Source organism: Tachypleus tridentatus, chromosome 7 (assembly GCF_004210375.1).
Source record: "Tachypleus tridentatus isolate NWPU-2018 chromosome 7, ASM421037v1, whole genome shotgun sequence".
Classification (NCBI taxonomy): Eukaryota; Metazoa; Arthropoda; class Merostomata; order Xiphosura; family Limulidae; genus Tachypleus; species Tachypleus tridentatus.
The window spans coordinates 43,531,720-43,788,943 of NC_134831.1; the positions used below are offsets into that span (position 1 = coordinate 43,531,720).

General features: G+C 33.4%; 3 protein-coding genes and 2 long non-coding RNA genes across 13 annotated transcripts; 2 read left to right on the top strand and 3 right to left on the bottom strand.

The window, feature by feature from the left end:
* Positions 1-1,054: 1,054 nt before the first annotated feature.
* LOC143255538 (uncharacterized) lies at positions 1,055-43,894 on the bottom strand. Of its 2 annotated transcripts, none has more exons than XR_013030697.1 (3): positions 43,359-43,894; positions 41,149-41,257; positions 1,055-1,590 (listed from the first exon to the last, which is right to left on the bottom strand). It is a non-coding gene; the product is annotated as an uncharacterized LOC143255538 (long non-coding RNA). The 2 variants fall into 2 exon arrangements; XR_013030696.1 differs by lacking the exon at positions 1,055-1,590 and adding an exon at positions 24,835-25,361 and having other exon boundaries at positions 43,359-43,878.
* Positions 43,895-63,940: 20,046 nt separating this feature from the next.
* On the top strand, positions 63,941-96,635 carry LOC143255539 (uncharacterized). The gene is made up of 2 exons (XM_076511362.1): positions 63,941-65,742; positions 94,677-96,635. Exon 1 carries the CDS (start codon positions 64,149-64,151, stop codon positions 65,739-65,741), a length of 1,593 nt encoding a protein of 530 aa, XP_076367477.1. The 5' UTR covers positions 63,941-64,148; the 3' UTR covers position 65,742; positions 94,677-96,635.
* Positions 96,636-119,273: 22,638 nt separating this feature from the next.
* Positions 119,274-184,715, bottom strand: Mvk (Mevalonate kinase). 5 transcript variants are annotated; one of them, XM_076511366.1, is made up of 9 exons: positions 184,500-184,715; positions 165,362-165,509; positions 153,874-154,021; positions 153,098-153,336; positions 152,885-152,933; positions 148,459-148,549; positions 143,336-143,455; positions 142,787-142,946; positions 119,274-120,440 (listed from the first exon to the last, which is right to left on the bottom strand). In XM_076511366.1, the coding sequence occupies exons 2-9, from the start codon at positions 165,495-165,497 to the stop codon at positions 120,412-120,414; spliced, it is 972 nt and encodes a 323-aa protein (XP_076367481.1). In that variant the 5' UTR covers positions 165,498-165,509; positions 184,500-184,715; the 3' UTR covers positions 119,274-120,411. The 5 variants fall into 5 exon arrangements, with proteins under 5 accessions (XP_076367481.1, XP_076367478.1, XP_076367483.1 ...); XM_076511363.1 differs by lacking the exon at positions 119,274-120,440 and adding an exon at positions 132,537-133,498 and having other exon boundaries at positions 184,500-184,711; XM_076511367.1 differs by lacking the exon at positions 119,274-120,440 and adding an exon at positions 137,882-138,098.
* Positions 184,716-196,669: 11,954 nt separating this feature from the next.
* Positions 196,670-220,867, top strand: LOC143255543 (uncharacterized). Of its 2 annotated transcripts, XR_013030698.1 has the most exons (4): positions 196,670-197,508; positions 205,837-205,891; positions 215,753-215,838; positions 220,473-220,867. It is a non-coding gene; the product is annotated as an uncharacterized LOC143255543 (long non-coding RNA). The 2 variants fall into 2 exon arrangements; XR_013030699.1 differs by lacking the exon at positions 215,753-215,838 and having other exon boundaries at positions 220,010-220,867.
* LOC143255541 (zwei Ig domain protein zig-4-like) lies at positions 202,578-236,140 on the bottom strand. 3 transcript variants are annotated; one of them, XM_076511369.1, is made up of 9 exons: positions 236,052-236,140; positions 229,662-229,852; positions 228,869-228,896; positions 228,209-228,363; positions 224,668-224,908; positions 223,063-223,223; positions 217,360-217,482; positions 204,637-214,433; positions 202,578-202,841 (listed from the first exon to the last, which is right to left on the bottom strand). In XM_076511369.1, exons 2-8 carry the CDS (start codon positions 229,758-229,760, stop codon positions 214,419-214,421), a joined length of 822 nt encoding a protein of 273 aa, XP_076367484.1. In that variant the 5' UTR covers positions 229,761-229,852; positions 236,052-236,140; the 3' UTR covers positions 202,578-202,841; positions 204,637-214,418. The 3 variants fall into 3 exon arrangements, with proteins under 3 accessions (XP_076367484.1, XP_076367486.1, XP_076367485.1); XM_076511371.1 differs by having other exon boundaries at positions 229,662-229,775; positions 236,052-236,127; XM_076511370.1 differs by having other exon boundaries at positions 229,662-229,842; positions 236,052-236,127.
* Positions 236,141-257,224: the final 21,084 nt, after the last annotated feature.

Here is a 257,224-nt window from a genome sequence, read left to right on the forward strand (position 1 = left end):
TTGACGTCCATTTGTACAGACTTCCCTTGCCATTCACTCCCAAACATTTTCAATGGGGTTCAGTTCGTGCGAACACGCTGGATGGTCCAAATGAAGCACGTTATTTGCCAAGAAAAAGTCCTTTGTCCTGCGGGCATTGTGGCTTGCAGCATTGTCCTGCTGAAAGATCCAGTCATTTCCCCACAAGCGAGGTCCTTCAGTCAATAAAGATGCTCTCTCCAAAATACCAATGTAGTCAGCTGCTGTTTGACGCCCCTGTATAACCTAAAGCTCCATTGTTCCATAGAAGGAGAAAGCACCCCAGATCATGATGGAACCTCCTCCACTGTGTTGTGTAGAAAATGTCTCCGGTGGGATATCATTATCGCGCCAATGACGTTGGAAGCCATCTGGACCATCCAGGTTAAATTTTGTCTCATCAGAGAACAAGACCTTCGTCCACTTGTCTACGTCCCTTGTTTGGTGCTTCTCAGGCTGTTTCGTGGTGTGGAAGGAGGCGTGGCCTTTAAAGACGTTTATGGTTTTTAAAGCCTTTCTCTCATAGATGCCGTTTTATTGTTCTTGAGCTGCATTCTGCGTTCGTAAAAGTCTTAATCTGGTTCGACGACCGGCTGGTGCCTTGCCGGACAACCCGTCGAATCCTCCTGCTCAACGCTGGCGAAATTTTTTTGCGCTGACCACCTGAAATTCTCGTTCCGTATCCCTCAGGGTCTTTTAAGAAATTTGCAACATCAGTTTTACTACGCTCAATCTCACCAGCGATGGCACGTTGAGAGAGACATTGCTTTTGCAGCTCGACAATTCTACCACTTTCAAACTCTGTCAACGTTTTAGCCTTTGCTATAGTTTTTACCCAATGTAACACAGATGTCAGTGGGAGAAGTTGACAACGCTAATGCTTGAACACAAATGACTAAATTTCGTTACGTGTTTACCGATTAACGCTTCGTTTCAGTATGGTCTTAAACTTTTGACCAGCTAGTATTTAGGCTAATTTCAAAGTGTTCACATTTTCCCTATTAAATGCTAAAAAAGTTTTTTTTTTATTTTCCCTTTTCTTATTTTCATCTTTCGAAGCTCTACTCAAATAAGTGGTTGAGTCTAACAACGCAAAATGCCAGCAGTATGGGTGGCCCGTAAGTCCCTACCCCTCCATATATCTTATGTATCCAGTGTATCTGTGTGCTGTCCCTCATTCTCGCTGCATAGTATTATGCGACGCCATGTTCTGTGAGACATTTTCCTCAACATGGGCTTACATCGGCCATATTTCTCTGAAGGAAAAAAAACAAATTTATAATACATGCGTAATTGAATATAACATAATAACATATGGATGGGTAGGGACTTAGGGGCTACCCTGTATATGTTAAGATTTACAGTTGTGAAATCATGATGTTTCAAAACCATATATTTTGTTTACTGTACGGACCATTTTTCCTTCTCCTTCCTTAACTGCTGGTTACAAACTGCTTGCCTGTGTTGCCGACACTTCACGAAAACTGCGCCAAGATTGAGGTAGCTACAATGTTAAGTGATTTTCTCCATGGTCCGACTGCAAAATTCGTCCATCATCACTCCTGGTTTTACCTAAAAGTAACAAAAATGAAAATAGTTTAGCCAAAAAAAAATATACCTTACTTTAAAAAAGTGGTGGTATGATTATTTTCACACTTGAAAAAGTAAGTGGGACATCTACCCCCGCAAATTACGCCTATTATTATAAGCACCTAAGGAAAAGAATATTATAAAACGATCCATCTCAAAACCCACACATAGGGTTATATTTAGATAGAGTGTAAAAATACAATTTTTAACCAACGTCAGACGTTACTTGTTTTTTTCACTCTTTAGTTTTTTTAAGTATACGTTGTCATTATTGTACCACTTCCAGTTATTACAGAGTTAAGAAACGTAACTTTTTATTCCTTTCTGTAGTTTTTAAATATATCTTGTCATTACATTTAACAAAAAGTTAAGCCTAACATATTGTTATAAGAAACAAGATCTTTCGATCCTCACTGTACAGTTTTATAAGATCATTTATCATTACCTTACAGTTAGGTGCCTGCTTCATTTAAAAAATCAGATCTAACATGTCCTATCATGTCGCAGCATGTACAGTAATATTCTATATAATGCTGTATGGGGATTATTTACGTTGCCGATATAATCTAGACACATGCAAAATGTTTGATAAAATCGTCAACTAAACTGTTTCCTCTATAGTTATGAGTAGAAATATTTCTTGGAAGCTCAGTAAAACATGAGTTTGAGTAAAAATACTAAACCACATCTTTGGAATTTGATTGAAACTTATGTAGCACTTAACAGTGTTTCTTTCAATTTTAAGTATATAAATGATTAAGAATAATTCTTGAGCACTCTTATGCTGTTTAATTTTATACAGAAAGTCTTAATATTAGCTTTAGAAGATAAAATAAACAGAAGCACATACATTTAAAAATAATAATTTATTGTGAACTATGACAGTGGTTTATAATAGGATTCGCCCAGGAATATCACAAAAATTCTAATAGACTTGTTCTAGAAATAAAATTCAAAACCTTCTATCTCAAAGGCTAAGACTGTTTAAATACCGGTAATAGTAAAAATGCTGATTTTCCGATTGTTAGACACAATTCAAAATTCATCCATTTGTTATTCATATTATGATTCTTACTTTTATAACCTATATAAAAAACAAACACAAACTTTTATTATAGGAATGATAATTTTGCAATTTTTCCACTTTTTGCAGCTCGGACCTTAGTAGATTTCTTTAGTATGGTGAGTGGTGATTTATTCCACTGATTTTCTTTACTTGCCTTGTTCGATTCCCCTCGGTAGACTCAGCAAATAGCGCAATGTGTTGTTGTTGTTTTTTGCTATAATAAAACATACACATTTCCCTTCTTAATTAAATGCGTGTTTGCACAAAAAATCTCAGTCACGAAACCACCTGGCTCAAAAGTAGTAGATGAGTGAGGTGGGAGGAAATCCAACGCAGCAGTGGACTGTTGAAAAACGTGTAACATTCAATTGGATGCATATGCACGTATGTAATTTCAAAATTTATTCTCTGTAAAATAAGGTAATTTAAAATTGTTGATTTAAAAAGAAGAATGGGAAACGTCAAAAAAGTACAAATATTAGTTAAATTAATGTTCAAGGTTTATATTTTCAGGCCTAAAATTCGGGACTCTAAGGAAATAATCGAACTAGGCTAGAAATAGTGGCTACATTATTTTCTCAAGCTATGAATCTCTATTTTCATTCAAAAAATATTGATAATTGCCATAGATATGGAGTTGAAATTGGGACTCTCTTTCGAGCCTAGTTCCATAACTTTCTTTAACTGCTTGCAACTGATGTAATATTTAAAAATTCAGTGTAGGAATCTACATGTAGCGAGGCCTGGCATGGACAGGTGATTAGGGCGCTCGACTCGCAAACTGTCACCCCAAACATGCTCTCCCTTTCAGCCGTGGGGGTGTAATAATTTTACATTCAATCCCACTGTTCGATGGTAAAAGAGTATCCCAGGAGTTGGTGGTGGGTTATAATGATTACCAATCTTCCTTCTGGTCTTTCACTGCTAAATTATGAATGGGCAACGTAGATAGCCCTCTTGTAGCTTTGTGAGAAATTCTTAACACACCAAACCATACTGAATAGTAACAAAATGTGGTTTTGGATAACTTATTGTGTTCATGAAGCAGGACTTAGTATTGACAGTAAGTAGGATGATTTCAAGGTCAACAAGGTCAAAGTGGTGGAACGTTTTAATTAAACCATATCATACATAAAACAGTGCTGTTTTTTGTTTTGTTCATGAAACAAGAAAGCCTCAGCAGCTAACATCAGACTGTGAAACCGAGCTTGTTAAAACGAAACAAAAACACTCGCGTTGATCACATTTGAGCCATACGTAATCTTTTTTATTAAAGTGACCCACGAGCTGGAGGCAGGTACTGTTGATCAGCTGTTGTTCCTAGTTCTTCACTTTAATAATGAGAGACAGCTAGCGCTTGCTAACATTTGCTCAACATTTCATAAACAGCAATCTTTTGCTCGTATGGTTAGAATCTTTTTTATTCTCTGAAAGAGTAAATGATCAACTCTTTACAGAGGTTTTGATAGAATGAAGATCTAACTTGTAAGTGAAACTGGTTTTCCTTGCTATCTAGATTTATTAAAATTGAGAAAAATGAAAATAACGAGTAAAGAACAAAGGTGATTATTTGAGTTTAAACAGTGATTGTGTCTGTCACCATACAGTACTGATTGTTTACGAAAAATGTATTAAAATATCACGTGCCGCATAAACAAGCTTATTAACCGAGACACATCGTGTTAAGTCCTGGTAACTTAACGTACAGACAGAAAAAAATATTGTTATAGGACCAATAAAGTATAGTAGGTGCTTTGATTTGCTATATGGGTTCACTGAACTTAGTGAGACGGTACAAACTGTAATATATAGATGGAATTATATTTAATTCTCATTTACATATGGTTTTATAACTTTTGGTCGTAACCATCCGTGTTTACTCAATGATTCCATGTTGAAACGTTTATGGCTTTGCCATACGTAAAAATTAATTTATTAATGCTGATAATTAACCTCACATTTAAAACCATTACGATTAATGAATGTATTTATTTGTTTTGAATTTCTCGCAAAGCTTCACGAGGCCTATCTGTGCGAGCTGTCTATAATTTAGCAGTGAGAGAAGTCAGCTAGTCACCCCCACCAACTCATGGGCTACATTTTTTTACTAACGATTAGTGGGATTGACTATACATTATAATGCCCCCATGACTGAAAGTGGTGAATATGTTTGGTGTAATAGGGATTCAAACCCGTTACCCTAAGAGTAGGAGTCCAGTGCCTTAACCACTTGGCCATGCCAGGCCACGATTGTTGTTTTTTTAATTTCGCACAAAGCTACTCGAGGGTTATCTGTGCTAGCCATCCCTAATTTAGGAGTGTAAGACTAGAATGAAAGCAGCTAGTCATCACCACCCACCGCCAACTCTTGGGCTACTCTTTTACCAACGAATAGTGAGATTTAGCGTCACATTATAACGCCCCTACGGCTGAAAGGGGCGATCATATTTGGTACGACGGGGATGCGAACCTGCGACCCTCTGATTACGAGTCGCACGCCTTAACACGCTTGGCCACGCCGGGTCCAAAAGATTGTGGAAATCTTTTTTGGCCGCCGGGCCACCATTAATAAAAATATATAATTTAAACTTACTATTTTTAAACACGATAGTAACTGAATTATAAGTTTTATACTCGCTACTAAGTAATAAGTTAATGACTGGTGTAATGTTAATTGGGTAATAAATCTTGCATCTGGAAAACTTGTTTATATCAATTGTTCAGTGAAGTTTGCAACTGACTGATTAGTTTGATATCGGCTGTTCAGTAAAGTTTATAATACTAAAATACTAGTTTGACATAGGTTATTGAGTAGTAAATAAATGAATATTTTAAAATATGTATTGAGCTTGTAAGTGAAGGAACTGAAATATTTCGATAACCAAGCAAGATATATCAATGATTGGACATAACGTTAACAAATGAGTTTATGACAGAAGCACGGTATGGCAAGATGGGTTAAGGCGTTCAACTCCTAATATGAGGGTCGCGGGTTCGAATCCCCCTCGCACCGAACATGCTTGCCCTTTCAGCTATGGGGTTGCTATAATGTGACGATTAATCCCATTTTTCGTTGGTAAAAGGGTAGCCCTAGATTGCCTTTCCTCTAGTCTTACACTCCTAAATTAGGGACGGCTACTGCAAATAGCCCTCGTGTAGCTTTGCGCGAAATCTCAAACTTATAACAGAATGGAAGGGCCATTAAAATTTTAAAGAATGTTGAAGCGGTATAAATAGCGTTAATTGTAGAAACTGTTCAAACATGTAAATATATTTCTACGAAGCTGGTTCTTCTAAATAAAAGGCTAATGCAATTCGTGTTCGTTTAAACTGCTTGTTTACAAGGTTTCCTGCACTCGATACTTGAGCTTGTGATTTAGAACTTTCTGATGCTGAGTTGCTTCTTACTCAGTTGTGGGAAGAATAAAAAAAACTACAGAGAAACGAACAGTTGCACTGGTCATTTTATTTATGGAACCAACTTATCGAGTTTAGGATAAAGAAAGAATCAAAGCTCAACATTAATTTGTCGACTGTCTGTGAGGGATCACTACACACAAGGGTGTATCGCAAATGATCTGATGAATCGTCGCAAAAATTACATTTAAGATTCATAAGGAAGGGCAACTTTTATTGAGATCTGAAATAGTTAGATCCGTGGATTTGATTTTTTAAAGAGTTAAAGTGTAAGAAATCTGCCTATTTCGAAAATATTTAGTCTGATTTTTTTCATATTTTATATAGCCATTGAAATAGCGCAAATACACATATTTATTTGTAGTTACCAAAATAAACAAATTTTATCAAACAAAGGGTGGCAGTTCCTCAGCTTTACCTAAATAGCCCTACTGCTTAACATATTGCATATTCTTTCACCTTTTATCATAAAAGAAATGGTACGCGAGTAATTGTTTCGTTAATATAACCTGAAGCTTCAGGTTATAAAATCAAAATCAGAGTCGAATTTTACCAGTAATCTTTACACACGTAACTCAACACTGTTTAATGTGAAAAATAAATGATTATTGATTTAATTTACTTATTTTTTATGTCAGTTCTTTGTTCCATTATATATTTTTCATGGAGAAAGAGCAGAAAAATATTCCCATTCTTGTGTGTATATAAATGTACGTAGATAACATCTGTATTAGAGTTGGAAATTAGGGTTGGTTGTGTTTCTTTGAAATCAGACTTTAAAATTTAACAGCTTATGATTAGGATTTATTCACATGTTTTTACATGAAAATGGATTTATGTCTTGATAAACATCTTAATCGTTTGCGATAAAAGCCCCTAAAGTAAAGGGTTTTAGAAATACCACAGGTTTTCTTGTGCTATTTCTTTTGCAGCCTTTAAAAAAGAAGTAGTGTATAGGCCAATGGTAAGAGGAGAAAAAATCTAAATAACTAAACCGTGCTACCAATGAAAGCTGTTTTTTCTTTAGATTTTAACTTAATATGCTTAACGACCACAAATACGTAAATTATGAAAAAAAGAAGAAACAAAAGCTGTAAAGAACAAGTTGTCATTAAATTTCACGTATGGTAAAATATACTGAATGAAACGTGTCCGAATCTCTCTGGTGTGAATGCGGAATGAATATTCAGAAATATAATATCCCTCCGAGCTTCTTCCTAGCCACTTGCTATGTTAGTAGGAATACAGGAATGACGTGAGATCTTATTATTTCTCTAGGTTAACCGGGCAACAACTCGCTTTGTTTTGACCTACGGCCTGAGGGTATGTGTACAGTGTACTGCTTGAACGTGCTAGGTACGCATGCGTACCTGAAAAGAAAACCTGCTTTATGTGAACGTCCGCCTCCGGAGAATCACGCAGTTATTCTGTAGGACGATTCAGTCATTTAGCACAGAGAAACTTTAATTCGTATAACAAACCACTTGAGAAAGGTTTCACGTGTACTTTGTGTAAAATTGTCTGACTTTAATATAACTTGGAATTGTCAAGTGCATTTACTGAATTAAGTGTTATCTCAAACTGCTATGGAAAAAACATACTATTTTACGTGTTTATTTTAAGCATAGTAGATGACATGTGAAAATAGCAATGTCTGAGAAGGTTGATTGTGTTGTTGAGTGTTTAGGCTCAGCCTCAGTGAATGGTCCTCTCACCGAACTTTCTCTATCTCAGTGTGTGAGCTCAGTAACAACTGCTGCTAGATATCAACCTATTGCACAGCGAAGGTTCAACTTGCGGCTGGACAAAGATGGACTGAATTTTACGTATAATGAGAATGACAATGATGTTGACCACAAGGTAAGTCTGAACGGTATGGTGTTCTGTTATCTTCCTCCAGACTGTCCTCGTGCTGTTGTCTGGGTGATCAAAGGAGATGGCTCTCTAGTGGCTAAAGTGTGGAGATGTGAAACTGCTGCTGAAGCCATGCGACTGTACCGTCTTTACCACCAGCTTACTTCTAGAACGAGAGTTGGAAAAACGCCAATTTTTAATAAGCAGAAAACTCTTGTTGGAGAAGAATCTTTTAGAAAACGTCTATCAGATATTTTATCGAAAAGAAATGAAATCAACCAAAACAAGTCATCCTCTGAAAATAACACACAAATGTCTTTAAAAGTAGGAAAAATTTCAGAAATCTCAGTAGCTAATAACAACAGCAGTCATCCAAATAAATTCAAGTCGTTAGAGCCTCTGAATATTGTTTATCATCTGAAAGACAAGGTGCCTACGAAAGATTATTCAGGGAAAGTTAAAACCCCGGAAAGTCCAGAGAAAGCTTCTAACATTGAAAAACTTTTCACTTCTAAACCACCACTTGATTCAAACTCTTCAAAAGAAGTGACATTAAAGGGTAATTTATCTAGTCAATTAAGTGAACACTTTTTTGTTGATTTGATGTCTAACATCTCACAGAAAAAACCTTCACACGACTACCTTTCTTCAGTTAAAGTCCAGGAACAGATTAAACCAAATTCTCAAAGCCAAGTGCTAGTTGCTGCAACGCGCAACGGTAGAGAACACAAGCCAGTTGAAGCTCGACAACGACAACCGGCAATGCTTTTGTCTTCGATGAAAAAGGAAATATCAACCAACACACTTCCCATTGTTGGAGATCGTCAGTATCTTGTAAACGATTCTGCTGTAAAAAATTTACCAAGAGAAAAGTCAGTAAATCAAGGAATTACATCAAATAATCTTTGGCTTAATCGAAAAGGAACTGGGAGAAGCAGTTTTATGATTCCATCTTCTGCAAAGGGATATGTTCTAGAGAGACGAACTGCTTCCAGACGGTTACTACCACGTGCAGAATCCTTTTGTAAGGAGGAAAGTCAGACAAATGGGGGTTGGGCTCCGGCAGTCTCTTACGGCCGATGGCTTGAGAGAGCAGGAAATGGCGACCCCCAAATCCATAACGGCTTGTTGCATAAAGTGTTTGGCCGTTACGGCAACCCTAGTACCAGAATACCAACTGTGCAACAAAAAACTGGACCGACTCCTGGACATCGTCTGGACCTTTTGGATGGCTCTCACGTTTTGATAAGGTCAATTGGATCATTTGGAGCCTTTTCTCCTGAAAAATCACGCTCTGCAAATGTTACCAGGTCAGGGTCGTTGACCAGCCAAGGTTCAACTAGTAGCGACAGTGGTAACGAAGGTCATCCCAAGTCCGTTCTGAAAAAATCTGCAGGTTTACATGAGTCCAGAAAAAATGTAACATTCAATACTATGACAACAGTTCAAGTAATGGAGGAATGAAAGACGTAGGGCCTGCTCCAAAAGTGCGAAAATAGACGGAGTTATAAAGGAAAATATAAAAGTTATTCCTGAATATACCAGTCTTCATAAGGTACTTATCCATATTTTTCAACATAAGTTTCATATTTATGGAAGAAATAAGCATCTTGAGTAGTAAAGCTTCTGATAGTTGACAGTTGGTGTTTTCTGTATGCGCCAGGCACCTAGAAATACCCAGCACTTCAAATCCCTCGAAGAAGACCAACGTGTCAGATAACATTGCATCTAGAAGTAAGAAGTCAAAGTTTGACTGGTATTATAAAGACAGTTTCATTAAAATAGATATTGATATTTTCCAGTATATAAGTTTCTTAAAACCTAGGTCTTGTCTTGGTTTGTTTATAAAAATAAACATTTTTATTCGTTTTAATGTACTGAGATTTTTAAAATTTGGATTAAACTTCGATTTAATAAACTGAGGTTTTCATGGTAACTATAATGGTAGAATACAAAAGTAGCAGAAAAAGAATAAGCAGGAAATAACATGTTATTAAAAACATGAATTATATTGTTTTATGATATAATGTTTTTCTTTAGGGTTAATAACACAAGCAGTTTACGAATGATATGTTTCTTTTGTCTCTCTCCTCGGTCAGTTAAAACGTGGCTATTCGGAATATCACGTATGTTATGATTCAGGAATGCCTATTCTGGTTTTACTACTTGAGACACCCGCAGGAGGGAGTTAAAAACTAGCCCGCAGTATATCACATCACAACAAACGAGCACGATTAACCCATATCTCGTGTCCTGCCTCAAGCCAAATTTGTCTATCTACAACATCACGTGATTTACACATTACACATCAGAGACACCTTACTTTTGTCTGTATTGCTTCCAACAATAACAAAAAAGAGCATCAGAAGTAAGATTATAGCCGATTCTTGTTGTCGTCGTTTAGATTTACAGTACTTATCTTTGGTATGACAAGTAACATATGCAGTGCCGGATATTTTTTATATATCATCCATACTAAGCACATATTACATTGTGTTGCCGTATGTTCTGTGTGGGAAAATATAATAGATTTTGTAAAGTTTTTATATTGAGCATGCAGGGCCCGGCATGGCCAGGTTGATAAAGCACTCGACTCGTAATCCGTGGGTCGCTTGTTCGACTTTTCGTCACACCTTTCAGCCGTGGGGGCGTTATAAAGTCACGGGCAATCCCACTATTCGTTGGTATAAGAGTAGCCCAAGAGTTAGCGGTGGGTAGTGGTTACTAGCTGCCTTTGTCTTACACTGCTAAATTAGGGACGGCTAGCGCAGATAGCCCTCGTGTAGCTTTGCGCAAAATTCAAAACAAACTAAGCAAGCAAAAATTTTGTTAAGTATTTAACTACTTTGGGTTATTATTAAAATTTATTTTCAACATACCACGCGATATGACTCACTCAAGACTCACGAGAGCAAATTAAATTTAATTTTTGTTGTATTTTGCACAGGGAGAGAACGAATTGCACTGATGACATCTGCACTAAAAATAACAATATCACAGTCAACCTAGTACAGTATTATATTAGTTGCTAGGGAGCAAAAATGTGAGAAACCAGAATTCTTACGGTTATAATGTAATATGGAAAGAAACATCTTGGCCACAGTGAGCATGAAATGAACCAAAAGTCGCAGGATAAACAATCCTTGAAAAAAGTGCCCATTTTGTTTATTGTTTATCGGAGATACGAACTTTTAAATTCCACACAATGATGTTTCTCTTACTGTTAAATTGATTTCTCTAAGGAGTTAATTTAGTTAAAAAATAATATTCTGTATATTCACTCTTTAAAAAAAAACAGTTGTCCAAGACTTTATCCTATATTTGCTGTAATAATCACTGGAGATTCATTATTCAATTACATATGTTATGGGGATTAATGGATGCCAATTTAAAAACCATTAGATAAAGTATGAATTATTATTAGTTTTCCAGCAATGTGAAGCCTAACTAGATAAAGTATGAATCGTTATTAGTTTTCCGGAAGTGTGAAGCCTAACTAGATAAGGTGAGAATCTTGCTAAGCAATGTGAATATCAACCTCATGAGATGAGCATCATTATGTCGTTAATGTGAAGCCTAACTTTTAGAATTATAACATCTGAACATGATTACACTCTTTTATATTAAAAAAAAAAAAAGAGTCATGTATAAAAGCTAAATATGCTCTCGTTAATCTGCGTTTAATAAAACTAACTTCTATACTATTTTCAAACCACTTTCATCTGCCATTTGCAAGTCATTCTTCATTTTTGTGTCATGTAGAAACTAATCAAATCATATCTTGTATATTGCAATCATTTTCACTCGGATATTTTTATTGGATGTTTGTTTTCTTTGCGTTTAATTCATTACAAAACACGATACTTGTAACTGCTTTTACGAATACTCTAGATAACATATATTTTTCACCATTGGGTGTATACAAAGTGATGCGTGAAGCTTAAATAAAATAACTAAATAAGAAGTATTGCTGTTGTTGTTGGTAACCTTTATTGGAAAAGAGAATTTTAGTTTCATCATTTACCAGCAGAAGCAAAGTCAGATAACAATAATAATATGTACAAAGCACAAAATATTCTATTTCTAAAAATTCGTATAATATCAAGTAACTGGAGATACTAATTGTATATCTGGAAAAAAATGTAATTTTGTTGACGTAATATGGAAATAAAAATATCTTATGTCTTTGGTATCCAGTTCTCACTTTTGTATCTCGAATCATTACACGAATGCTTAAATTTTCAATCTCTATAAATTATCCTATATGTTGAAAACGTGTTATGTGAATACTTGGATTTGATTAGTGTGTCATACAAATTTCACATTAAAAGTACAATACCGAAGCACGAATACTTTAAAATATAACCTGTTAAACAATCCTTGGTCTTATAGGTATACTAACATTAAGCAGTATAACCTGTTAAACAATCTTTGGGCTTGAAGGTATACTAACATTAAGCAATATAACCCGTTAAACAATCTTTGTTTTTAAAGGTATACTGACATTAAGCAGTATAACCCGTTAAACAATACTTGGTCTTAAAGGTATACTAACATTAAACAATATAATCCGTCAAACAAACCTTGGTATGAAAGTTATACAAACATCAAGCATTATAACCCGTTAAACAACCTTGATCTAAGAGGTATACAAACATCAAGCATTATAACCCGTTAAACAACCTTGGTCTTAGAGGTATACAAACATTAAGCATTATAACTCGTTAGACCAAGATATACAAACATTAAAGTGATGAAAATAATCTATGTTTCTTTGATACGAATAATCGCCACAGGGACTTTCTGCATATCTTAGGTGCTCCAACTTTAAATTGGTGTAATAGAGGAAAGGCAAATAGTCCACAGTACCCACCGCCATTTCATGGTGTACTGTAATAAAATTAGACTGTCACTCTTATAACGTACTCATGGCTTAAAGAGAAGCAACATGTTCCTTTGGGTTCACAGTTTGGCGTTAACGGCTAGGCCACGCCTGGCTCTATGAAAATTATTATTAATCCAGATGATAAGAGTATATTTGTACTCAATATGGGAGTGAAAATTTGGGGATGTGATAAAATAATGACAAATAGAAGTATAGATAACCTTCTTTCCCGTTTTCTTGTTGAATTGTTTTCTTTTTTGTACACAGTAAAACGTGTGAAGTTTTTGTCCATTCTCTGCAACCGGAACCTAAATAAATGTACTTTTGTAGTTATTCTCTCTAACCCTATAATTTCTACAATTGATAGCAAAGTAGAAATTTATTTTCCATCCTTTATATGCTTCCTACGGCTCAACATTATGACCAAGGACTTATAATGCTAAAATTCGGGGTCTTGAGTTGAATACAGCTCAGATGAGTAAGCTTTATTATTTGCTTTATTATTGGTTTGTATTCTGAACAAACGAGTCTCACTCAAGCGAAACAGTAAAAATGACTGAAAGAAACTGTTACGTAATCAGATTTACGACAAACACGTCTAAAACCTACATTTTATTAACCAGGCAAAACGAGGAAGCTCTTACAATAAAACATATTACTGAACTACAAAAAATATGATGAAAATAAATTTTAGTGGTTGGTTATTCAATTAAACATGAGTAACAGAAACAGGTTACAAATTGAATATCTGATGTTTTTAATAATCTTCGTCAAACCTTTTAACCGTTTTTTAATTAGAATTTTACGACGAAAGATTCCAGAATTATATTGTAAGTACATTTTAAACGTTCTTTCAGTGTGATGCTAATCAAAATATGGATCAAGAACCTGGATAACAAAAGAAGATCAGAATCAGAGCTCAGAGTTCGATACAAATGCTCATTACAGATCTTACCTAAAGTATATTCAGTACAAATACTTATTACAGATCTTACCTAACGTATATCATTAGTCCACACTATGGCGCATATACTTGAATCTATAAGCAATGAAAACATTACATGGTGTTAAAAGGTGGCTTTGTATAAAAACAACAGATAAAAATCATATTTTTAAACAAATTTGATTTACTACATTAAAGTGTAATAATCTTGGTTATAACAATTTCTTAGGTAACCTTAAATCAGTTCCCAATTAAACTGAAAGAAGCTTAATGATTACGATGGTGGTGATTTAGGCAACATCTGAAGAACAACTAAAGTTATTGTGTGTATATCGAAGTTTTAGTCCTTCACCGAGCTGGGTATGGTAACTGATATAACGTATCAGACTGCAGATTAAGAGGTGAATTTTACTTGTATAGGCATTATGAAAGAAGTGATAATTAAACCTGACATTCATTTCAATAAGATTGGTAAGGCTCTTGAGGATGCAGCTGACCGTCTATTTTCTCTATGAACAATTGCTTAAAATTAGAGACGTCCATTACTAATTCCTTGGGGCTCTGACTAAACCGTTTAACTAATGTATAATAAGGTATTGTTCAGGCCGAAAATTCTAATTTCAGTATCTCGTTATTGAAGTTTTCACCTGAAGTATTTCTGTGGAGATTTGCATGAAAACCGAACTTTCTTCTCTAAAACTTGATATCTGAGTTAATGGCAGACTTAGTCAAACTTGATAAATCTTTAAATTACACTTGAGAATTCGTCATGACAAGAATACACTCACTTGAATATAAAAACAGTTAGCGAGCTGTTCAACAGGAAGTGTGGACCTGAAAGTCACAGCTAGTAGTTTTATTCTGCATTCCATTTAACCTTAAAAATCTGGACCAAAAAATCGCAATTATTAGTTTTTCTATGTCTTTTTGAACCTTGAAAATCTGGACCTGAAAATCGTGGTTAGTAGCTGTTTTTTTTTTATATCCTGTAGAACGTTGAAAATCCGGAAGAGAAAATCATGGCTATAGTTGTTTTATAACATTCTGTTTCTCAACTAATATTTGGTCCAAAAGAAAGTGATTATAGAATTTTTTTTTATTTTGTTGAACGTGGAAAATCTAGGCAAAAAGAATGTGTTTATAGTTATTTTTAACATCATGGTGGATCTAGAAGATATGAATCTGAATAATATGAATATACTAGCTATTTATTTCCTCTTGAGTCTTGGAAATCTAGACTTGAAAATTATGGCCAGTAATTACTCTTTTACAGGCTGTTGAACCTATAAAATTCTAACCAGAAAATCGTGATGAGTAGCTTTTTATATATAATCCCTTTCTACCTTAAAAATCGTGGTTACGAACTGTTTTCTATATTTTTTCAAACTAGAATAAGATAGACCTAAAAATCCTGTTCAGTAGTTGATTTTCTACATCCTGTTGAACCTGGAAAATCTGGATAGAAAAATCGTACTCAATGAATGCTTTTGACAACCTGTTGAAGTTGAAAAAGTTTAGCTAAAAATTATCAGTTATATGAGTGTTATAACATCCAGCTTTACCTGAAAAATCTCATCACGAGGAGAGTGGTTATGATAGGTTGTTTTTTTACATGTCGTTGAATAAGGAAAATTTGGACCAGAAAATAGTGTTTCTAATCGTTTCTTAACATCATGTTGAATCTGAAAAATGTGGATCTAGCTATACAGTATTTTTATATCCTTTGAACTTTGAAACTCTGGACCTGATATCATGATCAATAATTATTTTTTTTACATCCTGTTGAGCCTGGAAAATTGGAACAGAATACCAAGGTCAGTAGCCATTTTTAAACTTTTGTACAACTTTGGAAATCTGAATTTTAAAATCATGGTCACGATTATTTTATTTTGTTTCAGCTAAAATAATCACGAGAAATCATGACAACAACCACTTTAAAATCCAGTTAAAACTGAAAAATCTCGACCTGATAGTCATGTGCAACAGTTGTTTTTATATCCTATCGAAAGTATAATAAATACGGACCTAAAATCTTTACAAGCAGTTTTTATAGGCTATGTTAAGGGGAGTAATAGGAGCCTGAAAATTATGATTTACAGTTGTTTATAATCCTGAAAATAGAGATAGTAAATTCACTATCTATAGTTCTTTTATATAATTCTTTTAAATGTTAAAATTCCGGACGTTAAATTCTTGGTTCTTAGCTGGTTTTTAAATCATTTTGAACCTAGACAATATGGGCCTGAAAATTGTGGTAATTCGCTGTTTCTCCATTCGATGGGGCCTAGGAAACATAAACTTCAAATTAGTATTTAATTAAAGTTCTTTTATAAAATCTTGTTCAACTTGAGCACCTGAAACTGAACTGGTTTTTATCTATTTTTCCACATCCTGTTGAATATGGCAAGTAAGAACTTGAAGAATTTAGTAAAAGTATTATTTTATATGCTGTTGAACCTTTAAGATTTGAAAAAAAAATACTATCATTAGTTCCTCTTTCAATCTGTCGAACTTGGAATCAAACGCTCTCATTATATATACTTTGTTCATTCTTGATAATTTTGACATGAAATTCGTATTTGTAAGCTGCTTTTCACATCCTGTTTTACCTGGAAGTTGAGAATTTGAAAATAATGCTTATAGTCGTTTGCTTACGTCTTACTGAATCAGAAAATTATGGACATGATGAATGTGGTTGTATATGATTTTCATGTCTTTAAGTAACTTAAAATTCTGAACTAAAACATATTATTTATATTTGTTTTCTACTTATTTCAGCAGTAAAATCCGGACTTAAAAATCGTTTCTAGAGTCATCCTTTAAATACTTTTTAACTAGGATAATATCGACCTGGAGAAATATTTTTTTCGCGTTGAACCTGGAAATCTATGTGTTTTCTAAAATCCAGTTGATCCTTGAATATCAAAACTTGAAAATCGTGGTTATTATATTTGTTTTATAACCTAGAAGATATAGACGTGATGAATATGTTTATAGTAGTTTTCCTTAAAAATGATGAAGAGGTAGCTACAAACTTTTGCTTATATATTTTTTAACATAATGACGAACTGGGAAGGCATGGAACTGAAGAATACAATTACACACGTTTTTTTATAATCTGTTGAACCTTAAACATATAAACCTGAATTTAGTGGTCAGAAGGTTTTTATTACGTACTGTTGAACTAGAAAATTCTTGGTTTCAGAATCATGGTTAGTAATTGTTCTATGTTGTTTTCAACGTGGATTTGGTTAAAAGTTAAGTTAGTAGATGCTTTCTACACCTCATTTAGGCTGCAAAATTTGCACCTGAAAATCATGATCAGTATTTTAATGTTCATATCCTGTAGAAATGAAAATTATAGTTAAAAATATTTTTAATTTCTTGTTGATACTGAAAAATATGAAACAAAAGAGTGCGGTAAAAGTAGTGTTTTATATAATATTGAAACTGGAAGAACTGGATATTAAGGATGGAGTTATAATAGTTTTTAACTCTTGCTAAACCCTTAAAATCTGAACAGTAAAATGTCTGAACAGTAAAATGCTACTTAGTATTTTTTTCTACATCCTGTCGAAACATCAAAATCTGGGCCTGAAACTCGTGATCAGTAGCTGCTTTTTAAGTCGTTTTGAACTTCGAAAATCAAATCAAGACATGAAAATCATGGTCATTAGCTGATCTCCATCCTATTGAATCTGGAAATTCTGGATTTCAAGTTCGTGCTTATAGTAGTTTTATAATTAATGATTAGTAGCTGTTCTTCCAACTTATTGAACTCGGATGTTAATGTCTCAAACTTGTGCTTATAGTCGTTTACAACAGTCTTTTGAACACTACAAATCTTGAGTTGGAGACAGCTGCTAGTAAGCGTTTGTACAGTCTTTCGGATATGAAAAATGTAAACTTGAAAAACGTATTTATAATATGTAGAACGTATAAAATCTGGATTTAATGAATATGGCTATACCTTACTTTTATGTCCCGTGTAACTTGAAAATTTTGAACTGAAACTCGTGGTTATTATAATTTTTTACATCCTGTTATTCATGGAAAATATGGATCCGATAGATGTGATAAGTGTTCGAGAAAATATCGAACATGGACAGTCTGAACCTGAAGAATACGACTACACTAGGTCTTGATAAATCCTCAAATTCGGGACATTAAAATCGTGGTTAGTAGTTCTTATTTTACGTTTTATAGAATATGGAAAATGGAAAACTGAAAATCATATTTAAAAAATGTTTTTTAAATCTATTGAACCCTTAAAAGCAGGACCAGAAAGTCGAGTTCACAAGTTGTTTTTTATATCTTGTTCAACGTGAAATAATTTAGACCTGAAAATCTGGTTAGTAGTTGTTTCTTTATCCTTTTCAACTGCAAAAATCTGGACCTCAAATTCATGTTAATAGTTATGTTGTTTTATTTTTCTGAGTAAGAGCTATTTTTAAATCCTGTTGAACCTTACAAATTTGATACTGATAATGGCGGTTATTATCTGTGTTTTACATCCTGTTGAAAGTGGAATAATCTTGATCTTAAATGAAAATTACGGTTTGCATCCGTATTTTACATCCTTTTCAAATAGAAGTTATACTCGCATTTAAAACGGATTTCAGACTTGCCTAAAAGTCATTTTTTCTAACTATTTTTCTTATCCTATTGAAAGTACAATAATACGTTCTTGGTTAGAAGCTATTTTGTAAACCCTGTTCGAAAAGAAGTCTTGAAAATCATGTTTAGTGGTTTTTTTATCCATGGAGTTCAACATGGTAAGCCGTGTTTAGCATCTTGTTGAATCTGAAAAATATGAACCTGAATAACGTTATTATAATAGTTTCTATATGTTTCTAAACCTTGAAAATCTGAAACTAACAGATAAATCATATTTAATAGATGATTTTATATTCTTCAAATCCTAGTAAATCTGGACTTTAGAATCGTAATAAATAGCTCTTTTATAATCTTGCTGAATTATAAAAACCTGAATGAAAACACCTTGGTTGGAAATCGTTGTGTTCATTATTTTTAAAGTTCTGTCGAACCTGGAATTTATGGTCTTAAGCTGAGTAGTTAAAATACGTTTTTTATTGTATTGAAACTTAAAAATGTGGATTTGAAAGTCGTGTTTAGTAGTTTTCTCTTACATCATTTGAACTTTAAAATTCAAGGTTACACTCAGTTTTGAAATTTAGTCAAACTTATAAAATTTGGACTTGATAAAAGTGATCACAGATTTTCTTTTTTAATTCTTAATGCTTGAAAATCTAAACATGGATTTGTCATAGCTGGAAGGGTTTTACGTATTATGAATATGGAGATGTTGAACCTAAAATTGGTGGATATGTCCGTTTTCTAACGTCTTGTTGAACCTGGAAAATGTGGACCTGAAGTCTGTGGTTAGAGTAGTTTTTATATTGTGTAGAACGTGGAAACTTAGTAGCTATTTTTACATGCTGTTAAACCTTAAAAACCTGAACATGGAACTGTGATCAGTATCTGATTTTTTAAATACTGTTAAAATTTAATAATCTGGGTCTGAAAATCATTTTTACTAACTATTTTTCATATTTGTTCAAAGTGGAGTAACATTTATCTGTTAATCATGATTAGAAGCTGTTTCTCTATGCTGTTCAACGTCGAAAATCTTGACATCATATTCATTCTTATAATAATTTTATAACTTCATGTTGAACCTTCAAGATCTGGAATTGGAAGCCATGATTAATAAAAAAGTTTAGGCTGTTGAGTCTTGAAATGTAAGACTAGGAAATCGTCTTCATTATATTTGTTTTATATTCTGTGAAAAGTAGAATAAACTGGATCTGAAAATTGTGGTCAATTATTGGTGCTCATCCACCGAGCTGAACATAGTAAATACGCACCTTAAAATAATTGTTTACCATTGGTGTTCTACTACTTATCTTAGCTACAAAATATAGACCTAACAGTTGTGTTTTACTATTCTGCTGATTTTTGAAAATATCGTTCTGAATAATATGATTATATTAGTTTATTCATTTAATGTTTAAGTTTAAAAATAGGTTCTTGGTTTTTGTTTTTAAGTAAGCACAAAGCTACATCATGGGCTATATGTGCTCCACTCAACCATGGGTATCGGAACCTGGTTTCTAACTGTGTAAATCTGCAGACATACCACTGTATCACTAGGAGGCACCTGGACTTGAAATCGTATTTATTAGCAGTTTTGATGCCCTCTAGATCCTGTTGAATCTGAACTTGAAAATCATGATCAGTAACTTTTTTATAATCCGGTTGAAACGAAGAAATGTGGATCTTGTAAAGGATTTAATATTTTATATATACATACCTGTGTTCGTTTCAGTTTAATATATATTTAGAAATGCATGTCATTTATACTGTTAAATGGGTATTGCAAAAGTCCCGCCTATTCTCTAAATTTGTAGAAGATTCTCGAGCGTAAGGATCAACGTTGTACCATGTGTGTATGTAAAATACAAGTATTGTAGCCTTAGTTGAAATTTCTATAAAATCTTTACTCAAGCTTATAAAAGGTAACCAACACAGCATGGGGAAACAGTTTAATATTGTTGATTTGCTACAGTCATTACACTATAAACCTCGGAAGCTGTAACTGTGATAAATAGAAAACTAAAGATATCTGACCAGGAACATTTATAGATTTCAAATGTTATAAACCGTTCAACTTCGGACGCTAGTATTTACACGAGGACATTAGATATCTTCTTCAGTCAAATGTGAATTTATAAACCTCGTGAGGTTTGGTTTGTTTTGAATTTCGAGCAAAGCTACACGAGGGCTATTCGCGCTAGCTGTCCCTAATTTAGCAGTGCAAGAGTAGAGAAAAGGCAGCTAGTCATCACCACCCACCGCCAACTTTTGGGCTACTCTTTTATCAACGAATAATGGGATTGACCGTCACATTAAAATGCCCTCACAGTTGAAAGGGCGAGCATCTTTGGTGTGACGAAGCTTTGAACCCGCGATCCTCAGATTACGAGTCGAGTGCCTTAACCACCTGGCCATGCCGGACCTAAACCGCGTGAGACCAGCTAATAATAGAGTTAACTAGCTTTCCCGTTAAGAAAAGTGTACGTGTATCAACATAGAATTAATTCACTCTTCGTGAATCGTCTATAAAAGATTCAGTTCCAGACCAGACAAAGACTCGGAAATTGTTCGTAAGTTTGTAAAACTCTTGTTTACAAACCATTATTAATAATAGCTATTTGCAATAACCGTTATAATATGTTGTATTGCTGATTGTATATTAAAATATATTTTTGTTAAGAAAGAATTGTGTATATTAATCTTGTCGGCATATATCCAAAATTTAATACATATCGACATTCAGTAATCATCTAGATTAAAATATTTCCGGCTATTTGAAATCGTAATATTTAACATATGTAAGAACCTAAAAATCGTAATTAGTAGCTATCTTTTACATCCTATTCAGTTTTAAAAATCGTGGTTATGCTCGTTTCTATAATTTTATCGAATCTGACAAATCTGTACTTATAGAAAGCGGTTATAATTATTATTTAATTGTGCTGAAACCTCAAAATGTTCAAATTTTTATTAGCACTTGATTTTCTACCTTGAATAACATTGAAAGTCTGAACAAAAAAAAAATCGGGCTTATATTCATTTTATAACACACTGTTGAAACTTGAGGCTTTGAACTGAAAACCATGTACATTAATTATTTCTTCCATTCTCTTTAACCTGGTTAATCTGCATTTGATGAATGTGGTTATATTAAATGTTTTATAGTTTTCAACATGAAAATGTGGACTTGAACATTGTAGTTAGAAACAGTTCCCTATTCCTTATATCAACTGAAAAATCTTCATTTTTATAATATATAATACAGTTGTATTTGTACTTGTAAATCTGAATGCGATTAGTTTGATTATGTTTTTTTTTCTCCTGTTGCAACTAGATCTGAATTTCGTGGTTGGTAGTTGTTTTCTAGTCCTTACTTCTGATGTAAAGTATGGACTTGAAGAGTGGGGTTATGGTGGTTTAATATAGTCTGCTAAACCTGCAATACGTGGAATGCAAAAAAATTACGATACTAGTATTTTTTTTTCCTTCTTAAACTTGAAAATTTGAGACTGAAAATTATGATCAGTTGCTACATTTGTACATTCTATTTATCCTGAAAAACCTGGACCTCAAAAACGTGGTAAGGAATTACTTTTACAATGTGTTCAGCCTTTATATTGTTGAATTAAAGATTGTGGTTACAATAGCAGCTTATACATTTTGTGAACTCTGATAGTGTGGAACTAAAAATAGTGTGCTTATAGTTGTTGTATAAGACTGTGTTGAGCTTTGGAAATCTAAACTTGAGATTTATTATTATCAGACGTTATTTACAATCCCTTAAATCTGGTAAATATATACTTAAAAAAAGTGGTTAATAGCTGTTTCATGCTTGTTATTTAACCTGCAAAACTTGTTTCTGAACTGTATTGTTATGGTAACTTTGTAAATTAATTTCAACTCGGAAGAACTGGAACTGAAAATCCTGGTTGGTAGGTGTCTTTTACAATTTGTTCAACCATGAAAATCGTTATTATTTATTTTTTAATACTGATGAACATGGAAATGTTGAGCTTGAAAATTGTTATCACGGCCATTTTTAGTGATGTTGAACCAGCAAATTTACACTTAGTTGAAATATGTCCACATATAATTTTTATATGCTGTCGAACTTGAAGATCTGGATCTGCTCCTTGATTTCTACTCATGATTTCAGTTTCAAATTTTGGACCTAAAATCGTGGTTATAGTCGTGCTTTAACATCCTGTGGAATTTGAAAATTTTAAATGTGAAGATACTAGAGTAGTATTATTCTAAATCCTGTTGAACGTGAAAAATCTAGACTCTAAAATCGTGCTTATAACTTTGTATAACATCCAGTAGTTGACTTTACATCTGGACCTGAAGTAGTAATAATAGTTTGTTTTTTTTAATCATGCCAATCCTTTAAAAACTGGATCTTTAAACAAGGTTTAGTAGCAGTCTTTTACTTTCTGTTACATCTTGATAAACTGAACATGAAAATCGTAGTTATAGCTGTTTTACCAATTCTATTCAACCCAGAAATTGTTAATTTGAAACTCTTGCTAATCGTAGAGTTTTTAAGTCCTTTTGAACTTGAAACACCTAGAGTTGTAGAATGTGGTTGAATTAGAATTCTTATTCTATTATATATTGAAATTTTGAACTTTAAGCTTCTGCTTTTTGGTTGTTTTCTAATTTCTTATTTCAGTCGATACATTTCTGAACATGAAAATTATGGTTATAGTCGCCTTTCAACAAAACGTTTAAGCAGTAACATTTTGACGTGAAGGGTTTGATTCGAAAATCTGTTTATATCCTGTTAAACTTCAGGAACCTGGATCCAAAGAATACGGATATATTAGAGTTTTATATCTTGTTAAAACTTGATATTCTGAGCCTGAAAATAATGGTGAGTAGCTGACTTTTACTTCATGTTCAACCATGAAAATTGTGTTGATACTCGTTTTAAATTTGTTGCCAAACCTGCATGAAATGGACATGATGAAGTTGGTTATAGAATTGTTTTCATTTTGTGGATGCTTTAAAATCTAGACAGATAAATCGTGATTATAGGGTGCTGTTACATCATGGGAAAAGGCGAACTTAATGATTTTTGATTGAATCAATTTTAATAAGCTTTTATATCTAGAAAATCTGGACTAAACGTTGTAGTTCGAAATTTTCTATTCTTATTTTAGATCCAAAATCTCGACCTGAAAATCGTGGTTAAAGTTGATTTTTAACATCCTGCGGAACGTGAACAACGAACACGAAGAGAGTACATTTTATATCTTTTTGAACAGTGAAAAATGTGGACCTGGAGAATATGGTAATAGTAGTATTTTATATACTGTGGAACCTTACATATTTAGGCGTAATTTGTAATCAGTTGCTTTTTTCCTTCCTATATAATCTGGAAAAAAACTAGAATGAAGAGCACAATTATAATAGCTTTTTATATTGTTTGTTTGTTTTTGAATTTAGCGTAAAGCTACATGAGAGCTATCTGCTCTAGCTATCCCTAATTTAATAGTGTAAGACTAGAGGAAAGACAGCTTGTCATCACCATTCACCCACCAGTTCTCGGTCTACTTTTTCACCAGTGATTGACCATCATACTAAAAATTCCCCACTGCTGAAAGGGCGAGTATGTTTGGTGGGACCGGATTTTGAACTCGTCACCCTCAGATTAGGAGTCGAGGGCCCTAACTACCTGGCTACGCCAGACCAGGTTTTTTACATCTTGGTAACCATTGCAAAGGTGGACCTGAAATATGTGATTATTCAGTGTCTTTTATCTACTGTTCAAACATGATAATTTTGATATGAAACTTTTGATTATAAGCTGTTTTAACATTCTCTTAAACCTGGAAATTTTGAGCTTGAAAATCATGCTTATAGTTGTTTATTTATATCCTGTTGAAACAGAAAATCTTAACCTGGTGAATACGGCTATGCTTGAATTTTATATCCTATTTTAACATGAATATATGTATCTGAAAATTGTGGTTAGTAGCTGTTTACCATTCCACATTTCATCTGTAAAATCTGAACTAAAATATCGTATTTTTAGTTGTTTATTGAAAATATGGAACTGATAACTCTGTTCATTTATTACTTTGTCACACCCTGTTAAACAATAATGTGGACCAAAAAATATCAGTTACTACTTGTTTTTCACCTCTGTTGAAATTGTTAATAATTTTTATTCTGTTGTTACTCGAGGTTGGCAGTTGTTTTCTTCTCCGTATCTGAGCTGCGAAATCTTTGGGCATGTGGACACCTTTGCCAATTACCCATTTGTTCAGGAATTTTCATCTGTTGCTAGACGCCACACTTTGTTTATCATAGCAATACTTTTTGTTGATTCACTGTCATTTATTTTATATTATGTACAAGAGATATACCCTTTTGAGAATCTTAAATTTCTTATCTTAATACATCTTTATGTTCTGAGCGTAGTAATAGTTTACGCTTGAAAGGGCAGTTACATACCCTTCTCAAAAGAGAGCGGTTTTTGGCAGAAGGTCGCCATCTACCTGAGACCAAACAATGTCGAGATGTAGTTTTGATACATTCCGTTCCACAGTGACTTTGTATTGGTTTTGGCTTTTGTTTGACATGCTCATTTGCATATTCAAAACCGTCTTACATATAACGAACTACACCCTGTAAAGCTGTCAGTTTCTTTTTAGACTTCCCTGTATACTTTCTTTTTCTTTCCAGACGACCGACCAGCAGGTGCAACCTTCCAGTGTCCTTTCAGTTTCGTACCAAACAACCGATCTCTTCTCACCTTTCTCCAATATTTAGACTTAACTTTTCGTATCTCTCCAATTTTATTAATAAAATAACTTCTATTTAATACATATACATGGTGTTCGGAAAGTCACTAGTTTAGCTACTAATTTAGATAATTAAAATTAAATTTGCTATTGAGCTATGACACACAAATATTGTCGTAAAAGACTTAATCTGCTCGTCTCTATTTCTTTTCTTTCAGTTGACTAAGGACAGAAAAAGAATTACGGTTCACTTCCAAATAAATAAAATATAATTAAAAAATCAGATCATATTACGAACCATTTGTTTAATATAGCTCCCCCTCTTGTCTCCATGTGTGAATAAAAAAAGAAGAGTTTGAAGTGTGAGGAAGAAATAATGTGAATAAATACTGTCAATATTTTTGTCTTGCTGTTTAATTTAGCGTGAACTTGCGGAATAAAGACTGCTAGCATAAATAATAACTCAACGTTTGTCGCATGTGACTTGTTTTTCCTGCGGCTAATCCTAACAATAGACACACTTTTAGCCAAGTGTTGTGTTGGCTCTGTAGTATATATATATTAATAAAACCACAGATGAACAAACTATTTAACAAGTACTGAAAAATTTTATTTACAATAAACAAACTAACAATTCTACGTTTTCTTATAGCTCAACTGAAACGCAGTGTTCTGAATCTAGCATTAATAAGTTAGATGCCTTCAAATAAATGCTTCAGGTTGACAAAAGTTTGACGATTTTATGTATAAAATCAGTCTCATCCTAGAATACATTTGTCCAAGTTCAAAGTTCAATTTATATAAATTTAATAACTGTATAGCAATAAATCGCCTTGGGATATTACTTTTGAATAAGTAAATTACCTTAGGAATTTTTCTTACATCGTATCAGCCTAACGCTGAGAGAGTAGAATGTGTGAGAACTCGTTTAATAGAGCCCTCTACTGGAGACTCACGTTCTTTTTATTTAACTGATTATGCTCGTCGACGACACATCCGAATAAGGTTATACCGATAACGTGTTTGTCCTACTTTTATGTATAAATGGTGTTTAGGAGATGAGTAAACAAATAAAAAGCCATTTACAGCCTTGAACTGTTGGTTTAATAATATACTTTCAAACCCCTTTTCATCAACTAAATAAGTAAGCATGAATTTCAACGAAAACCTTAGATAATTTCACAGATTCAGAAATCTTTTAAAAAATTAGGAAACTTAAAATCCAAATTGGGATGTATTTATGAGTAGCACTGCATAAAAAATGATATTACATCTAAAATATAAATAAATAAACGGTATTCTTTACACTTCTTTTAAAATCATATGTAAACAATAAATACCAATTAAAAGAAACTTGAAGTAAATTGTAATGATAAGCTTAGATTAGCACAAGGTTTAATTAAAAAATTTTATAGGATAATTTCAAATTGGTTTCTTGGTTTGGTTGTTGTTGTTTTTTTGGCACAAAACTGTACGCCATGGTATATTTGTGGGCCCGGCATGGCCAAGCGTGTTAAGGCGTGTGACTCGTAATCTGAGGGTCGCGGGTTCGCGCCCCCGTCGCGCTAAACATGCTCACCCTCCCAGCCGTGGGGGTGTATAATGTGACGGTCAATTCCACTATTCGTTGGTAAAAGAGTAGCCCAAGAGTTGGCGGTGGGTGGTGATGACTAGCTGCCTTCCCTCTAGTCTTACACTGCTAAATTAGGGACGGCTAGCACAGATAGCCTTCGAGTAGCTTTGTGTGAAATTCCAAAACAAACAAACAAATGGTATATTTGCATTCTCTTTACGTTGGGCTCGAGCTTTGAATTTTTGTACGATAAGCCCTCAAGTCCATTGTGATGCTAACGTGGATCTTCATCAGATCAGTATGGGCGAGTTAAAGTCCTGATTGATGACTATTATAATACTGTCTTGTCTAAAATATCAAGACTATTTTTTTAACATGATTAAGTAATATTTTATCTTTTAGAAGTCTTCGTTTCATGTAGCTCCCCTAAAAATATCACTTGCCGTATTAACAGTTTAAAAACATTCTGGTACCATATAATTAAAGTAGAGCATGATAAAATTTGCAGTTTAATTTTTACTTGAATAAATGATGTAGCTAGTGTGATGTATATCTTTTCATTGCATGACTTACAATAAAATATTACCCTTAGCAGGAAATAACTTTGACAAAAGTGTGGTATTCCAAAAATAAAACTTGTGTGAGCATTAAGACATCGCGAATCAATTGTGCCGTGACATAATACAAATAGTTAAAAAATTAACTGAACAATACGTGCCTGGAAATTCAGGACATTGACGAAATTTCAGTCTCCAGAAAGGTCGTTAGTGTCATTTGTTATTAACAATAAATGTTGTGTATTTACTTCACTACCAACACGAGTCTCACATTGACTCTTTATTACTGGAATTATGATAGGACTGAATTTTTAAAAAAAGCAAAAAATATTTTTTCATTTATAAATTAATCTTTATTCTTAAAGACCTGGACATTTTATGGATAAGCCTAGAAATGAAACGGAATATACGACCTTATATACAATAATTCAACATCTCAAAGCTCAATCAGAATATAGTTTATGAGTTAAATATTTCATGTAGTTACTGAATTAGACATGGATTCCTTTCCTGTGAATTATCCACAGCTAAAACAAATGATCTAACCTGTCGTTTTATCTCAATTTTTCATAATTCTTGTAAAACTGGTAAAGAACTGCATGCTATATTTGAGGGAACATTACAAAATGTGAAACAAAAAGGGTTTTAATTTGAGAATGAATCACGAGTGACTTCTCCCGCAACTTCTAATACGTGTATACATACGAACAGAAATCTAACAGCCATCAAGTCCAATTTCGCTTAAGCCGTGTGTATCGTGATATAAAAACTTCCGTTGTTCAATTTTGAACGTAATACTTTTATGTTTACATGTAACAAATATCAAAGAAGTAACCATTACACAAGAAAAAACCAAAATAAACTATATATAGGTTGATTTAAAGATTGCTTGCTTGACTAGTAAACCTAACTTCACATCAGCATCAGGTTTTCTTTTTTTTCTTTTGGGTATTTTATATACGCTAAGCTGGCAATAAAGTTAAAAGGAACTTTCTAAACTGTTGAGCTTGTTTAAAAAATCCAAACGAGGCAAAACTAACATAATATTTCAGTATATGTGTGTAAATGTTGTGAAGGTCATGAGTTTCAAATTACAAGCGATAGCACTGTGTGTGTGTGTGTTTATGAACCACAGTAGACCAAAGACCAGATCTCTACAAACAACAGTGATGGACATGTAAGCCACAAAAGACGTGTGGCCAGTCCTCTTCACCTATTTTAAGTGTTTTCATCACTGCAGATGAAAGACTAGATCTATACCCTCAATAGTAAGATGATTTTCTTCTCAGCAACATAAATAACACTGTAGTAACAATACATTCAGCCATGTACACCTATTCAGTGTCAAAATAATATTTTTATCAATTACCACAAAGCTACTTTAAAAGTGGATTACATTCTCTTATTTCTGCTAGACATCGTTCTATTCTTTAATACAAGAATTTCGGTAACTTTACCTCAAGACGAACTGTATGATAATGTGTTATGGCTTTAACTTATTTCTGTTACTACAGTGAACGGCGAATCTTATAAAATTCCAGTAACTTTTATAACAACTTCACTGATGTTTAAGACGTCAAAATTAAAACTCTTATATCTAAATAATTACAGTTTGAAGAAGTTAGACTGTATATAGATCTTATTTTTCGTGCTTTATATATTTAAACAATGGTAGTTTTAAACTAGAAATATTTAAGTTCAGATCAGAAATAGAAAGTAGCAACTTAGGATCAGAAACTATTTTGAATGTGCTATTTTAAATTCATAAATGTAGATTTAGCTTTCTGTACCTTTATGTAGAGATAAATCTAATCATGTTGGTGAGTATCTAATATGATATCCGTGCGAGTTTATTGGAATGCTCTTTATAAAAGAATTTCATGTAAATGATAGATTTGTGTTTTCTTGTTGACCTTTTGCTGCGAGACCACGAAACATAGAAGTATATCATAGTATTGAAAAAGTACTCCACTTTAACATTTGTGGTACTTATTTTTCCAATGATAGAGTGATGTAACAGAGTATCTAACACATTCTCTGTCCTTCATATCACATTAGTACCACAAACAATGTTCTCTGTTGTTATATATCAAATGAAAGATTATTTTTTTTCCATTACATGAAAGAGAACTGATTGTTTCTCAAGTAGTGGTCATGCGACTAATGAACAAATGTCACTAAGAAAGTCTAACTGAGTAGAAAGTATACAAGAATGGTACCAGACTTGTAAGAAAGTTAATTTAATATTGGTAATTCAGTATTTATAATTAATGCCTATTTCCGTTTGTGTTAGAAACACAAAATAACTTCCAAATGCACCAACAAATATTGCATTTATTTTTCTGTATTAATATGTAAAGTGCAAGAGTAAATAACTTTGTTTTTATTAGCTTTAAAGTTCAATGAACACAAAATCCATTCTTTGTTTTCAGATTTAAAGTTTAATGAACGTACTGTTTATTTTTTATTATAAAATATATTATTTATTGAAAGCTTGTACAGTAGATAGGATAGATTTATAAAATGTGAAAGATAATATATTTTATTATAAAAATCAATGATTGAAATATTTTGTCAAGAACATTTTTCATTGTAATCACAATTATTTTATGGATTTTGTTTGCTCTTATAACCTTCAAAAGATATGCTACATGCATATTATATTTGATAAATCTTGGATAAAGTCCTCTGTCTCTAGAATATCCCAAAAATTCGTTGTGGATGTGGACCGTCGATAAAATATTCAGTTCCAGAAGAGAGTGAAAACTCGGAATTGTTTGTAGGTTTGTAAAACTATTGTATGTAACCATGTATTGCTGTTTGCATATTAAAATATATTTGTGCTAATAAAGAAAACTGATATACACAGTCTTGTTGGTGAATATGAAACATATTGACCTTTGGTTAAATTCTAAAATGAGAATTAAAATTTATGGTTATTTGAAATTTTAATACGTAGTGTATGTAACATCATAAATCGTATAATCGCTTGAGATAAATTATAATACGTAACATTAGTGTTATTATCCACCTACAGAAACACTGTACTTATTAATACTATCTCATATAAAAACACTATACTTGGTAATACCACCCGCTTGTATAAACACTATTCTCAGTAAAACCATTAACTTATACATTTTTAGTAACGCATTTCACCTAGAGGAACATTACCTTTAGTAATGCTATCCGTTTACAGTATCTTAGTAACAGTGTCCACCTTTAGCAATCTATGATGTCGCCCCTTCCCTAAAATAGCCACATCCTCTGGTGCCTATTATGTGATAGTTATGTAACACTCAGGAAGTGAAATCCTTTGTATATTGTTGTACAGTTAAGTAACTTGTTTTTATGGCTATAAGCCTTGTGATAGTTATGTAACACTCAGGAAGTGAAATCCTTTGTATATTGTTGTACAGTTAAGTAACTTGTTTTTATGGCTATAAGCCTTCAACTTAGCGATTAGCCATTGAAAGAGCATTTACTTCGTATAAATAGCATAAATATTTTCAAGGAAGTTACAACTTTGTCAACTTCTCATTTAAAGAAAAACAAACATGCAATACAAAGTTACTATTAACAAGTCAATATGTGTGCTTCGCTGACACACTTTCTTTCAAATAGCATAAACTACCAAAATATATAATAAAATGTGAATCAATAATCCTATGATAATTAATGAGCTAATTGATTTTATTATTATGTTGAATGTTTGAACTGTTTTTTATTAATAAGTAATGTAGTTTCATAACACGTCTGCATTCCTCGAATCATAAACGCCCTGTATTAGTTGAAGTTAAAGTTATTCATTTTATTGGATGTTAATCATTACAAGTAAATATATATATGTAATATCTTTGTACCTCATGCAAGAAGGGAATCATTCAAAGTACAAGTTGAAAAATATCCTGTTATTTTCTGTAACATGTATTTTCAGCGCTTCGTACTTTGGGACTGTTAGTGTGTTATTGGTTGGTTGATTTAGTGTTTTATGGCACAAAGCAGCTAGATTATCTGTGCCAAACGTGTGGTAAAAAGGTAAAAGTAAATTAAGTAAAATTCATAAAAGGAAATTAAGGTGAAACAAAACAAAGTTAATAAATAAATATATATTATTAAAACCAATGTTTACATCTAGTCCACAACGTCAAGAGAAAAATTACAGTAATTCAAGTTGTAAAGAACTTTCTGTAGCGTAACTGTAATAATCATAACTCACAAGGAAGACTAACAGGTAAGTACAAAAACCACCGTCAGTCACTTGAAGTTGGCCTTTCCAGTCCTGGTTTCGAGTTACTTAATGTTACGGCCAGTTTCTAATTTCAAATTGAACTAACTAGATAAACTCTGATTTTTAAAAGGGAGCCCCATTAAAAAGGTGAATGTATAAATTAGAAAACTTAAATGGCACTAAAAAGATTAATGGCCATTAATAAACTAAAAACATTACCAAGGTGGACAGTGTCACCATCACCAATAACACTGTCTAACGTTATGGACAAACCTAGGGACAGAACATGTTTAAAATGGTGCCGTCGTTGAGAGTCATAACGATGACAAGACAGTAAAATGTGGCTTATAGTGATCTGAGTGTTACACAAACTACACACTGGTGCATCAGTTCCAGATAAAAAAAAAACAATGAATTAAAAACTGTGATCAATGCGCAGTCTAGTTAGAACAACTTCCTCTTTCCTATCTTTAAGGAAACAAGATGGCCAAAGTCCAAGATAGGGTTTATTTGGAAAAGCTTGTTTTTGCATTGCTCACTCCGAGTCGACTGTCAGCTGGCACGGAGCCGTGTCTTGAATACAGAGCCATAGTCCATGTATGGGACAGATACAGCGGTGATAGAGTCAGAACAGATAAACTTAGCTGCAGTGTCGGCGAGCTCATGCCCGCAAATACCAACGAGGCCTGGTATCCAGAAAAACTGGATTGAAGTAGATATTAAAAGATAAATAGACCAGTTGGTTTTGAATATCGGCAAGAACAGGGTGTGAACCAACGTAAGGCGATTCCATGGCCAGTAAAGAACTAAGCGAGTCAGTATAGATCGTGCAGTTCGAGTACTGCTTAGCTTCTATGTGATCCAGGGCAAGAGAAATGACATACAGTTCAGCAGTGAACACAGAAGTTGTAGAGGGGATTCTGCACACAACCACCGAACCACAACAAACCATGGCAGAACCCACAGAGTCACCTGATTTTGAATCATCTGTATAAATAGTAATGAAAGGATGGTTCGAAAGATGTTCAGCAAATAGCAGACAGTATTTCTAATCAAGAGTGTCTACTTTTCTCAGATGACTTAAAGATAGGTCACAATTGGGGACTGTAAGAAGTCGTAGTGGGATTGGCTGATCAGTGGATACAGCAATGTTATCCAAGGACAGACACAATTCATCTAACTGTGCCTGAATACGAAGGCCACAAGAAGCAATGGCAGACCGTCTAGTCTGAAAAAGCATGGCCCATTAAAGAAGGAAAACAACCTCAGGTGGGATGCTTTGGTAATGAACGAAGTTTTGAAGCATATAGTAAAGACAGTTGCAAATGGCAGAGATGCAAAGAAGTTCATGAGACTATATGTATAAGCTCTGAACTTGGGAAGTGCAGAAAGCCCCAGTGCAGAGCCGAAGTCCTTGATGATGAATAAAGTCCAGCATCTTTAAGGCAGAGAGTCTGGCAAAGCCATGGATCCATAGTCGAGTTTTGATCGATAGATATATCTTTAGCATAGTACGTCGATCCGTTCCCCAAGTGGTGGTAGAGACGACGCGAAGGATGTTCAATGTTCTTGTACATTTGACCCGTAGCTGCTTGATGTGTGGTATAAAGGTCAGCTTACGGTCAAAGATAAGCCCCAAGAACTTGGTCTCAGGGACCATAGGCAGCGAAACTTCACCGAGATGGAGTTCAGGATCAGAGTAAATACCCTATTGGCGGCAAAAGTGCATGCAAATGGTTTTAGACAGAGAGAAATTAAAGCCGTTTGCCGTGGTCCACTTCAGTACACGATCGAGGGCAGTCTGTAGTTGCCATTCAATATATTTCATGTTCGACGACTGACACGAGATGTGAAAGTCGTCGACATAGAGCCCGTTTGCAACAGTGAGAGGGAGTTGTTCAGTAATGGCATTAATCTTTATACTGAAAAGTGTGACACTCAGAACACAGCACTGAGGGACTCCAAGTTCCTGTAGAAAAGAACGAAAAAGTGTCGAACGAACACAAACTCGGAATCTCCTGTCCATTACAATTTTTTAACAAAATTTTTTAAATAACGTTTCAAGTCGAATAAGGGGGGTCCATGGTGGAGCACTGTCGTCAAAACCCACACTGGGTGGGCAAAAGGAGGCTGTTTGATTCGAGGAACCAAACAAGACGAGCATTAACCATCCTCTCTAAGGTCTTACAGAGACAGCTCGTCAAAGTAATTGGATAGTAGTTTGAAGGAATCTTGGGATTCTTCCCAGGCTTGGAGAAAGGCGGGACAATAGCCTTACGCCAGGCATAAGGAGAAACATTATCCTGCCAGATTCGGTTAAAAACAAACACAAGGATAGCAAGAGAAGCAGGAGATAGATGGCGCAGCATCTTATAGTGTATATCATCAGGTCCAACCAATGTGCTGCCAGACCGATGAAAGGCCAGTTTCAGTTTTACCAGTGTAAAGGGACGATTATAGTCATAGAGACAATCAGATGGAAAGGAAAGAGGTAATTGCTCTGTCCGAGTTTTGATGGCTAAGAAGGTGGAGGAAAAAGCAGAAGTGCTAGGTACCCAGCAAAAGATTTCACCCAGAGTATCGGCGATGCTCTGGTTATCAGTTACTTCCTGGCCATCAGAGAGAAAGATCGAGAGGGGGATAGAGTGATATTGCTTACTGACCTTTCGAATCTTGTCCCAAATGATTTTAAAACTCGTGGTAGAGGATATGTTGGTTGTGAACTTAATCCAAAATTCCTTCTGGCTTTGACGTGTTACCAATCGAGCATGTCCACGGGCCTGCTGGAAAGCAATGCGGTTTGTGAGTGTGGGATATCTACAGAAAGTATCTCAGGCTCGTTTTTGAGCCTGCCGTGCCATGTGGCAGGCAAGATTCCACCATGGACGAGGATATAATGGAAAACATGTCGAGGTTTTAGGAATATATTGGGTAGCTGCTTGTATAATACAGTCAGTTACTGCTGCCACACAGTCGTCTATTGATGGCTTACAGACAATGGCAAGATCAAGTTCTGCGAGAGCAGTGAAAGAGGGCCAGTTTTCCTGATCCAGCTTCCACCGGGTCACGCGGGTCAGGTGGCATCGACCACGGCTAGTCTCTCTTAAGATTATAGGAAAATGATCACTGCCTCGTGGATTATTGTCAACCCTCCATAAAAATTGTAAAATAATGAAGGGGAGCAAATAGAAAAATCAATAGCAGTAAAGGACTGACTAGGCACATGAAAATAAGTAGAAGAACGAGTATTGAAAAGAGAAAGGTTGTGATCAGAGAGCATACGCTCTACAGAGCGACTTCTCCTACCAATATCAGCACTTCCCCAGAGGGGATAATGTCTATTAAAGTCCCCAAGGATGAGAAAGGGAGACGGCAACTGTTCAACGAGAGCATCAAGGTCTGATTGATCATATGTCTCTCCAGGAGACAGGTAGAGAGAACAAACAGTGATGGAATGACCCAAGAAAGCACGGATGGCTACGGCCTCCAAGGGTGTGTTGCGTGACAAAGACAGGATGGGCACATGCTAATCAACCAACAGTGCCACCCCTCCAGGCATTCGTTCATCACACAGCCTGTCATTTCTGTATCAAGAAAACCGCCGAAAGGTGGCTGTATCGACAGGTTTCGGAAATGTTTCCTGTAAGGAGAGACAAACAGGACGGTAGGGAGCAATCAATGTTTTGATGTCATCCAGATTAGTTATTTAAACCTCGACAGTTCTATTGTATCAGGATGGCCATTTTTATTTACGTGTAGGCGAACTGGGCGGAGAACCCTTTTGTTTTCGACCACGTCTTTTTTCCTAACTTTCCTTATTCGAGGGAGATCTATCGACCTCCATGGATCCTGCCCTGGATCGATTGGGCAGGTCTTTGCTGTTAAAAGGGGATTCCAGAGACTGAGAACGTGAATGAATGATTGTTTTGCATCTTGGGGTGAGAGAGAAAGATGGATCTGAGGAAATGCCTGTACCTGGAACCAAAGGGTGTGGAAATTGGTGTTTAGTGGAATGTATATCAGGGACAGAGATAGGTGTCGTAGTTGATTCATCAACTTTTTTAACCATGAAGGTCAAAAAACTTTTCATTTGTTTGGGGATCAATTTTTAAGAGGCACAGAGAGATCTGTCTCTACTCCCACAGTAGCTGTGGAACGAAGTGCAGTAGCATACGTCCGAAATGAGGTGGTGGACAGCAACTTGAGAGCCTCAGGATAAGTAATGATATAAATCGTTTTCAAACACTGCACCTCTTTTTCTTCCAACCATTTAGGGCAAGAACGAAAGTAGGACGGGTGAGAGCCATTGCAATTGACGCAATGAGGGTCCGTTTCACACTCATAGGCATTATGGTTCTTGCCACTGCAATGAGTACACGTCAAGGAACCACGACAAGACGTCTTCGAGTGACCGAACCGTTGACACTAGAAACATTGGAGAGGATTTTGAATGTGTGGCAGGCGGACGTGGTGACATAAACGCCAAAATGAGGGCATTGGTCGACCCCATGATTCCATCTTTGCGTGTGGAGATTCGCCTCACTGCAGAAACTCCTTAGGTGGAGAAACCAGCAAGAATCTCCGACTCTGGAATTTCTTCAAATCCCTCTCAACAGTAACTCCTTGTGATGAATTCAAGGTAGCATGAGGTGTAACCTCAATAGTTATATTTCCTATTGCCTTTGAATGGAACAGGAGTTCACTGTGTTGAAATGTGGATGTTTTCACCAATATGTCACCAGATCGAAGCTTTTTTACTGACTTTGAAGAGCCAGCATGTCCCTCTAGTGCCTTCTGAATGAAAAAGAGAGACACTTGCCCTAAAGGTTTGTCTGAAAGTAAATGCAATAAGAAAGTGAGGTACAACAGGTATTATGGATGGTGAGGATTGCTGCTCAGAATCTTTAAGACGTGGTCGTTTACCTATAGACTGTTTTTCACTATTTTATTAAGATTTTTAATTGGAGTGTCCATAATAAAGAAAGGAGAATTTCAGTGCCCACTGACCCCACCCACCATGGTGCCCTACGGTTGGACACACTACAATGTCAAACAAGGACACTGCAGCAACGGCAGGGTTTCGTGAGCACTAAAACCAAACACCAGCATCAGATATAATGTCCACAACACCTGTTGAAAACATCCAATACTAGTACTTGGTTGATCCTAGCCCGAGTGGACCAGTCGATTGACCCAAAGGGGTTCACCCCAAGGCCGCCCGTCTTCAGGAATTCAAGGCCAAAGAGGTGTGGTAGAGTTGAATACCTCAACCACCAGGATTCTCTCCTCTCCTTTACGGGTTGCCACGCACGGAAAACATGTGGGTAGATGTTCAGATCCCAGAGGAAGTAAACTGAAAGCACAGAACCTTCCCTGGGAGGTCTTCTCACCACGTACAGGAATCCACATCGAGGGGGTTAGTGTGTTATAAGAGATGGTCCGTGAAATCATTATTCAATCAAAGTACCTCATGAATAAAAAACTGACGGTATAGTTTATTAACGAGTTGCCTTTCCTCTAATCTATCGCTTCAACATCAGGAATGGCTAATGCATGTAGTTCTCAAACAAACAAACATTGTCTAACAACTTATTACCATTAGAATGATTTTGTAAGAAATATACATTTTTTAATTTATTTATTTGAACTTTTAAGCGATTACTTTGTTTGTTTGTTTTGAATTTTCACGCAAAGCTACACGACGACTATATGCGCTAGCCGTCCCTAATTTAGCAATGTAAGACTAGAAAAAAAGGCAGCTAGTCATCACAACCCACCGCCAAATCGTGTACTACTCTTTTTACCAACGAATAGTAGGATTGACCGATACATTATACCGCCCTCAAGGCAGAAAGCGTGAGCATGTTTGGTGTGACTGGAATTCGAGTCTTTGACCCTCAGATTACGAGTCTTTAGCCCTATCTACCTGGCTGGCCATGCTAGGCCTAGATGATTGCTTCTCCAGTATGTTGGAGGCTACGAAATCAAAATTTAATATCTGTATAGGCCTATACACAGTCCATAAATTACTCATTAATACCCGTTAATACTGCTTGTGTAAAGGTGCATCTCGTAATACAATTCTTGGACTTGTGACACAAAATCCCAAAACAATGTTTTACTTGTATTCACGCTAAATCATTATGCTTACAAAAAGTAGTTAACAAATATTAATTCTAACCAAATGAAAACATTTCACAGTATGATAACCACTCTGCATCTTCTACATCCAGTGCCGGTGAGGCCAGCTGGGATACGACAGACATACTGCTTGTCCGGGTGTTATATATATATCATCAGATGTCATGAACGACAACTAATAATAATAATAATACACGGATCTTTTCTCACACCAATCAACACAGGTCTTTGACTAGTAATATTGAGTTTGTAAAGTGATTTGTAAAGGAGAGAAAACCCATCTTTACAGACCACGGCCTCGGTGCTGTTATTCAAGGTACCTGCTTTTGGCAGCTCTTTAACTCTTTACGACTGGTATGAAGGAATGTTGTGCATATGACCATTCCAGCCACTTATGCTCTTGCTTGGTGCCCCACTTGCTTTGCCCTCTGGCGGATATTATGACATTGACTTAATTTTTCACCTTGGTAAAGTAGCTCAAGGCCTAGCTATAATTATTGAGAGAAGCGTCTTCATGTTTCTTCCTCTGTTTCCTTTTTTCCTTACTCTGCTTTCTGATAATGTATACATTTAGCTAAATGCGATTATTAGGAATGCATTCTTATTATCACAGATAAATGCAGTCCTGAAGAAGCGGTCTTATTTCAGTCCTAAATAAAGTGACTGATATTACCTATACATCAGTACGAGGTTGTTCAGTACTAGTAGTACTATTTCAGCCTTAACATTAAGTGACAAATAATATCCATACGGCTATTTACAACCTTTGTCCTCATTGTTTTAGGTTATCACTTTTATTTATTTGAATCTTTAACAAGTTCTCAACAAATTATACGTTTCAGATGATTGCTAATGACACTAAACTTTAAAATTATAGAAATAAAACTTGGAACTTATATCTGGACATAAAGGTCATACGTCGTTACACTGTTAATCGTTCATTTGTTCGTGGGCTAGAAAGAAACGCTGTGGAATGTTGTTATTGCTTAAGCGCAGAGTAACACAAATGGACACTATCTGTGTTGTATGTTAAATTACCGTTCATCCACTGAAAGGATACGTATTGTGGAGAGATATTAAGAAACAAATCTTTGGAGAGGACAATTAAAATGCACGGTCAACACGTTGTATTTAATTATGAATAAATTTATGAACAAAATCGAAAACTTCTATCAGGTAGAATTTTGTCACTAGGTGCTTATTTAGTTATAGTAACATCAGTTTAACTATGAAATAATCATTTAGATTCACGTTTTATTTTTATTTGATAGAGACTAGGATTTTAAACCTAAAAACACCTCACGCGCAGCACACGAGGGCTCAATGGCCAGATTGGAGACCTTAGAGTTCCAATACAGCCGTTTCTAATTTTATATTAGTCACCAGATGAGGAAAGTGTGTAATAACACCTGTCTTTCACAGGTTCTTCCTTTTTCATGCCTTCTAGTACCTCAGCGCCATCTCTGTAGACTTATACTACTATACAGCGGGTTTCGACATCCCTGACGGGCAGAGCACATATAGCCGTTTCTGTAACTTTGTGCTTAATAACAAACAAGTACAAAAGTTTATTGTTTTTTGTTTACCTAGAAGAACAGGATTGATTCTTAATCTTATAAAATCACCATAACTGAGAGTGCATAGCGTATTAGGTTGCACCATGTCTTTAGCCTTGGACTGCTAAATGTGCATCTCAGTACATAAACACTAATTTACACCCAGTCCTTGTTTGAAAGGAGTATATCAGCAGTTAGTTGTTTAATTATGTAGATATTGGTACAAGGGAGAAGTTCGAGCGTGGTTTAGTGGCTAGCGTGCCCTGACTAGATTGAAAGATTCATAGTTGACGGAAATTTTTTCTTTGTATTTTGAAGCCATATCTGGACTCTAAAAGTGACGGGCAAATCCTACTCTTCGGTTAAACAAAAATATTTCACGATATGGCGATGCATACTGTTAAGCACCTGCCGTTTCTTTAGTCTATTAGTTCAAAATTAAATACAGCTACACGCAGACAGTCCTCGTGTCATCTTCGGGCGAAAATGATAAAGAAACAAGGTGATATGAAAACTATAATTTTTGTTTCAAAACGTTTCCCGAGTTTGATTCTGATTTTTAGTTGTTAGTCTCCGTTCTTTTATCATGTTTTTTTAACATTAGTACATTATCTCTGCTTTGATAACCTTACACTATACTGTAAGACATAAATAATGTGAATGAATGCTTGAATATCGAAGAAAGTAGTTTAAATGAGGATAGTTTTTGAAATAGTGTGGATCAAAATTACGGGCTACGAAAATACGGTAAAAATACGGTAGCCAGATGGTTAAGGCACTCAACTCCTAATCCGAGGGTGGCGGGTTCGAATCTCCGTCACACTAAACATGCTCGCCCTTTCAGCCATGGGGACGTTATAATGTTACGGTCAATCTCATCATTTGTTGGTAAAAGAATAGCCCAAGAGCTGGCGGTAGGTGGTGATGACTAACTGCCTTCCCTCTAGTCTCACACTCCAAAATTCGGGACAGCTAATGTAACGTTGCGCGAAATTCAAAACAAACTAAGAAGATACGGAAGGTAGAAGAAACGCAAAAACGTATCTATCCCCATATTCTTCTTCGTTGTTTCCACGTGTTGGGTTGCTCTAACCAGCTTTATTACGAGCGCCAGAGGGTAGTGAGGGGTTCAACTGAGCTGGGCTGGTATCCCATCAAGGAGATGTGTGTTTTCTGACGGACTTATTATATATTTATTTTAATATCGACGTTTGTGTATGTTAAATTTATATTTAGAAATTAAATCTGATTATTGCGAAATTCTCGCCTAGTCACTGAAGTTGTAAAATATTTTCGTGTATAAGAATCAACAATATACAAGAGTATGTAATTATTAAAAAATCGTCAGTGTTGTTGTGCAAGCTGAAATATCAAGGAACATAGTTCAAGCTTATAAAATTAAGTGATGAAACGCCCCAAGACACAGTATGTGATATTTATTTGCTACAATTGGTATACCACAAACCTCGAAGGTGAAAACTAACTAACGCTTATTAATCGGAAACTTCAGATATTTGGCAGGGAACGCGTTTAAATTTCGAACATTACAAATCACTTAACTTCAGCAGAATAACATCGAACGTTAGTATTTTTACGAAAACATTACATAGCTTCATCAGTAAAAACTTAACTTATACCGATATCAACTCGAAATTAATTCAATCATCGTGAACCATCGACAAGATATCAAGAATGTTCCGGATGAGAGAAGATTCAATATTGTTTGTAAGTTCGTCATACTTTTCTATATAAATCATTATTTGTAATAATCGTTATTATAAATTGCATATCAAAATATATTTTTTTAAGAAAGAAAACTATGTGTCAATCTTGTTGGTAAATATCATAAATATGATTCATATTAATATTTAATTAACTTCTAACTTTTAATTATAAGTTAACTGAGCTTCAGGTTATTAAAATCGTAATATGTAACTGCTATAATTCTTACCACTTCTCCCATTTAAACCGTAGTCTAGCTGCGACTCGATTATGTGTGCCGTCTAGACATAAGGTAAATTTTTGTTGTTTACTCTGACGTGTTGGTTTCTTGTAAAAATCTGTAGATTAAATTATATTGTTAATTAGCATTGCTTAGTGTAGCTTTCAAACTAGCTGTAACATTTCATTTTTCTCAGTTTTTATATCTTACCTGTAATATCAATCTATTTTAGCACTGATTCACTTTATCAAGAAGAAATAATTGAAATCCTCCTGTACATGCTGAAAGCGATATTTTTTTTTAAAGAATGGTCCGTATTATCGTTTGAAACTACAGTATTAACGCTTTGTGCAAGTTAACCAAGAAACAAAACCAATTAGGCTGAGAAACAGGAATCTGGTAAATTATATATAAAGAAAAAGATTAATACATGGAACTAGCAACTATATTGTGTAGAAATGGAAGAATAAAGTTTGGTTTGAATTTCGTACACAAGGGCTATCTGCACTAGCAGTCCTTCAGTTAGCAATTAAGACTATAGAGAAGGCAGCTAGTCATCACCACCCACCGCCAACTCGTGGGCTACTCTTTTACGAACGAATAGTGGGATTGACTGTCACATTATAACTCCCCCCATAAAAAATAAAAGGGCAAGCATGTTTGGTGTGACGGTGATTCGAACCTGCGACCCTCAAATTGCGAGTGGAGCGACTGAACCACTAGGTCATGCCGGATCGAAAGAAAAGTATGTGTCAAAAGTTTCACAATTTCATCGCTTTTTATGTGGTTGTGAAGAAAGACATACGTCTACAGAAGCCAACTGAAACAATTCGAAAGTAATTTTCCTAAAAACAGTAATGAAAAAAATCTTTACTTTTGAAATCTCTCTTGACTGTACCTGTTTCACCATTTTGTGAATGGATGTCCAATCAAAGCAAAACAATTTTTTTAAAACAGTAATTTGTTTTAACTGAGTTTGCTTTTATCGTTTTTACGTAAGAAAGTTAATTTTATAAGCAATAAATTATTTGAAAATGATGCAATCGTATCATTCAACCTTCAACCGAGACTAGAAAAAACGTGCTTTCGGAAAACTTCCAGATATATTTTAACGAGATGAACATAAAAACAGGCTATCTATGTGTAGATTACTTTGTCAAAGGTAATGAACTTTCACCAAAATCTTAACACAGAACGGAACAACTAATTTTTAAATTGATATATTTTTGTAAGATGAATCAATGAGCATAAAATATGTATTGTTTGAAACCTCTAATACGAAGCTATTGCTGAAAACAAATTTTGTATTTTTTTATAATTTGCTGACTATTTTGATGACCAAAACCTTCCTATTTCCTGTACCCTTGATTGTAGAGTTAAGAATTAAGAAGAAATTAAATTCACACATGATAATCTCCGTGACACCAAAGATGCTCGCCCTTTCAGCCGCGAGGGCATTATAATGTGACGGTCAATTCAACTATTCGTTAGTAAAAGAATAGCTCAAGAGTTGGTGGTGAATGGTGGTGACTAGTTGCCTTCCATCTAGTCTTACACTGCTAAATTAAGGACAAATAGCGCAGATAGATCTCGTGTAGCTTTACGCAAAATTCAAATCAAACCAATCAACATATGATAAAGGAAATTGTATTTTCTGGAATTAAATTTTGCAAACTGAAGAGCAGCACCATAAACACACATCAGCTAAATACCTTAGTCAGAGACCCCTAAGATTTATGTATAGCTTTCCCTAGGTTTAGTTATTGACGATATACATTTAATGTATAATTTGAAAAACATGAGAATTTGAAGATGACGTAGCATAGTTTTAAATATTCCCTGTAGATGGCAGGGCATACTAATTTATCAGAATATAATTAAATTATGATACATGAAAATATTAAATTTGGTTGTAATATGTTATGTCATGGGCGTATTCAAGGTTACAATATCTCTTTTTATTACTTTTCTCTTTCTGCAGAGTAAAATGTCTAAAATATTTACAACTAAATTATAAACTATAAGGACGTTGAAGAAATATGGAGGGAGATTTTCGAAATTTTTCGGTTTAATCAGCACAATGAATTATCGTCAAAATATTGAGAAAACCAATCACGTTAATAACTTTATATTTTCGTTTCAGTAAAGCTAAAATACGGTTGTATCGACTAAATGCCACTTTCTTGATTAAAACATCAATCTGTAAACCAAACTCTTACCTAATTCACCTCATGGAATAATTAAACGTTTACTTCGTGGGAATGCCTGAAGCCATTTTATCAACAGGTTATATGTTGATTCTATCCAAATCGATTGGCTAAAAACGTGTTATGCGACTTCTTTCTGGTCGTCAAGGGTGTACGAATGAACGAAACTAAGTTTCTCGTAACAGCACGCATTGATTTACGAGAGGAGGAGGGCTCTTTCAAAGAGGCTGACTTGGGAGTGGCAGTGAACCCAACCAAACTGCCCCAACGGGACAGTAATAAGTTTATGTGCTTACAACATAACAGTTTGGGTCGATTCCCTGTGGTGGATACAGCAGACAGCGCAATGTGGCTTTGCTTTAAAAGTACACAAACAATAACTAAATACTTTATACACTTAACTTCACACATTCCAGTAGGTCAATTTAATAAATCCATTTTAAATAATTATGATATTGAATAAAACTTAAAACAAAACTTCGAAATAAATCATTTTAAATAATTGGAATAACTTAATACTATGTTTGTTTGTTTTTTTTTAATTTCGCGCAAAGCTACACGAGAGCTATTCGCACTAGCCGTCCCGAATTTAGCAGTGTAAGACCAGAGGGAAAGCAGATAGTCATCACCACTAACCGCAAACTCTTGGGCTACTCTTTCAGCAACGAATAGTGGGATTAATCGTAACATTATAACGCCCCCACGGCTGAAAGGGCGAGCATGTTTGGTGTGACGGGCATTCGAACCCGTGCCCTCATGTTACGAGTAAAACGCCTTAACCCACCTGGTCATGCTGGGCCAACTTAATATTAAAGGAATTGTTTACACTTCGTTTAATATCCCTTCTACCAGTTGTTAACGTAAGGATTTTTTTTTATACTTTGTCTAACATCTCTTCAACCTACCGTTATTGTCCGACCCTGTGTGTTCCTGGTATCATATTACTAAAATACACCACTCGGAATGCTACAGTTCTTTGTTGAATCAGTACGCTGCGAAAACAGCCTACCATGCAGCTTCACACAAACAAGTTCCTCTGCAATTAATATTTTTTATTAATGTGTCAGATAGAAATTCATACACTTCACAGAGATATGCGTTATATTTTTAAAATCACAAATTATACAAACGAAATCGTGATTTGGCACTCCAATTGTCAACTGATGGTAGGAATGAGACGACATTATGACATAACATTTCAAAACATAGTAAAGCTATATATATATATATATAGAACCCAAAATCACCCATCTCACCAACAACTTTTCCAATCCTATATTATCCGAATATTTGTTTTAAGCTCCATTATCCTATACTTCTGCTTTACGGACTTCTTTTTACACTTTATTGTATTATATTCAGTTATTGTTCTTAATATTGATATAACTAAAATTAACATGTTTTACTACAAACAGTAAACATAAGCTATTCATGTTGATGCAGTTAAAACTGAAGATCGTACACATGCTAGTATTCAATTTTCCTGTGTTAATATTGAAGACAGAACTCAAAAGTCACCCATCTTAGTACTGAATAGAGTTAATATTGAAAACGAAACTCGTAGTAATATTTAATATAATTAATCCTGAAGACAAAACTCAGAAGTTAGGCATAGTAATATTTAATAGTAAAAGAGAGAACTCACATTGATTGTTTTCAATTAAATGCAAAGCTACACAATAGGTTATATGTACTCTGCCCACCACGTGTACCAAATAGCTGAACAAAATTTTTATTTTAACAATAAACAAAATAATACAGTGATTGTACCCGCACTGACAGAACGGTCCTTTACTTTCTCTAACAGGTGTTCAGTCATTAGCTTTCTTTCTCCCGTGATTTAATGTCTCCAACAGGTGTTCAGTCATTAGCTTTCTTTCTCCCGTGATTTAATGTCTCCAACAGGTGGTCCGTGATTTAATGTCTCCAACAGGTGTTCAGTCATTAGCTTTCTTTCTCCCGTGATTTAATGTCTCCAACAGGTGTTCAGTCATTAGCTTTCTTTCTCCCGTGATTTAATGTCTCCAACAGGTGTTCAGTCATTAGCTTTCTTTCTCCCGTGATTTAATGTCTCCAACAGGTGTTCAGTCATTAGCTTTCTTTCTCCCGTGATTTAATGTCTCCAACAGGTGTTCAGTCATTAGCTTTCTTTCTCCCGTGATTTAATGCCACAATACAAAACAAACTTATTCCTATACAAAAATAAACAGGTCCTTTCTGTAGATCGGCTAAAGAATAACTGACGAAAAAAAGCATGCTTGGATTCAGAATATTAACTCACTCTCTTTGTTTAGCGGACTGTGTCACCCTGCGACCTCTTCTCACTAAGAGTCTATCAGTTTCAATTAATATCATAATCGGCTAGCAAATGAAACTCCATTTTGAAATGCAGGCTCGATATACGACGCTAAAACATCTATGTGGGCAAAAAGTGTCACTTACAAAGTGAACAAAATGAGAAGTGACTAGACTCACTAAAGCAAGATAATGTTAGCAATTCTGAAATACGTGTCGCTGTCATGATATTCAACTGAACTATTATTTATTTGGAAAACATCTATATTCAAATTGACAAAAATTACTCGTTTTAGTATTTAATGTAGTTAAAATCGAACATAATACCAAACAACAAACAAACACCAATTTTTGGTATTTGATATCAGGAAAATACTATTTAACATATTCAAAACTGAAACAGTACTCAGAAAGTATTCAATTAGATGTTAAATATAGTTAAAATTAAAAAGGTAGTACTCATCTTAATAGTTAACATAAGTAAATTGAAGATAACGCCCTCAAGTTACTTTTAGATATCTGATATTGTTAAGACTAATAGAAGTTGTTACAAGTTATTCGTATTAGTATCTGTTGTTGTTAAAATTGAAGCCAATACATACAAAGTTACTTATGCCAATATTTGATGCTTGTAAAATTAAAACCCATCATCACAAGTTGCTTGCTTTAAAATTTTCATATAGGTAAAACTGAAGACAGAAGTCACAAACTAATCATTTTAAATGTTTGATATGGTGAAAATCGAAGACAGTAATCAGGTTAATGCTTAACATAATTAAAATTGAAGATAAAATACACATATTATTCATTTTAATACACTTATAGTGAAAATAAATTACTCGTGAATATTTAATGTCTTAGTAATCACAAGTTACTCGCGTTGATAACGAATATAGTTAAAGTTGTTGAGAGTACTTACAAGTTATTCATATTTATTTTATTAAAATTGCAGACAGTATATAAAAGTTAGTTATGTTTATTTTCAACAGAGGTAAAATCAAATATAAGAAACTTAAATTACCCATGATAATATTTAATATTATTGTATCAAGGTAACATTCCCACTTTACTCACTTTATCATGTAACGTATTTAAAACTAAAGATAGTACTTACAAGTTACTCATCTTAATATTTAATATAGTTAATATTGAAGATAGTACTTGCAAATTATTTACGTTAACTATTGACAAAATTAAAGTCGAAGAAAGAGTTCACAAACTTACGCTAATATACAATATTACTACGAACATTAGTCTCTTATAATAGCACTTACCACCACCTACACACATTTATGACACGATAAAACACTGACTATATCGACTCATATTTTCCTGTCAGCCCGAAATTCTCAGCTTGCCCACACCAACTGACACTTCGCACCTTATCCGCTCGACGCACAATTTTCATTAAATACGCTTGCAATTTTAAGTATTGACGCAGTCTAGCGGTGTTTCCCTAACTGCAAACAGTTTATTTGATTATCAATTGGGTGCTTTACGATTTGTTTTTGTTTTTAATTCATAAATGACTCAAATTATTATGAGAACATAATGTTCTATGTATGATTTTATATAATATAATAAAACTGTGTGTGCTCTTCTAAAATCATTTATAATTTAGTTAAACAAATCACTAGTTCGAAAAATGAATGTAAGGTTATGTACACATGTTGACATTGTAACTGTGTCTTTCAGGGACGGTACTAGCCAATCAGAAGATGGTAAACACGTGTGTTCTGTATTGCATCATTACTATTTTTGTCATGATTCCTCATTATCCACATTCTATTTCCCGTATGTGAGTGCGCAGTGCGAACACTAATTCCCCTACCCCTTCCCTCTACTTAACCATTCTGGAAACAGTCAACAGGAGGTACAAGTACTGCGACCTTCACACCATAAAAAGAAACAAAGTTGTACTGGTCTTTACAAGAAAACATTTCATAAATATGCACAAATGATAATGGTTCTGTAACTTTCTTTTGTGTTAAGTACCTTGATAATTGTGCAGATCAGTAATAAAACAAACAAAATCATTCTGACCTTCAGAAATTCAATTCACTAAGGAAAATCTCTGACTTCTCCTGGAATATTTTAAAATGACATTTTGTCCAATTTCCTTTGCACATAATGGTAACATAACAGAAGGAAAAACACAACTTCTATTGCATGTTAATCTTCATCAACAGTTTTTTTTTCAATAAACCTAAAAAGAGAACATTTTAATGTCGTGAGACTTCTCTTTACATGATTTAACACATATTATAATTTTGTTTGTTTATTTAGAATTAAGCACAAAGCTACAATGGGCTATCTGTGTTCTGCCCACCATAGGTATCGACACCTGGTGTTTAGCGGTGTGAGTCCGCAGGCATTCATCTGTGCCACTGGGAGGTACATATTATAGAATCAATAGGCTCTAAATGTAGGGATGGTCAAGACATTCAATAAGTATAACACAGATATGTTCTCTAAAAATAAGTAATGTTAGAGAATTTTACTTCAAACGATAATTACCACTCTCTTTTATTGGTTTCTTTATCCAACAATCCCCCTCCCTCAAATGGAAAAAAAAAAAACACCGTTAAGTTACCAAAATGAGAAAGTGACGAATCTATCAAATTTGGCTTGTCGTGGCCAAGTAGTTATGACGGGTTCGAATTTCTGTCCCACCAAATAAACTCGTCCTATCAGCCGTGGAGGTGTTATAATGTGACAATCAATCTCATTATTCGTTGGTAAAAAAAGTACCCCAAGAGGTGGGTGACTAATTGTCTTCCCTCTAATGTTTCACTGATAAATTAAGGATGGTTAACGCAAATAGGTCTCGTGTAGCTTTGCGCAAAATTCAAACCAAATCAGTTTACTAAATTGTTTATCTATCTTCTTGTTTCGGTTGATAGAACTCTACACCTACCTTATCACTAACCATAATATAAGCTTAAATCCGCTGTGTGTGTTTCTCGGCAATGCAAGATGCCATCGCTTAGTCGATAACTATTATTATTATTATTTTAAACCATAATTCTAATGTAAACGGTGTTATCATTACCCTTTACTTTAAAAAAAATAAAAAAATACAGGATGAAACAGAAATTATTAGCTAATAATAGAAGAACATTACATGATTGTAACATATAGAATACTCAGTGACCTGTACACTATACAGTTGGAGTCCTTAGGAAGCCAACTCTTAGGTTATGTATGAAACGAAGGAGTAGAAAGAACATCAAGACACATGATATTAAATTTTATTACACAAATTTACAGAATACATTAAATTTCCGTCAGGGAAAACCCTCACAAAACAAGTAATGAAAAACATTTTGCAAAATAGAATTCAAACAAGAATATAAGGAGGATACAACTAACATAGACCATTCTTACTTGAATGCTGATACTAATATTTAATATTATATTGTGAAATGCATATTTGACTTTAACAGTGCTGCAGTTGAAAGTTATATATTCCTGACTGTTGGTATGTAGTTTGTTTTTCATGTCAGTGTAGATATCAATGAAGTGTGACAAGAAATTACGCACAAGGAAAATCAAGTTGAGCCAAAACTTGTCCCGACAATTACAAACTCTCGCTACAAGGTCAGTCGAATTGACCTACCTTGTAACTATTTTGTACTTCTGCATTTTACAGTGTAACGTTAAATGTTATTATCAAAAGACATGTAGGGATGATCTATGCATAGTTGTTCAGTGCATATATTTTTGTTTGCATTCTTTTTATCGCTATTATCCCTACATAATTTTACATTAACGAAATGTGATTTTTGTTACTTGTCATTATGAGCATTTTTATATTTATAAAAATATGTATACATATAATTTTCCGAATGGATGAAGCTTGACAACGAAAAAAAATATTATTTTGCGAACTTAGGTTTCATTTTACTGTTTAGATTGCTAACTACAACTCACATTCTACACAGTTAACATCCTTACGTCTACAAGAAGCTTCCATTTCATATTTTAAGAGTAATACTTGATGCAAACCTATAAGCGAGTACTTTCTTCCTAGTTAGTCAGTTCTTGATGTAATGTACGAAGTTTAGTTTTATTTTGTTCCACAACATATTTGAGTTCACAAAGAACAACCAGATCACATATATTTTTAGTCATGTCTAAAAAACAGTTATGATTTAGAGGCTGTAGTCACATCCGTGAAATTGCCGAAAACATTCTTAACTGTAGTTATTTTTTTAAGTTCTTTCCCTTCAAGCCATGCGAACAAAATTCACAAAGAAAAAAAAACATATAGCAGCGATCCCAGCTCTGACAGCCAAATTCAGCTAAAAGCCGTCCAAAAGACCAGTAAGAAGACATAAGCCGATGATCTAATAGATCCTGACAAAAAAGAATTAAAGGACTCCTGATAATGCCTGAAGACAATTTCAGAACCATTTTCCAAAATCCTGAAAAAACTCCTAAATGATGCCACCATTGATATCAACTCCGGTTCTATACTGATCCGTTATCTATAATCTCTGAATAAAATTACTTGCTTTGTGAGATAGCAAAATATTTTTATTGTGGTTTTGTTTATTGTTTATTTATATTATTCTATTTTTTGTTTTTTCTATCAATTTTTAGTTACATCTAAAACGTTAACTCACTTTTTAGCTGTTCATGTTCATTTTGGATCGATATGTATATGTAATGAAACTGATGCCAGCTTCCCTAGCATTGATATACAGATATTATTAATGTAGCAAAAGAGTATGTAAGTTTATAATCACATGAGATGCACTCTCATGACTTGTTGTAGTGAATAAATACCTTGTCATAAGCTTCATAGACACAGTCACGAGATAGTTAATGATCCATATAATTAGTGAATTAATGCTATTTGTCACTCGATATTGTTATTAATATAGACAGTGATTTTGTAATATTGTGTTTTTCAATTCATTTTTTTTCTGGTTCCTTTTTCTAATTCCATTATTTGAAATAATTTATACTGATGTTTATGTTTTATTGTTAATTAACATTACTATCAGGTAAACTTGTTGGAAGTTTTCATATAGAATAACCTTCATTAATCAATACTTTGATTTATTATAAGTTGTCACGTGGTATTTCAGTTTTGAAAACCATAAGTAGGTTAACACTACTACTGCTATTGGGTGTGTTATTACTATTTGTACGTTTACATACTTTATACTGATGCGACCCTATCTAATTAGTTGGAGAACAAATCGTCACATATCACACGTGACTGTACATTGTACGAAGTACCATGCAGATCATATTCTTATGATACTACGATGTGATTCCCACATTATTAGCCTTTCATACCACTTTTCCTCATTGTTTACAAAGTTGTTTCCATTATTATATTTAAACGTTTTTGCTGAATTTTAAAAGCTTTCGAAGTATTACAATTAATACATTAATACTATTAAGGCCTAAGAGCTTTGGTATATTTGAATAAAATGTGAACGTTTCATCAAATTATATATTCATTTAGAGTAAAAAGAGACCTTTTTTTTAATGTTTTGAAGCGAATTCAAAGCAGTTACTTAGAATGTGAAAATTTTTCCTTCAGAGAAGTTTAAGCTTATCAAAAATTTAATTTTAAAATCTTTTTGTCCAACCTCTACCCTTTAAGTTAAAAACCAGTTATATTGTGTTTAGGATTCAGTGATTAACTTTGAATTATCGTATAAATATAAACCACATCGTGAAAATCTTACGCTGTGTAATACTTGATATTCAAGCAGTATTTCTGATTGAAAGAATAAAAATATTTCAGAATAACCACTATAGTTCGTTGTCCGATGTTCTATGTGAGTTTATTATGTTCAACTAGACGTGTAATAACTTCGTATTTCGACTATTAACCTCTGCGGGTTGAAATAAGTATAAAATTCAAAAAATAACTTTCTTAGCTTTACTAAAATCTTCGTGATAAACATGTATTAAAATTTACATAGTGAACTGAGAAATAATTATTTTATATATAGACTTTTATTTCACTTCATTATAATACCAATAATTTTCTTGTCACATAAAATAAAAATAAAACATGGCAGGTTAGGTGACTGATTAATACGGTATTCTTTCAGTTATGTTGTCATCTTTCTCCTTTTCTTCCATTCAATATTATTTTATTGATTTATAACGTTAAAATCCGGGGTAAGATTCGCTGTGTGGGAAAGAGCACGGGATAAATAATTTTTTAATGTATCTTGCACTAAACTAAACAAATAACTATTTGTCCTATATAAATAAATTTTAAAGCTATTACTCAGTATTAATTATTTCCAGATTTTTTAATTTTTTAAAATACGGATAAGACATATTTCTCAAAGAGTAACATAACGTACACGTTGAATTAAAGATGTAAAATAGGCTTAAAATTCATAGGCCTGATCCATGAAATATTTTGCGTTACCAATAAAAGTTAAATCTAAACTTCATAGAGTAACCTAAAATACGTGTTTTGTTAGAGACAACGCTAGACCACTTTTCACAGTATATCCCAGAGAGCATTTTGTGTCGTAGTTAGTTTCAAAGGTAATCGAGAGTCTTGAAGTGCACCTTTTGTTACAGATTTAGTTTAAGTATAATCTTTAAAACATAGCACAGATAACTAAAGAAAAGTGTTTTCAAGTGTTTTTCAGAAAGAGTAAAATGGTTAATGTTTTGATCAACTGATTTTTAGAAATATCTGACAGCGTATCGGAAACAAAGTTTATCTGTCTTACAACATGTTTAATTTTGAAATGTTAACACTAAATCTTCTACTGTGGAAACCAATATCAGAATATACCTCGAATATTAGTGAATAGCTAATCATTGATATAATATGTTGGTATAATATCTTTTATGCTAAATGTTAGAATCATATCAATTGTACGTTGTCAACTAACTGATCAATATGCCCTATGTGGGTGTAATATTAATTATGAGGTAGTATACTCTCTAATTGGTTAACAAGCCGTATGTGGGGGGGGGCGTGATATTAATTGTGAGGTAGTGTAATCCCTGACTGATTAACAAGTGTTACGTATTACGATTTCAAATACCCTGAAAGTGAGTTAAATTGTAATTTAGATATAGAAGTTAAATAAGTATCGATATGCATCAAATTTATAATATTTGCCAAGATTGATACACAATTTTCTTTCTCGTTTTTTACAAATATACTTTAGTATATAAAATATAATACAAAATATAATAATGATTTGAATACAAAAGTTTTACAAACATACAAACAATATTGAGTCTTCTATCGGATCTGGAACTTCCTTGATATCTTATCGAGGGTTCACGATTAATGAATTAATTTCAAGCTGATACAGATACAATTCACTTAAGTGATCTTTGCTGATCACACGTGAGTTTTTCATAGCCTAAAGTTTAAATACTAACGTCTGATGTTTTCCGCTGAAGTTACACGGTTTGTAATGTTCGAAATCTGTAAACGTTCCTGGTCATCATTTGAAATTCCCAATTAATAAACGTTATACCAACTATAAGAAACAAGTCGTATATACTGTTTCTTGGGGCATTGCGTTGGTTAATTTTATATGCGTGAGGCGAATTTCTAGGAGTTTCAGCTTGCACAACAATATTGACTATACATATATTGTTAATTTTTACACGTGAGAACCTTCTGCAACTTTAGTGAATAGGCGGGAATTTCGCAATACAGGTTTAAAAGTATAAAATGTACATTTCTATACATATATTCAACTGAAACAAACGTCAATATTAAAATAAATATATAATAGTGAATCCATTACATCTCTTTTCTTAGAGAATTAAAAGTTGGCATTAGATAATTTTAAACTAGGATATATATGAATATATACATATCTGCTTAGGTTTTCCAACTATTTGACAGGCATGACAAGTTTTATAAAACTGAGAAACATCTTGCCTAATTTTTGGCCAAAAAAAATGTTTCATAACTTTGTCGCATGTTTTGTTGACATATAAGTAACCTCCCATGCTGAGCTCATGGGCAACTTTCAGTATTTCAGAATGATAGGCTTTTACAACAGCAATTTGGTAAACTACAGACCAGTCCTTTGAAGCTGGTACATCTCGGAGTTTCCATTTCCTCATAAGCATACCATTTTTAAAAAATAAAATTACCATTTGGGACTGCGTAATAAAATACTGAAGAGATCTGCCGATCCTTTTCTTGCTCGACGATCAGTTTACTTTTAGTAAACGGTACTTCTCCGGGTGAACCAGATCCCTCACGTTCATCACTGCCACTAATCAAGGATTTGTCAGCAGTACAGTTATCCACAAAATTCCCGTCGTATCCAAAAAATGTAAGAAACAAATCTATAATATCATTTTTTCAAAATACACGTCTATCATTTTTTTGTGGTTTAATCTTTTAGCTTGAACTCGAGTCACAGCACTCGAGGGAAACACATTGGGATTTTTCTGAACAAAAACAACATCATCCTTAGATAAAACAGTGAATGGCTCGCTAACCATTTTGTGTTCGTCAATAACTTTTCCCCAGCCAAATCATTTCCCAACAATAATGATACACCCTTCTTTGGCAGAGTAGATCTTACTCTAACAGCAAATGATTCCGAAACTAAGTCTGATGTTAAGCAAATGTTATGAAAAGGAGCATTAAGAAAGTTACCCTCAATACCTTGAGCAATAATAGACTCACCAATGTCAGAACTTGCATCTAAAGGCAATGTACACTCTAACAATAATAACTGAGTCGCCTCAGTATCATGCAGAATACGTATGGAATTGACAACAGGTCGAAATTCCTTTCTGTCTGCATCAGCTTTTTTATCCGTGGCCAAATCAACAATATCAGTTGACTAGTGAAACTACTTCCATAAGTGGACACTGAGTGTTGCCACCTTTTTTTTTTCCTTTTCAAACTCCAATAATTATATGTAATCAGATATAACATGGCTAGGCTTTTACAAAAATGGCAAAAAAACCTTGATGAAGTTATATTCTGCCTGTCAGAATATTTCGAACTAAAAGAGTCAGATTTCTCAGAATAATTCTCAACTTCAGTGAATAGAACAGATATGGGATTTTGTTGAGATGGCAGGAATTTCTTTTTGTGAAAAATGGTTTTATGTATCAAGTGTATTCATCGTAAAGAGACTTTGCTTCCTGTAGTGTTTCAACTTTCTTTTCATCCAAGTAAGTTTTTAGGTCAACAACTGTACAACGTTTAAATTCATTAATTAGACATAATTGTTTTAGTTAGTCGAAACTGTTGCCAACATTCATAGAATTACACCATCTATCAAAATAAACCTCTTTTTCATGAGCAAATTCCATATAAGTATAATTAACTTGTTTGCGATAATATCGAAACTTTTGGCGATAACTTTTCAGTACTAACTCATATGCTTTAAAAATAGCTATTTTAACCTTATCATAATTCGTACAATGTTCTAGAGAAAGGGTGGCACAAACTTCGTTTGTTTTATCAATGAAAACACTTTGTAATAATAATTACCATTTTTTCGGTGGGCCATTCCATGGTTAGGGCAAATATTTATCCACTTCATTTTCATTGAACGTTGGTACTTTAATATATCGATTAAGTTCAAAGTTGTCATTTTGCCATAGTCGATTGGAGTTGATTCTAATTTCCATTTATTTCAACCTAATTTCTGTCTCGGCTTCGATATGGGCTTGTACTTAATTGTTTGAGTTTTAGCTGGATCTCTAACTTATCGTTATCACTAACTCTGATTGGCTAGCGAGGACATTAGAGCATTCCACTAATGCTTCCTCTGATAATAAATGGTCAGTAACTGGTATTTCGATAATACGCTTTTTTAGTTTTTTTTCTCGTTGATTTTTTAACGTGTAATTATAAAACTTTGGCAATTTCGAACAGTTTACTTTTGTTGTATATTTTTAGTTGTTCAAGGAAGGGTGATTCAAGAAAATCTTGATAATCAGACATGATTAAATCTTATTGGTAGTGATAAATATAAATTGAATTATGATTCTAATTTTCATTTAGATCGAACTTTGTCTTTGATTCAGATCTTTAACACGCGACCTCAATTTATAATGTTACGTATTACCTTTTCAAATAGCCTAAACTGAGTTAAATTGTAATTTATAGTTAGAAGTTAAATAAATATCGTTATCTATCATATTTATGATATTTGCCAACAAGACTGACACACACACTTTTCTTTCTATTTCAGTACAAATACATTTTAATTTACAAACAATAATACAACATATCATAATTGTTATTTCAAATAATGGTTTATATACAAAACATTTTCAAACTTACAAACTGTATTGAGTTTATGTCGTATTCGGAACTTCCTTGATATCTTATCCAGGGTTCACGATGAGCAAATTAATTTCGAGCTGATGTAGATGCACTTTACTTATCGGGAGCTACCTAGTTCTTTGCTGATCACACGTGATCTTTTCACAGCCTAAGATATATAATGGCTTCATAAAATACTAATGTCCGATGTTAATCCACTGAAGTTAAATGATTTGTAATATTCGAAATCTATAAACGTTCTGGTCAATATCTGGAATTCCCGATTAGTAAATGTTAATCACAGTTATAGGTTGTTTTCGTTTATAATATACCAACTATAGCAAATCAATGATATATAATATACTATGACATACTGATATATCATTCTCTCACACTATATTATTCTCTATGAAAGAATGCATTTAAAAGATCGCTGCCACTATTACAATAATACATAAACCCAGTTGAAGGTTTTACTTCAAGGGCCTTCATAAGGCCACCATTTCTATTATGGTTTATATTCATCGTGTGAATCATATGCTTAAAGATAGACAATATGTGAATAAAATAAAATTTTAATTGAGCTTAAAAGGTCAGTTAACTTCACGTGATCGAAAATATTTAATGCAGCTTTACCTAAGAGTAAAAGTAAATCACTTTAATTTTGGGTCATTTGGTTTAAAGAGAGTTATTTAGAGCAGCAAAACTATAGAGTGAAAGGACGTGTAGACACAAGTATTGGTTAGGCCAAGCAAACTAGATTAGCAGTTTCTAAGACAAGTTTTCAAAAGAATCATACATGTGGACGGTTATTCTTCAATATTCACTGGGACTTTTCAACACAAATTTACTAAATTTTATGATATTATCATAATTAAAAATCGATTAGCGTTACGTAATATTAGCTTAAGCAATTAGCAAAAATAATGATGCCTGATATGGCTTTACAGAAACTGTTAATTTATCTGTCCTATCAATGGTAGTTATTTAGATTAATATATCTTTTAGGCCCCCCAGAGATCGGAAACGTAACCAGGGGAGGCTAGAGACTTTTGTTTCTCTTAACCCTACTTCATGAAGTAAGATTATACGTTACTTTAATATGAAGGATTTTGGACGAACAGGTGTGAAGTTTTTAATTATAAACAAAGATGTTCAGTGCTGGACTAACTTGGCAGAGCGTCTTAAGACATCAGGAGAAGTTGCGTTTGTGAAGATCTGGAAATAATGCGAGTTTAATGTTGATAACTGTTGCTGCTTCAGATTGGTGAAAACAGGAAAGAAAATTTATATGGACTAATGAACAGGACTGTACAAGATCATATGGATACAATCGAGAGAAAAAATAAAATTTCTTTGTGACTGATTCAATCACCTTACTTAATTTTTAAAAAGTTAAACAAATTGATTTACACATCAAAATGTATTTATTAACCAAATCAAGCAACTTATTTTAGAGATGTGTTTTTTTATATAATAAAGCACACCGAGCCAACAGCTTAATCCACGGAGGAGAATCGAACACCTAATTGTAGAGTCGTAAATCCGAAGACATACCATTGTCACAACGGGGGATGTGGTTTAAGTATTCTAAGATGTGGTCCTTTTCATGGCTGGGATCTGTAAAGAAACTGATGTGTTTGTGTGGGGAGTACCTCGATAAAACATTTTTACGGCCGTTAGTTTTGAGTTCATTCGTATAAGTCTCACACTGAATCCTATTTTGGCTTCACCTTTTATTCACACCGAAGGTTTTTGTTTCTTGTTAGATAGTAATAATAGACTGAAAGATAAACTGACAGTTAAATATACATAGTAATAGTCTGAGAGACTGATAGATAAAAGGCCATTTGTAGAAGAGAACTTGGTAACCAGTGTTTAAAAAATTCACAATTCTGATTCGTTAGGTTTGTTTCGAATTTCGCGCAAAGCTACACGAGGGCTATCTGCGCTAGCCGTCCATAATTTTCTAGTGTAAGACTAGAGGGTAGACATCTAGTCATCACCACCCACCGCCAACTTGTGGGCTAATCTTTTACCACCGAATAGTGGGATTGACCGTCACATTATAACGTCCTCATGACTGAAAGGGCGAGCATATTTTGTGTAACGGGGATTCGAACCCGCGACCCTCAAATTACGAGTCGAGTGCCTTAACCACCTGGCCATAGTTTTAATGAAGGCCAACTTTTTATCCATTTTCCATACTTGATTACATGCAGTAATACTACTTGTTCTACATATACTTTTGACAAAATAAGGTGAGAAATGCTTTAATACGTTGCAGTAGGACAACTGCCGTTATTAACAACCAGTAACAAGTTTCTCTCTAAAATAAAGAAAAGTGTATGAGAAATCTATAGTTGAATGAAAAATCTATAGTTGAATGGCACGGATTTTAATGGAAAAGAGACTGAGAAATCTAACTGTTTTTACATATGATAATTTAAAACACACTTCACTTCATAAGCGTCCGCAGGAATGGGTAAGAGGGAGCATTTGTTCCCTTATATTTCAGAAAAGCAGTTGCTCGTTATTATGATGTAAATTTAACATCGTAATTAATTTTAATATTTTAATAATTTTTATAAAACCCGGAAACATATTTTTTGTTATGTTGACTTACAATGTGACAGCTGATACCCTTACATACCTATTTTGACCTCCTCCCCTGAAGATATTTCTGTGGGCGGCCATGGTTCATTTACGTATTCGTATTCAATCAGACATTAGGTGCGGGAGTGAAATATTTCATTAATAAATGAAAGTTTAATATGAGTTTGAAAACAATTACATTCTTTGTTGGTCTTTCTTGTATTTTTTTCAGTTAATTTATTCAAGAAGAAACAACAGTTGTCTTCAACTCGTACAAAATTAACTTCTCCCACCCCAAAGTTCACACTTCGACCCTTCCTACATCAGATTCCTGCTTCACACAGTAAACTTCTCATTTCAAATCTTTATCCTTTGTTATTTAACACGAGGTTTCTGTATCACAGTTTCACGTGTAGGCAGTAACTTTCAAATAAAAAAAAAACACGTGTGTAGCTGCGTGTAAAAGGGTTAGCGGTGAGGCGATTAACAGGTTTAGAATAACACATTTTTGTTCCACGTATCCTGTTGGTATATCAAGTAAAAATGTTACATCAATAACAATATTTCGTAAAATTTAAGTTCAGTATACAAAGATTTATTCAAGTCCTGTTCACCTGAGGAAAAGAAAGAAAACTAAAACACACTCGCAAGCACCAATTTTCTTGTGAAACGGATATAAATGGTTGCATGGAGCTGAATGGTAAAAACATTCCTTCTGCAGTAACACAAATACACACACAAGTACAACATGAAAGAAAAAAGCAGTTCAGCTGAAACAAGAAAAACGAGTTTCTTTTGTTGTTTTTTCTAGAGTATGTTGAAATGGTTCAGGAATTCAAAAGATCACTTGACAGTGGAAGCTAAATAGTAAAATAAACTATAAAAGAAATAAACGATACAGATTCAAAACTCGGTACTGGCTGCTTCTTTGCTATTTCACACAAGAAATATTCCTTTTCTTTTTTTACATTAACTAAGAAGACACGTAAAAAATATCCTAAGCAAGTGCTAATTCTGTTTTTTATTATTCATTATAAATAACATTTGTTTATATTTGTCCGGTGAATCATATGCTTGAAGACAGACATGTGAATAAAATAAAACTGTAATTGAGCTTAAAAGGCTTTCAAGATGAGCTTTCTTACGTGAACCTGTTTATGACGACAAATGCCGCAAATAGTTATAGAAAATACTATGTTTAAGTCTATTTGTTCTACGATATAAAATGTCAAATCGAAATTTATCTAGCAACCTGTACACTCTGATGTAGTATTAAGATTTGCAACAAGTGAAAACTGATAAAACTGTGAGATCACGTATCTTTGTAACTTAATTGTATGCATTCCAGCATTTTAAATGATTGTTTTGTTTTTTGTTTGTTTTTGGATTTCGCACAAAGCTACTCGAGGGCTATCTGTGCTAGCCGTCCCTAATTTAGCAGTGTAAGACTAGAGGGAAGGCAGCTAGTCATCACCACCCACCGCCAACTCTTGGGCTACTCTTTTACCAACGAATAGTGGGATTGACCGTCACATTATACACCCCCACGGCTGGGAGGGCGAGCATGTTTAGCGCGACGGGGGCGCGAACCCGCGACCCTCGGATTACGAGTCGCACGCCTTACGCGCTAGGCCATGCCGGGCCTTCATTTTAAATGAATCTAGCAGTTTGTTATAATCCTTTCGATAACTATAAATCTCCTACTATAAGGATTAATGTTAAAATTAGAGTCGAGTTTCTACTCTGTCATCATCCTTCTGACGATTATAAGAGGCTTATTAATGTATCTAGTTATTTATATATAAGAAGCATAAAAATCTGTGTATCTGTCTGTTTGTCCGCTGGCCCGGCATGGCCAGGTGATTAAGGATCTCGAGTCGTAATCCGAGGATCGCAGGTTCGAATCCCCGTCACACCAAACATGCTCGCTCTTTCAGTCGTGAAGGCGTTATAATGTGACGGTCAATCCCACTATTCGTTGGTAAAAGAGTAGCCCAAGAGTTGGCGGCGGATGGTGATGACTAGATGTCTTCTCTCTAGTCTTACATTGCTAAATTAGGAATGGCTAGCGCAGATAGCTCTCGTGTAGCTTTGGGCGAAATTTAAAACAAAGCCAAAACTGTTTATCCGTTATCCAACTACTCTTAGATTGCAGAAGCAATCTCAACGAAACTTTGTGGGATTATTGGTTGGAACAAGGAGCTTGTTAATGTGGATCTAACGACTATTCCTTTTCGAATTATTGACGTTATTAAGTATTTAATATATTGAATGCACTTTAAAGTTAACTACATTCTTATATCGCGCCACGTCCTTAAAAAAATATTAAATGTTCTATAACACAACATACACAAAGTATGGGGAAAGGGCATACAAACATATTATATATTTCAGATTGCTCTATCATGCTCTATGGAAGAATGCAATGAAAAAAATCGCCGCTACTATTGCAATAATACATAAACTCAGTTTATTACTTCAAACGCCGCTATAAGGTTGATATGAAGAGCCGTTTCTTGAGTTATACCTACTTTTTATTTTGACCAGTGACTAGGATTACGAATCGAGTGCCTTAAACAGCCTAATAGTGCTAAAAATGTAACGTATAAAAGAGCGAAAGTTCATACATAAAGCTAAAACTGCAAATATATTTAATTTTTATTCTAACTATTTGTCAGTGTGCAGTGTTTAAAGATATCTGATAGAAAATATTTTAGGTGTGATAGAAAATAAAGAGTCGATAAAAGGATTAAGCGTCCGATTAAAGGAATGAAATCAAAATTGACGACCAGATTAGTAGATAAACTTATAGTATTGGTAAGAATTTTACAATAAATATTCATTCATTAGTAAACCAGCCCGATTTTTATCTTCAACTTGGAGCATAATAGTAGCAGGTCAAACAAAATGCGCAGCCTGGCTAACTAATGAATGAACATTTGTTGTAAAATTCTTACTAATGCTATAAGTGTAGACACTACTTTGACCGCCACTTTCTTCTTGACACTAGGGTGTTTTAGATAAGATATTACGTTTTGTCAAACACACCAATAAACCACATCAAATAAGAAAGTGACACTTTAGGATCGCATCCTCGTTATTCGGAACAGAGCTATAATTTACAGAATCAACCATATTATTTAAAGTATATAGTGGTAGTTTTTCTCTTTAAAACAATGTTAATAACTTCGTTTATAGTAACGTCGTGGAAGGTAAAGTAACAATTTCTTGTCATCACCAACATGCACTCAGTACAGCTGTATCAAGAATCATTATTCATGCCAACTGCTTCAGCTAATATCACGTGACACTAAACATTCTTTAATTGGGAAAAATTCATTAAATTTAGCAAAGTTATGTTTACAACTTGGTAATGAATAATAACCGTCCACCATATGATCCTTTTAAAAACTTGAAATAGAAACTGCTACTTTAGTTCGCTTGCTTAGCCGAACCAATACATATGCACTTGCATTTTTTTGCTGCTCTAAGTCAGCCGTCTTTAATCTGAATGACAAGAAACAAAAAACAGTCCACCTTTACTTTTAGGTGAAACTGAGATATTACGTTTAGACCAATAGCCCACGTGACATTTCGCTTAGGCGTGAGTAAAGAATTTTGTCACAATTGAGCGTTTCTCTTGAAGAACTTTGCACATGTGGCTTATATTTACACCCAATTCGACACCTACTTGTAGGTCATAAACATCTTTCAGTGTAGCAGACGTAAGAAACACCCACGATGCGATTAAAGAAAATAAGAGAAAATTCACTTACAATTGAAGATTTTATACCATTTATTAATAAACTGTTATTAGAGCACATTTACAGAAAATATGTGATAGTTTGGATCACCACAGTCTGAGTTGTAGGAAGTGCTAAAATACTGTTGATAACACAACCTATCCTGTAGGTTGTTTTTGCCGCACCACACATTAAGTATTCTTGATTGGGTATTGCCAGCGTAGGTTACTTTAATTTAATGGAAAGTTTACACGTTTCTTGGTTTGGTTTGAATTTCGCGTAGAGCTACACGAGGGCTATCTGTGCTAGTCATTCCTAATTTAGCAGTGTAAGACTAGAGAAAAGGCAACTAGTCATCACCACCTTCCGCCAACTCTTGGGCGACTCTTTTACCAACGAATAATGGGATTGACCGTCACATTATAACGCCCCCACGGCTGAAAGGGCGAGCATGTTTGGTGCGACTGGGATTCGAATCCGCGACCCTCAGATTACGAGTCGTGTGGCTTAACCACCTGGCCATGCCGGGCCTCCACGTTTCTTCACTTAGGTATTGACTAAGAAATTCGAGTACATATAAAGCTGTTGTTACTTTAATAGCTCTAGACACAACTCGGTACAACTACTGAGTTGTTTCTTTTTCTTCTAATTAAAAGGTTCCCACATATTAAACTGCTGATTAGGAAGAAGATAAAGGTAGGAGTATTACCATAATCGGCTGATGAAATAACGGTTCAGTTACTTCATATTAAGAATAATTATGTGTTCGAAAACGTTCATGAGCTTGAAATGTAGCCTTAAGCAAAATCGATAAGCTGTTATAAGTACAGAAGTTTGCTAGCTTTGACTATTTACGTTATACTGATTATTAAAACATAGAACTAGAAAAGACATAGGTAAGAATACGTGGTATAATTGGTATCATACGTAGGTGCAGGAGATGATAACCGTTATTATAAGAATACACGTTAATTAAACAAGTGGTTTACTAGATACCAAAAATATTAGGTATTGCATTTTGTAACATTGGAAATTTATTACTACGGAATGTAACTGAAATCTATTCAATAATGTTGGATTAACAGAAAACAAAATTATGTTAGATGAAGATTGTTTCTGTGTCAACAAAGTTTCACTAAATCAAATAACTTTTCACCTTGTTCTGTTTTCTTTCATCGACAGAGTAATTAAAGTTTGTCAGTTTTTTAGCCAGTACAAAGACGGCTTAATATTTGAAACTTCGCCACATCAATCTGTTGGTGCGCGTTTAGCCAGGAATGCCAGAGGGGGAATACCTATGAAGAAGTATTTTTAATCCTTCACGTGAAGTTGAACGAGCATCAACGGTGAGTCATTTTCATAACTTGATCCTGTTCTAACATCTCCCCCCCCTTACAAACTGTTGCGTAGAAAAAAGTCTCGTATTATTAATTACAGAAAATTTACATCTCGTTTAAAACAAATGTTGAATTTCAAACGATTTTCACTAACTTGTCGAATAATTAAACTTAGCTCATTTCTTACATATTGTGACGTATACATAAACAAGTGCCTACAGGTTACACACATTCCTACACAAAGGGGGGTACGTGTATGTGTGAACAGCAAGGCCATCATTTCTTAAGTCTAACGTTATTCGTTCAAATTCTGTAGCTTGGTCTTTCAGTAGCCAATAGAAAAACTTGTTAGAAGAAAACTGCGGCATCGATTCTTGTAGTCACTAGATGGTGGTGGTCGAGGTTGAGAAGGGGAACGTGTCTGCGCGAATCGAGAAAATCTGTTACGCAGCAAGGGTGGTTTTTGAACTGAACTGTTGTTAGTTTGGTTATGGTTTAACGTAGTGTGTTGAAATTAATTATTCTTTACTTTAATTTTTGTACATAACCGGTGTTGTGTGAGACTGGAAAGATGACGACACCGATCTGTCGTTGTCGAGTGCTGTACCTAGGGTCTGCCGTGCCTCACGTTACTAAAGACGGGTTACAAGGTATACAAGAACCGCTAAAAGACCTGTACCCAGACCAAGGCCCGCTTTCCGCTAAAGGTATCGACTCATGGCTAAGTGTTTGGAGCAACGGTCTCTTGTTAGAAAACGTTGACGAATCTAGACGAGAAGTTACACGATTTTTCCACATTGAAACTTTGCATTACTGTGCCGCAGTTCGCCATGTTATAGTTCCCAGTAGTGGAAGCGAGAGGGCTGAGAAATTTCTTCCCCTGGACAGTCCCTTTGCTCGCCATGCTTCTCCAAGTCACCCTCCGATATTTGCTTGTATTCTCCGGCGCACTACAGGAATCAAAGTTTTGGAATGTCACGCCTTTATCTGCAAGAAAGAAGCTGCTGCCAATGCTATGGTACGTTGTTGTTTTCATGCATACGCTGATAGTATGTATGCTCGTCAGGTCGAGGAAAACCCGTATTATCTTGAAAGCCGTAAAAGTCGACCAACTTCAGGCTTAGACGACGTAGAAGCATGGCGTCACCTGACTTCGCCCGAAAAGGAGCATGGTAAGACATCAATAATGACCAATGGATCAACATCAGTTTCAGAGTTTAGTCGTGAGTCAATTTCCCGACCCCCTGCCACAGTTCAGGAAGAGAACTATAAAGTTTGGACCGGTCTTGCACCCACGGAGCGAGAGGTGGTTTATTTGGAGACTTCCGGTACAACCCAGAACATGAATTCTACAGATGCTGGATCTGCTTTAGGCACGTCTAGGTCCTCCAGACCCCGTCAGATGGCACTTCCATCTCACCCTCCTCCTCCTCCTTCTAACCTGATCCTCAGTTCTGGCAAAGAGAACAAAAACAAAGCTCGACCCGAAAGGATGTTGAAAACAAAAAGGGGCAAACAAGAAATTCCTCATCCTGTCACTAATGGAATGCACCCTGGACCCCCTGCGATGTCATTTCCTCCTCCTGCAAGAATCACTTATGCTACTTCCGGTCTTTGCACAGATCGCCGTGTTAAAAGAGGTAAACGTATTCCCGTGGTTCCTGTAGAGGAACCCATTTACTTACCCTCAGCTCGTCCAATGAGCCCTACTGCATCTTATCAACCTGCTGCCTTTCCTTATGACCAGTACTATCTTCAACATGGAACTGCCCCCCGCCCACTCAAAATCCACCAGAAAAAGAAAACGCACACTAAAGACAAATCTTCCTCTGATATGGATTCTCTTTTCGATACAGGAATCTACAAAAAAAAAGGCCATTTAAACGAACGTGCGTTTTCCTACTCCATTAGACAAGAGCATCGCTCCAGGTCTAATAGCTTGGCAAATCTTCATTTCCTATCGAACGGGGACAATCCAGACATCAGTGGCTCCAGCGGACCAGCAGGTTCTAGAACCAAACTCGAACCTCTAAGGGACACGGATAAAAAGGAAATTGAGCTGGCGCATTTGGTTCAAGGGTTGGACTTGAAGGAAGATAGGAGTAACAGTAACAGCCACGAGAGCAAGTTTATCCGTAAAAAAGGTCCACGTCATCAAAGATGAGGTAAATAATCTCAATAGTACTAGTTACAGACATAACAGTAGTAAGTTTTGAACTCGAACTTCTTTCAGTCAAAACCATAATTTTCATTCTATTAGCCCTTTTCTGCTTTAGCAACACTTTATTAGCGAACATCTATCTGCCAGTTTACTATAAGTTATAACATTACTGAGTTGACACCCCAATTTGCTTCACTTGTAAATTCACCGTTCCTTTAAGGAATTTTAATGCTTGTTTCTAAATCACGTTTAGTAATAATTCCTTTATAAAACCTCTCTGAATACAGTATTTTTGTCGAATGTTGTGTTACTTTCGTTTTTTTTGTTTTTTTGTAAGTGTAAGGTTCCTGTTGTCTTCATGTTGTAACACCAACAGTGTAATATGATTCTGTCTCCATAGCCTCTGACATTCCGCCTTTTTGTCATATAATAACAACAGTCAATCCAAATTTAAGATTTTTTTATGTGTATTTGAATACATTTTTAATCATTCTTTTCAATGTGTGTTATAAAATTAAAAAGTTTAATAAAGGAAAAACAGATAAAGCAGATAAAGGAAATGCTATAGTCATAATGAACACGAATGAATACAATCAAAAAGTGAAAAACATTCTATCAGACACAAGCAAATTTAAACCAATACACACAAATCCAACAAAGACACACAAAATGCAACTAAACAAAATACTACTAAAAATGAAAAAAGCCAACACAATTTCACAAACGCTTTATTCCTGCCTACACAAGACCGACTCACGCACACCACAAATATACAGCATCCCTAAACCTCATAAACCAGATTGTCCATTATGACCAATAATGTCCACATATGAATCGTTTAATTACAATCTAGGTAAATACATAGCATGGGCATTCTACAAATATGCAACATCAGCCAGCTCATTCATCAAAGACTCGTTTAATTTCAAATCTAACCTTAATCAACTTAATCATAAAGCCTTAATGGCCAGTTTCGATGCCATAACGTTCTTTGCAGAAGTCCCAACCACTGAAGCCTGCATCCGATATCATAACCCGTCAATATACATTCCCAGCAACCAATTAGCAACCCTCGTAGAACTCACCACGATGAAGATAAACTTCATGTTCAACAACCACAACTATATACAAACAAATGGCCTAAGCATGGGCAATCCAGTATCACCAGTTTTAGCCAATATTTTTATGACACAAGTTGAAACACAAGCAATTAACACAGCATTACATCCACCACTATATTGGTACAGATATCATGCGTGCCATTTTTCCGCTGAAACGCGGATTTCCGCGGTTTTCAAACGGCCAACAATCACCCACGAGATTCGTGTAAATTCGAGGAGAAAATATGAGCGATTTGGGGGCCGGGTATGTGGTTTTTTAAGGAGAAATCATATTTTTTCAATGTTTATTGCAGAAAAAAAAAATCTGACTGCCATATTGGAGGCAGTCTCGTTTCGTCTCGTTGCAGGTCTCGTGTGCATACCAGACGATAAAATATTCTCTACGCTCCAAAGAAACAACAGCGATTGAAATGTTTAAAAGGAAAGATGTTCATTTTGATCCTGTAGACAAGAGAATGTGTAAGGACATTAGATCAGCAGCTTCAAAGTATACCTTAAAGCTGAGGGAGAATCAGTAGAAAAGGGCAGAAAGGCTTGAGGCCTATGGTTCTGTGAAATCTGGCCCAGCCACCTTGGCTAAAGAAAAAAGTCCAGAAAGCCGCAGAGGCACAGAGAGCTGCCCATTCAGAGAAGGAAAGAAAAAAAGCTCGGAAGAGAGCACTAGAAACCCTTGTCTCGAAAAAGAGGAAAGTAGCCAAGATTGATTAAAGGAAATTAAGTGATTTGAAATTTGACTGTAATTTATGCAGCAGAGCAGAAGTTGATATCAGTGACTGAAAAACATTTTATTATTATCTGCAGCATACAGTGCCAGTGGTTTATTTTAAAGCATATCATTAATTTTATTTTGAAGCAATGTCAAAGCTTTCCTTGATTTGCTGTTTCAGTTTGTATTGTGAAAGAATGAAAAATATACTGATATTGAGGTACCAGTAATTTACTGATAAGATTGTATAGATGAACAAGTTTTACTGTAGGTAGTCATGTAGAGTAATTTTAAGTAATTTGAAATTTTAATGGAATGCATGCAGCAGAGCAGTAGTTGTTGATGCCAGTGACTGTACAAAATTTAATTTCTGAGGCATATCACTGATATCAGTAGCTTAATATTGAACCATATCAGTAGTTGAATTTTTAAGCAATGTCATAGCTTTCCTTCATATGCTGTTTTAGTTTGTATTGTCAATTTGTGAAAGAATGGAAAATTCACTGACATTAAGGTACCAGTAGTATAATGACAAGATTGCATAGATGAACAATTTGAACTGTAGGTAGTCATGATTAGTCAAAAGAGTAATTTTATGTGATTTGAAAATTGTATGGAATATATGCAGCAGAGAAGTAGTTATTGGCAATGACTGTAAAACATTTAATTGGCAGCATACCAGTAGTTGATGATGATGATGTTATTGATGACAAAAAGGATAATAATGAAATGATTTGTATTTGAAATATTTACTGAGTTATTTTGGCTTTACTAACTCATATTACTAATATATTTTGATTTAGAAAAAAATTAAACTGAATAAATAGCAAATAAACAATCTTAAATTTCATTTATTTACTTTTTATTTTATTTGTTAATTTTAGATATTTTGATATATCTTCTAAAAAATGAATGCAAATTAAAAGAATAAATCAGTCTGCTAAAAACTGTAAATGAAAGTTATAGTCTTTATTAGTTTGATTTAGTCTTTTAATTTCCTTTTGTTATTTTATATGATATATATTGTGTACTTTTCCAACATTGCAATGTCAAAAAACATAAAGAAATTATGTCCCAGATTGCACCAAATCACACCAAATAGCATCCATTTTTTTAAAATCGCCAGGCTATATACCTTTTCCTCTTTTTTTCATAAATGTCATTGGCATGCCTGAGATATGTAGACGACACGATTGCGGGATTCACATCTACAGGACACACACTTAATGTTTTCAATCACATTAACTCTGTACATCCCAACATTAACTTCACATGTGAACAGGAAGAAGGCAATAAAATATAATTTCTTAAGCTCAAAATTACAAGAAACGATACACAATTTAAAACAGAAATACACCGAAAAATCACCCATACTGGACTATACATTCCTTGGAACTCAGCACATGAAATAAAACAAAAACTCAACATACTAAGAAACCAAATAAACACAGCCATAAAACTATGCTCACCAGACAAAATTAACGACAAATTAGACAAAATAAAACAATACTTCATCAACATCAATAAGTTTCCTCCACAAACCGTAGAAAACATTATACGCACACACCTAGACAGAAAGCAAAATCAACCAACAAAAGTAAATATATCTCACGAATCAAAAAATCACGAAACCATATACTGCTGCATACCATATATTCCTGACATCAGCAAACAAATAACCAACATTTGGCAAAAACTACCAACAAAATATGACATTCCAGTTAATACCAAATTTATTCAAAAACCAGGCACAAAACTAAGGTCTATACTATGTAAAAACAACATTGACAAACACCACACCAACATTATTTGTAAAATACAATGTGATAACTGCCACGACTTCTATATTGGAGAAACAAGTAGAAAAATGGAAACCAGATTCGAAGAACTTAAAAAGTCACCTTCACACGTTTTCGAACACTGCAGGTCAAATAAACACAACATAACCATAGAAAACACCCAAATACTAAATAAAGATTCAAACATAAACAAAAAAGAAGTGCCTTCTCTACTCATACCAGCCATTTTTACATATATAATATAGTATGTTCCACCATGAATAAAGTTCTTCCTTATGAGAAGAAACTGCTGTCAGTTTATCTGTTATTATATTAGCATAATGTACTTTCTTACGTAAATACTGATAAGAAACGTTTTCAGTTACAACGCTAGTCTGTCAGGGGAAATATTACACAAGGAGGTCGGAAATCTGCCTGTTATAGGAAGTCCAACAATAAACAGTGTTTCCCCAATAACTGAGGATCGGTTTCAGCACTACTGGTTTTATCCTTTGTGCGACCATTTATAATGTAATATTTTTTTCCTTTGAAACCGGTATAAAGTATAAAATACGTAATTCCCCACAGATTAATCTCAAACATGCTCTTTTATTGTAATAAAGTGTTTAAGGGTAAGCTCCATTTTAAATAACTTATTTTCAAACGAAAGCAGCCCTTATTTTAGATTTCGGGCATACGTGCGTCGCACACTTGGTATTGCTGGCGCACAAAAATATAGATAATAAAAAAGGGGAAAAAAGTAGTTAATTTAATCCTGTCTAAAAAACATTAAGTGCCGCAGCTATTTAGGATTCCCTCTTGTTTTGTTTTTCTGTGTAATATATATAATTGTATTTTCTTTCTGTTTATTATATTGAGTCAATCTACATATCTTCTATATTCATCACAGTTTTATGCGTTTAATACCTTTAATAACAAATTTTAATTTTTGTCACGAGTGTCGCCCAAATAGTTATTTTAAACATGTTCCATTCTATTGTTGCTCAATGCATTGGTGTTCGATGAAGCTTCGGGTGATAATATAAATGCCCACAAACAAAAATATTTGAACGTAGCGAATCGTCTGTGTGTAGTTTTTAAATATAAAGATACATTTGTCCTCACTTTTTAGAACTACCTGTAAACTATACGTTGTATGTGTTAATTAATGGTTTATTAAATATGATATAAAGGTGTGTGAGGACTAGGGTCAGTCTAGACCACAAGTTCACTACATGGAGCGACCCCCATGTTTATTTAGTGTGTATCACTCTGAATAACTCACTTTTTTTTTTGCTTTCTCGATCATACAGTGCTATTGTATACATAAAAAAAGTACGTTTACATTTTAACATAAGTCGTTAGTTTTAACTAAATGATGTTCTGGTTCATTTGTAGTTTTTACTTAACATTTGCACCGTAAGATTCTAATCGTATGATTCGTGTAATAACATGTATCCAGATAACTATGAAAAAGTTTTATTTATCGTTTTAACATAACATTTGCATGGTATGATCTGCAGTCATGCGGTTCCTATAATAAGTTTAACCAGGTAACTGTGAAAAAACGGTTTACTATCGAAATTTCGCACCGAAAAAGTAACGATTTTACAAAATGAAGTGACGTGTAATTCGCAGGAAGTGTTTTTCATGTGTGAATTTTCATACTGTAAAAGGGTAAGAAATACCAGGAAAATGATGTTATAAACAGTTGAGTAACAAGTAAAACGTGAAGACGCTACCAAAGCTGTTCTTACAAGATAGACGGGAGTAATAAATACACAGCTAGAGGGTGTGCAAGGTGGTCAACATTTCCGCATTCTATATAAAAATCAACATTCCGTGTCGGAAACTACCGCTTCCTACGATTGGTGAACGTTTGTAAACAGTAAGGATTTAGACACCTGAAGGTAAAGTAAGGTTGAATCCTGTTCTAGACACACGACTAAATACGAAACAAACAGTTTACTGCTTTGGACACACAATTAATGCATGACAAACTGTTAACTACTTTGGACAAATAATTAATACGTAACGAAGTGACATCAGTAACTTTATTAATTGCTAGTACCAAAATGGTAGTTACATGACGTTTATGTAAGAAATCTGTTTTAGTTTTTTTTAATTTGAACAAATAATATACTGCCCCATTACTAATGTTATCAATACGTAAACACCATGGTTTTGTCACGATGGTTGAAATGAACTGATTCGAGAAAATCGCGATTAGGAAACTGTTACCTTTATATTTAGGATGTGATCCAAGAAACGGACATTCACGGTTATCATTGATAATTAATACTAAAGGAGCATTCTGTTCTGTGAGTTACTTTGTTATTCTAACCTATAAGCGTGAAAACTCTTCCTATCAAGTATTTCACTGGCGATAATCAGTTTTAGTATGAAGGAAAACATTTTTATTAGTAGTGAAGGGTAGAAACAGCTGAACTTTATATATTTTAATTTTGCATAAGTACCATTTAATGAAATTGTATAGTAACTCATAAAATTAATACAACATTTAGCCTTTGTGATCCGGAGAGGTACTAATATATCATATTAGAACTATGATTTTCGGTTTCAAGTATTTCATTTTCACACTTTTGTTTGTATCTTTTGCGTCGTAGATTTAAACAGTAAATTATAGATGAAACAGTGGTATGAAAACATATCAATTAACGTTAGGTAGTGAAATTCGTAGTCTGACTGAGAACTACAGCTGCATGTGTGAATCGTTAATACTTAATAATTATCAGGTCAGAATACTGTACTTTATTGTAGTTCTCAGCTACGCCTTAATCCATGAAAAGAACATGGCGGCTCGTTTATAATGTTCGTTTTAAGAGCCACTAGAAGAACATTTAACAATCTTATCACTACGTTGATAGATGGTCAAGATGGTTTATTTCCGGCTTTTTAAGAGAGTGGTCAGCAGATAACTTGTGAGTTAGTTGGTTATATCAACGTTGTTAGTTTATCAAGATGGTCGTAGTTTGCTTGATGATCGTGTGCTTCAATTTAGGCAGAATATTAGTGACTTAGATTCCTCTGTTTCTGGCGCCTCCGTGAACCATTGCCTATGCCTAGAGCCATATAAAGCTTACTAGGTGACGGTCTCTATCATCGACCCAACCAGGTAATAAGAGTTGACATTCTTCGAAACTAGTTAGTTCTCAACCAGTCTATCTGGAACAGTGGTTCCCAACCTTTTTTATACCCCGCACCCCTAAAAAAATTTAATATGTTCTCGCACCCCTCACAGTAATTTTTTGAATATATATGACAGTACCCTTAATATAAACAAACAAAAAACAACTGAAATGTTATCTCGCACCCGTGGTTGGGAACCAATGGTCCAGATGTAAGATTTATTTCCTATATATAGTACTGAGAGTACAGTTCTATCCGTCACACAGTGAAGAAAACGAGAGAGTTAAAATGAACTGGAACGATGAATAATCTCAAACACTTTTTGAGTGAAAGAATAGAAAGCCTCGTGTGAGTGTTTATAAGAATTACACCAAGTTTAGAACACACATCCTACCTGTATTATTTTAACTTTACAAGATAAGTAGCACTTTACTAAAGTTTAAATGTAAATAATGAAATATATGTATTTGTTATGGGCACATTAACGTGTTTCTGTTTTTAAGTATGTTAAATTTGTTAAGTGTTTGAACGAAATAATTAAAAGGAACGTTTAACTCGGGGTACACAAGAAAAGATGGGAATGTAGTGGAGCGTACCTTGAAGTGAGTTAATTATTTTAACTCTTAATATACGTTTTAAAGATACAAGCAGTGAAGGCAGCTGAAGACATCCATACACTATGGCTACTTAAGTTGGTAGATCCGTGTCGTTCTGATAAATATTGAAATATCGGCGTTAAAATATGATGTCTTGTTGACTTTGAAGCTATATGTGAAATGTTCATTGTGTGCGTGAAGCTGTATTGTGGTATGTGTCGTGTGTAAAGCGTAGTAGGTATGGTTCATCGTGTGCTTGAATGTGGTATTTATTGTTTATAACAGATAGCAAAGTGTTTAATATTCCTCTACTGGAACTCTAAGCACAAATGACGTTATAAGATCGCTACTTTTGCTTTGATTCTTGACAAGGATGACATTTCATACTCCATGTTCAGGCCTCACCACGGAGTTAAGAGCGGTAAGAAGTAGAACATGAACAGTTCTTTAAAAACAAATTCAGCTCTGTAGTACATTGTGTATTGTGTGCATATATAAGTATATACGCATTTTGAAAACTTTGATAATTGCGGTAATAGTGAAGTTTTGAATCTGCTTCTAAATACTATTTCATGTAACGGAAGCTTAAAATGAATTACGATATTAAGAATAGTAAATTCGTTTTTGTTTAAATATTGAAAATCCTTATAAGTAAATTTGTTGTAGAAAAAATAATTTAATATGTCAGACAATAATGTCCAAAATATATGATACTTCAACTAAAACGCTGGACACTTGCAGCGTATCTGAACTTTTAACCCTTCTATTGCGGTTGACATCATATGATGCAAACATTTTAAGCGCAAGATGTTGAATGGCCCGTGGCAAAAAATTCGCGAATCTTTGCGCATGGGGTGGTAGGCTGATTTACGCAAGCCTCAGAGGAAAGGGTTAAGAGCATTTTGAATGGAATGTAGTTGTGCATGCGTTATGATGACGTATTGAGCAGACGAAAGGGGCCAGGTCAACAATTGCATTCTAGGTCGCTGAAGCAAGCAAACAATTGGACAGGTTCAGTGTTAAATGGTACTGAAGATATGATATACTCAGCTCACTGATGTAGGCTGTCGTTGAAGTATGTAGACAGTTTATTAATAGCAACAGTTTACTGACGCTAATGTCTGTTGAATTGTTTTATAGTGAAATGAATTTAATGTCGGTTTTCTTAGACAAAAGCAAGTTTTTCTAGTTACCCGCCACCTACCGAAAGTTCGAGATAATTATCATATACGTGAACAATATTACCCGAAAAAGTTTTTGAAAAATCATTTTTGGTTTTCAAATTTCTACCAAAATATTCAATTTTGTAGATGAAACGATTGGTTTCAATATTTTATTGAATATTTTCGCGACAGCTTTTCCTTGCATGAAAAAGTTTGTTTTAGAAAGAAAGTAAAATTTTAAAACTATTTTTACTGAAGTAAAGTTAGCTTAATTTTCGGCTAATATTACGTAATGGAATCTTCATCAAGTGTTATAAACTTTTTAAGTTATTCAAAGTTATCCTCCGTTTTTCTTTTTACTTGTGTATCTAAACGTCCATGAAAAGTAAGTAAACATTAATTCTTGGGGTTTCCTGTAATTCTCTCTCTTAAAGTTGTACCATCGAAAGGTTTATAATTTAGACTGATTTAAATACTGGCAAACTGCCCGAAATGTTCACAAAGATCATAAGAAAAGGAAAAACTGAAGCCTAACAGAAAGAAGTTCCGGTTGTTGAACAGCTGATCAGAGAAGTACGGGGTTACTGCGTTACAGAAGTGATTGTTAAAATCAGGTCTACAGGTTGGCAGTTTTTCAATTTATCGACGGATTTCTAAGCTCTAGCACAGTGGTTCCCAACCAGGGGTGCTCGCATCCTTAGAGGGTGCGAGATAACATTTGTTTTGGCCACCTTTACCTTTATTCTTAAATAAATAATTACTGTGTGGGGTGCGAGAACATATTAAAATTTTTTAGGGGTGCGGGGCATAAAAAAGGTTGGGAACCACTGCTCTAGCATTATGTGGAGACTGTACACTTATGTCTTAAGGGCTGAACTCGTATTTGAACGGCTAACTAATAACATGATAGTTGAGCACAACCAAGAATTTAATGGGATAAGGATACTTTAGTTTCTCACTTACATATAAGCAGCTGTTTGCTTGTTTGTTTTTAAATTTCGCGCAAAGCTACAAGAGGGTTACCTGCGCAAGCCATCCCTAATTTAGCAGTGTAAGACTAACGGGAAGGTACTAATGTCACAAACATCTACCGCCAACTCTTGGGCTATTCTTTTACCAACGAATAGTGGGATTGACCGTCAAATTATATCGCCCCCACGGCTGAAAGCGTGGGCATATTTAGTATGATAAGGATTCGAACTCGTGATCCTCGGATTACGAGTCGAGCGCTCTAACCATCTGGGCATGTCGGGCCCTGTTTTTTTTTTTTTTTTATTACGCGCAAAGCTACACGAGGGCTATTTGCTCTAGCTGTCCCTAATTTAGCAGTGTAAGACTAGAGGGAAGGCAGCTAGTCATCACCGCCCACCGCCAACTCTTGGACTATTCTTTTACCAACGAATAGTGGGATTGATTGTTACATTATAACGCTCCCACGGCTGAAAGGACGAGCATGTTTGGTGCGACGGGGATTCGAACCCGCGATCCTCAGATTACGAGTCGAACGCCTTAACACACATGGCCATGCAGGGCCCGGACCATAAGATGCTGTCAGCTATATCATATCTTGATAACTAATATTAGACACATAATTTGTTCTTATTATTCGAAATGATTTGTATAATTTAATTTGTCTTTAATCATTCGTCGATCTGATTACATGGACAGCTCCAACGATTTTCTTGGAATATAGCGATTTGAAATCGTGTTTATTGATATTACTGACTAGAAATAATATTGATTAACATATATGATACATACATACTTATAGAAATACTGTGTCTTCTTTAATGGAAATTAAGAAAAAAAAATGGATGTTTTATAGCTTAATATTCTAGGAGCTGAAGCATTTTGTTCACACCTTTGTTCCGGATCCTAATACCAATTTTTTCTGAACTATACGAGCTATCGTTATATGAAAAGCCATTGACCTTAGAAGGACTTTGATCCTTGACCTCTTTTGTTTTTACAAGATTGCCACTGGGTGTCTTTTCACTATATCTGTAAAGGAAAACAATATACATTTTTAAAAGAGGTAGTTCTACTACAGGAAACAAAATCCTGTATATTGAACTGAACAATTTCTGTGATTCAAAACGATTCCGTTGAATTATGTTCTAGTATTGGGTTAAATATATATATAAAGAACACTATAATATTTAAGAATATAGACAGTATGTTAGCGGATTTCTTCTTTCTCTGACCATTTCTCTGATTGAGGGTTTCATCATAATAATGGATTGAAATATTGTATGTGCAATAATACAACTGAATTTATTTAACACTAGTGGTTATATCCAGTTTGATGAAGTGAATTATGGGAGTGCATTTGTTGTAGCGAGATCCAAATAATAAAAGTGAGTTTGTTGTGTAAAACGAAAATTTAACGAACTTTGTGAAAGATGTTGTTTCTGGTGTCATAATAATTATGTGTGTGTAGTTGTTTATTGTGCCTAACGTTGTCCCGGAAACTAACACCCACCTAAACCTACCTGTTTATATGCAGAATGAAGTGGGGACACAGTGAAGAAGTAGGTAAAATAACTCGTTTGAGTGCGTGACTTTTTTTCACGTATGGTTATTCTAACATAGTTTCCTAAACACGTTTGTTGACCATGAATTAAGAAATATTAAAGAAATGTAGCTTAGCTAAAACGTGCATAATACGCTTTATTTTTTAAGACTTGTTCTTTTCTTGTCTGGTAAGTATTATAACTTTTTCTTATTTATTTCTTAAAAACAGTTCATATTGTCGCCATGATGTTAATATAAACAGGAGTAACACAGAGCTGTGTAGAAGAAACATTGAAAATTAAGTGGATACTGTCAACTTGTAACAAGTGAAATATTTGGACAAACACGACTACATGGATGTTTTAAATTTTATAATTCAGTGTAAGCAGTATCAGTTTCCGTTAACATAAAGGTACTTACACGTGTCACGTGGAACCAAAGTTTGATGAAATAGAAGAGTGAAAAAAACTTGAATAGGAAAGTCCTAAAAAGTACTATAGATGTATGGAAAGTACTGAAGGTAAAAATAAAGTACTGTAGCTATAGAGAAATGAAATAGGAACCCTATAACCCAAGCGCTTTCGACTTTCTTCTACAGGGGCAAACTGAGAGTCAAGACTTCTTGAACCTACATGTTTTTATAACATCATGTAGATATAGAGAAAGTACTGAAGGTGAAAGGAAATTACTGTAAACATAGAAAAATTATCAGTTTTTTCCTAAGAAGGTAATCTGTAACTGCATATATGTATGTAACTGTATGTATGTATTTTCTTACAAGGGATGTTTTAATTCACCGAGTTTGAAATACAGAACCGCATATATGAATTAATCGGTTGTTGAACGTTCACAACACCAGTGGGGGTCATAAAGTGTTAAACTTATGACATACCGCTATAAGTATATGTTTATACAGCTGTGTGCATTAACTCTTACCTTGTTACTATTTTATATTCGTGTATAATATATCATAATCACCGGTGCTAGTGTATGTTATCACACGTGTTAGCCTGCATGCGTGTATTATTTAAAGTAACTTTAAGGCATGTTTTGTGTTTTCTCCCGTTGTAAGTAATAACTGAGGTTTGTTTTGTGCTTCCTTCTTTAATAACTGTTTTGTTTTTTTCTGTTGTAAGAAATAATTAAGATGTGTTTTTGTTTATTGCAAGTAAAACTAAGGTGTGTTTTGTGCCTTTTTCTGTAGTTGTTTTGTTTTCTTCTGTTGTAAGAAATAATGAAGTTATAATTTCTTCCACGTAAGTGATAACTAAGACAAAAAGTACTTTTTAAGGAAACTTAGTTAAGGTTTTTATATGTACTATTCGTTTTCCTAGTTAGGCCTAGCGTTCAAATTCAATAATTGTTTGTGACGTATTATAAACATAAACTTAGCAGCTTTCGGGTATGCTACCGATTAGGGACAATAATGTCTTTATTTAGTTCTATATATGATGATGGTTTTTGTACAGAGATTCATTTAACCTAAGTAGGTGCGAGTATGAAAACAAAAAAAAAGGAAAAGTGGTTAATGATAACAGATGTTATCAATTATTGATAACATTGTAATCGTTTTAGAATGTGCAGTGTAAGAAATGTACAAACTCAACGTTTCGAAATATTAAATGTAAATCAAAATATCTCTTAAGTGGTCATGATTTCAGGTATCTCCAGTTAACCGAGCACCAGTATGAAGGCAAAAACATTATGACGTAAAATCATAAACATACAACTTATCCGTATTTAGGGGGGGGAGATATTTTTATTATATTACATTTTTTTATATATGCAACGCTATTACTGAAGGCGCTTCTCTAGCCTTGATGTTAACCTGCGAGTTATAATGTTGAAAATCACACCTCGATACCATGATAGCTCTTTGTGTAGCTTTGCTCTTAGACACAAAAGAAGCAAATATATAGGTGAAGTCAATTTTGCTTGGATCAATAATCTCTTGTCAAAAATTATTAAGTTTATTACTGAAATATCCTGTGCGTTATGTTACATTTTATTTGCTTAACATTTAATAATAGTAATAATAAACCTAGTGCGATCCATTGGGTAATGTTATGTTCTAAAATATAAGTAGTCGCACTAGGCACTTTAAGGTCGTAGATGCTTTGCAGGAATGATTTTAAAATCCCGTTCATCGACTATTCACGAGTTGAGATTGGGTGGTGCTGAATAGCTACCCCCCCCCTTCCCAGTCCCCTAGTTTACAACTTTAGAATTAGGGATGCGGAGAGTCTCCAAACTGCTTTGCGCGAAATTTAACAACAAACGAACTTGACGCGATATCAATACTATGCGCTACTCTCGCTAAATTTACGAAATAATTAGAATCAAAATTAATGTGTATCTTAAGTGTGTATTTTCCGAACGAATTTTAACAGGAAGGAAAATTTTGAAGTATTTATGTGAAACTGTTTTAGTTTAACACTTACTCATGAATTGGATCTCGAAATGCACAATGTTTTATTTATTGTAACAATAATCAAGTTGTCGCAGAAATAAAAAAAAAACAAAGGTACATTATCTAAAACATGCACAGTTTTTTAACTTCACTACTTTACCAGAGATTGTTAAATGTGAGTGGTATTAAAGATACGTTTATGTATGTATTTATTTATAATTTGTAGCGACAACATATGTATAACGTGAATAATTTATTACATTAAACTTAAGATTCCTCTTTTCTCTTAGACCAACTGTGTCAACATCAACATAACAAAATGCATGATCTTTTGTGCCTGCTCAGAAAATTTCACTTTTTTGTACGTAATTCAAATGTTGATACACAGCGATCCAAGCTTTGATTTGGTTTATGTGTGTTCTTGATGTTTAGTAGCAGTAATTTCAAACCGTTTTGTTATTTTTAAATGATCTAGGTGTTTATCTGTAGTGATTAAAGCTATGAAGTTTTTTTTTCTCTCGTTGTTGTTACACAGTGATACAATCCATGGTTTGGTTCGTAAGTGATTTGTGTATTTAGATACAGTGATCTAAGTAATTATATGAGATCAAGTGTAAGTGCTTAATGATTCACAACTTGGTATATTTAATAAGTTTTTTGTTGATGTATTTGTTGTGGCTCACTGCCGCAAACTGTGGTTCGATTTGTATGTGTTTAACCACAGTTTTACAAACCGTGGCTTGGGTGTTTTTTTACTGATGTAGCTGTTGATATATAACGGTCCAATCCGTGTTTGATTCACAAATAATGTAGGTTTTGGGCCAAGGTGAACCAAATTGTGGTTTGAGTTATAACTAACGTAGGTGTTGATCCATGGTGATTCAGTTTACAGTAAGACCTTTACGTGTGCTTCATTAAGTTTTCGACTTCCAAACGAATGGCATTAATCTTAACATGCTATTTAGAAATTGCAAAGGAAAAAGTTGAGTACTATTCATTCGAGTGAACATTGATGATGACAAGGGCGTCTACTCAGTTTGATTCCACAGTTCAGCTCTGATGATAAAAAAGAACACAATGTCATGTATAGCAGTCAGTGAAAACTAACAGTAAACGGAACAAACTTTTGGAAGTCTGATATTAGATAAACTGATTCATGCGTCCTCTTCAGTCTCTCGTTTTCTTCTAGTAGGAAAAAACTTGTCAACAGACGCGTAATTTCCTCAAGGAAACAGGAGGTCAAGAAGTTAAGTTTAAAGTGATCTTGGTGGGTGTTGAAATTAGGCAGGTTTTTGATCAAGCAACTATCTAGAATTCTTCTTTTATGCTGTTATACGTTTCGTACGAAATGCTGATTTCCAATCAATTTCATAACCAGAATATCTGGTATGAAGAAAAATGGGATTGGTTTGGTTTCCATATTTTGTCTTTTTTTTCTTTTCCTTTTTATATTCAGAAATTCTCGTGTCAACAGTTCTTCCAGTTTCACCTATATAACTTTTTTCACAGAATTGGCATGGTGTAATATAAATGCCTTTTGTAATCACAGGTATTTTTATCTGTTTTATGTTAGGTTATTTATAATGATATTTGGATATTTATATATGATGCTAAAGATATTCTTCCTTGATATTTTCTCAAGGTATTCAATGCTAGTGTTGTAGCCAATTTAAAGTGGTTTCACTTTATCATTGGTTGGTCTTTCTTTATCTTCATGGAGCAAAGTTTGTAATGAAATGTCGGTTGGAAAATGCAGTTCTTTGAAAACAGAAAATATATTTTAAATTTTATGTTCAAGCGTTGTCAGGTGGAATGTTCTATATGAAAAGAAATAATAGATTTTGACCTGTTTAAGGTGATATGAAAGGAAATAATATAACTTAAATAATTTGTCGATTTGTGGTACACTGATAGAACTGGTCTCTAATTCTGGTTATTAAAACAATCAAGAAAGGAAGTCGATCATCCTTTTGTCATTTAACTTTAAACCTGAGAGTTGGGTGAAGTTGGATAAGGTTGTTGAAACCAATTGCAAAATCACTCTTTTGTTTGGCCACATAGAAAATATATATCATCAACATATCGAAATTTACGATGGTTTTCCACTTTGGAAACTATTTGGTTTCAAGGTAACCCTGGGAGGCGAATCCAATTGCATGTTTGAAAAAGACATTGCCACTCTGTACAAAATAAGGAACCTCACAGTTATTATCATTAAACATTATCGAACATTGTTTTTTAATTCCAACACACACTCGCCCTTTTTATCGAACATAAAAATGTTGAAATATAAAAACCTGTGTGGCGAAAGGAAAAGCAAAAATAAGTGCCCTGTTTCACGATATTCGTTAAAGAAAGGTATTAATAAGAAAATAATAATAACAAAATATTAACACTATTAACTTGTATTTTACATACTTTATCTAAAATTTTGTAACTTGTTATAAAACGGCCTACTTTTATCGAACAGTGTTTGACACTTTTTATTCCTGACACTTATGAAAAGCCCCTAAAACAAAACGACTCATTGCACCAAATCTGTAACTTTAGAACATGTAAGCGTTAATTTATATTTCTATAAATATTTATCTGATTAAAACTTATTTTAAAATAAATTATTTGGGTTTAATCAGGACAGTGATGCCACTTTACGATTTGGCTTATACAACTTAGATTATATTATATTGGATTTACCAGGATAAAAGACGTAACCCCACAATTCCAATTTATGGAACTTTGATTTTTTACATTATTTGTCATACTGGAATGTAAACTTAGATTATGTGTGAGTGTTGTTTAAATATAATGCTAATCGTATTCTTGCTTAGAGAATTTAAAATTTTTCCATGTTGGCTTAATGATAAATTTGAGACCTTATAACGCTAAAAATCAAGTTTCGATACCAGTGGTAGGCACAACACAAATAGTCCAATATGTAGCTTTGTGCTTAAGAACAAAAAGAAACAACAGAGTTTTATAAACGATATGAAGAATGTGTTTTTGTGGACATAAGGTGTTAAATATGCCTAACCTAATTTGTATACTGTTTGTTTTTTTGGTTTTCGGTATATGTTAAAAACCAGTAATGCTCTTTAACATTAATAAATACACTGCTGGCCAAAATCTCAAGGCCAATGAACATAAAGAAAAAATATGCATTTTGCGTTGTTAGACTCAACCACTTACTTGAGTAGAGCTTCGAAAGATGAAAATAAGAAAAGGGAAAATAAAAATAAACTTTTTTAACATTTAGTAGGGAAAATGTGAACACTATGAAATTAGCCTTAATACTCGCTGGTCAAAAGTTTCTAAGACCATACTGAAATGAAGCCTTAATCGGTAAACACTTAACGAAATTTAGTCATTTGTGTTCAAGCATTAGCGTTGTCAACATCTCCCACTGGTATGTTGGAGAGAGCATCCTTATTGACTGAAGGCCCTCGCTTGTGTGTAAATGACTGGATCTTTCAGCAGGACAACGCTGCAATCCAGAATACCCGTAGGACAAAGTACTTTTTCGTGGCGAATGACGTGATTCATTTGGACCATCCAGTGTGTTCGCCCGAACTGTACTCCGTTGAAAATGTTTGGGGGTAGATGGCAAGGGAAGTCTATAGAAATGGACGTCAATTCCAAACAGTGCATGATCTTCGTGAAGCCATCTTAACCACATTGAATAACATTTCAGCCAACCTTCTGCAAACGCTTATATCGACCGTACCAAATCGAATGTTTGCAGTTATTCACAATAACGGCCGTGCAATTCACTACTGAGACCTCTTGTTGGACATTTCCTACCCTGTTTAAGATTTCTTTTTGACATGGTCTTAAACTTTTGACCAGCTAGTATTTAGGCAAATTTCATAGTGTTCACATTTTCCCTATTAAATGCTAAATATGTTTTTTATTTTTATTTTCCCTTTTCTTATTTTCATCTTTCGAAGCTCTACTCAAATAAGTGGTTGATTCTAACAACGCAAAATGCATATATTTTTTTTTTCTTTATGTTCATTGGTCTTAAGATTTTGGCCAGCAGTGTATTTCGGACTGATGGTGAAATGTTTGTTACTTTAAACCATTTCTGTTTCAATAACGGACTTCTGAAAAAAAAAGAAATACTTCTATTTAAACTTTCGTTTTAGATGACAACTATCTATTCAGTTTTGAAAACGTGGAATAGAAAAGGAGAAACGTAGTGTACAAACGTAAATCAATGAGACAGCGTACACTGATTGAAACAAAAATTCATCTACTCAGCATTTTATAGGTTTGGGATGTACTGTCGTTTCTAATAAAAATATATTTTTGGAATGAACCTTTCCACAGAATTTATTTATCGCAAATATTTACTAGATTGGAGTTTAATGCTAGAATTTGAATCTTTAAACACTTGCGTTTAAATCGACTCACCATCAAATTATTGATTTGTTGTATAAAACAACGCTTATTGGTGCATGAAATGTTGGTACAGATAGCCTAGTTTCTTTGCGCCAATAAACGCCAAACACCCAACCAGCATAAAATGTGTAGCATAATTGTAGATTATACCACCATAGATCAAAACATTGATTTTGAAATAATGTGTATCTCGCGTCCCAGGACAGCGGTAATTCTCCGGATTTATAATGCTAAAATCAAGGATTCGATTGGCAATCGTTTGGCACAGCATATAGTCCGATGTGACTGTGTTATAAGAAAACGCACACGTATATCTCATAATTAAAAATAGCTTTAGCTTCAGCAAGTAATTCGGCTTAAGAAAGGTTTTCTGCAGAATAATTTTTTTACAGGAACTAATGTATTACATTGGATACTAAGCTATTGTAATAAAAAGAAGAATCTCCAGGATGGAACTTTTGTTACAACTAATATGTTACAGTCCTTGTTTGTACCTAGTGATAATAATAGTAATAATCTTCAGGATAGCTTTTGTTGCAACTAATACGCTATAGTCTTTTTTAAAATTCTAGATAATAGTAATCTTCAATATGGAACTTTTGTAACAACGTATACGCTACAGTCCTTGTTTAATTCTAGTAATAATAATAGTATGAATCTTCAGGATGGAACTTTTGTAACAGCTAATTCACTACAGTCCTTGTTGAATCCTAATAATAATACAGTGGTACCTCGGTTCTCGAACATAATCCGTCCCAGAAGGCTGTTCGAAAACCGAATCAATTCTTCCCATAAGAAATACTGTAAATTAAATTAATCCGTTATAGACCTCCAAAAATTACGCATTATGAAACATTTTAATTAAAAATATTGCTTATTTATACCTGTATAATAATACTTACATACATAAAGTCAACCACAAAAACTATAAACACAATAAAAAAACAATAAGTGGAAATTTAACTGCACTTTATCTGTGCTGAGGAGAGCTGATGGCATAAGTGAAAGGTGGTGAGGAACGTGGAGAGTAGGAGGGTTATTGTTGTTTGGAATGGGAGTCACCTTCCATAAGAACGTCAGGTAACTCTCCTTCTGGGGTTATTTCTCTTTTCTGTCTCTTTGCACCGCTACAACCTGCTTGAGACTCACTGGACTTATTTCTCACTAAAAACTTGTCTAATGTGGTTTGTTTCTGTCTGCATTTTAAAATGTTTCTGAAGTAAGACATGGCATTGTCATTGAAAAGGTTTATGCTGCGGTTTCCTACAGCTTTGTCAGAGTGAAGATTTTCCACAAAACTTTGTAACTTTCCTCATTTTTCACACATTTCCTTGATTAGTGAACTAGGAACATCTTCCCTTCCCTCCTCCCCTGAAGACACTTCCTCAGTTGCCTTCTGTTGCTGCTCCTTCTGAAGGTCTTGGAGTTCTTCCGTGGTGAGCTCAGTGTTGTGGTCTTCCACCAACTCCTCCACATCATCACCACTCACATTCAAGCCTATACATTTGCCTAGTGAGACAATATCCTAGACAACAGGCTCAGCCTCAAAGCCCTCAAAGTCTCCATCTGCTACTGAGTCTGGCCACAATTTCTTCCAGGCTGAGTTCATGGTCCTCAAAGACACTTCCCTCTAGGCTTTGTCTATGATCCTCAAGCAATGGAGGATATTAAAGTGATTTTTCCAGAACTCTCTGCGGGTTAACTCTGTGTAAGAGGTCACTTCAAAGCACCTTTGAAACAGTGCTTTGGTGTAGAGTTTCTTAAAGTTCGATATGACCTGCTGGTCCATGGGCTGAATGAAAGGAGTCGTGTTAGGGGGCAAGAGCTTTACGGTAATGAAACTGTACTCCTCCACCAACCCGTCCTTCAAGCCTGGTGAGTGAGCAGGTGCATTGTCCATCACAAGAAGAGCCTTGAGTGGCAACTGTTTTTCCGCGAGGTAATTCTTTACATTTGGGGCAAACACTTCATGGACCCACTCCATAAAAATTGCTTGGTTTCCCATGCTTTGCTATTAGCCCTCCACATGACATTTAATTTACTTTTCAGGACATTACTTTTCTTAAAAACCATCGGGTTCTTAGAATGGTACACAAGCAAAGGCTTAAGTTTTAAGTCCCCACTTGCATTACTACATAACAATAGAGTTAGCCTGTCCTTCATTGGCTTGTGTCCTAGCAGTGATTTCTCCTCCTTGGTGATGTAGGTCCTCTTTGGCATTTTCTTCCAAAAGAGGCCTGTCTCATCACAGTTGAACACTTGTTAGGGAATAAAACCCTCAGCTTCTACATAGTCCTTACATTTCCTAACAAATTTATCAACAGCGTCTTTGTTAGAACTGGCACCCTCCCCATGTCTCACCACACTATGTGTGCCACTTCTCTTCCTAAATTTTTCAAACCACCCCTACTAGCCTTTAAGGCATCACTTGAATCAGCACTCGTTCCAAGGGTATATTTCAGGAGGTCAGCATGCAACTGCTTTGCTTTCTTACAAATGATGGTCTCAGAAATGTTATCACCAGCAAACTGTTTATCGTTTACCCAAATCAACAACAGTTTTTCTACCTCTTCCTTCGTTTGTGATCTTTGTTTCGTAAGCACTGTCACTCATTTTGTAACATCAGCTCCTTTGATGAGCTCTTTATTTTTCAGTATGGTGCAGACTGTAGACTTCGCCATACCAAACTGTGTAGCAAGGTCAGACACGCGAACACTACTCTCGTACTTCGCTATGAGATCTTTTTTCACCTCTATTGTGGCTCTAACAACTTTTCTTTTTAGTTTGCTGCTTTCATTATCCTTTCTTGACCCCATGGTGGCTTATTTAATCAGAATATTTAGAAAAACGAGAACGTTTACAGCAGATTTTAGCGAGGGTGCGGACTGAGCGACAGGTTCGAGTAAAATGTTTTAGGCAAGCTTGGCGTGGGCCGAAAATGATCGAAGGGTCGTTCGGGTCATCAGTCAGGTTATTTCGGGGTTCGGGCCACGACAGCTTGGTTCGGGAACCGAGTTTATGTTCGAAAACCGAGACATTTTTTTCTCAAACAATATGTTCGAAAATCGAATTGTTCGAGAAGGGAATCGTTCGATAACCGAGGTACCGCTGTAATAAGAATCTTCAGGATGGAACTTTTGTAACAACTAATTCTCTAGGACCAGTAACAGTTTTTATCAGTACGAGTTAGCAGCATTGGATAAATATCTTACAGCAGCTAACTCGTTATAGTTACTAATATGTTCTAGGATTAAGAAGTAACAACTGTTCCAAGCATATTGTTTCAACGATATATATTTTGCATAAAATATTGCGTTGCTTTCATTACGACAAAAATGAAAGTAAAGTGTATTATTTCAATACATTTTACTCTATTACTAAATTAAAATTAAGTAAAAGGTTGAACAGTTACCACTTTTTTATGTTTTGTTTTTATTTTAAAGGAGGAAAACGTTTCGAACTCGCGAGCTTCGTCAGATCGTACAGTTTTAAATAAATGCGCATGTGCAGAATTCAAAGAACCTGCATCCATAGAATGTTGAGAATGAATATTCTCAGCCAAATTTAGCATACGATCCAAAGGTATGTAATCCGATTGTTGTTGTTTTTGGCGATAACGGGTCGCGAACCACGGAATTTCCGATCCGCAGTCAAGCACGCTAACAACTGGACCAAACATGACTCCCAAGTGTTAAGATACTTATTGGAAAGCATCAGCATGAACAGTACCTAATTGAAGCTTTGATTAATCGACGGTTCAAAGACATTGAATTGCTTCTAAGCCTTAGACAATTCCATGCTTAGGAGAATAGAAACATTAAACAAGGCGGAATATTTCAAAAATATAACTAAACTTGGTCAGAAATGTTTCTTCAATATAGGTTGTTTCATAATTTCTTTGTACTTTATTATTATTTTTATTAAAGAACTTGCAATTGGAGTGTAAACTGCATATTCAGTGTTTATTTAAAAATAGACACAAGGTGAAAAATGTATTATTGACATTATTGCTTTAATTAGTACTTTATGACGTGAAAAATACCCACATTTTGGAAGAAAGCCTTCAGTTTTGGCGACCAGTGAATATTTAAAGAAACATGTAGTTTCCAAGGTAATCTGTATTCTGTAATCTGAAAGTAACAACTTAAATAAAATGCTTTCGGTTTCAGTATATCAAATCTTTATTAGTTTTCTGTAGCTGTGAAAAACGATGTGTAACTTTGTATGCCGAAACCTGATATTGATAAATCTATCGTTCATTCATGGAACAGTCCTTAACCCAAATCAACTGCCCGAGTCGCATGACAAGAAAAAATGTTCATGGACACTTACACAAAAACTGGGTTTAACCGAGCAGTTAGGTAACAACAAAACGAATACTTTTGACATTATAAGAAAGCCTACCAATCTTTTACTGGGCATATCTTACGAAGATCGTAACGTAAGCCTTTGCCGTAATAAATTTGTGAAAGCATTGTTACAAAATTTAGGTAACAAACATAACATTTTCGTCCATATTAATTCGTGATTAAAATGAACATATTTAATACATAATTCCTTCTTTTCAAAGTATGAATACTAAAATTTCTGTCGTCACCATAACATGGAATATGAAATCGCCAAATCCTTTTATTGGGCCTTTGTTTTTAAACTTACTCTACGATTTATCGTTGTTTGATAAATGTATCCAGCTTTCGTGAGTATCAGATGGATTTCAATGTGTAGAACTAAGATATCAGTAATTGAAACTATTTTATGTAACTACCAGCTGTTCGTAGGTTTCACTGTGCAGAACTAAGATGGAAGAGTGTTGTTCAGAGAGACGATTTTTGAGTGCACATGTGTCCAAAATGTTTAGACTGTTACAAATTTTAGAGAACGTAAAACCAGATGAAATCATATTTTCATACAGGAACGCTACCCTGATGATATCATTCTATAACTAGAAATAAACATTGGTATACGTGAAGTACAAGGAATTATATTATTACGGACACAAACGGACCGTAATTTATAAATCTTTCTGCGTTATACTGTCAACTGTGATTTTACCTAGACTGGTTTGGACATTCGACTGTTGGAGACTTATTGCATCCGGGAATTTGAATCTAGACACTAAAGATGACTTGAAACAAACAGTTCATTAAGTCAAAAATAGCTAACAACATTATCCGTAGTCTAATTTTTATAACGTAACGAACCCGTGATTTTTTTTTGTATAAGCTGAAGCTCAGTATTGTATGATGATTCATCAGATGCCTAATCTACCAGAATTGATTTGTGTTGGAAATTTTTATATTTTCCGTATTTTTAGCTAGAGTATAAACTTGTTTAACTGTTCTGTTTTATTGTTTATAAAAACTCTGAAAGCTGGTATGTATCCTTTCCTACAGTACATATTGATCGATGCCTCATCCACCATTGCTGAGTATACTAATGTCAATAAATGTGTTATTTTACGTTGTTATGTACTATCTAGGTAACCTTTGCGTATTACTTTAATGAAACACAGCTATGTGGCAAGCTACTTTCTTTAGTACTTTTAACAGTCTGCTTGAACTGGTTTTTATCAGTATAATATCTAATAAGAATATTACACACTTGTATGAAAAAAAGGATGAGATTACCTATACAATTATATAGAATTCAAAGTATTGCCTATACAATGACATAATTAAGACATTTTTTAACTTTACAATACTGTGATGGTAATATTATGTTCTACGTTTTATTGTTAAATATAGAATATTACCACCGCACTGTCGATGAGAACAGATTATTATCTGGATACTTATATCAGGACCTGTTTCCATTTACAGAAACAAAAAATCGATTTTAAAGATTGTTCATTCACGATTCAAGGTTAGTTAATATTAGCGATATTTTCATGATACTAAGAAATCGCGTAAGGAATAAAATTTAGATGAATAATAATAACAAAAAAAAAAAAATCCGACGCAATCTTGAGAGGTCAACCTCAAGAATGCGAAGTATTAGGCCTGTTACCCTGTTGTTGTTGTTATTTTAAGGTTCACCTGATTATTTATACGAAGCTGGATAAGCTACGGTCATGGTTTAATATTAATAATTATATTATATATATAAAACATTTTCTACCATTGGTTAATTAACCAACCAGCAGATTCAAGCAAGTCTTATTGAAGATGTAAAGAAGGGTTTCTTTGTTCATCTATGAACTTTTTTAACTAGATTTTTATTTGTTCTTATGTTTTATAAATACAACAAAAATAGAGGAAATATTTATTTATTTATTTATTTACTTTTTTCTTTTAACTCTGTGAACACCTGTACTGTTGTTGTCTCTAGAAGTTACATACAAAGCAAACAAGTAAAACCAGTACCATTTAATATGCTACATATTCACAATCTTTGCACATCTTATCAAACACGTTTATTATTCAGGTCTTCTGTAACTTGTACAAGTGCTTATACTACTACTTTGTACCAGTCGTAAACAACAGTAATTTCAACAAAAAATTCAGTGTAGCTTAATCGCAAAGATGGCCAACCCACTCTGTGTGCATAATGGAATGTAATTTGCGCCATCTGATGGCTGGTTTGATAGTATTTATTAAATTACACCGCATATTTTGTTATATGCCTATAGTTTACAACTAAGAATATTGTTTTATTCTTTGTAATATAAGGCCATGTGACCAGTGAAATAATCCAATATGTGCTTTTCACGTTTTAATGTATATTAATTAGGTCAGATAAGAGGTCGCATTTTACTATTATTTTCGGGAACTTAAAACTGCTCATCGTAAACAGTTAATGAAACATTTTTTAATACTAGAGATTTTTGTTAATATTTATAAAATATGGATGCGTGTCAGTACGATTATTATTCATCAAAAATACCATTAAAGTTCACGAACACGAACAAGCGATTTAATGGGAATTTTTTTTGTACATACAGTAAGGCACTGAGTACAATACGAAACTGCTAGTTGTCGTCTATAGCATATGTTATAAATGTTTTTACTTCAAAATATTACGATCCCATTTTTAGCCAGGACAACTTTCAGAATTCTTAAAACATATATTTGAAGACATAATGACACCTAACTTGATGGAGGCCCGGCACAGCCAATTAATTAAGACACTTGACTGAGGGTCGCGGGTTCAAATCCCCATCACACCATACATGCTCGCCCTTTCAGCCGTGGAGGCATTATAAAGTGACGGTCGATCCCACTATTTGTTAGTACAAAAAATAGCCTAAGTGTTGGCGATTGGTGCTGATGACTAGCTGCCTTCTCTCTAGTCTCACACTGCTAATTTAGGAACGCCTAGTGCAGATAGTCTTCGTGTAGCTTTGCGCAAAATTCAAAACAAACAAACTTTCATGGTTGACATCATGTTCGAGACATTTTCTTGCTCCAGCTTTCGTTAGTTTTTTTTTACACTTCTCAAGCATGAAATACCAGTGTTGATATGAAAATGTGTGAACACACCTCAACAAGATAAACTGTATCTGTGATAATGTTCATTTTACATTGTTAAACTTGTATTATCATGTTATCTCCTGGTAAATAATTTCAGTCTGTGTGATGAATTGCTGGGGAAGTGTATGGGAATATTCAGAATAATTAGTAATTAGAGACGAAACGAAACTGGTGAGTTAAAATGTGGGACAAAAGCTAGTTAAAATCGATAATTAGCATGCTCTTTAAAATATTAAAACCAAAACTGAACAGGATGTAATTTTGTTAGCTTTTGTTCAAATGAAAAGTGAGCCTATAATATGTCTTATACAGACATATATACACAATAGCCTGCTTTCTATCTAGGAGCGTTGCGGTTAGTTTGATTACATTTTTCTGACCCAGTGAACCGTGTTAGATACAATGTATATAGCATTCAACATTCTTCGTAGAGAAGTTTTCATATGCTTGCATCTTAAAATTATAACTTTCATTCGTTTTTCCTCCTTTTGATTTTACATCTCAGAACAACTTTATGTTTTAATACACAACAATAAACGTGTAACCGTTCTTTTTATGTCTTTATTTTATAGGGTATTCAGTTAAGAAGATCAAAGTGTTTTTTTTTTTTTTGTTAATTTCTACATATTTACGTCTGAGATTGCAAACAGGAATATGCTTCTGTTATCACCTGGTGGTGATCGTAAACAGTGTTTAAATGGAAGTACAAATCGTTATCCAGTATTTGGATTAGATGTAAAGTGAGGGAAACTATTGGTAGTTCCCGGATGATGTGATAGTTTTATGTACAGTGTTGACAACTTTGTTTTTTTTCTTTTGTACATTTTTAAATTCAGTCGTAGGGAAGTTTATATTTTATAGTGGCGGATGTGACGTGGTCCTATTTTTCAGCTCTAGTGATTTTCACAATGCATGAGTAAGCAGATGAAAGATTAAACTGTTTTAAAAGTGCAAACAATTCTACCAATAATTACATTAGTCGACTGCATTCCCTTCACTAGAGAAGCCAACCAGAATTACTTGTTTTGTAACGTTAGTCGACTACAATCCCTTCACTAGAGAAACCAACCAGAATCACTTGTTTGTAACGTTAGTCGACTACAATCCCTTCACTAGAGAAGCCAACCAGAATCACTTGTTTGTAACGTTAGTCGACTACATTCCTTTCACTAGAGAAGCCAATCAGAATCACTTGTTTGTAACGTTAGTTGACCACATTTCCTTCACTAGAGAAGCCAACCAGAATCACTTGTTTGTAACGTTAGTTGACCACATTTCCTTCACTAGAGAAGCCAACCAGAATCACTTGTTTGTAACGTTAGACGACTACATTCCCTTTACTAGAGAAGCCAACCAAAATCACTTGTTTGTAACGTTAGTCGACTACATTCTCTTCACTAGAGAAGCCAACCAGAATCACTTGTTTTGTAGCGTTAGTCGACTACATTACCTTTACTAGAGAAGCCAACCAAAATCACTTGTTTGTAACGTTAGTCGACTACATTCCCTTCACTAGAGAAGCCAACCAGAATCACTTGTTTTGTAACGTTAGTTGGCTACATTTCCTTCACTAGAGAAGCCAACCAGAATCACTTGTTTGTAACGTTAGTCGACTACATTCCCTTTACTAGAGAAGCTAACCAAAATCACTTGTTTCTAACGTTAGTCGACTACATTCCCTTCACTAGAGAAGCCAACCAGAATCACTTGTTTTGTAGCGTTAGTCGACTACATTCCCTTCACTAGAGAAACCAACCAGAACCACTTGCTTGTAACGTTAGTTGGCCACATTTCCTTCACTAGAGAAGCCAACCAGAATCACTTGTTTGTAACGTTAGTCGACTACATTCCCTTCACTAGAGAAACCAACCAAAATCACTTGTTTGTAACGTTAGTTGGCCACATTTCCTTCACTAGAGAAGCCAACCAGAATCACTTGTTTGTAACGTTAGTCGACTACATTCCCTTCACTAGAGAAGCCAACCAGAATCACTTGTTTGTAACGTTAGTCGACTACATTCCCTTTACTAGAGAAGCCAACCAAAATCACTTGTTTGTAACGTTAGTCGACTACATTCCCTTCACTAGAGAAGCCAACCAGAATCACTTGTTTTGTAGCGTTAGTCGACTACATTCCCTTCACTAGAGAAGCCAACCAGAATCACTTGTTTTGTAACGTTAGTCGACTACATTCCCTTCACTAGAGAAACCAACCAGAACCACTTGCTTGTAACATTAATCGATTTTTCCCCTTTACGAAAAAAGTAACTCAGAACGTCTGTAGCATTAGCCAATTGCTGTCTTTGAATTAAACATTTGTGTTTAATGACTTTATTTATAAAGTTTGATTACCAGTATTTTCTTTCAACATATATTTTGTACATATCACTTATATGTTCCAGATCTTTCATAAACTACTTATGAGTCTTGTACATTGTAATTTGATTATACGAATTTCAACTTTTGATCTTTGCTTAATATTAATAATTTGTTGTCCAAGTGTATATATTTCACTGATGCTTCACTTACTTTGTAATGTTATTAATTTCTGCTTGTGTTTTGTTTTCCAGGTTATTTTACAAATCACCTTATGATTTAGCATTACATGATTTAGCATTACATGTTTCATGTATGCGCTTTGTAGTTTGAGTAAATTTTGTTCTCATAATATTTTAAGAACAATGTTCACTATTTTCATTGTTTTTCTATATGTACGTTTCGCGTTTAATTTCATGGTTTTAATGTGTTGAATAATTTCATTTCGACTACAGCATTCAGTCTAGTTCTGAAATGATGTTTCCAAAACTAGACGAAAGGCAGGAACAGTCCACTTGAAACTTTTGAATATACAGAGTGTTCGGAAAGTCACTGTGCAGTTTTGTCTGTTAATAAATATATAAGTGCACAGTGACTTTCCGAACACCCTGTACTAACAGATGGCTTAAAACGTTCTTTAGAATAAGTGTTTTTAGTATGTTTTACATTTGTAGTTATGAATTTTTCATGTACGTTCACTTTTGTTTTAGAGCAGGACTGAAATATATACCTGCTAATGAGTATAGATAATTAAATAAAATGTTCAAGTTACATTACTTATGTCTAAAATGTATTGATCCATCAGTTCTACTTGAATTTATATTTTGAATTTTTATATATTATAAATTTGACTTGTATTCTCTTTTAATTTGTGTATCAATCGTCTTTTATTGTTGTTGTTTCATTCAGTGTGTAGCACGTCGTGCCGTGTTTGTTTTGATTTTGTTATACTTACTTCTTTCAGTATTTTATGTTGCTAGTCGATGTAACTGTTCAATACGGGGAAGACATAGGGGAATTCCAGGTTTTCATGAGGAGGATCAGATCCAAATGTCGATTCGCCTATGTTACTCCTGGGATTCCAAGATCTGTGGCAATTGGTCCAATGGTTTACCACTTACATGTGGACACACACACAGAAACTTTCCTAAAATAATTTTTATATGTATGATTTGTATTACGCTGAAATAATAATAATAATGAAATATAATATGTTTACAAACAAATTGTATTTTTTTAGAATGTATTTTACAACTGTTAAATTGGTCTGTTTGCGAGATATGTTTAACCTATAGTTAATATTTTTTTCTTTTTCAGTTACACAACTACTAAAGAGGGTTTACAGATAAGGCTTAATTATCTATACATGCCAATGGACTGACAAATTTGGTTAGTTTGTTCTGAATCGTGACTAGGATAATCTTATGCCAGGATTTTTCAGCACGTGAAGGGGAGCGACAGCTTAACAGTTTATGAAGTTGGATATATAACCAGAAAAATGGAACTCTGGTACTTTAGATGATTATTGGCATTAACAAACATACAAACTTTCTTGAAATCTGCGATGGTCTTGACTTTTTTTATTTGAGGAACACAGCTTTCATGAAACCGGAAAGCGTAGTATCTGACATGTGTGCTAAAATGTAGGGCGTGCCTGTTTTGATGAAGACTTGAGAAAACACGTTTCGGATGTCTCATTCTCTTTAGAATTATTATGTATGCATAACCCTGGTTGAGTGGCGAATTTTTGTTACAAGCAACGTTCAGCGAAGAGTAATAAGAGGTAATACTAATCTGTTTGGCTTTAAGCCATCAAATTGCCATATTATTGTAAACAACATATTAGCAACCGGGGTTTTTACTTTGAAATATATATTTTTCATCGAGTGACAACAACAAAATATTTGATCTAATGATCTATCAACTGATAGATTTAAATATATGTGCATGCATGGCGTGTGTTCGTATACTTGTAAATATATAACATTCTAACAGTTTCATCTTTTAACCTCACACAATTGTGTCAGTTATTTTACTTGTTTTAACAAGATATTACGTTTTTTTACCAACACTAAATGCATTTATCTGTGTGAACGGATTTTGTTCAGTAATTTATGAAAAACAAAAATGCAGATTCTTAAAAATTAACATTTTCACACCTAAAGTCTTATAGTCAGTTAATGTTTGTATTTTTTATTGAGAGCTGACAGTGAATAAAACTAAAATTGAAATTGAACCTAACTTATGAAGGTATTAAGCGTCTTTATGTATTTTATATACAGCTCGTAACTGCACAACGATCAGTAATATTCCTAATTTTATTAACCATTACAGGTGGATGTTGTACAATGCTGAAATATCAAATGAATAGCTTTTCTTTTGTTAAGATGGTTTACAAAATAACAAAGTACTAATTGAGCTGTTTACGATATTGTTTCTTCACACAAACATCTATTGTTAAGAATTGAATTTGTGCTAATAATCTGAAAATGTACAACCAGCACCATTGTATTAGGGCTGTTCTGTGTTGTGGTTTGTAGGTTAATTTGAGAAGTGAGGGTAATAAATTTGATGAAACTGCGGGTAAAGTGGTGTACAAAAATGTTTGTAATGACTCGCAAGGTAAACCTACAGAGAGTAAAATAATTGACTCTGGAAAACATATTTTTAAGAAATCATTCAATGAACTAATTTCTCTCTCATTGTGTTATAAATATCATTGCAAGTTGTATATTGAAAGATATTTTAATTTCTCTGTGTTGTAAAAATATTGCTTTTAATGTTTATTTTGCAAAGATATTTGTAACGGTCGAAATTTGCATATTACTAAATTTAAAATGGAGAAAACTCTCAAAACTTTGTACATTATACAATTTGTAACCACGATCATATCAACGGCATTTATTTTGTTAATAACATTGCTAAATATTATTTGTTTTCTTAATAAAGTTGCTAAACACTGACTTTGTTTTCTATCCTTTTAGAAACTCCGTAACTGTTTCATAGTTATTAACAGACAGCAAAAAAATCAAATCAAATCTGTAATTACCTTTTTCTGATCATTTACAGACAAATTCCTCTTACGTTTTGTAAAAGATTTTGAAGAATTTGATTTTGTTTTTCTACATTTAAGAATTGCAAATAGTAACGTGGATTGTGTTTTATTGTCTTCACAAAGGAAATCTTATATACTTTAATTACTAAAAGAAAATATTTCCATTATTAATCCAAGTGTGACGTTCGTTATTTTGTGAATAAAAATTGTTTTTAATAAGGTTTTATTGTCCATTTTTTATTTTTCTCATATTTACTCTCGCACACAAGTAATGATATTAGATCTCACAGAGCCGTTTCTTGCACTTAAAGTTTTGAGCTCCTATTATAAGTAATTGGTTTTAGAAAAACTAATAATATCACTTGCAAATTCAGTACTTCGCAAATATGATTTACTTTCATTCTCCATTATTTTATCTTATTTCATAAGATTTAACTCAGTAAAAATTTATTTTCCGAATTTGTATTAGGAGTGTGGGTATAATTTTGTTCCATTGGCATAACAAGGTGTTTCGTTTGTATCAAATTATTGAATTTTGTATTTATCTATTCAAAATGCAACAAATTACTCGTATACGTTGTAAACCTGATACATGTACATGTAAACGTGCATGCATTCCCCTACGCAAACGTAAATATTATAACAAATCCATCTTATGACACAATTGTTGACGATCTGTTGTTGACAAATCGATTTTTCGAATAGGTAAATTTCGACGTAATATATTTCGCCAAATCTGCTGTCAAATAGCCTAAAATTGATTTAAATTGTAATTTAGGTTAAGAACTTAAATAAATATCGATATGTATCAAATTTATAATACTTTAAGTATTAGTATTTCAAATAACCAGAAATTTGAATTTAAAAGTTAATTAAATGTTAATATGTATCAAATTTATGACACTTGCCAACAAGATTGATATACACAATTTTCTTTTTTAACAGAAATATACTTTAATATACAAACAATAACATTTATAATAACAGTTATTAGAAATAGTTATTACAAATAATGATTTCTATACAATAGTTTTACAAACTTACAGACAATAATAAATCTTATATCCGGTTTAAAACTGATGATCCAGGTCCACGACAAGCAAATTAATTCTAAGTTGATATTGTCACACCTCGCTTAAGCTGGCTAGCTTGAATGGCTTCATGCTGCTTATTTTATATTACTGACTGTCTAGCTGCTTTTATTGAAATCACGCACGACTCTAGAACGTTCAACAAAGTTTAAACACGCTAGCGTTTTCGTAAAACAAATATTGTTGATTCTTACTCCCAGGAATCTTTTACAAATTTATAGAATAAGCAGGGTTTGTGTAACACACGCCCATTAATATATTTCATATGCATCAAACTGAAATACATGTAGGTATTAAAATAAACGTAAAACGATAAATCTGTTACAAGCGATGCTTCACAAAATGGATTTATATGGCCAAATGTGAGAATAATTATGAAATATAAGCGTATTTACTAATATGTGAACAGATCATGATCACGTGCTCCACTGACATGTCAGTATTTTTGGAAGAGAGAGTTCCGAAAGAAATGAACGAGATGATCAAGTTCGCATAATAGTATAAAAAAGCCCATGAAAGTAGTATAAATGGCAAGTCCAAGAATAATCAGTTAAAATCGAAGCTAGGGGTGGCTGACAAGAAGTCAACAGAGAACAGGTAGAATAGATGCCATGCTTGTTATAAAATGGTCATTGCAAATGTGTTGAATTCTCTTACTAACATCTAACAACAAGAATCTCAACATAAAGCAACTGGAGATGCCTACAAAGATGGTGATGGCAAGAAATGAGTGACGGTCACCATGGAGGCTGCTCCTATAAAAATCAGAATGAAGACAACTCTTCAGTTTCACCTCAAAAAGAAAGTGCTATCACCATAATTAAACAGTGCATCATTGATGGTCAGCTCAATTTAGAAAATGTATCATCAATTCCAGTAGTGACCAGAGCATGTAAACAACCGAGAAGTTCCAAGAAACCACAACATGCCAGTAGTAGAAATTAATGTCTGGAACAAAAAAACGAAAGCTGTATGAGACACTGGGTGCAGCACTGCAGCAGAAAGAATCAGTCTAGTAGCTGATAGCCAGATGACGAGCAAGACACATCTATGTGTGCTGATTGATGGGAGGATAGTGAGACTCGTTGACGCCATGTATTAAACAGCACCCAGCTATGATTTAGTGATTGACGATATACCAGTCAGCAGAGGTTTGGAGGAACAAGATGGAAAGGAGGCTTAAGGACAGAAAAGCAAGCAACTCTTAAAAGCTGGCATCTCTAATGTAGGTCAATGAGAATTGAAGGAAGCATAGAAGAAAGACCCTTCACTGCAGAAACTTTGGGATGGTGTCTGGGAGAAAGACGAGCACAAAACAAAGGGGGAACGGACTGAAAAATAGAGGATTGGAGAGTGCTGTATTAGATCTATCAAGGCAATGGGGAGGTTAAATAGATCATAGTACTAACACAATAGTGGACTCAAGTTGGCTCATGCATCGACTGTGGAAAGACACTTATAAGTAAAGTAAATGGCAGTAAATAACCAGCTATTTATGTTAGCCAGGGATAATCAGAAATGTGACTACATTCTGCAAGTCACATGACATCTGTCAAAGGACAGGACCTAGAGGGAAGGTAGTAAATGTATCTCTTATAGAAACGCCTTTCAGCAAAGTATCTGTGAATTTGATTGGACCACTAGAATCAAGTTTGGACGTTTTCTGCAGAGTAGGTTTTCCAAAAAAAAGTACTGAGCGACAGATGGACTCATTTTACCTCATAATTAATGCAAGAGGTATGCAGACTCACAACCCTAGGCAGCTCTTTGCCACCCTATACAATCCTGATGTAGTGAGAGAATCAGTAGTCTTAAGGAGCATGCTGAAGACGACATTCAGGAAAAAACTACGTAGCTGGAAAAAGTACATGTAGGCAGTTTTATTTCCTTACCGAAAAGTCTCACAAGCAAGTGCAACCTTTTCATCCTTTGAACTATTGTACGATAAAAAAAATAGCACAAGATATGATACAGTTATTGAAATAACTATGAATAGAAGTAAGAGTTAGATATAAGGAACTCATATCAGTATGTATAAGACCTCAGAAACCGATTGCAGGATACCTGTCAACTTGCTCGAGAACTTTTATATGAAGCTCTAGGCTGACAGAAGCACTTTCATTTCAAAAACGCCAATGATGGATAGATGTTTCAAATTCGGGCAGAGGGTCTTAGTTCTACTACCGAAAGATAAAAACAAACACTGCAGTGGGAAGGATTTTTGACGTGCAGGAAGTGGTCTGAAAATTGACTATAAGGTGAAAATAGATGGGAAAATCAAGATCTACCACGCTGGTCTGAGGAAAAAGTAATTTGAGAAAGAAGACCTCATGGTTGCAGACTGTATTGTAGAATTTGTGCATGAGCTGAAAAACAGTCTTTATATCTGGTATAAAAATATTATAAATATTTTCTTAAAGAATAGTTTATTGTTAGATATATATGATTGTTTCAATTTAAACTGAATGTGAGTGTTATGCTTTAGACAGTTTATGAGGCGTGAGGGCTAAATTTAGCTATTTTTAGAAGCGACATTTCATCAAAAGTTTGTTTAAATAACTTTTTACCAATCATACATTATGTAATTCAATAGTTATGAATTGTTGATTGTTATATTATTGTATCATGTTACTAGAACCCTTTTTGTTTTCTCATTGTTTTGTTTGTTTGTTTTGTATTTCTCACAAAGCTACTCGAGGGCTATCTGCGCTAGCCATCCCTAATTTAGCAGTATAAGACAAGAGGGAAGGCAGCTAATCATCACCACCCATCGCCAACTCTTGGGCTATTCTTTTTACCAACGAATAGTGGGATTGACTGTCACATTATAACGCCCCCACGGCTGAAATGGCGAGCATGTTTGGTGCGACCGGGATTCGAACCTGCGACCCTCGGACTGCGAGTCAAAGTCCTTAACACGCTTGGCCATGCCGGGACCCTCATTGTTTTAACTGAGTATTATTGTATCATATCTAGTAGTTTGTGGAATGTTCTAGGTCTGTCAGAGTACAACTACGTGTCACAAATTTAGTTTGAAAGATAAACCTAGATTTTAATTGTGAATTTAGCCATAAGGACCATATAGTGACAGTTTGTAAAGAGAAATTAATGTTGTATTGTAATAACAAAGTGAGGAAGAATAATTTATCTTGTAAATTATATTCTAAAGTAATTGAAACAACTCGTGTGGATGTTGATAATTATTTAAAGTTCTGGATACAACTGTGTTAACCAGCAGTTCTAGTGGTAATTTTAAAGTTAACTTATCATAGAATATTGTTATTACGGAGCAGGAAGTATAAATAAACTTGTGAAATTGTGTTCTAAAGTAAATGAGCCAGCTTGTTTGTAATTTAAGAAAAAGAGACAATGAATTAAAGACTTGGATACACCAACAGTATAATGAGCATTTGTTTTGACTTATTTGAATATGTATTATTTTAAAATAAGTGGAATGTGTGTTGTTTGTTGTTGAGATTTATCTCCAAGAAGTCACAAATACTTAATGAAAAGTTTCTATACATAGGAAAAACCTGACAATTCATGCGGTCATGTGACCAATATTTTGTATAACAAATTCGTCTTGATCAGCATTTCCTCTTCAACTTTTTCTCTTTATTACACAATTATTTGATTTAAGATTTTTCACTGTTGTGTATTATTCAAATGTTCTATATACTGTTCGACAAAATAAAATTCATCAAATGTATCTTTTAGAAATCACTAATATAATCAACATCCAGAGATAAAGCCAGTAAATTTTCAATGCAACTTATATAAGAGCACGACAAAACGTCATTGGCCGAACTTGGAATCCTGGTTTTAAAGTCTCCACGAGAATAAAATTGTACATACTGTTGTTAGGGTTAGGCATAGTCTAGTTTCAGGTTCAATCCATGAGTTGTCTTGGCAGAATCCACACAGTTCTTCAGTTGACTTACCATACTTCTATATTACATAAATAGATGCTCTCGTATACTCATCGAAATCCTTACAGCTCATCCTCATCTGGCGGTTGATGGCTTCAGGTTCTATTTTATTTAGAGATTGAGAATTGATGGAATGTTGAAATTAAACTGGCAGAATCACGGATGTATCATTGTATCTAGTAAAACGTTTATATATTATTAATATACAGAAAGTTGGGTACATTATATTAAAATGAGTTTGAATATGCAGATCAACAAATCACATAACAACCACAGTAAATATAAACTATTTTTACAATATCATGTATCAGAAATACATTTTAACATTTTTTGGCATATGCAGATTGTGTGATGTCACCACAAGGTTATGCCAGGTTATGTAAGAGCTCTTTCTAATGCAAAATATTAATGCATTCAAATCACAGAGGCGTGTTCAAGTCAGTGATTTAGAATTTACAAAACAGGAATATCACTGTACTTCATAATTTTGGAAAACGAAAGAATATGGATCAAATTGGAGGACCCAGAATCATCCAGTAGGAGACCTGTAAAGCGTTACCCCAACAATAGTAAGTAAAATGCACCACCTTGTTAATCCATGAACACAAAGATTAGTGATAAAAGTTATTCTAATACCCATGAAACATTACTCACCATTATGAAGATGAATCGTCAGTTCGAAAAAAAGACACAATTCAAGTGTAAAGAAGCTACTTCCACAACATTATCAGAAAAAGATGACAAATTATATATAATTTTATAAACATTACTTAACCAGAAAAGGAGATTACAGCATGTGGTAACACTCAACAAAACATATAAGTACTTTGATAACTGTTAAAAGTATCAAGCTATTTTCTACCATTAATCGAGTGAAAAAAATTCAAAAGTGATACCCAGTGTAGTATCAGTGAATTCATTATTATCGCTAGTCACTACACTAATGGTAAATTAGGGATCAGAGGAGTGCATACAGTGGCGAAGATAAATTCTATTTTTGACCCTTTGTACCACATAGAAATACTGGCTTTGAACTGAAATGAGGGCATGAGCTCACCAAGGCTCCAAATCATAATTTCCAACAACCAATATTCATGTTATCGCACAGGAAGACATACAAGCTAAGTTGCAATGCCTATGGACTTCTGTACAATCAAACTATTGAAACAGCACTGAGAGGTCACTGTCATTATATACTACATGATGGAAAGCCTGCAAGGAAGAGTGGTGTGCTTTGTACATGAAATCATTACAACGGAGCCTTTTGCAGTAAAAACTGAATGCAAAGCTATTTTCAAGATGACGTGATGACATGGATTGTAATGATGTGTTGAGGTTCCAAAATCGTTTCAATATAGTGTACTCAAACTAGATAAGACTTATCTAGACTTTTATCAGTGGAAGCAAATGTGGTAGATACTGCTTCATACTCAAAATTCAAAGTGTTTACACATGTGTTACTTAGAGTCAAATTATTTTATTGGCATTAATATGATTAGGGCCAAATGGAAGTAAAATACTTAGACATAACCGTACATGGATGTATGCGCTTTAATAAACACGTCAAAAAGGTAGTAAAAGAGTAACTCAAGGTATAGATATTATTAAAAGACGTTATGAAAGCAAGACCAAAGATAATATTATTAGTTAACTATGGCGATGAATCCACTTGCAGTAAATATATAGTAAAGATGACTCAGATATTAAAAACCTCTTTTTTAAAAACCCAAAACAAATAGAAGTGTTTCGACCTTCTTAGGTCATCACCAGGTTAATAATGATCTACGGAGGTTGAAAAGTTTTTACTTGTCTTGTGTTTCAAATAAAAGTTTGTATTATCCATGTCAACTATCTCTAGAATATAGTGTATTAGATTACGTAAAGCATTTTTGAGTTTTATGTTAAAGCATGGAGACCATACTTTCAGAGAAATAGTTACAAGTAAAGTGCTGAAAATGGTTACTGAAGTGATTAAAAAACATAACTATATGGAATATAAAGAGGAATTAGAAAAAAAATCGATATCACTTGAAATGAGAAGATTGGGATTAAAAAGCTTATTGGTTTACAGATATAAACATTAAATACTTTTTAAAATTTGGAATGGATGAATATGATGCTCAAAGTATCAAGAAACATTATTATAAAACATTTAACTAAGCTGAAGCTTCGATCAGTAATATATAAGTAGAATAATCTTGCATCTTAGATGAATAGTATACATGTATACAAAGAGAAATTGTAACAGCTTAGGAGAATAAGCAATGCAATGATAAAGACGAATGGAAATATCTGTGAGGACAATAAATGAATTCAAGAAATAGCATCCTAGTCTTGAGGCATACAAGCTAAGGACCTAACCATAGGTCAGAGAAAGCTTGCTACTCCTGTACTAAAGGCCGCTATCAGTAACGATACACATACTCCAGTACACAGGTGGATCTAGATACAATAAACTAATAACTATCCATTGTTGTAATGATTTGAATTCTGTTTCAGATACCAAAATTAATCTGAGCATATATATATATATATTACTGTCCTTTACTGATCAAAGCCTCACTCGTTAAGAGCACTATTACTGTCAAAAGACCGTTCAATGTTTCAACACCAGATATCCTGAAGAAGAGAAATCAAAACAGAACTAAATATACCATCATTTCAAACTTAAGCCATGAGCAAGGGAGAAAACACTAGTAGTGTCTTATCTAGAAAAATGTTAAACATGACAACATTATAATAGGAAATAATTTGCTTTTTGACAAAATTAAAGCAACACAAGATATCCTAACCAAGTAATTCCTTCTGGACAAAAAACTAACAAAATATAAGAAGAGAGGAAGAGTTCAAACCGTGCAAGAAGAAATATGAAAAGGGAAAGATGTGGTAGTATGAGAAATAGTTTATTACAAAACATGTAAATTAAACTCCTATCATATGTTTCAGCTCATCTGTAATGTTGATTTACAAATTGTGTTGTTCATTGTAATTGCTGATATTTAGAGAACTAACCTTCTTGTTCACAGTACCACTAATTCTTCTATCCATAATAGTTGGTGACTTCTTAAAGAACTAGCCCTGCCATCCGCAATACTATTAGCTCTATGTCTGTAATACCATATCAAAGACATTTCAAAATACAAATAACAGGGGGTTAAACCGATTAACATTGACTAGTCATGTACCAGAAATACACTAAATGTCTTCACTAGCACTCCAGAAAGTGCTGTTATAAGCACTTCCCAAGAGCGACCATATATAACGCCAAACAGTGTTAAAATGTATTTCGGATACCCATCGTTTCATCGTGAATTCACATTGGCTTTGGTTGTCATATAACTTACTGTGCTGTGTATTCAGAATTGTTTTAATATAGCGTATTAAACTCTGTCTATGTCAAATATCTTTCAGCGATGTGAATATAGCATTTTTAAACGTATTTAAACTTTACTTTTAGTGCTCAAGCAAAGTGAGAAGAAAGTGTATTTCAAAGAGTACAGATTGCAAAAACCTGGTTAGTAGATACTTCAGTGAACTAAAGGTTTTTGGCTTTGCAAAAGGAATAATATCAAAACCTATTGAAACCCACGTTTAGTCAATTAAATCTTCCAATAGTTGGAAGATCATCATGAGTGAATAAAAACGTTGTGCTTTATATCAACTAAAACTGAAACCTAACTCATCAATTTACAGAATACTAGGTGACATACTAATAAAAAATGTATCTGTTATAACAAGTAAAGTGGAGCCTTACGTTATTAAAACACTGAATATTTCCATTTCTCGTCCAAGCCCTGTACGTCTTTATATTACTAAAGAAAACCTGGGTTTAGCAATTACTTTAGTATTTGTAAAGCAAAAATATGACTTATCTGAACTTGGAAGAATATATATATATACAGGGAGTGCACAAAATAGTGTTTTCCCTTAAAAACGTTGTTAATTTGTTATATATTTTGTTGCATAACAGAAAAATATCTAAAACTACATGCTTTTAGAATGACACTCGCAAGATCTGTTAAAATATTATTTCAAATGCTAATTTTAACACTGACTTTCGTAAATATTTAACTTTTTATGGTTTCAGTTATATTTCCTAATAAAAGTGTTGTGCACCTTCTGTAGTTTCTTAGGTCTTTTTATTCTTATAAGAAACTACAGCCAGTGTTAAAATCACGTGGGAGAATTTTCCTCAAGTTGAATCTTATTGAGAGGAAGAACCCTCCTCCTACTGTGTCTTGTTGAGGAGATACACTTCCTGCACATTGTAACTTGTGAAAGAGATTAATGTTCCTCACAATGCAACTTTTGAGCAGATGAATCTAATTCACGTTGTAACTGCTTGAGGAAACAAACCTTTCTCACATCGTAACTTAATGAGGAGATGAATCTAACTTAATATCCATGTTACTGTGAATGTATGACTCTAGCACAAAATCCACTGTCTTACCCGTGCTTCTATGAACTTATGACTCTCTCTTAAATATATAATTTCAACATGTTACCTGTAACTTTAGGTCAAATCCACTTTCGTACCTGTGTGACTTTTGACCATATATCGAAGCTACAATTGTACATGTTACTGTAAATTTGTAAGCCTAGCCCAAAATATACCACTGTATCCACGAACTTGTGACTCTAGCCATAATAAACTTTCGTACCAGTAACACTTGATATTCTAGCTCAAAGCAAGTGCAATGTTCATGTCAATTGTGAATTGTGACTCTATCTCAAATATACTGTTGTGCCCTTATCATTATAAACTTGTGACTGTAACCCAGATTTACTGTTTTAACATTGTTACCTTGAAAACTGGAGCCGCACTACTTTTGTCGCTGTGAACCGGTGAATCTAGCCCAAATCTATTGTGGTACAATTGCAACTGTAGCCGAAATTCAGAGTGGTACACAAGCCATTTGCAGCTCTACCCTGTAAACTACTTTCTTACTTGTGGTATATTGAATGTGTGATTGCAGTTATAAATCTACTGTCCTACCCATGCTATTTGTGGTTTTAGCCCAGATCCACGATTGTACTTGTCGTTATCTTACGTTATTTGTGACTCTAGCCTCAAGTGGCCCTGCATGAGCAAGTGATGAGGGCGCTCGACTCACAATCCAGGGTTCGTGGGTTCGAATCCCCGTCACATCAAATGTGCTCACCCCTTCAGCCATGAGGGCGTTATAATGTTCGGCCAATCCCACTATTGAAGGTAAAAAGAGTAGCCCAAGAGTTGGCGTGGGTGGTGATGACTAGCTGCTTTCCCTCTAGTCTTACACTACTAAATTATAGATGGCTTGCGCAAATAGCTCAAGTATAGCTTTGCGCGAAATTAAAATAACAACAAGAAAAAAACTAGCCTAAGCAACTGTCGTACCTATGTTATTTGTGACTCTATATTAAATATGTTGTCATACACATGCGATTTGTTACCATAACCACAAACCTATTGATTTAGGTATATCAACATGTATTTCTCACTGTAGTCCATATCTGTTATTGAATCCATGTCACTTGTGACTCCAGCCCTGTACCCATGCAATTTGTTACTTTTGTTTAAATCTACTGTTATACCCTTGTCACAGTGAACTCGTGACTCTAACCCTATACCTCATGATTTACCCATGCCATTTGTTAGTCTAGTTCCAGTCTACTATTATACCTATGTGAACTTGTAACCCTAGCTCAAATGCATACTTGCCCATGTTGTTAAGAACTTTTCACTCTAGTTCAAAATCTGTTGTTATACATATGTCATTATAAACTTGTGACTCCAGTTTAGCCTAAATCTATTGTTATATCCGCGTCTCTTGTGTCTTTAGCTCAAATCTACTGTTATGGCCATGCCACCTTGCATTTGTGATTCTACAACATATCTACTGTTGTATTAATCAAGTTGTGTCTCTAGCCCAGATCCAATGTCATACCTATACCACCGGGAACTTGATTCTTTGGATCAAGATCTACTATTGTAGTTATACTACTGTGAATTTCTGACTCTAATCTACTTTATTATCCATGTGGCTGCAAACTTGTTCTTCTATACGAAAGGATTTGTGACTACATTACAAATCTACTATTCTACTTATGTCATCATGAATTTGTTTCTTTAGTTCAAGATATACTTCCTTGTCTATGTTAGCGTTAACTTGTGACTCTGCTGCTGTACCTGTGTTACCTTGTACGTCTGACTCTAGCACAAATCTACAGGCGTATTCATGTTACTTATGATTTTGGCTCAAATCTAATTTCATGCTTTATTATCCGTGAATTTGCGATTCTAGCCTAAACTCTACTCTATAATCGATGTCATATTGAAATTATGATTGTAGTCCAAAATTTGCTATCGTCCTCATGTCACTTTTGGTTTTAGTTTAGATCCACGATTATACATATTACCGTGATCTTACGGCCCTATCCCAAAATCTACTGTTGTGCTTACGTCATAATACACTTGTTACCCTAGCCCAAGTCTGCTGTCGTAACCATGTCGCTTTTGTCTCTACTACAGGACTACTGTTGTACCCTCGTGAGAGTGAACTTTTGACTCCAGACCAAAGTCTATGGTCATATCTCTCTTACAGTGAACACGTAATACTCTTATCACTTTGTCTATAAACCAAAATCTACCGTCGTGCCCATGAAACTTGGGATTATACGTCGAAACGTACTGTTTTACCTATATTACCACGAGTTTTTACATCGAGCTCAAGTTTGATGTCGTAAACATTTCACTTATGAATTTAACTAGAAATTTACTTTCATACCCATGACAAATCGAACTTGTGATTTTATCCTAAAATACACTGTCGTACTCATGCCACTAGTTCCTATATTCCAAGTTTATTGTTGTATCTATATAACTTTGAACTTCTGACTCTCACTCAAAAATCTTCCGTCATATATTTTTCATTATGAACTGTGACCGTAAGCTAAATATACTATTATAATCTGTGATGAACCACTTGTAGAGAAAATTATATATTTAAAAACTGCTGGTATGGGTAGAGAAAACACTAAAGAAGAGCAAAACGCTGTTGGCTTCTCTACTAACCGTTTTTAAATATATAAATATATTATTATAGTGATCTTGTCACTATTGTCCAAGGCTATTATTTTACTCGTATCACCATGAAGTTCTGATTCTACATCAAAATATATTATCATACTTGTTATCACGAATTTTCTATTCCTGCCAAATCTAATATTTTACCCAAGCTCCTTATGTCTCTAGTTAATAACTATTTTCATACCCATGTCACCATGTGCTTGTGACTCTACCTCAAAACCCAGTCTTATCCATGTTAACGTGAACTTGTAACTTTAGCTTAGATCTGCTTTCATACCTATGTCACCACGAAGTTATTTCTTTAGTTCAACATCTACTGTCATCTCATGTCACCGTGAACTTGTGACTCTGGTCAAAATTTACTGTCATACACAATCCACAGAGAATATGATTCTTTAGTTCAAAATCTACACTGAGACCAGTGCCAGCGTGAACTTCAGACTCTAGCCCAAAATATAATGCCCTATCCATGCCCTGTGAAATTGTCACTGTAGCCTAAATATAATTTCGTACCCTTTTTGAGTGAGTTTTAGACTCAAGCTCAAATCTGTTGTTGCTAGATTATCATGAACTTGTGACCATTCTCCAAAATCGTTTTCGTATTAATGTAATAATAAATTTATGATAGCAAAAAGAGAGTGTCTTACCCATGTCATTTTGACTAGCCCAAAATTTGCTGTCCTATTCATGTTACCATGAGCTACTGACTGCAATCCAAATCTACTGTTATACCCATGTCACTTGCGACTATAACCAAAAATCTACTACAGTATCCATAATACTTGTGGATATAACCACAAATCTACTGCAGTATCTATAATACTTGTGACTACAACCAAAAATATACTGCAGTATCCATAATACTCGTGACTTCAACCAAAAATCTACTGCAGTATCCATGATACTTGTGGCTATAACCAAACATCTACTGCAGTATCCATGATACTTGTGATTCTAGCTCATTTAACCTGTCGCACCAATATTACCGTAAACTTGTGATTATAGACGTTATCTACTTTTGTAACCACGTCTCCATGAAGTTTTGATTATAGCCCATACCTACTGTTGTACCTATGTCCCCAGTAAGTTTTGATTATAGCCCGTATCTAGTGTTGTACCCATGTCTCCATGAAGTTTTGATTATAACCCATATCGAATCCGGCATGGCCCGGTGGTAAAGATACTTGACTCGTAATCCAAGGGATGCTGGTTCGAATCCCCGCAACATCAAACATGTTTGCCCTTTCCCCCGAGAGGGTGTTATAATGTGACGGTCAATCTCACTATTCGTTAGTAAAAGAGTAGTCCAAGAGTTGGCGGTGGGTGGTGATGACTAGCTGCCTTCCCTCTAGTCTTACACTGCTAAATTAGGGATGGCTAGCGCAGGTAACCCTCGTGTAGCTTTGCGCAAATTTCAAAGCAAACAAACAAATATAACCCATATCTAGTGTTATATCCATTTCTCCATGAAGTTTTGATTATAGTCTATATCTAATACCAGACTTTGGCCCAGATCTACTGAGGTAACTACGTCCTGATACACATAAATTGAGTGATCATATTCATCACATGCTGCACCTTTTCAAACTGGAAAAGTTTCCTTTTTAATTTTGAAACACTTGTTCGCAAAAACGTAAGGCTTAATTGCAATAAGTTTAATAATAGAGTTAGCACTTAGGAAAATTTATGATTTTTTTAAAAATACAACCACTGGCAACTACAAATTAAGGCATGGACTTGCCGGGCTGAAGCCCAGGGCCTCACATTAATTAGGAGGCCTCAAGCTATGACTATAAATGTATTGCACGTAGAGGGAGCCTCTATAATTGGAAAGCCTAGAGCCAGTAAAACTCTTAATCCGGCCGTAACCAATGGTTACAATATCACACTTCATAGTTGAAAAACACGAAAAAGAAACAATAGGTTTCCCTCTAGTCTTACATTGCTAAATTAGGGACAGTTAGCCCTCGAGTAGCTTTGTGCGAAATTCCAAAACAAACAAACAAAATTAAATGAAAGCTCTTAACCTTCATATGTATAATCCTTCAACCCTAAAAATAAAAACTTTAAATTTTATATGGGCTTGAAAACTACTTCTAATGAAGCTGTATAGCTAGTTGTCATAGAAGCAATTGATTAAAGTAAATTGTCACTGTATACTTGAAATCAAATACATTATTATTCGAGGAAGACAGCTAACTATCTAATCATGAACAAACCATTCAGTTAAGTATATATTTCAAATTACCTTATGCACATGATATATATAAAGAACTAAAACTTTCACAACTCCATCTTTAATCAATAAAATGCTAGTCATATCCTTGTTTGAGATTTGAAAATAAAAACACTAAAAAGCAAACTGCTTTAGATTAGATAATTTAAAAAATAGCAAAAAAAAATAAATATAACTTAACTGATTTCCAAGAAATAAACTTAAATAGAGTATGAACAATTAATAAATTACAATGACAGATAACCACAAAATGATTTAAGTCTAAAATGTTGGTCATTTTAATAATGATAGCTAAAAACTCTTGTGTAGAATACAGTGACAGTTTATTCTTACTGTTCGTTGAAAAGTCGCTCAACATCTCTTTCTTTTGCCATCATGTTCAGTTTTATTTTTCTATTTGTTGCCTTGTTTCTTTCATTCTTACTTTGTTTCCTCAACAATACTTATTGTACGGCCTGTTCAGTCTCTTGTCTTGTTAAACTTTTCATCAGCTTCAGTATATATTTTGTCCGCTTCTTCTCGTTTACCTTCCAACTGGTTTTTCATATTTTGCCAGGGATTTTCCTTACCCTTTTGTATTCTTTTGTTTCTTTCAGTTTTCTGCTACTTCCTCAAAGTTTCGTTTGATTAATCACTCTCTTTCGTTTCGGTTCTTTTTGCTTTCTCCAATTCATTTTTTCATAGGCCCGGCATGGCCAGGTGGATTAAGGCGTTTGACTTGTAATCTGAGGATCGTGGGGACGTTACATTGTTACGGTCAATCCCACTATTCGTTGGTAAAAGAGTGGCCCAAGAGTTGGCGGTGGGTGGTGATAAGTAGCTGCCTTCCTCCTTAATCTTACACTGCTAAATTCGGGACGGCTAACGCAAATAGCTATCATGTAGCTTTGCACGAAATTCAACAAAACAAACAAACAAAAGTCTTCATGAGTGTTTCTGACGTAAACATCTAGCGTCCTTGTAAATATACATTCCGTCCGAAGTTAATTCACTGAACTTTGAAATGTTCAAAACCTATAAACATTTCTGTAGTCTTCCGATTAATAAGCGTTTGTCAAAATTATAGCTTCCGTGACTTATAGTGAACTGACTATAGTGACCACACAATATTTTAAAGCTGTTTCTAGGCGCGTAGATTCATAATCTTTACGCGAAATTCTCGAAAGTTCACCTGCCAACAATATTCGAATGCACGCTTGTGCTTTCGTAAAGTATATATCGTTGATTCTTGCTTTCAGATTTATTCGAGAATTTAGAGAACAGTCGAGACTTGTGCAATATGCATTTAACAATATAAGTGACAGGCATATAAATATATATTAAACTGAAACAAACATAGATATTAAAGTAATATTAATTCAACTGCAGTTCATTTAAACTTCAGCATTGTCACAAGTGAAGTATAAATATTTTGTACAAGTTTGTCTTGAATGTTGTTAGCGCAGATAGCCCTCAAGCAGCTTTGCACGAAATTCAAAATAAATAAATTGTAATTGTTAGCTTCATCAGCCATTTTGCTTTATAAGTCTTTGTTCCAGTAAGTTGTCCATTCTGTGTTTTTTATGCTCCTCCCAACTTTTAGGGAAATCTTCTAAATGATATATTTTTCATTCGCCTGTCAACTGTTTTTCAGTTCATGCCTCTTGACTATCTAGAGCAGTTTCAATGTAATTGTTCTGATTTTTATCACATTCTCTTCTTTTTTAATTAAAGGATAAAGACATGGCATACTCTTCAGTAGATCATAACCGAGAGGGAGGTTTATCTGAAGATATGGAGTCAAAGTTTTTAAGACATACCTGTGCCTATGGCAGCAATTTCCACGTCAGCTAGTTAATAAATAGCCTATTTTATATCAATTAACAAAAGTGTATTCTCATACTTATCGACATTATGCCTGGCAGGTCTAATTATTTTATTTTCTGACTGACCGAGTTCCAAATAATCTTATTTACATTAGAGCATATTTCTTCTAATGTGTTTATAATTTCCTTGGAAGCACATTAATCCTTTACACTTCTCAACATAATTACCTTCAGGAATTATTACTTTTGGTCTGATAAGTATATGACAAGATCACATTGTTAATATAGGGTCACTAGTTTCATAATGCTACGACACAAATACTGGAACATTGGAGATTTTTTCACACAAGATATGTTATATATTGGGTCCTAAGCCATTTGATTTAAGGTAAACTATCTCATTTCTAGTTACTGTAAAATTCTCTACAACATTTTCTAGAAAACTTTTGTAGCCAGCTCTGCATTGTCATCCCGTGAAGGGAAGGAACATTTATTGTGAGCAATTTCTATTCCATAAGGATATTGTAATTGTGTAACATAATCTCTGGAATGTGGATTCACAGTTACGAAAGATGCCTATTTGCTTCTTTATTCTTCTGACATAGCTGAAAAACACCATGTTTCACTAAACTGGTGTACCTATTGCCGGAGGTATCAGATTTATACAGTAAAACATTTTTATGTTGTGTCAAATTTACCTTTAGCCAAGGACCAATGTCTATGTGTATAACTTGCTTAACCCCAGATTGTGAACGAGGAATGATTTTTTTTTTCTTGTAGTGTGCAAAATATTTCTATTGAACGTTCATCAGCTCTGCACCAAATTCCAACCATTTTACTGTAGTCAACTAATATTACGTTTTGTTTGTCCAAGAGAAAGTTTACGTGAATATGTATTTTACATCCAAATTATAATTAAAGTTTCAACTCAATCATCTAAATAGAATACTTACTTCAATAAACAGTAAGATCTCTCTTCAGAAACCACTTAACCTCAGAACTGTCATTCTTGTGCTACAAAAGCACATTAAAAACACTGGACTCTTCTGTGATTTAATAAAAATAGTAAGACATTTCATTTTACCATGAAACTAGATACTACAGCTTCCCCACGCGCGAGAAAAGCACTTCTACGTTCTCTCAGCTGTTTGTCACTGAGAATATTACAGGAATATTTCCAGCTACAAACCATATTAAAAGGGTGTTACAAAACTATGGGTATTGATTTTGTAGTATAGTGATGATGAAGCTGAAAACTGAGACCACAAAGAGAGCCTGCTATAGAACATTGTGAACTCTCGTCACAGAAAAGTAACCCACTCATAGGCGTCGCGCCAAATTTTGAAATATTATGTCGCAGAAGACGCTGATTGCTAGAAACATTCTATTAGGCTGTTGCGTATGGAATGTTGGATTTTTAAAGGAAAATGTGAAGTAAGTACATCTTTAATTTATTTAATCAGTATAAGCTACTTTAAACTCAATATTTGCCAACGAGCTGTAAGTTTATTAATGCCCTTTTTAAACCATTGGACGTTCTTTGATGCAATGAAGTCTTCGAATGCACCTTCACTTAATCTTTCATTTGCAAACTTTTTCCCTTTAAAAACAGTAAGTCTACGGATTTACAACGCTAAAATCAGGGTTTTGAATCCCCTCGGTGGACTCAGCAGATAGTCCGATGTCACTTTGCTAAAAAACTACACACATTCACCCTTTAAAAATGTCAAAATGTTCAAAAAAGTGATTTGTTGGGAAAAGATCTGATGAATATGGTAGATAAAGTAAAGCTTCATGCTGAAGTTTGTTCAGTAATATGTGAGACATGAGCCCAAAAAGTTCACTATCAGAGGATCGCCAATACATAAATTATCGCTGCATATTCTCTGTCCATCCGCTATACACACAAAAAAAAAAACCCAGCAAGATAGGCAGTCAGAAAATATCCAAAACATACTCCAAGTGTCATTAATAATGTAATCAATTTCATATTTCAGTATCTTCAGGTGGCCAGGTGAGTTATGGCGTTCGACTCGTAACCTGAGGGTCGCGGATTCGAATCCCGTTGCACCAAACATGCTCGCCCTTTCAGCCGTGGGGGCGTTATGATGTGACGGTCAATCCCACTATTCGTTAGTAAAAGAGTAGCCCAAGAGTTGGCGGTGATTGGTGATGACTAGCCAGCTGCCTTCTCTCTAAACTAGGGACGGCTAGCACAGGTATCTCTCATGTAGCTTTCCGCGAAATTCCATAAAAACAAATAAACATAGTCTTTACTTTTTTTAAAGGGGCTGAGGGTAAGTTTTCTTTTTGCGCCACCATTTTCAGGACACTTATGATTACCTTTTAATATCAGTCACGTTCGCTGAAGGTATAACAATTGGTTAGAATGGATTCTGAAAGGTCATTTACAAGTGAACATTTAAACTAGTAGACTCGCACGTTTTTTCCTAGAACACGCTTAAGGTAACAATTGAGTTGACCTGTGGTCACATGACCAAAATACAAGTATTTTTCACACCTTTTACACCTAAAGATTCTTATTAAACGAAACCTAATACTGATCTGATTAACATTACTGATTAATGCAGCCAAGCAAAAGTCTTTCAAGAAATTTAGAATATTTTTCATGTTCAACAACAAATGTGTCTGTCACCTTATTCTTCTCTCTCTATCTTTCTGTATATAATTCCGTATTTTAGTTAGTCAGCAGTAAGTGTGTTTTGAATATTACTTGCAACGTTTTGTCTTATTCCTACATTGCTGTAACAGCTGCTGGACACGACACGTAATTTGGACATCATCAGATTTCCAGTTTTTATGACTCACACACTGTTCGAAAGGTGTAAAGCCTTGTCTTTAAAATTCAGCTGAACAAAAGGAACAGCAATGGGTTTCGGGTATAAAACTTCAGTATTTGTGTACGTTAACGCGTCTCACACACCGAACACTGATAATAAAAAAACAACAACTGACTTTACACAAAGTTCTTCTTGCAGTATGTACAATATTTCTAATACCTAACGTCTAATATTCACACGGCTAAAATAAATGTTATTGGATAGCCAACTCGATTTTTCATCATAGAGATATTTAAAATTATTTGTGTATCGCGAAGCGCCTGCTTTGTTGACAGACTTGACAGGTAGTTTGATCAACTAAAACACGTTTTAACTTGTCAACTTGTGTTGTGTAACACCTACTGTACTTTGTTAAAATATACTTTAAATAGTGTTGTGAAACACGTATTATGCTTTGTTATAACAGGCTTGAAGTTTTCCTTGAAACGTGTTATGCGCTGGTATAACAAACATCATGCTATATAGTGTAACATGTATCATTCACTGAGGTAACAAGCTCGAAGTTATGTTGTGAAACGTATATCATGCTCTGAAGTAACAGACTTGAAGCTGTGTTTTGTTCACTTTATATACGTAATATTATGTAATAAAATACTTGATGTCAACAAACCATTGTTCACGTCTTAAAACGTAATAATAGTGTGGAAAAAGAAAGTAATGTGATTTGTTTGTTTTGATTTTCGTGAAAAGCTACACGAGGGCTACCAGTTCTAGCCATCCTTAATTTAGCAGTGTAGGAGTAGAGGAAAGGCAGCTAGTGAGCAACACGCACCGCCAAGTCTTGGACTACTCTTTTACCAACAAATAGTGAGATTGACCCTTACATTATGACGCTCCGATGACTGAAAGAGCGAGCATATATGATGTGACGTTGATTCTAACCCGCGTACATTAAGTTGCGAATTGAGCGCTCTAACCACCAGTCCATGCTATGCAAAGTAATGTGGTAAAGTACACGTTGATTTACAAACCCACAAAATTTATTATGTATCACCAATTTTAGTCCAAAGTAATACTTCGTACTTGGTGAAGAGATAATTGCAAAATAGTAAGCGTGTAGTAAACATTACAGTGTTCTACGGAACGTGAAAATAAGGTATGTTGTTTTCATTTCGCAGTGACTTCGAGTAGCTTATCGTGCACGATCATCAACAAGTTAAGTGATGACTCAGTGGTTTCAAGAAACCAAGATTTGTGACTATTAAGTAGAAAGTACTGGCCTTTATTACTTTGGCAACAGGTTCGCATACTAAAATAAAATGCAGAATCTTCCTACATTTCGAAGTTAATGTTCTTTTGGCACGTTCTGCTACCACAAAACGTGGTATCATGTGTCCGTGAAACAACGCACAATATTCTAGTGAACTGCTGGCATCAGGGAAAAATTACTCTGGCGCCGTGCTAGTCAGCTACAGTCGCCGAACTTCTTGCCAAAACAAAGAATCCGTGGTATCCAGGTGTATCAATCGAAGGGAAGGTCGAACCAAGAGAATAACGGTAACTTCAGAGTGTGTGTTTGCAATATCAAGGCACCTGTAGAAGCTATCTAAAACTTACAATGATTTCATCACGTCTCATCGGTCGGCATGGTCAGGTGATAGGGCACTCGACTCGTAATCTGAGGGTTGTAGGTTGGAATCCCGTCACACCAAACAGCTTGTCCCTTCAGCTGTAGGGGCGTTATAAATGTGACGGTCAATCCCGCTATTCGTTGTTAAAAGAGTAGCCCAAGAGTTGGCGGTGGTGATGACTAGCTGCCTTCCCTCTAGTCTTACACTGTTAAATTAGGGATGGTTAGCGCAGATAGCACTCGTGTAGCTGTGCGTGAAATTGAAAACCACGTCTCATTTTCTTCTTTGCATCGTTTAGTTGGTATTACGTTCAAAAATTAGCGCAAATATTCGTAAACATCCTGTAATTTAGCAGTCATGCTACCGATATTTTGTAGTTCCGTTTATAAAGTACTTTCGTATTTTAATTATAGTTGTATTTTTACTAAAATATGCATCTTTATATAGATTATTTCTGCGGCAGAGCAAATCTATAAGTTGACGAGTGAAGTGCTACGGCTTCCAGTAACCAGATATACGCCATAAAATTATTTCAGGTGAACAATCAACCTCTTTACAAACATCAAATTTGTAACTCACAATAAGTGTGAGGGCTTATAACGCTAAAACTCTAGTTTCACAACCAACAGTGGACAGAGTACCGACAACCTGTTGTGCAGATTTTTGCTTAAAAATAAACGAATAAAACAGAAAAGCATATTCAGTAACGATAACTCTAGTGTATTAAGTAAACTGAAGTGAAATATAAGAAAGATACTATAATTAATTATTAGTGTACGCTGCATTATTTTATTAAAAATAACAACCTAAATAATTGCATTATTGTTCTATGTTGCTCTGTTTTCTGCAAATAAGAGAAGTAAAATTGTGGTGACAAAAGTTTTGCGAGGAATATATAAATAAAATGTTTACTTTTACTTACATAAATGAGACTTGGAGTCCATATATTTATAAGGTTATGCAATGCCATCTAGCGATAACTCTTGTGACTGGAAGTTTTAAAATGATATAGCCATGGCCAAAATGTTTATATATTTTTAAACAGATAACACCAACATTATTAAATGAAATACAAACACACTTAGTACTGTTAAACCGAGAAATTTATGGTATAGTAAACATCTAAACATGTAATTTGTATAATGAGACAGATTCTATGGACATCGTGTATGATATCCTGATAACGGACACGGCATGGTCAAGCATGTTAAGGAGTTCGACTCGCAATCCGAGGGTCGCGGGTTCGAATCCCGGTCGCACCAAACATACTCGCCCTTTCAGCCGTGGGGGCGTTATAATGTTACGATCAATCCCCCTATTCGTTGGTAAAAGAGTAACTCGAGAGTTGGCGGTGGGTGGTGATGACCAGCTGCCTTCCCTCTAGTCTTACACTGCTAAATTAGGGACGGCTAGCGCAGACAACCCTTGTGTAGCTTTGGGCAAAATTCACGAAACAATTCTTGATAACGAGAAACCCATTTGAAATAAAAATGTATTTCAGAACGGCTGGTATGGGTGTTAACACTTTTATTGATAGACAGAGAACAACGTTTCGACCTTCCTAGGTTATCTTCAGGTTTACAAAGAGAATTTGCAATTGACCGTTGCCGGACACGTCTTCGGGACGAGAGGGTACGGGATTGTAGGAGGTGTTGCAGTTGGATGTTAGGTTATTAATTAGTATAGGTATAAAGGTTTTCCTTTATACTGGTTTAATTTTGGTTTTAGTTATATAAGTAGGGCTTCTTTGATTTTGCGTTTGCTTATATTTGTTTCCCTACTTAGTATGTGGGTGTTGTCTATGGTTATGTTGTGTTCATTTGATTTGCAGTGTTCAAAAACGTGTGAAGGCGTTTTTTGTGTTCTTTGAATCTAGTTTCCATTTTTCTGCTTATTTCTCCAATATAGAAGTCGTGACAGTTGTTGTATTGTATTTTAATAAATTATGTTGGTGTTGTGTCTGTCAATGTAGTTTTTACATAGTATGGACTTTAGTTTGTACCTGGTTTATGAATAAATTTGGTGTTTACTAGAATGTTATGCTTTGTCATAAGTATTTTCCAAATGTTTGCTAATTTTTTGCTGATGTCGGGAACATATAGTATGCAGCAACTAAGTCCAAAATTAAACCAATATAAAGGAGCACCTTTATACCTATATTAATTAATAACCTAACATCAAACTGCAACGCCCCCTACAATCCCCGTACCCGTTTATACTCTCATCCCTAAGACATGTGTCCAGCAACGGTCAGTTGCAAACTCACCTTCTTAATCTGAAGGTGACTTAGGAAGGTCAAAATGTTGTTCTCTGCTTATCAATAAAAGTGTTAATGCCCATACCACCCATTCTGAGATACATCATGAATGATTTATTAGAACAGCAAACAATTTTATTATCAGACACCTGTAGAGAAATGAATAATTTAGCGCTTCACCTATCACAACAAAACCTTACCAGAATATATATAATGACAAGATATAACACCAAATTATTATTATTAATGTCTGTAACTATACATCAGTCCATATTAAATGTTCAGCATTTGGTTAGCTCTTCTCGTACTCTAAAGTTCTCAAAACAACGTGGCAAATTGTCGATGAGGTTACTGATGTAGTCCGCCACGATTTCATCTCAATTTGATCACTTAAAGGCGTTGCATCTTAGCTATAATAGCTGGTTTAAGGTTGTTGTTAGCAATTTTCCAGCTCAGTTTTCAATGGGATTACAGCCTGTCTGGAGACATTTTTGGCCATGGCAATCTTGTAACTTCTTCCTGGTCGAAATACTGTTGTAAATACATGCACTGTTGGCAATTACATTGTAATCCTGGAAAACAAAGTCATTGCAAAACCTTCTCCTAGTATGTGAAAAAAATATCATCCCTATGTAATGCCTGTAAGAGGTATCATTGGCGTTTCCCTGGAGTATATGAAGAACAGTTTTCCCATCATGATGAATGGATAGCTGCCCAAATAATACGACGTCACCATCTGTGGAAAAGAAAGTCTTCCCTTATCTGCTTCCCAGACAAATCACGAACAGTAATCCTACCATACGTTTTAACAAGCCAGAACAAGAATTATCAGAAAAGATGACATGTCACCAATGTCCTAATTGCAAGTTGACTTGCTGTCTTTCCCAAGTAAAATGGCAACAGCAGTGTATCCTGGTTAATGTCGGTTTGCAGATAGCCCTTCTCGCAAAATAACCTTGTTTGACCAGTTTCTTCTTCACTACTTTTCTGTATATCGTGGAATGAATATGTTCAAGCTATTACTATCATAAAATGTTGCAAATCTTCTCTCGAAGTTTACGTATTAACCTGATCAAAACACGGTCATCTTGGACAGTGTCTACTAGGAGACTTTTCTAGAACAATATTTATTGTAGTCCAATGACGTTTCGCGATTCTGGATACACTACATTGGGGTATCATACTTCTGACTTGTGACGAACTGACTCTACACCAAATACAAAGAAAATGTTTGAACAAAGTACTGATCTATTTCGAAAAAAAGATTATACAAAAGACACCCTTTTACATAACCGAACTGTGTGTGTGTGTTTTGATGAAAAACTGTTCAAAGCAGTTTATACAGACCAAAATAATTACTCGAACAAGTTAACCCGATCATACGCTGCCTTCTCTGTTACTACTAGGGTATTTACTCAGTAACTATTCCATGTATGTAGACAATAACATAAAAGCATAACATTTTGCAAACTTTTTGGCCAATACTGTACAATAGCAGGTTGACAAACAGCAATTTGTAAGTATAATAAAATAATTTATTACGTGTTTCGACAACACGTTGACCTTCTTCCTTCAGGTATTCTACGGTGATAAGTATACAGATTTGCAACCCTAAATTCAGAGGTTCGATTTCCATTGGTGGACAAGAAGATAACCCGATGTGGCTTCGATATAGAAACACATACACTCCTTCAGATATGAATAAAACGAAGCAAAAAAAGCTTAATCATGGTGATAAATGCCCCGAATAGATAAGAGAACACGACGTAAAACGTACTCTACGAAAATTGATAAAAGTCACATAATGCGTAAAAAAAAACATGAAGTAAGGAAAGCTTTATGACGAATGACACCTGTTCTAGGATGATGTGTTTTGTGTGTTTTTTCTTATAGCAAAGCCACATCGGGCTATCTGCTGAGCCCACCGAGGAGAATCGAACCCCTGATTTTAGCGTTGGTTCTAGGGTGAATACATCATAAAGTGAAGAAGGCTTCAGAAAAAGTGAAAAAGGTCCAAGAATGTATTATTTAACAGAACACGATCAAAACAAAACTTTAGACAAAGTGTAAAACATCGTGAAATCCATACATAAATATGAAATAAGCACGACTTTGGTAAAAGATATATAAATGTCCTAAAATGCATAACAGAACATCAAGTAAAAAAATCTATTAAAAGTAATGACTTACACTTAATACGTAAATGATCACAAAGTAAAAATTATTTATGGAAAAAGATGAATTTTCTGGAATCCACAACCGAACACGAAATAAAAAATCTTAACATGTGAGTGATAAAATAACTCAGAATGAATGAGGAACCATGAAGTAAATCAGGCTTTATCAAAAATGATAAATATCTTAGAATAATGTAAATTAATAAAGAGATAAAAATATAAAAACAAATAACAGAATGTGAGGTAAGAAAATATTTTATGGAAGGTGATTAATTTTGTTGAATGCATAATGGAACACGAAGTTAAAAAAGGCTTAATTATACAGGATAAATGGTCCAGAATGTATGACAGAAAACGAAGTAAAACATACTATGAAAAGTGATTAACATCTATTGAGTATACACAAGATAAATAAAAAAACTGAGAAATTGAAACGTTTATTAGGGATCGTTAAAAAAGTGAGAAAACAAGACTGAAGATACTGTATGCATTATTTATTTAAACTAAAAACATGCATTTTGGCTCCTTGATGTTATCTGAAATTATATTTGGTGAAGTCAAAATAGGGATACGTAATGTGAATAAATAATGTCTACAGTATCTCCAGACATGCTTCCTCAATTTTTAATGGTACATGTTTGTGGGTTTTTAAATTCTTCTTTGCTGGCTTTTTTATGTCCAATAATGATCAAAAGATTACTTAGTATGGTACCTAACTTTGTATATTGTAATGATAATAAACATACCAAGTAGCTACCTGATATGGTTCATGATGATTTACTATAGCTGTTGACAATTTGATCGCATCAGATCGAGATGTAAAATGTTAAGCTGCAGCTAGAGATTTCTTTGAGAATATAATTTAGCTAAATTATCTCTATATTTAATGTATAGCAACAGGCAAATATATATGTAGAAATTATCGCGGCTGTTACGACATTGACGAAACATAGTGACCGATAACAATCGTCCTGTAAAACATCTATAACATCTAACTTGTTACAGTGCTATGAAGCAATGCTATATTCTGAAACAATACGTACACACTATAAGGTCTATATTAATCCAATGAGCAGCATCTTTGTATGCAACCTACTTTTATAGCTTGCTGAGACAGTGTCAAGCTGGCTCCGCTCTGCCCAGGCAACGTACTTCCACAGAAAGCAAAATCAACCAACAAAAGTAAATATATCTCACGAATCGAAAAATCACGAAACCATATACTGCTGCATACCATACATTCCCGACATCAGCAGACAAATAACCAATATTTGGCAAAAGCTAGTAACAAAATATGACATTCCAGTTAATACCAAATTTATTCAAAAACCAGGCACAAAACTGAGGTCTATACTATGTAAAAACTACACTGACAAACACCACACCAACATTATTTATAAAATACAATGTGATAACTGCCACGACTTCTATATTGGAGAAACAAGTAGAAAAATGGAAACCAGATTCAAAGAACATAAAAGTCACCTTCACACGTTTTCGAACACTGCAAGTCAAATAAACACAACATAACCATAAAAAACACTCAAATACTAAATAAAGAAACAAACATAAACAAACGCAAAATTAAAGAAGCCTTACTTATACAACAACTAAAACCCAAAATAAACCAATATAAAGGAACACCTTTATACCTATATTAATATAATAAAATAAATAAAATTGTATATTCAAACATCTAATACCGCCGTCTACATTCCGACACTTAGTTACACAACCCCTTCCAAACATGTGGTCAGCTTCCGGTCAGTTACCTCTTTCTTTGTGAACCTGACGATGACCGAAGAAGGTCGAAACGTTGTTCGCTCTTCTATGTAAAATATTTTCTCAACCCAAACGAGCCGTTGTTACATATATATTACAAGTGGGTTTTATCGACATCACTGATGTAATAATAACACCGTTTACACTATAATTGTGACGCTTTTTAACTTATGTAAAATAAAGAAAAAACAACTCGAATTTTCAATACTCCTATGACTTTCACAGTACTTTATTTAGTATTCTACAAACGGTTTGGTATATTGGCAAAATAATGAGAATTATCCTTTCCTTATAGGTTTAACATACGTATTTTTTGTGCGTCCTTATATGTATACAGGGTTATCTGTCAATAATAAAGAATTAAAAGTGTTGTTTGCACCGAGTCGTTACTGTTTAAGGTGATTTTTTGTCCAAACTTTCGATTCTTGTTTGTGCAAGTCTTTGAATCCCCATTATGAAATACCATATTGGTTCATAATAACAGTACATAAAGAATACTTTATGAATAGTGACGAATGTCTCAGAAGGAAGACTTTATATATGAAAAATACTAAATATACCAGAATGTATATCAGAAGTAATGTCAACAAGTCTTCAAGAAAAGTGATAAAAGTCTCAAAGTGTAAGAAATAGAACATGGAGTAATTAAAGCCTCATTTAGAGTAAAAGCCACAAAATGCTTAAGCAACAACAAAGTAAAGAATAATTTATGAAAAGTGATAAATTTCCTAAAATTCACAATAGAACTTTAAGTGTAAAAGGTTTGATCACAAATGATAAACAACCAGTAACGGATTAAAAATCCCGAAGAAAAATAGGCTTTATGAAAAGTAACGGAAGTTTTAGTAAGAACAACAGAACATGAGGTAAAATATATATTTTTGAACAGCAGTAAATGTCCTAGAATATCTCACAGGGTAAGATGAAAGGAAAGATTTATAAGAATAATGAATACCATAGAATGCATATCAGAAAATATAGTAAAGACATTTTTAGGAAAGTAATATACATCTAAGAATGAATAGAAGAACTTGAAATAAAATAAGTTCTATCAAATGCAGTTAATGTCCCAGAAGTAATGCCTTACGAAGAGTGACAATAGTCATAAAGTACATAACAAAACAAGCTTAACCAAAACTGGTTAATGTCTAAAAATTCATAAATAGCATGAAGCTAGAATGTTATTAATGTCCCAGATTGCATAACAGAATGTCAAATTAAAATAGGTTTTATTAAAAGTGGTAAGTGCTCCATAATGCACAAAGTAAAGAAGTGTGTATGAACAGTGATGAATTTCCTACAATGCATAATATAACACGAAGCAAAATTACTCCTAGAAAGCTGGGGCAATATCAGTCAAACTTTATGTGACAATAATTTGGAAAAAGGGGCATATTAATGGAGTTTCACTTTTTCCTCCACCCCATTTTTGCTGTGGAGTATATATTATCTTTGACTATTTAATGTTTGTAACATTCATAGATGGCGCCACATAATCCATAACGGGATATACTCGAAGTGTAACTGAGGTCACACAAAACGTCTTACATATTTCATAGAGTGCACTAGCACTCTCTATGTAGGATTCCAATGAAAAACATGGCTGTCGTTATTGCAATAATACATAATTTCAACTGGTATTTCTACTCCAACAGACATCATAAGACTGATATCCAGAGCTGTTATCCCAACTTTTTATTTTAACCCGCAACCCTTCAACTTCAGGCCTTTTGACATTTTTGCGGCCAATGACCATCTGTTAATCACATGAAACACTGTAAAAGAACATCAAAAGCTGGGGGTTGAACGTAAGTAACAGAAAGTATCCCAACTTTAGCTATTACCTCTTCTTACAAAGTTACCCTGACCTACAGAGTATATTGTGTTTTAAATATATAGATATCGAATTGTTAAACTAGCATAAAACTTTTGGTGAGGTATTAATGAATACTGTAGTAATATGTCATAAATAAAGTATATGGAAGTTACGATTTCTTTTATATATTATAGCATTTATCCCCCACATTCTTTGAGTTCATAATTCAAACAAATGGCGGGTACCTTAGCTTTTGTGTATACGTATATAGGCGAAATTAAATTACTGCAAAACATACCTCTCTCAATATTTATACTCTTTTGCATACATTAAAATGTGGTAGTAGACCACAGTCCTTTTTTTCTCCCATACTTTGTTGGAAATTTATTATGGCTTCCTGCTCCACCAATATAAGTTTGTTTTGGGCAGTGTTGCTGTTAGTTACATATACACAACATGGCCAAAATATTTGGACACCTGACCATCACACCCAAAACCATGGGCATTAATATGGAGTTGGTCCCTCTTTTGCAGCTGTAACTGCCTCCACTCTTCTGGGAAGGCTTTTTACTAGATGTTGGAACAGGGCTGCATGGATTCGCTTCTATTCAGCCACAAGAGCATTGGTGTTCGATGGGGTTGAGGACAGGGCTCTGTGCGGAGTACTCAAATTCTTCCACACCAACCTCGGCAAATCATGTTTTTATGGACCTTGTTTTCTGCACAGGAGCATTCTCATACTGAAACAAAAAGGGCCTTCCCCAAATTGTTGCTACAAACTTGGCAGTACACAATTCTCTGGAATGTCATTGTATGCTGTAGCATTAAGATATTCCTTCACTGGAACTAAAGAGCCTAGCTCAAGCCATGTAAAATAGCCCCAGACCATTATTCTTACTCCACAAAACTTAAAAGTTGGCACTATGCATTCAGGCAGGTAGCATTCTCCTGGCATCCCACCAAACTCAGATTCGTCCGTCAGACTTCCAGATAGTGAACCGTGATTCATCACTTCAGAGAACACGTTTTCACTGTTCCAGAGTCCAATGGCGGAATGCTTTACACAACTCCAGCCGACGTTTGGAATTGCGCATGGAAATCTTAGGCTTGTGTGCGGCTGCTCTGTCATGGAAATTCATTTCATGAAGCTCCCGACGAACAGTACTTGTGCCGACGTTGCTTCCAGGGGCAATTTGGAACTCGGCAGTGAGTGTTGCAACTATGAACAAACGATGTTTACGCACTACACGTTTCAGCACTCGACGGTCCCGTTCTGTGAGCTTGTTTCGCCTAACGCTTCGTGGATGAGCTGTTGTTTCTCCTACACGTTTCCACTTCACAGTAACAGCACTTACAGTTGACTGCGGCAGCTTTTAGCAGGGCATAAATTTGACGAACTGACCTGTTGGAAAGGTGGTATCCTATAACAGTGCCAAGTTGAAAGTCATCGAGCTCTTCAGTACGACCCATTCTACTGCCAATTCTATGGGTGTGGCTGAAATAGCCATACCTACTAATTAGAAGGGGTGTCCACATACTTTTGGCCATGTAGCGTATATGAATATATAACTTCGCTTTGACTTTTTACAGAAACGTCTACACAAATTTCATATCCAAGATCCTTTCCAAAGTTTTATCTCTGTAACTCTCATCTGCAAGTACTGTATTTTTAAAAAGCTTCATTTTATGTGTCACTGTTTTTAACTGAAATCAGTTAAAAGTGTAAGGTAAGTGAGCCGTTTTACTAAAAAACGTATTAAAATTAGATATAGGTGTACAAAAAAGCTAAAATATCGGCCGGTATGGACTCACTATCTTTATCTGGTGTAAATTTATGTAAACTAGTTCGTTGGTTCTTAGCATTTATTGGCGTAAAGCAACTAGTCTATCTGCGGCAAATAACCAGTAAAACTGCAACATTGTTAAAAACGTAAAAATAAATCGAGTTAAAAGAAACAATATTCAAAATTCAAATAGAACTAAAAAGACCAATGGTTTTTAAAACTAAAAATACAGTCAAGTTTGGCAGTGTGACCATCGCCAATGGCATAATCCAATGTCAAGGTTAAACCCTTAGAAAACAAATGTACAAAATGGTGCCGTCGCTAGGAGTCGTAACGACGGCACGAAAGTAAAATGTGAGGTATAGTGACTTGAGTATTACAAAAGCCACATACTGGTCGATCATTCCCAAATGAAAGAAAATGATGAGTTATAAAAGAAAAACCTGTGACCAATGCGTAGTCTGGACAAGACAACTTCCTCCTTATGATCCTTACAGAAACAAGACGGTCAAAAAACAACAGAAGATTTTATCTGGAAACGCTTGTTATGATGTTGCTCACTCCACGTCGACTGTCAACTGGTGTGAAGCTGAGCCTTCAATTAAGAACCGTAGTCCATATATGAAATAGGCACGGCCGTAACGACACCAGAGAAGAAGGATTTAGCTGCGATGTCAGCGAGGAACAGGTATTTGACGAGAACTAAAGTGAAGCGACTCCAGGACCAGTAGAAAGCAAAGAGAGTCAGTGTAAGTAGTAAAATTGATGTACTGTATAGCTTCTCCATGATTCAGGGTAAGAGAAATGGCATACAACTCAGCAGTGAACTCAGAAATTATAGAGGATCCTGTGAGCAACAACAGAGCCACAAAAAAACATGAGCCCACATAGTCACGTGATTTAGAAGCATCAGTATAAATAGGAATAGAAGAATGTTTCGCAAAATGTTCGGCCAATAGAAGAAGGTATTTTCTTAAATGACTCAAAGCAGAGTCACAGGTGAGGATGATAATAAGCCATGGTGGGGTGGGCTGACCACTGGAGACAGCAATGTCATTTAAGGACAGACCCAATTCAGCCAGCTGCTCCCGGATACAAAGGCTAAAAGGAAGAATGGGAAACCATCAATTCTGAAAGACCATAGCCAGGGAAGGAAAATGTGCTGATTGATCAGCGGTGTCACCCTCCAGCTTCAAACATAATGTCTACATCACCCATTGAGAACGCCCAACAATTAAATGCAGTTCACCCTAGCCCCAAAGAACCAGCCAATGGACCCTTAGAGGCATCCCATGACTATTTGTCTACAGGAAATCAAGGCCAAAATGGTGTGTTGGGGTTGGACCTCTCAACCACCAGGATCCTCTCCTCCTCTTCACGGTTCGCCACGCACAGTAAACATGTAGGTGGATGTTGAGATCTTATAGGAGGTAAACGAGAAAGATAGAAACTTCTCTGGATGACCTACTCACCATGTACAGACATCTACACTTAGGGGTTATGTAAGCTAATCGAGAACATGCGACTGGTTTCCTGCTATCCAAGTTAATACAACATGTCACAAGTTTAGCAGAACCAGCCAGTCCAACACAATTGAAGTTGGCATAAGTTTATTAATTTTTCATCGACTTTATCAAGCATTCATGTCTCATCGACAGTTAAGCGTGCAACCAGGACGATTTAAGAAGAATCACGCAACAATTATGAGCTCACTATACAAACATTAGTCTCAAGATGAAAAACTGACGTAAACAGATCGTATATTTCTCATCATATTTTGTACTGGACTTAGTGATTAAACAGCAAAGAAACACTCTGGAACTACCGTTTTTGAAAGGGCAATTCAGTCTTGGAAGAAATATTTTGATGGTTAATGAAGGGGTAGACAAGAGACTGACGTACAGCATTTGAATAGAGAGAAAAGTTGGAGAAGCATTTGGGTAAATGTAGGATCACCTAATATTCTGAATAATAGTAATGAGAGGCATGGGCTGTCTTCACAACACCTGCAGGCCAAAAATAATTTACTGAAGGAATCTGGTAGCAGGAGTAAAATGTACGACAGTGATATTCACAAAGAAGATAATTCAATCTCTGCATCAGATGATGACAATAAATTGTTTTGTATAATCGTTTATGTTTTGAAGGTACAATTGCCATCTGATAAAATCAACAGTTTACTTGAGTTACAGAATTTGAATGGAGCAAATATCAAATATAATATTAAATTGTCAAGAAAAAATGTCGTATTTGAACTGCAAAGTTTGAAAAAGTATAAACCAGTGATGTAAAGCATGCTTTAATCAAAGCAAGCACCAATTGTTTCAACACACTTTTGCCAATGTCTAAAGATGCTTTTTATGTCCCTGCTGTAGAAATCAATTTCTATTGTCAATGAACTCCTTGAAAGCTTCTATTGCAGCTGACTGGTTTTGAAAGCATTTATTATTCAAAAAGTTGTCAAAATGCTTGAACAAATTAAAATTTGTAGGGGAAAAGTCTGGGGAATAAGGTATATTAGACAGAACCTCAATTCTCAATTCGTTCAATTTTTGGAGCGTCATCCTTGACACGTGGGGACGAGCACTGTCATGAAGAATAGGGCCCCTTCAATTGACCAAAGTTGGTTGTTTCTCACCCAGCTTTCGATGCATTTTGACCAATTCCTAACATTATTTGTCCACTGTGACTGTTTTCCCCTGGATTCAAAACGTTGTAATGAATGATATTGGTTACAGTCCACCATACAGTAACCATGACCTTTCTTTGGTAAAACTTGGGCTTTAGGGCTGGTTTTGGGATTCATCGTTTCTGATTGTCATACAGAATCCACTTTTCATTGCATGCCACTATCCATTCAAGAAATGATTCATTTTGGTTCTGCAATAGCAGCATAGAACAGATCTCATAACGCTGATTTTGTTGACCTTCCGTCAGCTCATGTGGAAACCCACTTATCCAACTTTTTCGTCTTTCCAATCATACTCAGGTGGTTGACAATGCTTGATTTGCTTGTGCCTAGCTTTTCTGCACGCTCAAGTACTGTTGTGCGAGGGTCTATCTCAACTGCTTCCCTTAATGTACTTACATCTAACGATGGCTTCCTTCAACGACCTTCATGGTCTGCAAGACTTTCATCTCCATGTTGAAACCTTTGAAACCAAAGCTCAACTGTATGATCAGTAACAGATCCATGGCCGAATATGTGGTCGATGTTCTGTGTGGTGTTGGCTGTTTTTCATCCAAGTTTGAAGTCACAGAGGAAAATCAAACGAAAGTCCTTCCTGTCCATGCTGCCTTGGTGATTGTGAAACTTACTTTGAGTAGAGCTGAAACAGCAGATAACTGAGACACCTTGTAAGCAACAAATGTTGGATTAAACCAACCAACAATAAGTTAATCAATATTCACCTTCTAAATGTCATTGTGAGAATTCTGATGTTTATTTCTGGACAACCTAATAATTTAACCTAAATGATAAAATCCCTATAACCTTAGTACTTTGGAAAGATAAACCTTTCTTCTTAAAGAGCAAACTGGAAAACAATAAATTAAAAGATTCTTAATATGCTACTGAAGAAGAAAGGTCCATCATTTGAAAGTGCTCAAGTTATAATGTTTTTATCACTTTATATCAAGAGTTCATGAGCATGTTTATGTGACATAAAAAATTTAAGCCATGTAACAATGAATGATATACAGCAGAGTTACTTATAGGTCACTTAGAGAATAAATCCTTCATTCCGAAACATATGGAATAATGATAGGTGAAGGCACAGATTTATCAATACAGAACCATTTATCACTAATATATATATATATATATACATATATAAGGTATGTGAAGAATGGTGTTACAGTAACGACGTTCTTAACAAATGTAACCACTGAGGACGAAAGTGCTCACACTATTGTCAGTAATTAACATCAGGCTTGACCCAGCTAAGATTCTTTCTATACCAACAGATGGTGCATCAACAATGACAGCAAAAAGGAATGGTGTTGGTGTGCAGATGAAATCAAAATACTCCTCCTTTGTTGGACAGACCCACTGTATTACTCATTTCCTAAAATTAACTGTGGCAAATTCAATTAAAAAGTTGGACACTCTCAAAACTCTAAAAAAATGATTTTTACTCTTTGTATTATTTCATGAATAGGTCAAGTATCAGTATTCAAAAACTGTTGGATAAGCCTGAGCTTACTATAAAACAGCAACATGGCATAAGGTGGCTTGGGCTTAAACATGCTTTTGAAGCCATGTATGAGAGTTATTATAATTCAGTACTGATTACCCTTTCAAACTTTGCACAAGAGATAAATGCTACTGCCCATGGTTTGCACAAATATTTTGCAGAATATAAGACAATGATGATGCTAGTGTCATTTACATTAGAATGCTTAGTGAGCAGTTACAAAAACATTGCTATTGAGTAAGAAGAAAGTTTTAATGCCCAAAATATAATAAAAAACAAACACAGATGTTCACTGAAAGCAAAAAGACCTCTGAATATTAAAATGAGTAATATTCAGTTATCAATGTATGATCTAATTACAGCAGTCAGGCTTTGGGTTACAAAAATAGAAAAGCAGAAAGAGAAGGCTTTGTCAACCATATATACAAAGAAGTATGTTTTAACAACAGGACTTGCTAAAAAAGTAAATTATAGTTATACAAAGAAGTATGTTTTAACAGCAGGACTTGTTAAAAAAGTAAATTTTAGTTATACAAAGAAGTATGTTTTAACAACAGGACTTGTTAAAAAAGTAAATTTTAGTTTAATAAGTAAATATGTTATAGATATTCTTCCAATTTATCATGGAAATATGTAAACATTTTTGATGTTAAACAGTTAAAGTTCTAGTTAATCATACACAGGAAGTGCTGGAATCTTTTAAATCTAGTCACAGTTCAGGGTATATTATTCAGTAGAGTCAGAGCTGTAAAAAGACTTAAGACACAATAAGTACAAATATATTAATCAGTTATAAACTCAGTTATTCATATTCATTCAGCTGTGATGTAAAGACTTAGCTAGTCATAGCAGAATTTGAGTAGTGAAACTACACAGGCCAGTTTTATGATATTGAACTGCAGGGAAGTCCTTAAAGAATAGCTTTTTTCTACCTTTAGACAAAGGACAACCACTATGTGCCAAAACCATGTCAAGGTAATAATTTGTACATTTATCCTATTTTATATCCTTAAAGTAGTAGTATTTACATATTATAAAGCCTAATAATTAGGCTTAATAATATGTAAGAATAATTTGTATTAAATTGTAGATTTAAAAGGTAGATTGTTTCAAATACTCACTGAAATATTTCTTTCCAGCATTAAGTTAAATAATGAAGTATATATATATCCACTGACCTAAAGTTTCTCCTAGGCTCTGTTGGACTGTCTGTCAAGATAATATTTTAAATATCTCTTTAATAGTGTGGTCAGAACTTCACAGTGCTACCACCTACTTACTCATTAATCAAGCTAGTTTATTACTGCTTACACGTTAAACACTGAATTAAGGACATAAATGATATACCTTAAAAAGTTTTACCTTCAGGTGGAAAATGCAGTTAACTTTAATAAAGTTAGAAAACTAAAACTAGTTGCTGTTTTAAAGCATCCTTTTTTTTTCACTTGCAATAAAAGCAAATAATGAATCAACAATACCAGAGTGAAACAAATGAAATTGGAAAGTGATAAAATGGAGTAAATTAGAAAATAATAATAGTTCAGTAAGTTTAGATGTTATAATAATAAATCCAATTTTAATACATAATATACATAGTTTGAAACTGCTTTCTTCAATAATATGATCTCTCTCTTTTCAAAATATTATAGTCCTTCCACAACATTAAAATGAGATATGTAAATTAAAATGTCATGCCAAATAATATAATAATAACCAAGTATGTAGTAGGCCCTTGTTTTATTTCACATTACTTTCCTTCCCATTTCAGTTGTATTAAGTGGTAAAGGTAAAAGAAAATTCAAATATTTGAGTGAATTTACTTTGTAACATTTTTTTCCAGTATAAAAGTTCAGATATTTGTTGAAAATTTGTAAATGTTTTTCATATTTTCATAACTTTCAAAAGTAGATAACTTTACCCAAAGTTAATGCATTATATTAAATTTCACTTATATCACATCTTTTTTTAGACCAGTTCATAATTTATATAAAAAATCACAAAAAACTGTGTTAAATATTTGTTCTAAAGTCACACGATGTTTAAAACTGTAAAATATGTTACATTACTTGAATGCTAGATCACACAGTAAGCAATTTTGAAATGATCACGACTGTTTTTATATAAAAAAAATTGCATTCAGATATTTTCAGATTCCTGTTTTTTACTTATTATTAGTTAATCCCATTTGTTACATGGAAGAAATAGTTTAACTTTCTAACCTACAAAAAAACCAAACTTTACACACAGTTAAATAGATGTACATTTGTGTGGACCACCGAATTAAAAAAGTTTAATTTAATAGCCTGGAGATAAAACATATATACAGACAGTCAGTCAGTCTTACAGAATTTAACACATTACTAGTATATAACTAAGTAATTAAATGATGCAAAGAACATTTCAGTCATAAGCAACCTTAACTCCTTTACATCCTAATTCAACTTCAAAAATCTCCAGTTCTGCCTGTTCCAGGGACTCTTTAAGCAAATGAAGAATATTTTCCTGGAAATCTGTAAAATAATTTTAAAAAAAAACAATTTTTTTTTAGAAAAGTTACTACTGTAGCACCCTAGCTTCTACAATTTAGTGCACACACATTGCTATTTAGTATTTATCATCTATAGGTGGAACCAGATGATATACTTATAAATCACAAAACATTAAGTATTTGTACATGTTCACCCATTTTAAAAAGTATACCTTGGAATGTATGGGCAAAACTCTACTGCAAAGTCTGTAGTTATTTTTTGTTTTAATTATGTTGTATCTATATTTGGATGCAAATAAGTATTTTATGCAGCCCTGCATTAACAATTAAGCAAAATAAGCAAATGCTTAGGGCACCAAAGGAAGGGGTACCACAGAATTTTTCTCCTAGCTATCATGCCCTTAACTCTTTCACTGCCACACCCAACTTTAGTCGATTTTTTTCTAATTGTTCTTATCTGCTGTGTTCAACTTTACTCTGCATTGTTAAAAAAAACGTTTTCTTTGGCTCAGTGAGAGACTAAAGTTTTGATAAACTACTAAACTATGTATCTAAAGTAAGAGACATTGATTTGCAAAAGATTACTTCAAGAGCAGTACAAAATGTTGATAAAACTTCAGGTAAAAGATGATCTATGTTATGATGTCTGACCTTGAAGATGAAATATTTTTCTCAATCATTCCTTCTGTTGTGGTTATTTATAAGAAATTATAGGCATTGAAACTGTTCTGTTTTACCTTTTACTGCTTTATTCAGTCACATCTACAGAAAAATAAGGGTATAATACCACTGAAACACAAGTCAAACAAAATGGTGACAGTGGTGTACAGAGACATAGCTAGTTTTATGTTTTTTCGGCTTCTCTTTTCATATGTTATATTTGGGTTATTGTCTCATTTGTTTTAGTTTTATTTGTGTTAGTATTGCATTATTCAGGTGTGTTTTGTAATATTTTTTTAAGTGTTTCTCACTGAAGCTTTTCTGAGCGTAATTGTTTTGGCTTCAAACAACTTCTGTTAAAAAACCTCCTTTGTGTGTGAGTACAGATTTTGAAATTTATCATACCAAGAAAAAGTTTAGAAAGGAATTCCACTATAGCAATGCCATCGTTCATATATTACATGTAACCTATAACAGTATTTGGGCATGTATGTATTCCCTTGTGATTATGTAATAATATAAACAGATCTAAAGTTGAGATTTACTTATGGGATAAATAACTAACACAATTTTATCAAACATGCCAATTTTGGACCCAAAATGGAGATCACAATTACATTCTTGTTGCTTCTTCCTTTATCCTATTCTGATGTCATAATGCCCTGACCCAGCTTGGCCCTCTGGTGATATTTTTTCTGAACTGGAAAGCTGACTAATTTTTTCACTCAACTTACACAACATGATCTTCCAAGTCAAACCACATCTCCACCATCAGAAAGTCACTTGTACTACACCTGACTCTAACAAGATTGAAGTTGAACCAAACACCACACCTACAGGTACCACTTTGCCCACTTCAAGGTCAGAACATCATGATGATGTTGAGGTATCACAGGCTGGCTCAACTAACACAAGTCTCACAGCTGATCTCACTTTGCATGTAAATTCTCCTGATACCTCTGATGTTAATGTTGATGCAAGTTGCTCTACAAGACAGTCTGAAGTTGAAATAACTGCTGAAAATGAAAATCTACTGGACTATAGTAAAATGCTTCAGTCTATGAAAGATAAAGAAACTAAAGCAAAAGATCCAGGGTTGTGGCTTGATTCCTCTGCTGATGTGGCTTATTGGATTGCTTGTGGACCCACTGACTGTCAACACCACAATGGGCCATTTGGCAAATTTTGCCAGACTTTCAATAGTGGCAAACCAAAGAGATAGTGTTCACAAAATCTTTTATTTGGGGCAAAAGCCAATGGTGAGCAATACAAAAGAGAGTGGTTATTGTATTAACCATCAACAGGATCAATTTACTGCTTTGTTTGTAAACTTTTTGCCCCTATATTTTTCTTGCATTTTGTTGAAAGAGAAGGGTTCAGTGATTGGTGAAATACTGTTGCAATTGATCATTATGAAAGAAGCACTACCCACTGAGACTCTATGCTAACATACTTCTCTCACAGACAAGGTTTAGGCTTGCAACAAAAGTTGGAAAACAAATTAAAGAATGCAATTACTGAGAACATGTCTTGGAGCGTGTAGTAGCTGTTATTCGTACGTCAACTGAATGTGCCCTGGCTTTTCAAGGAACAGATGAAAAATTGGGTTCACTGCATAATGGGAATTTTTTAGGGCTGCTTGAGCTCCTAAATCAGTTTAATCCATTTTTAGCAGGGCACATTTCGAAATATGAAAATTGAGGAAAAAAATTCTTCTTACTTGTCCAAAACTACCTGTGAAGACCTCAGTGAACCAATGGCTCAGAAGGTCCACACATTCATTGTTGATGAAATAAATTCTTCTGGTTATTTTAGCTTGTCAGCTGACTCAATGCCAGATCTATCACATATAGATCAATTAAGTGTTGTACCTCGACACTTAAAATATGGGCAGCCTACTGAAGGCTTTTTAACCTTTCTGGAACTGAAAACTATATGGTGAGGAAATGGCAAACCAGATATTGCAGTACTTATGTGAAGTTTGCAAACTTAATGTTTCAAAACATATGAATCATTCTTATGGAAATGCTGCTAACATGCATGGGCATTGTAACTGGATGCAGCAAAAGATTTTAGAAGAAAATAAGTTTGCCACATATGTGCCCTGTGCAGCTCATTCACTAAATACAGTAGGCTGAAGTGCTGTTGACTGCTGTCAAGTGACAGTTTATTTTGTCTCTACAATGCATTTGCTCTATACATATTTTTCAGCCTCAACCAGCCAGTGAAAAATTTTTAAAAGCTTGTCTTGGAAATGAAAGTGTGTTAAAATCCCTCTCTGGTACCAGATGGGAGGCACATGGTATGGCAACAACAGCCATTTTGAAGTATTTCTTTAAATTTCGAAAACTTTAGAATGAAGTTGAAGACCAGTCACAAAAGGGAGGCAATAGAAGAGAAGCAGACAATATTGCAAATAAGATGCAAGAGTTAGAGTTTGTTTTTATGTTGATCACGTGGGATGAGATTTTGAAAAAGTTTCATAAAGCAAGTGAAGTTCTGCAAAATGAGGATGTGAACTTAAAAACATGTGCACCTCTGTACAGGTCATTAGCTGACCAACTACATACTTTAAGGGATGAGTTTGAAAGGTCTGAAGTAATTGCAAAGGAAATACTACCAGATGTTGATTACAATGTAGCTCAAACTTGCAGATGTGTCAGACAGAAGGTACTCAATGACAGATATGTGCAAGAAGTAGATCTGAATGCCAGAGATAAATAACTACATACTTTAAGGGATGAGTTTGAAAGGTCTGAAGTAATTGCAAAGGAAATACTACCAGATGTTGATTACAATGTAGCTCAAACTTGCAGATGTGTCAGAAAGAAGGTACTCAATGACAGATATGTGCAAGAAGTAGATCTGAATGCCAGAGATAAATTTCATATCACCACCTTCTATACAACTGTTGACAAACTAGAAACCCAGATGAGAAGAGGAGAGATGTACAAAGAAATAGCAAACAGAGTTTCTTTCCTGAGTGATGTGCCAAATGATGTCACTTCATCTGCTGAAACTGAAAGGTACTCTCAGTGTTCCCAAAAGCTAATTGATACTTACCCAGAGGACTTGGACTCTAATCTCTCTTCCGAGCTGCACCAGTTTCACTCATAAGTATGCCATAAGTTCTGTGCAACAAAAACTGTAAACACCAGATTCACCAGAAACGTTATGAAATAATTTCAAAAGAGAAAACTAAGTGTGCATTTCTGAACGTAGACATTGCATTATGTATATTTTTAACATTAATGGTCACAAATTCACAGCTGAGCATTCATTTTCTCAACTCAAGCATATTAAAAATCCCAACAGAACAACTATGCGACGAGACAGGTTGTATGCCTTGTGTTTGCTAAGTATAGAAACAGATTTGTTATGCCAAATTAGTTTTGAGGACTTGATCAAAGACTTTGCAATTGAAAAACCAAGAAGAAAACTTTTTAAAATTTAAATAAATATTAGGATATAAGTAAATAATTTGCTTACAGGGTTTTAAGTTCAAAGTGAGAAACTATTAATATCAAAGTGAGAATTTAAAAAAAAAAAAGTTTTGAGTAAATTTTTCATTTTTGTTAACATCAAAGTGTGAATATGTGAACATCAAAGTGAAAATTGTTAACTCAGAGTGAAAACAAGTATACAGTAAAAATAATTCTTTTTAATTATCATTAATCAAAGAAGTGATTTCCTTCATCATTTTTAAATAAAAGACTTCAGTCATTGCTTGATTTTGATTCATGTCCAATCTGTTAAATAAATAAAATATAAAAAGTTTTTATTTAATATAGTTTTGGGGTCTGGCCTGGAAGAAAACTGAAGAAAGTTTATAAATTTTCAAAGTTTTATTTCACTTTCAGCACTTATTGAGTCTTAATGTCTTATCAGTTAAGCAATGGAGTGGCCAAGAGGGACATCATTGTTGGGCTGTGCTTAGGTCATCAGTTGCCTTTAATCCAGCCCTAATTTTATGGATTACAAATTTTAGATATCCACTATGTAATATTGATATTTGTTTTTCATTTAATACAGTTGAAAAGTTGCTAAAATATACAACCATTTCATTTTTATTTGATAAATTAAGTAGCATAGATACCTCTATACCTAAACCAGTCACTTGTGAAGACAATATACACAACTTGACAATTGTGACTGAAAATTTTATGTGCAGGCTACAATTAACATCTACTTAGGAAAAGAAACATAAGAAGTCTGACAGATACGAGTTAAAGCTAACTATTTAGGAATAACAAATACATTATTTGTAATATATGGAACTTTATATCTACAGTAAAATGATTAATTCTTTAAAAAAACAACAAAGAAATTATCAATAAAGAATGGAACTTTACACCTACAGTAAAACAATTAGGTACTCAGGAATTTTTGTAGTTTAGGTTTGAAAGAATAAGATTAAAATTATATGGGCAGTTTAAGAGTTTGTGTAAAAGTTTAAGTTTTCACGAAGAAATATATTCATAATAATAAATTAAACATATTAACAAGGGTAAAGCACAAATTACACAACAAAAAACATAAGCTAACAGTAATAATAATAAGTGTAGGAAACTTTAAATATACAAAAATATAAAATGACTAAAGAATAAAACAGATAACAACATTACTTCATTAAATAATAACTTGAAGAAATTACTGATGCTTGCTTAAAAATAAACCGATATTTCATAATCAGACTTATGATCCAACCTACAAGTATGGAATATAAATTAACTCCTTGTTTGGCTTATTTGATATTTTTAAATTCAAGTCTTTATCTGCAAATGATAATGATGGCAAATGTGGCATATGAACAGAGATACACATCTATCTTCTTATATTATCCTTTGTTCTGTATATGCATGTTACACATATCACATGGTCAAAAAAGTCATTAGGTTCATCTTGATTTTGCTTCCTTCATTCTTCTGCATAAGGAAAGTATGGCAGTAATGCTGCAAGATATGCAAGAAAGTCAACAACAAGTGTCCTTTAATGGTAGTTCAGTAGTATTTTGAGGTTAAGAAAGGCTACCCTATGCCACAAATAGTGCTATTTACTCTAGATAAAATCTAATGTTACTTACAAATTATGGAATGTTGAATTTAAACAGTGTAATACAAGAATTTGGCCTGATCAGTTAAAGAGGTAACATCCTCTAGAAGCATCAGTTACCTCTTTAACAACAGCAAGTAGATGCACATTTTGTTTGTGAATTAACAAAGATTGTTTATTTTGTGCATTACCTTGTCTTTCTCAAACTCAGTTATTCAGTATTATTCCATAATAAATATCCTGACTGACTTCTCTGTTTGTTTTTGGACCTATCCCACCATTTATAAGTTACTTCAGTTCAACCCGAGTATACCACAGGAGGGACAAATTTTGGTGCCAAGCTACAGGATATCTTATTGCAGAGTTTGCTGTTTCTCCCAAAGTATGTAGTGTCATATACTTGGAATTTTACACTATTAAGTTTAAAAATACTTCTTAGACCATAAAATGACATTTTCAATAGTTAGAAAGACATATGGCCAAAAGGGAGAGGCAACAAATAGCAAATTAAATGGTTTGTGGGGAAGTGATGAATTTTCCCAATCTGAAAAGTAAACTCTCAAGTCAACTATAGATCAAAGATGAGCCTGTGGTCAAGAAGAGCTAAGCATACCCCATAGTTCTGCCAACCTAGAGCAGATACTCACTGCTTATCAGTGCATCAGGGTTCCTGTATCTACAATGTTGAGGACATCTTGGTCAAGTAATGGCTGGAAAGTTGTGTAGGAGAGGGGCTGGCAATGACCATGGTTCTCCATAAGCAGAGCAGATAACTTTGCTGACATTAAAAAATATAGAGGAGAAGGATTTAAACTATTTTTTGAAGCATTGGGCAGGTACATGACTTCACTACAGAACTGGCAATGTAATGCCTTGTTCTGATTTCATATGGTCCTGTTTAATACCTCATTGAGTAGTTGAGTGAGAATCAGAACTTCACAGTCATTTTGTGTGTAAAGAAGAAACTTCCTAAGACCCTACACAAATAGCAGTGGTGTAAGATTGGAATTAGTTTGTTATCAAGTAGGAAGTCCATAGCTTTCTGCTTAACATCTCAAATACTACTTTGCTATTACTGATTCTCATTAAAGCAGGAATGTAACTTAATATAAACATAACGAACAATGTGGGAAAGTCTTTCACAATATGAAGAATGTTGCAAAAGAAGCCCAATGTTGCCATACCCATGACAAGATTGTGAGACTTTGCTAGAGAGTGATGTTAGTGATAATGGAATTGGAGAATTTTTATCACAGATACAGGATGAAGTAGGATGTATAACCACATATGTTAATGGATAGATACCATATGACAAAGAAAAAAAAATACTCTTTGCACTGGTGATCATCATAAAATACTTTCAATGTTGTTCAAATGGATTATGCATTGCAGAAATGGTTAATGAATTTCAAAAACTTCAAAGTGATGATGGAATACTGAATATAAGCATTGTACAAGTATAATTTAATCCTACCTCCAAGAAATGAAAGTGCCAAACCTGGACACATTGTGAAAGTTGAAACACCTTTTTTGCAATTGCAATAAGCCATATTACAAGAGGTGCTATTAGTAGATGAAAGTCATAATTTACAGCTCAGTAGATCATGACTTAGGTATAATTTGTACAGAAAGTTTCCTTGGGCTTTATATAATTATACATTGCACAGAAAAAGATTAGATAACCGATTCTTTTCAAAGCATGATAAACATGAAACTACACAAATCCAATATCTCGTTTATGATTAGCCCTTTTGCAATGGGACCCCTATAAACCCTTTTTTGTACAAGTCACTGTCATGTTAAATAATTAAACACTTTTAAGATCAATATATGTGAGTGAAATAAATATTACAGCATATGTTATGATTCAAAGTTTTAAGTTCTCTATTCCAAAACAAAAACAAACAAACAAACAAAAAACTACTTAAACTTCAGATGTCTCTTGACTAATAAGCTATGAAAATTCTCTACTTTGGCTCACTATTTCTTCAATAATATGATGATAGTTAAATATAGGTACATCTAGACAATAAGATGCTTACATAATCTTTAGGCCTCTATATTTAAAAGTTTTCTGAATGAATACAGTTGAAACAAGTAACCAATTTTTTTCAACTCTTGACTGGTGTCATGCCGACCTTAAACAGATTTGTTTGGGCTTTATAGCCTACATGTAGGTGTTACATACACATATGTATACTCATTAGAAACAGCTCATTTTACACTATAATCTAACAACAGTTATTTTGAAATTGGCACACAGTTGTTGCAATGGGATACATGTAAACTGACTATAGTATTGTTGGCTGCTTGGTCAACCATGGCATTTATGTCTGCTTCTTACCTTAAAATGTTATAGTTAGAAATACAGTTAAGCTGTATTTAGGTTTTACTTTTATATGTTAGTTAAAAATGTATTAATTATGTTTTAAACGTTTTTTTGAAATATACACTACACTCTCCAACAGTTCTCAAAGTTTACAATATTATGAGGTACATGAAAAGTTTGCCAAAAGCTTAAGCACAGCTGTCATATGCCACTGTAATATGCTTTGAAGGTACCACTGACTTGTGTCTGGAACATAAAATAAAATCTTAAAAATTAATTATATAAGAAGAGGAAAAGACCCAAAATTATAAGTAAAACAACATCTGTGAAGATATTATACAAAAAAATTGAAAGATATGTATTTTCATTTTGTAAGTTTAATCATTTATTTGCACTGTACATTGATAACAGCTGGCAGCTAGTTAGTGATATGTAAAGAAAGTGAAAAATAAGATATTAACATTTATCTTAAATAAACTTTTGATATCCACTTAGTAGGTTCTAGAGGTCATGCAAATGAAATATGAAAACTATAAGATGAAGAATAATATTTTGATACTTAAAATGAAAATCACCTTAAACTCAAACTACTTTAAGAGTGAGTGCAAATAACTACTATAGACATATAACATTTTCATTAAAAAGATGTAATTAGAATAATGTCATTCTTTATGTGCAAAATACTTATAAACTTGAACAAAATCTTACAAGGTTTTGTGAAGAACACACAGAGTTACCATATTTTTGTTACATACAAGTTGTTTCCTGCTCTGGATCCTAGGATATACAGAGAAACCTCTGTATATACTTATTTACACCATGAATGAAGAGCTACGATAATATGAAACTGGTGTAGTGAAACGAAGAGATAGGAAGTAATCACATGAAGCTGAAACACAGAATAAAGATCCACCAGGGTCTCCAACAGTACTGCAGTACCAGGTTTTTGGTACTGGTACTTGAGCATCTCTAATCATGTGACTTGATCAGTTAGAAATTGAACTATTCTTCCCATTGTATTCTTGTAGGAAAATCTTTTTCACATCAAGATAAACTGTCAATTACCTATAAGCCACATGGCATGAAAACATATAAAGCATCTGAAATGATTAACACCTGAAACAGAATTTAGGAAATTTTCTGTCCTTTAGAACTACATTATTTAACTCTATAGTTACATAACAGTTCAAATGTCTTACTTAACTCTCAACTAGTATATTTGTATACAAATGATTATGAATTAATCTCTTACAAACACTCAAATATTACCTGACTCTAAGGGTAGTAAGATTAAAGCACAGCCTCCACCACCTGCACCTGTCAGCTTTGCTCCTAATTGATGGCTGCTAGCAATTTTGAATATGTTGTCCAGCTGAGCATGTCCAACTCCAAGGCAATTGAGTAAATGTTGATTCATTACCATAAAATCCTTAAAAGAGAATATTTGAAGACTCAAACACCACAGTGGTGATTAACAAACAACTCATGGAATGTATTCAATTGCTACAAGACAAACATTCATGGTCATTAAGTTAAGTCTACTTGAAAGTAATATGGAAATTCAGTGTTCTGAAATAAAATGTTTTTCTTGTAACATCTGAATAATGACTTGTGTATATTTGTATAACATTTAAAATTAAAGTGACAGAGTATACTCTTATTATGATGAAAACATATCAAATGTCTTAATCATGCATTCCTCAAAACTGCAAAAAAAAGATAATTTTTGCATTGCAAAATTAAGCTAATAGCGAAAAAAATATTTCACATTGTTTAATACATTAAAAAATAAACACTACTTATTATTATTTAGTTCACCTTCAATAATGGAATGAACTTCTGGAGCAAATTTGTATCAGATATTTCTTTCAAAAGTTGCCAGCTTTGCCTGGAAATGGCATCTATGGCATCTAGCACTGGCTGAATCACAGCAGGAAACTAAAAAAGAAAAAAACATATACTAAAAGGAAATAGAGTAAAATAATGTAAATAAAAATAAATAGAAAGGAACTGTAGTATACATGCATATCATGCTTAACTTAATATAGTTTTTGTTTTTTTTAATTAATCAGTTATTGTCAGTATGTGCAATTTTCATGTAATAAATGGTCAAGAAAATTGTTCAGTTGCTTTCATTCCAGCTGTCTTATTTTTATCATTCTACTGAAGTAACACTTGGGCTGATTAGAGATATATGGCTGCAATGCTGCATATTATGCAAGGATATTGGCAGCTGTGTCCTCCAATGCATTGAGATTACCACCTCCCATAAGTCTTAATGACCAAACAGGAAGAGGAAGACAGAATGCAGATATAACATCCCCAGTGGTCATTGAAAGCCTATTCAACAGTTATTCCATAAGCCAAATATACAATTTTCTCAGGAAGTTCAAGCATTATGCCAATATAACAGCCAAGGCAATATCCTCATTCAGATGTAATTACTAAAAGATTTCTTGTAATTATGTTCCTCTTGATACTCCAAGCCAATTTTAGAGTGTCACCTGTCATTAAGCAGTATCAGACTGAGGAATGTGATTCTGTCTTTCAACATTCAAAATATTAATATAGTCAGAGAAAGAGACTTAGAAGTCAAAACTCATTAGTACAAAGGATTACAATTTGAACTGTACCCTTTTTACGATCAAGCTAACACTGCAGTATCTTCAACCAAACACAAGGATATTCTGATTGACAAGTTTGTGAAATGATAACACAACACCCATATGTGTCCTACTAAGGCAGTTTCTGTAGCAATATAGGATGAAGTAATAAATTCAAACTGAATGTAAGAGAAGAAAAACTTGCAGCATCCTAACATGCCTAGGAAAGTATTATCTAACCATATACTCATTTTGCTGTTGTAATTCAACCATTTTACTTTCAAGTGAATCTGGTTCTCCCATGGTCCATGTGCACAGCATATGCCAGTGATATATTTTTGCTCAAACATTAGCTTGCAAAAGAGAAGAAATGAATTTGTTTTACATAAAAGAAGTTGTCATATTTGTAAATGAATTACCATATCTTGCCAAAGAGCAAGGAAGATAAGCCTACCAGTTTCAGCCAATAGCTCATAAAGTGCAGGAGTGCCAACAGCAGGTGATCAACACTGCCAATATGATATAGGAAAACTAAAATAATCTATTTCCAACCCAGTCATTGAATGAGAGGTAATACAATGGAGCATTGGCATGGTGGGTGAGGAGGAAATATGATTACGTAAGTTAATGGTAATTACAGAGTTGCATTCATTACACAACATGCAAAATCATGTACACAGTACCCAACACATCTAAGACCACTATTTGACAATGATGCAAACAATCTAGACTCAATGCAAAAACTACTCTGTGACATGTTATACTATGTATATTAAAGCATTTGTGGAATCAGACGGATGACTGAGTTGAAGCAGTCACATGTCACAGAGTACAATAGATGCACATCCCATTAAATAACTACCATATATACAAGTAGTGAATGATTAAAATAATGTAAAGCCACATTGTGTGCTCTGGGGTTTTGTCATACAAGATAACATTTATATTACTAACAGTGTGGTATATCTACGTAAAACTGAATTAGCATTACAGAAATTGGATAGGTCTGCTTAATAACGAGATTTGGTCAAGACACTGATTATTAAGTGGTGCAAAATCTTTGAGTAACTGAGTGATGAAAATAAATGAAATAGAGACAAGATAAAGAGTAAAACAAAATGAACAATCTTTATTATAACAGACATAACACACACATACAAACACATACATAGTGTACATAGATATTTTTACTTATAATGGGACAATAACTTCTACTTGATTTCTCTACACCCAATTGTTCAAGTTAAATTACATGTACCAGACTAACTAAATTCAGCATTTACAAGAAATGTATATTTACCCATAGCAACTAGTACTACATATACGACTGTTCATTCTCATTCAAACACAGGTGTAGCTGTAATTTCTAGTTATTACAAGAATTACCACTGAAAGACACTGCTGACAATGTGCAATATTACAGCAATAAATTAGCCATAAAAATTATTCTTCTAATCCATATTTAAAGATTCAATTCAAATTATCATTATTCATAATTTTTCTCAATTATAATACTGCTAATTTGGATGCACACTAAACACTAACAATCAGAATCATTTTGACTTGCCTACTGTTTCTGTAAAGCTTAATTACTTGATTTTACAACCTGTTAATATAGTGCAATTTATTACCCAATTCTTCTGTGGTTTTGTTTTTTTTATGTACTAAGCAAAACACTCAATATTTAAATAAAAAATTATATTTAATCTAAAATAAATAAATTGAAATAAATTGTTACTTAATTTAAGCTTATGAATTTAAGCTTAGAAATTTAAGATGGAAGTAATGACAATTCTACCATAAACAAAGAATATACATAATATACAACTGTAAGCAAGAACTCATAACAAATTATGAAAGAAAGGGAGTGGCAAGATAAGTCTAATTTTCTATTTGATGGCTTTATAACCAAACCTGGAGGCTATAAAAATTATGGTTTGTCTAAAAAATGAAGATTTTATAATGAATACTTTATGTTAAATTTTGCACTCACTGGAAATGTGGCAAATAAAATAATGAAGAGAAGATGCTAAAAGAAAATACAGTATGTCACATTTCTCACACTAGGGAAAATTCAGAATTTTTTTAAATATTGCCTTAGAAAATTAAGAACTTAATATTTATATACTATTAAAATATGGATTATTAGCTATGATTGTATGCTATACTAATTGATATAACCTTTCATAAAAAGTAGTTTAATAAAAGTTTTAATTTAAGTCACTAAAACCTCATGATGTTTGGACAGAGGGTTAATCTCTTTCTGTATATTAAACTATGTAACATTTAATGTGGTTTTAAATTTATTAATAAAATAATCTTCATAACATATTATTTTCACAAGAATATCAAAATAGAAATATTTGGAAAAGAGGTTCTCCTAAATTATGGTATTTTCCCAAAATACACTTCTTAATGTGCTTGTTAACAGTTGGTGGGCCATTATTTGGATTTCTGACATGAGATTATACAAAACTGGTATTTTCATGCTTTTACATATTTGTAGTTTTATTTCTTTTAAATTATCAGTGATAAATAGTTTTAAAAAATATTTTTTATAAAGTCATTTTTATATTGTTTAACGTAGGTTCTACTTCTTTGGCCACCTCCACTAGGGTATATTTTATATCCCACATCATAGCCTTTACCCTGGGGGTCCTTTTGATTTGTGCAGCATTTTCCACTTTTGTTTGGGCTTGTGTTTGTTTATTTAAATATATTCACACACACAGGCACATATGAAAGATATATATATTGCATATATTCTCACTACAGAATATATGTTTTTTCTTAATGTTTCCAAATAAGAATCTTGTATTATTTATACTGGTTTCATAAATATATTTCCTGTAAGTAAAATATACTACCTATATACGTTATGCACAAGAATTATGTGTGTGTGTGTTTGTATTCTTAAGTTCAGCATAAATACAATCCATGTTATATATATGGAATACACTAATCTCATGTATGTGGCAGATATATATTTTTATATGATAAATATATGTCTGTTCTGCATAAGTGGAGCTGGTGTCTGTAATGGCCTTTAGCATTAACTGCTGTTGAAAAGCTCACATTCCTTATTTCAAAACTTAAAAAGAAAGCATTCACAACAACTAAATGTTCTTGATACAGTTGTTTAGACATGCCTAGGAATCAAGATACATGCACAAAGTTATGCATCCATATTTTTTACATGTGCTCTAAGTACAGAATAAATATTCATATTTTTGAATATATTAAGAGTATTTGCATTTTCAAATATATTTTGATAAGTATGTTAAATCTTATCATTTCTTCCAATATTTCAGCATTTACTTATTTAATTTTATACAAATTTTTAGCACACCAAATACTATAAAATACTTATAATTAGTAATGCAACAAAGTATACATGTTTAATTTAACTGTTATGATATACAGCTAATTCTCTTTTACTAGTTCCCTTTCATGGTTAGTAAAGTAATAAATACTTATAGTTATATGTCTAATTTAGTTGTTAGTATGTACAACCTATTTTCTTTTGTCATTAGTTATGATAAAATAAATTTATTTGAGCCAATATTCCATCATTTTTGGCTTCATGAAGCATATAAATACAACTACATAACATCCAATGCTTGTTATAAAATTATCAAATAAGCTAAAAATAAACAAAGCAGTTACTTTAAATAATTATAATCCATGTAACAAAAGTAAATTATACTATCTTTCTTAATTCTTTACAAATGCTAAGTTCAATTTCTGTTTATTAGAAGTCATTTCTATCATAGATAAATAAATCACTTTTTCTCAAAAATATAATATTTAGCCATATAGCTTCTTTGGGAGTTTTTTACCCAGTAGCTGTATACTGAAGCTCCAAAATTACATAAACACCTAAGTACCCAGCAAGTTTCACATAGTAAATTTCATTAAAAATCATTAGATTCCAAGCACCCTGATAAAATGTAGGTTACTCTTAATTAATAAATTTTTGTAAGTTATTCCAATCAATCATACTAAACAAAACAGCTAACTATTTCTAGTCTTTTACAGAACATTTACATAACATTAAACCTATATTCTGGATATAATAAATTGTTGTTTTCACTTTATTAGTAGTTGTTGTTGTTTTGAATTAAGCACAAAGCTACACAATGGGCTGTCTGTGCTCTGCCCACCACGAGCATCAAAACCCGGACTTTAGCATTTTAAGTCTGCAGACATGCCACTGGGGGGCCTTTATTAGTAATTAACTTCTATGTTAAACACACAATCAAATTTTCTCAACATTAACAGCTGTATGTGAATAATATGATTTTTTTAAAAGTTTAATTTTTTTTTACACAAACTCACCCTATCAAATCTCTGCCTTACACTGGCAACTAGATCTCTGGTATTTCGTGGAATCCTAGTATTTACTAATAAGATCTTGAGTGGTGGAACTCTGTAAAAGAAAAAAAACACATGAACTTACATTTTTCGTAATATTTTGATTTAAATATTTAGAATTACTTTGTTGAAGTAAAATCATTAATATACATCACAAATTAAAAATAATTCTTTACTAAACAAGATAAAAATTGATGAAACATGAAAACAACAATGAAATGCAATTAGTCATGTTAAATGAAATCAGAAAATCTACCAAATTATTTTTATCTTGATACAAAGTACCTATTAAATCTTGGGTTTTCATCACCTTGATGAATGATAATTATTATAACTTAAGCTGTTAAGTTTCTTTTTGGTAATTAGGCAAACTGCAACTGGAAGGATTGCATGCCAGTGGCAGCAAATGAGAAGATCTTAGAAAAAAAAAAAGGCTACATTAAAACAATCATAATATTTAGAAATACACAGAAGTATCAATAAAGTGACACATAGGCCCATGTTTTTAGTTCTTTTGACCATTTTTACCATAGTATTATTCAACACATCATTTATTATTCTACTCCATGTAAAACACCAGCTATGCACCACGTAATTTACTTGAACAATCCATCTTCTTCAAAACTAATGCTTCATAAAAGTACATAGCAAAAAAAAAACAAAACTAAAAACGACCAAACTACTAAAAACACGAAGATTGGTTATGTTCTATAGGTTCTGCAATTTCCAAGAAAGTTTTAGGATTCTTAAAAATGTGCTTCTAGCCCTAATAACATGATGTCTTAATATCTATCCTGACAAAAGTTAATCTTATAATGACTATAACTTTTACATTGCACTTTATATGTAGATTGAAAAGATTGATAGATTTCATCTCTGTTTAAAATCCCTATGAATTCTGATAGAGTTAACTATCAGAAAGTGGGAACCTCTGGTTCAAAAGGACTAGTAAAAATAGCTGCAGCATGTGATGAACACAAAATGGCTTGATAAATTTCTTGGTTTTGTTCATTATGAATAAAGATTGAAAATTTTACCTCATGTTTTCTGAACTCTTTTGTATTCAAGTCGCTCTCGTAAAAGTTCATTACTATTTCATTTTCCTAGTGTTATGTACAGAATTATCACAATGACAAAGGAATAAAAGCTTTTTTTAACTTCTGACGCACATTAGGCCTAAAAGTAGTGAATTAAATTGCAACCATCAGGTTCTACTAAGTAACAAATTTCAACCTTTAACTTGTACAGATAAACTCATGAAGGAAGAGCAAAATCGCACATATAAGGATGGGAATGAAAATTAAATGAAAAAGGTTATATGTGGTTCTTTGATATAGTATGTGAAGATATTCTATAGAATAAACATAGAGAAATAAACATAGATTATGCTGTCTAGAAGCAGAGATGTGGAAAACCTAAATGATAGAGCAAGTGAGATAGTAAAAGGTTCTAGTAGTGGTGCACTCATTGGTGCAAATAAAAGCTAATAATGCAGGAAGTGGAGTAACAGGAGCTAATGAGAAGTACAAGGAATAGATAAAAAGTGCCACAACTTAATTCTTGTGGTGATGAGATAATAAACAGGTCACTAGGGTTGAACACTAGGCTTTGGTTAATAGCAGTACAAGCAGAGCAACTTGGAACTGTAGGATTAATTGATGAGGTGGCTTTAAACCAGCATATGACAGTTGTGAGGACCAGGATGAAACAATACAAAAAAAGGGTAGAAACAGTTTTAAGGTTAGACTAAATTATTTATGCTGTAATATTAAAAGCACAAGAAGTAAAACAGATGAGCTTAAAGCACAAATAAGAAGAGAGGATTTTCATAATATGAAAATACCTGAAACTTGGTTAGACGTACACAATTTTAACAACAGAAAATTTATGAAATACAGGGTTACAGGTTATTCATAATGATAGAGGACTGGTTTCTGTACAATTTGAGTTACTTCCTGTATTCAAGGTAACAGGAAGGTTGAATATACTTGGGTTTCTTTTGGTGGAGATGACCAAATTACTAAGTTTTGCTTCTTCAGATTTTCCCAATGAATGTGCGACAAAATAGGTTTCTTAAAAATTCTGTCTCTGAAAGAATAAGTTGGTTTTCTGGATCAAACACTGGCTAGATAAAAAAATGCAAAAGCTGTTATAAATGGAGGTCAGTCAAATTGGAATAATTTCACAAATGGTATACCTCAGAATTTAGTGCAGAAATATTGAATATAAGTTTTAAAGGTAATTTTAATTATATAGATCACTGCTCATTTTGAGCATTATGTTCAATTTTGGACTCCTTACCTTACAAAGAACATTGAATTGTAGAAGAGGTACAAAGAACAGCTACAAGGATGATACATGGGATGAGAAGGTTGCCATACAATGATAGATTATGCTTTCCACAACTCTTTACTTTTGGAAAAGAGGAAAGTTAGAGGGGATCTGATCAAAGTACTCAAGATTTCAGAGGAAATTGATAGCATCAATATGCATCTATTTTCATACTTAATTGTTAGAAAGTTCAGATAAGTAGGAAGATATAAATTCTGGTGGGATAGGAGTCACCTGCATCTAAGGCAGTTTTATTTTTCTTACAGAATTGTTGACTTTTGGAAAGGATGCAGTGAATTTAAGGAAGCTTGTGAAAAGAGTTAGATAAATATCTAACCCTTTGATTATCACATCCTTGTATATTGAGGAAGTAACGTAACACTTGTCTTTTTAATTCCAAAAATAAAATTATTGAATGAAAGTGTTTGAAATTTAACAGGAAGTTTTCTAAAAGTACAAGAAATGTAAATTATTTAATTTTGATATTTTCTATTATTTCTACAAAACATTTGTTATTTAACATAGTTATTTGTACTCAGACTCTGAACAGTTCAAGTGCAATGTGATTTTCACATTAAGTATAAGAATATTGGATTATACCTTACAGTCTTCAAATTTTACTTGCATAACCTCTAGTACTTACTAAATGAAAATAAAAGTATTTAAAAGTAAATGTGCATATTGTATTCTTATATTTTTTGTACCTTATCATTAACTTTAGCTATTACCATCAACATACAGTGTAACGGAATGTTTAAAATTAATAAATGGAAACAAGTACATACCTTTTAACTCTCAGTTGAATAATCTCAAAAAATCTTTGGATTATATATGTATAATTTAACATCTTTACCTTTTTACTTCATTTAATTTTAATGTTTTATTTTCTTTCCTATTCTTTACTGGTTATTATTCATATCGAACATAAGTCAATGGATGACCACAGATGAAATAATGATATCATCAGCAGAGACACTTTAGTTTCTAGCAGAATGTTTTTACTCTTGTGTAGTAACACAAGCCCCACAGAGCAAAGTTTGGGTTACATTACAAAAATAATTCAACCTTTCAATTATGAAATTTAAAATATATATAATACATAATTAACTAAAATATAAACCCTGAATATAACTTATCTGTCTTATATATTTAAAAATGGCTGGTATGGGAAGAGAAAGGACTAAATGCATAAGTTTCTCTACAAGTTGGTTTTCTCGTCATCAAGAACCTATCTGTCTGTTTAACTAATATGTATCTATGCTAGAATCAACACTAAGTGCTAGTGAGAACAAAATTAGTAGAATATGTTTTAGTTGTTTGATGCACTTAGTAACAAATGATACTCTCCAGTTTTAAAACAAGCAATAGAAGAAAGACTGTAGCTTAAAATTAATTTTTTCTATCAGTTATAAACATGCCAATCAAATATGCACATGTTACTTTATATAAGATGTTTAATTTAAAAGGAAGACACAGCTGTTATACTGGTCTTTTTGTGAGCTCTGAACTGACTTCAACAAAGAATGGGTAAATAGTGCTGTATGGGTAAAAATCAGTTTAGATATACACGTAAACAGGACATGAGCTGTTACTCAAGGTCTGTGATGTTCATCACATGATGATGCAAGTGAAATTTAAGTACTTTTAATTAAATTAGACAATATAAAACTTTGAATTATAGCACACAAGATAATAGTAATTTCAGTAAAATAACTTAATAGTAGAGTATTACACGTGCATAAAGGAGTTTAACGAATGTACAATGAAATCAGGGTCACATGATAAGGGCTGGTTTTAAAATTGTTTTTTTAAAATTTAGTTTAGTGGATAGGTCAACCATGATGGACCAATGGATCCCATGTTATCCTTAAATTGTATGACACTGAATACAAATTATTTGTACTTGAAATCCTACTCAGAATTAATTTCCTTTGCAAAATGAGTTGAATCAGAGAAATACAAAATGATTAGTTATTGTATATAGTTTCTATAAAAATTTGATTTTATATAATAAACTAATATCACTCAACTACTCTTCAAAAAAATAAATAAAACTTACTCTGGCAAAAATTCTTTAATTTTTCCAGCTTGAAAAATAAGAGCACCTCCTAAAATTTGTATAAATATTAATATATATTTAGATTTTTTCATTAAAACACATACAACATAAAAATACTCATTAATTTACATTTTACTTTTTATTCTGTTACAAGTTTCTTAAAGTGCATAAACAGTATCAACTGAAAGTTAAAAGTGTGAATTCAATCAGTACCATAGGTGCATATTGAATTATCAATGCCTGATGGCTTCCCATGAATAATTATTTCAGCTTGGAAAGCAAATCTGTTTATTTCATCTAGGTTTTCTTGACTCAATGAAGTTTTCTTATCAAGCTTTCCATATAATGCCAAAAAAGCAGTAGAAAGGCTAACTGCAAAAGCAGCTGAAGATCCTAACCCAGCACTCATCGGCAGCTCAGAAGTGACAGTTACTTTCACAGGTGGGAAATTGCTGAAACAAAAGAAACAAACATTCAATAATTAGCTTTAAATATAATACTGAATTTTGCTAAGAACAAGTACAAAAAACTGTTAGCATCATGTAAGGAAGTCAATTTTCCTAATCTGAAATGAAGAACTCTACATTCAGAGGTTTCCAGAAACATTATAAATGGTAAAAAAAATTAAAACATCTTAGTGATACAGATTTAAGTCTTCTCTACACCAATATTATTTGTAATAACTCTAAATTTGTATATATGAAGAGCACTGTTGTTATAAATTTAGTCCTGTACAATCATACTGTTATGCTACACATTACAGGTTACAGTAAGCACTAAGGCTCATTTTGTAATCAAAAGTATCTCACTTTATTACATGATAGCTTTTGGTATTTTGAAAATAGTGAAAATTTAATTAAATTATATTTCATATTAACCTATGTGTAGGTTCATTAACAAGAATTTTATTATTAATGAAATTAATTTGTCAGGCATAAACCTTTTACATCAGTTTACATTGTCAGTTTTCATGTACACTACACACTCACCCACCACAATATTTTCTTGATATTTCAATGTAAAGAAAGAGAAAAGCACAAATGCTCTGTTGCTTTGCATCAGTACAGTATGGTACATTCAAAACTGTCTGAAGGTGCTTCAGGATTTCTGAAATCTTTACTCCATCTTCCATTTGTTCTATAATTAGGAAAAAATACCTTCAACTAAAATCTGAAACATATTTTCAAATGAGAAATTCTTATTCCTTTATGGGAAAAAAAAACAACTAAAATGCCAGATTTTCATTAATCACTACTTGTCTTTCAATTTATTTTTAGAAACACAAAAATACCAAATATATCCATGAACATCTAAATAGTCAACTGCTTGCAAATATCAAATATTCAATCCTAGTATGCCAATAGATAACATTTTGTCCCTAACATTTAGTTTAATATCAAATACTTAGTTCCTATTACCTACCATTGCAGATGAAAACCAAGTATTTTTGGTTGATCATTAATTAAGGTGTCCCTTATATTCCAACTCTGCAATACTTTGCATAGCTTAAGTTTTTATTGTTTGTCTTTAAAGTTGCTAAAAATAAATTAGAGACTGCAGTAAATAAATAAATGAAATAGTGATAATGACTATGTTGATAAAATTATTGTTAGTAATGGAAGAAAACAAAATGTAATCACTTTAAAACATTATCAACTAGTAGTGATGGATATAAGTTCTTCCTGTGATATCATTGTGGTATGATTAGTACTATAAAGTTCATGAAAATATATTCAGTTGAACAAAAAATGGGAAAATTATAGTATTATGTTCAAGTATTCCTTTCTATTTTTAAAATGGTGATGCTTATTTTTCTATTAAAAATGTAAAGTGTCAATGTATTTGTCTTTTTACTCGATGTGTTTAATACAAAGGATGACAACTTTGGATAACAAACAGCACAATATTAGCAAGTGCTTGATTACATAGTCAATAAAGCATTATTGTTTATATTACTTCTTTAAAAACTAATGAAACAAACAACTGATTTATTAAACTTAGAAAGACAAAATAAATAAGAATAGCATATTCGATGCAAATAAGCTTGTTTATTCTTGCACTCAAAATTAGAGTAAATGTATTATGGTATTCGCATTTGAATTACATATAACAAAAACACTGACGTAATGACACTCAAACATTTTATACCAATGCACTGTGATTTGCATAAAGAACACAAAAAATATTTGAATCATAATGTATGTCAAATTTTAAAATGTCTAACAAACACACCATTTAAGATATACTTTTTAACCTTGGTAAATAAAATGAATTATGACATTTTACTGTTACTGTGAATATATGTTATTTCTAAAATTGTGAAACTGTGTTGAGTCTTTTTCCTACAGAATTCTGATTGTAAGTCAAAAAGATAATTATACTCCATAACTCAGTATCACCTGAATCTCCAGTTATAGGACTGATATCCTTGTGGGAAAACTGCTTCACCAAGAATACACAGTGGTAACAGAACACCTTTAAATGTTAGGCCATAAACCAAAACAATAATACCAGCATTTTAATGAAACTAAGAAAACATTACCATCTACAGAAGTCATAATTAATTACAATTAAAGTGAGGAAAAGAATGATAGAAAGTACAGAGAAACTATACTTAAACCATCAATCAAATGAGTTTAGGGTTGGCTTATTTCATATGATTATGTTATTATTACAATGTTAGTGTTTCTCTTATCATGGATTTTTGTAATATTATTATTTTCTGCTATACAACTTACTGTTTTTTAAAAAAACATTTTCATTTTACTATTGCTATTTACTTCATGCACGCACATTACATCTGTGAAGAGTTATATATTTTAAAATCTATTCTGAAGTTTTGTTATATTAAACATATTAGAGAAATGGAAAGCATAAACATAAATAAAAAGAAAATTATAACAACTTATTCAAAGATTTTTGACATTTTACATATTTTGTCATATTAATCAGTTTTGGTACAAGACATAACAAAGCTTCAAAGATTAAATGCAAGTTAAAATAAGTATTTTTAATTATATGAAATGTAAAGATTGCCTTTCTAAATTTATTGATGAAAATATAATAAACAGTGTAACATCAGAAGTTAGTCATTTGTAAAAGCATCATAATTACTTAAATAATCAGCAATTGTTCAATAAAGGTCCTAACTAGTTCAAATGTTTCCCAATTGCTACTTGAAGTCATTGTTTCTTTTCTTTTATAATTAGTTTTACATATACTGCTACAAGTAGCATGTACTGAAATGTAATTTTAGTAGAACTTCACTCATATGGCCATATTACAAGTTCCTAACAGTAGATATGAAAGTTTACAACTTTAGTTGCTTTACTGAGATCATACAAGAAAATACATACACAAAGCATGTGTGAGGATTAACATACTATGCAAAATATCAAGAGAGAATGAATGAGAGGAAATCATCTACTTAATCAGTAGAAAGTGGATGATGGTCACACAATACTATCAGAAGCATAAAATAAGAGGGATGTGAATGACAAGAGAGCTGTGAATATATTACAGTAAAACCTGTAAAAAAGGCAGAATCACACATGACTGAGTAAAATCACCTGTCTGATTCTAATCATATGAGCCAAGGTACTAACCTTCACATGTCAGCTTGTTTCAATTATTTCATACATTTTACTGTTAAACAGAGAACTGTTTCAATAATCTAATTGATTTTAACGCACAAATGAATAGCCAAAACCTATAGAAAATATTGGTTTAATTAATTCTGTTAGCAGTGTCTCCTCTACAGTGTGATATCAATAGTTCTTAAACATACTCAAACTAATTAATTGGTTATGAATTGGTTCAAGTATAAGCAACAAGTTAAACGTTTTTTTTTAAACATTGGCTAATTTTAGAATGAGTAACTTAGAATTGTCGTGAATATTCTTCCTTTGTCATCATGCAGCTGTGGTACAAATTAATTTTCATTTATTCCTCGTAAAATACAGTTATAAATGTAAAGTTAGATTTGCTTATATTTGCTTCCCATGACTACAACATTAGAGCAATGACACAAAACCAACTTCAAGGTCTTTGAAAATTCATCATTAGGCCTAACACAGTGTGTGAATACTTCATAATATACTCAACACTGATGAAAAAAAAGCTTTATGTCAGCTATGTGATTATAAACCCAATGAAATCATCTAAAGAGGAACTAATACAGTCAAAATATATGTAATAACAATAGTTAGTTAGGGTAGAGTAAATCACACAAAAGAACTGTTCTTTATTCAGGAGGTTTTAGAAGTTATGCAAATTAAATATGAAAAAGTGATGGTGAAAAGAAGTATTCTGAACACGGAAACCACCATGCACTCAAACTGACTCCATAAAGGCTTCATAAATTCAGAAACAAATTTAAAAATACAATTAAAAAATCTGAAACTTTTAATGTTTACTAAAATCTTACCAAATTACCCAAAAGTACATTTAATAAACAGAGTTATAATATGTATAATTCCATGATTACAAGGTTGTTCAAAATGACCAGGCCTGTATAGAGGTAAATAATTTACTATGCAAAATATCAAGAGAAAATGAATGAGAGGAAATCATCTACTTAATCAGTAGAAAGTGGATGATGTTCACACAATACTATCAGAAGCATGAAATAAGAGGGATCTGAATGACAAGAAAGCTGTGAATATATTACAGTAAAACCTGTTTAAGGTAGAATCACACAGGACTGAGTAAAATTTCCAGCTTAAGCAGGTTTTCTTGCTTAGACATATTGAACATGCATTTCCTTAATTATATATAATTTCTTAGTAGAATGTTATATTTGCTTGACTCAAGGGAAGTAAGATGTTTGTGAATAAAGATATTATACTGTTTATGTTACATTTATTAGAATAAGACATTTAAAATATACTTAAGTACACAAAATCTTAATCAAATTTATTTGAAGAAAGTGTCCAATTTCAACTGTTTCATTCTAATTCTACTTGTTGATAGATGAGGTAGGTGAAAAACAGTTTTCCGTTCATGTTACACAGGTTCCACCACATAGAGGGCCTTTTATTAGAGAAATCTTAAGATAATGCTGCAAAACTTTGATACTTCTGGCTGGTACAGGTTTCTGGATTAGACAGGTTTTACTGTACTACAGAACTGGAGAGTCAATAGCAGTTGATAATCTGCTCTATGCAATGGTAGAAATTACACATTTGAAGCAGTTTTAAGAGCATTGCAAGTCACAGTATAACATGCTAACTAGAAAGCACATTTCTGCTATCATTATTTCAGACATTTTTACTCATTCCAAAAATGTTATTCAATCCCTTTTAACTGGAGCCAATGTGATTTTTTTCTCACATCAGATATCTGGTTGGTTGATTTGGTGTTTTATGGCACAAAGCAGCTAGGCTACTTGTGCCAAACATCCAGTAAAAAGTTAAAATTAAATTAGGAAATTTATAAAAGGAAATTAAGGTAAAATAAAACAAAGTTAAAAAAGCATAAAACCAATATTTACATCTAGTCTACAGTGTTATGAGAAAAACTACAGTAACACATGTTGTAGAGGACTTTCTGCAGCATAACTGTAATTATCATAACTCACCAAGAAGACTAACAGGTAAGTACAAAAACCATCTTCAGTCACCTAAAGTTTGCCTTTCCAGTCCTGGTTCGAGTAATTTCACATTATGATCATTTTCAAAAAGTAAAGTAATACATGTTTTAAAAGACTTATAGCAAAAGTTTAATAATAACTCGCCAGGATGACTAACAGCTAGTTAAAACAGGGAGTTTGAACAGCGGCATTATTCACCTGAAGTTGGCCTTTCCAGTCCTAGGCAGATATCTTGACTAGGTGTTGTGTTGTTGCTAAGTTTAAGGGGATATGGCTTAAAGGTTATGTGATTCATAAGCTTGTGGCATTGAATTGTCATTTTCCTGGTAGCAATACAACTGAATCAATCAATCATGCTCCTCAAGAGTTGTTTTCATTACAGGAATGTTGTCAAGAATATGACAGTGGGTATGTTGATTCACAACAATATAATAAGCATTATCAGTACAGCTTGTGCTTCAAACATTACACAAACATATATATATACACACACACACACTATTTTATCCACACTTGTAGATTATCACTCTAACTTGTGATCACAACTTTTATTGTGTCACAGACATCATTTCCAAGTTTAAGCAAACTGCTATTCATTTAACTGCTCTTCACTGGCATCCCACCAACTGAAAATAATTCAGAATTAACTCAAATTATGAAATCATGTACTTGTTTAAGATGTTTCCATAGAAAAAAATGGAATTCAACATAGTATGTGCTGGTTTGATGGTGTGAGCAGAAACATGTTAAAAGTTGAGATATGAGCTCCTTTTAGAGAAGATGTTAGAAGGGTAACTTAGAAAAGGGTGAAATTGAAACTCTCTCATCTAGGGTATACTCTTCACCCAGATAGAAGCATGGAAGGAAGAAGGCAAAATGAGCCGATGTGTCACAGGGATGTGAGGAGCAATATATATGGCTCACAGATTTTGCACACAATAGCTCATATGGACAAAAGGTATAGTTACAGTAAGGAACAGTTCAGTATACACTCTAGTGTACAAATTGCTCACCATACATACAGAAACAAGGAATAAGGTCCCTTCCTACCTCCAAATTAAAACACTTTGTCCCATCTAACTGATCCAAACCAGTGGGTAATTAACATATAATAATATATATAGAAAAGACCTGCACACCTCTGCTCTACACTTCCCACTTGAAGCCTCTTTAGAGGGACTGCATAACTGATGAAGAGCTTTATGAATCAACCATTCCATTAACTAGGTACTGAAAAGGGCAAGACTCTCCCATGCTTCCCTTGATCACTGATGGTCATTCTCATTAAAGATATTCAAGACTTTATAAGAGCTAACCTTTAAAAAGGTCTTTAACTGGAGATAATGCAAAAGGTTAACACAAAACCTATTTTGAAAAGCTGGCATGTGAGAGTCCATTAAAGGTTCTGTCTGAACAGAAGAAATAAATATATGTACCACTTTAGTGGTCTTGCTGGAAACCTCATCTCACCAGTGTGTGCATTGGAACCACACCAGATGGACTTAACACTTTCTACTACTTCTGATTCTATATGAATACAGGGAAGTAAGTACAACCTGTGAAGCAACACTAAGCACTAGGTGAATTTCCAGATGAATATGAAACTATTATTAAAAGTGGATAAAGAAATTAATGAGGCACTTAACCCATTAAAATTGGTGAGCAGATTAAAGAATAGAGACTAGAAGGAGAAATCTAGATGAAGATTAATCTACAAGATGGTAAAGAAAGTGTGTTGGGCATCGTCCACATCCCTGTCTGTACAAATCTTATCTAATGGCTGCTGAAAGAGAGATGCCAGAGAGTGAGTCAAGAGACAAATCTGATAATGAATGATGAATCTGCAAGTGCCATTCTTAAAAGAAAAACTACTTATTTGAATGAAGTATTGAACTCAAATGGTAATTGCACTGGATGAAAAATCCATGGATGAGGAGGGGTAATACAGCAAGAATAACCAATTCAAGGAATCCTGAAAGAAAATCACGTATGTTAAGCAATACAAAGTTTCAAAGCATACAGTAAAGACAATTGCACTGGGGCTTTCTGCACTTCCCCAGTTCAAAGCTGAAGTTCTTGATGATAAATGAGGTCAGTATCCTTAAGCCTGCAGAGACACAGGCCAGTGATCCATAGTTGAGTTTTGATCGAATAAGAGCATGATACATCTTTAGCATAGAACATCAATCCACTCCCCAAGTGGTGGAAGAGAGGACAGAGAAGATGTTCAGTACTCTTGGACATTTGACCCGTAGCTGCTTGATGTATGGTATAAAGGTCAGCTTACAGAAATTTGTCTCAGGCACCACAGGTAGCACAACTTCACCAATACGGAGTTCAGGATCAGGGTGAATACCCAGTTGACAGCAAAAGTGCATGCAAACAATTTTAGAGAGAGAGAAGTTAAAGCTGTTTACTATGGTTCACTTCAGTAAACGATTGAGGGCAGTCTGTAGTAGTCGTCGACATAGAACCCATTTGCAAAAGTGAAAGGGAGTTTTTCAGTGATGGCATTAATCTCTATACTGAAAAGTGTGACACTCAAAACACAACCCTGAGGGACTCCAAGTTCCTGTAGAAAAGAACAGGAAAGTGTCAAACCCACACAAACTTGGAATCTCCTGCCTATTAAAAATTTTAATAGAAATGGGCAAATGGCCACATAACCCATATATATGAAGGTCTTGCAAAATGCCATACCTCTATGTTGTATCATAAGCCTTCTCAATGTCAAAGAATACTGGTACAAGATGATGTCATTTAAAAAGATTTCTCTGATTAACATTTCAAGTTGAATCAGGTGGTCCACAGTGGAGCACTGTCGTCGGAACCCACACTGGGTGGGCAAGGACATTGTTTGATTCGAGGAACCAAACAAGATGACCATTAACCATCCTCTCAAAGGTCTTACAGAGACAACTCAGCAAAGCAATTTGACAACAGTTTGAAGGAATCCTGGGATCCTTCCCAGGCTTAGAGAAAGATAGGACAATAGCCTGATGCTATGCATCAGGAAAAACATTCTCCTGCCAGATCTGATTAAAAACAAACAGAAGAATAGCAAGAGAAGCAGGAGATAGATGGCACAGCATTTCATAGTGTACATCATCAGATCCAACTAATGTACTGCCACACCAATGAAGGGCCAGTTTGAGTTCCACCAGTGTAAAGAGATGATTACAGTCACAGACAATCAGCTCGAGAGGAAAGAGGTTATCGTTCTGCCCGAGTCTTGATAGCTAAGAAGGTGTAGGAAGAAGCAAAAGTGCTAGATACCTGGCAAAAGCTTTCACCTAGAGTATAGGCTATGCTCCGAGTATCAGCTGCTTTCTGGCCATCACAGAAGATTGAGAGGGGACAAAATTATATTGCCCACTGACCTTTCACATCTTGCCCCATATGACTTTGGTGGTAGAAGATATGCTAGTTGTGAGCTTAATCCAAAATTCCTACTGGCTTTGACGTCTTACCCACCAAGCACATGCACAGTCCTGCTGGAAAGTGATGCAATGCGAGAGTGTGGGATACCTACGAAAAGTATCCCAGGCCATTTTTGAGCCTTCTATGCCATGTGGCAGGCAGGATTCCACCACAGATGAAAATATTGTGGAAAATGTGTCAAGGTAGCCATTTTTATTTATGTGTAGGCAAATTGGATGAAGAACTCTTCTGTTTATGACTGCATCTTTTTTCTTTTCTGTCTTTATTCAAAGGAGGTTTATCAGTCTCCATGAAGCCTGCCCTGGATTGGGCAGGTCCTTGCTGTTGGAAGAGGATTCCAGAGGAAATCAACAAATGATCATTTTGCATCTTGGAGTGGGAGAAGATGAACCTGAGGAACTGCCTGTACCCAGAACCACGGTAAGTGGATCTTGGTATTTGCTAGAATGTATGTTAGGGACATAGATGGGTGTTGAAGTTGATTCATTGACTTTTTTAACCATGGAGGTCAAAAGACTTTTCATTTGATTTGAGAACAATTCTTTTGGAGGCACAGAGAGATCCATCTGCACTCCCACTGTAGTAGTGGAATGAAGTGCAGCAGCATATGTCTGAGATGAAGCAGTGGACAGCAACTTTTAAGCCTCAGAATAAGTAATGTCATGAATCGTTTTCAAACACTGCAACTCTCTTTCTTCCAACCATTTGGGGCAAGAATGAAAATAGGACGGGTGAGAGCCATTGCAACTGACACAATGAGGGTCCGTTTCACAATCATAGACATCATTATTGTTACCACTGCAACAAGCACAGGTAAAGGAACCACAACATGACATATTCGAGTGACTGAACTACTGTCACTGGAAACATCTGATAGGGTTTGGAATTTATGGCCATACCCTGCAATTAAGATAACCTGCCTTAATGGTGGCAGGTGGACATGGTGATGTAAATGTCAGAATGAGGTCACTGGTCATCATCATAATTCCATCTTTCCAAGTGGAAATACGCCTCACTGCAGAAACTCCTTGGGTGGAGAAACCAGAGAAAATCTCAGACTCTGGGATGTTCTTCATATCCCTCTCAGCAATAACTCCTCGTGATGAATTCAAAGTAGCATGAGGTGTAACCTCAATAGGCATACTCCCAATTGCTGTTGAATGCAAGAGGAGTTCACTGTGTTGAGATGTGGATGTTTACACCAATACGTCACCAGATCGAAGCCATTTTACTAACTTTGGAGAGCTTGCAAGTCCCTCTAGTTCCTTCTGAATGAAAAGGAAAACATTTGCCCTAAAGCTTTGTCTAAAATATAATGTAGTATAAGAAAATGAGGTACAACAGGTGTTACAGATGTTTAAGATTGCTACTTAGAATCTTCAAGATGTGGTTGTTTACTTATGGACTGTTTTTTTTCACTATTTTATTTAAGTTTTTAATGAGAAGATCCATAATAAAAAAAGAAATATTTCAGTTCCCACTGACCCCACTCACCATGGAGCCCTGTGAAAAGACATACTAAAAAGCCAAATAAGGACACTGCAGCAACACTAAGGTTTTGTGAGCACTATACCCAAACACAAGCATCAGATACAATGTCCACAACACCTGTTGAAGACATCCAACACTGCTATTTGGTTGATCCTAGCCCAAGTGGACCAGTTGATTGATTCAAGGGGGCCACCCCAAGGCTGCCTGTCTACAGGAATTCAAGGCCAAAGTGGTGTGTTAGGGTTAGACCCCTCAACCACCAGGATTCTCTCCTCCCCTTCACGGGTCACTGGGTGGATGTTTAGATTCCAGAAAAGGTAAACTGAAAAAACAGAACTTTCCCTGGGAGGTCCCCTCACCATGTACAGGAATCCACACTAAGAGGCTGTATAAAATAAGAATGAATGTAAGAAACTGCCCAACAAGCAAGTAGTAGACAATATCATGTACAAAGATGAAAATATGATGCTTCTACATGTAAAAGTAATGTTGAATGTTGAAGCAAGAGGACCCTAAATAATTAAATAAGATGAAATGCTTAAGATCTTAGTTGGAAAAGAGAAGGAAATCAAGACAGAGCTGGCCAATAAAATGTTACCAACAAGGACAACTGTGGAACATAACCAAGACACACTGAGAAAGGTGAATTGCAGGAAACACACACAGAAAAGAACTAATAGAAGCTGAGTGTGTCTACAACCAGGGCATTTGGGTTTGGAATAAGGAATCAAAAGTGACAAGATGAACAGACTTCCTGACTCACAGAAATATGATGAAGGATAAGCCCAAATGAGGTTGGAAGGGAAAAAAAAACTCTAAAGTAGATCAAATAAGAGTCAGAGTGAAGAACAAACAAGAAAATAAAATTAGACTGTAGAAGAGGTCCACCAGGTAAAATGAAAAAGTAGTCAATGATCCAATAAGGAATAGAAACAAAATCCAAGATTGTGAATGGGGCAAGTGAAAGCCCTTATGACCCAAAGGAAAATATAAAGAGCAAAATAAATGTCAAACTATATCTTGTTGGATAAATCAACAGATACTTTGTGATGACAGAGCTATTCAAAATGAAGAGAAGCATCCAAAGCATGGACCATGTTCAATGAAAGACTGGAAGAAACAACGTGTTAAGAGAAAGAAGTCCCTTCACCAGATTCTAAAGAATCATCAAAAGTGGTTAAAAGAAGAAGAACAATGTGGGAATTTCAATCCCCAATATTAGTGACAACTAAGAGATAGAAACAGTTATCTGGAACAGAACAATGACTTTTTCTATGAAATTCAAAACCAAGAGCTCCTCAAGATAGTGGATGTTGTAAGAAGCAGAATGTGCAGGAAAAAAGAAGTGAAGAGAGAGATAGACATTATGTGACTCAATGATAAGCCATGAAGGAAGTTCACAGGTTAGAAAAAAAAGTATCCCCATAGTATTAGAGGAGACCAGATAGATACAAGTTGTTACTGGCAAGATGAACAAAGACAACCCTCTGGGAGGGGGTGTGATGGTGAGAGAAGTTACAAGAACAGTGTACATGTACAACTGTATTCACAGATAAAGAGTATAAATATTCCCAAATAGAATGATTCTTATAATAATCAGTAGTAATACAGACACAATTACATAATAAAATATTAATTTAAAAATTCTGTAACCATGCGTTATAGTTCCAAATGATAAGAAATTTGCATTTAATTATAATGGAAAATTACATAAATACACTGTTTTTCTTTAAAATTAAAATATCTTAACCTATTTTACTGCAGTTTTTTCTAAAGTAAAAAAATTTAAGTTGTTACCTTTGTAATCAATTTCCTTTGAGTTAAGAGATAACTACATTGATCTAATAAAATTGCAATTTGATATTTACACACACAAGTACAGTAAATCTGAAACACAACTGAATGTGTATATTCTCTCAACCTAAGAATGAAGCAGAAAAGACATGGAGACCAACCATTTGAAGTGACTGGTATCCTCATGATATCTTCAATGAGCCACTCACTGGTAACTTGTAAGTCAGGTAGATGAAGCTCTACAACATTCTTGTTAATAGGTTCAACTGTAGTTCTTGTTCGTAAGTCCACACTCATGGCAACAGCTGACTAAATAAACAGTAAAACATTAAATTCATGAAGTATATTGCTGAATTCTACTCAAAGTATTCTTCCAACAAATTCATATAAATAGATATTTGTGTAATACTGAATTATTTGTTTGAAATGTACAGATATAGTGGATGAAGATTTATATTTTTGGTGCATTGTTATGTTTCCAATTTTGAATAAAGTTGTGGAAATGAAAATTCTGCATTCACAGAATAAAAAGAGTTTACTAGTGTTATTATTATATTGAATAATATTCTGACCTCTGGTAAGAATTCATTATCAGTTATATACAAGCATGTTTGGTCCTTTTACTACAAGAAAGACACTAACATGTTTAAAAGACTGACTGATTTAAGCCACTTGAGATGTTTGTTTTAGAATTTTGTGCCAAACTACACAAGAGCTATCTGTACTAACTATCTCTAGTTTAGCAGTGGGAAAATAGATGAAAGCCAGTTACTCATCACTACTCACTGTCAACTCTTGGGCTACTCTTTTACCAACAAATAGTAGGATTAACCATCATATTATAACTCCCACAAGGTCAAAAGGGGAAACATGTTTGGTGTGACAGAGGTTCAAACCTGTGACCTTCAGATTACGAGTCAAGCACCTTAAACCACTTGGCCATGCTGGGGCACAACTTGAGATGAGATACACAGTTGATACTGAATTCAAATCATCAATATTGTTGGGTGTTTACACAGCCTTCCTGGTACTTTTTTGCATGAGTAAAGGAACAAACAGATTGGATACACAGATTTTAATAACTTAGATAACTGGTTTTATTTTTGGAAGACATTATATGCATAACTGTTGATTAACAACTTGTTTTTTACTTGTTATGAACTCCTGCAAAAGTGTGATTGTGCAGTAATTATAAATTATTAAAACAATTGGTTAGTTAGGCATATGAGCATAAAAAGAGCTTTTACAAGTTGGAGTTTTTGTTGTATTTTCTTTGTGTATTAGGTGTAGCCTAAATGGATTAAATCTCTTTCTGACTCATTGCATTTCATCATATATTGACAAAAAACTGTTAACAAAGCTAAAGCTTGTTTAAAATAAATACAAAACTTTTATAGTTTAGCTAAGTTATCACAACCAGTAGTCATTTCTGTATCAATACTGTTATTAACAACACAGTTAAAGGTAAAGATGCACTGACTCCACTGGCAAGAATTCATGTAATTACTTTTTGTATATACTTCTTGTTGCTTTTTCTCTCTATTTATATTAAGGTATTTGGTTCAGATGTAGTTTTACATGTAAATAATTTACAGATACATGTAATATATATACACATACACTGATTTTTGTGGTTCATAAATGGTATATTCTGTTGTTCATCTTAATTTCACTTGTCCAAATATCATACCCGTATAATAAAGTTTTTTCATTACTCAGTCACGTCTTCCCAAAACTTTTATTTTCTTAAAAGTGAGTTCTTCATTATCAAGTTTCACTATGGTTGCTACATGTGTAATATGAACCATCTCACTTGAAATTACAGGAATCACTGCAAGTGCAGGAACATCTCCAGAATAATAAGAACATCAAGGGATAGCAGAAGGGTAAGAACCCCATGAATTCATAAGTACCTCCACAGTGACCCACAACACAAGTGGAGTAACAAGAGTATAACAGAGTAAGGGAATAAAAGCATCTGTAATCACACGTGTAAGGACTTATGTTGATTAGTTCACCTCTAAACTAAAAGCCAGCCACTGGGAACTGACATCCACAAGAGGGGTAGGATGAGAAATTTCAACTAAAATAGTGAACTACAATTTTGACAGCTCACTGTCAAAATACATAAAATTAGAATGTGAGGTTTGGAACAGTAAAAACATATTCATCTATCCAAGCTGACTCTGGAAAGAGTATACAAGTATGTTAAGACTACCACCATTTGGAAGGAGTTAGACATCCCCAAAAATGTGAAAGTCGGGTAAAAGAATAACCATCCCACAAAAGACACATGGAACTGAAACAAATCCAAAGGGCAAGGCATGAAACTGGAACCAAAATATGTGGTGAAAAAAAACCCTAAGATAGCATCCTGAAAAATGGAAAATAAAAATGTACTGTGAGCATTTTAGACAGAAATAGCCTTTCCAAGTATGATAAAATAATACATATGAAAATGGAAAAAATCCCAAAAAGCAATTGAGGCAGAACCAATTGATAGAGAATCTCAATCAGTATTGAGCATACAAGACAAAATGGAGAAAATCCACAAGTAGGGCAGGTAAAGAACAGGAAATTGCCAGATGTGTAAAAGAATAAAGATTACAATATCTCAGAATGAAACAAAAGATCAACTAAAAAAAATTGACTATAGCATGACAGATACCCTACATAATGCTAAATGTATGAGATGAGACCCAAAAATTGACCAGTGGAGAAAAAGACTTGACCCTAAGTTCCTATTAGCAGTGGATGGTCAACAAACATCAGTGTCCCACCAAAGAACATCCCAAAAGAAAAGAAGAAATGTGTAAAGGAAAAAAAACTGAAGATAGCAAATGCCCTAGCCTATATATAGGTGGAATGCCTAAGAAAAAAAAGTGGAAGGTAAACATTACTTGTAGAAAAGTAGATAGAATAATATAAAGATGAAAAAAGTAGGTAGGGGAAAAAATTGATAGGATTGATGGATTTTCAAAGACATAAAATCAAGAAAAAAATTTGCCTGATGATAAGTTAAGGCCAGAAGAATTAGGGCCTGTATAGCACAAAGCTTGCAAGTACTCACTTTCAAAAGCCACACACAAAGATTGTCATAAAATATATTATCAGGAGAAGAAGAATGTACCATAAAACATGTTTGCAGTAGATATTTTGACTAATCTCACTATTTAACATACCTTCATAATGACAAGAAACCCACTTAAAGCAAAAATGTTTTCTCAGGATAGCTGGTATGGGTATTAAAAATTCAATCAACAACAAATCTTTCCAAGTAGAACTGAAAACATCTACTTCCTGGAAACACCTCAAAACAGTATCTTAAACAATTTTTTCAAAGTATTCTCACACAAAATCATCAACTTAATTTTACAGAAAAGAAAGCTAAAAAAAACATACATGGAAAGATATTAATTCTATAAACCTAAAACAAGACAACAACATCTAAATTCTAAAAGCATACAAATGCAATGCTATTGTCATAATGAACACAAATAAGTACAATCAAAAAATGATTAACATCTTATCAGATACATACAAATCCTTTAACTTTAAATCTATTTTTGACCAACTAAACCATCAAGCCTTAATGGCCTGTTTTGATATAATCTCCCTCTTCGTAGAATTCCCAACTACCAAAACCTGCAAGATAGCTTCAGAACTTTATATCCAAGACCCCAACCCATTAATACACACCCACAACAACAAATAGAATTTACTACCACCAAAACTAACTTTATGTTCAATGGCCAAAGGTACCTACAAATAAATGGCTTAAGCGTGGTGAATCCTTTGTCACCAGTTCTAGCCAACATTTTTATGACACATTGAATCTCAAGCAATAAATTCAGTCTTACACCCACCACTATACTGGTACAAACATGTTGATGATACAGTTTCTGGATTCACATCTACAGGACACATTTAGTTTTTTCAACCATGTTAACTCCATACACCCCAACATTAAGTTCACACGTGAACATGAGGAAACTAACCAAATGGTATTTCTCAACCTCAATATCACAAGAACCGATACACAATTTAAAACAGAAATCCTCAGGAACTCACCATACTGAACTATACATTCCTTGTGACCCCAGCACATGAAACAAAACCTCAAGATATTAAAAAACCAAATAAACACAGCCACAAAACTATGATCGCCCAATAAAATTAATGATGAAATCAAAAAATAAAACAACACTCCATAAAGATCAATAAATTTCCTCAAAAAATTATTGAAAAACTTACACACACACACACCTAGATCAACAACAAATAATAATAAATTCCAAGAAACAACAAAGTATAAAACCTTACACTACTGCATACCATATATTTCTCATATTAGTGAACAAATAACCAACATTTAGGAACTAACTTATAAAAAAACAAAACATTCCAGTAAACACTAAATTTATTCAGAAACCAGGTACTAAGGTCCATACAATGTTAAAACTACACTGACAAACACAATATTTACATTGTATTTTATAAATAATGTTGATGTTGTATTTGTCAACACCATAACTTATATTGAAGAAACAAGCAGAAAATGGAAACCATATTAAAAAAAAAAAAACAAAACACCTTCACATGTTTTTGAACACTGAAGATCAAATAAGCATAACCACAAAAAACACCAACATACTAAGTAGGAAAACAAATAAAAACACAAAATCAAAAAATTCCTACTTATACAAGGACTCAAACCAAAATTGAACCAATATAAAGAAACACCTTTATACCTATACTAATTAACAACCTTACATTTAACTGCAACACTCCCTACAATCTAATACCCATTCATACTCTCATCCCTAAGATATGCCCAGCAACAGTACGTTACAAACTCTCTTTGTTAACCTGAAAATAAACTGAAAAGGTCGAAATGTTGTTCTGTACTTTATTTCAATTAAAGTTTTAACACCCATACCTGCCATCTTGAGAATACATTTAATAGACTGATTTTTTTACTCTTTACTACAGCTTTAAAAAAAAACAATATTATTCTTACTAACAACTGAAACATGATAAAGTTTGTAAGTTGGTTCATTTTGGATGAAACATTTTTGGTTTGGTATTGTTTCTGAAGTACTGCCTGCCTTTATAGTATATTGCTGCTTAGTCAACTTAGTGACATTGAAAGTACAGAATTATTGTTCTAGCTTTTCAAAAGAAGAATTAATATCTTGATTGGTTTTGCACTGTTTCTTTGCTTTTAGAATGAGTGAAAATACATTTTGAAAGTTAAGTAAAGAAAAAAATATGTTTCTATATGCAACAGTTCTTACACTGTGCAGTTTGAATTTGGTTCTTGACATAGCTAAGTTAACTCATAAGAACAAAGACATCCCTGCAATTTTAGACTAACATTTAAAGAAACATTTGTAACCTATAACACTTCACTAAAAACAGAGTAATGCATGTTTCTGTGGTTTCTGCTTAGTTTAAAAAATATTTTTCATATAGTATTGGACTGTACCATGCATTAACTCTTACTTAGTCAAATTGTAAAAGTTGTCATGATATATATATTTTATTTCAGTTCAGGTTGAATACAGAGTTCCTCAAACAAATCATTTTTCCTTCCCTACCTCCAGTACACCCAACATACAAGTTCACTAATTGGAAATTAGTCATGTTTTCTTATTGCAAAAAAAATGTCTGCAACAGAGTGAGACACACTTTTCTTTAATGTTGCCAAATAAAATATTTGATCAGGGACTACAACAACGTTGTACTTGAATCACAGTGAATGAAAGTGGTGTTTGTGTGGTGGAGTCATGTAGAAGCCTGGCTCTCTTAAGCTATTATGTTTTGTTATATAAAGCCAGTTTTGTCCCTATAAAAATAATTTTTTTTACCTTTGTGTAACTCCATCTAGATAATAACAACCTTTGAACTTTAACTGTTATAATTTTGTTTATAGTATTTATACTGGTTGCTGAAAGTTGCTATAATTTGAACTTGCTGTAGACGTTAACTTCATATTTCTTAGCAACAAATGTATTATCTAATTGTTGTTAATTTATATACTGCCAAAATGAAATTATAGGCAACAAAACAAAAAAATATTTGTTGATTTCTTAATTTAGAATCTCTGTTGGTTAAAAAAACAGTTAACTTGTATTGGTTAAAAAAAAGTTTGTTTTTAATAAAAACATTGGTGATATAACAGAATATAGCTTAATACAGAAACAAGTTTAAAAGTGAATCAAAATCATTACTTTCATGATACATTTTATGCATTTGGCTCAAAGCTGGGTGATCCCACATTAGATTTTACTTTTTAGATTCAATGTTATTTTCAATAGCTACAAGGGAGAACACAGTGAAATGGTAAGAGAAACATTTAAAGATTTCTTCAATCTTCTTTCATCAGTTCAACATATCCACAAAAAGTTGCCCTTCTGTATGTTAAATAAAGCTTGTGACTTGTGCATTTGTGTACCATCTCTATCATTATATCCTCTCACTCCATTCATACACAGAGTAGTTCAGTGGTAAGACTGAAAGATTATGTTGCTAAAAATTGGGTTTTGATATCTATGATGTGCACATAACAGATAGATCACTAAATAACTTTGTGCTTATCAATGAACAGGTTTATTTATTATGAACTCATATTTTTCATAAAAACACACCTATCTCATAACTTGATATTTTCTAAACCACTAGTTTGTGGGTCTTAACTGACTAGAATGAGAGGGACACCTGTATGAAAAATATTACAGAGTAGAAAAGGAGATATTTTGGTGCTGTGACCAAAGAATATCACTATTGAGAAGGTTTGTGCTATTTCTGAATGGTGAATAGCCACATTCTTCCATACCACATTGAAGACCTAAATCCATAACACAGCCATCGAGCTTAAGGGAAAGGGGAACCATCTGACGTACATGTTGCCCAAATTGTGATATCAAGAAACAAATACTTGGTGCATATTAAACTTTTATTGAAAAAAACATATTCAGATGAATTGTACTGACTAATAAATTTGTTAATAACTTTTGGCAAATCCAGTTCATCTACATTATTCTTCAGAATATGGAGACAAGCAAGATGATTCATGTGAAACTGACATGGTGAGGTATGAGAAACTTTCAGTTTCCATAGAGCAGAAAATGATCTTTCATCAGTATATTTAATCACTGGTGTCACCACATAGATTTTGAGCAATGTGAATACTGATGGATAAATGTCCATCAGAATGGGAGTTTTGCACATTGCTTATTCAAAATAATGTATGGAAATATTTTATGAATCTGGAAAGTCCTTAAAGATGACAGTGTGCACTTATTCAATTTCATATTTCACACATTCCTTTGATTTTAATGGCAGTAGTTAATCTTGACAAGTGCTGTACATTTATCAGTTTCTGATTGCTTGCACATAAATTGCTAGATTATGCAAATTACCTGTAGAATATCTCACAGAAACTGATTCAACAACAGCTGCAAACACTGATTTGTACATACTTTCAAATTCAGCTTCTATAGTTTGTGTAACAGTTGCACCTTTGTGTAATGCAAGTTCTTAAATGCCTATAGTTTTAGATGTGAATAAAACAAACTTGTAAAACTGTTACAATGCCAGCATCATTAACACCCTGCAGAAGTGAAGCCATGTCTTCAATGTTTGAATGGAAAAACTTGAAACATTAGGTGACTGTATTAGAATGTGCACTAGCTAAGTTATTTTAAACAGCTTCAAATAAAAAAAACACTAAACTTCTACATATTAATAATAAACATACAAACTTGCACATGCACCTTCAATGGCAATGCAGTATCATTACAGATTTCCTCTAGTCAATTCAATTAACTGTCATGTTGAGGTACAAATGGCATTATAGCATTGTCCTGCAAAACCAAACATGTTTAACAGAGGTCGTAAAATGGCAGGAAGGACATCATCCATCGTATAGGCTTCATATGATGCTTATCTAAGAAGGGAATATTTAATAAATGCAACCACCTCTAATAGAACTTTCTGGGATTCCACAAAGCACAAATGAGGATTTACAATGTCTTGGGCTATCAAGATCAGTCCCTGACCAGAATGGTAGTTGAAGATGCATTTTAGATGTTTGTTTAGAATTTGTGCTTCTACTCCACTTTTTGACCTTTCATTGTACTTATGCCATCATAACTCTGCACACAAGCTTTATTAATGTCTAATTCATACAATAATAGTCCTTGTTTAATTGTTTAATTTAACAAAAAAATTGTTGTTATTAACAAATTCCACAACAGTATGAAGTACATTATAAGTTATAATTTCCATGATTTCATTCTACCAGGCCCGACCACAGCATTTATTCCATATATGTAAAGAAAAATATCTTTATTAAACTGGGGATTTGATACCAGCTTGAACAATACCAAAATGTTACTTTCACGAGCCTCAGTACTACTGTATGCTAAACCTTGCTTTCCTAAATATATCATAACTTCATAACTCACCAAATGCTTTCCTATTTGCCTTTCAGCTTTCACTTTCTTTACTACTAATATACATTGCTTTTGTGTCTTTTATTTTGATACTGATTTTTGTAGTTGTGCATTCTTTATTACTCTTGGCTTCTGTCATGCTTTTATAGACCATGTTTACCCCTTTCTAAAACCCCTCCATCCTGTTACCCATTGAGATGTGGAAATTGAAGAATCCTGGGATGAAAGTAAGCAATTATTTTGCACAGCACACATACATACAAGGCAAATTATACCAATCATATCATGCCTATATTCAACTTGTGTTGTGGGAGATAACATGTGGTTAATAACTATATTTCTATGTACAAACTCAGTTACAAGTGAGAATATGTAGGTGTATCTGTTTATGTACAATTACATTTACATATTAAATAATTTTGTTTATACGTGTCAGCAAGTCGCTGATTAATTATTCAAAATGACATTCTTTTCTATTGCATGATTTGTATATGTACATACACAACGTATACACTAACTGCTGAATGCATAAAGTTTTTACAAATAAGTCATGACAGTCATCCTGTCATGCATTCCATTTATCAGCACTACATTACATTTTACAATAGATTGATTATATATATTACTGGTAACTAAATGTGACAGCTTAAATGAACAATCTATTAAACTGTCAAAACCTATATGTAAATATTATGAACTGAATGCATACAGTTGGTATTATTTTGATTACTGTGTATGATTATGTGCTATACAATTGTAAACACAGGTGATCCAAACCATTTGCAAATAATAATGATTTACCCTTCATTTTCTGTAAAAGCTGTTTAAATGTTTAAAAAATCTATTTAAAATTGTAGGAAGAAAATATTACCCCTGAGTCTTCTACAAATATGCATAAACATATGTAATTATTTTAACTGGATGTTTAGTGAAATACATGTTGTGTTTAAAAATCACTTCTGTATTTGAAATTAAAGGTATGTCTACATAAAAGAAATTTAATTAAAATTTAAATAATCAAATAAATTAAATAATATACCTAGAAAATATTTTAAATGAAATATTACACTTGTACATTGTCCTGGGTAATAAATAAAGTTAAGCAATCAGACTAATCTTATGCTAATTAAACAAAGATTTATACAAATATGTAAGGTACTCTGGAAAAAATTATTTATATATTTTCATAAACTACACTACCCAGACAGAGAAAAATAGTATTAGCAGTGAGGTATATAACACTATTTAAAATTACCTACATTAGAATATATACATTTTTTTTCCACCATCCACTTATTAAGAAATTTTTGGAGCTAACCTCCCACTGACTCCCTAGGATTTTGAAAATGTTCAACTGTCACACATAACAGTGTCAAACCTATATTTTTTCAGGATGTATTATCTGGAGGACATTTAGAACTTGAGCAATTCTGCAGATAGATCTTCCCCATTGACACAGGAAGGCACATTCTACAACTATAGTACTACAATAACTGCAGCCAGTGTCTCCACCTGGAAAAACCCAATCATATACTATGGTTATGGGCTATTGGAGAATTTCCTCACAAATTGCACACAAGTTGTTTCACAGCAAGATAGACAAACCCTTCCATCCCAAATGACTACACAATACATTCATGAGGGTATGCAATGAGCTGTGGCTTTAGTTCCAGTAATGCCAACAAAGCCTGATTCAGATATAGCCTTTAACATAAAGTTAATTGTTTTGGAATTAAGGACAAAGCTACAAAATGAGCTACCTGTGCTCTGCTCCCCACAAGTATGGAAACCCAATTTCTAGTGGTGAGAGTCCACAGACATATCACTGTGCTACTGGGGAGCTTGACTTGAAGTGTAGAGCAGTTTATGCTCAAGTGTGTGGTGGTCATACTAGCTCTTTTTTTGATTGGGTACTGTGTGGTATGAGTGTACAAGAATGCATAGTAGGGCAACATTTTCTGGTTGATACAGCAATTTCCAAAACCTAAATAAATACCATCATGTATCAAGCACTCTAAGAAAAGCTAGTACTCCAGCAGTGGATACTCACTTTATTGTGATGAACTGTAGCACAATGAATGTGAATGGAGAGGCTTATGGGTCATTCCATTTCAAATCATCCAGATTTTGGAAAATTTTCCAAGTGACACCCTCAGAATGCCTTGAAAAAATTCACATGTGCTCATCTACCCATATAATGAAAAACTGCCAAAGAGTAACTCAATATCTCTAATAGTCTCTAATTTACAGCCCTGTAAAATTTAATTTTTTGTTATTTTTGGTGAATTCATTTTCAGGCAACTTTGGCTGCTTAAAGCTGCAAGAGTAATGGTGGTAGAAGGCTGAAATTTGCTACACTGACTGAATTAATCTCACAGAATTCAAAAATGGTCTCAAACCAAGTTGATCTCTCTTAGGATTTTCATAGTGAGGCTGTAAAATCACCTGAAAATCCAAAATCATAAAAAACATAGGTTTATTTAATAAGCCATAGCTCTAAGACTTAATATGATACAAAGCTGCATTTTGTTTTCAAATTTCCTATAACATATCAGTTGATAAATCAGCAATTGTCATAATTAAAAGTCTATTAGATCTCCTGTAAAAAAATTTAGTTGCATGCAAATTTTTATGATTTAGCTAAAAATAGCCCTACTTCAGACTACAGTTTGACCATGTCACCAGCTGTTCAGCCTTTTCAGATTTTTACCATATATTCAGTAAAGAATTGAGTCATCACAATATTTTGTAATTGCTACCATACTTACGAGGAAAACTTATCAGATTTTATGACATTTTTATTTTATCTGTTAAACATAATAAAAAAGTTTACAAATATTATAATAAAACCATAGTGTATTTATTAAAAAATTAAAACAGTATTTAAACAAAAACCAAACATCAACAAAATACCTTTATTAAGCTATAAACAACCTCCAGTCATGCAAGTTCTTTGCTTCATAATATTTATATTCCTGCTTTAAGATAAACTAATAAATATGATGGTAAAATCTTTGCCAAACATTGTACACCTGTTACTATGTTAAACTTTTAAAGTTTTCTTTGTCACCTATTCAACTCATCTCTAAACTGTATAACTAACCTACTTTATCTCAGGTTATCTGATAGCTTCTCACTGAAGACAATTTTTGTGGCTTTCATATATAATTTAACACACAAATAAAGGAATATCTAAGAAAACCAAACACAAAAACTTCTTAAATCTATATATTTATTAATATATATGACAGTCTAATTATTGCTCCATCCAATCATGCTTAAACTTTCTTTATAGCTGCTATCAAAGCTTTTTTTAACTAGTAATTGAAAAACCATTTGATAAAGCACCATGTTAAGGTTAAAACCAAAGCCTGTAACAAAACTAAATAAAAGGCTTGAAAATCAAGAAATGGCTGAAATATTCTCAAAGAGTGATAGGTTCTTACTAAAAAAGTTACTCTTTAGGATGGGTAGAAAAATATTGCAAAAAAAATCAACAAGTTTTTTGTGCAAAAATTAAAATATTAATTTTTTTCTTTATGAATTACTTTAAATAAATGTAAGAATATGACAAAATATGAATCTCAAAAAATGTTTGTTACATTAAGTACTTAGAATTAACACACAAAATTGCTTTACAAATTTGTGGAAAATATGTGAAAAGACAGAGGAAGTCCTGTCTTTAAGCCAAATTATTTAGGATTAAGTTATTCTTCTCATCCTAAACTATTGTACATGAAACTGTATCATACATGTAAGATGATAAAAAATCTGTAACAACCTGAAAATACAATAAGCATTCTGCATAATTTTTGCTACAAATTTCATCACATTAAAACTAATAAATTTGTATTGATAAAAATAAAATCAACTAGAAAGCCTATATATTCCAATAATTTCAAAGCTTATATCTTTATTACTAGTAAGTAATACAATTGATACAAAAATAAGTGATTGAAAACAAACATTTTAAATTTATTTTGTAATTGTAATTAAACACTACTATTTAGAAAAAATTATGATATTTATATCTAAATTCATATTTTAACATTTCTAAACAGGACACCTGTTTTCAATTTAAATTTGTTACTTATACAGTCATAGCACTTGCATTTTCCCTTATCTTCAACGTCAGTAAATAAGAAAAGATTTTCCTCAAGAGCATTGCAACTACCAAATAATGAAAAATGGATTTAGTGATATGTATACATTATATGATCTACACGTCCTAAGCAATATAGAATTTGATGAAAATTCTATAAAGTTTATAGCATACACATATTGTTAGTGACTTAAAAAAGCCAAGGTGCAAAAATTTACAGTGGCAATGTTTAATTTACATTTATATTGTTACATTTGTTTAGAAACAATCAGTTATCAACTGAAGCCATAACTGGATTGCTGTGAAGTATAACTATGGTAACATTAGAGAAACTGAAGAAAGCTTGTACAAAAACTAAAAAAGCAATCAAATAAAACACTGAACTCTAGTATTTCTCTTTGATACTATTCATTGTTTTGTATTAATTTCTAAAAGAATAGAATAAATAAAGGTGGTTCAGATTTCTGCCCCCCCCCCCTATATTTTTGCCTACTTACAAAAAATTAGATAAAGATATTAATTCCTGAGACTCCTTAGACTCTTCATCTAAACTTATGCCTATTATAAAAATTAAGAGGTTATTATTTCTGGAAAAGTGTATGAAGGTTTGCTCCACAAATTTCTCCACTAAATTCTTGTCAACACTGTTACAAATTTCTGAAACAAAAATAGATGTGAATCTGGATCCCTACTTCATATGTTTACTTAATTATACAATATTAAAAAATACACTTATGAAGCTATAAATTGAAAACATAACAAAATGCAAAAAATCAACACCAAAAAACAGTGAATTTACACTTTATTCAATAGTTAAGTAATAAAAAAATTGGAGGTTGACTTCACCCTAATAAGTAATTTAAAATTAATGACATCTGCAAAGAGCCTTAGTAGTTTTGCATTAACACAGAAAAAGACAGAAATTTAGTACCAACAGACATCCAAATCATAACCCTTATATTACAAAGCATTTACAAAGATGTTACATATGTTTGTTTATTTGTAGTTAAGTGCAAAGCTACATTATGGGCTAAATATGCTTTTCTCACAATGGGTATTGAAACCCAGCTTTTAGCTTTATAATCCCTTAGATCTACCATTGAGTCACTACTGATGGAGAGCACCATCTATTATGAGGTTTTATGCTTAAAAATAAACAAACATAACAGCAACATTTCAAATACTTTGATATTCTATGACAGGATATTCATGATGGCAATTGCCGCATATTTTTTTAAAATGGTCATTGTGCCCTCAGAAAATCCCCAAAATCCACGGCCATGATTGTCACCCTCAATATCCCTTTGGCTGTCATGCTCTCCCAGTCTAAATTTCTACTGTGTACTGCAATAAATGTAATGCCACTGGGGTTCACAGACACTAGACTTACAACCTACAGAAAGTACTTTGTTACAAACAATATATCACATAAAATACACATAGTGGAGGGAGTGAAGTTTTTTGACAGTAAAACATTTTTGCAGTTTGATAAATCATACCATACCACAGGTTCTTGGTAGTAGCAAGCTATCTAAATCAGCACTCAACAAAACAAATCTTGAAAGCTTATACAAACGTTCACAGTGGCAGAAATACATGATGATCAAAGTCTGCTTGTTAAAGTGAAGTGTGAGCATGCCATGAAATTGGAACATTTGTTTCCTTTGGTAATTATGCAGATTACATCCTGATTTTTTTAGAAAATGAAGGAAAATAGAATATGTCAATAATTCAGCTTGATAAATTTTATGTGCAAATGCAACAAAGGCTTAGGCCTACTACATTAGCTAGCTACGGTTAATGTTACTGAATCACAAGTAGTGAATTGCAGAATTCAATGTATAACAATGCAAGATTTACAAGTTATAATCACTGTAGTGTAGGTGTAATTTACTGTTTATCAGCACTAGCCTACATCAGAAGTTTCACAAAAAATACTAGTAGTAGTATTTTTTGGAAACATAATGCAGACGATGCATTATGACAATGCATGTTTGTATCCATCTGTCTGTCTGTACATCAATATTTTCAAATGGTTGCTGTTCAAAGACTGTGCAACTTATTTTCGTCAATCTTGGTCAAGTAGTCGGACATGCTAGAGTTGAATTTTGAAGGTTGAAATTATGCCTTTAAGTTTCTCCTCCATGGATTTTGTCTGATCATTCTCATAGTTAGACAAACTAATAAATGTATAGAGATGCATAAAAGTTATATAGAATTCTCAAGTCAAAGGTCATTTGGGGCATGAAATTTGAAAGAACTTAGAACATTTCACTGGGGAATTTAGATTCTGAAAGCTGTTATTTAGTTGTACAATGTAGTTCAAACATTATCCTTATATGCTACTATATAAATAATCTTTCCTTTCTAGTTGGATGAATTTGTTGTGTTTAGATGTTAAATTCTGATATGAGTGATGGCCACAGATGCTTTCTTAAAGTTTTGATAAACTAAGCCTATGTGTAAGTGCAACTAGCCTGACTTAAGCTGTGTTATGAATTGAAATTTGGTTATTATAAAGTAACATAATATTCTTTTTTATTAGCCTGCAGCCCTCCTGTAGTGATGCTTCTTGTTCTGATCATGTTGAGGATGTGCCTCTTGACATGGAGGTTGGTCCAGAAAGTAGAAAAAATTTAAAATCTGGTACTATACAATGTAAGAAATAAAATTGTAATTCAAAACTTGAGACAGTGGAAGGTTGGAGATGTGACTGGTTCAAGTCTGAGCAAAAAAAAAAAATGTTTCAAGGTTTGAAACATGATGAGCCCTACATGAAGGGCAACTGAAACTTTGATCTGGACACATCTGTTTTAGGCACAGATCAGAGCACTTTTACCCAAAGAAGGCTGTTAATACATGGTACACAAGGAGGCCAAATGTCAAACCATATGGGCCAAAAAGCAGCAAAGTCAATGTCTCTGAGGCAAAAACATCAGAGAGAGATGATGAAGAAAGCTAAATTGAATATAAACATAAAAAACAAAATAAGAATTATTGTTTGTTATTTCTAGTCTAAAGCTTTATTTTGTTGATTTTTCCCATTACAAGAGAGCATTTCAAAAATACATTATTTTTTTTATATCTTAAAACTGATACACTGTTACTTCATACATCTAACTGGTTAGAGTTAATATTTATCTGATAAACAAAACCTAGAAGGATGAGCCAGCTTCCCAAGTCTCCAACAAAAAGCATTTATGTCATATTTATTAAACTAATTGGAAAACTCATTTTTATTCTATTAATATTAATGCGTACTAGCCCTCAATGCCCTACAATGAATTTCTTTTTGGCCTTTATGCCCTTGAAAATAATAGAAAATTCAAAATTACCTTCTCAAAGGTAATTGATTAAATGTACACTTCTAATTCATTTCAGGACCTAGTGTCATAAAAGAGTCAAAGTGTTTTTCAGTTTGATAAGTAGTGTTTCATCTTTTCAAAAAATGTACACAATATCTCCTTTAGATGGTTGACCTAGCACAAATTAAAAACATTCAATGAGTCATACTAGAAATATTTTGACAGATCTATAAGAACCTCTTTTAAGATATAAATAACACCAATAAATTTGACTGACTATCTTTTTATTTTGTATATAACCACTAGTATTTGCATCTTCTTTCTCAAATAGATTTACTGTAAAACTGCTTCATAATCATTACATACTGCTTTCATAGATATTTCCAAATTCAGCCATCTACTCTGCATATTTTCGTCAAATAAAATCTTAAGAGTTTTAGTTGCATCTTTTTTTGAAATTCATACATTTTATTTACATCTGTAATTTAAGATATGATGCTGTTCTCTCTGAACAATTTGCTTAAAATTCCATAATTGGCTCAAAATAGGTTCTATCTACTTAATATATTCAACAGGTATGATTGCATCTGTCCAAGAGAGTGCCCAGTTTGTGATATACACAGTAAAAACTTATAGGCAATGGAAATTTGTCATGCAACAAAGCAAAATACCAGTGATGTTGAGAAAACCCACTTGTAGAGAAATATATATGTAAAATACCAGCTCACCTGCCCATTAGTACTGATGACCTATCAGAAGTAAAACCAGTCAAGTTAGCAATATCTAACCAACTTTCTTGGATGAACTTAATAAAGTTTGAAATTGCACTGTAATTTAGAACTCTAAAGAAGTTATTGCCACTGATCTGAATGAGAATTATAAGGTTCTCTTTAGAATTTTCTTCAGGCAATATCCAAAACAATAATGCCTTTAAACACTTTCCATCTCATAGGTTTCCACAGTTTCTTCAACAATCAGAAATAGTTCCATCGACTGACATTCAAAATATTTCAAATTTGAGCAGTGAAAAATATCTACAATAATGTGTAAGATAAAATATGTATGTTTGTGAAAAAAACCTGTTCATAAACTAAGAATACCACTTTCTTTTTGAAATACTGACACCTATGCCAATTCTGTTGGTAAAGTTGAAATACAAGTATATAAAGAGCAATGACATACAAAAGTACTTTATATATGTAAAAAAATGACTGGTATGGGTAGAGAAAGTCTGTATGTTACCTCTTTCTTTCTTTGTGAACCTGACGATGACCAAAGAAGGTTGAAACATTGTTTGCTACTCTACATAGTGCTTTCTCTATCCATACGAGCCATTTTTTTACATATATAATTTTCTATACAAGTGGGTTTTCTCATCATCACGGATACAAGTGTACCTCTGTAAAATCTTATGAGTACATGTCTCCTTTATTCTTGTTGTATTTCATGCAGAATAAACACAACACTCCTCCCCTCTCATAACAGAATGACCAGCCCTAACTTAAAATTATTGCATAAGAATCCTATTAGAAGAAATATGTTTTTTAATGGACACTTGAACAAGTATGATTGGTTGCAACTGTATGGCATGCCAATTAATTATAGCATAACAAACTGGAAACATTTGACTGACTATCTTTTTATTTTGTATATAACCACTAGTATTTGCATCTTCTTTCTCAAATAGATTTACTGTAAAACTGCATCTTACAGTTATAGCAACATCAGTGTAATGCTCACTTTTTACCATAAACAAATAATTATATAATCAACTGATGTATCCACATGTGATTCTTTTAGAAAATAAAACAGGTTAAAATTGCATTTCAGTTGATTATCAGCATTAGCAGTCAGTTCATACCAGCTACCCTGCTTATACCAGTGTGGATACACAGATATATGCAAGTAGATGTCTAAGGTTTGCAGATTAAGAAAAAACTGTTCTGCATGTTGAAATGGCAGTGCTCAAATCTACTGTGAGCACTACCTCATAACCAGTAGCTATCCACATGGCTGCAAAATATACAGCTGGTAACCTTATCTAAAGTTCAATGATCAAATTAGAGTAAAGTAATTAGGCTGAAGTTGAATATTTCATATTAATACTTCACAAATGTCTAGGCAAGCATCTCATATCACTTTAAAACAGTGTAAAATTTATACTTGGTTTACATACAAGAAGATACACTAACACTGTTCTTTTCAATTTTTTTATGCAATAAAGAATAATTATATTACACAAAACCAATTTTTACAAACAGGTATTTAAATATCATTGTCTGTCTGAGCAAAGAAAGATTGTAAAACATTGCAGTGTAAATGCAAAAAATACTGACATTGTTACACTGTAGAATGTGTGTGCCAAAAATATGAGGCTGAAATTGGCTGTTTGAATAAAGAAGATATGCGAGCTTCATGTATGGAAGTACTAGGCATGAAAATCCATAACATATTACACATTTTACCTGTAATACACATTGTAATAATGTGTAGTGTAAATAAATGACCTTGGAGGTAAGAAAAATTATACTCATTTTTTTAAGGTGTAAAGACACAGAAGTCTGATAAAATAGACTTACAAAAGATATAAATTTGTATAAAATTAAAACTGAGAGCTCATAAGTTTTATACAACCATGATAAATAGGTAATATTTGAACTTTCCACATTTTCTATTTGTTAAACAATTTTCAGATTTTCTAAATACACATGTTTGTATTAACAGTATTTATCTGGTCCAACTTAAATTCAAAATAATGCTTTCCATATTTCACCAACAATCATTACTTGCAACAAAACATTCAACCGTTTTGCAATAGTTCACGATGAAGAAACATATTAAAGACACAAAATGCAAATCTATGTTTCACATACCTATAATTAAAACACATTTCTTGTAAACAACATTTATTTGTGAGGTTTTATGAAACATTAAAACAAAGACTTTTTTCTTACTTTATAAAACATGCTTTAAAACAAAATTTTGGTAGGTAACCAATGGTTATATTTTGCTCCATCATTTTGAGCCTTTCCCGAAGAAACAAATTTGGTAATCTAGATATTTGAATTATATACTTCCATATTATACTCAGAAACTCTCCTCTACCAATTACGGGTTTTCATTTCTGTACCACTACCAGTCTATAGTAATTGAATCCCATTAGATTTGCAAAATCGAGTAACCTATATTAGTAAATGGTCTCTTATTACATCCTTCAAACTGAAGTAACTAAATCTTCACAGTTATAAAGTATCACTTACTTTCAAACTCATTATCAGTGTTATACTTAGTGTTTAACACTAAGTACATAACAGCTCTTAATAGTTAAACTAGCCTTACAAACTCAACTGCGTTTGAACTTCAAATTGATGTTGAATTTACAAGTACATAAAGTGTTCATGTAAACAAAGGGTATAAATATGATTTAACTTACCTTTCCATAGACAACTGCGTGTTCCCCATGGAGAATTCCTTTTCCAGGAGAGGAAGCAACTATTTTTCCATTAAAAGTTTTAAATTATGGAAGTTTAAAACCCGTGCGAAAATTGTTTTCCGGTTGATCTGTGTATATATGTTGTTTTAATTTCCGTTTGCTCCACCAGTTGCAGTTACGCTTATACATGTGTGTTATCACAACCAACCCGTATCGCTCAAACACGTGTTGTAAAACTCACCAATGAATCACAAGATTCACCACGCAAAAATAAAGTCAATGATGTCCATCATAAACAATATAGACAACATGTACGCCCACAATCAAATTGCTTAGCGTGAACTGTCGAACGATTTAGCATCTCGCAGGTAAACGTAGTCTTCAACTCAGAGTTTCTTTTAGTTTATGGAAATAAATCGCAGTCTTTCTGTTTCAGTTTTAGCATACATTATGAATTTAGTGACGAGAGTGCAAAGAACCGTAAAACCTTCAAAGTATAGTGAATATTTGTATGATTTAAAGAAATGATTTGTTTGTTTTGAATTTCGCGCAAATATACACGAGGCTATCTGCGCTAGCCGTCCCTAATTTAGCAGTGTAAGACTAGAGGGAAGGCAGCTGTCATCACCACTCGCCGCCAACTCTTGGACTACTATTTTACCAACGAATAATGGGATTGACCGTAACATAATAATGCCCCCACGGCTGAAAGGGCGAGCATGTTTGGTGTGATGGGGACTCAAACTCGCGACCCTCATATTACGAGTCGCACGCCTTAACCACCCAGCCATGCCAGGCGATTTAAAGAAATAAACCTAAAGACATAGTTTGAGATAACCTAACCTAGAGTCAAGTACCTAAAATTTATCATGAAAATAAAAGTATCGATCCACTTTTAAATTTAAATCGTTTATGAATTGAAGGTTTTTCACACTACTAAGATTTTTTTAATTGAAAAAAAAACTCTTTAATCAATGGTTTTTGTTTGTTTGTTTTTTGAATTTCGCACAAAATTACTCGAGGGCTATCTGTGCTAGCCGTCCCTATTTTAGTAGTGTAAGACTAGAGGGAAGGCAGCTAGTCATCACCACCCACCGCCAACTCTTGGACTACTATTTTACCAACGAATAATGGGATTGACCGTCACATTATAACGCCCCCACGGCTGAAAGGGCGAGCATGTTTGGCGCGATGGGGATGCGAACCCGCGACCCTCAGATTACGAATCGCACGCCTTAATCAACGGAGACTCTAAATTAGGAAACATTTATTTCTCAATTTTGTAGCTTATGCATTTAATTTTGTACTTTCAGTACGTGGACTAAAAACAATACTAGAGAATAAAGTAGTGGTGAGAAATGCCAATTAAAATAACTTTATTAATAAAACAAGAAAACGACGCATCGGGCAATAGCCCTTCATTAGATTACTAGCGACAATGAAACTGTTAGTATAAGGGTTAGGTTGAAAGAATAATAACACGTGGCTCGAAGACTCAGAAACATGTTCCTGAAGCTACAAATGAGCTAAAGAAAATTATATGTGTATATAATCATGATAAATAAACAAAGCAAGAAAATGAATGAACACGTGCATCAGGTAATATTGTTCAAAGAAATACAATAATAAAAGGTGTTTGAACTTAACAGGTGTGAAGAAACACTGTGAAAAGAAATGAATATAAGGATGACTATAGTGAATGAGCTAAAGGGAAACGAGTGAACCTTGAACAAAAAGACTGTAGACGCCAAATGTCAGAGTGAGAAAGTATTGATGAAGTGTAGTGTAAAAAATGGAAAGGATAAAGTTTAAGGAAAAAGAAATCTTCATTCATTCCAAATGGATTAACAGTGCCTAGTTTTTAATATGAAACGTTCTCTTTCTTTATAGCAATTCCAAGTATGGATAAGTCGGACATATAATGTGGAGGATTATTAAGGTGTCTGCTTATGGGTTTTGTATCATTATTATTTCTTTTATAAGAGAAATGTTCACATGAACGATAATTTACGCGGTGACCCGTTTGACGTATAACATGTTTCACTTTTTACATCATACACAGTATATCAGTCTCGTTGAAATGCAAGTAAATGATTGTTGTACTTAAAATTTCCTACTGGGGCCAGATATGGATGTTATGGTGTTAATATATTGGTAGGTGAAACATTTCTTTCTGTGACAACAGACTGTAGCCGGGTTCACACTGGTGGACACTGTAAAATAAATGTTTTTATATTTTTATCGTCTCTGACTGGTAAGTTGTATTTTTTAAATTTTGAAAGTTATGTAGTCGTCGGTGAGAATGATGAAGTTTTGTTTAATGATTTGAACAACTTTGGAGGTGTTAGGATAGTAAGTAAACATAAATGGTGTTCGATAGTTTCTAGACTCGGGTTTAGGTTTTAGGGTATATTGTCGGGTTTACAGAATGAGAGATTTGGGCTGCTTTTTCTGTTAAAGATTTGGAGTAGAAACGAGCTGACAAAGAAATTTTTATATCTTCAGATCGTCACTTGTAATTGATTTTTTTTTCACTGCAAAATCTGCGCAGTCTGAGGAATTAAAAATATGAAGAAACAGAAACATGTGACATAGATGATAAGAGTCGTAGCGAAGGTAAGAATGGGAATCAGTGGGTTTGTAGCATACTGAAGTCGATAAATGACAATGTTTAATAAAGATTAGAATGTCTAAAAAAGGGAAGCTTTTGGATGAAATTGTTTATGTGAAGAAGGTAAGCACTGAATGGAAGGAGGAAAAGAATTGTAAAAAATGATTTAAATCACACGAGGGTGCGCTTGGTAACACCAACAATGTCATCAGTGTAAAGTTTCTAAAGAGTTTGTGAGGTGTTCCGTGATAAATGTAGAAAAACTTGATTCTCTATGTAACCAACAATTAATGAAACATAAAGAGGACTCATTCTGGTACCCACTTCAACACCTTTTTTATTGGTAAAATATGCTATTATGCTATTATAGTAGAATCTGTTTAGGATAAAGTACACGTAGAGGGTTTTGTGAATAACGCAGATCCAAGTAATATTTAAGGGATTCCATGCCATCGTTATGGAGAATTGATGCTTATAGCGTTTGTATGTCCATGGCAAATAGATACTGTTCACTATCAGATAACTGGAAATTAGTGAAAGTTCTGAATGCGTGTATTATGTCTTTTAAGTAAGAAGAGACGAGACGATGGGCTTAAAGACGTTATAAAGAAAAGGCGAAATTACAGGCGGAAATAATTGGGCGACTAGGGTTCTCTGGTTTATTAATCTTAGGAAGAAAGTAAAACTCATATTGTTAATGGTGGTTTTAATATCTAAATTAAACGATGTATTTGGATCGCTAGTTAAAGGACGGCTTTGAGCTGAAAATCGACTGAAAGGGTAAGCATGTTTGGTGTGATGGTAATTCGAATCCGCGATCCTCAAATTACAGGTCGAGTGCCCTAACCACCTGGCCATGCCGGACCAGGGCTGTTTTGTTCAATTAAGATGGCTTCTTTTATCTCGCTTTTGCTGATGTTTGTTCTGTGTTTAAAATTGTTATATTTGGTATAGATATACTGTGGGTTTTTAAGTTGCATTGATGGTAAACATAGGTTTATAACATGCTTAGTAAATCTCACTTCCAATTAACTTCCAGTTTATGTGATGTCGAATTCTGGATATATATATATTTATATGTGTGTATATGTATATGTATTAAAATATAAAAATAAGGTAAAAATAATAATACTGAAAACGTTCATTGCATGTTATAAAACTTTAAAACAATTGATTATTAAAGAGAAAAGACGAGTCTTGAATGGGAATTTACACAGTACAACTAACTGCAGCCTAACCATATATTTTGGCCGCTTTTAGATGCTGATTTTATTTGAGAGAATATGACTGCTGTGTTTTCAACTTTAGGAATAGGAAAGGTGCTCTCGGTTAATAAGTCAAAAATAAGGAGCCTAAAAGTGGGTTTTATAGATAAACACTGCAGAAATTTATAGACAGTACTGTTCATTGGATTGTTGTTTTAATATTGTTATCGGTGGATGTTGTAATGGACCAAAACAAACAGTTGCTATGTTCATGGTTGTATAACGAAAAACAGCAACAAAACAATGTATTAAATGAATATTCACGCAGTTGGAATATAAAGTTTACCACTTACCAAAAACACGGTTAACAAATACGTACCTGGCCAGGGCGTGATAGCAACGTTAATGGACGATACAGCAACAATATCAACGTCAATAACTATTTCAATAAATAAAGGAATCATGAAAAAGAACTAGAAGAAGAAAACCTAATTCCGATATAAACCCAACAAACACGGTGTTAGATCAATAGGATGATTAAGCGACAATCAGCAATAATACGTTTTAACTATATTTCGTGAACTACTCGTGTATTGATTTGCTCGGCCATGTTCCATGCGAAACCTGCACAAAACAAAGGGAAAAGTCAGAATAAACACTGTAATACTACCAAAGAAATAGAATTGAGGGACCCCACACGCCAATTAGTGTTACCTCACTCAGTAGGTGAAATGGTGGGTGCTGAAGCATTATGGCCCATGGGGAAGTGACTAACCCAAAAATATCCTGTAAAATGTCCGCAACGCTGATGTATATCTATACTATAACTCTTCTTTATCTCTCATGGAAACAAACTCTCCTGTACCAGGCCGCTTCTTTACCTCACATACAACAAACAAGTTAAAGACATTATTCTAAACAATTTTCACATTTTAAAGGAATCTAATACCATTAAACATTTTACCAAGACCTCCTATAATTTTCTACCGTCACGATACCAATGCTGAAAGGCCCGGCATGGCCAAGCGTGTTAAGGCGTTCGACTCGTAATCCGAGAGTCGCGGGTTCGAATCCCCGTTCCATCAAACATGCTCGCCCTTTCAGCCGTGGGGGAGTTACAATGTGACGATCAATCTTATTATTCGTTGGTAAAAGAGTAGTCCAAGAGTTGGCGGTGGGTAGTAATGACTAACTGCCTTCCCTCTAGTCTTACACTGCTAAATTAGAGATGGTTAGCGCAGATAGCCCTCGAGTAGCTTTGCGCGAAATTTCAAAACAAACAAACAAACCAATAGTGGAAAGTATGTAGTTCATAGTGACCTTAAAACATTTATCTAAACAGACACACATTTTATTGTACATAGCTATCCTTGTAATATAATATGCTGTAAGAAACGTTCCTAGACTGACTCAAGAACATTCGCATAGAATCTTAAATCGATTTTTTTACATCAAGGATCAGTATAACTGCACATCAAAATGCGTCACATGTTCCATTGTTTACTCATGTTGTGGAAAATTATACATAAGGGGAACTAGTAATTTATTAGCAGAACATGCCCGAGAACATTTCAACGACGCAATAAATTGTAACTCAGACAAACCAGTGGCCCGACACTTTGGTTTTCACAACCATAACCTTGACCATTTGAAAATACTTGTTTCGAAGAAGGCTCATACAAACAAACCAAACAGTGAATTAGAAGAAAATAAAATAATTTTTGACCTGGGAATTATCTATTCCGATGGGATAAATAAAGGTTATAGTTTTTGTAATATTTCTCCGTTGGTTTTATCCTTTCTTTGAAAGTTTTATACAGTAAATTGTTTCTGTTTACTTGTTTTTTATATTTTTATTTTATATTCTTGTTACTTTTGCTAACCACTCTTAAGTTCACTTTTACCAGATTCCCATTTCAAGATTAGTACTTTTTAAAACTATAATGCAGATATATATGTGTATGTGTGTGTATATATTTGGGTCTATCTATGTATACGTACATTATGTATGTATATGCACTTTGTATATATGTATACACATGAGTGTGTGTATGTATTTAACTTCCTATTGTTTCAAACGTTTACCAGCGTTGCTACATACGTTTAGATGTTACATTGCCAAAGCGATCTTCGATTTAGAATGTTTTTGTTTACGGATTTACTGTTCAGTTAGTCATACCTAAGGAAGGGATTTGCTCCAAAACATTGTATCGACAATAGTATATACATTAATTTATAGTCTGAGATATTTTAATTTTCATATGAAATCATGATAATGTTGGAGTGTTTTTATTAACCTTACCAACACAGGTCTACCTATGACAACCAGTCAAAGACCATGTTATTGCGTTTGTAGACCTGCGTTGAAAATTTTATTGAACAATTGATATAATTTTTTGAATGTACTTCAATATGTTTGGTATCAACTTATAGATTATAATTCAAATATTAGTAATATATATTAGTTAATTTCTTAGTTTAAAAGTATTTTTTTTTAAAAAAATCCTAAATATCGATTTTTGTGTGTCAAGTGATAAGTTGAGTGTAACATTGGTTCAAATTAAATGTTTATGATGTACAAATACAAAGTCTGTGGTTTGTTACGAATTAGATACTCAAATTACAAGTTTGAATTTAAGATAATAACCTCCTATCTTTTCTATTTTCTGAGATATTAATACATTCAGTGAATTAACCAAAGTCCACTTCTTCCATTTGTTTCAAAACGCTTACTTACTACTACTTCGCCCTATGACATATGTATAACCAATCGAAATCTGTGTTTTCCTGGTGGTTTTTTCGGCCTCATGAAATATTCCAAGTGGTAAGAGGAGACTTGAGTATCTAGAAAAATCATATTTTTCTTATATCCAAATACAGTTAGGTTACAAGTTTGACACATTATGGTAGGATTTTGTGGTGTCTATATAGTAATTTATTATTTTTTATTTCAAAATGTATATGTAAAAACTTTAAACAATATTTTGTTGTACCTTCTCCACATGCGAAATTTGATAAGGCTTAGTAAGTTAAACGAGTATAATGTTCAAACTTCTTTGTTTACTGTTATATATTTTTAAAAAAATAACTGAAATTTAAGAACTTATTTGCAACTAGTAATAATATAAATACACATATATTATAACCGAAACGTGACTGTTATTTTACATAATACTGGAGCCCTCGAACACAGCCAAGACAAGTCATTTTGTAAAGACTAGTGTCATACTTTTAGATACGATAATATCAGTGCACGCGCACTACATCATTGCAGCATCTGTAATGTTATTCAGTCACGGTTGAAAGTTTAACAAAACAGAAATAATAAATATCTATATATACATATATATGTGATAGTATGAGAATTACGATATACAGAATATGCATTTGTGTTTTTCTGTTATAATCTGTAGTCATTCTAGAATGGAAAAGCATAGTTTATATTAATTTCCTAATTAATCGATCAAACCCGTACAGAAAAAGCAATAGTGAAAATAGCAAATAAGATATAAAGTATTTCTTTAAAAATTGCTTGGTCTCAAGGTTATAAAGATGTTACAGGTAAAATTTGAATATATTCTGATTTACAAAAGTATTTTTAACACTCCTACGAAAAGTGGGGCCTAATAGGCCCCAGAGCAACTTGAAAGGTTATTAATATTAGGCTAATAAATTTGTATTTAAATGAAATTTCCATTTCATTTGATTTCATTTCATTAAATGAAATCGCAATTTCATTTAAATACAAAATTTAAATTTCGTAGGAGTGTTAATTTTAACATCAAAACTACTTTGCCTGTTGGATAGTCAATAATCGACAAGAAAAATGCATTAAAAAGTATTACTTTAAAAAATCCTTAATTTAAGACGTTATATTTTTTGTACCAAAGCCTTGTAATTGGCTAAAATGTAATAAGCACAAAATGGTTATGAAGTTGGTTAGATCCAGCATAGCCAAGTAGTTTGAGGGCTCAGCTCATAACCTGAGGGTTAAGAGTTCGAATCTCCTTCACACCAAACATGCTCGCCCTTTCATCCGTGAAGGTGTTATAAATTACGGTAGTGCTCCCTTCCTTCTAGTCTTACAGTGCTAAGTTAGGGACGGCTAGTGTAGATAGACTGTTTGTAACTTTGCACGAAACTCAAAACAAACAAATAAAGTTGGTTCCTACTTATAAAAGTTAAGAATAGTATAGGATACTGATAGTATAGGAGATGGGGCGACAATACAATATCTGCTTAGGGTGGCTCTACTTGTATAATTTGATATTTTCTTCCTACTGTCTCACTCTAATGATTACAGTTTATTTTCAAACACTAAGCAGTTCCTGTACTCGTAAGTGTTGTTTGAGTGACAATAATTTCATTTGGTTTGAGCGACGACCTCTGTATGTTGAATGAAAAGAGAAAAGGCCTTAACTTCTACATTGGTGTGTCATTACTTATCCAAAAGGTGAATACCATTTTCATGCAACATGCAACTGATATATAAAGATCAAATACTTTTGAAAATAACACTACTTTGTTTGTTTGATGTTAAGCATGAAGTTACACATTGGACAATCTGTGCTCTGCCCACCACGAATATGAAAACCCGGTTTTTAGAGTTGAAAGTCCGGGAGCATTATTACACTAGATAAATTTTGTAAAGTTACAAAATAATTTTAGAAAAAAAAACAAGTTTAATAGAGCTAGAAATTACTATTTGTACTTAAACTGTAAAAGTTTATATAAAGTGTGCTCTTGATACCGAAAACCTGCTATGTGATCGAAATTGGGTTATGTTTATACAAATGTTTCAAAAATTGGACTAGATGAAGTCCTATATCAGGACGGTGTAACTGTTTCTGTTTGAAGAACACTAGTTCAAATTGTACTTTAACATTATAGGTATTGTGTGGAATTTATAAATGTTCCAGATGAAGAATAATATACAGTAGTCATAGGTTTTGGTGCTCTATGTTGAGTTTTTATATCGACTGGGATTCTTTCACAGAAGGTGTCTGTTAGTTGCTGGTGATAAAATTCAATAATAAACGGACAGTACAAAATCCACCTGTTTTAAAATAACGTATTCAAAACAAGTCAAAGTATATACAAAAGTTCATTATATTATTGGTTATTAAAACTGCATACGGAACATTAACTAATTGTAGCTTTTTGGTCAAATTCCATATAAGCTGGTTCAGTTACTTTAGAAAACCTTTGAAAAGACAAATTATTCTTCTCTACTCCATTTAACACCATAAAGTCTGCGATTATAACACCATAAGAGTGTCGACTATACATTTTTATGGCTAAACTTACAAACACAATTTAGATATATTTGACTAAATCTTTAACTTCATTTTCACTAAACAGGTCGCCTATATATATATGTATATATCTTCATCAACTGAGGCCTAGAACTTTCTATAAACAATGAGAAACATTCTAAATGTTCGAGTAACATTGCGTTGATTCACAGCAATTTAACCAGCAACAAATTATTCATAGATAGTTTTGCAAGCAAACTTGCCATAACTATCGCTTCTAAAATCGCTTAATTTACCACTCGCACATTATAAAATAAATAGATTTATAATGAACCGTCATATATATCTAACACTAAATTTTAAGTTGGAAAGTTCCTTCTGGTGTGTCACTCCAGACCTGTAGAGCAAGTTAGCTTGTAAGGTTTGATAGTTTATAAGACTTAGTAAGAAGGTTCATTACAGATGTGAATTTGATCCTTTTAAACTTACAACAAGGCGAAGAGTTTGTTGTTAGCAAATTTATTCATTCACTTTAGAAATTAAACGAAATCGTACCTGATACTCTTTCTACTTGACTCTTCTATTTCTTCAGTACATTTCCAATAGTTTCAATTAAATTTATTCTTCATATTAATTTTCTTTTAAATCTCAAATTTTTTGTTCAAACTTTTCTTTTAAATTATTTTATTTGTCCAACTGATATTTTTTTTACATTTTTAATATTCATACAAACAGATGACAGGTAGGTCACTTAATTTCAAATTCTTATATGCAGCTGTAAATTTACTTGGTCTTGAATATCCTAGAAACATCATTAAGTATGAAAATACATAAATACAGTTGTACTCAGTTTTCAAATCCATAGAAACAAATATTATGTATTTTCTTGTGAAATTTATACAAGTAACTCTAAAATCTAACTCGAAATTCATAGATGCGGCAGTTAAATCACTAAGTTTGGAAATTTAGAGATGCGGCTACAAGATCATTAAGTATTGACATGCATAAAAGTATCTGTATCTTCAACACGCTTTTTAAATTCACAAAACAGAGTAATCATTAGTTTTATATTTATATAAGTACATTGTTAGATCACTCATTCATAGAATCAGTTGTAAGACAATCAACCTTCTAATTCATAAAAGCATCCGTTAGATGACTTACTTTTACAATTTACAGAGAAGTCTTTATCATTCAGGCTTAACTATCACGGTGAGAGAAAATAGGTCACTCACTATTGTAATATAATTGTTTGTTTTGTTTTTTGAATTTCGCAGAAAGCTACTCGAGAGCTATCTGTGCTAGCCGTCCCTAATTTAGCAGTGTAAGACTAGAGGGAAGGCAGCTAGTCATCACCACCCACCGCCAACTCTTGGGCTACTCTTTTACCAACGAATAGTGGGATTGACCGTCAAATTATAACGCCCCCACGGCTGAAAAGGCGAGCATGTTTGGCGCGACGGTGTAATATAATTATAGAAGCACCTGTAACATTACCCATACTTCAAGACGTAGCAAGAGCTATTTAACTGCTTATTAATGAAATACATAAAAGGATATTTAACATCATCAAATTTTTAATACTATAGGAGTATCATTTAGAACACTCAGTCTTTAAATCATTAAAAGCCATTTTTAGAAACGTCTTTGTAAAATTCATATATTACTCATTCTTAACATTTATACAGTTTTCAAATTCGTAAATGCAGCCAAAAGATTACTTAGCCTCTAAATCCGTTAATTCTTGCTGTTCACAAAAATTGGAATTATATACCTAAAATATTCATGAAAGCAACAGCGAATTTGGAAATACGTAGAGGCAGTTGTCTTCAAACCCATAGTAACAAGTATCTTGAATGAAGTTTCAATATTACATTTTCTTTAAACTTAAAGAAGCAGTTGTAAAATCACTTTGTCTTGAAATTTGTAACTGTGGTAGTTAGATAACTCTGACTTCAGAATCGTAGGTCCAATAGTCAATTCATTCACTTAGTCTTTAAATCTATAAAATCAGCCATAATATAACTAAGTCTTGATATCCATAGAAAGATCTATAACTTTAGCAAGTCTTGAAATTCATAGAAACAGCGGTAAGACAAATACATCTTTAAATACATAGATGCTGTTATTAGATGTCTGAATCTCCAAATCCATATTAGAAATGTTATATCGTTTAGACTTCAAATTCGTTAATGAAACTATGAACCACATTTTCATTAAATTTATAGGACCAGCTCTAAGATCACCCACTCTTGAATTTGATAGAAGCAACTATAAGATCATTAAGTCTTGAAATGTATAAAAATATCTACGTTTCAAGCCACTCCTGAAATTCATAGAATCAGCCGTAATGTCATTTAGTCTTGAAATATATAGAGGCGGCTGAAAGGCCACTTATTTGGAATTCATAGGAGTAACTGTTAAATCACCCAATCTACTAACTTGTAGAAACAGCTGTATTGAATTTGAAAGAAACACCATATTAAGGAACTTAGAATTCATAGAAGCAGAGATAAGATCAGTCAGTATAAAAATTCATAGAATCAAATGTTACATCATTCAGTCTAACATTTCATGGAAGCATCTGTTTAATCATTCAGATTTTAAATCCATTAGACATCCTTTAAATCACTTATCCTTGAAATTTATAGAAGTGAATATAACTTTACTAATCTTTAAGATCATACAAATAGTTATAAAGTCAGCCAGCACTGAAATTCATAGAAGTAACTATTAGGCCACGTAATCCAAAAATTCACAGAAGCAACTCAAAATCATCGAATATTAAAATTCATAGAATACGTGTTAGATAATACTTTCTTGAAATTTCTAGAAGTGTTTGTCAGATTGCGAAACTTGAAATTCATAGAAGCAGCTAAAATAACACTCAGTTATGGAATTCACAGAAGGAACTGTAAGATCACTGTCATAAAATTCATAGAAGTTGTTAGATTGTTCAGTCTTTATGTGTATCGAAGGCGCTATTAAGTCACTCAGTCTTGAAATTCTTAGAAGCTTGTGTTGGATCATTTAATCTAAAGATCAATATAAACAGTTGTAAGATCATTCAGTTTTAAAGTCAATAGAATCAGGGGCGTTATTGCTCTGTGATTAAATTTGTAGAAGTAACTGTTAGATCATTGGTTGATGAAATCCATAGAAAAGGGCTTAGGATCACAGAGACATGAGCTACTTAAAAGTGACTGTTACATCAAGAAAATTTTTCATTTACAGAAACATCTGTTAGGCAACATAGTCTTAAAATCCATACAAATAGCTGAAATTGCTCAGTCTTAATTTGTATAGAGGAAGTTGCAATGTCTTTCAGTCTTGAAACTGGTAGAAAGAGCTTATTACGGATTTACAATTATACACATATTTTAGTGACTACGCTTGTTTGTGTATAGTTTTCTTTTTTGCATTGTTGATTGTGTATTGCGCTAGTCCCTCTTGTTCTCGAAATTTGTAAAATATAAATATTTTAAAGCTAAGAATCAACAAAGCACTTGCTATGTATGCAATACTAATGATTGACAGTATTGTTGCCAAAAGACCTTTGGTGAACGTTCTAGTGCCTCGCATAAAAAGCAGCAAGTGATATTACTCAGCTACAGTCAATGTGCTATAGGCCGAGGAAACTATAATTGTGATTAACGCCAATTAATCAGAAAACTACAGATTTGGACCAGGAACGTTTATAGATCTTAAATTTCGGTGAATTATGTGTGTGTATGTCTTCTTGTTGCAAAACCACATCAGGCTATTTGGTGAATCCACCGAGGGCAGTCGAACCGCTGATTTTAGCGTTGCAAATCCGGAGACTTACCGTCAAAAGAAGTGTACAGGGTGTATCAACTCAGAAATAATTTGCACATCGTGGAATTGGATCGTCGATAAAATATTCAGTTCTAGACCGGATATAAGAATCAGTATTGTCTGTAAGTTTGTAAAACTGTTGTACATAAACCATCATTTGTAATAACTAGTAGTAATAACCCTTTTTTTATAAACTGTATTGTTTTTTATTTGTTTGTATATTAAAACATATATACGTTAAAAAAAGAAAATTGTGTATATCAACTTTGTTGGTAAATATCATAAATTCGAGACATTAACATTTAATTAACTTCTAAATTGAAATTTTCGGTTATTTGAGACAGTATTACGTTAACTTTCGTAACGTAATAAATCGAAGACTCGTCCTATATAAAGTATAATACGTAACGTAACAGCAATATTACTCAATCTTAAAATTCTTAGATAGAGTGTTTAGATAAATCAGTCTTAAAATTCATAAAAGCACCTGTTAAATTATTTATTTCTGCCACTTATGTACGCAGAAATAACTGAGTTAAAATTCAAGTAGATGTATGATTACTCCGTCTGGAAATCTGCAGAATTAGCTGTTAGCTCATTTACTCTAGACATTCATGGACCTAAGTGTATGACCACTTACTTTTTAAACTTTATAAAAGCAGTTTTTAAAGCTCATATAATTAGCTTGCGACCACACTATCTCAAAATACTTAGATTCATGTGTAATTTCTCTCAGTTTTGAAATTCACAAAACTAATTATTAGATAACATGTATTCGCGAAAAATTGCAACAGCTGTTTGATCATGCATTCTAGAAAATTTAAAGAATTAACAGATGGACTATTCATTCTTGAAATCCAGAAGGAATTGCAATGTTGCTCGGTCTGGAAGCTCGCATAAGCAGCTATTTAATAATAACTCATAGATGCGACTGTAGAACGATCAGTCTTGACTTTCATATAAGCAGGTTTTCAACACCCGTTTCCTAATCCCTAAAAGCAGTAACAAAATAATCTCTTAGCCTTGAAATTGAGTTGTTAGATAAACGATTCGTAAAACTAGTAGATTCACCTGTTATATCACCCATTGTTAAAATTCATAGAAACTGTTTTATATGTGAAACAAAGGTGATATAATCTTTTAAGTGTATATAAAGATGTTTTAAGCCACCTAGCTGTAAGCAAATTAACTTAATGAAATATAAATTAATTTCCTGGTGATCCGCACCTTCTACAAGAGGACAAATTATTCTGTACCATTTCACAGAAAAAACAAGATAAACACGGCAGTCACGGTCTAGGACGTAAGGCTATATGTCCATCTTGATGTTATAATTGAATTTTGGAGAGTACTATTATTGAGAGTGAACTGTAGTCAGACAACGTATGGATTGTGTATAAATCCAGTCTTTCCTCTAAAACGGGCAAACAGCAAATGAAGCCAATCTTGTGATGTTTTACACATTAGCAAGTACTTGAAAGGACACTGACAATGATGCAATTCTACGTTTTTCTTAATGGCAAGGAGTAACTAAGATAAAAACTACAATATATTTGTTTTTAGAGCAAAACCACACAAGGTTATCCGCTTTAGCCACCGCAGAGAAAAAACTTGTTTGTTTTTAGAGCAAAAAAAACACACTAGTTTATCCGCTTTAGCTACCGCAGAGAAAAAAACTTGTTTGTTTTTGAATTTCGCGCAAAGCTACTTAAGGGCTATCTGCGCTAGCCGTCCTTAATTTAACAGTGTAAGACTAGAGGGAAGGCAGCTAGTCATCACCACCCACCGCCAACTCTTGGGCTACTCTTTTACCAACGAATAGTGGGATTGGCCGTTACATTATAACGCCCCCATGTCTGAAAAGGCGAGCATATTTGGTGCGACGGGGATGCGAACCTGCGACCCTCAGATTACGAGTCGCACGCCTTAAACCACCTGGCCAGAAAAACTTAACATCAGCGTTGCATGTCGGTAAACTTGCCACTTATCCGCGATGGGGTATATTACGCTCGTGTATGTGTGTATATTTCGTTATGGCAAAGCCATATCGGGCTATCTGTTGAGTCCACCAAGGGAATCGAACCCCTAATTTTAGCGTTGTAAATCTGTAGACTTGCCGCTGTGCCAGCTGGGGACTAGTACGTTTCTAAAAGTAGTTTTGTGAAGTTAGATCTACTTTCTTCACATTGATGGTTGGGCTCGGAACTGTCTGTAAACGGGAGGGAAGCTATTGCCCTTTACAAGTTTTACTTACCAGTGCACGCATGGTTTCGTATACATGATTGTTGTAGACAAAGTTTGTATTTGGAATATTTGAATTTTCCCCAAAAGTTTAGCAATAAATAGAGAATGCAACTATTTTATGTCAGAAATGTATATACCTTCCTCTACAAATTGAAACTTTGTAATTGTTTTGGAATTTCGCACAAAGCTACTCGAGGGCTATCTGTGCTAGCCGTCCCTAATTTAGCAGTGTAAGACTAGAGGGAAGGCAGCTAGTCATCACCACTCACCGCCAACTCTTGGACTACTCTTTTACCAACGAATAGTGGGATTGACCGAAAATTATAACGCCCCCACGGCTGGGAGGGCGAGCATGTTTGGCGCGAACCCGCGACCCTCGGATTACGAGTCGCACGCCTTACGTGCTAGGCCATGCCAGGCCCAACTTTGTAATTAACGAGTTCACACTTGTATATGGCTGCAGGCTACTAGCGATGAGCTATCAGATGATACTATATAACAGCATGTAAACTTTGCTCTTCGTCAAATGTTCTTGTGATGTGGACAGATTTGTACTTTAAAATATAAATGATTTTGGTACATAGTACGCAGCGTATTTCTTTCCCTGGAGTATCATAATTCTCAGTCTTCATGGTTTTACTGGGAAGATATCCTGTGATTATGTGTTTCTTTTACAAACATATATGTATGTGTGCGAGGTTTAAAATTCCTAAAAAAATTCATAAGTTATCATGTGGTTTCTGTCTTATAGTCTTATGTCTATATTGTAAACCTTTTTCATTCTTCTTGTAAATCCCACTCTTTTAATTCTTTAACTGGTGATGTAAAACCTTTCAAATAGGTTATTATTACTAGCTAGTCGTATATTTATGTTTAAGTATGTAATGAAAATTAGGTACTGTCGGTATATTTTTAAGTATCACACGATAAACTAGGAAAATCAATTAAACATTACTTAGATTTTTTTCACGGTGAATAAAATTTTCTCTTTGTATTTTCTGTACTAACTTTATCCTTACCTAAGGTAATTAATCGTCACTTAACTATATGCACATTTATATCATTATTATTTCCAATTTAGAACTTGGGATAAAGATCATGTCTTTCTCATACTTATCTGTTGTACAATTTCTATATCGTAATACGCTGTTTGAATGTTGAAAGTTTCTGTCTTCTGTAATGTAATAGTTTATTCTACCTTATTTAAATAGACAGTTCCATGTTGTAATTCAGTTTATTTATTAAAATTCGTTGCTTATCTGTTATAATACGCTGATTATCTCGAGTAATACGCTTGTTATTTGTTTTAATTCGTTCTTTTATCTTTTATTAAATAAACTATAGATAATAACTTCTCTATTTACGTATTTATATGTACAAATGATAGTATATTACGAATATATTTTCTTAAGTCTAGTTTCTATTTTCACTGTTTTGAATACTTAGAAAACAAACCATTATTGCAAAGAAAACTATTTATTTCACTTAAATACTGGTCGCGGGTTCGAATCCCCGTCCCACCAAACTGGCTCGCCTTTTCAGCCGTGGGGGTGTTTAAATGTTACGGTCAATCCCATTATTCGCTGGTAAAAGTGTAGCCCAAGAGTTGGCGGTGGGTGGTGATAACTAGCTGCCTTCCCTCTGGTCTTACACTGCTAAATTAGGGGCGGCTAGCGCAGATAGCCCTCGTGTAGCTTTGCGCAAAATTCAAAACATACAAACAAACACTTAAATACTGTTAGTATTCATCCAACAATAAAATAACAGGAACACTGTTATACTAAACAATGCAAACACATATTTAATACCACTGTTAATAACAGAAACGCAACCAAAACTTACTGAACTGACGAGCATATATTTAAGTATCTAATTTTTAGGTTTAAGGTCTTCATACACAAATTACGTGTTCACTCAAATACAAATTTTAGGATTTTGAAAAATTACTGGTAACAAAAAACAAAACAAAATTAGCAGTTTATCGTTATTTATTTCGTCTATTATACTTTATTATGAATCTTTATTGCAGACTAAAATTTTGTTTTAATTCAACTTGTTAAGCTTGTTATTCATAAAGAACGTGAAGAATTTTTTTATAATTTGATTTTAGTATAAATATTAGAAACTTGTAATCAGTTAGAAAATGTATCATTAAAAAAAAACTTAATTTTTAATTAAAACTTCAGAATGTTTAACGGTTCCATTACAAAGTATTTTGGTTATTTTAAATTTTATAAAATATGTTGATTTTAAAAAGAGAATACAAATAGCAAAAACAAAACCCAACAGATAAAGCATATTTTGATAATAGCTATTGTTCTGCGCTTAACTTCTGGCGTTTCTTAAGACAAAAGGCATCTAAAGGAAACATATCACGATCGGCGCCATTTTCGAAAATTTCCTCATTTAGCAAAGAACAGAAAGGTTAAATTTAGCAATGATGCATTTCTGTGAAGTGCTGTTTATTTTGGTAAATAGGTCCCCAAGAGTTTTTGTTCAGGTTTTCGTTTCGGTCTCCGGATTCAGGTTTGTGGATCCCCTGATCTTGTTTTTTATTTGTCCAACCTGACGTATTCATTTCTGACGACTTCTCTTTTTTTCTAAAGAAAAATTGAGAAAACATATTTAAAAACTGGTATATTTCACGTTTCGAAACAGTTCTTGAAACTGTAATTTTTATTAGTTTTATATTCTTATTTTTATTTCACCAACATATCAAATTACAACAAAACAATGAGCTTCTCTTAAAACAGCTTTTATTCTGAACTATAAAATTCAAATTATTAAAAGCATTATCCGAACATCTTGATTGAGTTAAAATGCTTCTTAAATCACTTAAAAATTGCCTAATATCTACAGAAAAGTTAATATTCAAGAAAATTGCCACATACATTAGCTGGTTTTAGAGTTTCTACAGTATTCATTTGGGGTTAAATATAAAACTTACTCGTCTTTCTTTTTTTGCTGTTCAGCTGATCCTATGTTAACGCCCCTCATGTTTTATATCCTTGTGAATGAAGAAAAATATAAGCGGAACTCTCTCTACTGTACTACTTTAGGAGGGCTGGTTGCAACTCGGTATGTGAGCCACAGTTCTGCAGAAATATTCAGTACACTATTGCTGTTGGCAATATTTACCTTCACAGAAGGAAAGGAAGACAGGAACTCTCCTGGTCAATAGGATGACAATACGAGGAACCCAGCACCAAAACTTGGTAAATACACAGAATAAATGAATACAATAAGTAAAATCTAATGAAAGGATCGACGAATAAAAACATATATCCCGTTCAAATAATGCTTTCATTTTTACTGGCTTTCTTTTTACATAAACATATTTATTCCATAATCGTTTTCTCTACCCGTTTTAAATTCAATATTTTTAGTGGTGTAATGGGGAGCAACATTATATTAAAGCAGCTATAGGTAACAAAGACCAGAAAATCTAGTTAGACTAGAGACTATATGTTACATTCAAGTATCATAATGAAAGATTTATGTATTTTGTAACTGAACATGTTAAAAAGTTACTTATACCTTGAATGGATTATCTTTATTGGAATTATAATATGTTTTTAAAAAGGCATTTTATATCGGAAATAATAACATGCCGACGATAAGTTAAGAATGTAGCATTGAAAAATAATTATGACTTTATACAAGAAATCAAACTTATTACGATGTTGTACTTCCAATTCAGATTCTAAAACTTCGTATAAGACATGACGAGTGCTTCGTTACAAAACAGCAAAACTTTTAATTAAGACTGTCGAAAAAATTATATGTTGTGTAAACTTGACTTAAGTTCTTTACAAAATCTTTGATTGTCTTCCTTACTTCTTCTGTAGCTTTAACACGTTTGATAAATAAAATACTAAAGTAGTTTTCAGTTTAAAGACAGATAGAAACACGTACTATAATTCAACAATGTTCGTGAATATTACTTGCAACTACAAAACAATCAAGAAAGATTTACAAAACACGCTTTCCCTGTATGTAAATTTGCTTTGCCATCTAATCCAACAATATTCGACATATCTTCTTTTTTTAATTTTAAAACAATGACTACGTTTTTGCATGCTATATTATCTACATTTCTATCATCAGTATATGTTGTGTAACCTTGACTTAAGTTCTTTTCAAAATCTTGGATTGGTACATGGTGAAAATCCTTTGCGATGACGTAATTATACGAAACTGTGTATGCGTATTCTTGTCCTGTCTCTAAGGGGCGTAAACGCGCTTTAAAGATTCAAATATTTTACATAATTTAAAGCTTGCTGACCTTCGGGACTCTGTTGCTATGGCTATTGCTAATTATATACTCGCATCATTATATATCTTAAGGAAATAAATAGTAGGTCAGCAAAGGATACATATTTTAAGAAATGGGAGTTTTGTTTATACGAAATTAATATAAAAAAGTTGACATCGAGATACGTGATAGAAAAAAAGAAACATCTCGCCAAGTAAACATAACTGCACGTTGTAATTAAATAACGAAAATCACTATTAACAACCATTCATGTTAACTAAAAATATTTCTTTAATTCATTGCACTTGTCATACATCCAGTAAGTGATGAAATGTAGCTGACACTTATCAACATTCTATCCACAAACTTCTTTCTCTCTAGCTCTCTGTTTATCTTGAACTTCAAGCAGTTCTTGCATCAGATACTCATAGACGAATATCAAAATTCTGATGATGCAATACTGCCTTCGTAAGGCCATCACACTGAAAAGATGATGAAATTTTCTTGTTGCAGACTAATTTAACATTTTTAAGCATTTAATTTTGAATCATAATGTTGTTTTTTATTGTTTTTCACTTTTGAATTATCTTGAAACAAATATTACCATAGAATAGCACTAGTATTGGAGATTTTTATGTACATAAAAAAGAAGAACGTTCGGAGATCTCTACATGTTTTTGATCTGCTTTGATTATTACTTATATAATTCTAAAATCACTTGTAGGCTAAAGACATAAGCCTACTTACATACCTCAGGGGACGTGGTGTAACTGGGTTAGAACCTGAAGTTCTAGAACATTTCCACTGTTGCCTAGACGACTGCCTCTACTAGTATTTGGATTGTCCAACTGGCCAGATAAGAAACGGTACCAGAACTCCAGATCTAAGATTCCAAGATAAATTCTCCGCATCCGAGAACTACCGCAATCCTTCAGTAGCTATTTCAACTTCTCGTTTTCTAGACTTCACTGTTACTCTTTGCTCTTCTAGTAGTCAGATATGCAGTGGGTCTTGCTTTACGTTGTTGTATTTCGATGTAAATCAAGCTAAAAGGCTTTGTGAACCACACAGGAAAGCAGTCGCAGTTTAAAAACCTAGTGATCGCTGCTGGAGATCCATCTTATCGTCAGCAGAAGGGAAGGGGGGGGGGTTGAGGCTCGATAAGTTTATCACTTACGGCGTACGGCGATTTAGCGTTTTGTGAACAATTCCTGAAAGAAAAAACCCTTCACAGAAAATTAAATGTTTTTGCTATACTTCATGAACGCATACTTTCTATATTTCTCTCCAAGAACAGTTCAATGAAAGACGTTCCATTACACAGATTCAGGCTCATTTTAAGCTCTTATTTGTTCGGCTTTATTAAGAACGGGAGGTCAGATGAAGTCAAGATCCCCGCCTTGCACGTGAACACCGCATGTTTTATTACCATCTTGGTTTGACCTTATTAAATTTTCTTTACTGTTCACCTCTAATGTGAGAAGCTAGATAGTCAAACATGTTTCCTTCGTACGATGTTGGTATAAATTGTAAATGTTGTGCCTGTTTTGTAAAAATCAGCCAGTAAAACGTGATACATAATAAACTAAAAACCGATTTCAAGCAACAAAGTATTGTAACAGTAATACAAAATTAACATGTTGGTACATTTTAAAGTTCGGCATTTCTTAAACAAGGATGGTATTTTAGAAAAGTTAAATTAATCCGATATCTTTTGTGGACAGTTCATTAAAATATATAATTATGTTCTAATTTATATTGACCTGTCTTGAAAATTAAAGAAAAACCAGAGAAATAGCTGTAACAACAACAACAAAACAATGTTATTTTATCAGACCAATAACACATGACTAACATCAAAGGATAATGTATTTAAAGAAATTTAACAAAAAGGTTTAGAATCACACAGCGAAAGAAAATAATTTTTTGGTTTCTTTTAAATTTTACGCAGTCTTTCTCGTGAACTAGAAGAAAGTTTCAGTTATAGGACAAGAACGTCTCATTGGGTAAGTTTACAGGAAGTTCTATTATACAGTTTACCAAAATGTTTGCATGTTTTTTAATAAATAAGTTCTATGTTATTAAGAAGTAATGCAAATGCACTTAGCGCTGTCAAACTGAGAAACACTTGCTATATTAAACATATAAATATGTAATTTGTATAATGAGATGGATTCTATGGGCATCACGAACGATTTATTAAAACAACAAACAGACACCTGTAGAAAGCTGTCTTGTTAAAACATTTTTTATTGACAAAGTATAACTTTATATTAATTCATATTAACCATTCAGTACTTAGTTGGTCCTTCTCGAACCCTAATAACCTCCTCAAAAGAACTTGGAATGCTGTCGATGAGGTTATTAATGTGATCCACTATGATTTCATCCCAACTTGTCACTAGAAGATGCTACAACTCAGCTACAGTAGCTGGTTTAGGGTCGCAGTTACCAATATTTTAGTTCAGTTCTGTCCAACAGTTCTCAATGGAATTTCAATCTTAAGACTTTGCTGGCCATGACAAATTTTGTGATGTCCTCCTAGTCGAGATGATTCTGTTCAACACACGCATTGTGGGCATTGGAATTCTCATCCTGGAACACAAAATTATTGCCAAACCTTGCCTTAGCATATGGCAGAAATATCATCTCCATGTGACACCTGTAGAAGGTGTCATTCACATTTCCATGAAAGATATAAAGAGTAAGTTTTCCACCAAACGTGTACTGCGCTGCCTCCTATGTGTTTCCAGTGGAACAGACACTCTTCCCTCATTTGATATCCAAGCAAAAGACAAACATGAATCATACCATCAGCTTGAACAAGTTGTAAACAGTTTTCATCTTAAAATATGACAGATCACCAGCGTTATAACTGTAAGATACAGTGCTGTCTTGCCTAAGTAACATGTTGATAGTGAATTATAGTTAGTATTGGTTTCCAGATAGCCCTTCTTGCAAAATAACCTTGTTTAGTCAGTTACATATTAATTGTTTTTCTGTATACCCTGAAATGAATGCGTTCATACCATTCCTGTTGTAAGGTATTGCAAGACCTTTTTTGATTTTAACATGTTAACCTGGTCAACACATAGTCATCTTGGACAATAGTTGTTGTTTTTTTCGGCGTCTACCAGTAAACTTTCCTGGAAACACTTTTTCTGTAGTCCGATAATGTTTCAGGATTCTGGATACAATACACTGGGAGTATCTTAGTGTTCTGGCAATATCCATTTGCTCTCTACCATTTCTGGACAGTCAAACAATTTGACAATTTATAACTTCTAGCATATTATGAGGCATGACTATATTCCAAGTACAGAGAAATTGTTTGAACTATTTCGAAAACGATTATACCAAAAGCACACTATTTCATAGAAAAAAGATGTGTACGCGTGTTTTGATGAAAAATTGCTCAAAACAACTCATACATATTTGTCCAGTAATATGCAACATTCTCTGTTACTTTTCAGGCATTTACTCAACAACTACTCCATGCATCTAGATAATAACATCAGTATAGAACAGTACACAAACATTAAGGCCAAATATTATGTGTGAGGTCGGGATCTGGATACTTTTTATCTTCCATTCTTAATAAGGACGAAGAAATAAGAGTTTAAAATTAATCTTAGTCTGTGCTTGGAGAGAAGTATACGACCATAAAAGAAAAGAGACCTTTACAAAAGATAGCAAAATATTTATGTGAAGGACTTCTTCTTTCAGGAATGGTTCACAAGGTGCTAAATCATCATAGTTAATAAACATATTGAGCCTCAAGCCTACTGCTAATGATGGATTTCCTGTATCAATAAATAGATTTTTAAACTTCAATTGTTTTCCTTTCTGGTTCATGGGGTTTCATTTAAATTTAGAGTGAATGAGGAAGAGGTGTACTTGTAATAATATCTTAAGGTAATTCAGTATGAAAGAATAATAGTTAGTAGGTGAGTAGCAACACTTTCAAAATTAACTGCATATAGAAATTTTATTCAAAAGTTTGTTTAACAGGCTAAAAATAAACCCTTTCGAGAGCTCTTACTTCCAATCATGGGCATTAAGAAGATATTAAAGACATACATCTGTTCTTTACGAGAAGTCTTAACTATACTCAAGTGTTTGTAAAACTACAAAAAATCACTCTCCAAATCTCAGGAGAATAGCATGCCATCTCTAACGTCTATCAACTCAAGTCTTAAATCAATCACGATGAAGGATTCTCAAAGCATGCTAGAAAACCAAATTATATTACCTGCTCAACCAAGCAGTGTGTCAGTATCATTAACCACAGTGAAGCTTGTCAAAAGGAATGGGGGTCATTATTAAAAGCAATTATCCAAGAGTCTACATCAAACTCTTAAACCCTCGGTCAGGAACTGCTTTAAAGTCAGCGAACATTACAATTTATGTTTGAGGTGCACTGTATATCAAGTCCGCAGTTGTAATCATAGGATTTTTACTCAAAGTAACTGCAAAAGAGATCTAGGAAGAACCAACCACTCAAAGTGTATCAGCTGGAAACCTTACAAGTATTAATTCAAATAATCAAAATAAGCACATCACACTCATTATAAAATATCTTTACAGGACGAACACACGGTGAAGAAACTCACCAAGGAAGAAAAATTATCCTGTAGTTCATCCACCACCACCTCTACAGTTGTCAAAAATGTGGCCACACTAGACTAAGTGTACAGCACATATCTAATGTGTCTAATGTAATGGACTACATCTAGTTGGCGAAAGTTTCAATCCAAAAGACAACACCTATTACAGGAACTGCTAAGGACTACACACAACCTCTTATAAAGGATGAACAAAATTTCTTTACACTGCAGAACATTAAACCCATGAAAAGCCCCAACAACCTATCACAATTGCCACTCAGTAGACACAAAAACCAAAACTTTCACATCTACAACAGATAAGCTCCCACATTCTACAGAGGTAAAGCCAAACCCACTCTGACGACCACCACCATGGAGTAGGTATGCTGAGGCAATAAATAAACCCTCGTCACCAACCACTCTCTATCGTGTAGACAAAGTGCTCTCGGGAAACATTGTTACCTACGTGACTAATTCCATCAACTGAGCTTTGTCAAGGGACATCAAACTGAGACCACAGCTAAAGCGTAAAATCTGTCCTGCAGCATCGTTTTAACTAGAGATAAGCAATCCTGACCACGTTTCACACACAGAATACGTTGACTGACTAAATTTTTTATATCTGATAATTACTAGTATACAAGCCATATCTTTCACACTGGTTTAACGCCTTGTGACTTTTACAATATAATTGATATATATGATAAATATTTGCCATATCATATCGCTAATGGTTTGTAAATAGCACGTATCTTTTATTATTGTAAATGTTGGTTATAAACTGGTATATATAAGGATTGTGGCGTGCTTTAGAACGCAAAGTGGTGAAACATACGTTTATTTGTGGCTCTACGGATATCACTAAGTTTTGAATAAGGGAAAAGAAAATACGCTATATCATAGTTGTTGTTTTGTTTTTATCTTAGACTACTCTCTATGACGAATAGTGCTTTTAACCGTTGCATTATAACACTTTCGGGGCTGTAAGGGAAAGCTTGTTCGGCGACAAGTTTCGAACTCGCGAACAGCAAACATATTGTAATTCAAATATCCCAGCCAACAGAAATTAGTGTAACTAAAGATATGTTTCATGGATATAATTAGATGAATGAAAAACAGCGAGAATATGAAATAGTAAATAAAGATGAGAGGCGCACCGAAAGAGTTTGAAGCACAGATGAAAACTTGATCAAAAGGAAAACAGATGTAAGAGAGATACGAAGGAAGATCGAAGAAGCAATGCGTAAAAAAGCAGAACAAAGAATACAAACGAACTATATAGATGTTGATAAATCAACCGACTGCATACTTTAAAGCCATTTAAAGGGAAAAAAAAAAGGTGAAGCACAATATTCGAGAGCAAAAGAAGAAAATTATTAAGATATTGACAAAGTTAAGGTGTAGTGTATAGTAATATATTTAGAGGGCAAACAAAATAAGTGGAAGAACTAAAAGGAACAGTGGTTTTAGAAGATTTAAGAAGAGACTATGAAATACGGTTTACAAAGCCAGAAAAAAACAAGGATAAATAAAAGAGAAAAAAAGAACAAGAATAGGTTTAATGAAAAGAAAAGTGAGGAAAAAATGTTTAAAAGTATCCAAGAGTTTGAAGGAGAAAATGAGGAAAACTGGGTATAATTTAAACATCCATTTCTTTATTCTATATTCATATATGTTTGTTGTCATGAATTGATTCATTTATGTTTATAAACGTGATTTTAATTGTATGAAACCAATTATCAATAAATTATGTACTCTCTTTCTAAAGGACAGGTTTCTAAGGGATAACTCCCTCGGTAAATTAGACAGTGGGAAAAGCACAGATATCCCATTATGTACTCGATCGCTAAAACAAACTTAAGAAATGTACTTATATTATTATTATTATATCAAGCTTGTTTATTATCTGCAGTAAATGTGGATAAATAAGAGTGTTATTTATATTAAAAAAGTTCATATATAAAACTAGAACATTGCGAATTCTTGTTTGGTAACAGTTTATATTGCTAATTGTTAATTAAAGCTTGTTAATCGTCTGTATATTTCTTATGAAATATGAATGAATGGTAGCTGATAAAAGTCAATATTTATATAGTATCTACTAGCCAGTGACACTTAATCAATAGTACATTGTTCACAATGTTGGAATACGAAGAATACTTTTGGCTTGGATTCGTTACTTGCTTGTACCTGGCTGGCACATGTTGAAGTGTTGTTTGCTATAGCCGGTTGTTGTATTGAGAGATTGAGGACGATGTATTAAAACGATTTGGGAGCATCACCATGTCCCTACAGCGTGGTTTGTATATGTTAAAAAACTCTGTAGCAGAACTGTCTTTTTAAAACCACACTTCTGCAAACTTTTCATAATCCATCTAGTCCTAGTGCATGAGAACGACAACGCCCCTTAACAATTCTTGGATTGCACAGTAATTCATAAACGTAGCGTCTGGCTACTTGGCTGGTATGTTTTCATTGGAATAGCAGAAATTCCTGTTCTATTCTTCTACTTCTTGAGGTATACAACAATTTGTAAGGTAAGCGTGACTGTAAGCGTGATTTTGGTGAATCTACCCATTTGGCCTTATATATCCAAATGGAGGTCCTTTTACATTATCTTATGGACTCTTCCGTAGAACAGTCAACGGCTTTTGCTAGTGATCTTTTTTTGTATGAGTATGGAATCTCTCTTGCTATTAGACGCTACACTTTGGCCTTAGTTTCCTAAGTTGACCTTTATTCTTTACGTTTTAATACTATTAAGAATAAAAGGTATCTCCAGCTTCGAAATTCTAAGTCCCCTGTTTGGAAAATGCCTTTATGATCTTAGCGTATGAATATTTTACTTCGTCAAGTGTTGTTACATATCATTCTTTTCAAAAGAGATTAGTTCTCAGTGGCTTCACACTACAGGTTAAATGCCAAACATTGTGAAAATATAGTTCTGATACATTCCGTTCCACAGTAACTTATAACATCTGTGATTGTTACGCAGCTTGTTGATTGGCATATTCAAAATATGTTTTAAATATAATGCATTTACTTCATGGCTAACGAACAGTACGTTCACACATCTCATATTCTTTATTTTTATCCTTGTAATAATTTTTAGGATTGTTAATTTTCTAATATTTTACATTTACTTTCATTGTACACTTAGGTATACTTTTCATAAGCATTTTTTGTTATTTAAGTGCACGAGTTAAAAATAATAATAACTACTTTTGTTTGCTGTATTTCTATCTCAGAGATCGAAACCTGAAAATGTGGCATTATAAAATCTATGTTTTACCACTGAACGAATTGGAGAGGGGATGAGCTCAAAGAGTATATTTCCATTGTCTTTGGCTTATCACAACTGTGGTGTAATAAATCTCGAAATATCATGAAATAAAATAGTTATGGGAATAAGGTTTTCCTTTCATTTTTATATACATAAATGGATACAATATATATTTGTGTGTGTGTGTGTGTGTCAATAACTGATTCCCTTTTCCTTTTTGTGCATGTTTGTATTGATGCTTCTCTGAAAATCATACAGGTTATACTTACACTTGTTGAATAGTTCAAGCTTTGAAACCCTACATTCATTATTGAATTACCTTCTATGAGTAAAATTTTCTAACTCATGAGACCAAACTCCCATAATCCAGAGGATGTCCTAAACGTTCATGGCTCAACATATAGACAAAAGAGACACTGGTCAGGCTATGATGTGTTTTCAGCATACTTCTTTAAAGCATTTATGCTCTTCTGAAATAACTCTTCTTTTTCGTCCTCAGTCTCTGATTGAACGATATCTACGAGATTGTCACTCTGAAATATTTGTCCTTTCAGAAAGATGTTATGGTTAGGGCAGAAAAAAAAATTACTTGGAACTATATCCCATGTACAAATAAATAATTTGAAGCTAGTTTCGTGAACAGTGTTCAAAGCAACACGCTATTTGTGAGATGGGGAATTATCCTGATGGAAGATCAGTCCCCATTTGAACAATCTGTCTGTATTTTCTTTTATTTTTTAATGCACATTATTAATTAATATGCATAGTAAAATCTTGTAACGATATGTCTCCTTTCCAAATATTCAACTGGCAAAATGCCCATCGCGTCCTAAAAAACGGATGTCGTGACCTTTTCATTACAGGGTTGTTACTTAAATTTCTTTAGAGTAGGTGAACTTTGGTGTTTCCATTGAAAGATTTACATTTTTGTCTTTGGATTGAAGCAATGAACTCACATATAATTTATAATTACGAAGGCTGTTGAAACTTCTGGAGTAGGCGTCGAATAGATGACAACATTTACTTATGCCCAAACTGTCACCAAAAATGCTTACTAAAGTAGTTTTACTGATTCGTACTTTCTCTGCAAACGTCATAATGGTAATTTTCCTATCATGTATAACCAAATCATGAACTTTATCTACAACTTCTGTTGTGATCGATATTCAGGGTAGACCTTATCTAGAATCATCTTCCCACTGTTGTCTACTGCGTTTCACTCAACATTCCACTTTCTTAATGTTGAATATACTATCTTCTGATGTTGATTCCATGTCCTGGTAGGTTTCTTGCAATGTTGTTTTCTTTTGAACAAAATATGTGATTTGGAACGAAGTTCGAGCTTCTTCATGACGCTAATACTTCTCACTTCTTTCCTTAAGAAATCCGCAACGTGCAAGATGAGCTCGTTGGGTTATGTATGTTTCGTGTTGTTTACTTAAAAATATTCAAACTTTATGTTTATCAGAAAAAAATCATATATTCTATTTGTTTAGCTTTAGTTACGAGTTTTCCAGACAACTCTAGTACTTACTGTGGGTATTACCTTGCTCAGAATGTGAATGTAAGTTCGTGTTCCCGTTACCTTACAAACGTTTTTTCTAGAATAGTTCAGCAGTTGACAAAGAATGTAGTTAATTAGTCTCCCTCTAGTGTACGAATTCAAAATTTCTTATGGATATCTTTAGGAGCTTTACAAGAAAATTCAAAAAAGAAACAAAAACGTATTAATCGTATTTCAAGAAAACGACTACTTTTGTCCAGAATTTATTTTAAACATCTCTGATTTAATGTCAAAACATTAGTGTTATTAATGTTTTTACTTGTGTTGTTCTTTAGTGACACTGATTTAAAAATATTGGATATTAGAGCTATTATTTGAAAATGCATTAATTATATATCTAAGAAGTTCTTGCCTATGTGGTAAAATCACGCTAGAAGAATTTTTTTCTCATTACATGCAATTTTTAGCATGAATTATTCAATAAAGATTGAGCTGAGACGTGATTGAAGTACACAGTAGCAACCAAATTTACTGAAATTCACAGTGTTCGTAAAATAAGAGCACGTGATCAACGTCTTTATTAGACAATTTCCAGTAATTAACAGGAAATAATATTATATTCTATAGATTTACTTTTGCTCTTAAAGTGATTTTATTATTAAAAGAAAGCAGAGGAGAGAAATGCATAAATTAGCAGATGAAAAATGATTTAATCCATAGTCATTATTTCATATCAGTTCACGTGACTACAAGATGTAGATAATATTTACAGACTTCAGAATATTTCATTACGGATGTAAATAAGTTAATAAAAATAACCAAGAACAAGACACGATTTTTAAAAAGAAAATTAATTTAACATAAACTTGTTTATAAAATTAACAATACAAATTTGTAATTAACAATATAGAAATGTACACGCCTTTTAGATTTTTAATTTTGTGAAAAGCTAATAAAAAGACACGTATAGACAAATTTTAACAGCGTTGTGAGCAGGTAATTATAGATAAAAATGTCCAATAGAAGAAACGTAAAAGGTTATTTTTGTTTACTTTTAAAAGCACTGCATAAGTAACTGAACAGATGGAGTTACGTGACTGTGAAAACTTCGGGAATAGAAATTTCGTGGCCATATTTAATTACTCCTTTTCAGGCTGTAGAAAAGAAAATTTAGACATATTAAAACACTACACAATCAGTGCTAAACGTGCTTCTGAAGTTATAGAAATTTCTTGTAAGTATAATACATTTAACGACCGTATTGCTAAAAAATACAACCTCTTCATTAGTTTAGTACTTAACCGTGTAACAAGTAACATCTTTGTGAAATAAGTGTCGCAATGGCTTTTTGAAATTTGTTTGTTCAAGAAAATGGCTTTCCTCTTCAGTCTGTATTGCAAAATTAGAGGGAAAGCAGCTAGTCATCACCACCCACCGCCAATTCTTGGACTACTCTTTTACTAACGAATAGTGGGATTAACCGTAGCTTATAACGCCCCCACGGCTGAAAGGACATATCTCATCAAAGAAGTATTTTATCTCACAAACTGTAGTAAATAGAGTATCCAATACATGAAAGGACAATTCAGTAGCTGCTTCGTTGTCATACCTATTCGTAATGTATTTAAATATTCAAAATTTATTTTCACGAAACTTAAACCAAGGAAAGTATTTTGTTACAGAAGTTGTACAATTTATTCATGTAAAATAAATTATTTTTTCTGAGTATTCGAACTGTGAATATTTAAAAAAAAAGACGAAGAAGATAACTTTTTTGTATCTTTGCTAAAACTCCGAAACTCTTCGTTAGCGCATCAGCGATAAGTTGCGAACCTAAAAATTTGTAGTCGAATTCTGTAAGGTGGACAAAGTGCAAATAGCCTGTTATGTAGCTCTGTGCTCTACAACTAAGGTATCTACGAAAATATTTTTTCCCCTATTAACATTACTTGACAGCAACAGAAGAAAAGCAGAGCGCAGACGAAACGTCTGATCACCTACCTTCACTTTCTTGAAGTGTAAGATAAGTGATTCCATATGAATAACATAAGTAAACCTAGCTATTACCGTCAACTAATCCTCATACATTAATATATTAATGTAAAAAATGAAAACATAACGAGAAAAAGAGTTTTCAAAACTTATAATCAGATTTAATTTATAATAATTGTACGAATTAATAAGGAGATAAAAATGAAAAAAAAATATTGAGTACTATAAATATATAGTAGTTCACACATGGGATTCAAAAAAAAGGATTTTATATTTTGATTGTAAGGAAAAGGAAATATTAATAAAATTATTTTCTTAAGCCATTTGAATTTTGAACGTTAGAACGAAGAGGTCAATGATGGAAATCCATCTGAATATCAAATATTTTCTTTACGAGATTAAAACTTAAACCATAATCGGATTACTTAAAAGTGTACTTTTCGTAATGAGGACATTTTACCAATCTCATATTCTTTTGTAGAAAATCTGGAAACCAAAGAGGAGATTTAAATAGGGTGGAAAAGAGAAGAGGACAAATCCAATCTATTGACAACTGCTGTGTTCATAGTAATAATTATTTTAATGCTCTTTACTCCTAGCAGTTATTGCATTATTTTTCATTTTGTTGTTATTATTTGGGAATTTGGACTTGTTCAAAGAGTGAATGTAATTGTACATACTGCTAATTTAGGCTTAGTTTAGCTTTATTTGTTAATATTAACACAATGGTGTAATTAGGTAAAAGGCTAGTGCACATATTTCGCAGCACAGTTTCTTTTTTACCGTATCGTCGTTTTTCTCTAACGTTTTGCAGCTGTTTCTATGTGACTCGTAATCAGGCGTTTAGTTACAAAAATAAGTCTCACTCTAACACGACATAGTGAATAATTTCAGGACTTCATCAACTTGGCACTACGAAACTTTTCTAACAGAGAAATCGCAACATTGTCATGGAAACGGAATGAAAGAGCAGAGAAAATCTAGGCTGGTAACATTAATTCCAAAACAATTTTGATATCACAACCAAATTTAAAACAACATAAAATTTGAAGGTTGTTTCTACAAGTCATGACAAAACAATAATAATACGATGAACAACACAATCACAGAAGTGATGAACAACAAGACACTTATTGAACGTTTTGGAATATACCCATTTGATTTTCAGCAAATTACTGAAATAAACACAAAATATATAATTACAATTAACTGCTCAAAAGTTAGACGAAAGCGCATGTATTACCGTAAAGACTTATAACCAAGAAATTATCAAATTTGAAAATAATATAGACATAAACTAAATGACTTAGCAAAACTGTCTACATAGCTACTAATAAAGAATTAACTAGAATAAGTTGAATTATTTTTCAAGTAGAAAAAGGTTGTTTATTAATAAGCAAACTTTTGTTGATGAACCATTTCAAGTCTATGCAGCCACATACAGCTATTCACTGTAAAAGATAAACTTTTGTTCAACGTTCAAGTAATTAACTAGTGGCTCAGCAGTATATCTGTACGTTTCAAAACTCGTGGTGGGGACAGATAGCCCACTATGTAGTTTTGTGCTTGACTACAAAAACAGATTAAGGGTATTTATAGTTTATTGAAGTAATATGCTGAAGATGAAATGTGTACATTATGAAATGTTCAATCAATAAGCTGTTTATTCGTCACTTCTGTGGTTGTATTTTCATCAAAACACTATGTTTCATGCTCACGAATCCGTTGCGAGAATAAGTAGTTTTAACGGTTCAAACGAATGAAACGTGAAACATATATTTACGTAAGAACTATATTAATAATTACTTTTACCAAGCAATAGTGACTTAATATTGTAATTCATGCAACAAATGACTTATTGTGTCCTAACTTCTTTATAACATATCTAAAATGTTCAAAGTCGAACGACATAATATAAAATTACTACAAGGATATAGTATAAAAACATTACATATAAAAATATATTTCATGATAAGAATATTTTCTATAAAACTGTCATTGTATTTTTAACAGTTACTTAAAAAGAGAAAGAGAATTGAAGGAAACTTTTCTTATTAACGTGTTATGCTTTACACATGTTAAACTTACCGCGGCTGGATAGACAAAAGTGAATGTTTTATCATTTCCATGCACGTTTTTAGCTAAACATGTGTAACCACCAAGATCTTCCCATGCTAAGTTACGGATCACCAAGTCGCCACTTTCTAGAATCTGAAAGTAAAACGAATAAGAATATATATTATTAAATAACAAATTGTGATCATTGTTGTATTTTAATATGAAAGAAATAACAACAAAAATACATTAAAATATAGAAGTTTGGTTCTAACTATTGTCCTAAGGAATAAACATTTCAAATCAATACTTCACAGCCAGAATATTATTTATATAAGTTCGTCGTGTGTAAATAAATATTTAAAATAATAAGAATTGTATTACGTCCAGTAAAGCTCGTTACTAAAACTTCAAAATATAATTACAGTATATTTCAATTGTTCAAAACTTCTTACAGTATATTTATTTTTTCGTAAAAGATATTTATGTTTTAAAAATATCGATATTTCTTACGTTTAAAGTAATATTTTTCAAGAAAATTGTGATGCATAAATTGTCCATCTTTAAAGTTCGAAACTAAGGAATATATAAGATACTTCACTACTCAAATGAATGATACTGGTATAATTTTATTTCTCGACCTCATGGACAATATCTAACGACGCGTTTTAATCCTGAGCTTGATTATAAATATATATAATTATTAGTGTTTAATTGGGCATTTTAATTTTGATCCTGTCTTACTATTTAATACGCTAACCATAAGCAAAACTGTTTTGATATTCACTGAACAAAAGCATGATTCAATATATCCATCTTAGAAATAAAAGAAAGAAAAGATTGGGCATTTTGTTTTTTAAAAAGGCTGAAAAATGAAATATAATACGGTTATAAAGTATTTAAGATCTTTATATGAAAATATTTAAATATAAGAGCCAGCTTTAAATTACTTATGAGCTGAGTTGGTTCTTGCAACAACTAAAAATTAAATAAAAATACAGAGTGAAACTTTCTTGTCAAAAATAATTTTCATAGCCCGTGTAGTTTATTTTACTTGAAAATCAAAATAAATTAGAAGTTTAAATATTTACAAAACTAGATTTTTTTTCCAGAAAATAATACTGAATGCTACAGTAGTTAACCCTTCCGACCTGATCTCAAAGGTAATGCTTCAATAGAGGATCATCAGAGAATGGAGATTAAAGGTGGTCACGTGATATCATAGTTCCATAAAGTTGCACCAGAGGGCTCAATGTTTCATGAGATGCCACGAGGGGTTGATAGTTCTCAGTTGTGTTAGTATTGGCGGTTGGATATAAAGTGTTTTAATAAATGGCGGACAGTTACAAAGTGAGTTACTGTGGGTGAGGATGGGGAATGAGTTAATATACATATGGGGGGGTGGGACGCGAGCAGATGCTTGTTATGTGGTTTGTAGGATGTTGTTGATCATCAACAGTGTCATGCTGTCTCATGTTATACAAATATACAACCATAGTTTTTAACAAGATACTATATTTTGTATTTATCGCTAAAGTGGATTTTATTGTTTCATATCAGTACCACCAATAAAAAAAATGTGGATATACAATTTAATATTTCAGATATTAGATTGAATAACTTGTATAGTGTACTTCACAATTTACACATAAACTACTTTAACCAATACATGTTTAATATTCAATGTGTTTTAAGTTCCTTTTACTTCACCAACATTCTGGTGAGAAAGAAAGAAAATCTTTAACGTATCTACACATATATAGTCCTCAGAGTAGTTTACAAATAGGATGACAATCAAAGTATCCAATACCTAGATATGTATCACATGGGAAATGTTCATATTCAGACGTTAATTCAACTTCCAGTCCGCGTAGACCTGAAGCGAACTCTTCCATGTTGTTTAATACACAAAAGCTCAAACTGTAGATATTATTGGATAAGCCATATAAATTGAAGGTAATATAATATGCTCAAACGCAAAATAGTCTCTAAGACCTGTTGAATGTAAGATGCCACATATAAACCTGTTTTCATTCTTCTGTTTTACTTAAAAGGTTATTAAACTCTATATGATTTTTTTTTGTTTCAGCTGAATTCAGTAACATTGGTATTACCTTTCTTTCTAAAACGTTTTTCTGAAAGTAGATACTTACTATAGAACAACTCCATTCACATATTTTACCTTTTCAGAGTTTCTATTATGGGAGCTAAGTGAATGAAATAAATAGTTATCACTTATAGTTTGAACATAGCATCAATAACGCATCACAGCTTTGCAGGAAACACTTCAACACTAAGACAATTGATGAGTATAAAAAACAAAACAGCTCATGTTACACACTTAAAACTGATAAAACTTTGTGATTTTACAGATGAACGTTCTTGATAATGAAATAATCTACTTAAAAATTATATTCGAACTGATACATTTCACTAACGTACTGATACTGTAAAGTGTGCGTGTGTTTTTCTTATAGCAAAGCCACATCGGGCTATCTGCTCAGCCCACCGAGGGGAATCGAACCCCTGATTTTAGCGTTGTAAATCCGGAGACATACCGCTGTACAAGCGGGGGCGATACTGTAAAGGTCAACCTCATACAGATTAAAGTTCATGTTGTATTCCAGTAATGCTGGACTACGTGGTTCTATTTTATTATAATATTTCTGTCTTTTTCTTATAGCAAAACCACATCGGGTTATCCGCTGTGTCTACCAAGGGGAATCGAACCCCTGATTTTAGTGTTGTAAAACCGAAAAAAACTTACCGCTGTGACAGCGGGGTACTATAATATTTCTCGCTGCATTTTTGGTGATTAAATAATTGGACTTATCTTTGGTTATGGTTTATTTTAGGTATGTTAGACATGTTTGCATTTTATTACTTTCATGAGTGTTTCGTCATACATTTCGTGCAATCCAAAATAAGTTGTTTTATGTAAGACAGAAATTACTTTTTCATATTGTTTCACAACTATAAAAGTGTTTTATAATCTTTAGATTAGTATTATGATTCTTACATTACACCAAGAATACCAGATTGTTTAACTGTTCAGGTACTGTTTTGCTTAATCTGATTTTTAGGACCTTTCATATAGTTTTTATATATTTATTTCCTCACGGGTCATTATGTTTTCTCTCGTCTAGACATTCGCGGTGCTTCCTAGAGTCAACACCACCAGATTTTTGCATGACGTAAAAGACGGAGAATGTATTAATTACGTCGACTTTAGATTAATGTATCCAAGTTACTGTAAGCACCCTGTTGGGTTTACAGTTGTAATTACTACTAATACTTCAGTTTTAAATGTTTATTTTGCAAAATAATACATCCAAGGAAAAGCTATCATCTAAATGTCTCTTTAAATTGTCGCGGAAATTAATTTTACCTCTATGTAAAATCCATGTAGAATATCAACATTCCCATGTCAGCTCTTTAATGAAGAAAGAGCTTTTATTGGAACTTAAATTAAGAAAGCTCTTGTGTGTGGATGAAATTTAATTGAAGTATGTACCATCTGCAGAAGAATATTAAAGTTTCATGTCTTAGTCTCTCAGATTATTACAGATATTAATACTCTTATTAATGATGAAACCACTGCTTTCGTAAGGAGGCACAAACATGAATATCTTCCTCACCAAGACTTTCCATGCTGATTGAAAACAGACTAAAATCGGACATGCAACAAAAATAAAACGCACCTTAAATTTACATCCACACAAAACGTTAAGGAAGAAAATTATCACAAGAACAAGAAACAAATTATTCATTATTCCTGGAATGGGCCATTAACTTTAAACTGTGTGATATGATGCAAGATCCCAGTAGAGAATTGGTAACAGTGGTCTCCATTAGCGAGTTACACGCTACTAGTCATACAACGTGTTAAAACAATAAAGGCCATACGTACTTTGCTGTCTGTACAAACAGGACAAACCTGTAACATTTCCTTTGTCTTAGGTTATGATATAAATATAAGTGGTTTACAACTGTTGTTGTAGTCATGATGTTCAAGTGTATGATATGCTTGTTCTGCACATTTCCGAAATGGAGAGACATTTAACGATCATCTTAGACCAAACTCGTTGACAAGTGTCCCTTATATTTTGTATATGAGAATCTATTTACTTGAGCAACCATACAATTGAACATATCAACAATTCGTAATTATTATTGCATTGAGCTATTTGTGTTCCTACGAAGCGTTAACATGTTTTTCAGATGAAGATTCATCTAGAACATGGAAAAAAATGACAGATACTCGTCCTCTAAAGATAATGGTTTTGCGTAATCACTGATTTATAATTAAAGGTGATTTTCAGGATCATCAAATCTTAATTAAAATGTTCGTGATTTGTAACATTGTGTAAAGTGAAAGAATAAATAAACACATTTTGCTGAGCGTGTTACATCAAAGTTCAGTGACATACAAACATTTCTCGACATCTAATTAGGTATGCATTTTTATTATAAAGCTATACAATAGGCTATCTGTGCTCTGACCTTCGCGGGAATTTCAACCCTGGAGTTTAGTGTTGTAAATCCGTAAACGTAACGTTGATAACAGGGGACATCTGGTAAAGCTAAAATTAATTATTTGTGTCTAGTGAATACACATAATTATTTTAATCGTTAAGCACGTTCAATATTGGTCAATAAAATATAGAGATAGAGTAACTCTACACTAAAATAATACTTAATAATGCAATAATGTTGAAAACGAGAACATCAAAAACTAGATTTCAAAACGTGTAATATCAAACACACAGGTTACAGTAAAGAAGCGTACAGTTATGATTTCATTAAGCTACATTATAACGTGTACGTCTTGTTAAATTCAAGAGTTAACACTATTTTTGTACAACGTTACACAAAAGAGATACAGTATTTATATGCAAAAACGGCTCGTTTGGGCTGAGAAAACACTTTACATAGAAGAGCGAACAACGTTTCGACCTTCTTCGGTCATCGTCAGGTTCACAGTATTTATTTATTATATAATGCACAAGTCAAATATATATTTGATCTGATTCTTACAAACAATTAACTTTCGCTTGAATTTTGAAATTAGAAAACAAACGTAACTGTCATTTGCATTTACAGTTTTTATTATATCACTGATGATTTGTTACTATAGCACATAATCTTGGAGTATAAGGCCCTTAATTTTTGTTTCTCTAAACTGTGCTGTGCCATATTTATTTGTAAGTACACTCTGAATAGGTACGAAACACATGGACCTGTGAACAATGTGGATATAACATATAAACAAATAAAATGGTCAATTCAAATTAAAACAGTAACTGATCAACGAAACAGCCCAGTATTTTGTATGAAGAATAACATTTGTATTATAGGTTGTTATAATTGTATAACATGAGACACCTTGATATTCATGATAAACCACACCCCTGATGGCTGCCGAGCAAAATACAACAAATATCTACATATGCTAATTGATGGGCTCATCGTCCACCCTAAGTGTTGCAGTTTAGAGCTATGCGCCCAATAATAACACAAAAATATAAGATCTTAGTGGCATAATATTAAATTATCCGATCTCTGGTTAAATACTGATAAATTAATCTCCTATTCCAAGCAATTTTTCGTAACTTAAAAATGAGGAGTATTAACGAAAATATTATGAGTACATTTCTTATGAAAATTCGCTATCATCCTTGAAAGTAATTAGCTGAAACACTTATGAGGACCTGAATCTTCAAAGTACAAGCTTACCTTGTATTTTTCACTACTTTCAATTAACTTCCCATTTTCGTCCCCTCGCATCCAAGCTAACTTGGGTTGAGGATTTCCCGAGGCTCTGCAGAACAATTGTATATCGTTACCTTGGACTTCGATTCTTGTGCGAGTCCACATGTATATTCTCGCTGGAGTGCCTAACAAAATAAAAAAAATGCCAATGTGCTCACAGCCGTTTACAACAACTGTACTTATATTTTAGTTATAGTTCTATTGAGGGTTTTCACTGAACAATAAGAAATATGAAATTAGCACATACCAAATGCATGAAGAATGAATATATATTGATCATTGTACAAGAGAGAAAGTTCTCCAAACTTCACATATCATATTTTAAACATAAGATATTGGTGTACAATGTTGAAGATGAATACGACTTTTCTTACATACAAAACGTTTGAGGTCCGGCATGACTAAGTGTGTTAAGGCGTTCGACTGGTAATCCGAAGGTCGCGGGTTCGAATCCCGGTCGCACCAAACATGCTCGTCCTTTCAGCCGTGGTGGCGTTATAACGTGACGATCAATCTCATTATTCATTGGTAAAAGAGTATCCCAAGAGTCGGCGGTAGGTGGTGATGACAAGCTGCTTCCCCGCTAGTTTTACATTGCTAAATTAGGGACGGCTTTGCGCGAAATACACACAAAACATTTGATCTTAGTTTCATGTTGTGCAAATCGCTTAATAGCATAAAATGTATTTGTTTTAACCTTTGCAAGTTTTTATAGCTTTTAAATCAACCTAATACGTATTTTCAATCAGGGTGTTGTAAAAATAGCATTTAGGATCCAAAAGTTCTTTATATGCGAAGTTGGTTTGGTTGGTAATTTCAGGCCTCAGTTTGTGGTTAAGCAAGCTCGTATAAAAAAAAAAAAAAAAACGTTTGTTCGTACACCATCGATGCTATAATAGTTTCTCATATAAATTACTCTTTGTTTTATAGCATCTACTGGTAATTTTCGGAAAAGAACTCCAAATATTTTTTGACTATCACAGGTTACTTACTGTTTAAGAACCGTTTCTTTCAATATCAGAAGTCACTGAACAAGTGGAGTCTACCGTACTCAGAAGTTAATCTAAAAACGTATTTCTTCAGCAATAAAATCTTAATGTTATGATTTTAGAAGCTGAAATTAGAGATGCATTTAATCCAAGTAAATCATTTTGGATTGACTAAGAGATTGTGGGTGGTAATATTTACTGTTTTATGTATATTACACAGCTTAGGACGCTTTTTGTTTGTTTGTTTTAATAGCATTTTCTTACAAAACTATATATGTGCTTTCTAGACATCGCTACCTTTTTGGCTACCCTTGAGTGGTCGGATTGTAGAATATGACTCATTTTTATTAGTTCGCCCATAGCCCTAAATATGGAGCAGGGTTTTGAGGCGATGAGACGCGAACCACGAATTATCTGATTCACAGTCTAAGCATGCTTACAGCTTGGCCACGCCTAACAATTTAGGTCTCTTCGTTTGATAATTTACAATTAATTTGTTTTATTGTCTCCATTACTATGGTTAATTGCTTATTATACACTTCATTTCATTGTCAATGCGTTTTGTATAATTTGCACTTACCAAAAGACTTTTTCGCCATACATAGGGCGTTAACGGTATTGCCTTCTTTCGACAGCTTCACAACCGTTTCTCCACTAATGCGTTGGTAAGGGTTTTCAGCTACGCATGAGTAAACACCTTCCTGTTTGGCTGTCACACAGTCAAGAAAAAGTCGAGATCGAGTCCGGCTAACGCCTTGCGTGATTTTTTCGTTTCCGTTCATCTCCTCGTCTAACGTTGATACCAAATCATCCCAAGATCCCTAAAGAATAAATAACATTAAACAAGCTAACAAATAGTGTGTGGAATTTTTTTTTTTTTTTTATAGCAAAGCCAGGTTGGGCCACCTGCTGAGTCTACCGAGGGGAAATCGAACCTCTGATATTAGCGTTATAAACCCATAGACTTGTCACTGTACCAGCGTTTGAACAAAGAAATAGTAAACGGTTAATCATCCCTCGAATTTCCAAATGTGACAATCGTATAAAAACAATTTCTAAATAAAACTAAACAATAAATTTTTAAAATGTACATTTATTGTTTCCCGATTATACTTTCTAACTTCCTTAGTTATAGCAGATGGAAGGTTAAGCGTGCTTTTTATAACATATCCATCACGTGGCCTGCACATTCCATTAACATTTTCAGTAACAAATACACATAGAGAAAACAAAATGAAGTTGCAACTATACAAACAACAGCTTAAGATTTAGATCTTTTAGTTTTAAACATAAACTTAAAATACCGCTTATAACCGTGCCAAAGTAAATCGTTTGTGAAAGGTGATTTCCAGTTAACTCGTCAGTTTCGTATTTAATATTTAATCATTTGTGATAAACAGAGTGAGTTATTTTTAAAACAAACATCAGCTGTAACATAAAAGACAACAGTTCTGTTTAACCCTATTCAAACGGGATCAGTTAAAATGAAATACCCTGTAACTAAATGCAAGATGATTTTCATTTAAAGATTAAAAATATTTTTTCACCTTAAATATTTCATATTTCATTTGCATAACTTCTAGAAACTTTTAAGTAACTATCAAAAATGTTTTTCCATAAAAGCTGTACATTTTATTTGATATTTCTCAATCACGGGAAGAGCAAAGACGCTCTTTCGCTGCATTTACTCCAAAACCAAATTTTGTGAAACAATTGTTATATATTCTTCTGTTATTTATTTAACAATGCTACCTTGTTATAGTTACGATGTCATTGTTGCATATGAACTGTTTCTATTGGATTTGGGGCAAAGTAAAAATACATGCAATTCACGAATTGACACAAAGTGTGTGATTCAACAATTATTTTATCAGGTAAAAATAAATAAAAAGGAAAGCCCTCCTCATCATCTAGGCTCATCACAGATACTTATTTCCTTATCTAACTTTAAGCAACAATACATCCAACATACATTGTAATGTTCGGTATTGGTATTTAATCTGTTATGTACTGTTTAGTTTAAAGTGTTAAAAAAAAAACTGAAAAAAAATGTTGGAAAATCTATTTCAAAGAACAAAAGACGTATTGTTAAGGAAATAAAGTTTATGGTGCAAAAAAAATTTATTTCTAAGGAAAAAATTAAATCTCTATAATTGTGATTAAGAAATCGGTTTCAGTGCTATAAAGAAATTGAATTATTTGTTTGTGTTTGTTTGTTTTTGAATTTCGCACAAAACTACTCGAGGGCTATCTGTGCTAACCGTTCCTAATTTTGCAGTGTAAGACTAGAGGGAAGGCAGCTAGTCATCACCACCCACCGCCAACTCTTGGGCTACTCTTTTACCAACGAATAGTGGGATTGACCGTCAATTATAACGCCCCCACGGCTGAAAGGGCGAGCATGTTTGGCGCGACGGGGATAAAGAAATTAAAAGAAAAACTCAACTACCTCATAAGAAATAATATACTTTTTACATCAGTCAGACGAATATACAAAACACAAAACAATAAATTTAAAAGAAGGGGTTTGTAACTCACACTGATGATCAATGACAAACAGATTTAGTTGATATCAGGAACTTTAAATCTAACAATAATAACATAAGTTATATGTAAAAACAGTTTATACCACTATTTATAAAATTAGTGATAAGATTAGAATTTCAAAGTATAAAGGAACATTTAAAATAAGGATATATCCAAAACTTTACTGAGGATATATTCATTATAACTAAAATTTAAAAAAACAGGACGACAATTTTTAAAATTAAAAATCTAAATGATAAAAAATTGAAGGAATTTTCTAAGAGCCAGAATTAGTTATACGTGTTAAGAAAGAAGTTTATAAGACTGAATAAATGATTAGAAAAAAGGAAGATAAAGAATTTATCAAATAATTAGGATATCTTAATTAATTTAGTTACTGGTATAATATTGTGAACATAATCTGAGAGGGTTTGTTGTTTATTTTAATAGTTCTATTATTAATTCTGCTATTTAAATTAGGTTTTAAACGGCCTCCTGAATACTTTATGAATAGTTTTTCGTTCATTATGTTGTATAGATTAATGCTCTTAGGTTCACAAGGAATTCTCAAAATGATTTTCATTTCTGGATAATCTTCTAATCATTATTTTATTCTTAAATTAACTTCACATTTTTGAGTTCTAGTAACATAATAAGGATATTCTCCTAAATGATTCTTTTTAATTAAAACAAATTTACGATGTTTATTAGTCCTCACTGTTTCATGGAATTTCATTTCATCTTTTTCAGTTTATGTTTATTTATAATTTCTTGTATTGAAAACTGCATTAAACATTATGTTATTATTTTTTCTTGTGCTTTTAATTATAATATCTTTACTAATAGATTGTTCCTTTAAATGATTTTATTCTAGTTTATATTAACCAGTTTTTTCTCATTGATGATAACAGTTCTGACTGATTGACTGTTTGGAGTTAAACACAAAGCTTCACAGTGGGCTGCATTTTTGATCTAAATATTAAATTGTACAATCTAGTCTTATTAATGAAGAAAGTCCATGATTGTATGTTAAAGGGGTAAGTCTTTGACTAACCTCTTATATTTTTTTCTGGCGCGGGTTCGAATTCCCGTCATTCCAAATATGCTCATCCTTTCAGTCATGGGGGCGTTATAAAGTAATTGTGAATCTCACTATTCCTTGGTAAAGAGTATCCCAAGAGTTGACGGTGGGTGGTGATGACTAGCTACCTTCCTTCTAGGCTTACACTGCTAAATTATGAACGGCTAGGCAGACATTCTTTTTGTAGCTTAATAATTTCTCGTTTTATTTTAGTACTTATAAAACCTTTTATACTTTTTACATGTTGATACAGTACTTATAAGATCTTTTATGAATTTGATTTACTATTATGCTATCTATAAAACGTAATATGTGTTTTGCATATTAATATGTACCTTAAGCCTTATTGTAAATTTCACATTATTTTAACACTCATGAAACCTGTTTTAAATTCTGCATAATAATATGTCGCCTACATATAAATGTTATAATACAATACATATAATGTTATAAAAACCTTATATTTCAATAGGAAATTATAAATGTGGTAAAAAACTGAATCGTATAATCCCACCTGCAGGATTCGTTGTCCATCTTTAAGCCAATGAAAAATTGGTGATGGATTACCTTCTGCTTCGCACTCTAGTATTGTGCTATCATAAGATGCTACTGACAATGAACTGCTTGATGGTTTTTGTAGTCTTATTCCCGGTTTTGGAACATAACGCCCTTTTAAAAGAAAAAAAAATGTATACAACTATATACATACACACACACACATATATATAAACGTTTGGGTTAATTACCTTACCTGTCCAGTGAAGAAAATTAACATGATATTATGTGTATCAAATTAGTAGCCTTTCCTTTTAACTTATGCCAGATGAACTGTAAGAATCACTAAGCCGAAAAACGTTGAAGTTATAAATATGACACAAGTATACGAGAAATAAATCTATACAAGTTTACAATTCTAAATAATAAAGGAAATATAGTTCGTTATATACAACTGATATTCAAATATTATATAACTCTGATGAATTTGATTATTAAAAAATACGCACGAATAAGGTATATATTGGTCTTGTCGATAAATCTTGAAAGAATGTAGTTGATTTTAAGTTTACAGTGTATCTATTGTGAACGTTTTTTATGTCACTACTTATTAATATTTATTAAGTCGTTATTGTGAAGGTTTTGTATAGTTTCTTTAAATATTTCTGATTCCCCTTACCTTGTTTAGTGTCTTGACGTGGTCTCACCTAGGAAAGGAAGAAAACTAAACATTTTGAATCAGTATTAGCGAATTCCAACTTCTGTTTTACTCTCTATATGAAGAGCTGTGCATAAAATATTACTTATTGTGCTTACCAAAACAAAAAGGGATAAAACTAACCACAGATGAACGCTTACATAATAGAAACATTTATTCGCTACTTTGTGCAATTTTTAGATCGAATTGATTTCCCGATAAGTTAATATTTCTGATTAAAATACCCGCGAATAACTGCGGTTATTTAAGTAGATTTTCCGAGTGAAAGTATCGAACTAACTTCTCAGAGTTAGCGTAGAGATAAGACAGAATTTGGACAGTTTAAATAAGAGGAACAATATATTTGTTTATTACAACACAAAAATGCCGAAAAGTGAATGTTCGGTCCTCATCTCAAGCTATGCGACAGTTAGTTCTGAAGTTTTCTTCCCGCGAGATGGATTACCTCAACATAAGAAAATTTTGGTATTTCAAACAGTCAACTTACTTTCTTTCTTTAGGGGATAATATTGCCTTGTAGCCTTCGTTCCCTAAGAACATTGGTCAACTATTACATTTACTTAAGTATGTATGAGGTTAAAGGAAAAAAAGACGCACGATATGCTAATTTCGTTTTTCAAGATGACCTAAGAGGTACCGATTCCGAAAGAAAATTTTTTTTTTTTTGTTTTTTTTATAATTGCTAGATAAGTAGAATTTAATTCAAAAGTCGTGTTGAGAACAGGGACTAAGAGAGCCTGAATCAGTCACTTACCCCTGAATTTCTCTTCAAGTTAGTGAAGTCATTAAGTCGACTCATGATGAAAGGCAAACTAAATGTAATGATGAACAGTCGGAAATCCATAAGGTACATCTTGGTGTTAATTAACTTCCTTGGCAGATGCGATAAAAACGCCAAATGGTTAGAGGTTTAACTACAAAAGTGTGATCGTTACCTGTGAATAGCTTTAAGTTAAAATAAATATTAGCTAAAGTACTTTGTAGTAGAATAGACTATAAATTGTAAAAGAAAAACAATAACAATATTTAGTGTGAACATAAATCCAATTAAAATAAATATTAGCTAAAGTAAGTTGTGGTAGAATAACATACAAAACGTGAAACAAATAAATATTTTGCTTGTCCGTAAACACAATTAAAATAAATTTTAGGTGTTAAAACTTTAATGTTATGTATAAAACTTGCAACTTGTGTACTTTTACTAACTTACAGCTTTCTTACTGAGTTGGTGACCTTATATTATTACATATATATTTCTGCACGTTTTCTGTAATAAAATTCCAAATGCCGGATATCTAAAAATGTTAAAACTATAAAAATCAACGAACGTTTATAAAGAACGTTAAGTGGTATTAATTGTCTAATTAGCTATTAATGCAACTGAGTTTGGTTGAAAAGTGTATTTAGTACATTAATTAGTACATTAAATGAAATCATTTTAAAATTCTCAGATCTAACTGGCTTTAGAAATTTTATGATTTGATACTACTTTTAGTTCTGTGTCTGTAACCTATTATACCAGTTTGTGAGGTAGAAAATTTCCAAATCTTGATTAGTTTTGAGACGTATAATTAGTCGAAAAACATACTTTTAAAAGGCTTATATACTAGTTTCAAACAGTTCATTTACTAATAGAAAAGCTATAAATTTGAGAGCAAGGTTTTCTCTTCCATGAGTGGTTACTCAATCAATCATAGATTTGAGTGTGTTTTGTGCTTTTCTTATAGCAAAGCCACATCGGGCTATCTGCTGAGCCCACCGAAGGGAATTGAACCCCTGATTTTAGCGTTGTGAATCCGGAGACATACCGCTGTACTAGCGGAGGGCCATAGACTTCAGAAAAGAGGGTGTGAAACCAGAAATCGCTCACCCATCGTTTTCCCATACTTATTCTAGTGAAATTTAATACTTTGGTTGAGAAGTAATTGTAGTTTTTATCCAACAAAGTTTTTATAAAAGCCCAAATTCATTACAGCATTTTTACAATTGTTAAAAAATCAGTAATGTATTGCAATGAATAATGGTATGAAAATCTATCAGAAAAAACAACTTATGATAAAAGTGTTTTTCTATTTAATTAAAATGCTATACAAATGTCTCAATTTTTTTTTATTTTAATTTAATATTATTTAGTTACGAAAAGAAACTCAGACATATTTGTAAGTACAAACATGATACACCTCGAATTACTCAAATTAGTAATAAAGCTAATTTTCTTTTCAATTGAAAATGCTTTGGATTTGATAATGTTTACTGATATGGAATATCCGAAATTTTTCTTTAGGATTTAAAATGTCCTAATTAAGCAGTGTAAGACTAGAGGGAAGGCAGCTAGTCATCACCACCCACCGCCAACTCTTGGGCTACTCTTTTACCAACGAATAGTGAGATTAACCGTCATATTATAACCCCCCAACGGCTGAAAGGGCGAGCATGTTTGGCGTGACGGGGATTCAAACCCGCAACCCTCAGATTACGAGTCGCACGCCTTAACACGCTTGGCCATGCCGGGCCCGTAAAAATGGCACATAATAATAGCAGCATTAAACCAGTGTCACGTGTAGCCGTCCTTTCTGAAAACAAATATATATGCATATGAAAGGAACTTTGGAGAGAGAAGGCATACATGTGAGGTAAATTGCATGTATCCGTAAAGAACATGTGAAATGGGTCACATGTCTTGTACCGTTTCTGCTGGTTTATTCTAATAAAGGACGAATTGTTAGAGTGAGTTCAGTTTCGAAAGTCATAAAACAGGAAACGTAATAAATGAGGTTCATGGCATATTTTAATGTGTCTGCTAATTTTTTTAACTTGTCTGTCTGTGTATTAGCTAATTAATATCTGTACACGTCTGGTATTTTTCAGTCTATATTTATATGTCTGCCTTTTTATCTGTCTAACAATCTATTTTCTGTCTATCGATTTTCACTGTTTATCTGTCGCTGTCTTATTAGATAGCAGCTCGGTGGGAATCAGAATTTTCAACCCGAATGACACCGTGTGAGAGGTCAAAACCCCCTACAATTCGGTTATAGGCGTCCCAGTTTTGAACTGCTTGAGGAGATAAGCTAACCATCGCCACAAGGGGTTTGTTCATATATTTAAAAGAAAATATGAATGACAATTACTTTCATAACACACCTACACTTGAAAGTGCGAAGCGAGTTCACTGGCATCACCTCTCAAACTCCGGACCTTTAGATTTGTAATTCGGCATGATAGCAGCTAAGCTAAATGGGATTCTAACATTTTGTTACGAATATTTAGTTACTGAATAGTTCATTATTGCCATATTGTTGCTAGGACAACTTCTGATGGGTGCATTCTTGTTACATCATTTTTGTGACTGCCATTTTTTTATTATGATTACTGATTTTGTATTAGGCAGGCTTTGAAATTTAAAATCGGCTGGTAAAGGTTATTAGAAATGATACTGGATCGTAACTTGTTTAATCATTCGATATCTGTGGTGGGCAGAGCACAGATAGCTCATTGCGTCGCTTTGTGTTCAACTATAAAGGACGTAACTACTTTTCTGGCCCCCAAGTGACGACACCTGTTATGGGTAGAGAACAAATATCTCATTGTGTAGTTTTACGCTTAGCTACAAACACACAAATAAATCTTTTCACTTAGTTTTTCATGTTTTGTTTGTCACCGTTTTTGTAAGTATTATCTAATCGTGGTTTACATAAAATTACATATCTAATCATAAAATTTTATAAGTACAAATATACATTACAGAGTGAGAAACGGTTTTTTTAAAGCAATTGTTATCGAATTTGAAATATTAGTAATATATATCTTTTGTTTTATATATCTGCAGAGACATGCTGATTTATACTGTTCTTTCTTTTTTTGGCGGACTGTTAGGGTTATACTTTGATTCAATAGACCTAGATGCTCTTTTCATGTTTTTGATCTAACCATTTTAAATGATTTTATGTGTGAAAGATCAAACAATCCAAGGTGTATATTCTGGGCTCCAGTGTTGTTCTACATCATCAATCGAGATGAAAATTCACACAAATATAAATATTCATGTACCCAACAAAATAATGTAGAAATAATTTAAAATTGAAATATTTTGTGTTTATTTTTTGGGGGATGGGGGTAAGAGCTCACAAAAAAGACATAATTTGGGGTTTGGTCAATTACTCGACCGTATTTTGAATAATTCACAGGGATTTTGGTGCAGTAAGAAAGATACTTTTTTATGGGTCCCATACATTCACAAAACGTCATTGCATTTGCCCATTTTAAGTTATTATAATTTTCGGGTTCTTTGACAATAACTCCACCGTATTTCGGCCCATTTACATGAGATTTAGTACAGAGATACTTTTTAACAGATGCTAAACAGAAATGTAGACAATTTTGGAATTGTTGCTTTTTTGTTTATTTTTTTTCAGCGAGGAAAGCACAATTTAATTTTTTTGAACTATTCATGTGTATGTCAACCAATTTACGTGGAAGTTGGTACAAAGATATCTTCTTGAATGTCTCAGGTAGTGATACGGATAGTCTTCGATTTTTTTGTTTTTTCGTGTCAGGATTGACCATGTTAGGATTACGTGACGGAGATATTTGGTCGCGAATGTTAACCTCTACTTTTAGATGTTTTCTTCACATTTATCTAAATGAATATACTTACATACGTATAGTATTAAATAATGCGAACGAAACGAGGCTGAAATTTCTTTATAATCAATACTCTTCAATTGCACACAAAAATAGTTATAGCGATGATGCATCTTGCCAATAGAGAGCAATAAGGTTTGTAACAGCAAAACAGACATGGTTTGGTTGTTTATTTCAGCACAAAGTTGCACAATAAGTTGCCTGCATTTTGTTCATCGTGTGAAGTTGAATTTTGGATCTTAACGTTGTAAATCCATTAAATCATCGCCGACTCACCGAAGGATATAGCTGGAAAAAGTTTCTGTAACATAGCCCCCAATGTATAGTGCATAAAAACATGCAATTATTGGAAAGAAATAATATTTGAACGAAAAATAATAGGAATAGTTCGAATGCGCAGTAATATTTATGTATAATTAGCGCAAGATGAGGAGATTTAAATGGCAGAAAATAAGCAACGTGAAAATGCAAAACTGGAACAATTTCATAATTCACATGTTTTAGCTTATAAAACTGAAATATTCAGTGTGTACCACACAATTTGTTATCTGATCTTTTAAATTGATTTAATATTCAGTGTGTACCTCACGAGTTGCTACCTGATCTTTTCAATAGACCTAATCCACAGTAATCTTTTTTATCTTAACTACAGTCTATTAAGAAGCATCTTTGTATAAATAACCTGGAGATTGTAACTGAAATACTATTCTATAACTTATTTGTTCATAAAAATATTTTTATATAATAAACATATAATTTAAAAAAATATTTCATTTTTCCTACATTAAAAATCTTGTGTTTGTTTGGTATGTGAATTAAGAGTCCAGTAGTGCAAATCCACGTTAACTATGTTGAAGTTTGGTTAACTACAGTCAGTAAAATAAAAAATGGAAAATCGCTAAACCATTACTCCTGTTACTAACACACATTGTGTTCTGCAGGTTGGTTTGGCCGCACGACATAGTCGTGATAATAATGAGTGTATTGTTTCTTCAAGTTCAAAATATGAACAAGTTTAGTTCATCAAAAAATTGTGAAATAAAATTAATAACCCATTTATGAAGCAGACTAGCGATAAGACAGAAGAGACGTAACACGATATTTTATTTTGGTTTAGTTGGAATATATTATTTAGAATCTGAGAGTTTAAAAGTATTGAAAAATTGAGTTAAAACAAGGTTTAAATCGACATATTCTTCAGTACATTTACACATACTTAACTTATTTAGCATAGTGGTAATTTTTGTTTCTTTTATAGTATTAAATTTAATTCAATTACATTACATTGTATTGTTTCAAAGTAAACATTAAGAGATACAATCAACCAACACCATGAAAACTCAATCGCTTATTTACATATCTAAAAAATTAAAATTTTCCTTCCAGTCTGTTGAGTGGTTGTTCTTTGAATTGTGCAAACAGGCGAACTAGAAACTAGTTGTTTGAGGTATTTTGTGAATGGCGCCAACATTTGGCGGAGGGTCCTGTTGACGAGCTGCCTTTCTTATACTTTGTAACTTCAAAATTAAAGAAGGCTATGCGCAATAGTAATTCTGTAGCTTTTGCACGAAAATTCTGAACTAAACAATTTCATTAACAGAATTGAGAAAGCTAAACCACTTGTATGAAAATGCATTCCCACATAGCTTCAAGAAAATGCACTAAAGTGCGCTTTATGACTATTCGATGGGAGCTGTTTAGCGGAATGATCTAAGTTCCAATACGGTGAGTTTGTTGCGCGAATGATAAACTAAACAGTTTCTTATAGGATTTGCAGCACTTAAATAATATGTTGGACTAAGTACGTGTTTCGTGTATATGCACTGTATCGGAAATAAAATTAGAAACCCCAAGATTTGTCAAAAATCAGTGTATAAAATAAAACTATCAAAAGCATTCCTTTATAACATTTTCTACAAGCTTAACAGATGATAACATTTTTGATATTTCAATATCGAAATTTTTCGATAAACCTACAAAAAATATTTTCTGACTTATTTACATAAAATTACAATTTTTTTCAATATGCACTACAAATTAAAAAAACAAGCAAACCATAAAATATTACAATAAAGGGTTAGAGATCCAAACTACACCGTTTAAAAATAAATAACATCAGTTCAGCAACAAGTGAAATCTGTTTTTAAACACTTTTTTATACATTATTTTCATTTTAATTACAACAAATACTTTAACGTGTTAAATTGAAGTCCCCTAATTTCATAATCAACCAAAATTGATTTTATTAAGAAAAAATGTTCTTCTGTCGTTTGTTTACGAGATGCTTACTTGACTTCCAATAAAAGTTTAAAAGTATCAAAATACCAGTTTGCTATAATATTTCCACTTTAAAGTTTTTATATTTTATAGTGTTTTAGCTGTTTATGTTTTCAGTTCTCAACATAGCTCTTTCTTACTCTCAGAAACTTTCTTAACACAGATTTTGAAGAAATTCAGAGGTATTTTTAAATCTTAAGAAAAAAATTAACATGATTCTTACCAGGGTCGCTTACAAGCTTTTGTGGAGCCTTATCTACGTTCTAGTAACCAACTTGTCGTCTTTTCCTCTAAAAGCTGGAAAATTACTGGAGCAAGCCAGGTTGGTCCTCATTCTTATAATAAAGTTGCTGTTACACTAGCGACCCTCTGTGTCAAGAAAATGAACGTTTCTGCCGTCACCCACATTCGTCACCAGCATGTTAAACCTATAAATACCAAGAGTAGTTGTTTATTGTCAAATAAAGTATAATAGAGCAATCATGTTAAACAAAGCAAACACCAAGACTGATCTTACTTCATCATTTTTGTTTCGAAACCTAGTTAAATGTCTTTCGCGTGACCTTTATCACTTTTTAACCTGTTAAGTTTTTCAAAGTCCAATATCCAGCTTGCTGTAATATTGAACCTTTCTACATGTCTTTGTTTCTTTACTAGAATCTCAGGCTGTACAGAACTTAAAATGCTGGGTGTTAAGATCAACAAACAACACGTTTGATTACATCTTAACAATTTAGAGTGATGCATATTTGATTGCAAACAACGAAAAGACAAACAGCTAAACTAAATCCGTTGCTAGTTAATACGAACCAACGAACAAATAAAAAATAAAAGAGAGATGAAACGTGAGCGTTGTGTTAATTATCGTTTGTTTATTGAATTAACATTAATGTTTTCAAAAAAAGATGAACACAGAATTTTTAAGAGGGTTTGTTATTTCTATTACTTTCAGTAATGCAAACGCCTTGTGAATATTTGTTAGAAATATAGTATTATAATAGCTGTTTTTCATGATGAACTATGTTTTTAATTTCAGAATTATTTACAGTTTTTAGAATTTCTTTTAACAAAAATGTTTTATCACCAGACTTGAACCTTATATATATATATAGTGATAAACAATAAAGATGAATAATTTCTCTTCATAAACGAAAACATGAACAACACAAAGTAGAAATTTATCGATTAATGGAAATTTATCGTTGAAACAACAAATGCTAAGAAGCATAAAGTAAAACAGATAGAAACCAATTCAGGAATAGCGATCGAACATATCTGATGAAATAACTGTAAGTCTCTATGTAACAAATGTAGGAAATTTGTTGAAGAAATCGGAAAACTGAACAAACAAAGTGCAGATGTAGCGATAAATGTATAATTGTAAATATTAATGAAAAACAATGTAAATCACAGAAAGGAAATGTGGAAAACTGGAAGCATTCTCAATAAACAACAACGAACAGTGACTATAAGAAAGATTTGCCCGTGCATTTTAATAAACATGATACAATGGGTAGCATGTTTAATAATTAACTATCTGGTTTAGTAAAATTCCTTACTGTCATATTCAATACGGATATGTTTCTAGAATGTACATCTCTTGCCATGAAGAATATTTGGACAGCGAAATTGTTAAACGATATGGAGTCAATGAACAGATGTAGAAAAAAAAGTATCTTCAATAATCTCTATGGAGGCGGGAAACACTCAAAAGAGGGTATTTCTGGCAGCTCCAAAGAACACTCCAACCAAATCCAGAGCAAAGATAACATCTGCAAAGTGATGTTATGATTACAAATGTTTAAATCGTAATTTAAATCTGACATTATTTTTTTTAATTTCATAAATTTATACTATTTAAGGATGAGATCCTAGTTTATGCTTAAAAAGCAGGAATTTTTTTTAATAATTCCATCCATATGTGGGTTACATCAGTTTTCAATGACTTATAAATAACATTTCAAAGAGTATGTAGTGTAAAAATCTACTGTGTCCAACAAAGGAAATCGAACCTTTCATGGGAGCGTTGTATATTTGAAGACTTACCCCAATGCGTTTGAAATAAAGTACAAAATGACAAGTAATCAACCATTTCAACCCTAACAAACAAATTCTTTATTATTTCATAAAATAATTTTAATAAGCTTCTAATGAACTGCCTTAAGTACCTTATAAGTATTCGTGAAACAGTAAATTGTCCACGCAGAATTCAGTATTGTATATTTGATTATAAGTTCATCGATTAAAACCCGATATAATTAATAGATTTAACTATATAGCTCTTTTATGTATACAACTGTTATATCATAGAGATGTAGGTGACACATACCCACTTAAAAACCTGCCAAAGAAACTTCGCTGCAGACCAAGGAAGGTCACTGAAATAGAGTGTAACTTATTAATGGACAAATTATACAGCCTTATATTTTGATTAATATTTTATTTCGCATATCAGCCGTTTTTAGAATACATTTTTCTTCAAGTGGTTTTCTCGTCGTCATGATTCACAGAAATGGTTTAACACAGCTATATCAATGGTTTGAAATCTGGTATCACAGATTCAAAGTTACTCAGGTGAATGACTATAGTCATGGATGTTTTAACAACGTTATTATAAAAAACAAACAAGACTGTATTCTGGTAAATAAGTCCAGAATAAAATTTTCAAAGTTCTGTAAGTTAGATTTTGTCCACAGAAGCATTTATTAATCCATAGCAGAAAACGCTGATATTATTTGTATGTTGGAAGTTATATACATGAAAGTAAAACGGAATTTAGAAGTGTTCATCGCATAAACGTGTTTATAGTCCTTAATCTAAATTAACATTTCCAAAAATATGATGTTTCTAGCATGCTTTCCATTTCCAAGAAATAACTACAATATACACCGACCCGAAGTATCATAAAAACAAAGAAAAGAAAATCTTTAGTTTGGTTAAATACTCCTGTGGGTACACTAACTAGGATGAAAGTACAGGTTATCCTTTAGAAAAACAAACGAGTAAACACAAACGCTTATAATGATTCATAAAAAGAATGTTATGTAGTGATCAAAAGAAACGTAACCTCATCTTTTGAGTAACTTTCTCTTATTATTATTTTTTATAAATGATGAAAGGAAATGAATCATTTATCTGGCTTTTTTACAGTAAAGTCTTTACTTTTCTAGCAACTAACCTAAACATTTCTCACCTTCACAAACATAGATCTATATAGGTTCCAAAAACCGTTTTATATCATGAGTTGTTTCTAGAGTCTGACTGTTTTTGAAAATTTTCCAGTTTGCTTCCATTATAACGAAATCAGATGGCCATCAGTGTGACTTTAACTTTGAAGCTAGATCCAAAATCCGATTCATCGGTTATTGAGAACCAATCAACCTACGTACAAGACACAGGACTATTGGTTTATCACAGTTATCGTTATGACAAAACACAGTACTGCTTGAAAGTCAGGATGGTTTGTGACAACATACAGGATTAATTATTTATCATACATTTATGTGACAGGCTATTGTTTATCACAGGGATTTTGTGAAAAGATAAAGGACCATTTGTTAGCGTCTAACTGTGTGACAAGATAGAGAAATATTAGTTTTCTCTTTTATCTTTGTGACAAAATAGAACATAACTGATTTATCACAGTGCTTTTACCACTTGCCGAAGAATTTGTTTATGTCTGTCTGTTCGACGAGATACAAGGCCATTGGTTTATCACGTATCTTCATAAGAAGGTTTAGGAGGTTCAGGACTATTGTCTTAACGCAATCTTGTGTATTACAAGTTTACTTGTAATAAGACATTTTAAGACTATTACGTATTTAAACACTACATTCTTAATTTAGACCATTAGATTATTTTCAAGAATTAGATGAGTATACAATAGTGGGATTCCAACCACACTATATTAACATATCCGTATTATTATATTCTTATAGTATATACAATTATTGTAACAAACAACTCATATAAATAGTGTTTCGAATACTGTTTGTTGTATCACAGCCGCCCTGAAGAAATACACTGCTGGCCAAAATTATAAGGTCAATGAACATAAAGAAAATTATGCCTTTTGCGTTGTTAGACTTAACCACTTATTTGAGCAGAGCTTTGAAAGATGAAAATAAGAAAAGGGAAAATAAAAATAAAACACTTTTTTAGCATTTAATAGGGAAAATGTGAACACTATGAAATTAGCCTAAATACTAGCCGATCAAAAGTTTAAAACTATAGTGAAACGAAGCGTTAATCGGTGAACACGTAACAAAATTTAGTCATTTGTGTTCAAGTATTAGCGTTGTCAACATCTCCCACTGACATCTCCTGTGTTACATTCTGTAAAAACATGACAAAGGCTAAAATGTTGACAGAGTTTGAACATGGCGTATTTGTCGAACTGCAAAAGCAAAGTCTCTCTCAATGTGCCATCGCTGGTGATATTGGGGTAATAAAACTGCTGTTGCAAATTTCATAAAAGACCTTGAGGAACGAGAATTTCAAGTGGTGCTCCCAAGAAAATTTCGCTGGCGTTGAGCAGGAGGATTCAAAGGGTTGTTCGGCAAGACACCAGCCAATCGTCGAACCAGATTAAGACTCTTATGAACGCAGAATGAAACTCAAGAACAATAAGACGGCATCTTTGAGAGAAAGGCTTTAAAAACCGTAAACGTCTTCAAAGGCCACGCCTCCTTCCACACCACAAAACAGCTCGGATAAACTTTGCTGAGAAGCACCAAACAAGGGACGTAGAAAAGTGGACGAAAGTTTTGTTCTCTGATGAGACAAAATTTAACCTGGATGGTACAGATAGCTTCCAACGTTACTGGCACGATAAGGATATCCCACCGGAGACATTTTCTACACGACACAGTGGAGAAGATTCCATCATGATCTGGGGTGCTTTCTCCTTCTATGGGAACAATGGAGCTTCAGGTTATACAGGGGCGTCAAACAGCAGCTGGCTACTGTTCGAGAGAGCATACTTATTGACTGAAGGCCCTCGCTTGTGTGGAAATGACTGGATCTTTCAGCAGGACAATGCCCGCAGGACAAAAGAATTTTTAATGGCGAATAACGTAATTCTTTTGTGCCATCCAGCGTGTTCGCCCGAACTGGACCCCATTGAAAATGTTTGGGAATTGATGGCAAGGGAAGTCTACAGAAATGAACGTCAATTTAAAACAGTGCATGATCTTCGTGAAGCCATCTTCACCACTTGGAATAATATTCCAGCCAACCTTCTGCAAACGCTTATATCGACCATGCCAAATCGAATGTTTGGAGTTATTCGCAATGACAGCTACGCAATTCATTACTGAGACTTCTTGTTGGGCATTTCCTATTCTGTTTAGGACTTCATTTTGATATGGGCTTAAACTTTTGACCAGCTAGTATGTAGGCTAATTTCATAGTGTTCACATTTTCCCTATTAAATGCTAAAAAAAAGTTTTTTTATTTTCCCTTTTCTTATTTCCATCTTTCGAAGCTCTATTCAAATAAGTGGTCGAGTCTAACAACGCAAAATGCATATTTGTTCTTTATGTTCATTGGTATTAAGATTTCGGCCAGCAGTATATCTAAACTACAGGTAAAGTATATTAGTAAGCGTCAGTTTAATTTCTGGAATACCTTTGTAAAGAACCCAAAGTTTTCATTTAAAATGTTTTTTTTTTTTATTATTTGAATAGTGAATCATGAAAAATTCTAACGAGCTTGGCATGGTCAGGTGGTTAGGGCGATCGACTTATAAAGTCTCGGGTTCAAAACCCTGTCACATTAAACGTGCTCGATCTTTCAGCCGAAGGGCGTTATAACGTCATAGTCAATTCCACCATTCGTTTGTAAAAGAGTAACCCAATTAGGGACGGCTAACGCAGATAGCCCTGGTGTAGTTTTGCGCGAAATTTAAAAACAAACAGGTTTCTTCCTTTACACTTAGAAAGAACTGCTCTTTAACAATTCGATCTATAACGAACAGTCGAAGGTAGTCAAATATTTTTATCCCTTTTTAATTAATCGATTCCCTGGGCTTTAATTTTACGTTGCAACCAACTTTCAGTGAAATATATACTAGAATTACCATATGAAAGTTAAACTTGTAAACAAAAACATTTCATTTTTTCAAGCGATCTCTTTTATTATATAAAAAAATTTCGAATAATTTTGATAGAACTTTATGTAAAAATAACCTGTGTGATTTCTATTGGTAAAACAATAAAAACACAAAATATTTTGATTGTTAATTTCATGTACTCGCTTTTTACGTATTTTTGTATCACACGAGGTATTTTAGTCTTCAATATCGAAATCAAAATTGTAACCTTTTATATGACTTCCGTGAAAATGCGTTTCAGCAAATATTGTTTCATGATAAACTAATTTTTCTTAAAACACTCTAGAACTTTTTTCTGTTGTGTTGAAAATTTGAGTAAAAATAAAATTCATAAATGTATTCTATACGAACTTTACTCATAATTGTAGGTTGTTTTCAGTGTTAAGTATATGTAATAAACACCAGAGTATTTATTCCTCTGCAAGACAAACTGATGGAAAATGTCTGAGAAGTTTTAATCACATATCTGAAATGGAAGAATTTAAGCGCTTGTTGTATGATAACGTTATCCATATAATCTTGTTTTATTTTTCTTGGAAAATTTACGTTTGTCTCTTAGAGCTTTAAATCATTTGCTATTCAGGCAAAGTCTTAATACCGAGAAGCATTTTCATGACTTCACCATTATTGTATTTTATTCTTTTCACCGACGAAAATTAATTGCGTGTAGTGTATACTGTGTATAAGTTCAGACAGAAATATTTCTCTGATTTATTGCATCAGATTATTTAAGTATTAAATTACCATCTAATGTTATTAAATTCCAGATATCTTTATACGCGTGTGTGTTTTTTGATAGTGAAGCTACATCGGGCTATCTGCTGAGACCACCATCTTTATACGGCCAATTCAAGATAGAGATCTATATGTTCTTAAGCTAGTTTAATCAAAATAACTTATTCTATTAGAATTATAAAATATAGAGTTGTGATTTCTTACCTTAGTATTATTTAAAAAAAAAAAATACATTTATGAATCTATGTAATTGTAGTTTCTGCTTAAAGGAAGCGCTTTATATCTGAGCATGGATACCCACAAGATAAGTTCTGGTGCGGAATAATATGTATTGTATTTAAATATTTTGTTTGTTTTCTTTAACTCTTCTTTTACATTTCTGTCTCAATCTTCTAATATTATGTCTCATTCTTAGAATATACTTTCAATTTTCTCTCGTTGGCGTATTACCTTTGCTTTGAAGTACTTACAAAAATAACGTTAAGTCAAGTTCATATTACGATAACAAATGGATTTATTTATCCAGTAACAGTTATAATCTGCATCAATGTGATGCAAGTTGTAGGCCTTATTTCTCAAGCAAATGTTACAACGTTTTTATAAAGTCTGAAACATCTATAGCCCTATTCCTCTTTAATATTCAACAGAAATTTTCTTGCCGGTGGTAAAAGCTAATTGATAATTTTATGGAAGCATGATTTTTCAGTAATTTTATATGTTCATTCTTATATTCAATCATTCATATACTGAATACATAATTGAATTGTCAATATCACTACTCAATAACGTTTTAAATACATGCTTCACTGACAAACTGACTTCTTGATGGCATTTATAACTGGCGTAATCATGTATGGATATAAATAGAAGATCTTAGATCTTTAGTCGTGCACCGTGTAAGTAACATCTAAATAACAAATATTACAAGTGTAATTAATTTAACTTAAGGGTGCAGGGTGACAAGTCAGCTTCACACTTTAGACTTGTCTTTTGTGAGTTCGAGGCTGGCTTCCGATGTGATATAGTGTTTTTCAGTAAAGCAATTGCATCAACTCTTTCAATCCACCCAGCTATTTTGTGAAAGTTATCCTGCCATGGACTGATTCTTGAAGCTTGAGGAAAGATCTATTAAAACATGATTTTCATCACAGTTTCGTGTAGCATGATGTTCATAATTGTTTTGGACAGTAGGTAAACTCTATCATATGTAAATTATATCCACTGATCATGACCTACATCAAAATTTACAGTTTGTTCCAGGGACTATTTGCTAGCATCATAGTTCTTAAAAGTAATCATGTGATCTCGGATTCCTAGGGTTAAAGTTTACATTTTTATGTTAAATTTTCTGACTTTTGATAACAAACAGTTCGTGCTATTCAGAAGTCTGAAATTAATATTTTTTATAATATTACAGTTTTTAAGTTAATTGTATATAACTTCAGCTGTAAAACTTCATTTCTCTTTTTTAAAAAGAAGAATATGTTGATTTAGTATTACTTTTCCAATTAAATAAAATATTAGTGATTTCTTTGATATTTACTTGCGAATATCATATATGTTGAAATATTTTTCATATTTTTTATTCAGAAAATGAAGTTTCAGAAGTCGAAATTGTATCATTTGAACCAAAGTTAGTCAAATTTCACAAACAATTTTGCAAGTTGAAAGGGAATAACAGTCAAGAAGCTTTATAAGTGTCGTACATAAATGACAAATAATTTATTGTTACTATAGCAAAATGAGAAAAGGCGAGCAAAGAAGCAAACAAAGGGACTGTTCTCATAGTCACTGATTTGTGCTACCAATATCCGTCATTACTCAGGAGCCACTGGAGTTAATATCTCTGTAATTAATATATTGTGAACTTGTATTTACATGTAGTTAAATCCAGCAGAAGGCATTCTAAGCACCGTACTAAACTCGTGTAAGTCGTATTTGTAGCGCAGTATCAGAAAAGGATTAGTTTTATTTGCAATTTTCATCTGATTTCCTCATAAAACAGTAAACATTAATTTATTTATCTTGAATTAAACTTATTTAGCGCTTTTCTCTTGCATGATGCTTCCTTCCGGTCGTTTTATCCTTTAATTAAATTTGTGTTCGGACCAACGAAATAGCTAATTTTAAATAGCTTGTTCGTTGAAAATAAACTAATGCCACTAATCTCATGTAGCAGCATTGTTTCCACTAGGTGGAGATTGAAGGTAGTTTAATTAAAACATGCTTTAAAACGCTACTATTACACAGAACCACGTCTTTACTTTGAACTCCTATGATTTTTTATTAGCTTGTAATACTGAATTTAAAAAAAAGAAGAAAAAGTTCAGTATGTTAGAAAATGTCGGTGTGAACAATGACTGTGTAATAATTGAAAAGTTTAATGCGTTGCATCGCTAAATGAAATAATCAACATTTTTGGTTTGTGCTAGCCGTCCCTAATTTAGCAGTGTAAGACTAGAAGGAAGGCAGCTAGTCATCACCACCCACTGCCAACTCTTGGGCTACTCTTTTACCAACGAATACTGGGATTGACCGTAACATTATAACGCCCCCACGGCTGGGAGGGCGAGCATGTTTTGGCGCGACTCGGGCGCGAACCCGCGACCCTCAGATTACGAAGCGCACGCCTTAACGCGCTAGACCGTGCCAGGCCTATATTTTTGGTAGTCGTGGGCTATTACATTAGTTTTTTAAATGGTTTTAACCTTTTAAAATTGAGGTAGAACTAAAACGAACGTATTATTGCATATTTAGCACAAGTATGCATTATCATTAAAATATTATTTTAATATTGAACTAAAATATGTTCCTTCTTAGATAATTTTAACTTTGTGAAATTAGATCGTCGTAATCTTCCATCATCAAGAATAGTTTTAGTCGAGTTTTGTTGTTTCTGGTATTAGTGCAAAGCAACAATATCTATTTATACTGGTCCTTCCCAATTTTAAACTGAAAGATTATAGTGAATACAGCTATTCAGTAGCTCTCGCTGCAAATATTTTGGATAGTCTGATCAAATAGTGAGACTTGACCGTTATTCTTATAACAAAGGGTTTATAATAGCACCAGAGGTACTACGTTGCTATGAACATATTAATGTTCTCTTCCAGGGCGTGGGAGTTACCAGTTTCCCATATTTCATGCTAATGCTGATTTTCACGGTGAAATTTGCTTATCAACTGAAGCATAAACTCAAAAACTACTACATCAAACATTTATAATTCTGTGAAAATCGGAGCTGAAATACCAGAGGAGGCGTTCGGTCTCAATTTCGAAGATGGGACATTTGATAACGGTACCAGTACTGGTACCAACTGCAAACCCTGCTTATAACACATTAAAGAGCGATGCCTAAACCAATTATGAACCTTAATATTCATGGTTCGGCAAATAACTATTAAACTATACCTATTTTTAGTGATTAATACAGTGAATTCTAAGATGGTGGTGGTATGCTTGGCGTTTAATGGCGCAAAGCAACTAGACCATCTGCCCCAAATTCTAAGATAATTAATTTTAAACACAAAGTGGAGAATTTTAGTTCACCTCATATTTAAAAATTTGTTTACACGTAGCAGTTTTTAACATGAATGTAACAAAGACGAAGGGTAATTTATTTTTTTACTCATGTAACAACAATTCATAAGTCGTTTTAAATCTAAAACATTTGAGAACTTGTTCTAATCTGTAAGCATTAAATAGGTACATACATATAATTCGGTAATTATACTGTTGATTGTGAAAACTGATATATGTAGAGTAGCGTCTTAAGGAAAAACGTCCCTTAGAAGTGTATCAGTGTTACTAATTATGACCCTTTTCAAACTTTTGTTGTAGAATCCTTCAAGTAAAATTAATAATAATGAATAAAAAATACTAACTCTTTCCAAACGCTATTACAATAAATGAACTGTCAAATTCCTTTTCAGAGATATGGTTGCTATAATAGGTTATAATTATTGTTGGAAAAACTGATGAAATATGTAGTCCTTAGAGTTGCCAGATAAAATACCATAATAAATAAACCCATATCTTGTCAGAAAATTACTGCAACAAATAGTCCCACAGCTTATCAGAAAGAATAGTTTGAAAGTTTTATACCTTGTCAGAAAGACTACCATAAAAAAATTGTTCTTCACTTTGGCAGAAAGAATACTAAGATAAATAATTCTATTCTTTGCCAAAGAGAATGTTGAAATTAATTGCCAAATACATTGGCAAAAATATTGCTTAACAATAAACAGTATAATTTATCACGAAAATTGCTAAAATATCAGAAAGACATCTTTTTGGAAAAAAAAGTTGTGCAGTTAACAACCCTCTACCTTGTACATAGATATTTTTGCCGATATTTAACAATTCTGCAGCATTTCAAAAAGATTGTTTATAAACCATTACTATTCTGTATAGACATATACAAAATTGTAATAAGCCAATAGTCCTAAAATTTGTAATATAGAAATAAAGACAAACAGTTCTGTATCTTATCACAAGATCTTTGTTATAAACACACGTATTTTGTCGCAAGAATATGTTACAAACTAACAATCCTGCTTCTTGTCGAACAGATAGATAATTATCAAAGCTGTTTTGCAAAATTAATATGATGTATGAAAAACCAACATTTCTATATCTTGTCGTACAGATAGATGACAAAAATAGCCTAATGTATTGTAACGAGAGCATTATGGCAAACCAACACTCTTGGTTCTTGTCATTCAAGAATCACGGGAAATTCACTCAAAATATCACTGACAGAAAAGTACTTTCACTCTTACGAAGGGGCCCGGCATGGCCAGGTAGGTTAAGGTGTTCGACTCGTAATCTGAGAGTCGCGGGTTCGAATCCCCGTCGCACCAAACATGCTCGCCCTTTCAGCTCTGAGTGCGTTATAATATGACGGTCAATCCCACTATTCGTTAGTAAAAGAGTAGCCCAAAGGTTGGCGGTGGGTGGTGATGACTAGCTGCCTTTCCTCTAGTCTTACGCTGCTAAATTAAGGACGGCTAGCGCAGATAGCCCTTATGTAGCTTTTCGCGAAATTCCAAAAAACAAACAAAACAAACTTACGGATTAACGAACTGGACACAAAGTGAAATACAAAATTAAAACTATTTGTTGTTTTTATTTGATATAACATCTTACGAAGTTATTTTCTATCACTCTATTGTAAAGACGGGCGATTTAATCGATTATCTACGAGCAGGATTTCATCGATTAATTAATGCCCCATGAAGTAACTCATTGATGTTACAAAAATAATAAAGTAATCGAAATTAGAGTTTAATTATATACGATTATTTCGGATAACTATGCATCCGAAATATTATTATTATGCTTGTTTGATGTTAAGCACAAAGCTCCATAATGGGCGTCCCATCCGCATTGACTAAGCGGCAAGTCCGAAGGCTTATAACTCTAAAAACCAATTTTCTAAACCTGTGATGGGCACAGTGCAGACTGATCACTGTGTAGCTTTAGTTGAGGGTCTGAAGATTTGATTCCCATTGCTATTAAAGTTTTTCATAGTGTCTGTTATTACAAAGCTAATAAGACTACTTACCTACCATTGACACTAATTTTCAGCTGCTAACTAGAGGGGAGGCAAATGACTAGTAACACTCACCAGTAAAATCTCTGGTGTAACTTTACTATTGTTGTTTTTTTTTTACCCAAACTGCTATGTTTCCCATCAATAAAAGCGAAACTGCATTCTTTCAATAACGCACGTCCCCCCACTAGTACAGCGGTATGTCTCCGGATTTACAACGCTAAAATCAGGCGTTCGATTCCCCTCGGTGGGCTCAGCAGATAGCCCGATGTGGCTTTGCTATAAAAAAACACATATTCAATAATGCATAAGCAAGGCAATTTTATTTGTAACAATGAAATAAATGTTTAACTAAATTACATATATGTTATAGGCCTATTATTCAAAACAGTCATTTTATAAATAATTAATGTTGACGTTTTTAGATTGATAAAATCGATTAATACCATATAAAAATTATTTTAAAGTGTCACAAAGCAGTAATATTTTCATCAACAAAAATTTGGTAGTCTTTAATGAAGTATAGTTTTGTCAAAATTTGTGGGGAGAAACCTGAGGAACGCTATTAATCATTTCATTTCCATGTTTGTACTATTTTGCACGTGGATAGTCTGGTGGTTAAGGCATTCGACTCCCAGTTTGCTATTTAAATTTCCATCGCATCGACCGCGCTCGCACTTTTAGCAACGAGGACATTATAATGGTCTGGTCTATTCCACTATTCGTTGGTAAAGTGAGTGATTGGTGCTGACTAGCTGCCTTCTCTCTAGTCTCTAGCTGCTAATTAGTGATGGCGAGTGTGTACAGCCCTCGTAAAACTTTAAACAAATTTCCAAACAAATCAAATCAACTATGCAAGCATGGTAGGTACTTTTTCATTGAAACTACAGACAGTTTGATCACTTACTAATAAAACAAAACTTTGATAACGGTTATAATAAAAGTGTAATTTTGATTGAATAGAGCAAGAACTAGAATATTAAGTATTAGTAAAATATACAAGTTGTTTATATTTTTTTGTAAAAGTTCCTTTCGTTATGAACTGTGGAAGTATTCGTGTGTTGCATTGTATATGTTTGAAAGGTACGGAAACTGACTCCAGTAAGAAGACATTAGAAAACTTGACATAGGGTGAGTTTGCTACCTGATGGTGCTTTTACAGGTGAAACCATGGCTACAAATAAATGTAGTTTTGTGATGCATACATTTGTCTTTTTTTTCAACTCTTGCCACTAATGTTTTATACCACTTAGTATATGAGAAATGCTTCATTAAAAAGGAAAAACAAAACAAAAAATCTATCTTTAAATAAAGGTAATGAAACAAAGACGATGTATCTTTGACATTATGGTGCAAAGTGTTAAGTATCTTCAAAATTACATAAAAGGATACAAATTTCCATAAAAAATAACCCATGCTATATATCTGTATTCATGACTAAATCAATAAGGGTCTCTGCTACAAAACTAAATATTAAAGAATTGATCAGAAAGAATTGAAAACATACATAGAAGGTCGAAACGTTGTTCGCTCTTCGTTTTCTCAAATTTTACTATTTTCAACAAGTGTGTTTCTCGTCATCACTGATTATCGTTTTTTGTTTTGCTTTTATTTGTGCGTAGGTACACAAGGGCTAACTGCGCTAGCCGTCCCTAATTTAGCAGTTAAGACTAGAGGGAATGCAGTAGTCGTCATCAGCTACCGCCATCTCTTGGGTTACTTTTTACCAATGATTAGCAGGATTGATAGTCACATTCTTGAAACGGCTGAAAGGGCCAGCATGTTTGGTGGGACGGGAATTCTAACCCAGGAACCTTAGATTACGAGTCGATCACACTAACTATCTGACCATGCCAGGCCAAGAAAGGTGTACAATACGAGGAATTTGTTAATTGGCAGAATGAAATGCGTGAACAAGAATCTAGGATAAATTGAAACAGGGGACAAGGTGTTTGATTTTCAAAATCTTTTAGAAAGTTTTCCATAAAAAGGTGCTTACAAACAAATATATTGTGGGTAACTTACCATTGCTGGAAAAAACCTTACATTTTGCAAGAACGTATCTACCTGTTATATAATATATGTGAGATAGTGCTGAATATGCACATCGGCTACCGTAACAGATAAAATGATAAAGGAAGGTATATATTACTAACCTTAGCAGCTAGAAGAAAATGGAAACGTTATTAGCGCTTCAACAATTGATTAAATATACTTTTGTTGATCTCTGTCACACTGCAAGAAACAATTAATTTACTCAGTTTGCAACCAGGGTGATAGAATGTCTGCAGAAACTTACTATTACCTGACAACGGGAGATCATGGTGAAGTAAGAATGAAACGTCAATTAATCTCTAAATAATACATATACTTTCTGAAAAGCTAAACGATACATAAGATTATTTCATCTACTTGTAAAAATGATGAAAACATTTCGTTAATTTAACTGTAGTATAATGTGAGGGCATGTAACATGATCTGCTTGCTTACTATTTCTAGTCCAAATGCAGATGGTATTACTGATGTCTAGCAGATGCTTACCGTATGGAAGTTGGAAACTACTCTCTCAGAATACCAACAAAAACAAAATCTATCTGTTAGTGAAGAAAATGAGGTAGCATAAAAACAAGGAGAAGAAGGATGAGACATGAAATAGCACGTACTTTTTAAATAGAAGCAGCTTTGATTATCAATGTGGTTTGAAACCACCACTCAGCGTTTTGAAAATAGAGCAACAAAGAGGTCTGAGAAATAATAGTGGTGTTCCATGACTTGACTTTGCCTGTTCTTATTGCATATCTAAACCATTTATATCATGTCACTGACAAAAGACAAACAGATGTTAACATAGTGAAAATGCTCACACAATAAAGGCATGTCGACAATAACATACTATTTGCTAATAGTTAGAAGGGTAATTCTTTAAGCAATGACTGTGTTTTTCATCATGTTAACAGTTAAAGTAAGATACACAGCCAATTAAGAAAACACTACAAAATTATTACAATACCTATTTATCTGACAATACTTCATATACAAAGGGAGTTACATTTTAAGAGGTGTATAGGTTACTAGAGAAGAGGAGTAAATATTCACAACTGCAGAAAAACCTACCAGATATTTAACACAACTATCTTGGGACATTAACAAGCTAATATGTATGTAAAAACGGCTGATATGATAGAGAAAGCTCTATGTAGAGGAGCGAACAACGTTTCGACCTTCTTTGGTCATCGTCAGGTTCACAAAGAAAGAAAGAAGTAGCTGATCACATGTTTGAAGATGATTGTGTAATTGAGTGTAGGAATGTAGAGGGCGTGCTCAGATGTTGGATTATATTTATTAATATAGGTATAAAGGTGTTCCTTTGTATTGGTTTATTTTGGGCTTGAGTTGTTGTATGAATAAGGCTTCTTTAATTTTGCGTTTGCTTATGTTTGTTTCTTTATTTAGTATTTGGGTGTATTTTATTATTATGTTGTGTTTATTTGATTTGCAGTGTTTGAAAACGTGTGAATGTGACTTTTTAAATCTGGTTTCCATTTTTCTACTTGTTTCTCCAATATAGAAGTCGTGGCAGTTATCACATTGTATTTTATAAATAATATTGGTGTTGTGTTTGTCAGTGTAGTTTTCACATAGCATAGACCTTAGTTTTGTGCCTGGTTTTTGAATAAATTAGCATTCATCAAAGAATTCACCACGATGAAGACAAACTTTATGTTCAACAATCACAACTATATACAAACAAATGGCCTAAGCATGGGCAATCCAGTATCACCAGTTTTAGCTAATATTTTTTATGACACAAGTTGAAACACAAGCAATTAATACAGCATTACATCCACCATTATATTGGTACAGATATGTAGACACAATTGCGTGATTCACATCTACAGAACACAGACTTATTTTTTTCAATTACGTTAACTCTATACATCCCAACATTAACTTAACATGTGAACAGTAAGAAAGCAATCAAATATAATTTCTTAACCTCAAACTTACAAGAACCAATACACAATTTAAAACAGAAATCCACCGAAAAATCACCCATACTGGACTACACATTCCTTAGGACTCAGCACATGAAACAAATCAAAACCTCAACATACTAAGAAACCAAATAAGCACAACTATAAAACTATGCTCACCAGATAAAATTAACGACGAATTAGACAAAATAAAACAATACTTCATCAACATCAATAAGTTTCCTCCACAAACCATAGAAAACATTATACGCGCACACCTAGACAAAAAGCAAAATCAACAAACAAAAGTAAATATACTCCACGAATTAAAAAATCACGAAACCATATACTGCTGCATTCCATATATTCCCGACATCAGCAGAAAAATAACCAACATTTGGCAAAAACTAGTAACAAAATATGACATTCCAGCTAGCTAATACCAAATTTATTCAAACACCGGGCACAAAACTAAGGTCTATACTATGTGAAAACTACACTGACAAACGCAACACCAACATTATTTATAAAATATAACGTGATAACAGCCACGATTTCTATATTGGAGAAACAAGCAGAAAAATGGATACCAGATTCAAAGAACACAAAAAGTCACCTTCACACGTTTTCGAACAATGCAAATCAAATAAACACAACATAACCATTAAAAAACACTCAAATGCTAAATAAAGAAACAAACATAAACGCAAAATTAAAGAAGCCTTACTTGTACAACTACTCAATCCCAAAATAAACCAATACAAAAGAACACCTTTATACCTATATCCATAAATATAATCCAACATCTTAGCACGCCCTCTACATTCCTACACTCAATTACACAACCGCCTTCAAACATGTGGTCAGCTATTGGTCAGTTACCTCTTTTCTTTGTGAACCTGATGATGACCGAAGAAGGTCGAAATATTGTTCGCTCCTCTACATGAAGCTTTCTCTATCCATACCAGCTGTTTCTACATATATATTTTTCTTTGCGTGTTTTCTCGTCATCATGGATTAACAAACCAGCATGAAGAGGACGAAATTTTTAACTGTCAACCTGCCACAGTAGAACAGGTAATAGTATATAACAATGGCATCTTACAGGTATTGCTATGCAGTGATTCATACTGATAATTACAGAAAAAAATGCTCTGTCAGATATCTTATCGAGACACCTCGGGACATGTTATATATCGGTCAATATTTACTAATACTGAAAACAGGAAAGAGATCCTAGAAATTCCATATGAGGAATTTGAGACACCTTGAACCTCTAAAAAATTGCTTTGAAAAGTACATATTTTGATGTTGGCTCTTCTTACGTACTAGTAGGTATTTAATGTTTTTGAAATAGCGGAAAAAACCTGAAGCATCCTTTCAATAAATTTGGTAGACATACCTTGGTTTGTTTGTTTTTTGTTTTGAGTTTCGCGCAAAGCTACTTGAGGGTTATCTGCGCTAGGCACACTTTGAAACATTAGTAATGCGTCCTCAGTACGGTGGAGTTTATGACATATGCTCTTTTCACTACAAAATCTTATCTCGTAAATATTTCATTATATAGAAAATAAAAAACAAACCTTATAAAAAACAACTATATGAACTTTATAAGAGATATCTTGGGATCTGTGTAAATTTGTTATGCAGAGAACAAATTTTAAACTTATCCAGGTACTTGACTAAGGTACATGACAGATATTGGTAAATATTTAATTATATTGAAAATAAAAGAAATCAACTTTTGGTAACACATTTCAACAATTTACAATACTACCTAGAAACTTTATTATGTTATCCTGAAGACTGTTTTTGAATTTCGCACAAAGCTACATGAGGGTTATCTGCGCTAATCGTCCCTAATTTAGCAGTATACGACTAAAGGGAAGGCAGCTAGTCATCACCACCCATCACCAACTGTTGGGCTACTCTTTTATCAACGAATAGTAGAATTGACAGTCACATTATCACGCCTCCACCGCTAAAAAGGCAAGTATGTTTAGTGTGAAGGGATTCGAATCCGTGACCCTCATATTACGAGTTGAACCCCCTAATTACCTGTCCATAATGGTCATAATATTAACATTATACGTGTCTTTATTATCATTATAAAACACGATGAATCTCTGAAGAACCAATGAATTTTATACATCAGTAAAGAACTAATGGATAAAAGAACGAGCATGTTTGTTGTGACTGGGATACTAACCCCCGACCCTTAGATTACGAGTCAAGTATCCCTAACCACCTAGCCATGTCGGGCCTGTCCTGACGAAAACAAATATTTAAACTGCATATGTTAATCACTGTGGCATAAATAAATATTGGTAAAAATCAATTGATATTAGATATTCCAGAATAAACCCCCTTCAAACTTTATTTGGAAAACTTCATGAGACAACTTGGGACTATAGTAACTTCTCTCAGTAAGGATAGATTATTATATAGCAAACCGTTTTTTGTTTTGTTTTTGTTATACCATTACCAAATATCGGTAGAATTTCACTCAAACTGAAAACATAAGACTGTTTTGTTTTGAATTTCGCGCAAAGCTACACGAGGTCAATTTGCACTAGCCGTCTCTAATTTAGCAGTGTAAGACTAGAGGGAAGGCAACTAGTAATCACCACCCACTGCCAACTTCTTTATCCATAAATAGTGGGATTGACCGTCACATTATAACGCCCCACGGCTGAAAGGGCGAGAATGTTTTGTGTAACAGGGATTTGAATCCACGATCCTCAGATTATGAATCGAGTGCCTTAACCACCTGCCCATGCCGGGCCTAAAACAGAAGATGAAAAATTCCCTTGAGATATTTATGAGACGTAGGGATCTTAGTAAGTTATTCTCAAGAAGAGAGGTGTTTAAATTGCACATATTTATTAGAATCAAACCTCACAGATATTGATAAATATTTAATCATGACGAAAATATAAAAAGAAACCAGTCAAGTAACTGACAAAACAAATTGCCCTGAAGAAGGTAGATTCTTTAATCATATACATTTTTCAATAACAGCATGTTTTTCTTTTGACTGATATTTACTATTCCTGAAAATATATTACAAAATAAACACCTTACATAGAAAGAAACTAGGATCTAATACTCATAATTACAAATTGATTGGGGTTCTGTGAAATGATCATTATTCAAACATCTTGTGTACTTCGTTGTTCGAAATCAACTATTAACAAATGTGAATATCATTCGAACTTCATTCAGGTCTGCAGTGTTCATGTGAAGAATTCAATGATACATAAAGTGTAAATACAAAGTTTTTTTTTTGTTTTCTTACTACGCAATGAAAAAATTGCTGTTTGGTAATTTTTTGCTTTCACCTTGCAGTATTTTCTACAAACAAATGATATGAACAACTATGAAACTTGTTTTATAAGGAAATATTATTTATGGTTTATTTCCAGAAACGTGTAAATCTATATAACCATACTTATTATCCAAGTTACTAACTTTCCAAGAATATTATTAACCCCAGGTTCCCTAAAAGTCAGCATGCTAAGAGCTGTGGATCACAAAACTCAAGGTTCAAATCAATGACTCGCTGCTGAACACCTTTGCACTTTAAGCTATGGGCGCGTTATACAATAACACTCAGTTCTGCTATTTAGTTAAAACTGGTATGTAGGCGACCATTACAGCTAATTTGATACTCTACTTCCTGCCGACGTTTCAAAACTGTTTTTTTAGTCATTTGTCGAATAAGGTGTCAAAATAATAAAACCATATCAACTGAGTTTAATTCATTGTTTAGTTACTAGAAAACTGTAAAAAAAATTTCTATCCGTGCTTATCATATGGTTATTATTCGTCATTAGTTTAAATCGAAGCGCAAAATATAAATAAAGAAAAGAACAAGTATCACTGACGTTTAATAACTGGTTTCTACAAAAAAAAAAATTACTAGTGCCAAACTTAATAAGTAATATTATAAATGGGGACGTAGGCGTCACTCTTCCATTAATTCGAGCCTTTGCATAGGAACCGTTCGTCGAATGGAAAAGTAAAAGCCTTTTTCTTTTGGAATCAGCTTTGCATATTTCGTTACCGTCACTTTCGTCCAGTTGATCTCCCACTTGCAATATTTAGGCTTTAGAATTGAAAGACTGTAAAGTTGAACCATCCGTCCTATTTGTTGTCTTTTTAAACACGATCGTCAGAGTGAAATAGAATCACCCGAGTTCTTCTGCAAATTTCAACGAAATATTTTGAGCTAGTTTTTATAGCATCTTATGACACGAAACAAAGGACGCACACACGCAGTTTACTCATAATTAGCATCATGATTTAAATTTTCTACTAACTTTTCATATATGAAAAGTATAATTCGTAAACTAATGTACACAAAACTAACATTTACTTAATATTTAATACAAATATATGACGAAAGTTATATGAACGTTATCTTATACATAGTACACAGCATCTAACGTAAATTCAAGGAAATATAAAGACTATTATACACATTTAACACGATTCACACTTTCTATTTAAGGCAGGAAACTTATTACCAATACATTCTGATAAAAATAACTTTATAGAGTTAGAATAATACTAAGATATTATTGAGACAAAGGCACTGGATTCGTCAGTTGAGTACCCAAGCTATGAATGTCATTTACAACCATATTCCCAACATCTGTTGAGATTCGGCCAGCTAACAACTAAAAATGATTTTGATGTTCACTGATCACTAAAAATGATTTTCTTAAAAGTTTCATTGGTATTTTCCAAAATATTTATTTATAAGTTCTGTTTCTATTTTACATTAGAAGCCGTGTTTAACTTCCAAATACAAGATAGTGAAAACTTTTAATATCAGTGTCCCTGATCTTTCACATAATTTCCTGATCAACTGCCCAAGTACTTTACATTAATTACAACATTTACGGCTTCTACTCGACTTGGAAGCGTCAGCTTGTCGAGTTTTACTGCGGCTCGTTTGCACAATGGACAAAACAAGTAATAGGAAGACCGTGTCATTCATCTATGACGTAAACAAC

Coding starts and splice junctions, on each gene's coding strand:
- Mvk (XM_076511363.1), bottom strand. CDS start 165,497: ATGAGTGTGGACTTACGAACAAGAACTACAGTTGAACCTATTAACAAG. Junction 153,337..153,873: donor TCAAGAAAATATTGTGGTGG/GTGAGTGTGTAG, acceptor CTTTTGTTTCAG/CAATTTCCCACCTGTGAAAG. Junction 143,456..148,458: donor TAAGGCAGAGATTTGATAGG/GTGAGTTTGTGT, acceptor TTTCTTTTTTAG/TTTCCTGCTGTGATTCAGCC.
- LOC143255539 (XM_076511362.1), top strand. CDS start 64,149: ATGACGACACCGATCTGTCGTTGTCGAGTGCTGTACCTAGGGTCTGCC.
- LOC143255541 (XM_076511369.1), bottom strand. CDS start 229,760: ATGTACCTTATGGATTTCCGACTGTTCATCATTACATTTAGTTTGCCT. Junction 228,897..229,661: donor ACTTGAAGAGAAATTCAGGG/GTAAGTGACTGA, acceptor TTCCTTTCCTAG/GTGAGACCACGTCAAGACAC. Junction 223,224..224,667: donor TATGGCGAAAAAGTCTTTTG/GTAAGTGCAAAT, acceptor TTATTTTGTTAG/GCACTCCAGCGAGAATATAC.